Source organism: Macaca mulatta, chromosome 5 (genome assembly GCF_049350105.2).
Source record: "Macaca mulatta isolate MMU2019108-1 chromosome 5, T2T-MMU8v2.0, whole genome shotgun sequence".
Classification (NCBI taxonomy): domain Eukaryota; kingdom Metazoa; phylum Chordata; class Mammalia; order Primates; family Cercopithecidae; genus Macaca; species Macaca mulatta.
The window spans coordinates 35,267,548-35,509,067 of record NC_133410.1 but is presented as its reverse complement, the minus strand read 5'-3'; the positions used below and the strand labels follow the sequence as shown (position 1 = coordinate 35,509,067).

Here is a 241,520-nt window from a genome sequence, read left to right as displayed (position 1 = left end):
TCCTCTACTGGAGCAGAGCCTATTACCATTGGTTAGGTAAGTATAATTAGCATCTTCTTATATGGTAAATCTGCAGAGACTGAGATAAGAACTTGGCCTCTAATAATTTCCCTCTAATTGGATAAAAATGCCCCTTCACTGAAAGAAAGCAAACCTGAAGAGTAGCTTTCTCTAAACTAGCAAGAAGTCTTTACCATGTGTAATTAAAATTCAGATACAACAAGCTCTCCCCACTGCTGCCTGTCTGCCTGCCAGCACATCATATATGGGGCTATGCAATACAGCACTTGGGGGTATTTGGAGTAAACCAGAACAGTCTGCCTCCCTCTCTCCAATCCCACTGCTCAAGGAAGGGAGAACACACACCCACGCCAAAGGGAGAGGGCAGTGAGTACATTCCAGAGAGGCTCATGTTCCCTCAGGGGTACTGGAACAAAATGAAAGCTTTTCAAAGGGAAGCCGGAGTGCTTCCCTCCCACAGGCAACACATTATCTCATCTTAAGCCCTGGAGTTCTAAGAGCTACACTCAGAGCACCTGGAAGACAAGATGGGAAAAACAAGCCCAGAGAATAAATAATGAAGAATGACTGCCACTGCAGTAAAGACTGTCAAAACCTCTGAAGGAAAAGGAAGGGAGCAGTATTGAGCGACTGGTGGCTGCGGAGTGGAGAGGGGCTCCTTCGCTATTATGTGTCTTATTTTTTCAGTTAACTTCTGTTCACTGAAAAGGGGACCTTTTTTGCAACATGAGTTCCTATCACTTCATGGATTGGATCATATGAATCTTCTCAAACTAAAGACTCACTCATTCATTTTATTTTCTTTCTCTTACTCCTTAAAGAGATGTCATTCTCAAAAATAATGTAACATGGGGCCGGGCGCGGTGGCTCACGCCTGTAATCCCAGCACTTTGGGAGGCCGAGACGGGCGGATCACAAGGTCAGCAGATCGAGACCATCCTGGCTAACACGGAGAAACCCCGTCTCTACTAAAAGTACAAAAAAAAACTAGCCGGGCGAGGTGGCGGGCGCCTGTAGTCCCAGCTACTCGGGAGGCTGAGGTTGGAGAATGGCGTAAACCCAGGAGGCGGAGCTTGTAGTGAGCCGAGTTCGCGCCACTGCACCCCAGCCTGGGTGACAGAGCAAAGACTCCGTCTCAAAAAAAAAAAAAAAAAAAAAAAAAAAAATAATAATAATAATAATGTAACATGGCTTTAATTCAATGCCTATTTTGAAAACTCCTGTAGCATTTACTGTGGGACAGGAATTAAGTGCTGGAGGTCAGCCCTTTTTAGGACTTCAAGAGACAGGTGCATGAACAGATTATTAAAATAAAGCTTAGACTGTGTTGAGAGCTAGAGGAGAAGTATAAAGAAAAAGTATCATAAAAGCTTTGAGGAGTTTAAAAAAAAATTCTGCTTAGAGGCCTGGAAAATGTTTGAATTAGAAACTAAAGGATAAGCAGGCTATAGAGTAAAAGAAAAAACTATTCCAGCATAGGAAATAATATGATCAAAGTCCTGGTGTCATGAGATTACACAGTAGGATCAAAAATGTAAAAATATGGCTTTGGGGGAAGGTTCAGTTAATGAGTCAAGAAAAGTGGCAAATGAAGAGTTCAATAATTGTGGAGAGTGAGGAGAAGAAATTAGAATTTTGGTTTACAGATAAGAGAGAAATTGAATAGATTTAAATCAGGCTGCAATGTGATGAAATCTGAGCTGCAGAGATGCAGCTGTATTAGACAACAGAGATATAAGAGTTAGGAGGCTTGAAGGTCTGTACTAAAACAGCAATAGAGCAGATGAAAGAAGGGGATGGCATGAGAGGGGTTTTAAAGTATAGTGGATAGAACTTACTAAACTTACCAAACCATCAGATTATAGGGAGAGGACTAGAAAGCACTGGAAATGCATCCATTTATTTATTTGAGAAATAAATATACTAAGAACTATGCTTAGTATTAGAATATGACTAAAATATTTAATTTAGGTGATTACATAGACTATAAAACTATTAAGGAATTTAAGAGGGACATTGGGCTTGATGGGTAGAAAATTTGTTTAATTTTAGATTTGTTGAGTTTGAGGTAACTCAGAAAAATTCCTTAGAATGTGTTTGAAGTTTAAAAATTAGAATAATATTGGTATATTTGAATGTCATCAGTAAATAAGTGGTACATGAATCCCTGGAAGTAGATTAATGGAGAATTTACCAGGCACATTTTAAGTATTGAATAAAACTGATCATGAAATGCTGCTTGATCACTTCAGCAATCTACATTTATTTCTAGATATGTGGGAAAATCCTTTCTCAGGGAAAAAAAACAAACCCAGACATTCTCTTTGTTTCATTCACATTTGCTATCCTCAAGTTTAAACTTGTTCTCTGTTTGGCTTCTTAGGAACATATAATATTTGCAAAGTGAGACCTACCACAGGCCACGCTGCATTTACTTGTTAAAACATGCATCGGCATGTTCCTGCACCTTGTTTTCCATTAATTGATGTCACTAACCACAGAAAGAACAGACATTTGCAGTCAAGACACCTCCAGAAGTTCACTGCAGAAATTCATCTGAATGGTTTTAACATTTGATTATCATCTTCATTGTAGCTACTAATTATTATGACTCCTTTTACTTTCTTACTGAGAATTCAGTGCTTCCATTGACGTTAGCTTGCAGTCTTGAATTCATACCATTATGTGGTCAAAAGACAATAGTTTTTCTTAACATTAAAAGTATTCAAGTGGATTAGATATAAAAATCAAATAGTAGGATAGTTCCTGTTTACTACCTAAAGAAATAAAAATATGCAATAGGGCTATCAATGACAGGCTATTAATTTCAAAGGAAGTGAAGACAATAAAGTTTTAAAGCGTAATGAAGAGTGCTATTTTTCATGGCATTTATAGTGGGTAGTGGCGGGTAGGTCAAATGTAAGCAAAAGAGTTATGCATGCCTGAAGTATTATGAGTCAATGTTATTAGTTCTATAATGTGATTTTATTTTCATTGAATTTCTGTAGTTGCCTACATCAGAGACTTTGGTACTTAGAGTCCAGAATAATTGTTCCCCTTTTGAACATTCATATTGAATGTCTGGTCATCTTTTGTCTGTTTAAGATAAACTCATGCATTTGGATGATGAGTGGATGGAGAAGGAAAATAAATTGTTTTCTTTTTGTTGTGTTTTTGTTTTCTTTAGTAACTTTTGCACTAGTAAAATATAAATTATACATTCAAATTTTTAATGTGCTTATCAATTTTAAAATGTTTTCAAAGACCAAGTGGTAAAAATCAAAGCTGCTAACACTTCTGATTAAACAAAGTAGATTAGATATATATTCCATATCTGATTTCTAGCTAGATGCCCTGGAAAGGATAAAACGATATACAAATCCCAAAAGATAAAGAAAATGGGTGATAATAGACAAAAGATGTCAATGAACTCCTGGAAGACTAAAAGCAGATGGGCAAGTAGTAAATAACCAAACAGAGCTGAAACCTAAGCACCCAGACAGTGGAAAATAGGTGAGTTCTTGTCACAGAATCTCAGCAGTTCCTGGAATTAGAGACAGTTAGGACCTCTGAAAATAAAGGTGAACTTAGGGCTGTAAACAGGTGTTTTTGTTGAAACTCTGTTTGGAGAGCAGGTAGATTCCTAGAGTCCTCTCTTCTGCTCCAAAGAGCCAGGCAACAGTCTCTCTCCCACCCATCAGAAGCTAGAGACTTCCTCTATGAATAAATGGGGGCAGCAAAGCTCAGCAGAGCAGAGAGCTGGAGGGGGTGCTATGCTGACAATGAGGTTAAGTGAAATTCTACAACGTTAAACTATGAGATCCCGCTCTATTCTTCTGCTCAACTCCAAGAACACAGGCTGGGAAGCATAACCTCCCAGGCAGAAAACGCAAAGTTTCCTCCACGGAGTAACTGAACACTCCATGAGAAAAACCTACTGACAGTGAAACTTTCAGTGTCCCTCTCCCTATTTCCAACCCCAAAAGCCTGCTCTGCCCCCGTCAGATCATCCACAGTGAAGCTCCACATCATATAAAGATTCCAAACTAGGCTCTTCATGCCTCACTTTAAGTGGAATAACAACCAAGGAGGTCGGGCATTTGAAAAAGCCTCTAATATAAAGCTAGAGACTAAAGTAAACAAACACAACTAAAGAACTTGGGGGGAAAAAAACAGAACTTCCCTGTGTTTACAGAGAAGAGAAAATATCAAATGAATCTATAATTAGCATGTTCAGAGTCTAGGATAAGAAAAAATAATGCACTCACAAGTCAAGAAAATATTTTCTTTAAAAGGGGAGCATTACGGCAATGAGAAAAGACTCACAAAAATTAAATTATGATAATAGAATTTTCTTAATATGGGAAAGAAAAAGCGGTTTAGTAAATTCCCCAAAACATCAAACAAAAAGACAAAGAGATGGACAATAGGGGTAAAATGGAGGTTAAGAAAATTAAAGGTTAAATCCAAGTGGTCCCACTAATATGAGTTCTGGAAAGAGAAAACAGAATGAATGAAATTATCAAGGAAATAATATAGAAATATTTCTCAGAATTAAAGTATATGATATTCTAGACAGAAAGAGCCCAGAACAGTATATGCAAAAAATAATCATAACCAGTCATATCAAATTCACACCAAGGATCAACATTCCAGTAGCCTCCAAAGAGGGAAAAAACTGTCACATTTAAATCAAAAGGCACTGAACTTCTCAACAGCAACACTAAGACCTAGCAAATAATAAGTGATTTCAATATTCTGAGGGAAACCTCTTTCCAATTCAGGATTCTTTTTCTGCCAAAAAATCATTCAGATGTGCAGAGAAAGAAAGGGCATTTTCAGGTAGGCAAATGTCAAACGATTTATATCCCGTGTACCCATTTTTGGGAAGCCACTCACATGAACTCTATCACAAGCAACAGAATGACACAAGAAAAACGTAGACATAGGAGTCAGGAACTGGAAAATCCAGCAAAAGAGAGAGAGCTAAATCAAATGCTTTAAATGATGTCCCAGAGCAACAGCAATGCTGTGGTCCTAGAAAGTCCCCACTCCAGACTGCAGCAGTCACCTGAGTGCTTCAGAAGTCTGTCTGCAAGCAGAAGAAATTGAACTGACAAATTAGCTGATGTTTTAAACATTTTAAGAGAAATTTTACAATTCTATTAGAGAATTGAGGACAAGAATTGTTGATAACTTAGCAACAGAAACGAAAGACAATTATTAAAACCAGCAAAAACTAAATTGTAAAGAAAAGGATATATAATTATAGTGTATCGTATAGTTCTGTTATGAATAATATTGACATAGCCACAATAATAAAGATGTCCATAATTACTTTAAAATAAAAAGTGTCATATATGTGTATTATTAGGATGGGCATAGGAGGCATGTACACAGAGAATGTATATAGCAGCGTGGATACAAGAGAGCAAAAAGTCTTATTTCTACAGCAGGAAGTCAAATATTTAAAAATAAATCAAACATTTAACAACAAAGAAAAACTATTAGGAATCTGGAGGTAAGTGCCAGAAGAAACTTCCAAAAAGTTTAATGTGATTGCCTCTGGGAAAAGGCATGGGAAGGAACTAGGCAACTCCTGACTTCCAGGAGCTAGCCTGGCACCACCAGCAAAGCCCCGGGGTTGCTGTCAGCTGTCCTGGTACTCACAGGTAGGTGTTAGCATTCTGTTGAACATTAAAAAAAAAAAAAAAAAAATCACATGACATCATCTACTACGATGGATCAAAACAAATTGAAGATCACTCTACAATCATGTCTAAACACATGAGCGTTGTTTAAGCCACAAAATACAAAACATTCCTCTCTCTCAGCTAATACGAATGAGGACTGTTTCTTAACAATTGCATCTTTAGCATTACTCTAGTCCGCCCTCTCTAAAGATAAGATTTATTGAGATAGCCAATCACAGATCATAACCACTTTTAGATAGCATCCAATTCAGAGCGGGAAACTTCCGTCGGTTCACCCAACCAAAGCCCAAATCCTGTTATAAGTCCCTTTTAACATCCTTTACCTGAGACACCACTGGATTCTCTGTGGTGTGAGTGTTCCCTCAATGAAATGGGTAATGAGTCCTGCTTATTCAATTACAGGTGTGCTGCTGATGGCATTATGCTTGAGGACAATGACAGACGCTCAGGTACTTGGGGAGGGAGAAGGGCAAGCTGCAATGATCTGTTGCTTTTCTTTCAAGTTGTTGTTCATACTATATGATTTTTTAAAACTATATGTGTTATGTTACTTTGATATAAACTAAATTCGGATGTTAACAATGAAATAAGCCAAATGCTGCATTCCCTAGGGATCCTTCGATGGTGATATTAAGGTTGACACAACGCATCACTTCAAGTGGGTTACATCAGATCAGCAAACATACACTCCACTGAGTTTGTAAGAAGTAATTCACCATTTGAAAATGCTTGGAATTTGGTGGCACATGCTCAAGAATGAACTCAAATTTAAAGCAATCAAATGAACTGGGCATGAATTTCAAACAGAGGTAGAGTAACTACCACCTGGTAATGGCTTAATATCAAATACTTCATCTGGATCACAGAGCTCTAGATACAGCAGAAGGTCAACAAATGTTTGATGATTAAGACAATGTTGAAATGTAATAAACAATTCACACATTCTTTTAAGAAAATCATGTCATTCTCCCACCTAGAAAATAATTAATAAAATTCCTTAATATCACAAAATATGTGATCAGGTTCAAATTTCCAATTGTCTCTCAAAAGCCACAATTATTTTTACACAATTTTTAAGAAGTAGGTTCCAAATACAGTCCTCAAAGGCAACTAAATCTCTTTTAATAATTTTCATATGAATTATGACAACTGAAAAATGTATTAAAAACATATTATATGCCAACAATGGAGAAATTTAATTATAGGCTAGAAAATTATCTTTCATTTTTGTCATTTTTATGTGGATGAGGAACAGAGGTAAAGGAATTAATTCGAAAGAAGTCACCAAAATTGAAAAGTCAGTAGACATATTTGCAGAGATATTTTCATTCCTTTGTGTTTAAGTAAATTCTTTACTATTCCATTAAAGTAGTTATTGATTTTGAGATGTTTTGTTTTACATAGAAGTTTAGTATTGAAAGTTCTTGGGCCGGGCGCGGTGGCTCAAGCCTGTAATCCCAGCACTTTGGGAGGCCGAGACGGGCGGATCACGAGGTCAGGAGATCGAGACCATCCTGGCTAACACGGTGAAACCCCATCTCTACTAAAAAATACAAAAAAATAGCCGGGCGAAGTGGCAGGCGCCTGTGGTCCCAGCTACTCGGGAGGCTGAGGCAGGAGAATGGCGTAAACCCGGGAGGCGGAGCTTGCAGTGAGCTGAGATCCGGCCACTGCACTCCAGCCTGGGCGACAGAGCCAGACTCAGTCTCAAAAAAAAAAAAAAAAAAAAAAAAAAAAAAAAAAAAAAGAAAGTTCTGCATTCACTACGTAAAGAAAATGGTTTGGTGTGAAGAACTGAACTAGAACTGAAAAGTAATTATGAGTATTCAATTATTTGGTTAACAAAAGCTCCTTCTTAACACCATGAATGGCCTCTGAAATTAACATCAGTGTTTTGGATTACAGCTTTGCAACATGTCTCTGTGAGTCACTGTTGTGTTTGTAAAGATTATGATTCTTTATACAGTCATGGGCCTGTGACATGAAACCAGTGAAATAAATTTTCATGAAACCAATGAAATAAAAACTAGACAGTTTTATCTTCTGTCAAAATCTTCTGAGACAGATGTTAAAATGAGGGTGTGCCAGATGCATTGCTACAGTATACTTTATGGTATCATAGTATTTGGAATGTGTTTCTGTGCCATCTTCATTGCTGGACTTCTACCAGGATGTGACTAGTGATTTGAGAAGTAGTTCTGAAAAAAACAAAGAAGAAACACATGAATTAAAAAGAGTTTTTAAAAAAGAGGACAAAGAAAAGGTCTCATATGTTCTGACATTAACATATTCCTCCCAAATCACTTCCAGGTTCTCTGTTTTACTTCTGGACAATCATAACACAATTCATCAATTAAATGTGACTGTCCTATTTTAGATCTTACCTCCTTAAAAAGTCCTTTCTACCTGCACTCCATGACATCTCTTAGAGATGTCGTACACTCATCTCTTTGAATGTTGAATTGTCAGCAAAAATATCCCTCGCACTGTAAAAATAAATTTGCAAGAATCAAATTCTTCAGCATAAACTCAACACTCAACATCAAGAAAAATCTATCTTGAAGTAGGGAAACGATGCAAAAGAATGCCTCATTTGTTGCTTTTTAGAAATATTTGAGCTCTTCCAGCTAAATGTGCATGAGCTGAGAATACCTCAGGAGATCATAGTGTTCATCATTACTAGAAGGATGACATTGTACACAATGAGCCTTCAAGAGTCTTTGTTTCTCACATATATACATGTGGGTATATATACCCATATATATATCTCTCATATATATATATAGGTATTAACCATGTCCAGTATCAGAAGAGAAAATATTATCAATCTTCTTTTTTACATTACTTTCCCTCATCATTGTTCTTATCACCAGGTTCAGGGACATTCTAGAACCTCAGTGAGTGGCAATGAGTGGGAGGAACAGCCATGGCTGGACCTAGGCTAGCATGTTCATTATGAAATCATCACTGGCATCTCCTTTCTGGCCATGTTTCCCATCCAACTACCCCTTTCAATATACCTTCCAAGTTACTCTTTATCTCTTGCTGCTTTGCGTCATCTGTCAAAAATTACCTGAATAAACCCACTTTCATTAGAGTCTTGGCAGGTGTTGAGTCTCCTCATCAGCATTATTTGATGATGATGATGATGATGATTATTATTGTTATTATTGAACAGAGTCTTGCTGTGTCGCCCAGGTTGGAGCGCAGTGGCACAATCTTGGCTCACTGCAACCCCTACTTCTGGGGTTCAAGCGATTCTCGTGCCGCAGCCACCAGAGTAGCTGGGACTACAGGCATGCACCACCACACATGGCTAATTTTGTAATTTTAGTAGAAAGGGGGTTTTGCCATGTTGGCCAGGCCGGTCTCAAACTCCTGGACTCAAATCATCCACCCACCTCGGCATCCCAAAATGCCAAGAGCCACCATGCCAGGCCCTATTTGAATTTTTAAAGAGTGAATCTGTAATAATAAAACCTGAAGCTTCTATGGGATGCCTCTCCAGGTGCATCTCAGCCTATGTGTTAGGTTTGTATGTGAAATGATATCATTAGGAGCATTTGTTTTCAGTACTGTCAGAAATACATAACTACTAACTGTTTCATTTCTTAATTCAGAATTAGCTGTAACAGTCCAAGGAAGCTGCATTTGATTTTTTAAAATTTATTTTAACTCCTTGTGATAAAAATGAGAGCAAGGGTGAATTAATTTCTATCCTAGTGGAGAAGTCATTTTTGTTAGGACAGAGATTGTGCTACTGTTTAAAGATGTTATTGCAGTTACTGGCAGACCCAGATAACAGCTCTGATGTAATCCCAGATTCCCATATTGAATTAAATCTGATTTGGGTTATTTAGGTCACATATTGAAGAAATGCCCTTTCCGTGTCATTTCTCTGTAAATAGTGGGTGTCCTTTGGTTTTCTCTATAATATACATTTATTTTTGGAGCTCATTAAACAGGTTAGGCAATTTAAATAGGTCTAGTCAGTAGACAGGAGTTAAAGCTGAGGATAGAGAAACTCTCTGTGGTATTATCTAACACACAAGATGAGGGTTGTTCTTAATTCTTGGCTCCTACCTACAAAAGCACTGAAAGAGCCATTTGAAAATAAGGTCTTAAAATCAGATCCATACTTGAAATGAAAAAAAAAAAAAAAGACTTATCACCTTTTATATTTGCATTTCTTAGGAATATTAATTTTGTTTTAAAAGCAAAAGCTTTAATAGATAGTGGATGTTATAAGAGCCATTTTGTCCAGGTGGGGGTGAGAGTAAGGAAATTTGAGCTTAAATAGTATAGTACAATTTGTTTTCCCCATCTCTCGTCTCATAACTGCTTTTGCTGCAAATACGTGGTTGCAATCACTTCTTAATCTTAAGTCAATCTGTATTTTTGAAAGTCTAAAATAAACTGCGTGCTTAGGAGTTAACGATCTCATTATACTTCAGTAATGGTGCCATATGAATTCATGTGATTATACAGGATAGTACAATAAAGTCAGAACCTCTGATGGGAAGTGGCTTCCTTGTGGCTTGAAGGAGTTAATTCCTCAGTGTCTCAATTATGTTCTAAGAAGGACCGATGGTACTAGGAAATATATGCCAGAATGTTCAGTACTAGAGGACTTCTCTTATTTCAAAAGTACAAGACTAATAATATATTCACTCATGGAAGAAACTGTTTGGGCTCTTTTAAAAACCACAATTTCATTCATTAAATTTTCAAAATGTTAAAGATACCTTAGAATAGTAAAAAGGAATAATTTCTAAAAAACTGATGATTACTAATTGAATATCTGGACGTACAAGGAGCCCTCGGATTATATTTTATGAAATAAGATGTAAGATTTTAAGATATGCATTGTCAACATATTCAAAATAATTTTATTTAAAAACTCTAGATTTTTTTTTTTTTAAACAGACTTTCAAATATTTTACTGTATGTCACTTGGTCTCATTTCAGCAATAAGATCTAAACTTAATACCTGGAGAATAATCTCAACATTCAAAGATAGCATGAGACATGCCATAAATTAAACAACAACAATAACAAAAAAAAAGCAAGAAAATATCTTCAGTATGCTTTTTGAGAAGAGGTAATTCACACGAGGACTATTTATGAGTAAATTAGGTTGTTATGATGACTTTTTAATGCAAGTTGGAATTCTTGTTCTGGTCCAGAGAGATAGTCATGTGTTTGAATGACCTTGAAGACCGCTTTTTTGAGCCATTACGTAATCCAGCAGCTGTGGCAATGCCCTTTTCTGAGATACACAAACAAAGAAGCAAACTGGAATAGACAAGTGAATTCTTGAGAAAGTTTGCACATCTCCATGTAGCTATGTGTGTAGAGCATCAGCCTCCATACAACGTTAACTGTTTTCAAATGATAGTGGTGATGCCCAACCTGCAGTTTAGCTGTGAGATTTGGGTCAGTAATTGATGTCACAGCCCATCTAGGGATAACTTCAATCAACATCACCGGTGAGCCATGAATAGTACAAACAGCAAGTAAAGATCATCAACAGTAATCCACTACAGGGAAACCAAATGTATTACCAAATCTCTGCTGGCTAAAAATGAGCAGTTATTCTCTGTTATAACTACATATTACAGAGAATAAAAGCGCTAAAGTGAGTCATTTGTCCATCAGGCAATATATAGTGTTTATTGTATACTAAGCACTGTTCTAACCTTGTAAGTGGCTTAAATAGTTTTTCTCTCTGTGGATCTTAAAAATCTAGCTGGAGTGATTAAACTTGCATTTAATAAAGACCAAAGAAAACTAAAAATGTACATTCAAAAGAAGAAATGAACAATGTATAAAACAAGTTGTTTAAAGAATGCATGAAATAGGCAAGAAAGCAATGGAAACACAACAAATAGATGTCAAATATTAAAAACTCGAGATGTCCTCAAATGCAACTTCAAACTGTTGCATAGACCTCAATTTGAGGAAAGAACGGGGGAATCACAGCTGAACTAATAGTGCAGCAGTCAGGAGAACTTCACAGTGAAACCAGCCCCAGGGATGTAGCCACAGCCTCGAAGCTGTTTGTCTCCGTCAGCTGGTTACACCGAGCACATCCTGTTTCCATGGGGACAAGAACTGGGAAGCAGCCATATCTTGAACTTAAAAGAAAGAAAGAAGGATCTTCTGGGTTATGTACCAACTTATTATTAATGATGAGACATTCTTTTGCTCAGTCCTTGAATTTCTCATGCTGGTGGATTTAGTTTAATTTGGTTGACTCAGAGAAGACTTTGTGGATGTGAATGTGAATGAAAATGCAAGTTTTTCTTTTTTTTTCTGGCCTACAATGTGTAAAACATGAAACAAACAATTTTACTCCCGCCTGCTCCTTCTCTAGATGTTCCTGGGATTTTTACCTCTCCTGTATATTACTTGCTAAAGCAACTTTTCCCCTATGTTTACTCTCAAATGATTTTTTTTGAATACAAAAAGGAGAAAACAATGGAAGTATATATTATCAGATAATTACTTCTAGCCCCTTTCAGCCAAATCTTGAGATTTGAAGTTTGGATCCTTTACACGTCTTCAGAAAAGTGTTTTATGCTGTGGCTGATTGCATTAACTACACAAGATACAGTTTCCTTTGAAGTTTTGAAACATACATCTTTTGGACAGCCTCAATATTAAGGTAAAATATAGCTTATAGCACTTCATAAGGTCAGGCTCAAAGGACTTCTCACAAGTAGACAATTCTATTTCAACAGTTTTGAAGAAAACAACAGCAACCACCGTAAACGGCTAAACAAAACATCAGAAATATAACTAGTATCAGTGGCATCTAAGTATACATACAGAGTTACACACACATTCCATCATAAATTCCGTGTGTTATAGAGAAATAAAATTCATCCATTTTGGTGAATGCTAATAATTCCCAATTTCGACACTAAGCTGATCAAGATAACAGAAAAGCTTGTTTATTTAATGAATGTTCACTAAGCATTGATTATGTGCTTTCACTTTTGTGTGCCTACTCTTTTAGGCACTGAGAAGAAAAGTTTCATTTCTCAGGCAGCTGAAATTAAAGTATGTATCTTATATCCTGTTTGTGTAGGTTAGCCTACATGACACGGCTAGCTAGCTAACTATGTTAGTTGGACTTAAATAAACACATTTCTATTGCTATATAATCTGCCCATATCATATAATTTTGTTTGGATATCAAATTAATGCTACAGGAAAATACATACTCAACCTGTTGCAGCATGCAAGGACTATCTGATATTTCACAACAAAGTTAATGCCAAGGTGCTTCAGATAGTATTGCTCTATCATGACTGCTAGAATAAAGTAATTGGTAACAGTTATGCTTGAAACAAAGCAACTTGTTGTATTGCTAAATAGTTACTGAGTCTATTCTGTTGTTGTCAAGCTTAGAATCTTTTTTTTGCACAGTATATACCAAAACAGTATGTTTTTAAGCTGGTTATATAATAGTTTCACAGAGCTACTATAATGACTAAGAAATCGTAGATGCTTTTGTTTCATTTTTTTTTTCCCAAAATGAATTAGCTCTTTTGACTGGTTAAGGATCCATTTTCATGACATCAGACCACTGAATGGAATTTTGAGTTCTTAGAACTTCAAAAGCTTCATTATCTGATGTAATATTCAAATCTAATTTGAAAGGAAATGCTTCATTACAGTCCATGTCCTCAGAATGCCTTTGTAAAGAGAAAAGAGTTAAGAAACTTCCTCTTGCATACTCACTTCTTATTGTCATTCTTGAATGTGTTCTCCTATGGTAATTAGATGTTTAAATGTTGAAATAGAGTAAGAGTAAACTTAGAAGAAATCATACAATTCCAGAGCTGGAAATGATCCCTTAGGTCTTCGGAGTCCAACCCTCATATTTTATGAATGGAGATACTGAGGGAAGAGTTAGCTGGCTCTCGTGATACTACAGACCCACATCTGTAACCGATCAGCTTCGTGTTCCAGTGCTATTACCTGATACAAGTTAAACAAAAATATTAATTCCTTTAAAAAGCTATGAGATGTAAATTCACATGCTTGCTTGAATTGAAACTATTAAATTTTTCACAACTCCCTTCAGTATTCTTTCTTCTTTTGTTCTTTTTTTAGAGATGAGGATCTTGCTTTGTTGCCCAGGCTGGAGTGCAGTGACACAGTCATAATTCACTGCTGCCTCAAATTCCTAGGCTCAAGTGATCTACCCACCTCAGCCTCTTAAAACTCTGACATTACATTCTTAAGGCACGGCACCTGGTCTGTTTATTTCTAAAATGTCTTCAGTGATTTGTAATCATGGTTTGGGCACAGTAAACATTGATATATATGTACATATATAATTTATTTAAAATTTTATAGCCTACTTATTTCCATCCCCTCTAAAAAATCCAACTATTTAAGCTTACCTAAAATAAACTCACAAACAATATGAGTACTACTAATAAAGTTTTAAAAATAAAAAATTTTACAGGGAAAAGAGAAAAAGAATTACTAGGAAAGAGGAAACATCATTCTTAAGCATTGAACTTCACACTGAGTTTCCCGGCCATCAAGGCAATGGCAGAATAAAATGTTAGTCCCATTTTTAGATGAAAAGAGGTATAAGGCCGGGCGCGGTGGCTCAAGCCTGTAATCCCAGCACTTTGGGAGGCCGAGACGGGCGGATCACGAGGTCAGGAGATCGAGACCATCCTGGCTAACACAGTGAAACCCCGTCTCTACTAAAAAAAATACAAAAAACTTAGCTGGGCGAGGTGGCGGGCGCCTGTAGTCCCAGCTACTCGGGAGGCTGAGGCAGGAGAATGGCGTAAACCCGGGAGGCGGAGCTTGCAGTGAGCTGAGATCCGGCCACTGCACTCCAGCCTGGGTGGCAGAGCGAGACTCCGTCTCAAAAAAAAAAAAAAAAAAAAAAGAAAAGAGGTATAAAACATTTCTGCCAGGGAGAGAAAAGCGGAGGTAGCTGGGAAAGACTTGGTTTGACCTCGGTTGAAGAAGAAAAAGAGGAAAGAAAGAAATGAAGGAAAGGGAAGGAAGGAAGGAAGGAAACAAGGAAGGAAGGAAAGAAGGAAACAAGGAAGGAAGGAAGGAAGGAAGGAAGGAAGGAAGGAAGGAAGGAAGGAAGAAAGGAAAGAAATTTGAATGGAAGCATTTTAGATGGGCCCTGCAATTTTAAGGAATGATCACCCTAGCCATCAGGTACTGAATTACAGATGATTTTAGCATCTAGATCTTTATGTAATGGATATTAATATAATAAACAAGGGTCTCCAAAGGAGGCTTTGAAAAAGTATCAAAATGTCTTCCTGGTTCTTATATTGAATCCAGTGAAAGCATTTGAACATTAAACTGTCCTCCTGGGAAATAATTTTCTTTTAGGCAATAGGATACTAACTTAGCATATTCTTGATCATCTCAATGGAAGCTGAAATAGAAGATAAAGCAATGCAAGAAATGAAGATTAGCTTATCCTTTATATATTATATATATCCTTATTCATATATTAGATCAACTATGCTTTGGGCCAGAATAAGTGTCAATCCAATCAATGTTGCATTATATACAGTGAGGTGAAGAGTATCTTCACCTACTCGGATTTCCTGGAACTTGGAAAAGGTTGCAATATTTTCTTGGATACTCTTTCATAGATAACTTCACTGTAGACAAAAGACTAGTGGAAATGAGTGAGAACATAGGCATGGAACAGGAAAATTTCCATGGATGTTCATCTGTGTGGTCTCAGGACAACTGGATTTTACCATTCTAAGTACAGAACTTTCCAAACATAGCCTGGCTTCTGTTAGGGAAGGCAGGGTATGTGAACTATGAGTGTAAACTCTATATAAAGAAACTCTTATTTTGAAACTCTATGTAGTGAAAAAAAGGTCTAGAATTAGCACCCAGGCAGTTTTGTTGGTCTAATCAAATTACAGATGTCAATTTTTCTAAATTAATTATTTGTTTATTAACTTTCCTTTTTTTTCCCTCTTTGGTGCTAGACCTTATTTTCTTAGTATGCTAACATTTTTTCTTTCACAGTTGTGTTTATCCATGTCATCCAAGAAGGAAATAGCAGTACCAGATTAAACGTGTAAGAAATGTATAATGGGAATGGCAAGGGAGAGAAAAGGGGAGGGAGCTGGGAAAGGCTTGCTCTGACCTTGGTTGAAGAATAAAAAGAGGAAAGGAAGGAATAAAGGAAAGAAGGAAGGAAGCAAGGAAGGAATTAATTTGGGTGGAATCATTTTAGATGGGCCCTGCAGTTTTAAGCAAAGATCAACAGAGCCATCTGGGAGGCCTCAAGCCAAAAATCTCTACTCTCAATGGACTTCTGGGTTTCCCAGCAACAAACCTGCCTTGGTCACTGCCACACCCAGACATTGGCTGAGAGCCAAGAAGTAACTGTGGTCCTAAAGCAACTGAGGCAATGAGTTTCAGAGCTTAGCAGCTAGAGCTATTGGTTAGTTACACTCTCAGCAGTCAGGGGTCCAAGATGCACATTCTCATGGCAGCCACAGTAATATACATATTATTGCTCTAATGCACCTTGAGCAAGTTAATCATATTACTTCCCCCTTTTGTCTGTTTGTTTAATATATAATAATTAAAATCATTTTTTGAATATTCACTAGGTGACAGTGTTAAAAGCTTTTCATGCATTATGTCATTTCATCTTCTCAAATACCCTGTTATGATTCTCATTTTACAGATTACTTAGTTCATTTTCTTACACGAACAGGCTATGATACACTATTACATTATCTTGGTAAAACTAAGAACTACATTTCCCAGAATCCCCTCACCTATATAGTCCCTTACCAATATAGAGTTAGCAAACAGAAAAGCTTGCAAAAGATTTGAAAATTGGAAGTGATGCAGCAGACAATAGTCTGTGAAAGCTGTTTTGCAGTCTGAGGAGGTAATGGATAGATTAGTGGTGCTCAGTAGATTCCAGTGTGCCTTCATTCTCTGCTCTGCTAGGTCTTCCTCCAGCCTACTGGCCCTAAAGATCAATGCTGGCCTCAAGACATACTTCCAGACATTTGGCTGTGGACCCCTAGACTTGTTGAGTTGGTCTGTGCAGGGAGCACTTCCTATGGGTTCCCCTTTGTGGCTCAAATTTAGCAACTGAATATACTCAGCTTCTCAGATTAGCTCCTTGCTAATTTCTTTTCTGATCCTTTAACTCCTCCTCCCACACCTTCTAGTTCCTTCTACCATTGTATAAAGTCTAATTCCTATAATGAGTCCTTATTCCTAGAACATACAGGGACTTTCCTCCTCTGCCTGAACCTTAACTGATATAGCACCAGTGCAATAAACATCTGTTGAAGGAATAGGCAATTTAGGCCTAGCCCAGGGACTGAGATCTATGCAGTTTGGACTCAGAGACCAATATCCTCTATTTTGGATTAAAGCAAGCAGAATTCATTTGTTTCAAATACCAAATGCGTGAACGAAATTTGACCAGAAGTTATTGAAATTAAAATAACTCACTTGTAATGTGAAGTACCTCATTTGTAGTTTCTCAATGTAATAATTCATCCTACTGTTTCACAATGTGTGATATGTAGAGCCAAAATTTTGTTAAAAAATTAAAAGAGCATGAGCACCTACAAATGTACCTGGATGAGACTTGTGATTTTTGCATCCTAGAAAGCAGAGGATAGAAACAGGGATTATCAGTCAAGCTCCTAATATTAAATAATGTCTACTGTGCCTAAAATTGCCTGTAAAATGTATCTTCGAGATGCTCAATTAAGTTATTCAATATTATTATGTAATTTAAGAGATCCCACCCCACCCCTGCGCTGCTTCAACCAGATCTGTATCCGTTTCATCTATTTTATTTTCATTTCCTCTGAAGATTTTGTTTGAACAAATAAGTCTTCTTTCTCCTTTTCCTTTTTTTTTTTTTTTTTTTTGAGACAGAGTCTTACTCCATCACCCAGTTGGAGTGCAATGGCGTGATCTCAGCTCACTGCAAGTTCCGCCTCTTGGGTTCAAGCGATTCTCCCACATCAGCCTCCCAAATAGCTGGAATTACAGGTGCCTGCTACCACTCCTGGCTAATTTTTGTATTTTTTTTTTTAGAAGAGACAGGGTTTCACCATGTTGGCCAGGCTGGTCTTGAACTCCTGACCTCAGATGATCCACCTGCCTTGGACTCCCAAAGTGCTGGGATTACAGGTATGAGACACTGGGCCTGGCTGAACAAAGGAGTCTTCCAATATAAAAATACTTTCAAAACCACTAGAATTGATTCTCCAGATGTGCTCAGATTTATCTATGTCCAAAAATGAAAATATCTAAGTTTCAAGCTGAGACCATTACTACAAATATAAAATATACTCACGTAACCCATAACGCTTAGGATTCTGTATAAAAATTTCTGTATTAAAATTCTGTCTAAAAATCCAAGTTTTTATAACATTTAGAAAAGTATAAATTTCCTATTTATTTGTTGAAGAGTATCACTGTGTTTACATGATCTCCTAAGAAATATAAACCTACACTTTTTTGAAATTGTATTGGTGGGTCCAGTGAAGTTGTTAGTTACATTTGGTGCTTCTTGAAGGCTCCGGAATTCAGGAGAATGTTCATCAGTTAAAAATATCATAAATCAGAACTTTTGAATTTTACGAAATGAGAAAATTAAGAAACACTGACTTTCGGAGATTCTAAGACATTGTACTTTGTATTAATAAGCATTAGTAAGTAAATGAAAGTAACTAAGAGTTATACCTGATGTAAATGACGAGTTGATGGGTGCAGCACAGCAACATGGCACAAGTATACATATGTAACAAACCTGCACGTTATGCACATGTACCCTACAACTTAAAGTATAATAATAATAAATAAATTAAAAATAAAAAAAAAATTAAAAAAAAAAAAAAAAAAAGAAGTAAATGAAAATTACGTATGAAGGGATTTAAAAGCTCTCTAGTACTAAACAAGAGAGATGTAGTTATTTACAGTGCTCTTCCCAAAGTGAATACATGGAAAAATATTTGACAAGGTAAAAAAATAAAAGAGAGATGAAAATACAGAAAATGAAATTAGAACTCTATATAAGTGGAAGCCGTATTAAGGGGCTCTTTTTAATTGACTAATTTTTCTAGAGTGGTAAATTCCCTATAAGTTAGTGTTTATTAGGTAAAGTAAGCAAAATGTGGGAAAACAGTCTTCAACATTGAGCCATTTGCTTTTAGTGTTACAATATTTGCAATAATTTTTTTTTGTGGTCCTGTAGTTATTTTTGTACATATATCTTCAAAAGAAAATGACTTTTCATAGAAATGTCTATAGAATGTTTTTGATGTACTCTGTCTTCATGGACTTTGGAATGGGCTGCTGTTATGTTGATTTTTCTCTCACATGTAGTCCAAGTTAATCATAGATAATCTCATAGATAGATACATGTGCATTCATATGTTTAGTTAGAATAACTATTCTTTATTGCCTACAATGTGACTGTTTTAAGTTAATTAGTGAATAATGTATTATTTATATTGTTTTCTTACTTATGATTCATTTAATCCATTAATCCATTGATTGTCAGTAGTGATCATGACTACCTCCTTGACCCTTGCAGACATGTATTATTCATGGACTCATCTGCATGGGCTCAGTGTAGATCTTTTAGGCTTTAACACAATCCACATTTTAAATTATTATTATTTTTTTGTTTTCTGCATTTTATTTTTTCTCTTTCCAATGCAACAATTTTTAAAATTTAATTTAAGTTAATTTTGAGTTCCAGGATACATGTGCAGGATGTGCAGGTTTGGTACATAGGTAAACATGGGCCACGGTGGTTTGCTGCACCTATCAAAGCATCACCTAGGTATTAAGTCCCCCATGCATTAGCTATTTATCCTGATGCTCTCCCTGGTCCCTCACAGGCACCCGTAACCACAATCTACATCTTAATAGCACCACAGCAATATAGGGAGTATTTGTTATCTCTAGATGGAACAGAAACTAGTTTCCAATGACTTTATATTACTTTTGAAGAAGTTGGATGCACTTTCCATCATGATCACAGAAAAATCAACACTCTCCTATTCTCGTCAAAAAATAATCTTGTATTGACCCAAGCTTCATGCCATCAATTTATAGCAGTAAGGACTGCCTAGTATTAAATACTTTAAAGCTAAATCAAAATATTTGATAGAACATTCACGTTTAGCCTAGAAGTGGATGATTCTATGACAAAAACTGTTAGTTAGGAATCTGTATATATAAAAAAATATATCCCCAAATAGCTACCCTCCTTTTATTCTGTTAGTAATAGAACCCTGGAATTTAACAGAGCACATGAATGCCCAGATAAGGATTTCATTTTTTTGCCTCCTTTGAAGTTGGATGTAGCCATTTGATTAAGGTCTAGTCTATAGCATATGGGTAAATGTAATGAACAACTTCTAGTTCTGGCCTATAAAAGTGTATACTGTGTCCTTTCTTCTTTGCTTCCCACCAACTGAAAAGTGGATGTAATGGTAAGAACTAGCGTAGACATATTTGGCCATAGGATGTATGCTGCATGTTGATAGGCTTGGTGGTTGGCTGGCAAGTCGGCTGGTTTAGAGGCTTTCTGGCAGATAGGCCGAAAGGCTGGCTTGGAGGCAGGCTGAGAGGATAGCTGACTGGCTGAGAGTCCGTCTGGATGGCTGGCAGATCCAGAGGCTGGCTGAGAAAACGGATGTTAGGCTGGCGGAGAGGCTGGCTGGGTGGCTATGTTGTCGGGCTGCTGAAACAAAGTACTATAGACTGGGTGGCTTAAATGACAGAAATGTATCTCTCACCGTTCTGGAGGCTGGAAGCCTAGAATCAGGATGCCAGCATGGTTGGGTATTGGTGAGGACTCTCTTCCTGCCTGCAGACTGCTGATTTCACTTTATATCCTCACACGGAAGAAAGAGGGCCCAATAGTTCTCTGGGGTCTCTTTTATAGGGGCACTAATCTCATTCACGAGGGCTCTACTCTCATGACCTAATCACTTTCCTATAACTAATATCATAATATTGGGCATAAGGACTCCAACTTTGAATTGTGAGGAACACAGTCAGTCCCTGAGAGATAGAAAGAGCTGGATCTAGTCCTAGACTACTTACATGAACTAAGAGAGCCAAAAACCTCTATCTTATTTAGGTTACTGTTGTATTGTCCTTTGTTGCCACATTCAAACAAGTTTGTTAACTTATAAAACCCATATACATAAAAATCCTATACTGGACTATTAAATAGCGTGGTTAATTCTGGCCTAACTACTTACTCCCCTTTTGAATTTGAGCAAATTACTTGAAGTCTCTTAGCCTCAGGTTGCTATAACTTCTATAAAATGTGGGTTGCAACTAGGCACAGTATCTCACACCTGTAATCCCAACACTAGGAAGGCCTAGGTCGGTGGATAGCTTGAGCTCAGGAGTTTGAGACTAATCTGGACAACATGGAGAAACCCTGTCTTTTCAAAAAAAATACCAAAAAATTAGCCGGGTGTGGTGGTTCATGCCTGTAGTCAGTCCCAGCTACTTGAGAGACCGAGACAAGAGGATTGCTTGAGCTCAGAAGACAGAAGTTGCCATGAACTGAGATCATAACACTGCACTTCGGCTTGGGCAACAGGGTGAGACCCTATCTCAAAAAAAAAGGAATTAAGAAAAAGCTGAGTTTCAGGCATAATAAACAAAATAATTTGTTAGAAATGAAGAAAATGTGGGGTTGCTATGAGGGTTAAGATAGTTAATTCGCTTAAGTGCGTGCCTCTATACTTGACATAAAATAAGCCTTCCCAAATAGGAGGTGACATTATTAAAGCAGTATTTAACCCGTTCAGTTATACAGATGTATTTTTGGCAAATAACTATCTCAAAAGTTTCTTTGGAAGTTATGTTTTTCAAGACTGCATGTCCTGAGGATACTTACAGTGATAACTTTTAGGACTTTTATTGACATTTGTTACCATCCACTAACAAATTTTCTAGGTTAAATTTTTCCATAGGCTAGAGCTTTATGATTTTAACTACTATTTGGCTATAAGTACCTTGCATTCAGAATTTTTTAAGTAAATATTTTAGATTTATCCTTAGGGACTTTCTCATTTCATTTCTAGGAAGAGTTGGACTGACCTACAGAGGTCCATATCCTAGGGGCTCTATAACTCTCAAATGAGCTTGTTAGCCTACTTCTAGCCTGAAGTCTATGGACCTTGAACAGACATCTAGAATATCTGCCTGCTGGTAACATTTTAAAGATCATTTACTTTAAATTCATGCCCACCAGAAAATTCTCAATAGCTTCGCTGCAAGAAGTAATATTCAATAATGTTCTGTGCATGCTACCTATTGGCTATGAGATTCTCTAATTACACTGGACCATTTTTTTTCAAAATGTGGTTCAGTAAATTAAACGCATTGTACAAAAAGATGGTTTCCCGATCATGTACATTTAGGAAATGCTAAATTAAACAAGATTAAACAGCTTTCTTTCAAGCAGGAATCCCTTGAAGACTTTAATATGGTAAAGGTAACCCATAGATCTCTAGGAGAGAGTATTGATTGAAGGATTTTCTAGGATTACACGATCAAGTAGTTCTTGTTTTTATAAAGCACTACATATACCTAATATAAAACCATAGTTTGGAAATGCTTAATATAAAATGTTAAGTTTGATTGGCTTAAGGAAGGCCATTGGAAAGCCTCATAGGTTTCTGCTGACATAACTGTCCCAACAGATTAACCATTAGTTAAATGTTTTCTTGGATCTATTTTTTGCTCCTTAACCCCCCTTAGACACTATGCATTAAAATAATCACTATTGCAAGGGACTGCCCTCAGTCCCAATTCTGGCTTTTGTCTTCATTGAACCTTGCAACTGAGGTCCCTGTAGGCCTAATAGCCAAGAACCTTAATTTTTTCAAGGCTTTGACATGCTATCTTGCCTAGCAAGCAAATCCATTTACTTTGAATTCTCCATGATATTATTGTGGCTTGCGGATGACCTGCCTGGTAATGTTATTGACTGAACCCATTTTTTTCTCATGAGCTGTTATGAGTCATAAAATTATTTTCAATGCTCAATGATGCCACAAGGAACCTAATTGGAAATTAGAATTTAGAATGCATAGCTAGATTCCGAGAAATCATAGCTAAATTACAAATTCGTCAGAAGAAATTCGAATCAGTAATTATTGGCTGTATTATTGATACATGAGAAGATATGTGAAGGAGTAGATGGAATACTTTGAAAACTTGTCTCTTGTTGTTTCACAGTGTTTAATAAGAAAATTATCATCGTGTGAAGGCCTATACCCAGGACACACCTCAATCAGTGAAAGATTTCTATCAATAACACAGAGGAAAGCTGCTGTTGAAGTCTGTTATCTGGGCTAACTTTTGGCTATGGATGCAAGAAGCCATTTTAATAGTCTAGCTCCAGTCACTATTTAAACTAGTAACACTCCAGTCCCATAGGGAGTTGTTCTGATATAGCAATTACAGTGAGCTAAGCTATACATCTGCCAGTGATACTAAACTTGAGTGCCAGCTCTACTATTTACAAAGTAGGTGACCTTGGGTGAGTTAACTAAACTCTTAAACCTCATAAATACCCTCATCTATAAAATGAGGCTAGTAATAGAATCTAATTCATGGAGTTGCTGTGAGGATTGAAAAAGATAGTTTATGTACTGGGCTTGCGTATGGGCAGTATTTAATAAATATAACCTAGTATTACTTATTAATTAGTATTAGTATTAGTTATTGTTAATAATAAAAATGAGATTATGTACTGGGCTTGAATATGGATAGTATTTAATAAATATAAACTGGCAGGGTGCAGTGGCTCATGCCTGTAATCCCAGCACTTTGGGAGGCTGAGGTAGGTGGATCACAAGGTCAAGAGATCGAGACCAGCCTGGCCAATATGGTGAAACCCTGTGTCTACGAAAAATACAAAAAAAATTAGCTGGACATGGTGGCACATGCCTGTAAGTCCCACATACGTGGGAGGCTGAGGCAGAAGAATCACTTGAACCTGGGAAATGGTGGTTGCGGTGAGCCAAGATCGCACCACTGCACTCCAGCCTGGCTACAGACTGAGACTCCGTCTCCAAAAAAAAAAAAAAATATATATATATATATATATGTATATAATAAAATAAAAAATATAACCCTAGTATTAGTTATTAATTAGTATTAGTTTTTATTATTAATAATAAAGAGTTATTTATGTACTGGGCTTGCGTATGGGTAGTATTTAATAAATATGACCACCCACACATACATGCATGCACACACTCCTTTAATAATAAAAAACTCCAGCCTTGTTGATGTAGTGGCTTGTTTTTTTCTGACTCCAGTCTCCTGAATGATATACTTGGCCAAAGGCTCTTATCTCTTATTCTTAGTTTATGTCAGATACAGTGTGTAAAGCAAGTCTGAGGTTCAGCACTGAAGAAGGTAGGACATCAATTCACACATCAGAGGCAAATGCCAGCAGTGTGTCTTGAACTTTACTAGAGGCTGTAGGGAGCATGGCTGTGGTAGACCTCTGAGGACACTTAATTTATTAAAGAAACTTAATGCACCAAAAAGGGACCCAAGAGGGATGTCAAAAGCTGCTGCTTGTGAGGAAGTATTCCCAGCATCTCAAGAGCAGCTGGCGGACCCCAGACTCTAGCAGTGGTTGGTCGGTGGGTGGGGGATGGAGTAGAAAAGAGAACTAGGAAAGTAAGAGCCAGAAACGTACAATTGCACTCACCAATTCACAGACCGCCCTTCCTCTCAATCTCCTTTTCCCCTTGACTTGACGCTTGAGGGGCCAGATGCAGCAGCTAGCGAACAAGCAAGGAAGTGAGCATGTGGGAAGAAAAAGTTTAGCCTTCTCTATTTCACTCACCACACCGAAACAGGTGAGACAGCCTTTTAGATTTAAAGCAGGCTTGTGAGAGAGGGGTGGTGACTGAGCACAGTAGGCTTTATAATGAATGAACTGTACTAGAGTTAGTCTCGAATACTAGATTAGACCAGACACTTTTACAATATAAATTAATATTCTTGTCACTGACACAGATGGGAAGACCTAGAAGACCCACCCTATATTTCATTTGAGGGCAGGAGAAATGTAAGTTCAGAAGCACAGTTTGGAAGGGACAATAAAAGAAAAACTTCAGTTCTTTAGATTTCATTGTTCCCTCTTGAATTCTGCTGTATCAATAAAACATTTACCTATCTAATAATTATTCACATGCTTTGCTTTTTATTTAGAAGTTCGCTCTGTAGATTATAAAGATAATCTAATACATTAAGTTGCTTTCTTTTATATGAAACAATTGCTTTGTAAAAACTGTCTTCACCCAGTGCATAAAAGGAGTATTTCCAGTGCTGTTTCATTTTCTTGTTTTTCTGGAGATGAATGAAAAACAAAAATCTCCTTTTTTTAGTGTCCTAGAAACTGTTTTGAAAAAGCCAAGCATTCATGGCTGAATGAAGGCATGAGCAGTAGTTCCCTTATAAGCGAAAGAAAGAACAGTTCAATCAAGCATGACTACCACAGTTTCCTTAAAATGTTTGCAAAATCTACTGGGCAGACACCATGTTTTCTGATTGCTAAACTAGATTGAAGTAATGTGGGTATGAGAGTTTCCACAGGAAAGAACAGAAAACATGACACAGGATGCCACAGAAGCCATGTGGAGTGAAGGAAATGCAAACCTGTAAGTTAGGCCTTTGAAGGTCTGTGCACCTGCTGCTCAGCATAACTGAGACGGTACGTCATATTTCACACATAGAAAAAACGATCAAATGGCAGATAGATAACTTTTCTGAAAAAATGTGTTTTAGAGAAACTGAGAACACTACCTTTTCAGCCAGAAAAACAGGATATATGGATTTTTGTTTTCTAAAGTAAGAACAACAGATTTCACTGGCACACAAGTTACTAGTAACCGATGTACACACTGTACATTAAGTCAATGATCAATGTCTTTTTAAATCATGTGCCAATTTCTGGAACTAGCTACAGGGAAAGTAATTAGGTTAGCATCTTTACTGCCTAATCTACCAAAAACTTTTCATGAAGTGCTGACACATTCTTATCCTCTGTTCCCCTTCCTCCAATCTATTTTTAGTTACTTGGTTTGGGGACAATTATTGAATTGTTTATACAAAACAAAAGGAGCACCTCACATTAAAACAAATTAAATCTTCCCTAATTGCTTAGAATTCGACTGTAGAAAATGGAAGGATGAATTCACTGGATGTCCCTTTTATTTCTCTAAACACGGACGTATTGAATTATAAATACAAAATAATTTTATAAAGACCTCAAAATATTAATTATTCCTATGTATTATTTGTATGTTATGGTCTATAAATGCTCAGATGCCATGACAATTCTATAGATTAGACTGTGGAGTTCTTTGCACATATGGCATAGTAGAGTGGGTAAAAAGATGGCCCTGAAATTGTATATGAGCTACCAAGTAATGCATTTGAAATTTAATCTCTGCATGTCCATGTGTTCAGCTGAAATATGGGCATAATAATAGTATCTTTCATTAAAGGTTATTTTGAAGATTATATAAGGTAAGGAGATAAAGTGAATTACATTCTCCCCTTTTAAATCCACTCAATGACTTTCTATTGCCCTTTTGATAAAATCTCCACCCCGAACATGGCCTCTAAGGCCCTACAAGATGTGGCTACCCGTACATCCAACTTCATCCTGTCTACTCTATTGACAATCTAGCTGAAAGCTTTTTTTTTTCTTTTTCAGTTCCTCCAAAGTTCCTGCTTTTTGCTGCCTCCAAGGTTTCACAAATTCTCTTCTTTGCCTAGAACACATCTCCACCCTCCTCCTCACAGCACACATAGCTCCCTCCCACCCAGCCTTCACATCTCAGTTTAAATGTCACTTGCTTTAAAAAGGACTTTTCAGATTTACCAATCAAAAATCATTCCTTCTCCTTATTTTTCTGTAGCATAGAATGTTGTTTTTAATATTTACCACAAATGTTTGTGGTTCCTGGTTTGAAATGAATGGACAGACAGACAAGAATCAGGCAGAAGAGTAATTCAATACTTCTTTTATTAATTTTAGACATGTCAGGCTCTGGAAGCTATGGTTAGATCCAAACTTCCCATAGGTCTTATAGCTTGGAAAAGCAACACAGAATTCTGGCTTTCTGAGGGCAGCCCACACAAAAAGAAAGAGGAGATGAAGAAGAAGGGATCATCGGGCCAGTGCCTCCTTCCAAACACACCAAAAAATAAATTACTGACCTATCACAGGCTGAAGGTGTGGAGTGGAATGCAGAGAAGGCAGAAAAGGTTAGGAGGGTTAGAAATTCCCTCCATCTGAACTCAAGACTGAAAAAGCATTTCCTCCATCTCAACTAAAATTTATGAACTTGAACCACATGCACTGACTGTTTTTGAGGTTAGAGACAAATATAACCATATTCATATGATTTAAACATAATTATACATGGAAATGTATACATATGGAAATATGTATGTATGCATGCATCAGTATCCTATGGAGTCTATGTAATATAGATTTATATATGTATACTATACATATAGTATGTGATACGTAATATTTGTGTGTATTCATAATACATGTATATGCCATACACACACATATACATATATACACATTTGTGTAATTATTTGGGTAATATCTGCTCTGCAATCATACTGTAAGCTCTAAAATGAGAGTGAAGTAGATCTACTTTGCTTACCACTATAGCTTTGTGGTTCATCACAAAATATCTATAAAAATTAGTTGAATAATAGCTGTAAGGTGTTTGACATGTAATTTGACTTATTTTAAGAACTCAGTAGATGGTACCTATTATGATTGTACTGCTTCTGCTTGTGCTGATAAAATAGTCTTAATATGTTGGGTATTAAATTTTGGTCTGGACTGTATATTTGTAAGACTTCCATTTCAGAAATTCATAAGCTTGCCTCAAAGGTTGCTCATACAGTTTAACAGACTATAATTTCAGGTAACATCTCCTAGTTGCAACCTCCACAGCTCTGGAGTCATAACCCCAAGGAGAAATAGGGTGAGGAGCGACTATAACAAACTAAACAGTGTATGTACTGCCCAAAAAAGGCAGCCAGTTTTCCAATCCTTTTTTTTTTTTTTTCTTTTTCTGAGATGGAGTCTCACTCTATTGCCCAGGCTGGAGTGCAATGGCACAATCTTGGCTCACTGCAAGGCTTAGACCGCAACCCAGCTTCAAGCGATTCTCCTGCCTCAGCCTCCCAAGTAGCTGGGATTACAGGCGTGCACCACCATACCCGGTTAATTTGTATTTTTAGTAGAGATGTGGTTTCACCATGTTGGTCAGGCTGGTCTTGAACTTCTGACCTCAGGTGGTGCATCAGCTTCGGCCTCTCAAAGTGCTGAGATTACAGGCATGAGTCACCCCACCCAGCCTCCAATCCATTTAGACTTGCTTTGGCAAGTGTGAATGCAGTACTATCAGGCCTTCTGACTTTTTTTCAAGAGAAGCTAAAATCCCTATTTTAAAATAAAAAATATACATTTTCAAAACTAAAACATTTCTGTGATCTGAATCATACGGTGAACTTTTTGCCTTCATGCTACTCACAGGCAGTTAGTCTGTGACCTCTGCTTTTAGAACTATTAATACTTTTTGTGTATTTCACTTACCTTTTACATTGATATTATTCTGTGCTTTTCAGATAAATTTTAACAGCTTAATTTCATTGCTTTATAAGAAATCTATTTCTAGCTGTTGCTTTTGCATTTCTACCTCTCTATCTTTTGCTTCTCCAAATCCCTCTTCCATTTTTTTCTTGATGTCAGAAGAGCTTTTAAAGCTAATTATCTATTTTAAGTATAGCATTTTTCACAAAAAGGAAAAAATGGAACTACACAGTATTTTCAAGACACATCACAAAGAAATCCATTTGTTCACGTGTTTAGTAAACTCAACTACAGACATACATGAGAAGAATTGACACATTAAAGTGGAAGCAATGAATTTATATACAGTGCATGTATTTTGTCTATAAATCCATTGGGCAAAAGTTAGGTTTTCTTTCATCTCTCTTAGTAATAAATTTTCTTTTCTTTTTCTTTACAATTCAACTTTTGTTTCAGACTCAAGTGGTATATATGCAGGTTTGTTACTTGACTCTGAGGCTTGAGGTGTGAATGATTCCATCACCAAGTGGTTAGCGTAGTACCCAATAGGTCATTTTGTAGCCCTTACTCCCTACTCCTTTCTCCCCATCTAGAAGTCTGCAGTGACTACTGCTGTCATCTTTACGTCCGCAGGTACCCCGTGCTTAGTTTCCACTTGTGAGAACATGCAATATTTGGTTTTCTGTTTATGAGTGAACTCACTTAGGGTAACGACCTCTAACTGTGCCCATGTTGCTGCAAAAGACATTATTTTGTTCTTTTTTATTGCTGCATAGTATTCTATCTTGTATATGTACCACATTTTCTTTATCCATCCACTCTTGATGGGCATCTAAATTGATTCCACGTCTGTGCTATTGTGAATAATGATGAGATGAATACATGAGTACGTGCATCTTTTTGGTAGAATGATTTATTTTACTTTGGGTATATGCCAATTAAAGGGATTGGTGGTTTGAATGGTAGTTCAACTTAGTTCTTTGAGAAATTTCCAAACTTCTCTTCACAGTGGCTGAACAAATTCACACTCCCACCAACAGTGCATAACCATTCCCTTTTCTCTGCAGCTTCACCAACATCATTTATTTTTTGACATTTTAATAATAATAGCCACTCTGACTGGTGTGAGGTTGTATCTTACGGTTTTCATTTGCATTTCTGATTTTCATTTGTATTTCATTTTTGGTGATTAGTGAGGTTGAGCATTTTTTTTCTTATTTTTGTTGGCCACTTCTATGTCTTGTTTTGAGAAATGTCTATTCATGTCCTTTGCCCACTTTTTAATGGGGTTATATGTGTTTTGCTTCTTGAATTGCTTAAGTTCTTTATAGATTCTGGATATGAGACCTTTGTCAGATGCATAATTTGCAAATATTTTCTCCCATGCAATGATTTTTCTTAGAAACATTTTTCCATAGAAAAATAAAACTAGATTTTTAGGTTAGCAGTGGCAGAAACTACTGGATGTCAACAAATTTAAAATGCAAATTTTAAATTTAATATTAAAATAAATAGAATTTTTATATACTGTATATCTACAAAAATGCTGTTTGAGACTTTTTTAGACATAGATTTTTATCAAATATCACATAAAATCACACTACTCTGTTTCCTTGTCTTTCTGCAGTAACCCAGTGCAATTTTTTTGAAGATAATTTTGAATCATGAACTCAACATATGCAGTAATGCAAATAATTCAAATGAAGTGATGACAATATAAAACAGTTATGATCAAGTTCAGGAGCATGTAGGCAGTGACAATTATGTTGTGACTGCCACCTGGCCAACAGTAATTCATTTTAAGATGAATTCCTCTTTCAGAAGAAGTGTAAAAATACACATATTAGTATTAATGAAATACTCTCATCTATAGTGCTTAAATGAGTTTCTGAAACACTAATTTTATAGGAAAACTTTTGTTAACTTTCCTTTAAACTTTAAAAATTTTTTAAATCTTATGTTTAAAAATAAATTATTTCCACAACACCATCAATTTTTGGTCAACAATTGAATTGACTGAATATTTTTCACTGCCCCTTTGTCTAGGGTAACCTGCAGTGCCATCCACTAAACTGCTCTCTTGCTTTGAGAAAGAATGAATAAAACTTTCAAAGTAACTCACAGCTTGTAACAAAGAACTGAAAGGAGACAACATAATGAATATAAACATTTCAGATTTGATAAAAACAAACATTTACCTAAAGCTCTAGGTTGGGTACTTCAGGGAATTCAAATAGTAATAAAAATATTCCAGGCCGGCCATGGTGACTCATGCCTGTAATCCTAACACTTTGGGAAGTCGAGGCAGGAGAATCACTTGAGGTCAGGAGTTTGAGACCAGCCTGGCTTACATGGTGAAACCACGTCTCTACTAAAAGTACAAAAATTGGTTGGGTGTGGTTGCAGGCACCTGTAATCCCAACTACTGGGGAGGCTGAGGCAGGAGAATCACTTGAACCCGGGAGGCAGAGGTTGCAGTGAGCTGAGATTGCGCCATTATACTCTAGCCTGGATGACAAGAGCGAAACTCTGCCTCAATAAATAAATAAATAAATAAATAAATAAATAAATAAATAAAATAAATAAATAAGTATTCCAAGTGTGCAGAATGCAAGACTGACTGACAAGAGTATTCAATAGAGGTAAAAAATCAAAGGGCAGTAGGAGAATCAGGAGAGAGTATTATAAATTCCTGAATATAAGATACATCATTTCTCCCAAATAAATAATGCCTCAAAACAAAAGGTCCTTATTATCAAAATGTTAAAAAAGCCTTCTCTGAGGCATCAGAGTGTAATACTTAATGCATGTACTTTGAATTCACATTATCTCTGTTCAACATCTGATTATTTACTGCTTGTGAGTTCTTGGATAACCTTTCAGTTTCATCATTGGCTAAAAGGGAGATACTGATATTACTTACCTCCTAGCCCTGTTGAGAGAATTTACAAAGCTAATAATGTGTCACAATGCCTGGTACAAAAATATATGTGTCATAACATATGTATTATTTCTATATTTCCTCCCATTATTGTACATTAATCTGAATGGCAAAGTACTAAATTCCTGAGGTTGAAGAGGTGTCTGCACTCTCATGTTTATTGCTGCACTGGTCACAATATCTAAGATATGGAATCAACTTGTGTCTATCAATGAATCAATGGATAAAAACAATGTGGCATGTATTCACAACAGAATACTATTCAGCCTTAAAAAAGAGGAAAATCATGTCATTTGTGACAATGTAAATGAACCTAGTGGGAATTATGGTAAGTGAAATAAACAAGGCACAGAAAGACAAATACTGTGTTATCTCACTTACACATGTAATCTAAAAAAGCTGAATTTATTGGAGAGTGGAATGGTACTTACCCGGCTGGGAAACGGGGGAGTTGGGAGTGATACTGGCGAAAGGATACGAAATTTCAGTCAGATAGAAGAAATAAGTTCAAGAGATCTAGCATACAATAGGGTGATCAAAGTTAATAACAATGTATTGTATTCTCAAAAATCCCTGAGAAAGTAGATTTTAAGGGTTCTTACCACAAAGAATGTAAGGTAGAGCAAATGTTAACGATCTAGTTTTACCCATTCTACAACATAAACATATTCAAAACATGTTGTCCTTGATAAATATATACATTTTTATTTGTCAATGAAAACTTTAGGCCGGGCACAGTGGCTCACGCCTGTAATCCCAGCACTTTGGGAGGCTGAGGCGGGCAGATCACGAGGTCAGGAGATGGAGACCATCCTGGCTAACATGGTGAAACCCAGTCTCTACTAAAAATATACAAAAAATTAGCAAGGTGTGGTGGCAGGCACCTGTAGTCCCAGCTACTCGGGAGGTTGAGGCAGGACAATGGCGTGAATCCGGGAGGTGGAGCTTGCAGTGAGCCCAGATTGCGCCACTGAACTCCAGTCTGGGCGACACAGCAAGACTCCGTCTCAAAAAAGGAAGCCAAAAAAAAACTTTAAAAAAGAATTTACCTTTTTCCAGGCTTAAAAGAAAGCTTGTACCTAAAGCAGAGAATAAGCTACTGAACAAATAAATATGAAGACATGAAGAAAAACGCCTAAGCCAAAGTTCCCCAGAAAATACAGCCTGAGACAAAAACCTATATGTGAGCACTTTACTAGGGAGTGGATCCCAGGGAGCAGGGCTGAAGGATAGGGCTGAGATGGAATATAGAAAGGCAAGGAAAAAAATATATCATAAACATGTCTGTAGTGGCCAGGCTCGGTGGCTCATGCCTGTAATCCAGCACTTTGGGAGGTTGAGGTGGGCAAATCACTTTAGGCCAGGGGTTTGAGACCAACTTGGTCAACCTGGAGAAACCTTGTCTCTACTAAAAATACAAAACTAGCTGGGCATGGCAGGGCATACCTGTAATCCCAGCTACTCAGGAGGCTGAGGAAGGAGAATCACTTGAATCTGGGAGGTGAAGGTTGCAGAGAGCCGAGATTGCACTACTACATTCCAGTCTGGGTGACAGAGTGATGAGACTATGTCTCAGGAAAAAAAAAAAAAAAAAAAAAAAAAAAAGCCCATAGTGTTGAAGTCGAATGTTAAAATTTGAAAATGTGAATCAAAATATTTCATAAAATATAAGTGGAAAAAGCAGTATATTTTAAAATATAATTTTACTTCTATAGAAAATCATGTAAATTGATAAATTAAATAAGTAGACATTTGCTTATTTTATCTATATACCTAATTTTCATATTTGGCAAAAGCAATGCTGGATTTCCTTTTAGAAAAAAGGGAAAGATTATTTTAAATTCTGTTGTGTAAATAATTCTGACTATCAGAAATTTGGAAAGTCTTGAGAAGGAGGTAGGATTTGAATCAAATCTTGAAGAATAATTTGAGAAAATAAACTAAAACTAAATGCATTGAGTGGTTACTATTTTTTAGGTGCTGTAGATATATAATCATATTAAATTCTCATAGTATTATTATTCTCAGTTTACTTATGGGGAAACTGAGGCTCAGGTAAGTTAATGAATTTGCTCAAAAAAATGCTGCAACCTATACTGGTTCCATTTTGAATGCAGCCTTTTCCAAGCCTTCTACTTTTTCCAAGAGACAAAACAGTGCAGAATGGATCCTGGAGAAGACTGGGTTGGAATTCTGCCTCCCCTACAGTCCTCATTGTTTGATTTGTGTAAAACACTCAATTTTTCTCTCTTAGGTTTTCTTATCAAGGAGATAACAACATCTCACCAAGAAACTGTTGAGATACTTAAATGAACTCTTGTAAGTAAAATGCCTGGAATAGCAATTGGCACATAGTGCTCAATGGGTATTAGCCATCATGTTGTACGAAAAACTAGGAGGAGGAAAAGGAGGGAGAGAGGAGAGAAGAGAGTGAGGAGGAAGAGGAGAGATGGAAGATTTTCACTATCTCAAATTGTCTCCTTGACAAGTAGAGTGCATTCGGGAACAAGGGTTCACAACAGTAAATACATAGATAAGCATAGACACATCTTTACCTGTTTTTTTTACTGAAACTCTGGGAAAAATGGGCAGGAGCTGGTCATTGTGGAATCATTCCAGCCTAGATGAAAATTACTGAGAACATATGTTCCAGTGGTCTTGAAAGTAAACAGATTTTCATACTTTTTTTTTTTTTTTTTTTTTTGAGATGGAGTTTCGCTCTTGTCGCCCAGGCTGGAGTGCAATGGTGAGATCTTGGCTCACTGCAATCTCCACCTCCCAGGTTCAAGTATTCTCCTGCCTCAGCCTCCTGGGTAGCTGGGATTACAGGCATGCACCACCATGCCTGGCTAATTTTTTGGTATTTTTAGTAGAGATGGGGTTTCACCATGTTGGCCAGGGTGGTCTCCAACTCCCAACCTCAGGTTATCTGCCCGCCTCTGCCTCCCAAACTGCTGGGATTACAGGTGTGAGCCACTGTGCTTGGCCCATACCTTAATCCTTGTTAAGCCAATTTCCCTGTGTACTTTGCTCTCTCAATACCTCACTGTGAAGGCTGCGAAATAAAAAATTTATACCCTAAGAATATAGCCTAACTGTGTTCAATATATTCACTATTTACTACTTAACTTCTTTAAGTTTCAATTAAACCTATATTTATAAAATTGAAAAAAGAATTTTAACTCACACATGTTGTGTATACACAGCATATATGTTAGGTATTTGGCTAGAGTCTGGCGACTATCGATCAATTAATGAAATGTAGCTTTTGCCATATTTCCTCAGACATCTTTATTTTCCTCCATATATTAAGATTCATTAAACCAGAATACATCTTATAACTAATGTAAACATTCAATAAGTGAGCACTGTTCTTCTTTGTTTCCCAGGGCTATTATGAAGTCATTGTTGTACCTTGTAGCATTTACCTTTATTTCCCCTTAGAAAACACTAAATCCAGAGATTGCATTGTATTTGGTAACCACTGTATTTTCAAAATGCCAAACAGAGATTAATAATTTTTAAACAATAAATGAGTGAATAATAATCAAAGAACTAAGATATTTTTGCAAAGAGGGAGAAAGACAATTTCTCAATTAGTTTATAAAATCTAGCAAGCAAAGTAACTTGAGGACAAAGCAATGCTTGAACCTCCCAGACATAACTGATCTAATAATATTTATTTATAACCCACCTTGTTTAGATGGGTTACAATGATAAAAATAGAGCCAGGCGTGGTGGCTCACGCCTGTAATCTCAGCATTTCGGGAGGCAGAGGCAGGCGAATCACTTGATGCCAGGAGTTTCAGACCACCCTGGCCAACATGGTGAAACCCTGCGTCTACTAAAAATATGAAAATTAGCTGGGCGTGGTGGTACATGGCTGTAATCTTAGCTACTCAGGAGGCTGAAGCAGGAGAATGGCTTGAACCCAAAAGGCGGAGGCTGCAGTGAGCTGAGATCGCACCACAGTCCTCCACGCTCCAGCCTGGGCAACACAGCGGTACTCAGTTGAAAACAAAAACAAAAACAAACAAAAAAAAAGAGATAAATAAATGAGAAGTATGTGAGAATTTGGAGAGGGAAAAGGGGAAAAGAAAACACACACACACACACCCGTAAAACGAAGCCAGAAAAGAGCCACATAAATAAAATTCCTCCTATAAATGCTATAGAAATCCAAAGGAATAGTTCCCGTGGTTTGGAAAATGTCAATAAAACTTTCCTGGTGGAAATGAGGTCGGCTATGAGGTGTTAAGTTCAAAAGGAACTGGATATTTGGTATCTCTAGCAAGACAGAGCTGCTTCAGAGTCTCCCCAGGGAAAGACGGTGCTTTTGGGCAGGTAGTGTGGGTGAAGGTGATGACTGAAGAATCCCGAGGGCCCAGGTTCCTGGGAAGCCTCTCTCGGCACTTCACCAATTATCTCATTTTCATAATAAGGTCTGCACTTTCCTTAATTGCTTCACTTCCATCAACAGGAACAGGGGAAAGATAAATACATTTCACCTTTTAATGAAGAGAATTTCAGGTAGTCTGTGGGAGATGTTTATTTAAAAAAAAAAAAAAAAAAAAAAAGGCTGGTAGGGGGCAGCGTCTCAGGTCTGTAATCCCCAGCACTTTGGGAGGCCGAGACAGGTGGATCACTTGAAGTCAGGAGTTTGAGACCAGCCTGGGTAACAAGGTGAAACCCAGTCTATACTAAAAATACGAAAAAAAAAAAAAAAAATTACCTTGGTTGATGGTGCGCGTCTGTAATCCCAGCTACTTGGAAGGCTGATGTGGGAGGATAGCTTGGACGCAGAGGAGGAGATCCAATGAGCAGAGATCGCGCCACTACACTCCAGCCTGGGTGACAAAGTGAGACCCTGTCTCAAAAAAAAAAAAAAAAAAAACAAAAAAAAAACAAAAAAAGTAGTTGGTTTGTATCATTCTTAGCAAACTATCACAAGAACAGAAAACCAAACACCGCATGTTCTCACTCATAGGTGGGAACTGAACAATAAGATCACTTGGACTCCGGAAGGGGAACATCACACACCGGGGCCTATCATGGGGAGGGGGGAGGGGGGAGGGATTGCATTGGGAGTTATACCTGATGTAAATGACGAGTTGATGGGTGCTGACGAGTTGATGGGTGCAGCACAGCAACATGGCACAAGTATACATATGTAACAAACCTGCACGTTATGCACATGTACCCTAGAACTTAAAGTATAATTAAAAAAAAAAAAAAGTAGTTGGTTTGTGAACTTACTCGCAAACAACTGGGTTTTACGGACTCTTAGATATTTGGAGGTCTACAAGGGTTCCTTGGGATCCCCTATTTTCGTTCGCTGCCTCCTTTGTCAGAGTCCAGCTTAAAGGGGAAATGCCCCTCTGGGATCTAACCATCACAGGTGCAAGAAGGAACAAATTTACATAGAAGCAGCCTGGGGAAATTAGTGCCCTAGATGAGTCTTCAGTTTGAGAAACGCTGAGATAACACTTTAAGTACTTGGAAGAGTAATACTAATAATCAGTCGTGGCGAGGTTCCGCCCATTTGACATTCAACCCCCCATGAGTGCGCACAGACAAACCCACTGGCCAGGAGGAGCCAACGCAAGGTCCTGGGCATCTCCGTCCCGGGAAGGTGGGTAATGCCCTTGTCGCTCTGGGCTCCAGGGCGCGCCCCCGCAGCTTGGGTCTGACGCCTCCGGGCCAAGGTGCGCCAGGTGGCGAGGGTGCCAGGCGCGGCCAAATCGCGGCGGTCTGAGTCAGTCGCCCAACTATGCTGCGGAACCAGGGCGGCCGGCTGGGCCGCCCCCGCCGTTGAGCTCCGGCTTCCCCCGCGCGGGTCGCCTGCTCCCCGCCCCCGCGGGCCGAGAGGAAGCGACTGCCTAGGCACGGCGCGGTAGCACCTGAGCAACGCGCGGGCGCCGGGCTCGGCGTTTCCGGAGCTGAGCGCGGGTCCGCGGCCCGCGCTCTCCGCGCTCCCCGCCTCCAGGTGCGGCGGCCGCGACGCGCCGGCCCCACTAACAGCGCCGCCCGTGCGGCCGCCGCCAGGCAGCAGAGGCGGCTGCGGACAGCCGGCGGGGACCGGGAAGGAGGAGGCCTGGCGCCTCCGGCAGAAGGGCGAGGACCGAGCGCCCAAGGCTAGGAGAGACGCTGGCCCTGGGCTTCCCAGCGCCGCCTCACCTCGCTTTTAGAACTCCGCGACCCGCGCGCAAGGCGAGTACCCAGGGCCTCGGGAGGGCTGGGCCGGGATGGCCAGCGCCGGGGTGGGAGGACCCTGTCTGGAGGGGTTGGGGCTTTTCGACACTTCACCGGGTAAATTTCCTGAGCGCAGAGTGCTCGGCGCTGGTGTCCGCCCCTTGGATTTCGCGTGTGGGCGTCTGAAAGGAAACCAGAAGCCGGTAAGTGATCCAAGAACTCCACTTCTGGGATTTGACCCGGGAGGGTGACGATCCGGGTAGACAGCTAGACACTCCCTCTATTCCTCTCCCCCATCTCCAAAGAAGAAGAAGCTGTAGTGAGTTTCAGGCACCAAATTATTTACTCGGTAGAGATCATGACTTTGCCTGGGTGTCTGTGCTGCCCTGCACCCTGCTTGTTATCCACGTTAAGACGACTGGCCTGTTAATTAACTTTAATTACGATCATTTGGCCTCCACCTGCCTGAACCCGATACCTTACACGGGAACCTGTATGCAGTGAGTTTACCAGATTGATCTTTCTTGTTTACTTTTGGAGACAGTTCTCTGGGAGAAGTGGTGTCCATCCTATTTAATAAAGTAAGTTTTATTTTCTCTAATTCTGGCTTGTTTTCTTAAACACTTCTCCCACCTTGAGGTGATCTAGAGTTATTTTGATTTGGGGAAAGGGTTCGTGGAATTATATAGCCTTTGATAATCAGAGGAAAATACAAGAAAATAAGCTAGTTTGTGTGGAATAATGACATCTTAGGCTGTTGTAAGATAAGTATCCTGATAGCAAATTCTTTTCTTTTCTTTTCTTTTTTTTTTTTTTTTGTTGCAAGCTTGTCCTTGAAGTAGGCTGTTCAGTAGAATGCAGCCTTCGGTTAAAAAAAAAAAAAAAAGAAGTGTATTGAAAATAAGCTATTTTTAAAAGTACATTTAATAGGATGTCATTGTTATTACCCATAATAGTATTGTACTTACAAGCTGAGTATTGATTTCCCTGCACTTAAGCACTCTACACCCCCGCGGGCTCATGGAACTTTGCCCATAAGTAATTGGAAGACGAAGTTATGGGTGTTTTAAAAAGGAAGCTAACTTTTTTAAGGAAAAGAGAGAAATACCTTTAAACTCTTATTGATGACTTCCATACACTTATAGGAGAAATATTGAGAGAAAATGCTCACGACATTCTTTGTCCAACAACGTTTAAAGAAGAAAAAAAAGTGGGTCATGGAACTAGGCTAGGGTTAAGTGCAAATATCTTCCTGGCTTCTTTCCAAACATATTTAACACATACACATTTAAGGTGGTTCCTAACACGAAGAGGGTTTTATATAGATTTGTTAGTACTCAGAGATTTATTTAAATTAAATTATACCTAGAGGGTGACAGAGCTTGTTAAAACTTATTTATATGGATGTGCATGTGTTTGTATTTTTTCCTTCCTCTGTAAACCTGTCAGATTTTATGTGGCTTGTCTGTAAAAGGAGAAGCTGATGGTACATTTAAAAACAAATTCTTGTTTTTCTAATATCACTGCAAGCTCCTTGCAGTGTAAGGCTCATGGGTATGCAATAATACTTACCAGATCCAACTATTCTTGGATACTGTGGGTAAGTATAGAACTCAGATTATAATGAATTACAGTTTTCTGAAGAACTTTTACATTAACGCATTGAAACTATGAGGTTTTTAAAGTCTAGTTAGGATTCTGAGTTATAGACTTCATGGTATATGAGAAGGTTTTTTTTTTTGTTGCTGTTGTTTTGTTTTATTACTTTCTAACCTACCTCCCTGCAACTGTGAGAAAGTTTGGTGAAAGTGACTATACAAATGCTAAGTATAAATGATAGTCATTGCTTTAATAGTTTTTTTTAGCACACATTTCCACCTGCTCTCATTTACTTATCGATACATTTCTTGGATACAATCTTTGCACATGCTACGTAGTGAGAATTTTGGGAATTCTTGGTGAAATATTAATTAGGTAGAGAACTTCATAATCTGGGAAATATGTCTTAGCTTTGACCACATACGGTGGATGTGAGATTAGAGGCTATGAGAGGCTGTCTTAATCTTTTCTGCAAAGTTCTGGACCTTGTAATTTATCGTATTAGTTATTACTTCTAAGTATTGGCCAGATTAAATATGTAATGGTAGTTAAACCATTTTGCTCACTTGTTTCTGTCTTTAAATGAAACAGTACTCAATGGTATTCTCACGTGATCCCTTCTAGTTAGAAAGTTGTCCTGTGAAATTTTGTTTCAGTTTCTGTTCAACACAAGCTTACTTATTTACCCATGCTGCAGAGAAAAGAAAGGAGGCCTCATTTGGGTTGAAGTAGTCCTTTTGGGGAGCAGATTTGAGGTTTTTTTTAGAGTTCCTGAGAACTCATGAAGGATGATGGGGCCACTTCTGTATGTATTTAAAACAATGCTAAAATATAAAACCATGTGGAAATTAAGGTCATAAAATTGGATTTTTCTCACTATTAAAATTTAAGTGCTTTTTTGGAATATATCAAATTCTTTGCAAAAAGTTTTCTTTTGTGGTGTTTTTGGTATTCTTTATTGGCACTTAGTAGTAATGAACTGATTGTCATATACATGCCATTTTCCTTTTCTTATAGTCATGTCTAATTTACCCTTTTAGATTGTAAACTATTGGAGGGAAGACTGTATCTTCACTTTCTTTTTAGCCCTTAGTACTGTTGTCAAATCAGATAGTAGATGCTGTTACCTTGAATGCCAAATATCTCCCTGACTTATCTTGGAGTGAGTAGTGTTGCTTAATATATATTGAATGAATACATGTAAAAAAAAAAAATGGACCAGTAAGGTAGGAGACGTTTTCTGAAATACCCTGTTTTTGTAAGAAAAAGAAACTTTGACAGTTGCTAAACCAATAGGAATAAACCCTCAAACTCAGTTGGAAAAGAGGTCAGGGTACTATTTATAAATGCAAAGAGAGGAAACACTCACAGTAGGCTATTCTGAAACATCTGGTTGTTTGTCTAAAAATATGACATACATTCAGAGAAATGGTGGAGTATACATTTATACAAAAGTTTTACAATTCTGCTTTTGTAGAAACTCTGGAAGAATAAATCATCCTCCGATATCCCAAGAATTACGGTTCTACCTTAGGGATCTCTCCATTAGAATTTAAAAAAAAATTCTCAAATCCTAGTGAATTAACTTAAAATCTGGATGGACAGCTTGAAAGACAAAAGACTTACAGAAGTTAAGGAGATTATCAGGCATTTTACTTTTGTGATATTATCCAGAACACCTAAACCTAGGTATCTCCTATGCTACTGATACGTTCTTTTGCTAAGTCAAGGAATTAGCACTTGTGGTTTTCACTGGATGGAAATTAATATTAAGTTTTAGTTTTTTTTATTGTGTTTTTCAGATTGCACTATAAGTAAAATAATTAAAACACAGCTTAGAAAATCCTTACTCCTTGATCCAAGCTACAAAATGATTTTGCCTAGAGCCTACCTATTTTCAGCTAAAATCTCCATTATTCTCCATCCAGAAGACACTAATTAAATGCTTGTTGCTTACCAGGCGCTGTTCTAAGATCTTAATGCATATGGGCTCATTTCATCCTCAAAATAGCCCTGTGAGGTAGGCGCTATTACTTTCCCTGCTTACAAATGACAACAGTGAGGCTCAGGAAAAGAGAGGAATTCTCCCAAGGCCTCGCAGGTAGCACATGACAGAGCTGGAATCCCTGGTAAATCACTGTGCTTTGTGTCCCAGGTGTTAAGTCTTCAGGTGAAATTGTCATAATTCTTACAACTCTAACTACATCTATACATTACTACATTAATAAAACTATGTTAACTGCCATGTTAGGTGCATTGTGGATTTATTAGAAGAATGATTTACAGTGATAATTTAAAGGAATGTAATATTACTACGCAGACAGAAGAATTCCATTCAAACCGAGTGCAATAGAGTGGTATGAATATGATTAAAGGCAATATTGTATACAATGGGTAAATTAATAATAGCCAACATTTATGGTGCAGTTGTAACTCATGTCAGATAGTCTTATATATCTTAAATATTTGACTTGTTTAATTCTAACAGAAATACTACACAATATGGGGTATATTACCCTTGTTTTATAAATGAGAAAAACAAGCTTCAGGAAGTTAAATAACGTAATCAAGATACATAGTTAAAAAGTGGGGAAGCCTGGATTGGAATTCCGGCATTGTGCTATCTATACTTACTGCCTGGGCAGAACTAATAAGGGATTGAGGAGGGATGGGATAGGCAGGGAAGCCTCATGAGTGTGGTGTTACCATACTTGGAAGACTTGAATTGGCTCCCAAACGAGAGTAAAAAAGTCCAGGGATGTACAGGGATTTCAGTTTGAATAAGAGTTGAGACGCTGGCCCAAATCTTCTAGTCTGTCTTCTGATCTTCTTTTTTACTGGGTAAAAAGAACACATACTATAAAATTTACCATCTTAATCATTTTTAGTATATAGTTCAGTAACGCTAAGTATATTTACATTGCTGAGAAACAGATCTCCAGGCCATTTCCAGTTGGTAGAACTGAAACTCTATGCCTGTTAAACAACTCCTTACCTCTCTTCCCCCCTCTGGTAGCCACAGTTCTACTTTCTATGAATTTGACTATGGTGGATACCTAATGTAAGTGGAATCATATATTTGTCTATTTTATGACTGGTTTTTCACTTAGCATAATGACCCTCGGGGTTCATCTATATTGTAGCATATGACAGTATTTCACTCCTTTTTAAGGCTTTTTAGTATTTCATTTTGTGTATGTACTACACTTTCTTTATCCATTCATCCATTCATAGACATCTGGGTTGCTTCCACTCCTTATCTACTTTTACACTACATGTAATATTAAACCTTTAAGACCATAGTCAGGTATCTTTTTTAAATTAATACTTTCTTCTTTCTTCTTTTTTCTTCTTCTTTCTTCTGCTTCTTTTTTTCTTTTTTTCTTGAGACAGCATCTTGCTCTGTCCCTGTAGTGGCATGATATTGGCTCACTGCAACCTCTGCCCCCTGGGTTCAAGCGATTCTCGTGCCTCAGCCTCCTAAGTAGCTGGGATTACAGGCGTGTTCCACCATGCCCAGCTAATTTTTGTGTTTTTAGTAGAGATGGGATTTTACCATGTTGGCCAGGCTGGTCTCAAACTCCTGACCTCAGGTAATCCGCCCGTCTGGGCCTCCCAAAGTGTGCTGGGATTACAGGCGTGAGCCACCATGCCTGGCCTTAATACTTTATTTTCTTCTCAAGCAGATTTGTATTTGTATTTGTTTATTTTACCGTGACCATTGACTTCATGTGGGCAGTGAATACTTATTTTGGTCATATTTGGTTATTTGATTTTGGCTTCATATTGTTGCACTCTATCAATTGTACTATGGTCTTGTGTTAGCTGTCTTTCTGCGGTGATAGATGCAAAATAAATTTTAATAGACGAAATTCTACATTGCTTTATATAGCAATTACAAAGATGTTCTCCCTTAATTTGTCATTGGCTGTCAACTCTCAGGCAATTAAATGTAAATGAATGTAGGCTTCCAGGTTTAGCCACGTACATGGACACATATCAAACTTAAATGGTGTATACAACTTGAATTTGCAAGATATGGTATATTTAAACAGCATTTCCCTAGTGTGAATATAAGCGCTTCTGAATAGCGAGACAAAGGAGAGGGAGACTATTAAGTCTTTGCTACCTCTTTACTATTAAATCAACTTTATATCTACTATGAGGCATTACAGTTCACAGCACAGGTTGTGGAGTCTGACTCTCAGAAACACTTAGTGTTTCCACTGTTTACCTATTGCGTGACATTCAGCATGGGATTTTCCTCCCTGCAGCTGTGAGGAGTAAATGAGATCCTACACAAATGGTTTGCAAATACTCCGCAACTATTGGCTATTATTATTAGCAATGCAATTCTGAAGGAGAACGAAAGAAGATGGATGTGTTTTGTTGGATGGGAAAGGAGTAGTGATTGAGGTAGAGAACAGGGGCAGAGGAGGTAAGAGCCTGTGAGTGACCTCAATTAAAAGAGATGACCACATTGAGGGAACTGGGCTTCCTGTAAGGGGTTTAATGGGGCTGGTGTTGCCACACCAAGGTAGGTGAATGGATGGCAGAGGAGACAGATGCCAAATGACCCGTTTTATACTTTTTCTGGGGGCTAAGCACTCAGAATAGAAAAATAAGTTAGTAGGCCCCTGACCTTTATCCTTTTGCAGTCTGCTCTATACTGTGGGATAGAGGAAGGAATGCAACCATAAGCATATTTTCTCTAAAATACTTCCTCATCTACATGGTTCTGGGGAAGAGTCAGATTGAACATGTCTTTGTCAGTACTTGGAGTGATTATCTTGATAGTAGTTCGCTCAATGTGCAAATAACACAATACCTATTTCTGTGTTTTGTGCTGAAGCAAAGGCGGTGTATTGGTCCATTTGTATTGCTATAAAGGAATACCTGAGACTGGGTAATTTATAAAGAAAACAGATTTATTTGGCTCACAGTTCTGTAGGCTGCACAGGTATGGAACTGGCATCCACTCAGCTTATGGTGAGGCCTCAGGAAGCTTACAATCATAGTGGAAGGCAAAGGGGAAACTAGCATATCGGATACCAGGAAGGAACAAGAGAAGGAGGAGGTGCCAGGCTCTTTTGAACAAGTAGATCTTGTATGAACTCATAGAAAACTCACTCATTACCATAAAGACCACACAAACCATTCATCAGGGATCCACCCCCATGACCTCCCACTGAGAGGTCCCCTCCTACTAGACCTACTTCCAACATCAGAGGTCACATTTCCACGTGAAATTTGGAGCGGACAAAACACCCAAACCATATCAGATGGACTTCTAGAAGACCTGTACCCTCAACTAGTTAGTTCAGCGTGCTGTCCATATGGAGACTTCCAATTTTCCAAGGAATTAGTGATTTCTCCACAATAAGTTTATTAGCAAATAATAATTTGTTATTTGATTTTGGCTTCATATTGTTGCATTATATCAGCTGTACTGTAGTCCTGCATGAGCTGTCTTTCTACAATGACAGATACAACAATAAATTTTGATGAACTCATTTCCATATTACCACTGCTGTATATAGCAATTACAAAGATGTTCTTCCTTAATTTGTCATTGCCTCTTAACTCTTAGACAGTTAAATGTAAATATATGTAGACTTCTAGGTTTAGCCACATACATGGACATTCATCAGACTGAAGTGGTGTATTACAGGGACACTTGAAGGCAGGGACACTTTTCTCTTTTATCATCTATAGTGTTGGGTACCGTATTGGGAACTGATTAATTATAGAGAATTGAAGGAGTAAAAATCATACTTGAATTTTTTACCTGGGTACTATCGCAGAATGTCATAGTCACTTTTTCTGTCTACTGGCGTCATTTAGTCATTAAGACCAGTAAAAGCATTTTCTCAGGTATCTCTGAATCTAGTCAAGGGATATAGTTCCAATCCATTGGGAACCTCTGCTCTGGAATACAACCAGCTCTCATTGTTATTGGGATCTGTAAGACTTGTATTGAAAATGTTGAAAAGTTTCATTATTCATTTAGCAGCCCAATTTGTAAATCTATATTGATCCTCTGACTGCTATTAAGCCCATTTTCTCACAAAGTTTCTAACTTTGCTAAGAATGTGTTTCTGATTTTTCATTGATATGCTCCCTTTTTGTTTTAATGGATTGATCATATGACTGTTACGATTGTACTATGCTGTTTTCCATCCTGTCACATATAGTCAGGCAAAGGGGATTCTAGAAGTTGTCTGAATGACATCATGGTTTAATGAAGTAACCCTTGGTTTTCAGTTTTTTGCTTTCCTTGTTCAACTAGAAGATTGATGACAAAGCTCCACTAGTAATGGGTAGTGGGGAGGGAGTTTGGAAGGGGCTTACTGTAGTGGCTTTCCTTATTCAAGACATTAGGAGGGGGAAGCCTGTCCAACCTATTTATTATTATTATTATTATTATTATTATTATTATTTGAGACAGGGTCTGGCTGTGTTGCCCAGACTGGAGATCAGTGGTGCAATCTCAGCTCACTGAAACCTCCTCCTCCTGAGCTCAAGCCATCCTCCCACCTCAGCCTTCTGAGTAGTTGAGACTACAGGTGTGCACCACCACACCCAGCTAATGTTTATATATTTTGGTTAGAGACAGTTTCGCCGTGTCACCCAGACTGTTCTGGAAATCCTGGGCTCAAGCAATCCGCCCACCTCTGCCTCCCAAAGTGCTGCAATTACAGGCATGAGCCACCTCACCCAGCCTGGCCCAACCCATGAGTTTTTAGAAGTCCCACAGATGGTTTAGGATGTTTCTCACTGATACCTCCTGCCCCGCCCCTCATACTCAACTCCTGATTTGAGGACCTCTGTTAATGGTTAGATGAGTTGGAGAAATCTGTGCTTGAAATCAATTTGCTGCATACTAGCTTGATTAAATAGACAACATTTTAAAACAGTATGCACCTTCCACTCCTCATCACAAAGCAAGAAGTTATTCAGCAGTTACATAGAAAAGTTATTCAGCAAACATTTATTGAGCTGAGCAGTGAACAGTAGACAAGATCCCTGCCTTCTTGGAGCAGTCAACAGATATCAGCAGTAGTAGATGCCATGGAGACAGATAAAGCAAGGATAAGGAATGGTGAGTCACAAGGCATGCTTGTATAGCATAGATTAGGGAGGGACCACCTCTCTGAAGAGGGTGCATTTGAGCAGAGACATACCAAAGTGATGGAGTGACTGGAGACATGGGTGTATGCTGGAGAAGAAGGTTGGAAAGAGACAAGATCAAGAGGTAAGGTCTGAGGAAGGAACAGAAAGGAGGCTGGCTCTGAGGCTGTCAAGTGATGGAGGGGGAAAGTCAGGGAAGATTAAGTTTGGAAGTCATAGGGAGTGATATGGTGTGACTTTTCTTATGACATTAATCATTCTGGCTCCTGTAGTGAGAATCTACTGTGTCGGGGAGAGGGGGCCAGGACAGAATCAGGAATATCAGTCTTAGAGGCTATTGCAGTGGTCTAAGAGAGATATGGTGGCTTAGGCTGGAATGTGAGCAGGGGAGATAGATAGTGTTACTGAATTCAGGATATAGTTTAAAGGCATAGCACAGTAAAGTAAAAGGTGCTGTTCATTGAGTGATATGGTAAGCTGGGCATGTAACAAGTGCTCCTGAATGTTACTTCCATTTCATTGCCTCGTGGAATTGGTTCAGGATAGCACGGGGAGATGTACAGCCATGTCTGTAACACCAAATATTTATACATTCTCTAAACATGTACTGCGTATACATGATGCACCATGTTTATAAGCAAGTAATCTGGCGTTCATTGTGCAGCTTATATGGGTTTGTCCTGTTGGCAGAGTTTATTATAATAAAATAATAGTGATAATGGCAACACTTACTTAGAATTTGTAATGTCCAGTTGTTGTTATAAGTGCTGTGTATGTATTAATTCATGTAATTCTCACAGTAACCCTATGAGGTAGGTACTAATATTACTCCCATTATTTTTGACTAAGAAACTAAAGCACAGAGAAGTTAAATACACAAGATAATAAAGCTAGTAAGTGTAGGAATTGGAATTCAACACAAGTTGTCTGGATTCAGAGTCTTGGCATTTATATTACACTATCTGTGGAACAGCAGAGTATAATTAAACACTTGCTATGGTCTGAATGTATGTGTCCTCCATCCCCCACTCCTGATTTTTGTGTTGAAACCTGACTGCTCAAGGGAATGGTATTAAGAGGTGGGGCTTGGGGGAGGTTATTAGGTCATGAGGCCAGAGCTGTCCTGAATGGAATTAGTCTTCTCAGAAGAGAGGCCTGAGGGAGGTGTTTGTTTGCCCCTTGCCCTTCTGTCACGTGAGAACATATAGAAGGCATTATCTGTGATGTCTGCAGGTGCCATGACCTTGGACTTCCCATCCTCCAGAACTCTAAGTAATACATTTTTGTTGTTTATTAATTATCCAGTCTAAGGTACAGATGTTCCCCAACTTATTATGGTTTAACTTGGGATTTTTCGACTTTATGATGGAGTGAATGTGATATGCATTTGGGAGAAACCACACTTCTCTAGTGATGCTGGGCAGTGGCAGCAAGCCCTGGCTCCCTCTCAGCCGCACGTTTTCAGCTTATAATATTTGCAGTATACAATGGGTTTATTGGGATGTAACTTCATTATAAGTCCAAGAGCATTTGTATTTTGTTAAATCAGTCTGAATGAACTGGGACAACACTCTAAGAAGTAAATAGTGTAGGAATACGGAGAAGAGAATGCATTTCTTATTCACTAGAACTCTTGTGAAGGAAAGTGTTTTAGACCTCAGAGAACAGAAAATTTAACTGTGGGGACACAATGACTATAGTGGTGAAAATAATTACAGTGACGAAGTGAATGTTTACTAAGCATCAGTACATGCTAGGCACTATGCGTGAGTCACTTATGATGAATTATCTCATTTAATCTTCACCAATGCTTGATACTCTGGAGTATTTCCATTTTATGGGAAAGGAAATGGAGACATTGACATAGGCACGGGCCTATATTTACACTGCTAGAAAGTGGAGGAGGTGGAATTTTAATTTAGTCTTACTGCAAACTTGTGTGCAGGATGTTAGGTGGGGGATTTTATCCAAGAGGAGGATAGTGATAAGCTTAGGCTCAGGTGGGCTGGTATAAAGCATGTCTGGGAAGCCTCAAGAACTTAGAACTGTAATTTACCACATTTTTTTTCACACATCCCAGTTATAATTGGAGGGAGGATATAACAAGTGTAGACTCCTAGGACCCACAGCAGTTGTTGATGTACAGAAGATCCACAGATCAGTACCTGGAGGGTCACTGATCTAGAGTGTGGCATACATGCCATAGACTGCAATTGGAGGTCAAAACATGGAGAGCCTCAATTTCGTATTAAGGAGCTTTCACATACTGAAATTTTATAGTTAGGCATGATTATCTCTGTGTATCTAATGATGTGCTTGGGGCTAGAGCATCTAAGGAAAGAACTGGATCTGTGAACACTCTTGGGTGTTCACACAGTTAAAATGTCAGGCAATTTGGAGGACAGAGTTGACATTAACGTGCAGAGAGGATTTTAGGGCTGTGGGAGGGAGCCTTTTTCATAGCATGAAAAGGAAACAGATTCATTAACCATATTCAGCATGTTGAGTGATAGAGAGAGATGGTTTTGGGTAAAGCTTTTGGTATATCTTTATTTGATTTGACCACCTAGGAAGTATATATGTATCTGCCAAAGAAAGGAAAGGGCTGTGTATTAAAACGAAAGTACACACATATATACCAAAAAACGAATACAGTGGGCTTGTCAATCTCTTCTGCCATTTTTATCAGCCTCTCTCACGTCTCTTAAACATGTTCCAAGTGCTTTGCAAAGCTCTAGTATAGAAATTATAAATGTATGTTAAGGAAGGAATGATTCATTCTTTTTTGAGGGGTTGATAAGAAGCCTTCACAGAGGAGGTAATACCTGCCTATTTATAATTTTAAATGGTGCTTAAGAAAGCAGATAGAGTGTATGCAAAAAGGCATGGAGCTGCTAAACAGCTTGTTGCCTCAGGGAAATAATTGACAAGAATGGACTAAAGTGAATGAAGGATGTTGGTAGAATGTTTAAAAGCATTGAATATGAGCTTGTTGTTGATACAGAGGAATTCCTCTCTCATAGGAAATATGAGCATGGTGTCTGACACATAATTGCTGTTTATATCAATAGCACCTGCTATTATTATTGCTAGAGACAAAAATGTGATTTGGCACTATAAGCAATATCAGCATAGACTTTATCTGGTTGAGCATGTGGAGTTACATACCGAATTATGTATTTGATAGTTCATTGACTGATGCATGGAGACTGGGCTGAGAGATTTGTTCAGGGACCATTGCAATAATCCAGGCAAAAGATGTCATGAGGTTTGGAACCATGACAAAAGCAGTGAGGATGGAGTAAGTGTATTAGTCAGCTCAGCTGCTATGACAAAATACCACAGGCCATGTAGCTTAAACCACATACATTTATTTTCTCACAGCTCTAGAGGTTGAGAAGTCCAAGATCCATTTGCCAGCTGATAAGTTTCCTAGAGTTCCTCTTCCTGGCTTACAGATAGCCGCCTTTTCCCTATGTCCTTACATAGAGGGCTCTGGGACCTGAGGGAAAGAAAACTCTCTGGTGTCTAAGAAACTAATGCTATCTTATCAAGGTCCCATCCTGATGACCTCATTTAACCTTAATTACCTCCTTGGAGGCCCTGTCTCCAAATACAGTCACAGTAAAGGTTAGGGCTTCAGATATGAATTTTGGGAGGACATAATTCTGTCAGTAGCAAGGAGTAAAATCAGGAGCTCACCTGCTTCCTTGAATGTGGTGGATAATACAAAGGTGGGCTTGGGAATGCAGTCTAGGTTTTAGATTTGGGGTAGGGATGCATCAGGAGGTTTCTTGATGTGCATGTGTATATGTATTTTATTGAAATTGTTTTTCTCCTATTAACGTTTTTGTGGACACTGGTAAGCAAAACTGTGACTTTTTATAATTTATTCTACTTCAGAAGGAAAATGCTTCTAATCTTCTCAAGTTATTGGCCAATTTATCATGTTTATAAATTCTAAAGTGGATGAATACATTATGTCCACTTATTGTTCCATTGGTAGTAATTATTTCCATCCTGTGATAAGGCTAGTAAAAATAGACGATACATTTGTTACAAAATAATTGTGTAGAATGAAAGTGGCTTATCTGAGAATTGAGTTTGTATGTAGTGTTGAGGTGTAACTTTTCTTTTTTCAAATCTGTCTGTCTGTCTATCTATCTATCTATCTATCTATCTATCTATCTATCTATCTATCTATCTATCTATCTTTGGGATGGAGTCTCGCTCTGTTGCCAGGCTGGAGTGCAGTGGCGCCATCTCAGCTTACTGCAGTCTCTGCCTCCCAAGTTTGAGCTATTCTCCTGCCTCAGCCTCCCGAGTAGCTGGGATTACAGGCGTGCACCCCCACACCCAGCTAATTTTTGTATTTTTAGTAGAGACAAGGTTTCACCATGTTGGCCAGGATGGTCTTGATCTCCTGACCTCAATTGATCTGCCCACCTTGGCCTCCCAAAGTGCTGGGATTACGGGTGTGAGCCACCGCACCTGGCCGAGGTGTAACTTCTTTGTGTGTGACATTTAAGCATTTTAGGTGTTACTCTGGGATGCCTTATTGACAAAGGGATTTCCTGCCTTTCATCATTTATTTTGTATTTTTATTTCTCTGCTCCTACAGTGTGTCCTAAAGAAGATATATGCTTTCCCTTTTATCCTATACCTGTTTGTTACTGCTTGCTGATATTTTAAAATAGTTGAAGCAGTAGCTTGTGGGCAGTTGGCATGTAGCATATGCAGAGTCCAAGTAGTGCCTTTTGCAGAACTATTTCAAGGGGTTTTTCAGTCCTGCATCAAAACTTGCTCAGGGAAATTTTCCTTGTTTGGGTGTGTCTCATTTTATTACTTCAGTATATATGTGTCATACCTGCTCTGTACTTTTTTATTGACGCACAGTGGACAGAAACTTGCACATATGCATTTTCATAAACTGAACACACCTGTATAATTAGCATCTGGAAAAATGGACTTTTAAAAAAGTTTAATTATGTTGTTTGGGAGAAAAATAAACTTATGAATTTCCTGTGTACATTGGAGGACACATGACCTTTAAACCTTTACGTTGTCCTTTTATATTAGCATATTTTCTGTTATCTAATGTATTTAAGAATTAGCTGATTATTCAGTGTCATATCTTGTATATCACTATTGTTTACATATAATGCTGCCTGCTTTTATGAAATGAAAATTATTGAACTGAGAAATATGTTCTGACTGCTTTTTAAGTATTTGAAAGAAAGTGCAGTGAAAGAGAAAGTTGTTTATATTCAGTTACTGTTAAGAAAATTGCATAAAACTTGAAAGTCAAAAGAACATTCTTTCAGTGCCTTTGTGGGAATATTGTTTAACAAGACCACCTTAGAGATATTTTAATCCCAATTTTAATTCCTGTGCTTGACTTGGCTATTTATTATTTGAGTAGCACATAGACACTGAGAAGTTACCTGTATGCTTATAGATTTTTGTCCAGTAGAAAAGATAACCCCAAATGTTGTGGCTTATTATCCTGTAGGACATTAAACAGTTTTTTATCTAACCTAGCTATCCTAATACTTAAAAAAAAAAATTTTCTGATGCACTATGTAAATCTTTTCCACAAATGCTCTTGGCTCCAATCTTACTAACTTACTGGTTCCCTCATTTTAAATTAAGAAGTTGAATAAAGCTTTTGATATATGTTTATTCGGTACGTGTGTCAGTGTCATTTTTTTTCACCTTTTTGAAAGTCATAGTTTGATGCTGTCATAGCATTTCTGTCCTGTACCCTCACATATGGAGAAACTGGTTTTCTAGGGCGTGCAAAGCAATGCACAAAGATTCCAAATGCAGAGTGAAAGTTAGTGTCCTAATTTCTGTTGTTTCTTCAGAGAAAGTATATAAAAGTAGATTTTAATAATTAAAATAGCCTAATAAATCATTTTTATTTTTCTTCTAGGCTTAAGCACATAAAGCAGTCACTGTGAAGAAAATAACATTTTAAGAAACTTTTCTGTCACAATTGATAGAGGAAAAGCCAGCAGAGAAGTGCATCTTCTTGTGTGTGTATCTCATCGTGCCACTTTTTGTAACTCAACTTAGTAATGAAGCCACCATTATGTCCTCAGTCAGTGAAGTAAATGTGGATATAAAAGATTTCCTAATGAGCATTAATTTGGAGCAGTATCTCTTACATTTCCATGAGTCTGGTTTTACTACTGTGAAGGACTGTGCAGTAATAAATGACAGCCTGCTACAGAAAATTGGAATATCACCTACAGGTCACCGTAGGAGGATACTTAAACAGTTACAGATAATCTTGTCAAAAATGCAAGATTTTCCAATATATGCAAATGTTCATAAAACAAAGAAGAATGATGACCCTTCAAAGGATCACAATGTTCCATCTTCTGATCAGAATATCTGCATAGAACTTTCCAGTTCTAGCAGTGTTCAGATGCCTAGCCCACCGCAGTTGGAGACTGTTACAAAAAAACTTGAAGACGATGCAAGTGTGGAAAGAAGCCAGTATCCTCAATCAGATAATAAGCTGTCTCCTCCTAAACGCGACTTCCCCACTGCAGAAGAACCACACCTGAATTTGGGTTCTTTGAATAATTCTTTATTTGGTAGTGAAAATATTAAAATAGAATCTTTGATTACAAAGAAGACTATGGGTCACACAATTGAAGAACAACAAACAGAAAAAGTTAAATTGATCTCAGAAAATCTCAATAAGCTCCCTAACGCAGACTCTGAATGCCTTTCTTCTGTTGGCTGTTCAACATCAGAAACGAATTCTAGAAATGGAACAAATGGTTTATTAGACGGATCACCACCATCCCCATTCTTTAAGTTTCAAGGAGAAATGATTGTAAATGACTTGTATGTTCCATCATCACCAATCCTAGCACCTATGAGAAGTCGTAGCAAGTTGGTTTCAAGACCATCTCGATCTTTTCTGCTAAGACATCGGCCTGTACCAGAGATTCCAGGGTCAACAAAAGGAATTTCTGGGAGGTAAGAATCTTTACAATAAGGTCTAAGTATTAAATTTGAGGGAATTTAGTGATTTTTAACAATTATATTTTCAGTGTTCCTTTCTAAATTTGACTATATTCATTTACCTATTCAACCAACATTTTCTTTTAAAAATTTTCCTCCTCCCATTGTACATTATTTCCCAGAGTCTGTTTCCAGTTTATAATGCCTGGGACTCTTTAGCTTTTCCCTATTTAATTGGGGGAACATCCCTTCTCTTAATTCTATCTGGATATTCCTTTCCATACCAATTCCCCACACATAGTATTGTAGTCTTTCCATTAGTGCAGTTCTCATATTTGAAATGTTGACTCTGTGTCCCCATTAGATGATTTGTTCTTTGACAAAGAACATGTTTTTAATGTTTGTATCTCTGCTGCCTGGCACAATGCTTGGCACCAAGTAATAATTCAACACACATCTATTGAACTTGGTATTTAGTCACTGTGCTCGGTAGGAAGGATGCAAAGAGGAATACGGTGACTTGCAGTCTCGTGTAGAAGTCACATGTAAAAAGATGGTGACAGACAGCTCAGTATGAAGCTAGGCTCACTAGAGACGAGACCTCTGGGACCCAAAAGAGGGGCTCTACCAGTGTGGTTCTTCTACTCAGGTGCTAAGTCATTGGTATCCCGAAGTAACAGGAGGATTACCTAAACAGTTTGGGAGGAGGTAATTTGTAGCAAAAGAGGTCATCAGCTTTAGCTTTCAGAATTTGTGAATCTCAAAGTTATACCTAAAATAGTTGTGGTTTTCTCTAGGGTTGGAGTAGGATATTGCTTTTCCGATTAAAAGTTAACACTTGTCTCTCTGCTGAGACACGAGGCTGTTCAAGTTTGACTGTTACTGTAGTGGCACTAAATGTTTTACACACGTCCTGCACAGGCTCCAGGCTGGAGTTTCAGCAGGATTCCTCTTTCCCCCCCATGCCTGCTGTCCCCCCTACTCCCTTTGAATCTGTGGCTGCCTCTGATTCTGTTGGCCTTAGGTACCTTTGGTAATTGCAGTGCAAATAGTATTTGCAAGAGAAAAGGTGGCAATTTAGTGTTTGTGAGAGAAAACATGACCACTTACAAGACTCTGTTAATATAAGTATCTCCTATTAAAGCATAAACCTTTTGATGGCAGAGGCTCTAATTAATTTGTCTTTATCTTGACATCCCTAGTACCAGTAGCAAAGTCTGGTATTTACTAGGAAATCAATGTAGTATCATGTATTAAACACTGTTATTAAACAACTAGTGTCATCTATTAAACACTAGTTTGGTTTATAATTTTGCAGGGATTATCTAATGTTCACAGTGGCCCTGATAGGGTATCTGTGAACATGGAGTAGGTAATGTTCACCCCATTTTACTTATAAGGTAACTGAGGCTTGGGTTAATTTCTCCAAGATCACATGGGTAGTGAACTAGGATTTCCTACCAGTACATCTGACTCCGGATCGTACTTCCTTAACCCCTTATTGAGTAAATATTGTTGAAAATGTTGATTGCCTTTATAAGAATTGGATTATTTATTGGGATAGTAAAGGACACTCATTTTGTTTGACACTTTAGTTTTAAAATAGTTTGCTAATTTTGAATAATTAAAAGAAAGTGAATGAAAAATGACAAGTCTTCAGATGGCAGATGCTTTTGACATGCCAGGTTTACTATGTGTACACACGTTAAAGCTGCATCTTTGCCAGGACTGAATCCCTTTGGTAGCTGTCAAGGATCATCTCACATAAGAAGCATTTGATTTAAGTTTCAAACAGACTGTGCTAATTTTCATGAATTTTACAGAGAATCTTGATACTCATTTAGTTGTATAGGGGCAGCAAAATTCCACCTATTTCTTCTTAGGGTCCCAGCTGGGCCTGAGAATTAAATGGATATAAAACAGATTAACGGGAGAAAAGCATACAAATTTATTTCATACAAGTAATACGAGTTTTACATGGCACAAGAATCCTCATAAAGAGATAAAGACCCGAAGACATTCATTCATACAGCCAACAGACACATGAAAAAATGCTCATCATCACTGGCCATCAGAGAAATGCAAATCAAAACCACAATGAGATACCATCTCACACCAGTTAGAATGGCAATCATTAAAAAGTCAGGAAACAACAAGTGCTGGAGAGGATGCAGAGAAATAGGAACACTTTTACATTGTTGGTGGGATTGTAAACTAGTTCAACCATTATGGAAAACAGTATGGCGATTCCTCAAGGATCTAGAACTAGAAATACCATTTGACCCAGCCATCCCATTACTGGATATATACCCAAAGGATTATAAATCATGCTGCTATAAAGACACATGCACACGTATGTTTATTGCGGCACTATTCACAATAGCAAAGACTTGGAATCAACCCAAATGTCCATCAGTGACAGACTGGATTAAGAAAATGTGGCACATATACACCATGGAATACTATACAGCCATAAAAAAGGATGAGTTTGTGTCCTTTGTAGGGACATGAGTGCAGCTGGAAACCATCATTCTCAGCAAACTTTCACAAGAACAGAAAACCAAACACTGTATGTTCTCACTCATAGGTGGGAACTGAACAATGAGATCACTTGGACCTGAGAAGAGGAACATCACACATCGGGGCCTATTATGGGGAGGGGGGAGGGAGTAGGGATGGCATTGGGAGTTATAACTGATGTAAATGACGAGTTGATGGGTGCTGACGAGTTAATGGGTGCAGCACACCAACATGGCACAAGTATACATTTGTAACAAACCTGCACGTTATGCACATGTACCCTAGAACTTAAAGTATAATAATAATAATAAATAAAATAAAATTTTAAAAAAAAGAGATAAAGACCCAAATAAGCAGTTAGAGTGAAACGCTTAAATAATGAATTACAAAAAGAGCAGTAAATTGTGAAAAACCAACTAAATTATATGGGGAGGCTTAAAAGATACGTTATTTTAACATAGTCTGTACAGAATTCTTTGACCTCAACTTCCTGTCCTTGAGGATAGGATGTTAATTTCTTTCAGGGGAATTTCATCTTCTGCTTTTAAGGAGGCTGGAAGATCAGAGTTCTCTTTTTACACCTGTTGTTTTCCAATACTTGAATTAAATGCCTTTTATTCAAAATAGTCAGTATGCCAGAGTGGTATATTTTCAACTTCTTCCATTATAAATGTAACTTTGTATCATATGAAAAGCTCATTGCTCAATTTGTGACTGAGTCTTTGAGAGTGGAAACAACATTAAAATTAGTAGTAAATAATTTAGTACTAGCAGTATCATAGCACTTTTTTTTTTTTTTTTCCGTGTGATTTTTAGGCCAGATTACCTATCCTAGCCTTTCTTTTCTTTGATTATGGTAGTTAATAGCAACAATGCTTTTGTGGTGCTCAGATCATAAAATGAGCAAATAAATTATTTTCAGAGTTCACTGTTTTTCCTAGTGCTCCTTCCCTATGTTGCAAATAGTAATTCCATGATTTTCAAGTGTTGTAATATGATTTTTTAAATAAAACTGTGGGTTATGTAATGCGAATTTCTCTTTGGTCTAGTGATAACACCTGCAAATGATATTTAGTGCATTCCTTGATATACCAAATGAAAATATTTATTTATGGCCTGGGTTTTTAAAGGAATTACTGAACATTTCATACAACTGTTCAAAGGAATATGGATGTCAACTTTGAAGTGTTTTCCTGACATAGGACTCTTTGTTTTTCTCTTCCTGAACACGTGCCCTCCTGCCTCCTTCCTCTCAACATAATCTGATATAATTAATGCTCTATCAAATTTTTTGTCTTTGTTGCAGACTTGGGTTCTTCCTTGAATTCCTGCCTGCTCCTTTTATCTGGAGGGCTGGCCTGAACAATAACCTCAGGTTATCTTTTTTTTTTAAATTTTATTCTTATTATTATTTTCACATTTTTTTATATTATATTTTAAGTTCTAGGGTACATGTGCATAATGTGCAGGTTTGTTACAAATGTATACTTGTGCCTTGTTGGTGTGCTGCACCCATCAACTCGTCAGCACCCATCAACTCGTCATTTACATCAGTTATAACTCCCAATGCCATCCCTACTCCCTCCCCCTCCCCATAATAGGCCCCGGTGTGTGATGTTCCTCTTCTCAGGTCCAAGTGATCTCATTGTTCAGTTCCCACCTATGAGTGAGAACATACGGTGTTTGGTTTTCTGTTCTTGTGAAAGTTTGCTGAGAATGATGGTTTCCAGCTGCACTCATGTCCCTACAAAGGACACAAACTCATCCTTTTTTATGGCTGTATAGTATTCCATGGTGTATATGTGCCACATTTTCTTAATCCAGTCTGTCACTGATGGACATTTGGGTTGATTCCAAGTCTTTGCTATTGTGAATAGTGCCACAATAAACATACGTGTGCATGTGTCTTTATAGCAGCATGATTTATAATCCTTTGGGTATATACCCAGTAATGGGATGGCTGGGTCAAATGGTATTTCTAGTTCTAGATCCTTGAGGAATCGCCATACGGTTTTCCACAATGGTTGAACTAGTTTACAATCCCACCAACAGTGTAAAAGTGTTCCTATTTCTCTGCATCCTCTCCAGCACCTGTTGTTTCCTGACTTTTTAATGATTGCCATTCTAACTGGTGTGAGATGGTATCTCATTGTGGTTTTGATATGCATTTCTCTGATGGCCAGTGATGATGAGCATTTTTTCATGTGTCTGTTGGCTGTATGAATGTCTTCTTTTGAGAAATGTCTGTTCATATCCTTTGCCCACTTTTTGATGGGGTTGTTTGTTTTTGAGTTGATGGGTGCAGCACACCAACATGGCACAAGTATACATATGTAACAAACCTGCACGTTATGCACATGTACCCTAGAACTTAAAGTATAAAAATATATATATATTTCACAAAAATAAAAATAAAAAAAATAAAACCTGTAGGTATGCTGAACGCTCACTTTTATAATCAGAATTATTCATTACTTTCTCTTCTTTTATATTCAGGTTCTTTAAACAAACCATTTTAATTCTGATACCAATGATAGTTGTCTTTGTCTCTCTGGCTACCATGACCAAATACCGTAGACTGGGTAGTTTAACCAATAGAAATTTTTCTTATCGTTCTGGATACTAAAAGTCTGAAATCAAAGTGCTAGCATCCTTTGGTTTTGGTGACGGCTCTCTACTAGCTATCAGATGGTGGCCTTCTTGATGTCTGCTTATGTGAGCTTTGTTCCTGGGCTGAGCGAGAGAGAGCCATCTCTGGTTTCTGTTTTTAGAAGGCTACCAGTTCTATTGGAACAGGGCCCCACCCTTATGACTGTATTTAACTTTAATTACTTACCTAATTTAAGTACAGTCACGTTGTGGGTTAGAGTTTGAACATATGAATTTTGTGTGGTGGGGACACAATTTTATTCACAACAGTAGTTTGTCTTTACTTGCATAGAAATTTGTTAATTCTCTATTTAAGTAGCAGAATTTATGTGTTTTCAAAGGCCTTACAAACATACTGCATTCCACAGGCAAGGACTGTTAGTCCATCACAATTGAACATCTGTAGGTTTCCTGTATTTCCAGATTTAGGGTTTTAAAAATAATAAAATTGACATAGGGAAAATATTAATGAAACATTTACCAAGTTAATGTGATTCAGAATCATTGATATTTTTGATTTGGGTTTTATTTTTATATTTTATTATTATTTGGGGTTTTCAAGCATTATTTCCATTTGAAAATAAGTTTTAGCTTACTAAAATAAAGCTTTATTTTAAAATTTCCCTTTTTTGAAACTCCACAAATCAATCTGTAAATATACATGCTTTATTTCCCAAGCTCATTTACGTATGAGATGATTTCTGAGCCCTTCAACAATGACATATATTACCTGGATATGTTTATGATGCTTGGGGCATTTTTTCAACAAGGGTTAGCTTGTTGGTCCAGAGCACTGAGGGGAAGGGATAAAGGGGTGCGATACAAAGGATGAAGATGAGGTTATGACTTTCAGGAAATTTATGAGGAAGAAGGAGGTACCTTCTCAGTGTTTGGAGGTAAGCTAGTAATTCTGGCTTCCTGGTCAGAAACTGTAGTATGAGTCGTATTTAAAAAATGGTTTATTTCCCATCAATGAGATCACTTGGACACAGGAAGGGGAACATCACGCACCAGGTCCTATTGTGGGGAGGGGGGTGGGAGGAGGGATAGCATTAGGAGATATACCTAATGTGGATGACGAGTTAATGGGTGCAGCACACAAACATGGCACATGTATACATATGTAACAAACCTGCACGTTGGGCACATGTACCCTAGAACTTAAAGTATAATAATAAAAAAATAGTTAAAAAAATGGTTTGAAAACCACAACAAAAATATTAAGATAAAATTATTTATAAATTGAAAAATTTCAAACATGCATAAGAGTATGCAAAATACCATGTTATCGTATAATACCATCTAGATTAAAAAATAATATCTTGCCATAGTGGACCCAGACTTTAGTTTATTGAGAAATAATAAATTCAACTAACTCTTCTGCCTCCTTCCTTTGTGCCCGGAAGTAAAGAATATTCTGAAACTGGTGTTTATCCTACTCATGCATGCTTTCGTACTTTTACTACAGATGCCATAGCATTGCTGTAGATGTTTTTGATTAATGAAAATGATATTCTTTTATAGTTTGGTGTTTCACTTAATATTTTTGTGATTTGTTCACATCAATATATGTATTTTATATAATAACTGTTGTATAATATTTGATTTTAAAAACACAATTTATTCTCCTAGGTTGTTGACACTTTTTTCACTATTACACATATAAAGTGTTCATTTTGAGGACTTTAAGAAACAAATGCACACATTAGGTTTACCAGGAGGACCAACAATTTTTTTCTGTAATACAAATAACATTTTTTACTGAGTTTTTATATTATGTAGGCCCCTGCCTTATGCTCTTTAAAAGCATCATCTCATTAATCATCATAATATTCCTAGGCAGCAGGCCCTGGATTTTTCCCCCTTCAATAAATGTGGAAAGCAGGTTCAGAACTTTTAAGTAACTAGGCTAACATCGTAAAAGTATAAGAACAAGAGAGGATGATGACTATGGTTCGGTTCTTAATTTTCACAAATCAACATGCTTTATATTTCCAAGTTAAAAGCAGTTTTCAGGATAGCTGGTGGTAAAATAGTAGAAAAGAAAGATAAAATTGATCTTGAATCTTGGATTTCTACTTCTTAGCTGTGGGACTTGAGCTGGGAGAATTTCCCACCTTTATTGGTAGGATTAGGACACCACGTCCTACCTCATAGGGCTAATACAAGGAATTAATGTGAGCTGTAGATAAATAAAGCCACTTGCTTTTTGCTTTGGGCATAATAGGTGTTAGAATATAAGAAAGGTTGTGATAGTTTAGTAGTAGATAAATGAAAATGTAAGTTGCTACTCAAGAGTTTTCAAAACAACTTACTTACTATATTTGTGCTAATTTTTCATCTCTAGCAGTTCAACTGAACTTGGTTGATAGATTTGGTAATCCCTTGTAGGTAGATACTATATGAGGAAATCAATACAAATTATCAAAAACCTTTTTCTTCACATTTTATTTATTGGCAAAACCAACAAAATATTGCTTAAAAATTCCACTAATGGGTATACTTAAAATATTCAAAATCTTTTTTTTTTTTTTTAATTTAAGTTAAGCATTGTGGCTTAGGTCCTGGGTAAGGAACAAGACTTCCTGGGTTTGAATCTCAGATTAGTTACTTATGAGCTGTGTGAACTTGAGTAAGTGACCTAACCCCTTTCTGTGCCAATTTTACCAACATGCAGATAATAATCTTATTTCTTGTTGTTTTATTTTTTATCTGTATACTGTATGTTTGTGTGTATACACATGCATGAATCTTTGACGATGGGCACACATCCTGAGAAATATGCCATTAGGTGCTTATGTCCTTATTTGGGCATCACAGAATGTACTTACACAAACCTAGATGGTATAGCCTATTACACACATAGGCTATATGGTAGAGCCTACTCTTCCTAGCTACAAACCTGTACAACATGTTACTGTACTGAATTAAAATTGTAAGACAATAGTAGATATTTGTGAATTTAAACAAATCTAAACATAGAAAAGGTATAGGAAAAATATGGTGTAAAGATAAAAAGCAGTACACTTGTATAGGGCACTTACCATGGGTGAGTCAGTGAGAGGTGAGTGAAGGTGAAGCCTAGGACATTACACCACTGTAGACTTTATAGACCCTGTAACCTTAGGCTACACTAGATTTATAACAGTATTTTTTTCTTCAATGATAAATTAACTAGCTTATGATAACTTTTTAATTGTATTTAACTTTTCAAGCTTCCTACTCCCTTGTAATGGCACTTAGCTTAAAACACACATTGTACAGCTGCACAAAAATATTCTTTATATCCTCATTCTATAAGCATTTTTCTATGTTTAATTAATTTAAGAAAACGTATAAAATTTACAACTCTTCCACATTCCCATCTTCTGGAAGGTGTTCAGGGACAGTTATGTGCATGGAGCTGCCATCACCTGTGATAACAGTGCCTTCTCCTGGAATACCACTTGAAGGACCTGACCGAGGCTATTTTACAGTTATCTTTAAAAAAAATAAGTGGGAGGAGTATACTCTAAAATAAAATAAAAAGTATAGTAAATATATGAACCAGTAAAATCACTTACTATCAAGTATTATGTACTGTGCATAATTGTATGCAGTATACTTTTATATGACTGGCAGTGCGGTGGATTTGCTTGCACCAGCATCATCACCACAAACATGAATAACGTGTTGTACTGTGGTGTTGCAATGGCTACAGTGTCACTAGGCAATAGGAATTTTTCATTCTCATTATGTTCTTATTGGACTACTGTCGTATGTGCAGTCTGTCATTGATCAAAACGTTGTGCAGGGGATGACTACACACACACACACACAAACACACACACACACGTGTGCTTATATGTAAAAATCTGAGACCTATCTTGCATATTGTAAATGCTCGGTAAGAAGTAGCAATATTAATTACTAGTGCAAGTTACCAAAGATGTACAAAATTTGAGTATTGCTCCACTCAAGGGTTCAAATCAGTAGTAAGTACTTGCGTTAGTAGTACACAAATGTCAGGAAACAATTACAGCTTTATAAAAGTATCAAGAACATGGAGATAAAGAACAAATAAAGGATGCTTTTAAAAAAGGTTTTACCTTTTAGGTTTGACCCAAACATTATAGCTTTGCCCATTTTGTGATCTTAAACAAATTGCAGTCTTATAGTGAGTATATTTTTAGTCTAGCTCGTTTTGCTTAACTTTGAGAATCATTCATGTTTGTGCCTGTGGTTATAGTTTGTTCATTTTTACTGCAGTATAGTATTTTATTGTATGAATATGCTATAATAGTCATTCTTAATTTTGTTAGATATTTCGTATTTTCTACCTTATCCAATATTTTGTGTATATATTTATTTGTAGGTGCATGTGTGTGTGTGTATATATATATACATGCATATAATGTAAATATGTGTACACATATAAATCAACTTAGACATAATTTGCATATAAAATAGACTAATTTTCAGTATATACATGCTTATGTGACCACTATAACAATTAAGATTTAGAACATTTCCATCACTCATCCCCACTTTTCCCAAAATTCTGTTGTGACTATTTGCAGTAAATTCCCAACTTCCTGAATCAGGCACCTGTAGATTTCACTATTAGTTAGTTTTGCCTATTTGGGAATTTTATATAAATGGAATCACACAGCAGGTCATCTTTCGTATCTGACGTCTTTATTCAGTATGATGTTTTTGAGATGTGTCTGTGTTGTTGCATGTCATATTCTTATTGTTGAATAGTGTTTCTTTGTGTGAATCTCCAATTTGTTTATCCATTTGCCCATTGATGTATATTTGGGTGGTTATTCTTGAGGCATACTTGTATGCATGGCTGTTGAGTACAGACCTAGGAGTAGGATTGCTGTGTCATGGGATATGTACATTTTCCATTTTTGTAGATAATGCAAAATGGTTCTTATAAACTAGTTGTATGAATTTGCATTACCATCAACAGCTTATGTGCATTCCCCTTGTTTCATACCCTCAACATTTGTGTGTGGTTTTTTTTTTTTTTTTTTTTTTTAGCCATATAGATATATAGATACATGTGTAATGTTATTTTATTGTGGTTTATATTTGCATTTTGTGATAACTAATGAGATTGAACACCTTATGCCCTTGTTTATTGACCTTTTGCTACATTTGTATCTTTGGTTGATGCCTTTTCAGATCTTTCACCTATTTTGGTTTTGGTTGTTTTAAATTGCATTTTTGTGTGTATTTCTTAAGTGTTATTTATTCTTAAGAGTTACTGATAAACTGTGGGTATAAACCCCTTGTACAGTATATCTTCTGCCTCTGCATCTTGTTTTTGTGTTCCTTAATTGTGACTTTTTAAATGAATAAGAGTTCTTCATTTTAATTTAGTCAAATTTACCCATACTTTCCTTTAGAGTTAAAACTTTTATGTCTTAGGACACATGAAAATCTTCTATTTTTATCTTCTAGCTGCATTGTTTGACCTATTGTACTGGGATTTATAATCTATCTTGAATTGATTTCTGTGTATTGTCTGAGGTAGGAGTAAATTTTCGTTTGCTTCCATATAGATGTACAGGTGATCTAGTCTTTCAAAAGACCATACTTTCTTCATTGCTATAGATTGACCTCTTTGGCTTAAATGCAATTGGATCTCTTTTTTTAAAAAAAAAATTATTTTAGTTTCAGGGTACATGTGCTGGGTTGTTATATAAGTAAACTTGCGTCACAGCTGCTAAGCCTAGTACCCAATAGTTATTTTTTCTGATCCTCTCCTTCCTCTCACTTCCCCTCTTCTAGTAGGCCACAGTATCTGTTGTTCCCTCTTTTGTGCTCATATGTTCTAATCATTTAGCTCTTACTTACAAGGGAGAACATGTGCTATTCGGTTTTCTGTTCCTACATTGGTTTGCTAAGGAAAATGATCTCCAGCTCTATCCATGTAACTGGGTCTCTTTAAGTGGGTTCTTAATTCTAGTTCAATAGCCTATTATCCTTTTTATCAGTAATATAGTGTTTTAATTACTACAGCTATATAATAAATCATGAAACCTGGTAGAGTATGTCTTCTCACTGTACTCTTTAAAAATGTGTCATTATTGGTCCTTTCTTTTTCACATGTATTTTAGAATCAGTTTGTTAAATCTCACGTGTCCCTCCCTGTAACTCTTTTGATTAGGGTTGCGTTGACTCTACAGATTAATATAGGGGGTATTGTCATCTTTGCAACATCTAGTATTTCATATATTTTTAATTAGATTTTTTTCCAATTTTCTTGGTAATGTTTTCTAATTGAATTCTTGCAAATCTTTTGCTAGATTTAATTCTAGGTTTTGGTAGTTTTTTAATGCCCTTATACTATATGACACCATTTTAATGTTTCATTTTGTTTGCTGATATTTGGGGATGGAATTGATATTTATATGTCAACCCTATTAGTAAGTTTGCTAAAATCATTTTTATTTTTTTTTTTGTATTTTGTATTTTTATTTGTTTATTTTTGAGATGCTGTCTCACTCTGCTACCCAGGCTGGAGTGCAGTGGCGCTATCTTGGCTCACTGCGCCCTCCGCCTCCTGGGTTCAAGAGATTCTCCTGCCTCAGCCACCTGAGTAACTGGGATCACAGGCACGTGCCACCATGCTCAGCTAAGATTTGTGTTTTTAGTAGAGATGAGGTTTATCTATGTTAGTCAGGCTGGTCTCAAACTCCTGGCCTCCGGTGATCTGCCCACCTCGGCTTCCCAAAGTGGTGGGATTAAGGTGTGAGCCGCAATGCTCGGCTGCTGAATTCATTCTGAAACGACTCCTTTTGAGGTCGAAAAATATATATAATAAATTATAATCCCTTAAAGCATGTAATTTGATGAGCTGTGAAAGATACATAAACCTATGAAATTTTTACCACAATCAAGAAACAGAGCAGTTCTGTTACTTCTAAGAGTTTCTTAGTTTCTTATACAGTCCATCCCTGTTTCACGTGCTCATATAGAAAAAGTTAGAATATGCAGTCCTGCACCATGCAATGATATTTTTGTCAGTGATGGACCACAGATATGGCATTGGTCCTGTAAGAATATAATGGCTATACCATATAACCTATGCGTGAAGTAGGCTGTACCATCTAGGTTTGTGTAAGTACATGCCATGATGTTTGCAAATGATGAAATTGCCTAACAACCTATTTCTCAGACTGTATCCCTGTCATTAAACCATGCATGACAGTATTTCTTATGTCTTCTTTTGCTCAGCATGATGATTTTTGACATTTATTTAGATTATTAGTTTTTTTAGTAGTTTTTTTTCTTTCAGCTGGGTGATAGTCTCTTGGATCCATACACCACTATTTGTTCATTTACTTCTTGATGTCTATTTGGGTTTTTTCAAGTTTTTGATTATTGAGAATAAAGCTGCTGTGACCATTTGTATACAGGTCTTTCTGTGAACATCTGTTTTCAATATTTTTGGTAGGATTGGAGTAGCTGGGCTTTGAAGTTTGGTGAATGTTTATTTTTATAAGAAAATACAAGCAATTTTCCAAAATGGATGCACCCTTTTACATTCCTGCCAGCAGTATTTATTTATTTTCTGCCAGCAGTATTTAAATGTTCTGATTATTCCACATATTCTCCAACACTTGATATTGACAGGCTATAGTTTAGCTATTCTAATGTGTATGTGGTATTATCACACATTCATATATTTTGTGATACAACTATTTACATTTTTCCATTTTGTTTATTTTATTTATTTTCTGAGACAGGGTCTCACTCTGTTGCCCAGGCTGGAGTGCAGTGATGCAGTCATGACTCACTGCAACCTCAACCTCCTGGACTGAAGTAATTGTCCCACCTTAGCCTCCCAAGTATCTGGGACTACAGGCATGCACCACCACACCCAGCTGATTTTTTTTTTTTTTTTTTTTTAGAGATGGGGTTTTATTATGTTGCCCAAGAAGCTGGTTTCAAACTCCTGAGCTCAAGAAATCTGCCCACCTTGGCCTCCCAAAATGTTGTGGTAACAGGCATGAACCACTGTGCCCAAGCTTAAAAAATGGCATTTATTATTACTTATATTTGTAGAGACAGGGTCTCTCTATATTGCTCATGCTGTTCTTTTTATTCTTGTGTGTGTGCTTTGTTTTTGTTTTTTTGAGACAAAGTCTTTGTTGCCCTGGCTGGAGTGCAGTGGCACAATCATGGGTCACTGCAGGGCTCCACCTCCTGGGCTCAAGCTGTCCTCCCACCTCAGCCTCCTGAGTTGCTAGGACCAGAGGTGATCACCACCATGGCAGGTTAACCCATTTTAAAATCGAGTTGTATTTCTTATTACTGGATTGTAAGAGTCCTTTTTTTTTTGATTTGGGCAAATCACTTGTCACTAGTATGTGACATTATAAATTTTAAATTTTCATAAAGACTACATTTCAATGTTTGTTAGGGTTTTAGTTTTTTATTCTATTTAAAGAATCTTTGCCTACTCAGATGTTACAATGATTTTTCTCTCATATTTTTCAGAATTTCTGGAGTTGTAGCATTAAACATTTGGGTCCCAACTCTACTTTGAGTTAATTTTTGTGCATGATGTGAAGTAAAAGTTGACATTCACTTCTTTTAATCATTGAGATATCCAGTTCCAGCAACATTTGTTTAAAGGGCTATTCTTTTTCCACCGCATTTCTTCGGAACTTTTTTCTTAAGTCAATGGACCAGAGATGTGTGGGACTGTATATGTGGGCTTTCTATTCAATTCCATTGATTGAATTGTCTGTACTTTCAGCAATGGCACAATGATTATTAGCTTACTGTAGTGTTAGATTAAATATTGAAATTGTATAGTATAAATCTGCCAGTTTTGTTCTTCTTTTTCATTTTTCCTTTTTTTTAGATGGAAAAGAGAACTCTGTTATATTGTAGAAGGCCTTCATCACCCTCTGCTTCTCCAGTGTTTACCTCTGCCATTGCTGTTATCATGTTGTATTTTAAATAATTACCCTGTGATACCTTCCTCCCGAGACTGTAGGATCTTTGAAAGAAGATCTTGTGTGTATTTTCATATTGTGCCTACAGAGCCAGGCATGTTTTTGACTATTAAAAAGCTAAAGACAAAAAGCTACATAAATACTGACATCTAGTTAGTAAATCTCTTTCTTTCAGAGATATGACTAGCAGTTTTGAAATTACTTTATGTGCATACTAACATTGGACAAATATGTTTACTTACTGTTGTGAATTATAGATGTGAGTAGCAAACACTGGTAAATTTCCTTTGCAAAGAAAATCTCTTTCTTTAAAAGTCTAAATAGAAAAAGACATTTGTGGAAGTTGGCCATTCAGCTTTTTTCAAGTCAGAATTAATTTCTGAATATTGTTTTTTTCCTACCCAAAAGAATGTATCTCTCTCTAATAAATCCTTCACTTAAATATAAATCATAAATATTTTCTCATAATATTTTCTAATAATTTTAATTGTAGTCCTAAATATCTTAAATATTTTCACTCATAAATATTTTCTCCTTTGCTTTTTAAGCTATTTTCGTGAAAGAAGAAATGTTGCTACCTCAACTGAAAAATCTGTGGCATGGCAAAGTGAGTCTATGTGTTTAATTTCTCCTTAAATTAGAGCTCATTTGATAGTCTTAACTGTGTTAAAATCATGATTGAGAAGGCAGCCCACCTGTGGTATAGGGAACAATGGAAATAACTGTCTGCCAGCATTCATAGTACCTCAGACACTTTTAAAGGGGACTGAATAAAAGGCAATAATATACACTCTGACTCCAAGAAATTTGTACATGCTAATGTAAAAAGTTTTCTTTTTATGCAAGCTTCATTTATCATTAGCCACAGTTGCAGGCATTTAACTAAATTAAATGGTTTCTGGCAGTCTGAGCTACAGAACAAAGATATATGTATGGAAAGTGATTTTGCCATGGTAACTGGAAAGGGCTGTCATTGTTGCTCTGGCAAATTGAACAGTGACAGAGGCTTTTCTTTCATTTTGAAAGTTCTGATTATACAAGTTTGGGAACATTCTTTTTGACAATAAGATGTCAAACACTTGGGTACTGAATCTTTAAGAGAAATTTTTGCCATAGTAGAAATGCAAATATTGAGAATTCTTTTTTGTAGATTAGTGTAATTCAAGGATGGTAGAACTTCTCTTGAAATAATTTATTGACAGATGCGTTAGTAGCTATGGCATTAGAGGAATTATTTTAAATGCCTTCTGGGATTTTAAGTGATATCTAGCTATCATGTTGGTGACCTTTTTATAACTATTTATTGTAAGTTATAGAACTAAGCTTAATTTTCTGCCGTTTAGAATATTTCATTATTTAGGAGTTATCATTATAAATGGCACCATGACAATTTCTTTTGTATGTGGGCAATGTATTTGGTTATATTAATGTGGATCCTAGAGGTTGGCAAGGACATATGTGACAGTTTGCAATTTAAGGAGCAGTGAGTTATGTCTGTGAAGCAAATAGTGGATACCATGAGTGTTATATCAAGAAGACAATGAGGAGAATTGATTTGGGGATAAGAATTAGCATAATTTGGACTCTTACAGAATAAAGCTTACGTTGTGATAATGCCATAAAAAACTCATGCTTTTAATCTTTTTTTAAAAACAGTATTTCACATTATTCACATCTTTCCATTTTCATCCTATAATTCCCCTAAAAGATTCAAATGAGGAGAATTCATCTTCCATCTTTCCTTATGGAGAGACCTTTCTCTTCCAGAGACTAGAAAATTCCAAGGTTAGTCCCATACATTTTAATTGTTTTCCATAATCAATTATTTACTTTTCTGCCTATTTGTACCTCTTCATTTTTCTCCAAGCTATTTGAAGAATGGCATTATGTTGAAGAGTGAAATTTCCAGTCAGCAAAATTTTTGTTCAGTAAAATTATGGTAAAATCTGTAATCTTTCAATATACATTATAGAAACACACTTTTATTTTGACTTCGGGAATCCAGGATAGTGAGTTTTAAAAGTTTGCCACAAGATTGGGTTAATTAAACAAAAGACAAACTCTGTAAAACTTATAAACACTCTCTAGATTTTTGCTTTGCCTTAGCCAAGTGCAGACTTCCGAAGTGCATAGACTTCCAATTATATATGTATTTTAATTATTTAGCTTATCACTCATTCTTTTCTATTACTTGTGCTCTTTTGCTACATTATTTCTTGGTCTTGATAAAAGAGAAGTTGGAAGACAAAAATGAATTAAATAAAAGTATATAAATTTTATTTTTGGTTAGCATCTTCTTTTGCTCTTACTTGAACTGATGAGTTAACGATTTGAATAAAATAGTGAAAAAAACATCAAAAGTCTGTTTAATGTAGACTATCTTTTTTTTCTGAAAATTGATCTAAGTAATTAGACTTACTTAGTTAAACTCAGATATTATGGATTTTTGTAGAATATTGCTACACATACAAACAAATCCCCAAACCAAAAAGCAAAACAGTATGTGTTTTTTGTTTTTTTGCTTTTTTAATAGAAGCGATCTATAAAGAATGAATTTTTGACCCAGGAAGAAGCACTCAAAGGGGAAGCAACTACTGCGACGAACTCTTTTATCATCAAATCAAGGTATGAGATCATGATTGATGATGATTAACTATTTAGAATAAACTGTTATACAATGTTGACTTTTCATTCATAGTATAATATTGTGTGCCAGAGAAAATAGTTTATGTTGATAAGTTCAAATTTTTCCTCTCTAAATGTAAGCATAACAGCACCCATTTTATTAATTGAATTATGCTCTGTAAATCAAGTAAATAGTTGCATTCTGTGGCAGATTCGTTTTGTGTTTTTCTAATGGAAACCACACCCCTGCCCCAAAGCAATACAGGTGACTGTGATTGCACATTAAAGATGAGAGGTTATGTTAATAAAAAGGAGCAAAGGGCAGTACAGAACATCACTATGCAAGTTGCAGACTTTTACAAGTGTAATATATTATTTTTATTGGAGTTTCAGCATTGGCAAGAAGCATGGCAATTATCCAGTTATTTGGATCACACACGGAGTTAGAATTTGTATGCAGCAACTTCAATTTTGTTTATCTGTCAGTTTTATTGGAACTTGGCATACTGGATCATTACCTGATATTTCATTTTCTTTTTCTTAATTTTTAATTTTTGAGATTACATAGTAGATGTATATATTTCTGGGGTACATATTTTGATACAAGCATAATAATCACATCATGGAAAATGGAGTATTCATCCCCTAAAGCATTTCTCTTTTGTATTGCCAACAGTTTAATTAAACTCTTTTAGCGGGACATTCATTTTATTTTTGTCTTTCATTTTCTACGGCTAACATTGTTATAGGTTTCCCTCAGTTAAAGCTAAATAATTAAACAGCTTCAGTAAACATTTGACATAATCTAATATAATGCAAAATATGAAAGGGCCAGGCTAAATTATTCTTAAGGCAGTAATCGTTTTTAGAATGCTATATCCAGAAAGATGTAATTTGAGCCCAGGCATATCTGTTTCATTGATCAGCAAAACAATGTCCTTTGTCATTAATGAATGAGTTGATCTATTATGTCATTCCTTGAATCTGTAGAAATATGTCTAGCAATTATGAATGCGTTCCAATAAATATTTTGCATTACATAGCCTTTACTTCCTGGATATACACTGACCCTTTATTGTTTTCTAGCTAGCAGTGTGCTGCAATATTTTTCCTCATCAGCATTGCAAAATAATACTGATGCTCTCAGCAGTCAGGCGTACTCTCTGTTTTATTGCATTATGGTGAAACATGGGGTCCTTGGAGTTGATTAGAGGATAGTAGAGAGCGGTAAACAAGTGGGAAATAAGATCTCCATATAGATGAGTTAATGGTCCATGACGTTGCCCAGAGAGATTGGGCTGGCCACTTAGTTGTGCTATTAAAGATGTTTAAATTGTGATATGAAGAATATACCCAGTCTCCATCCTTAGCACCTGCACCTAACCATCCAAAATAAAAGGGATAAGATTAAATTATACCTAAGAAAAAACTTGTAATAGTATTCACATATGTCATAGGTTAATGAAAGAATTTTACTTAGTTTTTCTGGAAGAGTTAAAAAAATTTTCAATAGGGTTAATTGAAACTCTAGGATTTTCCTGGCCTTATGTTTCTGTTATTGGTTATTTATAAATTTTCAAAATGTCACTGATGTCTTAAATCACATATAACACTTTGAAATGTTTACATCATTTTTCCATTTAGCATATATGATAACAGAAAGGAGAAAATAAGTGAGGACAAGGTGGAAGATATTTGGATACCTCGAGAGGACAAAAACAATTTTTTGATAGACACTGCTTCTGAATCAGAATACTCAACAGTAGAAGAATGCTTTCAGAGTTTAAGAAGAAAAAATTCAAAGGCATCTAAATCTAGGACTCAAAAAGCATTGACTTTGGACTCCGTTAATAGGCACAGTTATCCATTAAGCTCAACAAGTGGAAATGCTGATTCATCAGCTGTTTCTTCACAGGCAATATCTCCCTATGCCTGCTTTTATGGAGCATCTGTAAAGAAGGTTAAATCGGGATGGCTGGATAAGCTCTCTCCTCAAGGGTATGTATGTATTCATTTATTTCATAAGTGGCATATTTTTAAAATTTCAAGTTTATTCATTTCTGAACCTCCTGGGTTGCTGTTCCCCCACTCCACCTCCACACACACATATACACAGAGAGGCCATTTTTAGAGACTTTCAGCACGCTTTTGCCAGTGCTATTCTTTAGACATAAGGAGAGAGATGTGCAATGCAATGCTGCATTCAGGTCCAGAATTGCAAATTAAAATAGAAAGTTATGACCTCACATCTAATTTCTTAATGTTACCTTCTAAGTTCGCATCAAAATGTGCTAATCTGTGTTCCAGTATGTAACAAAGAAAAACAAGACAGACTGAGTTAGTATTACTCAGCCCACACTGTTTAGCTTTCGCTCATATCATAACAGTGCTCTGTTTGAGAATACAAGGCTTATTGTAGTTAGGGAAAAGTACATCTTTGTTAGGTTTAGGTCTTCACTGTTATTGATATATTGTTTTAATTTTTGTATGTTGCACAGAAGGTCAGAGTCCTGTGAATATTACACTTTTCAATGGATTTATCAACAGATGTTTACAAAGAAACTTTTGTCCCTTAAGCATTTTACAGTAGTGAGAAGTCTTTGGGGAAGGATTATATTTAATTAGAATTGTTTTCTAGCATCCTGCTTTTTAGATGTCTTTTTGAAATATTTACTTGAAATGTTTTTCATGAATTATTAAATTATTTTGAGATTAAAGCTTTCATGTATCAGCAGCTAATGTGGGAGTCCTACAGTGTGCGGTTTTCTCTCCTGTTCTCCTGAAATATGTATCACTTCTAGAAAGGATTGGTTTGATCTAAAATAATTTTAATTGAAAAAAATATCTGCTGGAAGCGGCATCAGATGACTAGTAGAAGCAGGAATTACATTTCAAAAGATAGCAAAACACCCCAAAATTATATGGTTAGTAATTATATATTAGTACCTTATATATTTTCATCCTTTAGGAAATTTGATTTTGAATAAGCCAAAGCAGGGTACTTCTTACTCTCAGCTGTGTGTGTCACTTGTTTCTGGTTACATTATGATGACAAAACCCTCTGCTTGTTCTTTTTAGTCCTAAGTGTTATTGGTAAGTGCATATTCAGATGTTGAACGTGTGGATCAGTGCTCAGGTCTGAACACTAGTGGAATGGATCAGTGAACTTGAATATTCTTGAATTCATTTCTGTAAAATCTAAGTATTTAGAGACGTCCAAGTGCTCTCTTAAAGTATCACTGGAAGAAGAAACAGACTTTGAGTACAAAGCCCCCAGCAGCTGTGGTTTCCTGTGTGTCCCGGGTGAGATCTCGCCCTTTACAGGGTTGGTCTGTTTATGCTCCAGGCACATTGAGAAAGTCTCACCATTGTTGGCCACCTCCGGGACAGTTAGGGTATATTCTGTCTCTCTTTTTCAGAACTTTAACTTTCCATTCGTTCTATTCTGAACCTGCCGAAGGTTAGATGCTGTAAGTTTTCTGGATTTATATTTTTCTATTTTGGGGGAAATAATTGCATTTTCTGTCCTAAAGCTCACCCCTACCCCCCCCCACCCAAAATACCAGGATAAATGGATATAAGAAAATAAACCAAGGAGCTTGGTATATCACCATGAAATTTCAAAACTCTTCTATGTGATTATATTGCTATGACTTGAAAGAAATATGTGTAGCTAGCCAAAACGCATGCATTCATTAAATCAGAAGTAGAATCCAGAATTTTTCCTTTCCTAATTAGACTCTGTAGGCTATTGTGAGGGTTTAAGATGTTCATTAAAGTAGACAAAGTGATGCCTACCCCTTCCTTATGCAGTGGTTGCTGAGCTTCATGGCCACATGTCTCTTTGATGCAGACAGCACTGATTGAGATGGGATTCCGAACTCCATGTAGCAGGTGTCAACACACTTTTTCCATAAAGGGTCAGGTAGTAAATAGTTTAAGCTTTATAGTCAAATGGTCTCTGTTGCAACTATTTAACTCAGCAGTTATAGCATAAAAGCAGATGTAGCTGATGAATGAGGCTGTGGTCCAGTAAAATACAGAAGTAATAAAAAGCAGAGGTCTTCCTTAGAGGCCTCTGCATTTGTACTTCTTTCTGCCCGAAATGCTCTTCCCCCAAGAGTAACATGGCTTGAACTTCTCTCAAGTTCATGCTATAATGTCTCCTTTGCATTTAAGCTCTGGCCACCAAATTTAATACTACAACTGTTGCTCTCCCCTGCCACCCCACCGCTCCCTTAATTACTTTCTTCTACAGGGCTTACAGGCCAGATGATTTATTTATTTCATACAAGCTCCGTGGGGACAGGCATCTGCATTGCTTTTCTTGTGCTGTGATAGCCTTAGCAGAACACTGCCTAGCACGTGGTAGATGCTTAGTATTTGTTGTAGAATGAATCTGTGAAAAACCTAGCATTAGACATATTTTCTTTTAATTTTTCTAAAACAGCAATTTATAAGAACTTTGTAATACAAGCTGCTGAACCCAACAACATATTTGTGTCTGAAAATCTCCAAGAACCATTGATAATGCTGTTATACGTTAACAGGGTAGTGAACTCTTGGTGTTTTTTTTTTTTTTTCATAATTGTTTCCCCCTTAAAGACATGCACGTAAATTATCAAAATACAATTGTCAAAATGCAATTTAAAAACTAACAGACACATTCTAATTTATACTTTTTCAAATAGTGTATGCAACTGTCTTTTGTTTAATGAATGTCATTAAACAAAATAATCACATTCACAATCTGAACTTATTTCACGTAGTTGTCTATTTACTTATGAAATGGAAATTCCAATTCTGAATCAATGCCTAATATGTGAACATTGCCCAATGTACGGTTAAGAATCTAATTGTATAACACCATACAACAAAAGAAATACTGAAACATTTCCGGTTTAAACTATGAAAAGTTGTTTAAATATTTGAATGACCTAAATATAATATCCCTAAAACTAGTGGTTTCAAAACTGTATGAAAGAAATAATAAAATGTGGAATTTTGGGGGCTGTCTTTCGAACAGGTCAAAGCAGATGAAAAGCTTAATAAGTGATGCTTGCTTTTAGAAACCTCTCACTGGTTTTGAGGATTAAAATAAATCATCATCTTCACTTTTTCTCAGCTGTAAATAATAAGCTTTTCAGCAGATTTGTATAGATGCAAATATGAAAGACTGGATATAATTTATTCCAACATTTCCCAAATACGCATCTCAGAAGAGACATGTTTGAAGCTGTTGTAAAGAAAAGAGAACATGGTTGGATGTGCTGTGCCTCTTCTAGGAGATGCATAAATTAACATCTCCAAGAATATATGCAAAAGGAAACCCTTTCGAATTTTTACAATACTATTTTCTAAAGATGTTTCTGTGTTCAGCATAACACACAGAGCATCTTTATAAAAACTGCTGTGTGTATTAAATAATTTCTATTTTACTTGAAATGTTTTAGGACTTTATTTCTCACTTGAGGAAATTCCTCTTTTTCAAAATTTAACTTTTTTTTTTGGCCATGAGGAGTACTGATGTGGCAGTGTGAGCCTGAGACAGCTAAAGTTGATCATGTGAGGTTAAGTCAGCACTTGGAGGTGGTGGAGGACACAGATGAGCAAGATGTGTTCCTGATCTTGTTGTAGCTTCCATTTAGGGCAGAAAAGAAATGTATATGTGAATAGCAATAAAACCCAAAGACAATCGTATAATTGGTGCCTACAGAGTCCTGAGGTTACCAAGGGTTGAGAAAGCATTTCTTCAAAGACCTTCCAGGAAGGAGAGGGTAGCAGTTGAATTGCCCTTTGGAAAATGGATAAGATTTTAGCTGGCATTTTTAGTAAAATGCTTTTCTGTCTAGAGGGAAAGGCAGTGATAGTGGTGATATCTAGATGTACTTGAGGGTTGAGATAGTGAGCAGGTGGAGGTTAGAGTTATTTTATTGAAGATGGACAGTTGGGTTCTAGGACAAGGAGAGAGAAACTGCCAGTGAAAAGCATGTTCAGAGAACAGATAACTAGGGAAAGTGAAAAAGCCAATGATCAAATACCAAGAAAAGGTTAGATCTCAGACAGTGACTGGGAGTCAGAGCTCCCAGAAGCCAGTAGCCCAAGACCTGGGAGAAATTCAGAGCTTATACTGTTTGTGCCTTTGTCAGTGACTGGTTTCCGTGTCATCATCCAATCTCCAAGGCTCCTTTATTGGAAGAATTCCCCACCTGGCTACACAAGTGCTTGAGTGTCTTGGATCTCTTGGTGTGCTTTCTTGGGGCTGCAGAGAAAGGCAGGTGTAGCAGAAAGTTGGCAAGTCCAACTTGACTAGGGTGTTACATATCAGTCACCTTGTTGAACTTAAAAGTGAATCCGAAATCCTTGATAAAAAGTATGTTTTCTTTTTTAATCTGAAAATTAGATGGCCGTTTCTCAAAGCACTTGCTACTGGTAAACGTTGTGCCAAGGAAATAAAAAGCTTTAATATTGTTGCAGTTTGAGGAGGAAAAAAGTTAGTTTCAGTCTCCATAATATTACCTGGTTAATTCCTTTCAGCCCTCTTAGCTGCAGAGAAATGAATAGGGTTTGGAATCAGACAGACATCATTCATTTGCTGTGTGACTCCATTTCTTGGAATCTCCATTTTTCACATAAATGCATGAGGTCAAGACTACCTCTGTGAAATCATTTGGAAAAGTAGGTAACTTTGGGCCTCACTCTTAACTGATGCTCAATAAACCTCGATTTTCTTTTTTTTTCAGAACACCATTTTATTGCAGAGGACCTTAAATAATGTTACTGTGAGTCCCAGTCAGTTCATACTTTGATAAGTACAAGGTAAAGAGATCATGTGTTCACACTGAACTTTCAGAATTCAATGTTTGATTGTTATAAAAGCACATAGTTTATGTGTCAGAGAGTAGTATATAGCTTATTTAAAAAAAAAAAAGACATGGATGCAGCTGGAAACCATTATTCTCAGCAAACTAGCACAAGAACAGAAAACCAAATACTGCATGTTCTCACTTATAGGTGGGAACTGAACAATGAGATCACTTGGACACAGGAAGGGGAACATCACACACCGGGTGATGTGTGGGGCGGGAGGAAGGGATAGCATTAGGAGATATACCTAATGTAAATGATGAGTTAATAGGTGCAACACACCAACATGGCACATGTATACATATGTAGCAAACCTGCATGTTGTGCACATGTACCCTAGAACTTAAAGTATAATAAAAAAATTCAATTTTAAGTAGGTATTTCCAGAATATATTAGTACCTTGATATTTTAAACTCTGTGACCCAGGGTATGATACTAAACATATTTCTATCGAACTATTCATAGTTCATTTGTCAGTTTCTGATAGTGACATAATGGAGAGGTTGTTTGAAGGGATATAGTGAAATGTACTGGTAAGAACATTATTACATATGTATTAATGGAGCAATAAAGGAAAGGCGTTATAATGAAAGAAAAAAGTAACATTTCTTCCCTCCAACCTCTTCATGAGGGGCAGCACCTTTCAACTCTTTTATAGTTACTTTTAGCATTTGTTTTGTATGTCTTATTATTTTTATACTTTTTTTTTAACTGTTCAGTGTTAGGGATTAGCTGTTGATGTACCACCATAGAAGATCATATTTATTCATTTTAACCACTGTTCCCTCTTTCCCTTCTAGACACAGTTCCTATTATCTTTTTAAAATAGTTACATAAAATATTTAGATATCTGTACCTTTGTTTTATATTATAACTGTAAAGGCTACTCATTTTTGAGCAATGTAACATAGTATGATTAATTTTTTCATTGACAACGCTTAGTTTTTGTTGAATTAATAATTGTTGATTTTTTCTTTTTCTTTTTCTTTTTTTTTTTGAGACTGAGTCTCACATTGTTGCCCAGGCTGGAGTAAAGTGGCGTGATCTTGGCTCACTGCAACCTTCACCTGTCGGGTTCAAGCAATTCTCTGCCACAGCCTCCCAAGTAGCTGGGATTACAGGCACCCACCACCATGCCTGGCTAATTTTTGTATTTTTAGTGGAGATGGGGTTTCACCATCTTGGCCAGGTTGGTCTTGAACTCCTGACCTCGTGATCTACCCTCCGCGGCCTCCCACAGTGCTGGTATTACAGGCGTGAGCCACCGTGTCCAGCCTGTTTGCTTTATTTTTAATATGTGTTTTCCTTCATCTGAAAATTCTTCCTCAAAATATGAACCTCTGAAGTAACCAAAATAAATATACCTATCAATTTCATCATCCTATTGCCCGCTAAGAAAACTTTAGTTTGGGCTGGTTGTTCCCCAGACTGAGTGCACACTAGCATCTTGGAATTCCCTTGTATCATCTTTTGGATTCTCTATTCCTATCTCTAGTGTTTCTGTCTTTCCATCTTTTCTTTAGATAAAGTACAATTCTTTGAAGCTTCCTGAGAAAAGATGGATAGGGAGTCAATGTTTTCAGACCTTCCATGCTTGAAAATGTCTTTTTCTCCCCTCTAAACATTGTTATTGTTGATTTATTATGTTTTAGAAATCTTAACTGGAAAGAATACTTCTCCAGAGCAGTAATTTATATTCGAGATTCCTAGTAATGTAGAGGTAGTATTGAGAAATCTCATTTTTGATTCTTTATACATAGCCTATTTATCAGTTCTTGGAGATTTTCTTGTTTTATTCTTCAAAAACTTTTTTTTTTTTCTTTCTAGAATTCCTGGTAGTTTGGTGTTGGACCTCTTGCCCTGAAACCCTGATAAATATCTAGCTTTTCAATTTTCCCTTTCTACTCACTAGGAAGTTTCTTTAGTTGTGTTTCCTAACCCAGTTTTTGTTTTGTTGTTATACTGTAATTCACATACAAAACATTTTCTTTTGACTGTTCTTTTTATGGCATAGTGTTACTTTTTCACAAATAAATCCTTTTACTTCTCTGAAGATATTAATACTTTTTTTTGAAGCTTTCCTGTAGAGTCTATTTCTTTTAACTTTTTGGAGGGGTGGTTTTGTCTCTATCTTTTACCTTAGTGGTATTTTTCTCAAATGTCATGTTAATCTTGAGCTGTCACTTTAGAGTGAAATACTGCAAAACTGATTAGAAGCACTGTAGGCTCTGATGGTCCTTACTATTTGTTTCTTGTAAGACGATCATGGTAGGTTTTTTAGTAATACGTTTACATACAGAAGCCTCACGCTAGTATCTTTTAAATGAATCTTCTTCCTGAGCTTTATAGGCCTGGTAATCATTTTAATTTTTTTGGAGATGGAGTGTTGCCCTGTCACCCAGGATGGAGTGCAGTGGCATGATCTTGGCTCATTGCAACCTCCGCCTCCCAGGTTCAAGCAATTCTCCTGCCTCAGCCTCCCAAGTAACTGGGATTACAGACACACACCACCATGCCTGGCTAATTTTTGTATTTTTAGTAGAGACGGGGTTTCTCCCTGTTGCTCAGGCTTATCTTGATCTCCTGACCTCAGGTGACCTACCCACCTTGGCCTCCCAAAATGCTGAGATTACAGCGTGAGCCACTGCGCCCGGCCTGGTAACCAGTTTTTGGTTGGCTCATGAGGGAAAGTGGACTTTGAGTATTGGTAGTTATGATGTAGACTTTTATTTGATTCCTCTACTTTAGTATAGCTATGCCTGAGTCTCCCAGCCCCAAAACCTCCTGTTTTATTCTCTCCATTGAATAAAGCTACACTATTATGTTGAGTGAAGGCAGAGAGACAATTTTCCAACAATGCAAAGTGGGGGAGAAGGATTCTGTGATGTTGGAGGGCAAGTCTACGTCTTAAACTGCCTTTCGACATATCCATTATCAGCGCCTCACCCTCACTTTCATAGTCACTTCCAGAGTTACTTGGTACCTCTATTTCCTGAGATTTTCAGAGGTAATGCAAGAGTAAATGTGTTTTCCTCTTAATTTAATCTAATGCTGGCTTAGCGATCAGTTCTTATCTCTCCTTCTGTTTCCAGATTTCTAGCTATTGTTACTGTCCTTGACTACTTTAGTCAGTGTTGCTTTGAAGGCATTTATTTATTTTTATTTATTTCTTAATCCTTTGATGTCTTTTAGTGAGGTCTGGGGAGGAGTAGAAGTAAATGCAAGCTTTTAACTGATATTTTTAACTGGAAACTGGTTCATGATGTATTTTGTATGATATGACTCTATAAAATGAAGAAGTGTGAATCTTTTAACGTAGCTTTTTATACACCACTTTATGAAAGCACTAAGCTCTTTGTAGATATGTTTAAAATTAGTAGTTGCACACTAAAATTCAGGCTTTATCATTGACTTCCAAGAATCTTTTTAGCCCTTGGAATTTTATGTTGAGTACCTTTTTTTTTTTCTTCTTCTCATTTTAAGATGTAGATATAGCAGAGATGGAAGCTGAGATTGAAGATACTTTTTTTGTTTTATTTTCATTTTTTGGCCCCAGCTCATTTGGTTCATATAATCTTGGAAATTGTTATTTCTGTTTGCTTAAAAGTGAGAAAATGCTCTTTAGAATAGAGAAGTACTGGCATTTTATAGAAATATTTTAGTAATTCCTGGCATCTTTCTCACCCTAAAATACTTTGTTACTGCATCATTTAAAAGTCTTCTGCTTCTTAAAAGAGTAATTGGATCAACAAATAATTAGCTGAATAAAAATGAGTAATTAGATAAATAAAAATATATACTTATGGAGATTGTAGTCCTAGAAAATATTGGGTCTCGTTAGGGTTAGAGGAGGGAATAACATAAAATATGCCGTGATTCTTTAGGGCTGTGTAAACAAGGCAGATGAATCGGGAACAGCATGGTGATGATATTTTTTACTTTGAGATTGTTTAGAATACTTGGGAAGTATGTTTTCCATTACCTTAAATGGCATGATTGATAAAAGCCATACATTTGACTTAATGCCTTTGATATTCTTTCCAATTGTGTGATTTTTAAAGGTGACAATTTGGTAGCCTGTCTCACCTTAGATTGGTATCACTGGTTAGTTAGTATGCTTGTTAGATACTAGGATTTGTTTTTTAAGCATAAAGATGTAATATTAAAAAAAAAAAAACTCTGCTGGCACTTAGGAATGAAATTAAACAGGAGTGCCTCTGTGTGAGTACTTCATAAATAGAGATTTAATTGTGTGTGTATACAGTGTTGTTAAAAAATAATTTTTAAGAAACACATTTTGAGACAACAAAAACTGATACCAGATGGTGAAGCTGTTTTCATGAAAGCAGTTGAAACTTTACACCACCTGCCCTACCAGAGCTCAAGGGAAGAGTTTATAGAAATCTGTTCAATAATACTGCACAAGCCTTATAAATTCTTTGAAAAAAGCTTCTTAAAGAAATGTTTCCCTTCAGAACCCTAAAAACAAAATAAGATAAAACTCAGGCTAACGTGTTTCATGTCTGCTTTACCTTTTTTCCTGAAGGACTTCTGAAGCACTTTGCAAGATTGAAGTTACATATAAAATGTAGAGGTCAAATGTTATTACTACCTAAAGGGATGTCCTGGGTACTTTGCTATAAAATGCACTAATGTCTGTTTTGTGTAGCAGTTAAGAGCAGTCATTGGGAAGACACTCCCAGATATGTTCTTTATTAGTTGTATGACTTGGACAAATTATTTAACCAACCACTGCCTCTGTGCCTTCATCTCTAAAATGGATGTAATAATGTTACCTGTCTCACATAGTTGTCTGGAGGATGAGTTAATATTTGTATGTGGCTCTACACAATGCCTGAAACAAAGGACTATGTGTTTGCTATTTTTATTACCAAATGTAGTAACAAATAACTTCTCTATTGACTACAACTTTAAATCTATTTTCTGTGCAATAATGCATCATTATTTCAGATCTAATTTGTATTGTGTGGTAGCCGGAACATAGGCTAAGATGGCATTGTCTTGTATACATTCTCTTTTTCTGTTTTTTAAAATTTATGAAGCAAATTAAGCTAGTAATTGAAATTAACTTTCGAAGTACTTTAGCAAATTCTTACAGTGCATATATTAATTATATGTCATTATAATGAAATTAATTGCCGGATAGTGAATATATGTTTAGAAACACATGAGAGGAGTATTGAACTTTTGCACAGAAAAGATAATTCTTAAACATTTAGAAATCATCGATATTTATTAATTTAATTTTACATTGGCAGTTAGAAGCACAGGACTTCTCAAGATTTTCATTTTATTATTTAGTTGAAATTTTGATTAATTTGCAAGGTTTACCAATATGAATTAATCTAAGTTTCCATTTGCTAGAAAAGGGAAGGCCAGGCGCAGTGGCTCACACCTGTAATCCCAGCACTTTGGGAGGCCGAGATGGGCGGATCACCTGAAGTCAGGAGTTCGAGACCATCCTGACCAACATGGAGAACTCCGTCTCTATTAAAAATACAAAATTAGCCAGGAGTGGTGGCACATGCCTGTAATCCCAGCTACTCAGTAGGCTGAGGCAGGAGAATGGCATGAACCTAGGAGGCAGAGGTTGTGGTGAGCCCAGATTGCACTGTTGAACTCCAGCTTGGGCAACAAGAGCAAGATTCTGTCTCAAAAAAAAAAAAAAAAAAAAAAAAAAAAAAAAAATAGGAATAATGCTGAGAAAAGATCTAAGTGTGAAGTTTTATCTTTAGCTAATTATTAGAATTCAGTATTGAAGTTCACATGTGGAAAACAGCTAATTGAATGTTGATAGTTTTAATGAGGAAAATAGTTTATTCAGTGTTTATATGAATTTAGTTTTAAAAATGAATTGGTTATTTTACATTTTTAAATAGGAAAGTATCAAATGCACACATTTTAAATAACCATATTTACATTTTTCTTTTTGTTTCCAGCTTTATTGAGATGTGATTATCAAAGATCTTATATGTTTAAGGTATACAGTATGATGATTCGATATCCCTATATATTGTGAAATGGTTAACAGAAGCTAATGACATAACTGTCACCTAACAGAGTTGTGTGTGTGTGTGTGTGTGTGTGTGTGTGTGTGTGTGGTAAGAACACTTAAGATGTACAGTCTTAGCAAATTTCAGGTGTACAATATGTTGTTATTAGCTATAGTCACCATGCTATATATTACATCTCCAGCATTTATTCTTCTTCTAACTGAAAGTTTGTAACCTTTATGTGGGATCTATGTATAGGTGGAATCTAAAAAAAAAATGAACTCATAGAAACAGAGTAGAATGGTGATTAATAGGGACTGAGAGGTGGGGTTAATGGTGAGGTGTTGGTTAAAAAGTTTTTAATTCAGCCAGGCGTGGTTGCTCATACCTGTAATCCCAGCACTTTGGGAGGCCCAGGCGGGCGGATCATGAGGTCAAGAGTTCCAGACCAGCCTGTCCAATATGGTGAAACCCTGTCTGTACTAAAAATACAAAAATTAGCCGGGTGTGGTGGTGTGTGCCTGTAGTCCCAGCTACTCGAGAGGCTGAGGCAGAAAAATCACTTGAAGAAGAATCACTGGGAGGTGGAGGTTGCAGTATGCAGAGATTGTGCCACTGCACTCCGTCCTAGGTGACAGAGCGAGACTCCATCTCAAAATTGTTTTTTTATTCCAAAATGTATTTTGAAATTACATGGAAATTAATGGTGAACTTTTCAAGCTTTCTATAGGATCTTATTTATTTATTTATTTATTTATTTTTAATAAGGTAGTGATGGCAGCGGCAACCCATCTGGAGCCACTGCTGCCATCAAACTGGCTGCAGCGGAGAGGTGCGGCCAGGGCTGCATACTCCAGGGAGATGGCGTGAGCCAAGGACAAGTGGGAGCCCCGCCCCTTCCGAGTTGGTAGAGCGGGAGATCCTCGGGTGCAATTGCAGCTGGCAAGTTGTGGTTGTGGGACCCAGGCCTCCCACTCCGTGGAGCAGACAGCAGTCCTGCTCTCCTGGGTGTAGCTACAGATGTCCAAGTCGTTGCTGTGCGTTCAAGGCACCCCTGTGTTCTTGGTGGAGGCTGGGAGCAGTCAGGAGCCCTGTGTTCCTGGTTGCAGTAGCTGCGGCCCAAGCCAAGGCTACAGAGCCAGGCATCTAGGCATCTCTGCACTCTTGGGGACCAGAAGAGTCCCCCTACCCCCGCAAGCTCAAAGGTGGCTGCTCCTACTGCCTGGCCTCTCCCTGCTCCCGCTGTCCGCTCCTACCTCAGAGCAAGACTGGGGCCGAGGCCAGGTGCTGTCACAGCACATCTGGATGTGTGCACTCTTGCGGAAGTGCTGATAGGCCAGCTTCCTGCTGTCTGGGCCCTCGTCTGGCCTTTGGGTCCTGATGAGCATGGGAGGGAGGAAAGCCCAGGGAGCACTGAGGGCAACTCAGCACTGGCCTGCAGACACCTCTTGGCATGAACAGCCTGGGCGCCGTGAACAGCAGGAGGTGAAGCTGGACCATGGGCAGAAGGGAGCAGGTCCTCGGTGAAGCTCCATCTTCAGGCCAGGGAGGGCCTGAAGGTTGGGGGCCGACTAGTCCTGCGGACCACAGTAGGAACTTGTGGTGCCTTTTCTGGGCCTGCCTATGGCCGCCCATGGACCAGTTGGTGTGCACTTCCTCCCCTGAGCCCCATAAAAGCCCTCAGATCAACCAGAGCTGGGCAGACATCAGGACGACCTGCTGCAGGGAGGAGCTACCCACTCCGGGGCCTACTCTGCTGAGAGCTGCAGACATCAGATGACCTCACTACAGAGAGGAGCTCCCCACCCAGGACCTGCTCTGAGCACTGCTCTGACCTGCTCAGGTCACTCAATAAAGCTCCTCTTCGCCTTGCTCACCCTCCATTTGTCTGTATACCTGATTCTTCCTGGACACGGGACAAGAACTTGGGACCTGAGAGATGCAGGGGCTGAAAGAGATAACACAAACAGGGCCGAAACGCTTCGCCTTCTCACCGTGTTATGCGTGAAAACAAGGAGAGAAGAGCTGCGGCCCTTCAGGGAACTGAGACCTGGAAGCGCCCCGAGGCAGGGCTGTGACTCCCTCTTTGGACCTCTTAGGTTCCTGTAGTCTCAAGCTTCCAGCCACCACTATGTTTCCTGGTGGCAGCCGTGGAAGCTGCTTGTGGTGTGCCCGGTCCGGCTGCAGCCTTGCAGAGAGCTGGCGCCTGTGCAGACACCTGCTGCTGGCTGCCCCACTGCAGCAGCCAGTGTGCCTCACTGTGTGCAGTGGCTGGACCCCATGCTCGCTTGCTCACACACCCCTCACTGCTCCACACCTGGCTCGCCATCGGCAGTTACGGGATCCAGGCCGGTAGCGTCAGCCGAGCACAGCCTGCTCACCCCGAATGGGTGAAACAAGCCCAGTGGGCTAGAGCAGAACTCAGGCAAAGGCGCCGCCAGCCGCAGAGGCTTCTGGCCAGAAAAGCAACACCCCGAGGATCCTGCAACAGTAGTTTTACAAAGTGTTTATTTTGTCATATAAAAATCTGGTTTTTAATATTTGCAAAAATAAAATTACGGATGAAGTTTTTCAGTAGTGTTTATCTCTGTATTTATACAATAGAAATTCAAGTAAATATCTTTCAGTGAAAAATACATTCGTTTCTTCACTAAATATTAGGTATGTTTTGTGTGTGAGAAACTATGATAGTTACTGGTTTTATATTGATGAACAAAACAGAAATGGATTCTGTACTCAAGGATCTCAGCATCTGTTGGATATGATGGATATATTTACCCTGATTGATCATTACACATTGTATGCATATATCAAAATGCCACATTTACCCCGTAAATATGTCAATTAATATGTATCAATAAAATGCATATTTTGCAAAAAGAAAAGGCTCAGGAAAAAGAAATGTAGTATGGGTGATATATGAAGCAAAAACAAATATAAAATTACATGTTCTGTTTAGTGTAATTAAGCAAAGAAATGGAGCAAGAGAACAAAGAGACTTGAATGATCTATGCATAGTCAGAAATGGTCACTTGATGGGAAAGACATTAAAGGTGAACTCTCAAGAATAAGCAGGAGCCAGCCATGTTAGGAACAGGCAGGCAGCATTCCAAGCAGAGACAATGGCATATGGGAAGGCCATGAAGCAAGAAAGAGTCTGGAGAAGAGAGGCAGTGTGGCCAGAGAGTGGTGTCCACGGAGTATGTATCCGCAGATTTTGATGGCTGACTGGATGAATGGATGACCACAGAAGCCAACTTTCAATGGTAGAAGTGCAGAATAGCTTTCTCCACCTGTAGGATGGTTGTTCTTTCATCTGCTACACCCTGTGGCTTCTCATTCCATTTCACTGTGGGCTGGGATTTGTCTTATTTACCTGTCCCTTCATAGAATGTTAAAGAGGTTTAATAATCTTTAAAACTATTGAGTTAAAAATAGATGAAGACATCAAATAGTCACCTGGCAGTTGAGAAAAATTAAAATAATTGGGAGAATATCTTAGGAGCTGATTCTCTCAGAGGCTGAGGTTTTCCTCAGAGAGTCAGTGGTAGGGTGTGTCCTTTGCATTATGAGCACCTGAGAGGGGAGGTGTTGCTAGTCAAATGCTGCATCTTCGACTGATCCGTAAACCTAACACATACTAAGTTATCTGCTCTCCCTCTTTCGCTTTTTCTGTGGACACAAATATTAAGTTCCTGGATGATGCCTCAGACCACAAACTATCTATCAAGATGGTGATGGAATTCTAAGAAATTTTATGAGTTGGAGTGGCTGCAGTTAATCTTAAGTAAGACATGTGAAATAGGTTGTAAACCTTTTACACTTGATGTTTTGGCAGGTTTCAAAACTTTGAATTTAATTCTGAGTGTTCTAAAGTTTCTTGCATTCCCTTAACCTTTCTTTTAAAAGATGCTGATTTTATGAGGGCTGATCATTTGAGGTTTTATTTGTCTGTCATCCCGCCCATGGTGCCAGAAGGACTGTGCTTTTAATCATGCCACTCATTCCTTCAGCAAATTCTTTTTCAGTGCCATATTCCTCTCTGCACTACTTGCTGATCATACGGAAGGAAATAAATGTTGTCCTTGTAAAGCATAAGACCTGGTGTGGGAGACAAACATTAAGCAAATAAACAAATATATAAAATTAGAGGTTGTGTTAAGTGCTGTGAGGAAAAGTAGAGGGTATTGTGAGAGAGAATAACTTTGTTATCCACTTTGGATCGGGTCATTGGGGAGGGATTTCTTTGTAGTTGGTTTAGATGTAACTGAAAGATAAGGAGTCAGCAAAGGGAATAGTGGGGTAATGGGAGGCCCTAAGGCCTCTATCCCCCACAGATGTTAATTATTTTTATCTTAAAATGGAAGATTATATGTATAATTGAGCTCTAGCTTACTGTTATTCACAACGTGAAGTGGGTTGTGTTCCAAAACAAAATCATGATTTGCTGAATTACTGTTTGGATTGTGTTAGAAGGTATGTATTTCTCTGCCTTTAAGTGTGGAAGAGATAAACATGAAATGAGCAAAAAGTGACTAATTTATCCAGTGTATAATTATTGTGTGTTTGCTTAATATAGCTTTATCTTTTAACGTTTAATGCTGATAATTTAAGGAATCTTGGGTTGCTGGAAAAAGTAAAAGCTAGATGCCTCTAACACTGTTGGATGTTGCAAAGTGAGGAAAACCCATTGCAGACAGGCCAAGAAAAGTTAAAAAGAAGCTGAAAGATGAAAAATATGATGGAAAGAGGGCTGGGTGGTCAGTTGTGGTAACATGCTTTTAAAATAATTTTTTTTTGAGATAGGGCTCTCACTGTGTCGCCCAGGCTAGAGTACAGTGGTATAGTCATAACTCACTACAGCTTTAACCTCCTGGGCTCAAATGATCCTTTCACTGCAGCCTCCCAAATAGCTTGGACAACTGGTGTGCGCCACCGTGCCCGGCTATTTTTTTTTAAAAATATATTTTGTAGAGACAGGATTTCGCCGTGTTGCCCAGTGATCCACCCACCTCAGCTTCTCAAAGTAATGGAATTATAAACATGAGCCACCACCCCTGGCCAAAATTTTTGTTTTATTTTATTTTTCCTGTAATTAGAGTTAAATATGAAGTGGTTACATGTTTTTAAGATCTTTACATGATCTTATTACATCATAATTAATTCAGTGCTTATATGTGAAAATGTCTGCACTGAAGAATCTCAAAAACTTTTTTTTGTATTTGATCAGATTTGGTATAATTTTATCTTATGTAGAACATATTTGCTAACGATTAATTTGGGAGGCTTGCTGTGTTTCACTTGCATAATAGATTTGTGGCTGGGGAACCAGCTCAGAGACAAGCTCTCTACACTTCCTGAAGTTCTTTTTTTGTTAAGTCTTCTGAGAGCCAAGGAAAGTTATGCCAACTCCTTGTTTTAAACATTTTAGAAAATTGCAAAAGCACAAGGTAGACAGGGTTGATGTTTGTTTAGAAATAATATTTTTTAAAAATAGGAAGTTCATTTTCATGTGTTTTCTGTGTTAAAGACCAAAAGTACCTACGATTGTCTGCCTTCAGGGAAGGAGAATATAAAATAAAAATAAAAAGCAATCCTAAGTGAAAACAGTGCTTCACTTTCTTCCTTATATAGTCAGAAAAATAGTTTCATTTTTCTTTTAAGCCTGAAACCTGTGATTATATTATTTTGCTTTTGTTTTTCATGTCAGTAGCCATTTTAAACTACCTTTGCCTTTCATATGATCATTTAAAAATAATGTTTCACTGAATTTTGAATGCTTATAAATGATTCTGTATATTTGTTCAGGTCTTCTTCAGCTTATTCAATCAAAATTAAATGTGTTTTCCATGTAAATCCAATTGACAAAGCCTTGTTATTTTAGTAAGATATTTATGCCCTAAAACAAAAGTGAAGGAAACATAAAATAGATATATAAGCTTAATGAGGGATGAAAGCTTATATTATTTTGATGAAAGGATTATCTTTACTATTAGAAATGGATTGAGTGATAGTGTTTCTGACCATATTTTATTTTGCACTCAACCTTACAAATGGGTGTGACAACACTGTTAATTGTGTCATAAAAAAAAAAATAGGTCAGCTGATCAGAAAGTACTATTATGCTATTTTTTCCTATGTGCCATGGCCAAAACTATATATTATCATCACCTATTGTTGTTTATGCTGTTTAACAATAAATGATAATATATTTACACGGTTACATTACACATGTATTTAACAATCTAAGTTCATAGTACTTAAATGTAAAATAACAATTTCATATCTTTTGCAGAAAACGCATGTTTCAGAAGAGATGGGTGAAATTTGATGGCCTTAGCATTTCTTACTACAATAATGAGAAGGTAAATACATTTTACAGTTTTCAAAAATTGCTTTTTTATGCATACTAGGTGTACTTCAGTAAAGTAAGCAAGCGGTTTGGTTTTTAAGAATAGGAGGTGGTTTCTCAACATGAAAAGAATTTGAAGTTGCAACTAATAAATATCGTACCATATGCTTAGTTAATTAAAATCAGATGATTTTTGTCTTAAGTATGTACTTTCTTTTAACACACTAATTTTAAGATTTAACCACATGCTTTTTTTTTGTAGCTCTTAATCTAACATTATTTTCTCATTATTTAGAGATTTTCACCCCCTAATATTGGCAATACCTATGGTTCTAATAGAAATTTAGGCATCTTCTTACATATTGCTTCTTTATTGCTGCAGGACAGAAGAATATATGCTTTTAGACAGACAGTAACATAGTGCAACATAACACACACTGCATACCCTATGGCTGAGAATTATGGAAGATATAGAGAGGTGTTAATTGTTTGGTTTCACTTTGCAGTGACTCAGAACATCAAATGGGTATAAACACACCTCTTGGAGGTTTACAAGATGGTTGGATGAATATTTTTGAAAAACTGTTTTTTTTTTTTTGGAGACAAAGTCTTGCTGTGTTGCCCAGGCTGGAGTATAGTGGCATGATCTTGGCTCACTGCAGCCTCTGCCTCCTGGGTTCCAGCAATTCTCCTGCTTCAGCCTCCCAAGTAGCTGGGATCACAGGTGTGCACCACCGTGCCTGGCTAATTTTGTAGTTTTAGTAGAGACAAGGTTTCACCATGTTGGCCAGGCTAGTCTCGAACTTCTTATCTCAAGTTATCTGCCGCCTTGGCCTCCCAAAGTGCTGGGATTACAGACATGAGCTACCGTGACCAGCCTTAAAAGCTGTTTTCTGTTTTAGCTTTTTTTTTTTTTTTTTTTCTAGTTTGCTTGTACATTTGAATGTGAAGACAATTCGTTCCCTAGGGTGAGTAGAAGGTAGTCTATATAGCTGACAGAATCTCACTGCTGGTTTTCTCCATCACCTGTAACCTTTTCTGGTTTGATTGAAATGAGGAGGAGAACTACTTAGAAGCGAGACAGGCTTCCATGCCATAAGACTGTTGTTGGTGATACCATTATTTTCATTTGACATAATTTCTAGTAACTGTGTCAAACTGGATTGTTTTTCCCTCTTTCTCTCAGTTTGTTCTTTTAAAGCTCATCTGAACTGCAGTGAAGAGATGAGGACCTCTCACATTTTTAGTTATTGATGCAATGAAAATGATGAAGCTTGGTTTGAAATTGAGATTAAAGAGTTCATATAAAAATGAGATATTGCAAATCATTTAGCTTAATATTAAAAAGTTTAAGTTGTTATTTTCTTTGACATTTCATCCATTTATTGTCTAGATGGTTGGTTTCATTTTGGCAAAACACAGAAACACTGGATTCGGTGTTTCCTAAAAGGAGGCATGGTTTCTGTTGTAACTCTTCTAGCAAAAGGGATGCATAGGTGTGGCCATAGCCGCTATCGTGGCTGCGTGACCCAGTGGTAACAGCTGTGTGAACTGAGCACAGTTCTTTTAATGTTTAAATGGGCACTTGAGGAGCATGTGGTTGGGCCTTTGGGAGGTAGTGTGCAGAGTTACACATTCCCTAGGTTTCTTCCACTTTCCTTGAGGCTGCCAATCATGTCTCTGTAAGGACTTCTTCATTATATCACAGAAAATGGCATGATCCAAACAACCCTGATATTTTATCCCCTGTAAAGAAATCTAACTCACCCCCATTTTCACCCAGCTGTGGCAGAATTGCCCTGTGATCGCTTCATTGTCTCAAAATGGTAGATAAATGACAAACTTGACCTAGATATCTGTGTGTTACAGGCTCAAGGGATGCTTTAAAATTTCTTTCCTTAAGGAAAATTTTATACTCTGAAAAACACAGGCATTGTGAGCGTTGTTGTCATTTGAGTATTTTTTTTTTATTGTCTTTATCTTGTACTGTTGCAAGACAAATATAAAAATCAGTGCTACAATGTTAAAAATTACAAGATTTTTCTTGGGATCTCAGATTTTAAATGAGCCATTAGATAAACTACAACTTTCTATGGTTATAGTGACATAGTATTTTGCTTGTTAAGTATATTTTGATCACCTCTGGGGAATTATGTTTTTATATTATTCTACCAGAAATATTTGCTTGTTAAATATATCGTTATAGGTGTGTAGGTTATTTATTAAGGAATTGTCTTCTCTTTAACAGGATCTATTGGAAAGATAATCTTTTTTTGATCCCTGTTTCTTTCAGTACAGTGCTACTTGACTTATTTCTAGTGACAAAATGGGTTACTGTTAACATTTTCCTCAACAAATAGTTAATTATCTCACTAGAGGGATATTGTTATAAGTTCCTTTAATTCTTATGCAAACTACAATTTGGAAACAGATCATGTAGGGGATAAACTGTAAATGTTTTTAGGCATTCTAATTCCTGCTGTCTGGTCTCAGCCACTACAGACTTAGAGGAGAGGGGTTTTTACACTGTCCCCAAAGATGCCGTGCCCTTTCCCACCTCCTTAGGTTGACTGACAATGGAAAGATGTTATCTTCCTCTTTTGAGTTTCTAGAGCACTTATTGGTCTAGTTTTGGCCTTGTATTGCCATTTTAACCTACTTGCGTTTGTAGGGTTTGCTTTGTTAAGCCAATCATGTCATGTGTCTCTGCCTAATGATCTTTTTAAACAGTGACTGAGTATACACTATGGGAAACTGGAACATGTCTTTTCCTACATGTTCCCCTTGTGTTTTTGTTCTTCCGTCTGAGACTCCCTAGCCATTGCCATCCATCAACATTCTCAGCAAACATCAGACCCATCTTGTTATTCACCTCCATGAGTCTTTTCTTTATTTTCTCCAACGTATGACGTTTGAAAAACAATATACAGGAAAATTCAGAAGGAAAACAAACTGAAACTAGGGAGGCAAATCCGGATACTGTTGCACTAAGCCAGGTGTTAATTTATTAGCATGTAGACTAATGTATAGGCTCAGTGGAGGCTCAGCGGAAGTGGTAAGAAATGAATTTCAAGAAATATTAAAAATGAGCCATTCAGAAAATATTTCTATAGTATTAGCTACGTGAAAGGTGGTGAGGAACATAGATAAATGACCTGAAGCCTATTTGGGGAGACTATATTAATCAAATGATCACACGGGTAAATATAAAGTCACCGTTTAAATTACAATTAATAATTTTTATAAAGGAAAAATTCAGGTTGCTATTAGCTTAAATTCGGGTTATCTATGAGGATGAGGGGCCTGAGAGATTGTGCTGGTCAGAGAGGCTTTCTTCAGGAGGATATATTTATGCTGAAATATGAAGGAGGAGGAGGCAGTAAGTATGTGCAGATTGGTGTGAAAACAATTCCTTGCAGAGCAAACAGTGTATGCAAAGGCACTGGCTTGGGTAGAAATGTGATATATTCAGGAAACCTCAAGAAAACCAATGTGACAGTAATTCAGAGTTGGTGAGTGGTGGGGAGGAAGTTGATTCTAGATGTGGGGAGAATGCAAGTTATGTGGGTGCAAAGGAACCAGCAAAGGTCGAAGATGACTTCATTCTATTTCAGATGGACTAGAAGAGTTGATATTTTAATGGACGAGTATAAAGAGAGCGTAAGTCTTCAGGTGAAAGTAAATTCAGTTTTAAAGTTTGTGGTACGTATGAGATAGTTACATAAACTATTGATTACTTGAAATATGGCAGTGAAATTGAGTGAAATGAATAGATAAGAAAAGAAGAGAGAAATTTTAGATTACTCTGAATAAAGTTTGTAGAGCTGGAAGACATTATATTAAGTGAAATAAGCCAGGAACAGAAAGTTAAACAGTATATATTCTCACTCATGAGGAAGCCTTTTTCAAAGTGAATCTTACCAAAGTAAAAAGTAGTACAGAGGATACTAGAGGCTGTGAAGGGTAGGAAGAAGGAGGGCATAGGGAGAGATTTGTTAAAGGGCAGGAACTTACAGCTAGAGAGGAGGAATAAGTCCTAGTGTTCTATAGCAGTGTAGGATAACTGTAGTTAACACTAATTTAATATAGTTTAAAATAGCCAGAAGGAGGATATTGAATGTTTCCAACACAGAGAGATGATAAATATTTGAGATGGTGGATATGCCCATTACCTGATCTGATCATTACATTTTATATGCATCACGACATCACTGTATCATAACATCACTATGTATCCCATAAATATGAACAATTATTATGTGTGAATTTAAACAATTAAAAAAAACAGTGGAAAGGGACTTTTATAGGGAGAGAAGATAAAGTAAAAAGGAGAAGAAGTAAGTTGTTTACTAAGTGCTTATTTCTTGACATCCTTCTCTCTTTTCTGTATAAGGTTACCCATTCATCTTCCTGAATCATAGCTCATATACCATACTCAGTTTTGGCTGCGTGGGAGGACATAGGAGAGCCTTCATTGCATTCGTATTTAAGGTTACATTAAAGAATGGATAGGATTTTGATGGATAAATAAAGGCAGGGATGGGAGACTGTAACAGAGCTAGTGAAGGAGAAGAAACTTAAAAAAATACTCAGAGATAATGCCATGATGATATTGTGTATCTCCTTAAATAGCAGAAGAGGATATCCTTCCGGTAGAATTCCATGATGCTAATGATGACTGTCCCTTACCAATTGCTAAGGCAGGAGCTTATGGCTAGGAGAAATATTAAACTTAATACATGCTTCCTGCATGGAATGGTTTGCTTTTTTTCCGAAACAATTATATCTGGGACCTGCTCAAAAGTGTGGGTTCCAAGGATAATGCTGTGGAAGGGAAGAGAAAAAGAAATCCCTTAAGGATGTATCCAAACTCTTCTGATATTCCAGACCTTCTGCAATGTGGCTTGGTATACGTTATCAGTCTTCTGTCTTTTGACTCTACGTTGTTGTCCTCTTATTTCTCTGCTTTACGCCTCCATTATTCGGTCTTTTTGACCAGAATGCCTCCCACACACTTGTCTATCTGCTTAAAATTAAGGTTTTTTTAAAAGTCAGGTTTAAATACCACCATGTTTGTAAAGATATCCCTCACAGCCTTTAAGCAGAATTGAGATTTTCCATCTTTATACTTTTATATCCCTTAGTTTTTACTCAGTTTTAAACTCTTCTCTCATTGCATTAGCTGGCTTTTCATTTTGAGGCTCCTTGAAAGTATAAACACTCTAAATTTTCTTTCCAACACGAGACCCAGAAAATATCAAGAGTTGAAATTGTGCAGTAGTTATCACGACATGATTTTAGAGGGTCCAGGAAAATGAAGATGGATAAAAAGTTATCAAAGTCCTAAGAATGGCCTTTTTTTAAAAACAAAATTTGTAATACTTATATGCTGTTTGGAAACAGATAAATCTGTCTTTTTTATTCTTTATTCGTTGGAGAGTAAACATTAAAATGATTCAGTGTGAGGTTGAGATGCTCATCGTCAGAGCTTTGAGTAACATGGTTAATTTAGAAAACCCAGTATGTGTTTAAGGTATATTTTGGTTCCGAATATGTAACAGACTTGTTTTAAAATGGTTCAGTTACAGTACCTGTTGTGGCCAGCAGATGCCTGCAAACACCATAAAATCATATTGAGCAGATGGTTTTAAAGAACATGCTGCTGGTTTTTGGAACTCGGTATTGCTAGTCTAGTAGGATTGCTTGTATTTGATTCTTTCTCTTTTAATTCCAGATGAAGAGAAAGTTGAAAAGACATCTCACTTCAAAGAAGGGGACATTTAATAGTTTCTTTTCTTGGGTATTACTTGAGAGTATGAGTGGACGTATTACCTGTATGTCATTTTAAAAATTTGGATTGAAATTATAAAAGAGAAGCAGTTGTAAATAGCGTGCCATTCCTTTTTGATAAGATCAAGAGAATTTCATTTTCATATGTTTTCTTTTTTTTTTCTAACCAATACAGGAGATGTATTCAAAAGGAATAATTCCCCTTTCTGCTATATCAACAGTACGAGTTCAAGGAGACAACAAATTTGAAGTTGTTACAACACAAAGAACTTTTGTTTTTAGAGTAGAAAAAGAAGGTAAGATTATTTTTTATCCCCATGAAATACTTACATTAATTTATGAGTAATCATATTAATAAATCAGACTAGGAATGTCAAGAAACCTTTAAATATATTACTTTTTGATAACTTACATTTTAAAATTAATTTTTCAAATGCATAATGTTAAAACATAAATAAGTTGACAAGTTATTTGTTTTCTCTTTCATCAACAAATATTTAGTGAGAAGCTATTGTGTGCTGAGGACTCATACGTTCTGGGTATACAGTTGTGAAAAAAAAGTGGACAAAATTCCCTGCTTTCATGGAGCTAGCCTTTGAGATGTTGCAAATAATGCAAAATGGTTATTTGATACGCAAAAACAATTTTTCTAACTATTAGTTGGTTTTATGGACATTTATGGCAGGCTTTAGCTCAGTGACTCCCAACCTTTTTGCACCAGGGACTGGTTTCGTGGAAGACAGCTTTTCCGTGAACTGGTTGTGGCGAGATGGTTCCTGGACGATTGAAGCACATTACATTTATTGTGTGTTTTAATTCTATTATTTTTACATTGTATATAACGAAATAATTATACAACTCACCATAATGTAGAATCAGTGGGATCCCTGAGCTTGTTTTCTTGCAACTAGATGGCCCCGTCTAGGGGTGATGGGAGACAGTGACAGATCATCAGGCATTTCAGGCATTAGACTCTCATAAGGAGCACGCAGCCTAGATTCCCTGCACGCATATTTTACGGTAGGGTTTGTACTCCTGTGAGAATCTAATGCCCCCGGTGATCTGACAGGAGGTGGAGCTCAGGCAGTAATGCCAGTGGTGGGGAGTGGCTGTAGATGCAGATGAAGCTTCGCTGGCTTGCCTGCTGCTCACCTCCTGCTGTGTGGCCCTGTTCCTAACAGACCATGTAATGGTACCAGTCCATGGCCTGGGGTTTGGGGACCCCTGCTTTAGCTGACTGCACAGGCACAGTAATCATTCTATTGTAAATTTAGGAGCATCTTTTATATTTCTTGAATTCTTTTCATCTACATAATCTATGGGACACTTGATGGTAAAAGCTGATCCCAAAGATGGCACATGTTTTCTGGATTGAGTTTAAATGTGTATAGAGAAATCTTTTCTGAATTTTGTTTGAATAAGGGTGGGGGAGGAGCCAGAGAAGTTAAAAGTTCTCTGTTATGTATTTTATTTGATTATCGTAATATGTCATTACTATAAATTTACTAGTTTTAGTAATTTAGGTAATACCATCTCATTAAGAATTATGATTTTAACTTATAGACAACTTTTATTTAGGAATAGATATATAATTCAACCTGATTTTTAGAAGTACTTCTTTGTGCTTTAATTATTTGAATAATAATGGTATAGGAAATTGACTGAATATCTGATATGTGCCAGACATTTTGCTAATTCTTCATTTTCACAACAGTCTTATAATGTAGGTAGTATTACAATTATTATCCTTTATTTTTTTGAGACAGAGTTTCACTCTTGTTGCCCAGGCTTGAGTGCAATGGTGCAATCTCGGCTCACTGCAACCTCTGCCTCGCGGGTTCGAGCGATTGGTTCAGCCTCCCAAGTACCTGGGACTACAGGCATGCCTCACCACGCCCAGTTAATATATATATTTTTGTATTTAGGAGAGACGGGGTTTCACCATGTTGGTCAGGTTGGTCTCAAATTCCCGACCTCAGGAGATCTGACCGCCTCGGCCTCCCAAAGTGCTGGGATTACAGGCATGAGCCATTGTGCCTGGCCATTATTATCCTATTTTTACAGATTAGAGTGTTCACCACTAGTTGGAAATGACTACAGTGTTAACTATTATGGGGCAACATTTTCTTTATTTTAAACTGCTAGATTCCTGGCATGTATGTCAGTGCATAGCACATAAAAAGCAGTCAGTAAATATTATATACCACTAAAACATTTCCATTGTTTCTTGGGGTACTCAATAAATGGATACATTCCAGCAGGCCTTCACACTGGAGCAGCGTGGTTCAAACTGTGGATTACTGAGATCAACTTAGTGGTTTATGATGTCACCAGAAACACTCTCCCTCAATAAAAAGACAAACCCCAAACAGAAAATAATAAATATCAAAGTGCATTGCCTACAGTAGGTGTTATGTTGTGGAACATATCTATCTATGTACATAGTGTATAGATGTAGCATTAAAAAAAAGTTTCTTTCTTGGTTTTTAAAAATAATGTTGAACTAAAGCTAGAGTCCCAGAGTAGAGGTCAGCAAACTGATCTGCAGCCTTAATCTGGCTCAGTGCCTGTTTTTGTAAATGAAGTCTTGTTAGATAACAATCACTGTCATTCATTCATTTCTCATTCATTCTCACTCAGTGGTTATCACTGAGTAGTTGTGGCACAGACTGCGGCCAGTAAAGCCTAAAATGTTTACTATTTGATTTTTCAAAGAAAAGGTTTGCAAACCCCTGCCCTCAAGCATTTTACCTAGAATTACCTGTATGTATGAGGAGCCACTTTTTGTGAATTACTGTTTGAAATTCAGAAAATTTTCCACAGTTGTGATACTTGATATGGGACTTCCATTTGAAATCACAGTTTTTCTCTTACTGTATTTCTTGAAGAACGTGGCATTGCTTCTCTTGAATGACTATCCTGGCAGTCTTTCCTTATGGTTTGGTTTCCACCACCGTGAAAGTTAGCTGCCTGTTTCTTTGAGGTGCTTATCACCTTTCTCTTGGCCTCTCCAAATAAATTTCACATTGCTACATAGCCTGCATTTTAAGATAGACATACTAAATAAAGCTTCCAACTTGTATGAAAATCTGTTTAGCCATATTTACTAAGTTAAACAGACACGTTTTATTTAAGTAGAGTGTACCAACCCACACATGTTTAAAAGTTTCATGTTCACAATTGACAGATAAATCCTTCTGTGGTGTATAGTTCATCTTTGTTATATAAACTTAGGACAGTATAAAAATTTCATGAACTTCAGTATAAATTTATTGTTTTAAAAATCAGTTGTAGGTCTTTAATTTTTGAAACCATAGACATATTGCTTCAGTGAAAACAGACTGTATACACATGGAATTAGTGAATGAGTTATTTTGATTGAAAGTTATTTTTACATAGTAACAACTCACAATTTTAAAGATAAATACGTGTAGTGGTGTGTGTACATATATATATGTATATGTATATGTTTATGTATCTGTATGTTTAGTATGGAACTTTCAACAGTATACTAAATATGTTCTATTAAGTGATCTTTTTTCCTTCCGTGTATACAAATGATTGATTATTTTTATTTTGTGGGAATTGGTAGATCAACTATAGTGGCTTAAGGACTTTGACTTAATGAACTTTAAGCTAAATTAAAGTCTATTTTGACTGAGGGAAGAAGCAAAATCAAAGTTTAGAACAAAAAGGAAAAAGTTTTGTCATCTTAACAGATATGAATTCTTTATTTTTGGTGAAAAGGCTTTGACCTATCTATAATAGCTATTCTTTGTCTTCCCTGACCAGTGTTATTATTTCTAAACTGCTGCATCACCCCCTGGTGTTACTAAGACAGGATTATAGTTTGGAATCTTTTCCTCGCAAGTTTTCTAAGGCTTCCATTCCCCTCCCCCCTGTTTCCTAATGAAATATTGTTCTTCTCTTAGTTTCAAGTGAATTTTATTGAAATAATAACATTTAAAAAGAACACTTCCCCAAGTACAAAATTTGGTCTGACTGCTGTTGTTCTGAAGCAGAGTCACTGGAATTGGTCTGTGGGTCATAACAGCTATTGATCTCTCCAATCAGTCTGTATTCCTTTGCACCTGTAGTCACACATGGAGATATGATACTTCAAAACACTCGTGATGTTTTGAGTGCACAGTTCTCATGATTAGAAGAGAGCTTAAGAATTTTGAGTGGGCATTCCCTTTCCAAGGCCATTTTCAGAACTGGTGCTCACCTGCAGGCCCTATGCTTCTGTCCACCTTAGCAGATTCTAGACCCTGTGGCTGTCTCTCAATTCTGCTTTTAGACAACATCATACAGCCATCCAGTGGCAGCTCTGATACTGATATGGAAAAGTCTTTGTTTTAATTTAAAAATTTTCTAGAAGAACATATAAATGACCTCCTTAGTTGTTTTTGGCAAGCAGACTCTTACCTCTTTTGAAATCGTCAACGTTTTTATAAGCAAGGCATGAAACATTTACTATCCCTTTACTTACTCACCCTCCTTAATCTCATTAATGATGATTTGCTAAGTGTTTCCTTTGAAGACTTCATGATATTCTGGAAGTTTCTGACATAATGTATTTTAGGAACTTGCTAGGACTCCAAATTCTGTTTAAAATATTCAATTGTGGGGCCCGAAGTCTGGTTTTGAAGGCAATCTCTTGGTTTTAGGGTGACTGATGTCAAATATGTATCTCCATCTCTGACCTCTTCCTGTACTCCACGGTCATATCCAGCAGCCTACTTGACATGTCAACATGGCTGCCTAGTAGCACCTCACACTTAATGTATCAAAATTCCCATTTCCACCTGCTCAACCAGACTTTCTCCCTTGTAATCTTCCTCATCTCAGCAAATAGAAGCCTCAGGTGCTTAGGCCATGAAGTGTGGAGTTATTCTTGAATCTTTTTCTTCTCACTTCACATCTAGTCCATCAGCAAATCTTGTCAGTTTGACTTAGAAAGTGTGTTTAGATGCTGACCAATTCTCAACAACTCCACTGCTATCAGGATTGTTTTAATCATCTCTCATGATCAACTGTTGTCATATTTTTCCTGTACTTGTCAGAGCAGTTATTCAGTAAGGAAGTCAAATCATGTCAGTTCACTTTACATGCTCCATGGATTCTGCATCTTTTTTTTTTTTTTCCTCCTTTTGAAATGGAGTCTCGCTCTGTCATACAGGCTGGGGTGCAGTGGTGCGATTGTGGCTCACTGCAACGTCCACCTCCCAGGTTCAAGTGATTCTTCTACCTCAGCCTCCCAAGTAGCTGAGACTACAGGTGTGTGCCACCACGCCCAGCTAATTTTTTGTATTTTTAGTAGAGATAAGGTTTTCACCATGTTAGCCAGGATGGTCTCCATCACCTGACCTTGTGATCTGCCTGCCTTGGCCTTCCAAAGTTCTGGGATTACAGGAGTGAGCAACCGCGCCCAGCCGGTTTCTGCATCTTACTGAGAGTAAGAAGTACTTGTGATGTCCAAAAACCCCTGCATGATCTGGCCTTGGTCTTTCTGTCCTATCTTTTTCTGTTCCCTTTCTCCTGTACTATGGTTGGTTCACCTACAGAGGCCTTTTGTTCCTTGAATACACCAAATCTGCTGTTGTCTTGGGGCCTTGTTACATGTTCACCTTATCCTGGAATGCTCTTCCTCTGCCTGCTCCTCAGCTGCGACCTGCTTCTTTACTTCCTCTTCCTTTAGATTTTTGGTTAACCATCCCCTTCTTCTGAGGCTTTTTATGTATCCTGTACAAAATAGCACTCCCTGGGCCCCTCATCTTGTGTATGTTACTAATTGCACTTGCCACTTTGTAATGTATATTTAAGTTTATATGGCCTTCCTCCTTTCACTAGTGTGTAAACTTCCAGGAGAGTAAGGTCATGGTCAGTCTTGTTCACTGTTCCATTCCTGGTATTCAGAATAGGTTTTGGAACATAGTAGGCTTAGTGAGTATTTGTACGAGTGAGTGGCTATCAATTTGAAGAACAATCCTTATGTGCACGCACTACTTCCTTCTCTGATATTGATCAGGAATTTCATTGAGGGAACTTTAGTTAGATCATACTATCATGTCAAAAATAAAGGTCCAGCTAAACTTTATTAGATAATGTTGTTGATGTTTTGCATGGCCCTTATGTTGTAATCTCTAGTGTAACCAATCCCTTGTTACTAAGGAGTATGCCTACTGCTAAACCCAGTAGTCCAGAGAATATTGTCTCGATTTTTCTTAAACCTCTTTTTTTATTATTATTGTTCTTATACTCTAAGCTGCCGTTCCTGAAACCATCAAGAACTGATTTGAGGTTTTAGGAATTTGCTATTTTATTTTATTTACATTCTAGCATAATCACAAAAAAATGGCAATTTCAACACTTACTCTTTGTGTTCTCCACTCCCTTTCTTTTTGTCCAGCCTGGAATGCTATTCTTAGAGCCAAGCCATATCTAGGTCAGAGCTTGTTTCCTGGAGAAATGGTGCTTAGCACAGTGCTAAGATCAAGATAGACACTCAATAGATATTTGTTATTGGAAAGAATAAAAAGTATCTTGGTTTGAAGAACAAGCAAAAGCTAGCACAGTATCTGACTTTGCCCTAGACTCTTGTCCAGCAGGAAATCATTATTTGGTTTGGAATGTTGTGACTTATGAAAGCATATTCCCCCATATCTCAGGATGCACACATTGTATGGCCGAATACAGATGACACTTGTAATCTATTTTATTGTGTTTGGATTATCTGTTCCATTGCTTCTTTCCATTGGCATGGGTAATTCAGAATAAACTGAATGTTACTATTAATTCCTGTTCTTCGTCATGATTGTTTACTTCCTTTTAGTAACTGAGACCCTCAGGAGCTAGATAATTCTTCTAGGCTATGTGTTGAGATGCAGCCAAAGTAAGCTTAATTCCAACAGGTGCAATTGCCAGTTTTAAATTAATTCCTGAGAAACTGAAATATATGCTAGGAGTAATCTAAAAGCCATAGACACTTAGGCCCAACTCATTAAATTATGACCTACGTTTCAAACACAGTGGTTTATATGGATTAGCACAAATAAAGAAACAAACAACCATTATGTACCATTTACTCGGCAGGAATATCTTGTGTGAAACTAATGATCACAAGTAATAACCAAGTTAAGTGGAAGGTCTGTTGCTGTAACTGAAAATGTAATAAATTATTGTAGTGCAATCTGGATCTGTTTATGCAGATAGAAAAATGTAGAATAGCTGCTGCATATTGACATTGACTTAGCTACTTGAATATTTTAATGTCTTTTAGTTTAGGATGTATAACAATACTAGGGACATTTGATAAATATTTCATCCTGATATATTGCAACAAGCAGGAATTCCTTTTTTTTTTTTTTTTTTTTTTGAGACGAAGTTTCACTCTTGTTGCCCAGGCTGGAGTACAGTGGCACGATCTGGGCTTACTGCGATCTTAGTCTCCCGGGCTCAAGCGATTCTCATGCCTCAGCATCCCGAGTTGCTTGGCTTGCAGGCACCTGCCACCATGCCCAGCTAATTTTCTGTGTGTGTTGTTAGTATAGACTGGGTTTCACCATGTTGGCCAGACTGGTCTTGAGCTCCTGACCTCAAATGATCCTCCCCTCTTGGCTTCCCAGAGTGCTGGGATTACAGGTGTGGGACACCACACCCAGCTGTCAAGCACCAATTCCTGGAAGATTGTGTGACACTTGCAATAACGCACTATTGAATAAGTTTTTAAATAAACATTTTGACTTTGGTCATTAAAGACACAATCAAGTGTTTTTATTAGTTTTGAAGGTGAACAAGAACAATTATAATTGAAAAAGTAAGACTCATTATGAAATAACTGTGGAGTCATGTTTAAATATGAGTAAGTTTAGGCCGGGCGCGGTGGCTCAAGCCTGTAATCCCAGCACTTTGGGAGGCCGAGACGGGCGGATCACGAGGTCAGGAGATCGAGACCATCCTGGGTAACACAGTGAAACCCCGTCTCTACTAAAAATACAAAAACTTAGCCGGGCGAGGTGGCGGGCGCCTGTAGTCCCAGCTACTCGGGAGGCTGAGACAGGAGAATGGCGTGAACCCGGGAGGCGGAGCTTGCAGTGAGCTGAGATCCGGCCACTGCACTCCAGCCTGGGTGACAGAGCGAGACTCCGTCTCAAAAAAAAAAAAAAAATAAAAAAAATAAATAAATAAATAAATAAATATGAGTAAGTTTAATATGGTAACTTATTTCAATCCACAATTAAGTCACTGGGCAGACCTGTCTGAGAAGGATCTGAGAAACTGTCCCATTTCCCAAACTGGGCCCTTCTTTCTCTTCTTCCTTCATCCTGTGAAAACTTTTACTACCTGTGATTCAGTATATTTTGCTTTATTTCCTTTTGCTTTGACAACTACTTCTCCCTATGTTCTGGTAGCCCAATTTCCAGCCTTATAGATATAGTTGTACCTCAAGGTTTGCCAGTTTCTTCCCCTTTTACACTTCATGTTTATTCATTTCCATGGGTCTTCTCATGTACAGGTTACTGTTGTTCACATAGTGCTATCAGTCTGCCTGGATGCTCAAGGCACGGCACTGAAAACCTGAGGTTGTTCTGTTAACTAATTGGATTCTCCTTGTTTGCCTGGCCAATTTCTGATGGCACGTTACCTTTTATTCTAAGTAATTTGTTTTTCTTATCAACACCCATCATGTTTGTACAACTAATTTTTTTCACTCTCCTAAATGCCTTAATTCCTTGTAAGTCATTTTGTTTCCATTTTCACAGTATTTTAAGTCTCCGTTGCCTGGTTCCTGAGCTTCAGGCTTCCAGTGTGGTCTACCTGTCATTGTCTGTATTATCATAATGTCTTTTTATTGCTAAGAATGCTGAAATGGTTTTCCTTTGTAATAAAGACAACATTCCTAAACAGGCAGTATGAATTCTGTGGTTATATTCCCATTATTTCTGTGTGAGTTCAGAATTATAAATATATTCATTGATAAATTATCCCTGAATGGATGTTGGTTTTTCTGCCTTTGTTCTTATAGTAACCTCTGCTCAGAATCCTATTATCTTCCCTCTTCCAAATTCCAGTTTTGTCTTTTGAATTGCTCTTCATTCTCAAGATCTACCACATGTACCTCTTTTTTACCCCCATGGTTCCAAGAAAAGTTGTTCGAGAGTTAAAACATGTGATTCTGCTTATTTTAAAGCTAACTTGCTATATAACCTTCAGCAAATCACTTATCTCAATTGACTCATATATTATTTGATACCATTTATATGACATTTATACTACTGTGTTCCATTTTGTGTTCAAATCTTGTTTGACTTATAGCTTTAATTGCTCCTTGGAGACTAGATCGAATTCCTATGCCTGTAACACAGTGCACTGTTCATAATTGAAGGTCATTTAGTTTTGTGGAAGGAGTAGGAGAACCAAATTTTAATTTGCCAGGTGAAATGCTATTGTTAATTACTGTGTTGAGAGTGGAATGGGAAAGTGACACTGAAGCAGGTATACTCTAGAGTGGGTTCCAAATGATTGTTTGAAAGTAGGATTTTCAGGGTCTTTGAGTAACTGACTTGAAACATAAAAGCCGTTAATTGTTGGGTAGCAATATCACATTCTTCTATTAAAAGAAAATCTAATCTAATGAATGATCTAAAAGAGGGCTTCTCAGATATTAAAAGGGATAAGGAGCATCTGTAGTTCTTTTGAAAATACAGCCTGTGATTCATCAGGTCTGGAGTAGGGCCTGAGATTTTGCACTTCTAATAAACTCTCAGGTAAAGCCAGTGGAACTCATTTCACGAAAACTGGATAGTGTTACTCCTTTTCCCTCAAAGAATTGAGTCATTTGCTGTGTTTACAGTAACATTTAGATTGTAGTTGTGGAAAGAATCTGTCACTTATGTGTTGCAAAGAGTGTGGATTTCTTCTTGACGTTTCTGTATCTATGTGACTTATATATGGATTTATGTGTTTTCTCCTGTCTTTATTTTCAGAGGAGAGAAATGACTGGATCAGCATACTATTAAATGCACTGAAATCACAATCCCTTACCTCACAGTCTCAAGGCATTGTTACACCTGAGAAATGTGGATATCTTGAATTGAGGGGCTATAAGGCAAAAATTTTTACTGTGTTAAGTGGAAACAGTGTGTGGCTTTGCAAAAACGAACAGGTGAGCTCTGTTATAGTCATTAAAAATTGCTGCTATTTTATTGTAGTAACAACTATGTTTTGTTTGGAAGAATTATTAGTGATTTTACTTATAGAGTCTTGTTTTGGCATTGTGTACTCCACTAAATATACCGAAGAAATAGTGATTTTGTTGAAGTTTCTTGGTGTCTCCACCAGCAAGAAAGTACCTACATCAAACTTGAAACTGGACATCACCTTTTATGGTATTGAGGAAGTAAAATTATTGAAAATAAGTTTTGAAAAATATTATTTGGTTGAGATAACAATATACAACTACATGAGAGAACAATTAAGGACCAATGAACCATTACAGCTGGTGATGAAATAGGACCCATTCTGCACCCTTTTATTTTTATGATAGATAATTGTAGGGTAAACACAGGTAACATATTTGCTTGAGTTTTCAGAATGTTGGTCTGTTTTATTTTGAGCAGATGTATGTGAGATAGATATATATATATATATACACACACCCATATACATATACACACACGTCTATATAAGTACAAATTCAAGTGCACATACATACATACATCTATCTATACACACATATCGCATATACATAAATAAAATCAATTCAAATGACTGGTTTACTAAATTTGATTAATATCAGAGGACTCAATAGAGTATTTAAATGTTTTGATGAGTCTGATGGTAAACTAAAATTTTAACAAATCCTGTTAGCTTCATTTCATTCCGTAGACTTTTTTCTAACATTCCTTGTTTTTAATATGTATATGTTTTTAATATGTATAATATATAATTCTTTACCCTTTTGTTGGAATACCTCCTTTTAAAATCTTTCAGCCTAGAATATATTAGATGCTTAATAATTGTGGAGTTGAACTGTGCACTTTAGTTAGCTGATCTATGATGAACTCATTTTATGATACCTTATTATGGGTTATAGTAAGTTGAAATATAAATGCCGACTATTTTTATAAGAAAAATAGGAATATCAAAACAAATAGTAGTTTCAGAACAATTAACTATAGGCATCCTCTGAACTTTAGTGTGAACTTACACATTGAATATTTTGGAGGAGAGGATATCTTAGCCAATTAACAGTTGAAGGCATCATTGAGCACTCGTGGCCTATTAATAATGTGAGTAGTTAGTATGTTTCTCAAGAATAGCTTAATAATGTGTACAAATTGAATATGAACATTTCAGTCTACAAAATAAGATGATTGCAACTTTTCTTATTGGAATGGAGGTTAAAAATGCATAATTTGCATGTATCAGTATGGAAGTTACTCTTCCAAATTAATTAAGGTATTTAGTTTACACTTGCATAGACCTGATAGCAAGATTTGATAGACTTGCATAGAGTTCATATGATTAATTTCATTGCTCACATTAAACTGTCTGAGTTTCTGTTATTCTCTAGGAATACGATAGATATTTTAAAAGTTTTATTAACACTTTCTGATTAGTGAAAATGTACATGAAATTATTGCTTTAGTATTAGGAATTGAATGTGAAAAGCATAATGAATACTATTTGCTGAGTACCAGGTACAATGGTAATTTGTAGACATTTCCTTTTAATCTTCACCACAAATATAGGAGGAAGACATTTTTTTGTCTATGTTTTGTAGATGAGGAAAATGAAGATTAAGTAATAGGTCTAGGAATTACAATTTATAATGCAGAGTTGAGTTTAAAACCGGAGCTGTATAACTCTAAGTCTACCTTCTTAACTGCTCTACAAACTGTCTTTTTAAAGTCTAGGTTGAAGAGAAATTTTCTGACTTGGGAACTTTTAGAAATTGCCTAAGGATTCTTTCACTGAATAATTTAGTTGTCCAGGAGTTTCAGGGTATGCTTTCAATAAACATTGTATGCCATGTCAGGCACACTAAAAATGATGGGTTCACTGAGAAGAAGGATACAAGTCTTGTCTTCCAAGAGGAAAAGTCAAGACCAGAACATATGATGGATGGTGAGTTCAGTGCAATAATAGGTTGTACAGGAGTTACAGAGAGGTGCAAAAAAAGGGCATCTAATGAAGTCAGTGCATTAGAGGCATTTCTATGTACATGAGTAATGAGTATATTCTCCTTAAAAATTAAAGCATTAAGGCTGAACCCCTTTCCATCTTTTGATAAGTAAACATATTTTTATGCTTGTATACAAGGTCTTTTCTATGCATTAACATATATATATATGCGTGCGCACACACACATCTTTAAATGTATACTATTTGTGTATGTGTGTGTGTGTTTAATTGCATTATATCGCATAGATTCAGGTCTTAAGGGACTTAATCTTTAGTCAGTCTTAAAGAACTAGTTGACTCAAGAATGAGCCAATAAGGAAGGCCGTCCACGTTCAGACCCTGGCATACCATTCCGTTTTCATCTGTTTTTGCATCCTGGTATATGTCTTTTTCCCCAGAGGAAAGTTGCCCATTGGTTTTCTCCCATGATGGAGCACATGTGAAAAACCTGGTGACATGCTGAGTAATGGGTCAGAGGGCTTTCTGCCAGTGAGGGCAACAACCTGTGTTTTAGGAAAAGCACTAAACAATCCTAACATGGTTTGATTCAACTTCGAAAAGTTTTATACAGACACATACACAGAGTAATCTTGTGTATTTTTTTAAAGATGATGAAATGAATATATTTATCATAAAAATGTAAGTGATGTTAGATTTGAACCTCTATGTCTTAATTTGTGTTGGATTTTATTTAGTGACATGTAACAAAACTTAATTATTTTTATTTTAAAATGGGATTTATCGCCCACATAATAGCACGAATAGAATAAAAAAAAATGAAATTGATCTACACCACCCTAACATAGGAACTATTTTTATTTTTCTTGCCTCTGATTTATACATAATTTTACTAATTTACTTTGGCAGTTACTCCAGAGAGAGTAAACAGACAGTGGCTAGAGGTAGAAGGGTAGCTATTACAGCAAATGTTGAAGAGTTATTAAAGAGGAATCTCATTTATTGCAAAGAAGATTGGACTGGGAGGTTGCAGTTATGGGTTTTTATTCTTGTTCTACTATTAATTGGCTCAGGTAATTAAGTTAGTCTCTTTAGGTTTAAATGGCATCATGTGAAGAAGGGAGATGGATTACTATCTCTAAGGCCATTACTTAAGTTGCAAGTTAAAATTCAACATTTCTGAGCTCGTTTCAGATTTGTTAATTCACAATTTCTGGAAATGGGTTGTAGAATCTGAATTCACAAAAAGCACCACAGGTGGTTCTATAATGGATGAGCCAAAAAACACACATTATAAAATACTGCTCTCAGTTGTTTTCTTTAAAACAACTTAAAGCCTATCTTTAGACTTTAAGAAGAAGTGGAAATAACTACGAAAAGATTTGTAAAATCATTTGTTAGGGTGGAAAATGGCATAGTAGAAACTGACACTCAGATTCTTTACCTAATTACCATGCTGCAAAACAGTGGGGTGCTAATATCACATAAATTAAATGTAATCCCTTTAATATTTAGCACCATTTCACAACTGCATTCTGCTTTAATTTTTGCACATTTTCTCCCATTCCTTACCTCTGCTTATGTTTTGGATGCCTGCAATGTGTTATAATATGACAGTTTTTTTCATATTATTATTTCAGCGTTGTATAAAATGACCTGTGTAAGTGGGTTTGTATAGGTTACACTATAGTGACCATGTTTCTGGATTCATTCATCCACGTGACACATGTAGGGGCATTTTCTCATTTCTGGGCACTGCTCTAGACATGAGGGGTACAGTGGTAACCCACAAGATCTCTGCTTTCTGGGCCTTCCTGTTGGGGTAATACATAGTGTTAAATAAATCAGTGAGGTTTCTGGTAACCTTCAATATGTAGCCTTGACTTCCTTTCTGATGATGATGATGATTATTATTATTGGCAAGAATTTCTATGACCCCTTCCTCAAGAGTAGTTTACATTGAAAATGCTACAGCTATGTGATAGGCATCTAGTTACATTATAACCTGAAAAGTGTGAGATTTATCATTTTTATATTCCCAAATCGACAATGTGAATATTTACTTTATTCACTGCTGTGTCCTCAGGCAATAAGCTAGCACTCAGTAAACATAGGTAGGGTGAACTTGTTGAATTAATGATCAATTATAACTGTTTTTTTTGACAGGAGAGTTTTTTTCCCCCTCTAATTCTCTTTTAAAATGATTTTTTCTCAAATTGTCTCTTCATCTTCTTTGTCCATTTATTTATAGGGATCTTATGTCTTTCTTGCTAATTACTTTATGCTATTTATATAAGAGAGACATGAATCTTCATATTTTCTACAATTTTTTTCTGAACTATTTTGCTTTTCATTTGTCAGTTACTTTTTGTTTTGTAGAAATTTTGTTTCTGTAACTAAAGTGTTTTTTAATCAGTTCAAAGCTGATAGAGCTTCTGTATTCTGGAATAAAAATTATTTTGTAAATTATTTATCCTGAAATGATAGGGGTGTAGTGTGTAAGTCAGAATTTTTTAAAGTTTAAATAAGGTAATCAAATATGGACATATATTTACATATGTGAATTCTTAAATAAGTGGTATTGGTAGTTGAAAGGAATTTCTGCAAGTGGACATGAGGAAGATTTAAGACAACTGGCGTTGGTTTCCATTTGTTCTGTTGTCCTGTCAGCCAGTCTCCCTTCTTCTCTTGATACTTTTTTTTAATGTCATGTTAATATTAATGAATTCATTAAAACCAGATGTCTTACTTGGTGGGTTTGGTATCCTGCTGATAATTGTGGCATTGAGGTTTTAACTACATAAACTCACTTGATTAAACATTTTCAAATCAGGGTATAACAAGAGACTCATCCTCCCTCATTCCCCCCAACATAATGTTCCCTGGTGTTCTGGCATGGGAGTGAAACTCTAATAGAATTTAAATAGACCTCATAGGGCGACGGGTTGTGTGGCACAGAAAGGAGCAGCAGGATGGAGGTGGTGGCCTCAGATTCTCTGGGTTCTGTATCTGGCCAAACTCTGCATCTGGTGTTTCCCAGGAAAGCTGGTGCCAGTGTCATACAATGCCACATCTGTTTTCAACAAATGTTTAAGCACCGAGTTCTTAAATTCCTGGCATGGAAACCTGGCATCCAGTAATTCCAAAAATAGGTTTGAAATTTCAGCAGATTTGGGGTTAACAAACCTTTCCTTATTTTTCTGTTTAGGAGTCAGTTTTATATTTTGCTCTTTCACTGTGTAGTTTTAAAAATGTAGTTTTTACCAGGTTGTGTTGTTACAAATTCATATGAATAACCTATTTCAGTATCTTGGTATTTACCATTAATTCTATCTGAATGTTTAATATGGAATCATTGGTATGAATACTTTCTGTAATTATTAAAAAATGGAAATATTTATATTGAAGATAAATTCTTTTAGAACCCTCAAAAGAAAGAATTAAGTGGGTGTATCAGACCCTTAATTTATGTTGCTTTATTTACTCCTATAATAATATAATGTAAGGTAGACCTGACTATTTTCATAAATAAGGAAACTGAGGTCCACATAAACTAAATAACTTGCCAATGATCAAGCAGCCAGTAATTGGCTCAGCTTCGATTCTCCCTAGGTCTGGCCTGCAGGGCCCACCTGGCCATTGTACTACCCTTACAGTGGCCAGATCTGCGAAGCCAAGCCTAGCCATTGTTACTTTAGTGGGATTCATGATTCTTGACATCCTACCTTCTATCACAGCAAATTCACTTTAAAATATTGCTTACTTCAGAATCTATTTTCAGCCTTCTACTTTCTATAATATTAAAACTCTACCCACTGAATTTTTGTGCTACTGTTTTTTTCAATCCAGTTTATAGCATTTTAAAAGTTGATAGTTTGGCTTATCCCTGGCTCATGCCTGTTTTTCATAATAAGAATAAAGCTCACAATCAGATTGTTGTTAATGGGCAATTTATTTTTAATTTAGTTGAACATTTACCATTCACATTGCATTCTGTTTTTAAAAATTTATGCCTGCTAGTTATTTTTGGACAGGACTTTTTTTTTGTAATTAAGTTTTAAATAGATACTATGTTCAGTTGGCTTCAAATTCAAAAGGTATAAAATAAAAATAATAATAACAAAAGTTAGCTAGTCCTGTATAGCACTTACTGCGTTCCAGGCATTCTTTTAAGCATTTTTATTGCATTAATTTAACCCTCACAAAAGTGATGCTGTAGGTACTACTGTTATCCCTATTTTGCAAATAAGTGAACAAGCGAGAGAGGAATACCCGAATAAGAAACCTGGTCTGGGTTTTTTCCTCTGGCCGGTTAAATGTCACAACCTTTGGAAGGCCTGTTAGGAAGATAACTCTCTCTTGTGGGTTGGATTCAGTATGCCTACCACCAGGCTTTTTTTTTTTTTTTTTAAATAACACTTACTGCATTTTTGCATTTTTCTGTTATCTCATTTTTAGACCAAAAACTTCCCTAAGGCAGATACCCAGACTTATGCTTTTGTGCAGCCCAAGGACTAAGCACAGTTTCTGGCACAACTAGGTACTTACTAAGCACTGCTTTGCTTTGCCAGGACTATTTTCCCATTAACAAATGACTGTATCTGCTCTGCTTACTTCACAGAACTAGGAAATCAAACAAGAGTTCATAGCTGTTTGTAAACTTCAGAGCATGCACAAATAGATATTAAACCAGTTACAGAGTCCATGCTATATGTTTAATGAAGACGGATGCTTTTAACACCTCTGGACATTAACAGAGGGGTTGGCACCCAGCACAAATAGGATCTCAGCAATCCAAAGTGTCATCCTGTTCTGGCCGGCTTGTTTGAAATTGATAGTCTTAATTATTTCAAATGGTTTTTGTATATTCTGATTGCATGCATTCTACAGATGCAGATAAAATTGAGTCTTTTTGGTTTTCGTTTGTAGAGACAGGGTATCACTATGTTGCTCAGGCTGGTCTTGAACTTCCGGCTTCAAGCAATCCTCTCACCTGGGCCTCCCAAAGTGTTGGGATTAAGGTGTGAGCCACAGTGCCTGGTCAAAGAGAGGAGTATTTATGTCTTGACAGTTACATATTGCATACTTACACTGTCTAAACTAGTTGCATAATGGTTCTGCTATCTAAATCAGTGTTTCTTGGCATTGGCCACATATAAAAGCCATGAGGTTGTACTTTTGTTTTTGGAAATTAAACATTCTTAGGTTCTGCCCCCAGATTCATGGAATCAGGGTCTCTTGGTGGGAGGGAGAGATCACCATAGGTAATTTTTATGAGTATCTAGGGATGTTCTAAATACTGTCTAAATACTGTGAAAATAATGGCTTAATGTCCACAACTTTTAACAGAAAATGCAGTTGTTTCATATATGATAGCTCTCAAGAGCACCAACATTTACTTTGTTACTCTAATGTATATTTTACAGTCAGTTTATGCTGGTCAGTTCTGTACATACTCTAATTACTCAAAACCATATGGCCACAGCAAGCAGATGATAAGTAGGTGGTGCGGTGGCTCACGCATGCAAGCCCAGCACTTTGGGAGGCCAAGGCTGGCAGATCAGGAGGTCAGGAAATCGAGACCATCCTGGCCAACATGGTGAAACCCCGTCTCTACTGAAATACAAAAAAAGTTAGCTGGGCGTGGTGGCACATTCCTGTAGTCCCAGCTACTTGGGAGGCTGAGGTTGCAGTGAGCTGAGATCGTGCCATTACACTCTAGCCTGGGCAACAGAGCAAGACTCTGTCTCAAAAAAAAAAAAAAACATCTTTGCCTTGTTTGGGAGAAATTTGGGGTGTTGACCAGCTAGCACTCCCTTATTTTAACAGAAAGTACAGCTTTACATGTAGACATTTTATGATTTGCTGCGGAGATGAGCAACCATCTATTCATGCAGGAGCCTTGATGAGGCTCATCAGTTTCCATAAAAGGATGTCATTCTTACTATCTGCTAGTATGATGGTCAGAGTATTATGTGTGCCCTTAGTAACATACAGGACTAGCAGGCGAGGCCCCCATCAGAGAATATAACCTGGAGTGATCTGATACACAGTTTTTGTCAAATACCTCATTATGGAGAATTGTTTGAAGGACATGCAGTCCAAGTATTTATTCTAGAGTTTATTTATTTATTCTAAAGTTTATTCCGGTATCAAGGTGAGCCATCAAAAAGCTGTTTTAAAAATATCTTATCTTGCTACTCCTACCTTACTTAATTTCCTCACTTGTGAAAGAGAGCTTGAGTTCCCAATCACATGCATTGTGAGTTTATCCAATGGGTATGTGATCCAGCAGGAGCATAGCTGTGGATAATTAGGGAATTGAAAAAATTAATAATCAAGTATAACCCTGTGCCAATAGGCTGAAACTTATTAAAATGCAGCTGATTCGAAAAGCTTGATTTTCTTCCTTCCGTAGAGATCATGTTAAGTGCTATTTTTCATTAAGTGGGTTTAGTATACAAAGTGGAAGTGTGGCACTCCCATTCTGATTATTTTACAGCACTCAGCATTTTTCTGCGTATTTTCTTTTATATCACTGATTTTCAGTTTCTGGCTAGTTTCCCCTAGTAAAGTGAGCCATTTGTTCTTTCATCAGAAAAAAAAAAAAAAAAAATCAGTTGATGATTTGTTTTCTAAATGAGTCATTTCCTTATTCTAACTAAAAACCTTATGTATTAAAAATGTAAGAGAAGCTTTCCCACAATTTGCGTCTGGAAACTCTGGCTGCTTTTACAAGTTGGGGGGCATTTGTTATAGAATGATTTTTTTCCACTTACTTTATAAGTCGGGAACACATTAGTACTAAATGACAAAAACCTGAAGAAGAGCTTCACTGGATGGAGATTTGTTTGAACAAATCCCGTGGTGTAGGCAGTAAGAGTTGGTACTACCAGAAAACAGGGTTTTCCCTATTTTTGTCCTCACTTTGATGTCCTTAGAGCCTAAGAATTTGTCCTCAGTCTTCCCTTTTCTAGGACTGTGAAGTTCTAAAATGGCTTCTGTGCTTCTAGCAGTTACTTCCCCTGAAGATGGAAAGGCAAGGGCCGAAAGGCTTTCTTCTTCCAAGGCTGTTCGGCCCCTCCCCCTCCATTCTACCAGGAGTTGTTTAAATTTTATTGAAGGAAACTACAACACATGGTCACTTCTAAGTATAGGGGAGTGGAGAATATACTTCTTTTACTTTTGACATATATAGCAGGAGAGACAAAGAGAAGAGGCAGATGAGTGGCTTCTTTCTTCTTTTACAGTCTCTAACAAGTGTCCTTACTGAAAATGGGCCAGTATTTTTTTTTTTTTTTGTATTTTGCCTTTAATATTGCTACTTTTCTTTAGTCATAATTTAGGAATTCAGAACACATTTAGTCTGAATTGATTCAAATAGGTCATTCTTTTTTTGATGTACATATTGTTTTGTAAAGTGTGGAGATTATTTAATTGATAAGTCACATTCTGAAATCCATATGGATAGATGATATATTGCAAACTTTAATGCTTTTAGAATGCAGAGTCTGTTGTAGCCTTTTGAACAATTTTGAATTTTCATGAGACAAGTTGAAAGTAGTAACTATAGCCGGGCGCGGTGGCTCAAGCCTGTAATCCCAGCACTTTGGGAGGCCGAGACGGGTGGATCACAAGGTCAGGAGATCGAGACCATCCTGGCTAACCCGGTGAAACCCCGTCTCTACTAAAAAATACAAAAAACTAGCCGGGCGAGGTGGCGGGCGCCTGTAGTCCCAGCTACTCGGGAGGCTGAGGCAGGAGAATGGCGTGAACCCGGGAGGCGGAGCTTGCAGTGAGCTGAGATCCGGCCACTGCACTCCAGCCTGGGTGACAGAGCGAGACCCCGTCTCAAAAAAAAAAAAAAAAAAAAAAAAAAAAAAAAAAAAAAAAAAAGAAAGTAGTAACTATAGATTTTGAACAAATGGCAGTTTTTATACCAAAGTAGCATTAGAGGAGTTTTTTTAGGAATTTGATTGAAGGGAAATAAAAGCAATAAAATATTGGAAATGAGGTAAAATTGTATACCTCGTAAGACAAGTAATGCTTTTGTTTGAGAGTAAATGAGGAGAAAAATAATGACAAACAGCAGAGGTAATCTAAGATAGTAAAACAAGGAAAGAGCAATCAAACAGATTCGGCTCCAGATCTTTTCTACCACATACAAGTAGCTGCACTTTCCATGTAACCTTCTTCCATTGTGCCTCAGTTTTCCCATCTTTTTACATAACTAGTAATGATGCTAACCTCCTAGTATTATTTCCACCTAGGAAACTGCTTGACATATAATAAGAGGTAATGAGTATTTAGCTTCCTTTAATGAATGGATAAAGGTGAATATCGTGCCTACTTTCAAAAGCAGAGCATGTCTAGTTCAGTGTCTGTGGCCTAGTCAATGTATCTTTCACATCGAAGAAACCCCATATGCTATCAATAGGCTGGCTATAAAGCTTAAGATGGCCTAGTGCTAGTATGTATTGAGAGTGGTTACCTAAAGTGAGACAGATTTTGTAGTAAAATTTGGAAGAATTTATTGGAATTTAGAAAATATAATTATACTTTCAAATTTTTTTTTGTTTCTTTATAGTTTTTTATGTTTTTCTCCAAACTAGGATTTTAAGAGTGGACTTGGTATTACCATAATTCCTATGAATGTAGCAAATGTAAAACAAGTGGACCGAACTGTGAAACAGTCTTTTGAAATAATCACTCCCTATAGGAGTTTCAGGTAAGCTATTTGTAAACATTTTGTGTTCGTACTTCTATAGGAAAGCTTGGGTGATCCACCTTTATGTTGTTCGTGGTGATTTTTCTCTTGTAGACCATTGAAAGTTATCTTCCTGCTTTTCCATATTGTCTAATTCATTAGCCACTATATAAAAACACCTTGTAAAAGTGACCTGAATAATCACAAAACATGCAAAAATATTTATTTCATGAAATTTGAGTAATTTCTTAATACTTAATTTTCTTACTGGGCATGGTGTATGTTAATTTTTTGAAAACAAATATGTGATAATTTCCTTCTCATTTGGAAGAAATGAAATAAAAACATATTACATTGTCTTTAAGTTGTATTGCTATTTATCTTCTTTTAGCCTGATCAAATATAATCCCTCATTTAAAAATCAATTCCTATTTACATTTGTTCCATATGATTTCCTCCAGGGACTGCAGCTTCAAATGATACTAAATTTAATGAATCTCTTAGCACCTATTGATCCAAATATTTTAGCATTTTTTATATATCTTGTATTATGGTATTCTACTAACTGTATCATTATGACAATGAAACAGATAATTTGAAGTACTTAATATGTTTTAATAAACTAAAATGACTCCATAGTTTTAGTATACAGAAGAGGCATAAGTCAACATCTTTTGAGTTCAACTATATTAATTAGTTTGTTATAAATAATCACATCACAGAGTAGTGTGCAAGTCAGAGGCGATTGTTCTAGGCCTTTAAAGGACTAACAATTAGGAATTTCAAAGATACTATCAAGTGTGTTACTTATTTTGCCTGTTAAACTATATCCATTGCCTCAAATTTTGAGAAAGAAATGATTGCATAAAAATAACAAGCTTTATTTTTACATTTGCAGATTCTAGCCAAAACTAAAAATATAGATATTAATATATTGTCTGTGACAAATTTCTAGTAGAACCAGAAACCACTAAAAGTGATGGAATCCTAAAGAGCTTCAAAAAGTATAATTCATGTAGGCCATTTATTTTTATGGATTATTTAGAATATGTTAGCTGTGATTTTCATTATATTTCAAAGCATTTTCCTCTTTACAAAAGAAAATTTGAATATGCATCAGTTTTGTGGGTCATTGACCGAGTATGTAGCACTGTAGCACGTTCCTTTGCACATTGTAGGGGCTCAGTAAATATTTCTTGAAGGAATGAACTGCTGTTTAATGTTTTTATTCATTCACTTGAGCTCCCAGTAAACATTAAGATTCAGAATAAATCAGAACGTGGCTAAAAATGTGTTAGAAAACTGTTAGAATGGTAACCACTTAAAACTTTTTTGATTTCCCAGTTTCTTAGAACCATCTGGGCATTCTTCTAATTAAAAAAAAAAAAAAAAAAAAAAGAGAATCTCTTCTTAAGTTTGAAAAAAAAGTCACAATTTCTGGTGGGTGTTTTTGATAACATAGCTTCAGACTATCGTGGCATACTTGCTTGGCAAAATATTCCAGTAGCCCTGAAACTCTGCCAATAAACTCTTATTGATGATTACATAACCATTGCTTAGGAAACATAGCCTCTTGTTTAGACTTGTGACCTAACATGGCAAATTTTATGTTTTCTTTAGAAAATGTGTATGTTAATTTTGGTTCAAGATGCGTAAACAAAGACATAAGCAATGTGGAAAATTAAAAGGAAAAAAAACCACGATTTGTTGAGTTAAATGATTTTTAACAGAAAAGACAACCCAGAACTGCCTAGCAGGCATATTTTTCAGCTGTTGTTTAATTTGTGAGTGAAATGAATATGCAAACTGAACATACTGCTTAATTGGCCTTTACAAGGGAGATCGATAACACAGAAACGTTAATTGTTTCAGCTTTACAGCCGAGACTGAAAAAGAGAAACAAGACTGGATTGAAGCTGTGCAGCAATCAATAGCAGAAACTCTCTCTGATTATGAAGTAGCTGAGAAGATTTGGTTCAATGAATCTAACAGAAGCTGTGCAGATTGTAAAGCCCCGGATCCTGACTGGGCATCCATCAATCTCTGTGTTGTCATCTGTAAGAAGTGTGCAGGTAATTAGTGATAAGTTTTGCTCATCACTGCTTTGTGACAGATGGACACTGAATGCTCTTCATTGTTATATATTATATATTGTAGCTAATGGTTGTGAAAAGTAAAACCAGAGAAAGCTTATTACATTTAAATCAAATTCAGAAATAGCTTATGAGTCTAAACTTCTCTTATGTATGACTTAGACATAAAAATGGATTTTTAAGCATGTAATCATATTTTGTGCCTACTGGTCAATGTATAGATTTTAAAAAGGCAATGTTGAAATTTCTAGATTTTAGGTAAGTATGTTTTAGTATGCATCCTGAACAAGCTTGCATCTTTAACTTGAAGATTCGTCCACCTTTCCCCAGTCATTTTTGGTAACACATATTTTTCACCTCCATGTTGTTTTGAGCACTAAACTTCATATGCCTGATCTGGTATCTCTTATAATAAGAATTTTTATAAAGAAGCACTTCACAAGACTATTGATGTTTATGAATACAAACCGGTACTATGACTGGTTTTCTTCTTGCGACCTCACACCTGACAACCTGACCTCTCCGTGTATTTGAGAGCTCAGACAGTTGCCCAAGTCAGTGGAAGGAAGTGGACCTCAACTTAGGTGTGTGATCATGGAAGTTTTGGAGAAAGTTAACCACAGTCTAAACTTCAGTTCTCTTAGACTACCTGTGTCCCACCACCTTCTCCCTCAGTGTCTGTATACACACACACACGCACACACACACACCCACACACACACAGAAAGAGAGAGAGAGATGAGAAAGACAGACAGAGAGAGAGAGAATGCAGCTCAAATGCCAACCACTGTGCTGGTGTGCAGAATTGAAAACATGTGTAAGACATGACATTTCCTTCACGATAATGAGACGAATGAATGTTGGACTAGAGTTGAATACAGGCTTCAGTGAGAACGCTGGAGAGGAGCGCCTACCTCAGCTAGAGTGCAGTGAGTAGTGCAGCCACAGGAATTGCTTCAGATCCTGAACACTTTTCTAGAGCACTGTTCAACTGCATTTCTCATCAAACTAAGATTTCCTCACCAGCTAATAAATAATATCAATCACAACAAAAAATGCCCGTGAATCACCTTCTACTTTGTATTTTATCCCATCTTTTTCTTCTCTCCAGTTTCATTGGAAGAGACGGCCTTTGTGCTCTTCACAGCTGCTTTTTTCTACCTTTGCTTCCTTTCTTTCTTCCCTCCTTAGGATACCACTTCATCACTTATTCACTCTCTTATGTAAGTATTCAGCTATGGCTTCTTTTGTTTCATTGTATAAACTTGCACAGATTTGTCTCATTAAACCATCAGGATTTCTGAAAGTTACCCATTTCCTTCTATGTGTCAATCTCTGTCCCCTTTTCCTTTCATAGACAGGATGTTATAAAGAGTTGTAGTGTGCATAGGTTTTTTTCATTCCTTTAACTTCCTAAGTTTTCTTCAGCATTCTGTAATCAGCTACCTTTTCACTCAACTGCCGTAAAAACCTTTTCACCACATTTACCAATGTATTTTACCTCTCAATTTCGGTGTGGTCACTTACTATCTTTATTATTGTCTCTTTATTTGAGACTCTTGACAACATGTCTCTCTGTGACATCCCTCCTCCCTTAGCTTACAAGATACCATTCGCTCTGTGTATTCTTATTACCAATCTTTTTTTTTTTTTTTTCCAGGTTACTTTTCATGCTTGTGAGATACATGTGTTCCCTTGGGTTACATTCTCACTTCTCTTTTACTGTGTTGCTGCTGAGTGATGTTATTTATCACTTTAATTCCACACTCATTTTTAAGCAGATGATTCTCAGGCTGTTGGACACCAAACTCTTATGATTATATGCCTACTAGAATCTCTACTTAGATTTGCCAAATACACCTCAAATGTAACATGTCAAAAATGGAGCCATCGTTGTTCCCCTCAGCCCATTTCATAAAGCTGCACATTTTCATACCTTCTCAATCTTGATCAGAAGCAATACTGTCTACGCTGCACTCTCAAAGCCTAAAATCTGAGACACCTTCTTGACTCTTCCTCTTTCTTTCAAACCCACCAAGTCTCATTCATTTTATCTTATCAACCTCTCTCAATCTGTCGGCTCCATTTTGTTTTCCTGCTGCCTCAACTCAGAATCTGTCATGCCTGGGTTACTCCAGCAACCCCTTTCATCTCTTCCTACAGGCTTTTAAGTTTTTACCTTCTGGGTACTGTATTGCCTGTAGGTAGTCATTATAAATGCAAACCTATGCAGATTTCTTCCATGGGAATTTAGGGCTTTGTGCTTTAAGTAGTTTCTACCAAAAAAAAAAAAAAAAAAAAGACAAGAACCTCTTACCTATTGTAGGGAAAGGAATGAATATTCATTGTTCATTAGGCTAAGGGCCCTTAAGATCAAGGATAGTGGACTGTATACCTTTTTTCCTTCTCAGCTTTGAAATAATCTGACATAGCCTGGTTGCTCAGTGATGACTGAATGATGATTTATATAGCACAATTGAATTGACAGTAATAAAATTCTGGGCTCTTACTCTCTTCCAGACATACTTGTTGAATAAAGTATTCATGTCAGATTTTTAAGGACACGCTTATTAGACATGTAACTAGTTTTACAATAGTCAAGTTTTTGTAACAGTAAAGAAATATCTGCACTTACATACATGTGGTTTTAGCAAGCTTTACAAAAGGTTTCCAGTGGCCTATTTCTAGCTGATTACCAAATGAGGAAATATTTATACATGTATCTGTACATATGCACACATGCACATAAATATATTTTTAAGTGTAGTTTTTTTTTTTTTATCAGTGCAGATGCTGATGATGATTGCTGCTGTTTTTATTGTAGCCAGCTGTGATTTGTCTAATTCCCACTACTATTGTTAGTGCTCTTGTCATCTTGTCATTGAGGAAAGCATGTATTGGCGTGTTTTAAGTTGAGGAGATATGCAACGAACATACACAGACATATACACTTTTTTTCAAAACAAAGTAAAATAAATTTACATACAAATTAAAATAGAAATGCAATTGTGTTTTGACTCTAGGCCAGCATAGATCTTTGGGACCAAAAGATTCCAAGGTTAGAAGTCTAAAAATGGATGCTAGCATTTGGAGCAATGAACTCATCGAGGTGAGTCTTATTTAACCTGAATGGGGTTGTGGTAGGGGTTCAGTTTGCAGAGACTGGGAGGAGGTATGCCATGGGGTGGGGTGGCAGGAATATTTCTCAGGGCTCTTTAATAAAGTTCTCATTACATTATGAAAATGGCTTATAGACTTTTTAATAGTAACTCTTTGAGAATGCTTCCTAAATGAGATAGTTATTTTAAAAGTAAAAGTATAGATGATCCTTAATAATAATAATAAGGACTTAGAAAGGTTTGCCAGTTTTTTTTTTATGCTGGAACTATGTGTGTGTGTGTGTGTGTGTGTCTGTGTCTGTGTGTGTGTGTGTCTGTGTGTGTGTTTGTGTCTGTGCGTGTGTGTGTGTGTCTGTGTGTGTCTGTGTCTGTGTGTGTCTGTGTCTGTGTGTGTATGTCTGTGTCTGTGTGTATCTGTGTGTGTGTGTCTCTGTGTGTGTGTGTCTGTGTGTGTGTCTGTGTGTGTGTGTCTGTGTGTGTGTGTCTGTGTGTATGTGTGTGTGTGTCTGTGTGTGTGTGTGTCTGTGTGTCTGTGTGTGTGTGTGTGTCTGTGTGTGTGTGTGTGTCTGTGTGTGTGTGTCTGTGTGTGTGTGTGTGTGTGTCTGTGTGTGTGTGTCTGTGTGTGTGTCTGTGTGTGTGTGTCTGTGTGTGTGTCTGTGTGTCTGTGTGTGTGTGTGTCTGTGTGTGTGTGTCTGTGTGTCTGTGTGTGTGTGTGTCTGTGTCTGTGTGTGTCTGTGTGTGTGTGTGTCTGTGTCTGTGTGTGTGTGTGTCTGTGTGTGTGTGTCTGTGTGTGTCTGTGTGTGTGTGTCTGTGTGTGTGTGTCTGTGTGTGTGTGTGTCTGTGTGTATGTGTGTGTGTGTCTGTGTGTGTGTGTCTCTGTGTGTGTCTGTGTGTGTGTGTCTGTGTGTGTGTCTGTGTGTGTGTGTCTGTGTGTGTGTGTGTATGTGTGTGTGTGTCTGTGTGTGTGTGTCTGTGTGTATGTGTGTGTGTGTCTGTGTGTGTGTGTATATGTGTGTGTGTGTGTCTGTGTGTGTGTGTGTGTGTCTCTTAAATCCAGCATGGGTAAAATAATAGGAGAGTGAATGAGAACATTTGGAAAAATTTACTGTTCTTTACTTTGGTCATACTCTGTCATTAACTGTGATCGAGGCTACTTTGCTGTGTCCTGTCTCCATTTTCGGCTCCTGTTCCACCACCAAGCACTTTAGACAGCATTAGCCCACCTACTCGGCCATTTAAAGTGAATCTGTCTCAGTTGGAGTGTCAAAGAATGAAAATACTTTTGCTACTACTTGTGTTGTTTGCAATTCTTTACAAGCTAATTTCTTTCCATTATTTAGAGTGGCTAGGCTGTATTCAAAACTGATCATAGTATCTGCTTTCACTCCTTTTTCTGGAAGAGTTAGGTCTGTCAGTTGTTTTCCTGTACTTTATACTAAGTTATGCTTTAATTTGTAATATAATTCAGTTTCCTGCAGATTCAAATACCTTTTATGAACTGATATATTATGGGGTTTTTTTTTTTGACAATTCAGCTTTTTATTGTCATTGGAAACAAAAGAGCAAATGACTTTTGGGCTGGTAATCTTCAAAAGGATGAAGAATTACATATGGACTCACCAGTAGAAAAGAGAAAAAACTTTATTACTCAGAAATATAAAGAAGGAAAATTCAGAAAAACCCTTTTGGCATCTCTCACTAAAGAAGAATTAAATAAGGTATTCAATTAAACATAACAGGAGACATGGATTTTAATGTCTTTTTAATGATGTGCCAAGATTCTTGAGAAAAAGTAAAAAATCTTATACTATCTGACAAAATTATTTATTTTATTTCCTTTTGTGAGATTATTTCAGTGGTTTCCCCCTTGTTTCACTTAAGGATTCATTGTCAAAAAAGCATAATTCTTCCTCCATAACTGAAGTTTCCTGCTAACTCATGGTGCCACAATCTGAGGATTTGGAAGCAAATGGGGATCCAGTAAAGTGAAGTCTGAGGACTGATCTAATGTGGGAAGAAAGGATGAGAAGAGATATAGAGGCAGCTTATTATTTCAAGGCAAAAGAAAAAAAAATTCTAGCAATTCCTATTGTTTGTACAAAGATGATATATAGCATAAGTCAATCATATTTTTTATTGCCTCTTTCTCACTGTTCTTCCTCCTTCCTATCCTCGGCCCCCGAGGGGAAGATCCTGAATTTGCTTTGCACTCATCTTTCAATTTCTCATAGCACTTAATAATTCAAATATTCTGCAGCTCCTGATTAGATTGGAAAATATATATTAACATTCATATGAAAAACACTTAATGGTTACTTCATTATTATATTGAAATATTTTGATTCTCTGCGCATCAGTCATTATCATAGTATGTAAGCATAAAAATGTCTTCCAAAGCAAGTATGATGGATTAGGTTTAGAAGGAACATCATAGCAACCAAACAATGAATTGAGACTTGGAGGTCTTGGGTTGTAATTTAAATTCACACAAACCAGGCCTTTTGTGCCTATTGCCTAATTCATGGCATAATTATTAGTAGCTGCCTTAGGATAAAAGGAATACAGACTTTATCCCATACATGAATTGTCAGACTTTCACTCATTTTAATAGCTAGAATCTTTTCTTTCCTTAAGATGTGTATTTTCTTTTAATGACCAGGCTCTGTGTGCTGCTGTAGTGAAACCAGATGTTCTAGAAACAATGGCTTTGCTGTTTAGTGGAGCAGATGTCATGTGTGCCACTGGAGACCCCGTGCATAGCACCCCCTATCTGCTAGCCAAGAAGGCTGGGCAAAGTCTGCAAATGGAATTTCTCTACCATAACAAATTCTCAGGTTTGTCACTGTCTCTTCATTAACCTGGTCTCTTCCCATATATCCGTAAAAGGACTGAAGCATAAATCTATTTATTTTTCAAATAAGAGAAACCATCAGAATGAAGAAAAATGTAATTACCCAAAAGATGGAGGGGCCTAAGACTATTTTTTATATCATTTCAATAAAAAGTTTAGGAAGTCAATCTTTTATATTCCCTTAATCTTATAAATGGAAGATTAAAATAGCTAACCCACATAATCATTTCCACCAACATTAAATCCGATTTTCATATATGAATAATAAACATGACTTAAGTGCTTATTTGCAAATTTTATGCAAAGTAAAATAAATATCTCTTTATAATTATTCTTTGGTAAATTTTAAGTAGTTTTTCTTCTAGCTCAAAACTCATGTACGTATTATAAGCAAAAGGAAAATTGTTTATATTTTAGATATTTCTTTAATTTTTCTAGATTTTCCTCAACATGATATTCATTCCGAAGGTGTATTAAGTCAAGAGTCTTCCCAGTCCACATTCCTCTGTGACTTTTTGTATCAAGCTCCTGCTGCTGCTTCTAAACTCTCTTCAGAGAAAAAACTGCTTGAAGGTATTTTTTTCTGTTCCTTTTAGATATTGTCTGATAAAAACTTTATTCCATTATCAAAACAATTAGGTTTAGATTTTGATTTTTTGAGATGTTAGATTTGATCTCCAAGTAGAGATATTTTTGAGGATTTATAAACGCTTCTAGGTACAAATATTATTTCATATACTGCAGCAGGGATTTACCATTGGGTTGGAATGCTGAGTGAATTCTCAACAGAATTCACTGATATCTACCTTAAGGCTAACCAATTCTGTTTCAGGTTATAAAGGTTATTCCGACAAAAAAAAAAAGGTGAAACTCAGCCCCTTTCCTTAGGGATGGACACCCCAACTGGCTCACTAGATAATGCAGATAAATGTGAACACATAGGAAGAAATGACAAGTTTTTAGTACATATTCAATTAGAGTACTAATATCAAAAAGTTCACTTTTTTTTTTCTGATGAAAAGTGTGTGTGTCTGTGTGTGTGTTTGTTTAAGTAAAATAAAACTTAAGCTTGATTTCAAAAAATGATGAGAATCTGATTTAACAACATACTCTAGGTTTGGGGAATTATCTGAGCAGAGTCACAATGGGGCATTTATTCATTTATCCTTCCAACTCCTTGTGTCAAACTGATGCTAGGTATTGGGAGTTTAAAAATGACTAAGACACAGCCCTTATGCTCATGTATATACATTGGAACAAATCTGAGAAATATAGGCAGGAAAATATAATGCAATCTGCCTTACTGGAACAAAGAGTGTAAGAGAGATTAAGCTGTACCTGCCATTGATGGTGGCCACTGATGGGCTCTGGAGCCTAGCATTAATTCACTAGGTGATATAATTCAGCTATATTACTCAATCAAAAGAACTATAGAATGACAAACTTACTGTAGAGTGTTAGTCCTCATATATGTGATTTGCAGTTCTTATTTCAATATAAAAGCTTTATTTCCAAATATATATATATAAATATATATATATATATTTTATATATATATAAAAAACATATAATATATCCTGAAGCAGAATTATATTGGGATTAACTATGCATTATTAGATTTTCCTGAAAAGAATAGCTATCCTATAGTGAGTGAGCATGTATTATGTGTAAGGCATGGCTTTAGGTACTTTACATACATTAATTATAATCCTCATAAGAGTCTGCAAGATCATTGATGTTATGTCGATTTTCACATGAACAATGAAGCTCAGCATGAAGCAGAAGTTTACACCTGATTTGTGTTCTCATTGTTACAGTAGCACTTTAGCTTTGGTCAAAGTGTGACAGCCAGATGACAGTAGAATGGCAGAGCATTTTTATCCTTTGAATTAGGTATTTTTGATTCTTTCGACAATTGATTTTTTTCATCCTATACTCAGCCTAGACAATAATAAATGTCAGATTTTACTGTTTTTGTTGTTTTGTTTTATTGTCTTCCACTTTTACTGTCAGTATTATCCCTAAGTAGTTAAAAGATAAGTGATCAGAAGATGAAAGTTCTTGGACATTGTGAATTGACTATATCAATCATCAAAATAATTAAAGTACTTAAAAAAAAGTTTAGAAGAATGTTTCTTCTAAATACTTGGATATCACAGACTCATTCTTCAGACCAGTTTTATAAAGATCAAATGGGGATTGAAACACAAGATTTTCTTCCCAAGACTTTTCAATATATTGTAAGCATTGTACAGGTTAAAAATAATCTTTATATTATTTTTGACAATTGTGGTTATAATATTTGTAAACTTACCAGTCTTCTTTAATATTTTCTTGAAACAGATTGGTTTTTAAATTTACTTGAGTACTACATTGATGTAATAAACAATTGTAACTAAATAATTCCATTTTTTGTATATTAACTATGGATATTTGGTTAAAATTTATTTTAAAAAAGAAACGGGTGCATTATCTATATATGTAATTTACGGATATTTTTCCATTTTAAAACACTATCTTTTAGGTAATATGAAAGTTAGCTTCTGTATTTTTTCTATATAGTACAATAGCAATGATTTTAATGAAAATAATCTGGCAGGGTATTCTTTGATTGTCTTAATATCTTTCATCCAATTTACCAGCAAGTTCTATCACTTCAAACTCAAAATAGATCTTGAAGCAGTTGGCTAGTCTTCATTTCCACTGATGTCCTTCCAGCCACAGTAACCATCCTGACCTACCTATGCTGCAGTGCCTTCCTTAATTGTCTTTCTGTATTTACCCTAGCTTCCCTTCAAAACTGTCTCCAAAAAAGAGGCTTATCTTTTTTGTTTCCTTCTTCCTTCCTTCCTTCCTTCCTTCCTTCCTCCCTCCCTCCCTCCCTCCCTCCCCTCCCCTCCCCCCTCCCTCCCTCCCTCCCTTCCTCCCTTCCTTCCTTCCTCTCTCTCTTTTCAGATGGAGTCTTGCTCTGTCGCCCAAACTGGAATGCAGTGGCACAATCTCCGCTCACTGGCACAATCTCCGCTCACTGCAACCTCTGCCTCCTGGGTTCAAGTAATTCTCTTGCCTCAGCCTGCTGAGTATTTGACATTATAGGCACCCACCGCCACACTCAGCTAATTTTTGTATTTTTAGTAGAGATGAGATTTCACCATGTTGGCCAGGCTGGTCTTGAACTCCTGACCTCAAGTAATCTGCCTGTCTCAGCCTCCCAATGTGCTGGGATTACACGCGTGAGTCATTGCGCCTGGCCAATTATCTTTAAAAATGGAAATCACCCAGGTAGTCAGAAGGCTGGGATAGGAGGATTGCTTGAACGCAGCTTGGGCTACATAGGAAGATCATGTCTTCTAAAGGTCAACAACAACAACAAACAAACTGGAAAACTGAACATGTAATTCCATTGCTCAAGTCTAGTGGCTCCTCACTCCAGAATATAACCATATTATTTTTTATTGTGACCTAAAAGACCTTTTTAGTAGAATGGCGTGAACCCGGGAGGCGGAGCTTGCAGTGAGCCGAGATCGTGCCACTGCACTGCAGCCTGGGAGACAGAGCAAGACTGTGTCTCTACATGGTTACTTGCCTGGCTGCACTGGTTTCCTCTCTATTCCTGGAACATGCCAAGTCCTTTTCTGCCTCTTTTGGTCCTTTTCACCTGCTGTTCCCTCTGCAAAGAGGGCACTTCCCCCAGTCTGGTTCCTTTTTATTCAGGAATCAATTCAGTTCCCCCTAGTTAGTGAGGCCTCTCTGACACCCTACTAATGTGTGAATCCACTGCCAGCCCTTCTCATTCATAGGATGCTGTGTATATTCGTCCTACCACTGATCACATGGAGATGTGCTGTTTCCATTTATTTGTTTCTCTTTCCCCCGAAGTGAAAGCTCAATGAGGCATCAGCTTTTTCTAGCTTGTCAAGGATTATCAAATCTTTGATACCCAAAACAGTGTCAGCACATGGTAGGACATGATAAATATTTGTGGAATGATAGAAGAATCATTTTTTAGGAAAGTTACCACTAGTGTAAATGGATGACTCATATGTCAATAATTTGGTTTTGATCTGTGGATAAAAAGATATAATTGCTGGCACAAAGCATATTTTGTGCAGAAAGCCCCTACTTACAAATGAACAGGAAAAGTTGAACTATCCAGAAAAACTTCTGTGTTTGTTTCTTTTTCTCCCTTGAAGTTTGTGCAATAGTGTTGTTTCTGTTGAACATCAGATTTATGAAAAAAATGAATTATTTGGAAAGATTTAGAGATTAAAGTGTGGTTGTCACCTTTGCCTCTGAAAGCAAGCACTTGGATGCTACCACTCCATCAGCACTTGTCAGGACAGCCATAGAACAAAATGATTAAAAACAGAGACAAAAGTCTGGGAATAAAATGCATGCAGTTCCAGAGTTTCAGAGGCTTCAAATTGTCAGTTCAGGTTTTCGAGATTTGAAGTTTTTCTAGCCTCTGGTTATGAAGACTGATCTGTATTTTTCTTTTTTTTTTTTCCTTTTCATTTTAGTGTTCATGAAAAGAAAGATGGATTGCTTTTGTTGAGCCTAAGCACAGAGTTGAATAATAGCATCCTGATTTTGTTTTCCCTTTTCCCACCTCGACCATATTTTTTCCCTTGATATCTTACCTTGATTTGTTTACACAGTATTCGATTTTTAAAAAGAAAGTGGTTGTTTTTGGATTACTAGAAATTATATTTCTGTCTGTTTATATTTAACTTTGTGGATTAACATTGAGGAATTTTGAAGATCTTTTGTTCTGTGAAAGCCTAGATTGTATAGCTTAAACATGTTTTTCCAAGGCTAAAACACATGTCTTTTAAATGAAAAGGATTACTAACATATATTACTGTTTGTAGTGGGTGTTGAATACTATTAATTTAGGAAATTTCTCATCATGAAACAAATTCATAGTTTCAAAAAATAACAGTTTTGCCTTTACTACCTCAGATGTATTGTATACATATGTATTAGAAGGTATGACTTCTTTACCCTAATACATTTTTGAGATGAATGTATATAGTTCAAGCATTTAACAGATACAGTGAGTAACTGTGTGCAGGCGCTAAGAGGGCGGCTTCCAGAACCCACCTGCCAGTGAGGTTAAAACAGCAACTTTCAGAACCCAATTGCCTGGGATTCCTTCCCCAACTCTGATGCTAATTACTTAATGTGACCTCAGGAATGTCGATTAACCTGTTATGTGCCAGTGAAAAGGGTACAAGGAAGGGACATAATATAACTGACATAACTGGGTTGTTCTGAGGATTCAATGAGTTAAAGCATGTAAAATGTGTAGAACAGTGCATGGCACATAAATATGATGATGATGATGAAGAGGAGCACTGAAGAGCTTATGTTTAAGCACAGTTGCCCCTGACTTCCAGTTAGCTTTTGAGTTTAGTCATGTTGTCCTGTAGGCTGTAGCCGACATTTACGGTATCCAACTATATTATGTCTATCATTCCATGGTAGCATTTCAGTTGGTCACCTCTGGGGAATTCTTTACCTGTGCTTGGGTAAATCTTGTAGTAATGTTTTTCTTCATTGATCTCAACATGAAGATTGAATAGAAAGAATGAATAACCCTTCTTGCCAGTCCACTAAATTTACTTGCATCCTATAAGCTCCTATTTATGGAACAGCTGAGGCCTGAGTGTCATTCATTCTGCGGTCCCAGTTTTAAGTTGGTAAACAGCTTCCTTTAACAATTAAAATGACTTGTGGAGCAAAGAGGGTGTCAAGGAGGGTACCGACATTTCTCAAAGTCAGATTTAGGAGTGAATATCTAAATTAGCCCAGGCAGACCAGCATCATACAACATAATCTTGCTGAACCTTTTCATTGCTTCCCATATCAATGGGAATGTCAAGATTTCCTGTCACAGCTTCATTATTATAAATCCTCAAAGACAATATGTGTGCCTGCCTTGTCTGACTTCTAGCCCATTTCACTTACAAAAATAAAGCTAAGAAATGGTTACAGAAATGAGAAAGCTACAGGACTAACTCTCCACAAGCTTATAATTCTAACTGAAAATGAGTTTGTACATACCATTTTAAAGAGATGTGTCATTTGTTTCCCATTAGAATTTACATAATGAGATTCTGCAGTCACATTTATGTTATGCTTAATTCATTTGGCACTGTTTGTTTAAGACCTTCGAATGGCTCCCACTTGTCTAAGTGAGAGAGGCACAGACTCCTGAACACCTGTCAAGTGAGACTCTTGGGGTCTGGCCTCTGCCGTGAACCTGCAATCTTGTTTCCCATTTCCCAACTTCACATGTAATCTGATTCTCTGGGCAAATAGGGTTTCTGCAGTTTCACCTTTCTATGACTTTCTTCTTACTGTTCTTTCCTGATGCTATGGAAGGATTGTGGCTCTGAATGCTTTTTTTGCTACTTTAGAAACATGCCTCCTAAATTATGAGGGATTATTTTATAGACTTTTTTTTCTTTGCAGTTTTTTTTTTTTAATCACTTCAATATGAGGGGTGGCTTACCTCCTTGAATGCTTCTAATCTACTAAAGAGACAACCTGCTGGTTATCATTTTGAACGCATCTCCCCTTTCATTGGATTACAAGCTGCCTGAGAACAGGGGTGGATCTCCTAATCTATGACAGTGATTAACTATGCACTGAATAATTGTGCATTTTTTATTTATTCTCTTATGAAGATTCTTCTAGACATCTGAGTGCATTGCTTTGAAATTACTTCCAAACTCCCTTTGATTAGTATTTTGACTTTATCTTTTCTTATATTTTAGAAACTCGCAATGAATGTTCATTTAAAAATTGTGGCTTTTCACGATTTTTATCTAACTGTGCAGGACGTACACTGTGACTCAGGATTTGAGGGCCCTGGAATTATATATCACTTTGACCAGGAATTGCTTTGGTCTCTGTTAGTTTTCTTTTCCAGTGCCCATAAAAGATTCGTTTATGCTATTTGCTTCTGCCAGTTATGATTGGACTTTCCATTTGGTAATTCATTTTCAGAGTACTGTGTCCTATCTAGCTCTTTAGGTGTCACCATTTTGATTGTTACTCCTTGTGATTGTTTTTTGAAGCCAAATACATTGTCTTGTTTTCTTTCATGTCACCCCCACACCCACCTAAGATTCTGATCATATGCTAAAGGAAAAATTTGAAATTAGTTTAATATATTCTTAAGCTTTTAAATTAGTTTGACTAATAATTTGAGACTTACAGAAAAGTTCTAAGAACAGTGCAAATAATTCTCATATACCTTTTGCCCAGATGTATCAATTATTAACATTTTACATTTGCTGTATTTTTCTTTCTGTGTATGTGTATAAATATGCCTATGTATAATACACATACATATGTATCATGTATGTGTATACGGGTACATATTTATCTCATACTTTCTTTATATGCACACTTAAAAGTAAGTTGCACACATGACACCTCTTTACCTTTAGTAGTTCAGTATGTATTTCTTTAGAAGAAGGGCATTTATAAATAATACCTTAAAGTAACCACAGAACAGTAATCCAACTTCAGAAATTATCTAATATATAGACTTTCTTCATTATATCGAATATATAGACCTTAGTAGTCTTAGTGTCTGTAGATCGAATCTATATTTTAGGTGATGGTCTGATTTAGCCTGCAGGTGGTAGTGTGCTGACTTTCGTATAAGATGAATTTGAAATCTTCTGAACAAGCATTGAGGGCCCTGCAGATTCTGACCCTTCTTCTTTTGCATACCTACCATAAGCTGCAGTCTCACTTTTTATGCTACATTTTTTTTTCCTTTTAATACTCTGTACAGACATTTCATTCTCTGCAGCTTCAGAGTTGTTTTTCAGCAACCTCTTTATGGCTCTGCCTTCTCTGGTCATCAATGTCACAGCCATTTTTGTTTTATACATTCCTTGCTACTAGATTGTAAATTCTTTGGAGAGCAGAGAATATGACAACTTTATATCCCACGCAGCAATCGTATATACTTTATGTGAAATAGGCAATTAATAAATGTATTTACTTGCATCCAACCATTATTTAGAAACATGTATTTGTTTTTAAAATTAGATTCGTGATTAGCTCAATTTGTTATTTGTTTTGTTTCCAATTCTTAGAGACAAATAAAAAATGGTGTGTTTTGGAAGGAGGCTTCTTGAGTTACTATGAAAGTGATAAGTCTACCACACCTAATGGCACCATTAATATCAATGAAGTTATCTGCCTGGCTATACACAAAGAGGACTTCTATTTAAATACTGGGTAGGTCTATCTTTACACAATTAGGGGGTAAAATGTATTTTCAGATAATTACACTGGCTAATGAGAGTTTTGTTATTTTAGTTATTTAGTTGCTTCTAATAGAAGGGTTGAATGGTTTTTGAAGCTTACTTACCTTGCACTTTTGGAAATTTCTTTTGGGAATTCACTATAAAGCAGGAAAACTAAAATATTTACAGTGGGTAATATGAAGTGCTAACATGTTTGAATCAAATCTTTATGTATTTTTTTTTTTGAGATGGAGTCTCACTCTGTCACCCAGACTGGAGTGCAGTGGCGTGATCTCGGCTCACTGCAACCTCCGCCTCCTGGGTTCAAATGATTCTCATGTCTCAGCCTCCTGAGTAACTGAGATTGCACATGCCACCACACCTAGTTAATTTTTATATTTTTAGTAGAGATGGGGTTACACCATATTGATCAGGCTGGTCTCAAACTCCTGACCTCAAGTGATCTGCCCATCTCGACCTCCCAAAGTACTGGGATTACAAGTGTGAGCCGCTGTGCCTGGCCAAATCTTATGTAAATGTATAGCATATCATTTATGACCATTGTAGTCATTTAATTTTTTTACTTATTATTTTAAATAGTGTACTAGTGGTAAAATTCATTTATCCATTTAATGAGTATCATAATTAAAACAGATAAGAAAGGAGAATATTCTGTGACGATCTATTCACATTAAAATAAACTAATAGTATATTGAAATGCTAAATTTCTTAAAGATATATTTGTTAATTTAATGGTCAGAAAAAGTCACAATGAATAGATTAAGCATTATTTATGTAATATATTTGACTCACCTATACTATAGTTTAAATAAATCTCCGTGAGGACTTTAAAAACAGGCCCCTAAGATCTTTGGTGTGAAAGTATCTTATCATGTTTTTTGATGTAATTAATGAAAAACATTGACATTAAAATCTGAAAAAAATCAGTTTTATAGGAGCATAGATTTTAAATAAGATTTTTATATGAGAAAGGGAAGAGATTTGCAAAGCTCTTATTTACATAAAACTACATTGAACATATTACCTTTATTTTATGATGACTAATTGAGATGACTTGTTTTCTAGTAAATCTGATTTGATTTATGATGTGAACAAAACTGATTACTAATTGACTTTTGTTTTAATCTTAATAGTGTTTTACCCTAAATGATATTCAATGTAATATGACTTATGGAATGTTAAAATAAGTGGATTCTATATATTAAATTACTAATTAGTAAATGAAATATAACAAATATAATTAATACTAGTTTATGTCAGTATATTAATATGTTAAAAATAAAATATTCTTGATAACATATACTGATACAAGTAGATACGCAAAGAGAAAGTATCTACAATGAGATGCGGTTAAAAAATAATTGTTGCCATAATATTCTTGCTGAATTGCCTCAAATAGCACATTGGAGAGTATGACCTCAATAATGTAGGCACTGAAGAGTTATATAGACATATTTTAGGAAGAGAGCTGAAAGAAGTGGTAAGGAGATTGGAGGAAGAGAGACTGTAATTGTTGAGAATTTAACTAGAGGAAGAGAGTGAACTGATAAGATTAAAAGACTGACTGGATGAAGAGTTGATGTTAAGTGGAAGAATAAGTTACACTCAAGGGTTTTGAGCTTGTTGTGATGAGGTTGATTGTGATGCTTCTAAATTAGGACGTGAAGGAGATACAGCAGGCTTGGGATGGAAAAGAGGAGAAAGGAAGATGACTTTGGCATAGGGTATTTTGAGATTTTTAGGTAACAGTAGCACACATACTTAGCGTGTGCTAAGAAATAAATGGAGTTGTGAATGAGGAACTCAGGAAAGAATTCAGAGCATGGTATGTTGCTTTAATGTTATCTATAGTAAGAGTTAGAAATTTGGGGTAAGTTGAGATGATGAAAGGAACATTTATCTTTCTTATGAAAACTGTAAAAGTGTTAATGCTTCATGTTTTTGTGTTCTGGAGGGAACCTGCTGTATGACTGGGCCTATTTGAAATTAGACAAGAAGAGTATTAAAAACTGTTTGGGCAATGTTTGCTTTGAACAGTTGGTCAGAGTAAATCAAGAAGGAGTGGTGAGAGAGGGAAGACCAGACCAAGGAGAGCCCTTTGCTACATCAGTCAACTGATGAGTGTCCAGGGCGTAAACAAAGTTACACAATAGAATGATTAAGTGATTATACAAAATATTCCTTTTGTCCAGTCCAGTGTGTTCCATTTACCTCATCTGAGTAAAATGCAAACCATTAACAGAATCTGATAGGATGATTTCACAGCATTACTTTATTTTAAAAGGCATTTAATTAAAAACTTGACCTGTGTGCTATTTGTTTTCTTAGGAGCCAAACGTAACTGGTAGTATCTTTTTATTTGTGCATGTTTTAGGCCCATCTTTATCTTTGAGATCTACCTACCCTCAGAACGTGTGTTTTTATTTGGAGCTGAAACATCTCAAGCTCAAAGAAAATGGACAGAGGCAATAGCCAAGGTATTTAAATATTATGTTATTGCTCTAAATCCAGACAAGATTCTGAACTGGGAGTCTGTGTTTGAGCTTCAGGGGTCCATGAAAGTTTCATATAAGATTATAGGAATAAAGTTCATACTTCATTAGATTTTCAAAGAAAGTTGTCAAAAGAAGTAGCTACCTTCAGGAGCCTTAAGCAGGGAAGAAATTAAAGTAAAACTTGGAGAAATAATTATTCAAATTAAGGCCATGTTTTTGATGGTTAGGATATTCTCAATATTGTAAAGTCATTTCTGTGTGTGTCTTTTTATAGGTAGATATTTTATTCAAGGTATACACAAAGGAGAAAGGAGCAGATTCAGGAAAATATATAAATGGAGAAAAATGCTGAAGGTTGACATTTTGAAAAGTTCTACAAATCAATCAAGAGAATGTCTTGCGGTTTCAACTCTGTAGCAAGACAAGTGGTTTAAGATGCTGCCATTTGAAAATACATTATAGTTGTTCAGTTTTAAGACTGATAGCAAGTTAAATTGTTTTGAATTTGGTGTTACCTTTGAATCTTTAAAATAGAAAAACTAAGATAATTTGTCTACCTTCTCTCATATCTGTAGATAGGGAAGGGATTTCCTATTTTCACTGTCTTTATTACTTTTTTGTATTTGTTTTAACAGCATTTTGTTCCCTTATTTGCTGAAAACTTAACAGAAGCTGACTATGATTTGATTGGTCAACTCTTCTACAAAGACTGCCATGCCCTGGATCAGTGGAGAAAAGGCTGGTTTGCTATGGACAAATCCAGTTTGCATTTTTGCCTTCAAATGCAAGAAGTTCAGGGAGATAGAATGCACTTAAGAAGACTGCAGGAGCTAAGTAAGAGTTTTTTTCCTCCCTTATCTTTGGAACACTTTTCTTTGTTGCATACAATAGTGGTAGCCTTTAGTAAAATCTTGATGGCTCACTCCCAAACTTATGACTAAGCAGTATTAATATTTGTGTCTTCATGGATGTTTATTGTAGGGTTTTTAAAAAAATAAGTTTTTGCTTTTTGTTCTCCCTTCAGCAATCAGCACAATGGTTCAAAATGGGGAAAAACTGGATGTCTTACTCTTGGTAGAAAAAGGGAGGTAAGTGCCTTTTTGCTTTTTGTTCTTTATCTCAGCAACTCTGGGCAGTGGGATTGTTTTGTTGTTATTATCTTGAGGGAGAAAATAATATTTTAAAACCTGTTGAAATTTTCTGAATCATATAAATATACATATATATAGTATATAGTCTTTCTTTGGAAAGACTATACCAATGATATTTACATATTTTTATAATTTTTATGACAGACTTATTGTGATCAATTATTGTATAGTTTTCTATAGACCTAGATTCCTCTGTGACATTTACATTTAAGTATTTGGAAAGCAGTTTGGTAATTATAAATGTATATTCCTGGTAAGAATATGATGACTATAAATTGTATTCTGAATTATCTATGCGTATGGGTCACGCATAGCTAAAATTTGATCTCTTGAATTTATTCAGTTTTTTCAGTAACTAGTAAGCATCTACTGTGCATCAGGGACTGTTAAAGGTATTGGTGATATCATGATGAATAAAACAGACTAGTCCCTACCATCATGAAACATGTATACTATTAGGGAAAACAGTGTAAGCAGACAAAAATAATTATATGCTGTTCTGTCCATCAATTTTAAATTCTACGCAGAAAAATAAGTAATATAAAAATAGTCTGATGGGATAGTATCTGTGTTTGCTAGCTAAGAGAAGAAATATTGGATGAAAGATCTTCATAAAGTGAAAAAGTAAACTTTGCAGTAATCCAGATAGAGTATTTCAGGTGTAGGGCCAAGGGTATTTGAAGACTCTAAGAGTGTGTTGTACTTGGCATGTCCAAGTTCTGCAAGGAAGCTGTGGTGGCTGGGAATATTTGAATGAAAGAGAGAGTGGGAAGAAATGATTTCAGAGATACCCACAACCTTATCATATAGGACCTTATCAGTCATGATGTGTAAAGGTTTGAAATTTAATCAAATTATGATGGGAAGCTGCTCAGTCTGAGAGCTGGGAAGTAGAATGGTCTGATTTATGTTTTTACTGGATTACTCTGACTCCAGATGAACAAGCTTCTGGGGGATGAAAGTGAAAGTGGGTGTTTAGTTAGGATGCTGGCCGGGAAAGCAATGGCTTATCTGAGAATAGGAGTGGTTGGATATATCGTGAAGGTAGAGGTGTCAGGATCTGTTGATGGATTAGATAACTGTAAGAGGCAAGGATGATGCCAGAATTCTTGACCTGAGCAATTACTGAATTATGGTGCTGTTTTTTGAGAGAACAAATACTTGGAGCATAGAGGTAGGATATTCGTAAGTTTAAGACAGTAGATCAAGAATTTGGTTTTGGGAATGGTAACTCGGAGATGTCTCTTTGCAGATCCAGGCAAAGTGGATCTGGTGAGTAAGCAGTTGAATATGCATGTCTAGAATTAAGTGAAGAAGTTATATCTGGAGATATAAATTTGGGAGTCACCACTGTGCTCATGCTATTTTGCTAAGGAACTGGACAGGTTCACTTAGTAGAGAGTGTGGATAGAAAAGAGAGTTGAAGATATAGCCGGAGGTCCCCCAATATGTAAAGGTCTAGAAGAGGAGATGGTCAAGCAAAGAAGCCTGAGAAGGAGCAGCCGGGGACATACCAGAGCAATTAGGAAGACAATTTCTTTTATTTTTAATTTTGGATTCAAGGGGCACATATCTACATATGTGCAGGTTTGTTACATGGATATATTGTGTAGTGCTAGGGTTTGGGCTTCTATTGAGCCCATCACCCAAGTAGTGACCATAGTACCCAATAGGTAGTTTTTCAGCCCTTGCCCCCTTCGGTCCCCACTTTTGGAGTCCTCAGTGTCTATTATTTCCATCTCTATTTCTGTGTATACTCATTGTTTATCTCACACTTATAAGTGACCACATGCAGTATTTGATTTTCTGTTTCTGTGTTAATTCACTTAGGATAAGGACCTTCAGCTGCATCCATGTTGCTGCAAAGGACTTAACTTCATTCCTTTTTTATGGCTGTGTAGTATTCCATGGTATATATGACCACATTTTCCTTAGCCTGTCAACCACTGATCGGTACTTGAGTTGATTCCACATCTTTACTCTTGTGACTAGTGCTGTGATAAACATATGGGTTCAGGTGTCTTTTTGGTAGAACCATTTTTTTTTTCCTTTGGATAGATACCTAGTAGAGGGATTGCTGGATCAAATGGTAGTTCTATTTGTGGTTCTTTGGAAAATCTTCAAACTGCCTTTCTTCTTCAACAAATTAGGTATTTTTCCCCTTGGCTTCTTGTAATTTGCTTTAAAAAAAAAACAAACTCTTAATTATACTGGTTCAGTATGGTTTGCTTTATAATAGTGCAAGATTATTTGTATTCTTACAAAAAAGTGAGCTAGAGAAAAGAAAACGCTATTAAAATCATAGGATAAAACATATTTACTACTCATTAAGTGGAATTAGATCATCATGAAGGTATTCATCAGTGTCTTTATATGTGTAGGCTGAGGAGGGGTTGATCATGCTGTCTCGGGGGGTGGCAGAGACAAAAGAAAAATCTGTATGAAGGAATCTGTGCAGTTCAATCTTACGTTGTTCAAAGTTTAACTGCAATATTAAAATATAGCTAAATAAGCCTTCATTTGATTATTTTTATTGCTGTGACAAGGATAATGACTTTCAATGGTTTTCGGAACCTGCCTTTCCTTCAACTTCGCGGGACGACATCAAGAGCTTTATACAGCAAGAATATTACTGATTAGATATTTATGTCAGATTGCGTTTGTTAACTTCTAGGCATAATTAGGACTTTGCATTTTTACTTATTTCTTGGATTATTATGGTTAATGATACTTTATATTCTTATTTTTGGTACCAGATGATGATTTCACTGTACTGTCAGAGTATTGTTAATTTTATGTCCAGAAATAATGAGGAATTATTAGGTATAGATAGGATTTGACATTAAAATACTAGCATAAATGCAGTTTTACAGTCATTTATTAATATTTATGGAATGCTTACTGACTGCCACTTCCATGGCAGGAAAATAAAAAAGGTAAACAACATAAACTTGGTGTCTGACCCCTCAGAGCTTATGTTCAAACAGATAGGCAAGCATCAGCTTGGCAAATGTGTTTATCCTTTTCATTTTTTCAGGTTATTATAGCCAAAGTATTTTTGTACCATTTTTTTAATCTATGAAGGATTTGACCAGTGGTACATAGGTTTGAATTAAAATGTAGCAAACGTGGATTAGAATGATTTAGTTTGATGAAATTCTATTTAGTGCTTACTGCATACAGTCCACCCCCTCACAAATGCAAGATATGGAAGCCCGGGCACTAAATGTTTTGTTATTTTGTACGTTTTGATCTTACCCTGTACTGTAGAAATCAGGAGATGAAATTCATTTGTAATATTATTTTTGAGTTCATGGAAAAGTAGAAGACTAATGAATTCCAAAATAATGGTCACAGACACTTAGTAACATTTTTGGTAATTGAAAGTTTTTGTCTACATGTGTTACTAACAAGTTATGTTGAAAGTATTTTTATGAAAGTGAAGAGTAATAATAGGAGTGGGAGAAACGTGAGGATAAATATAACCAAGTTATTTTCCTTAAATCTCTTCGCATAGCTAATGTACCATACCCACCACTTAAATGCACCTATATTATCACATACTTCTGTCTTTGGTTTACTTGCTTTTCCTTTTTACTCCAAATCAATATCATCTGATAGTAACAATGATGACAGTGGGGCAGTTACCATGTGCCAAGCCCCATTTTAAGTACTTAAATAGCCTTCTTTTGCCTATATGATATTGAGGAGAATGGTTCATTTTAAAGTTAAGGTCATTTTGTAACTTAAATTTTTTTTTAAAAAAGTGTTCAATATTCATTTACCAATATCTTTGTAAAGATATTTCTCAGGATTTAAATAAACCATAGAGTCTGGATAGACACTATGAGTTACTAGAATTCAAAATTTAAGCATTTATTAGAAAAATAAAAATGTTTACTAGAAAACATTTTTATAAAATTGTTAGAAAACATGTCCATACAATTCCTACCTAATTGAAAATGGAGTAGAGAGAAGGGAGGTCAACATCATGCATAAAAGTAAAGAATCTGCACAGTAGATGACAAGAACATGAGGTTATGAACCCTGACAGAGCAAAGACCATACATACGTGGCAGGCACAGCACCCTGTATGGTGCAAAACAGGGTCTCATATTTATGTATCTACTTATTTACATAGACATATAAACATATATGTGTGTATTCTGTGACTACATAGACATCATATAGGGAATGATGGAAAAAGGAGCAGGTTTGGGAGAGAGCCTGGGAGATAATGTGTTTAAGACATGTTGAGCATGAGATTTCTTATAAGTCATCTAAGAATAAATTGATGGGAGAAAGTTATTTTTATGGATAAGATATTCATGAAAAGATTAAGAGGTTGGAAATACAGATATTGGAGTTATCAGCGTGAAGAAGGAAGAAGGTGAAATTACTTAGGGTGATTCTATGGAAGGAGAGAGGAAGAAATCCTATGTTGGAGCTTTGATGACTATACATCATTTTTAGGGGAATTTGTCAGGCAGTAGTAGCTGCTTGTTTACTCAGAGAGTGAGGCCAGAAACTAAGAGAGAGTACAAAGTGTTGTAAAGCCCAGGAAGAGAGTGTCTCAAAAAGGAAGGATCAGTTAAAAATGTCAAGTGCTGATACAAGGACATGCCCAGTGAGAATAAACACTCCATGAGATAAATGATTTGGAGTCCATCTGATGACTTGGGGCAGAGCAGAAGTGAACAGGCAGGTACTAGATCAGATTAAGAATGAGAACTTAGTAAAGTGAGATAGCTGGTGAGGTCACTTTGTCAAGATGTCTGGAGGGAGGTTCATAGGATTAACTAGGTAAGGGATTTGACCCAGAAAGGGCATATATGTGCAGTTTGTTTTCAGATGGCTTGAACTTGTACACGTATAAATTTTGATGGAAAAGGAACATAAAATGGGAGGGATTGAAGGTCTAAGAGAGAGTACAAGCAAGAGAGCAAGATCCCTCAACTGCAAAAGTAAGAAAAGAAGAATTGATGGATGATTTTGGATGTTGATAGTTTTCTCCATGTGGTAGTGGGATGTTGAGAGAGATACCAGTCAATTTTCAATTGCTTTGTGAACTGGGAGTTAAGAGTGACGACCCTTGAGCTTCTGGCCTGGGTGGTTCTGTGAATGATAGTATCATTTGCCAAGATAGAGACTATGCACTTCTCGCCCAGTACTCAAACATAACTAGTTAATTATAGCTGTGATTGTTGAAAAGCTGTTTCAGTACCATGCCAAAAATGAGAAAATTTCATTGTACCACCCTTGTTTTCATCTCCCTTTTGATCTATTAGCCCTTTGGGAAATGATGACTGTCAGCAATGGTAGATTCTGTTAGACTTGTCAATGACAGATAAAATTGTGGCTTCTGGAAGTAAAACAACTTCCAATTATTTATACTGATGGCCTGTAGAGATAGTGTGAATAGTTGAAAGAAAGAAAAACCAACCAGCTGTAAGCTTGAACCTTTAATTTTTGCTAGTAGCAGCTTGAGCCAGAAATGTAAATCATACATAAATTTAATGAGTTAATTTCACATATTTTTCCTGTTCTTATCTACCTTTGATTAAAATGCTGAAAAACATTAATGGTTTTTAAAAGCAAGGAGGAGAAAGAATCCCCTAAACTGGAAATGTTTATAAATTGATAATTATCCCCTGTATATAGTCACTATTTAGATAGATATTTTAATCTTCATGGTCATTTTCTCTATATGCATAGTATGAGTGTCTTTAGACAGAAAAATATTGCAATAATATTTTCCACACACAGAGCATTTTTGCTCTAAAAAGCTCTAAACAGAAGGTGTTCCAGATGGTGTCGTTTTAATGTGTATTCTTTGTATACTTTAAAAATTATTTTGGAAAATAAAGCTTTCTTGATTACACTTAAGGGTTTCTGGCATGCTATTTGATGTTGTTATTGGGACTTAGATTTTGTGCTTTTCTTTTAAGCCTTACTACTGTTTGTGCAAATAAAGAAAAATCATATTGTCAAATATCTCTTGTTAGTGAATATTTTAGACCAGGAAGGCAGAAGGCATTTTCCTGGACAGTAGGAAATTGTATCATCACTTTGACTGAAATGTTCAAGAAATTACATATTTTTCTCAAAATTTGAGAACTATTTTTGCACTTTAACCCACATCTTCTGCATATGTTTTTCTAAGAAATAAGTTACTGTGTTTACCATGTTCACATTCCATAGCTGCATGCCCATTGCCATAGACACTTACTATGCTTTTGTTAAAAGGTTGCTGGTTCTAATAAACACAGTGTGAATAAGTAAACTGTGTTATCAGAAACAGGAAAGACTAGTGTGTTTTTTTGTTTTAGATTCCTTGGTTGATATATAGTAAAGCATAATACACTTGATGTCTCCCAAGCTTGACTGCATTTCAGTTTTAATTGCAAATTCTTCACATAAAGAAGCTTAACACTGGGGAATAAACACTTTATCAATATGTTTCACAATTATGGAACAGATTACTTTTCTCAATTTGGGAGATTAACACCCTAAGTTTAATATTCCTTACTTCCTATCACCTTATTCCATATGATCTTTTCTCCCCCTTCAATGTGTTTTATAGTAGCTAATATGTTAGCAATACTCCAGAGGCTGAATTATCTTAAAGTGGTTTCTAAATTGTGCATGTAATTGCAAATTAAACAGTAGCCTATTGCCCACAATATAAGCTTGAATGCTTTTGTAACTTTCTGATGATTTAATTCTTAGAGATGTCTTAATCTGAATATTGCCAAGGCAAACAAGAGAGTTTCTTCTCTCACCACCCCCACAGGTTTTAAAAAAAGAAAGGGACTCTTAGAAAACAAATATTAAGTGATTTTATGTTCAAGAAAATTATGATAAAGGGAATGTATATCTATTAACAAAAGGTAGACTTTAAAGCATATGTTATATGCTTTAACAATTTTGTTTCATTTAGTTCAAAGTACCTCTATGTACCAGGAGTTAAGCTTATGAAGAAGTAAGTATGATATGATGGGGAAAAATGGACAAAAGAATGAGCAAATCCCTCTAAGATGTGTGTGTGTTTGTGTGTGTGTATTGTTTTTGTTGTGTTTTTTAAAGAAAAGTATTTTTAACTGGATCTATCATCCTATGAAGGACTTTAGTAGGAAGAAATGAAGGGGGCCTGAGACACAATGTAGTCCAAGAGGTAGAAATAATAGGCTCAGATAAATAGGATGGGCTAGAAACAACCTCAGTATGGGTTGGCCTTAACTTTGAGCGCTTGAGGAGGATGCATGAGACAATGGGTCTGGAAAGATAGATTGATACTCTATTAGTTTTTTCAATTGAATGTAATTCATAACTTGCCTTATTCTGGAAAGCATTTCTGAGTAATTCCTGAGTATTTGGAAGTTTAATATATTTCCAAATAACCCATACTTCACAGTAGAAATCACAGGAAAAATTAGGAAATATTTGATCAATGATAATAAAATCATAACATCAAAATTGTGTGATGGAGCTACGAAACTATTTCAAGGAAGTTGAAAGCTTTAAATGCTTATGCTAAATCAAAAGATCTAAAATCCATCCTCTAAACATTTACCTTAAAAATCTAAAAAAGAGCAACTTAGACCTAACGTGGTTCAGGAATGAATTGATACAGACAGTAGAAAGAATGAATAAATGGAATATATTTTAAAAAAAGAAAATCTGAGTCACCAATAGCTGGTCCTTTGAAATAATCAATTTAGTTAATAAATTTTTAACTTTTTTGGAAAAGTTAAGAAAATTGATAAAACTCTAACTAGAAGATAGGACAGAAGATACAAATTACCAGTATCATAAAGCTATGGATCATTTTAATATTTAAAAGATAAGAAAATATTATGACTAACTTCATACCAATGAATTTAACACATTGGATATAATCAAAACAATTTTTTCAAATACAGGAATTAGGCAAACATATTTATTCCCATCACTTCTATTTAACATTTTATTGCTGGTTTAATGTGATAAAGCAAGGAAATTGGAGAGAATCTTAAGTATTGGAATTATAAGTTAAAAACTCAATTATAATTTGTTCTTTAAGCAACATGGTTAGTAAAATGAAATCATACACTGGTACTATTCAAAATATATGTGTCTGATAAAGCACTCATATCCAAAACATGGACAGAATACATATAATTCAATTAGAAGAAGACAAAAACCCAATAAAATAACAAAAATACATGAATAGAGATGTCTAAAAGAATATCTATGAATAGCCAACAAGCACATGTAAAGTTAATTACCAGAGAAATACAAATTAAAGCCGCAATGAGATCACACTGAATAAACTAAGTTTTTTAAAAAGTGGCAGTGCAAAGCGTTGGCCAGTATGGTGGGATTGTAAAATAGTACATTCATTTTGGGAAGCAGTTTAGAAGGTTTTGGTTTTTAAAAAGAATACAGTCAGTTTACATGTAACTATACATCCCAACAAATGAGCTCCTAGGTATTTACCCAAAACAAATCATAATATAGGTCCACAAAATGACTCCTATGCAAATATTCAAATCAGCTTTATTTATAATAAAAAGAGAGGAGACCCCAAATGTTTTGAGTCAGTGAACGTGTAAACAGAGTATGTTATTTGTTCATATGTGAAGTACTGATTATCATTATAAAGGAACCTATATTAGCAACAACACGAAAGAATCTTAAAAACATTGTGCTGAGTGAAAAAAGCCAGGCACAAAAGAGTAATACTGTATAATTCCATTCCTATGAAGCTTTAGAGCTGGTAAACTAGTGAATGGTGACAGAAGGCAGATAAGTTCTTGCCTAAGATTGTGGGTGGGGAAAGGGATGCAATGCAAAGAGTTATGAGTGAACATTGTGAGTGATGGAAATGGTCTACATATTAATCATGGTGGTAGTTACACAAGTGTAAACATTTGTAAAAATATTTCAAACTTAAAATGAGTTCATTAAAAATTCTAATGACTAGGCATCACTCACAGAAATAACACAGTTCATACTTTCCCAGAAGAAAACAAACCCAAAAGCCTATTTGGATGAGAAGTAGGGTCTTCTTTGAGAGGTTGCTTAGGAAGTATAAAGAAAAATGCACAGTACACCCTTCTAAAACTATCCTCCAAAGTCCTGTCCATTACATTTCCAACATGCCTAGGATGCTTTTCAAGGCAGAATGTAAGTGTACAGTCTTGAAGAAAAGAAATAGGTCTTCTGTTATGCGTGGCTTTAGCAGATCATCTTTCACGTCCATTCTAATAGTGTGACTGTGTAATAAATTGTTGAGGAAATTCTGTTTTGTGAATCTTAGGTGTGATAGGACTAAGAAGAAAGGCAACAGAAAGACACATCACCATTTCATGTCTTGAATGAGTCTTTTTGGACCTGAGGACCAGAGTTGTAAATTATGGAGATCTGATTCCTCAGGTAAAGGAAGGCTCATGAACTAGGCTAGTACTGAGTACCTCAAATGTGCAAATCCTACCTAGTTCTGAGGCCTCAGACATGTTCTTTCTGGCTCTTAGTTTCTTAGTCATATATGGAAAAAAAGCTTGGCAGAGATATTTCCAGTTCTCTGGCTCAAAAGCTCAATGACAGTCTAAGATGGCTTGGTTCAGAAGGCTTTAAATATCTTTTCCTTCAAGGGATCAGTCAAAACTTCAACTTATGTGATTTGTTTCTAATTACATTTTTAAAAACACAGACATGTATAAAGAAGGAAACAAAATGTCCATGAGTTTTCTACCCTGAGTTAATTTAACATTTTAGGAAATGCAATTGAATTTATACATATGTGCAATTATGCATTCTTTGCTCATTGTACAAAGTTTATAATATATATATTTGGAGGTAGCTAAATCACTTAACCTTTCACTAGTTTTGGGGATTTCAACTTCCATTTTTTAAAAGTTCGGGTGAATGTATGTCTTTGTGTGCATGTGCACATGTGCGTGAGAGAGGGACAGAAATATATTGAAAGTAACAGATATTGTACCTTCATTTCAAATCGTGTACTTATGAAAGAGTCCTGTGTTTGGAACTAATTGTCAAAAGTAATGCATACATATTTTAAGATTCTTAGAACATATTTTCAAATTTATTTTTAAAGTATCTCATCAGTCTTTAAAATACTATGCACATCTTGTTATACTCTAGTGATGAACATTATACATTTTAGATCTTTGATAAATTGCTTTGACACATCATTGATTTTACATATATATATATATGTGTGTGTGTGTGTGTGTGCATGCGTGTATGTATGTGTGTCCATTCTAATAGTGTGACTTTGTAATAAGTTGCTTAGGAAATTCTGTTTTGTGAATCTTAGGTATGATAAGACTAAGATATATATATATACACACACACACACACAGCACACACACACATACATATATATATACACACACTTGATTCTTAAACTGGTTTGTGGTTACATTGGCTAATTCTTTCTGTGACTTACCTTTCCATGGCTGATGACCATGTTTCTGTGGAGGACTTACTATTTTATTTTTGTATAAATGCTTAGAGTATTATCGTTTCCAGCCATATTTATAGAGTATTTCATTTGCTTTAAAGTTTTGTTTAAAATATTCTTTATATGAGCATATTTACTTTTTATGTGGTCAAGTTTATTGATTTATTATTTGTGAAGATACTTCTGGTTCTTGTCATAGACTACGCTCAAATAGGATTGTTTATGCTTTATGGTTATTGTATTGCAGTTTTAGTATAATTGTTTTTGTTAGTCCTCTGACCTGGTTTCTAGGTCTTATTGAACTGGCTTGATCATTATAGCACATAAGAATTTTTCTTCATATGGCTTTGAAGTGCCCTTTGGAATTTATGCTTAGAAAATGGACAATTAGCGTAACTAATTTCTCTGTAATTAGGGTTCATTAATATTACTTTTCAGATTGTCAGGATATAAGTAAATGTTTCCTTGGAATTCTCATCCGGGAATGTGAAATTGTTGTTTGATAACACTTGAAATCTCAAAGTCGACCAGCATTTGTGTAGAAAATATCTTTTGATGCTTTATTCAGGGTCCACAAATTTTAGGTAAGCATCAGAGAGGAAAGTTAGTGCACTGATGCTATTAAATGTGAAACCATCTATTGCACTGCATATATACTTTGGGATTCGCCCTTTGATAAGTTGAGAAAGTTCTACTCTTCACTAATTCACAAGGTGACAGCTCAACTCGTCATCAGAGGATTTTTTTCTGACTAGAAAGAAAATTTGAAGTTTGAAAATGTCACAGTTTATGGCAGAATTATACTCATATTGTAGGAGGGCCACTGCATTTTGGATTTCTTTCACTGCTTGCTAAAACACCCATTGTAGTTGTTTATAAGCAAAGAGTTACAAAGATTTTATATCATATTTAAAGCTCAATTATTAAATTATGTAAAAGGTTTTTCTCTTTACCTAAACTTGTGAATATAGCAAGACATAATGTTGATTAAGTTCACATAATCAAGAGGTTTGATATTTCTCAAAAAAATTATCTGAGTTATATAAGTTAGACAAATACATCCAGCAATAGAATGCTTTTTTGAGCTAAAGATGATATAAGATCAATGAAAAGGCTGTAGCATGTCAGGTGTATTAGTGCAAATTTCAGAATTCTTCAAAAAGAAAATTACAACACCTGGAGGTCAGGACTGCTGTGGTGCTGTGGAAAATAGAAACAATAGATAAAGATGTCAAAAAGCAACAGATGAGGATTACAAGCACCAGTATTAGTAAAACAGTAGTAATTATAGCAAGTTCAAATGTTAGAAATGAGCGTGGTAAGGTGTAGGTATCTTTGTCTTCTTCCAGGAGCATTTCAAGAAAGAATACAAAGGAAAGAAAGGAAGTTTTTTTATTTCTTTTTTTAAATTAGGTACAATGATTCCTTATTACCCACCCCTTTCCCCCAAAGCCCCAGAATTCATGCAGTTTATTCATGTCTCTTTAGGTCGAATATAAACTAGCCCTGTCAAGTCTGAAATCAAGATTATATAGTTTTACTTTGGTGTAAATATACTTAAAATACATCAACAATCGGTTTTTTCAAAGCAAACTTTGTATCTAGTGATAGGTCTTTAAAACTGCTATGTATCCACTAAATGCGAGACACTCTGCTAATGACTGGAGATACTGAAATTCTTTGCTTGCCTGTGTAAAGTTTGGAGTTTCGTGACTAAAACATTCACATAGCTACAGCAGGTGATACGATGCAGGACAAAGCCACCATTGAAAGATTGAGAAGGAATATCTGTGACATACTAAGCATAAGAGGGAGGTCAGGAACAGTGTCAAGGAGTCTTACCTGGAGTAGAATTTGGGGGAAAGGTTTGGAGTAGCCAGCCAAAGAGCAGGCAATATGTATTACAAAATCCAGGAGGGGTGTGTGTGCGTGTGTGTGTGTTTGTGTGTGTGTGTGTGTTTATGTTTATGTTTCCTGAGTGTCATAAGTATAGGAGAATGGCAGATCAAATTGCAGGTAAAAATATAGGCTAGCTTATGAAGACTTTTTTATCTTGAAAACTCAAGAACTGTAAGACAGTGATCTGGAAGTGATGTAATTAGCTTTGCATTTTAGATCATTCTGGCAATAGTGAGGAGTAGAGATTACAGGGGTTGAGAATTGGGAAAGGAATTCCGTAAGGAGGGGCTGTAGTGACCTGAAGGAACAACATGAAGATCTGAAATAAGGCAGTCTTGGAAAGGAGAGGAGTCAGAGTGAATACGTTGGGAAACTGTAGTCAGCAGAATTTTGTGACTGAAGTAATGTGGCAGTGATTGGGCAAAGAGACTGGTTTACACTTAATTAATCCTAAATTTCTGGTGGGGTTTGTGGAAAATTTTTGGTGCTAGAAGTTTGGTATGGGAGAGCAAAAGCTTTGATATGCTTATTGCACATTAAGGTGAAGATTCTCAAATACAAATATTCTTTAGTAGTACAGTTTATACATTAGTCATTAATGTTATGTCTATTGAGTGTTGTCCTAAGTGCTATTATTATATTTATTTTGCCAATAATGAAACTGAAGCAAAAATAAGGTTGACCCGTCTAAAGTTACAAAGGAAGTAAATGGCAGAGCTAAAATTATGTTCAGAAAGTCTGATTGTCATTCCCACTCTCAGGTGCTCTGTTCTCCTGCTTTTCAGTCACATGGAGATCTGACCTATGAAAATTATAGCCTGGAGATAGGGATTTGGAAGTAAACTAATTTATATGAAAAGATGAAATTACTGGCCTGAATGACATGACCCTGGAGAGTCCATGTAGCTTTTGTGTGTGCTGAGGTTACGACTTTGTCATTCAGAAAGAGGAAGTGAGATTGGGAAAGAGACTGAGTGACCAGAATGATAGGAGGAAAATCCAGAAAGAATTGTGCTATAAAATTCAAATTGAATGCTAGTTTTTTTTCTCTTTTTAAGAAATAAAATCAAGAATTCTAAAACCTTGAAAAACATAGCCAGAAATATCAGTTAGAAGTCACAGGTGATAGCCACAGTGGTTTTAGTTTAGTTATTCAGAAAGAGAATAAAAGAGGCTGGGGAATGAAAAGAAGTAAGACCATAAATTCAGAGAGCTTCCTCAATGCTATGGAGTGATGTGACTATACACGCCAAAGAGGGATTGAGTGGAAGTTCATGGTGGATGAGAATAAAAGAAGAGTTTTTCTTGTAATAGGTAAGATAGGATCACAATTGTGTGGATTTTAGGGTAATCTGTCTTGGAATAAGATTTTTTTAAAGAGCAAAATTATAATTTGAAATGCTTTTTAAACTTTTAACAGAACATTATACATCCATGGGCATACCAAGTTGGATTTCACAGTCTGGCATACTGCAATTGAAAAAGCAGCAGGTACAGATGGTAATGCTTTACAAGATCAGCAGCTCAGCAAAAATGACGTTCCCATTATAGTGAACAGCTGTATAGCATTTGTTACACAGTATGGTGAGTATCACTGAGTTTTTATTCAACCTCTAGAACTGATCATATCATTCTTACAGGTTTTTAAGTGGTACCTCTATTGGACTGAATTGAAACCCTTTATATTGTAAGTACACTAGTGAAAAATAAAGGCAGATTTACTGTTCAGCTAATTACCATTCCTTCTCCCAATAAGACTCGTTTAAACTATACCATATATTTTTACCATTTCCTCCTTCCTTTACATGCATAAAATATTAAATAACATATTGAAATAATCTAAATTATAATATGTACATAAAAATAGTAGATTACATGTTTTATTCAAGTAAGAAAAAATAGTAGATTGAAGACTATCTTTCAGAGATTACAAGGCTAGATTAAAGCCTACAGTGACACAACACGTCTAAGCATGTTTTTAGAAGTGATGAACTGTGGAACAATATGTAAAATAATTTGCTTCCTTTGGCATACATAAAGTGTGCATGTAGTTTATGTTCAGAAGCATAGCTATTAATTTTCGCAATTTTTGCTTATTTTCAACAGATGTTTCAATGAATAGTCTGCAAATAAAAAACACGTTGATCTGTACCATGGTCCAGCTTCATGTCAGTTTTATATGCTATGTTTAGTATTTTAGATATACCTGAAAGATATCCTCTTTTCTTCATGTTTATTTTCAAATGGTTATGAGTTCTCCAAATTCCTTTTATTGCATATATCTTTCATACTGTAAATTTCTTGATGCTATTTTAAATGTGAAAATGTTAAACTGTTGCCACGAGCCCTTTTAACCTGTAGGTAAATGCCATTTATTTAGATTACAAATGTGGAAAAGAGGAAAATGATTTGATATTTTGGATTGTATTAATTTTTTTTGTTCTCCTTATATTAGAGGTATCTTTGGGTGTTTTTAATTTGAAAAGAAGATATAAGTAGTGAGGGCTGCAGTAGAGCATTGTATTATTAGTTAATTGTTTCTTTATCAAGTGCTTATTGTATGCCAGTCACTGGTCTCACTCTTAGAAACATAGTAGTGGAAGTAAAAAGTTCAAGACAAAGCTATGAATCATATCTTCTAGTATGGGAAACTGACAATACACTGATATGTAACAAAATATCAAACTAATGATATGTATAAAGAAAACACTTTTCAGAAATTAAACTTAGGCATATTTTAATCTCTTGTTCTAGGGAGAGTGTCATTTTAAGTATTTTACTTACTTTGTATGTAATGCAAGTGCAATTATTAATGTCCAGATTCATTGTGTTTTTATGATATATCTACTGAAAATATATACATAATCACATATTTGGGCATTACTATAAGAAGTTTCCTGCTATGATAGTATGTTCGTGTTTTTCTTCCTAGCTATAATCATCTGTTAAAAAATGGAGGAAGGAGAATGTTACCTTTATTTGTTACAGCCATTCAGTGTTAGTGTACATTTTGCAGATACACATGAATCACATATATGTTATGTTTTAACAGCATAACCTCATTGGGAATCTTCACAACATGTTAGTTTCATAATGACATAAGGCCTTTCTTAAGCAAGAAATAATTAAAATACCTTGACTAGCTCTGATGTAGGCAATTTAATGTTTTTCTAGGGAAATCAGAATTTTCCTTGTGTTTATTTGGGTTTAAAATAATTCAGCATTAGATTTTTTTCAACTAAAACTCATATATTATAACAACTTTATACATCTATTACAAGATGCCTTCACTTGCATGTTAGAATAATGAAGCCAATGAAGGATTGTGTTTATATAAATAGATATATACACACACACTTAAATATATACACACATATGTGTACATACATATATTCATATATACACATACATATAGTCATATAACATATGTATAATATAAATGTAAGTATCATATATTTTTATATTATATGTAATTATATATAAAATTGTGTTTGTATTATATATCTACTGAAAGTATATAAATAATCACATATTGGGCACTACAGTAAGAAGCTTCCTGCTATGTAGTATGTTTATGTCATATATATATATATATTTATATTCAGAACATTGGGGAAACCTCAGTGCTACCAGCATGTATTGAAGAAAGATTTGGCAGGAACTTAGAAAATACCCAGTGATTATAGGATGCAGATGGTTTCATGGTAGCAATTATTTTGAACCTCCTGAGCTGTGGGTTGAAATCTCAAGACCAATTTTCTGTGCTCATTGTGTCATTGTGTCAAAGTTTGAACTTGACTGAGTTCATAGGATGACTTTTAGGGCTTTAATTTTTAAAAAGTAAATTACACTAGTTCTTGGGGAAAATTATTTCAATTATATAAACAACATTATGTTCAAATTATTTTTCAGTTAACTTACTTGAGTGCCAGCTATTAGAAATTCATTCAGCCAGGGATATATTATCTCAGACGCCTAGTCAGTATTGATTTTTGTAGAACTTGCTTATTCTTGCATTACGTAGTCATTTATTGAATACCTGCAGAGTAGTTCTAGGCACTGTGTAACTGCTGGATATACACAGAGATATGTCACAGAAAATAAGACATCATTTTTGCCTTCTAGAAGTTTGCAGATTTATGAATAAGAGACAAATACATGAGCAGTTACAAGTCAGTGTTAAAATTCTCTAGTAAGGAGGTTCAGGGGGTGCTTCCGGTGTCCATGGTGTAGGGGTAAATTTCACCCAGAGAAGGTGTGGTATCATAGAGCTTCATAGGTAAAGCACAGTGCTTACCATGAGCCCTAAGAGAAAATGGGAGCTAGTTAGGAGAAGAGGATAGGGATTCTAGGAGGAGAAAAAGTGTGTGCCAAGGTATAGAGTCACAAATTTTGTGCTGGGAGCTTTGTGGTATTAAATGTGGTCAGAGCTTAGTGTAAGGAGAAGGAGTCAATCAATATAAAAGGCAACAGGTTAGACCAAGTCAGGTAAGGTTTAATATACAAACTAAAATCCTCAAACTTTGCCTCATAGGCAGCAAGAGGGCAGTATTCGGATTTTTAAGCTTGTTGGTAACACATACAGAACTGAATTTTAGATCATGCTGTTTTATCATTGTTGAGACACACAGAGGGCTGCGTAAAAATATGGGCAAGGAGTTGTGACAATGTAGTAAGAACTCAGTGCACAAATAATAGCATATGGGATGGAAAGGAGAGGACAGTTGTGAGAGTGAGATCATGATGAAGAATCTATGTGATGCAGTACTGCATTTTTTTGTTTTTAATGTGCTGATTGAGAAATAAATACTCTGACTTGTAAAGGGCTAGGAAGAAGGCAATGCCATATATTGAGGTAGAGAGGAACAAGATAAAGAACATGGTGGGGGTGGAAAGTGAGGTAGTAAACAGGGCAAGAGAATTAATTCCTTTGGGTTATTTTTATTTGCCATAAGATGTATGGGTGTATGTGTATATGTTACATGTATATGTAATGGTGTGTGTATATATATGTGTATGTATAAAATCATGGAAATTAAAACCTGAGTTAAAATATTTATGTAGAAGTTATGAGGTTGGATGGGTTCTCACCCAGTGGGCAGGAAGAGAAGAGAATTGAGGAAGGATCCCTGGGATGACCACTAAGTATTAGATGAGCAGAAAAAGTTAGAAGACTGAGAGAGCAATCAGAGGGAAGGGAGAAAAAAAGAGATATGAAATAATGATGTCATGAAAGTTATGGGGTTAAAAGAATTTACACAGTTTCATTCAGAATGTCAAATGCTGCAAGGAGTTCTCCCTAGATAAAAACTGAAAAGCATCCAGAAAAAAAGAACGTTGTTAATATTCTTGATGAAGGGTGACCCCAACAGAATGGGGATTGGGCAGAGATGCAAGATTGTGTGGTCAAAGGATTAACAGGCTTGTGAGATGGTAGAAGGAATAAATATAGGAAATTCAGCCTGGTTGTGAAAGGAACAGGGAGAAGAAGCCTGGGAGGAGGCAAGGGAGGCTTTTGGAGTTTGAATTATTGTCATTGTTATCATCACTCTTCCTCCTAACCACTGCCCCTTTTATTTGGTATGGAGCACTTCATGAATCAGTAACCATGAAAAAGAGGTAACCCAAATCTCCACAGGAAATAAGGTGAAGATGGGAGCATTCAGAAATTAATATACAATATCGGGGCAGGAGGGTGATGACATTTATACCAGAGAGGCTCACTTTTGTCAGTGAGAAATGGAAGTAAGTTGTTTGCTGGGAGACTAAGTGAAGACAGGGCACTTTAAGTAAAAGAACATTTGAAAAAGGTACTATGGAGAGCTGGAGGAAGGACTGATCAGGAGCTTGCTAAAAGCTGAGTCTGCGATGATTTGCTCATTAGGTTTACATTTTAAATACTAAAATGAGGGATAAGAAGCCTTTCCTGCTCATGCATGTTTATATCATCTGTTGTGTAATGATTTCATCATCTTACTCATCATCTCAACACAAACATTTGTTTCATTTTTAAAATATCAAACTGGCTTTTGTATTTAGACTTTAAAAATATAATATTTTTAACAAAGGTTTAGGATGTAAATATATCTATCAGAAGAATGGTGATCCTTTGCATATAAGTGAACTCCTGGAGAGTTTCAAAAAGGATGCAAGAAGCTTTAAATTGAGGGCTGGAAAACATCAGCTTGAAGATGTGACGGGTGTGTTGAAAAGTTTTCTCTCTGACATTGATGATGCACTGCTTACCAAGGAGCTCTACCCATACTGGATCTCTGCTTTAGGTAACATTTATACAGATATATATATATAGATATGTGTGTGTGTGTATATATATTATACAGACCATAATACATGCTTGCCTTTTAATACTTAGACTTTTTTGATTAGTCGAAATTTTAATTGAAAGAAAAAATGTACATAATGGCTTAGAACAGAAATTGTATAAATATCAATAGCTGTTTCAGTCTATCTCAAGAGAAATTAAAAATATTTGCTCAATCATTTGGTATATACTTGTTTTTCAGTCGATTTCTTAGGTCATACTTTGCTTTAACTTTGGAATGTTATACTCAAGTCCATGTGTGCTACTAATTTCCCATCAAAAATAAAATGAAGCATTTACTATATGATTCATTTTGCAAGATAGTGTATAACAGTTTTTAACTGTTGCTTCATTTATCCTAGATTCCATCTAATGAAATAGAATTTTGTTATACACTGTAAGAGAAGCTAATTAAGAGATGACCCAGGAAAGGAGTTGATTAAATCCCTCGTGGGTCAAATTAATTTCAGTAAAGCCTGTAAACAAGTCCTTTTATTGAAACATTACAATAACAAAGACTTAAATGTAAATATTGCCTTTAATTCCACCTTTTTAATAAAGATGCTTTTGTTTATCCATATTATAGTCCTTTTCTCTACTTTTGTAATTTATGTATATAACATTTTTATTTTTATTAATACACCATAACCATTTCTCATATATCTATAATATTTTCCAAATGATAATTTTCAGTCCTCCATTGTTCTAGGTTTTAAAACTTACTTTTGAATTAGTCTATAATTATAATATGTTTGTCTCGTATATATTTAATCTGTTTCAAGATTTGGAAAATGGCTTTTGAATCTGGTCACATGGCATTCCTCTAATGAGAAGTAATTTTCCTCATTGAAAGTATTTGTTTGATCTAAAACAATTGATATATTTAAAGATATTTTTGAAATGATGTCACAAAACACGCACAGTTTGAAAATTATCCCAAGAATGACCCTAGTTAGTGTCAGGAAGAGTAGCATTATAACGAAAATAAAGTTTCTCATGATACAACTACCTGTCAGAAGTCTTTCATTTGCCTTCTGTTTCTCAAATCAGTAGGGTTCACTGTAATACCAAGAATACTTGATTATATAATTTTCTAAGATATAAAATGCAGAGATAAATACATTGCTTTAATCTCAGTTACCCTGCAACCCTCATTTTTGTTTTAAGAAAGTTTTATTGAAATGTGTGAAGCTGTTTAGAGTATCTCTATTTCATAAAGACTTATAATTTGTCTTTATTATAAAATTGGTTATCAGTAGTACATGGCAAGGCTGGGCATGGTGGCTCACGACTATAATCCCAGCATTTGGGGAGGCCAAGGCAGGAGAATAGCTTGAGGCCAGGAGTTCGAGACCAGCCTGGACGACATAGTGAGACCTTGTGTCTGCAAAAAAAAAAAAAAAAAAAAGCGTTAACTCAGGCATGGTGATGTGCTCCTGTAGTCTCAGCTATTCTGAGGACTGAGGTGGGAGGATCACAGGAGCCCAGGAATTCCAGGCTTCAGTGAGTTGTGGTGGTGCCACTGTATTCCAGCCTGGGTGACAGAGCTGAGACGCTGCCTCTTTAAAAACAACAACAACAGGTGACAAATACACATTTGCTAAAGTTGTCAAACTGAGTGACAAACAAGTCTTCACTGCTGTCAGTCTACCAGAACGAGGCAGTCAGCAGGGGTCAGAGTGTGTACGAAAAGAATGTGTTCACCTTTGCCTTGCCTGTGAATTCTTTGAGAATTTATTTGGAGAAGGCTTTGAATACTGGGTCAAGTAACCTTTAACTCCTTTGCTTTTGCAAACAATATAGTTCGGCCAGACCCTTCAATAGTGGCCATGTTGGACCTGAAAAGAATAAACCAGTACCCTCTGAGTGAATTCATAAAACTCTTTTGACGCACTGTGTACTTGAGGTAGAGAATGCCTTATAGCCATGTACCACCTATATTTATACGACATATGATCTGTTCTAGGAACACTGTTAAATTCTGTGTCTAGTTGAATTGCTCATTGTATTTTCTATATGGCCTGAAATCTTTCCTGAGTTTTACTTTCAATTTATTTAGCTTTATTTTGAAAATATCTATTTTATAAGATGTGTGAAAATGTGTGTACTAGCATGACTTTTTGTTTTAAGCATAGTAGTGTTAAATTTTAAGGAATAAATGCAATTTATCCTACAGTTAGAAACTAGATAACATGAGGATAAATGTTGAGATTATACTGAGAATTATACATAATTAATTTCCAGTAATGTCTTTGAATGTAATTTGGGTGTTTCCTCCTCTTTCTTATAGAGAGTCATCTACTAGTGCACTTAATTCAGGATACTCATGTGTATGGTTATTGATCTCATGTACAGTCTAAATCAGGACAAAAGAGATATCACTTGCAATTTTGAATAGGAGTGCACTTGAAAACTGTGTCATACCGAGTTTCTTACCTAGCCAGGGATCCTAATGTCCTTTACAAGTGACTTTGTACTTTTAAGACAACATTAGTGTGCTGCTGATTTTCTGTGAACAGAAGAGGTAAGGCTAAGCAAGAAATAAAATAATCTTGTATCCAAAGATAGTTGCGAATTGAGAGGAAATAATAAGTGTGGTCTCCTTGAGTTATCAAGTCAGCACAAGTGATTTATTTGAAGAATGATCTATTTCCACTGTCAGGTGGTATAGGCTAAACTGTCAGTGCATGTCCTCTACAGAGAGTCTAGATTTTGGGGGGGGTTCCTGTCTCTAGTTTCTCCAGATATTTGCCTTCTTGGAGTTAGGTGAGTGGAGGGTAATTCCTTTTCATCCTCCTCTCCATGAACCAACAAATTTCTGTTCATGACAAAAGCAGGAGGTCTGTCATCCTCTAAATCCAGATTGTAGTTATTAAGGACTGGGCTTGACTTCTTCCATTGTAGTCTCACCTTTTCAAAAGATTTGAAAGTACACTTTACCTGGATCGAAGGGGTGCTGTATAGTTCATAGTTCCAGGATGGTTCATAGCTTTGGAAATATTTTTATAATTTCGTGAGAAACAAAAATCAGAAATGTCATTTTCAAATACAATTGATAAAACATTTCCTTAGCCAGAGTTAAAATACTTTTGGCTTAATTCTTCAGTTTGTACTCCAGTTTGAATAGTTAATTGAATGTATTCCCATTAAGTTAAAGTTCAGTATTCCATAAAGTAGAAGATAAAAAAATACAATCCCTCCTAATCTTGTATTTTAAAAGTTATTTGTTTTCAATTATAAATTATAAGAACTGGAGCACATAGTGCTGGAATGTTATGTAAATAAATACTTTTCCAGATTGATAGAAAATTACTTTAGAACTTCGAACAATTGTCTACTGAAACTTGATTGTATCACTTATTAAAATGCGTTTGTTTGTGACTATTTTACAGTACTGCTGATAGACGAATTCATAACATTGATAATTAGTTTAGGCCTCAAAATTGTTTTTTTTCCCCCTCCAGATGCGCAAGATGACAAGGAAAGAATTAAAAAATATGGAGCATTTATACGTTCTCTTCCAGGGGTCAACCGAGCAACACTAGCAGCTATCATTGAACACCTGTATAGGTGGGTAGATGAATGAACTTTTCTAGACATTTCAAACACAGCACTCAATAAGTCACTATTTCTTATGTGATTGTGAATCTTTCTACATATCATAAGAGCTCATGTTAGTCTGTCTTTCTGTAATTAAGTCACATTTACAGATAAATAGTGCTAGTAATTTCTTAATCAGAACTGATCATATACAGTATCCTCAAAGGCATCTGATGCATAAGCAAGAATTTTAAAACTCAATTGGTTTGGAAGCTGGAGAATGAACGATGTGCAAGGACCAGAATTTTGTAACAAGGATCTGTCTGTGAGGACAGTATTTTCTCATGGCGGACATTTCTTTATTATCAGTTTATATCTTAACTGACCTTTATATTTTGGTATCAGGCTATTGATACAATGAGGAAATTTTAAAAATCAAAAACAATTTTCTATGTCAAGGCATGAAAGTCTCCTTGCATTTGGAAAGCTATAAGGAATATAATGGTGCCTTTACAAATGAGGTCTGAAGGATGAGGACATTTGAAAATAACCTTTTAAGTTAAAACTGTTTTTTTTTTAATCTTAGCAAGAATTATTACAAAAACTTAAATAAATGTAAATTTTGATTAAAGAATATATTGTCGCTCGCTGAATGGATGAAATACTCGCTTGAATAAATTTCTGTAAAGCTGGATTTTGCTAAAAGTACCTTATTTGCAGTGTCCCTTTAGAAATCTTTCACAATTTGTGTTCTTTCCTCTTGTTCTTTTCTTTCCCAACCACTACTTCTCATTTATATCAGCTCCATTATTGTAAAACTGATTTTCTTACTGCTTCATACAAATATAGTCTACATTATATAGTCCTATCTCTATGCCTATGAGACGTTGAGACAAACTTTAATATAGAGAATGTTAGCATGCAGCATGGAATTATAGAGGATAAATTGAACGATTCATTGCGCGTTGTGGTCCGGGGGATGCATCGGTCTTCAGATTTAAAGAGACATATGAACTGGGCGTGAAAGAAGAGTATGAGAAATGAGTGAAGGATAATGTCTGGGACATAGGAGTACTAGGAGATGAGAGGGTTATAGTTGGCTGGCAGGAAGTTGTGGAAGACTTTGTAGGTCATGCAAAAACATTTGAATTTTATCCTTTAAGTGATAAAAGTAACTGATCAAATGTTTTAGGATAATAATCCCTATGATGGGATTGGTAGGGAAGATGTAGCATAGAGGCAGATAAGCTAACTAGGAAACAGTTTTGTTGAGTTTCTGATGAGAAGACCCGGAGGAGAAGGGACTGGTCAAGCTGAATATGGAACATTGGAAATGTTAACACCTCGGAGCAGAGAAGTAAAGGAAGAAAAGGAAACACTATATTATACCTATTTTGTCCCAGAAACTAAGGCAGCCGCTTAAACTAAAGACAAGAGAAGTGAAAAGTGCCAAAGGGGATGATATTACAGAAGGAAGTCTCAAGAAATACAGGAATGTCCTTAAAGATAATGTCCTTAAAAGATTGAGAGGAAAATTTGGATGAGGACAAGTTGATTTAGCATTTAATTCAATCCCTACCCTAGCTAAAAGACCATTTCTGCCATCAGTAATATCCACTAAATTCCATTCACAATGGGATTAAAGAGTTTCTGACTGTGAGATACTTAGATTCTAGTAACAGAGACAGACATGCAGATGAATTTTCCAGATGTTTACAATTAAGTGTAGTGTGAAAGCGTAGACATTGTTTTGAGAGGGATGTTCACAATTATTACATCCTCTTCTATTAAATTCCAGCCCCTTTTGCACCTTATAAATCACATGTGATGATTGCCGTTGCACCATCTCTGCCATGCAGTTTGGTATTTTATTATGAATTCCCTACATTATCATGTATATTGCTATCATGTTTATTCACCTTTTCTTGTAGCTACCTGAATCTGTGTTCTTCATAGATGGGAATGTCCAGCTTAGTCTTAACTACATTCATTTGATGGAGTTACTATGTTCATTTGAGGGAGTGTGCCACTTACAGTTCTCATCTGTTACATTTTTAGCAATGTTACTTTCCCTTTCTTGGGGATGATGCTTCAGGGAGTTGTTTTGGGTTTTTTTGTAAACTTTTAAATTCATGGGTACAGAGTGTAGGTTTGTTACATAGTTAAACTTGTGTCATGGGGAAAAAATGTAATTGCATTTTAAAATAGTCTACTTTGTGATCATTTATTTTGAATAACTGTATGGACACATGTGCCCAAATATTCTTTCTCATTTGATTTGCACTAACGGGAACATTTAGCCCAGCTTTGCAACTGGAATTTGGAACTGTCAATTATATGCCTAATAACCTACCTTTTTTGCCTGTTTTCTGCATACCTCCTACCCCATTTCCTCCTCCTATGCTGCAGCCCCACAAACCATTTTACACCATTCAGCAAGCATATTTCTATGCTTTGGCCACAGGTTGTTTTATAGTTTGCAATTGTTTGGATATGGTCAGCCCTTTCTCTAAATCAACAATTAAGTATGACTTTGTAACTTTTACTAATCCATTTAATAGTACTTTTTCTCATGTTCTTAACTAGATTATAAGCTACTTGGAAGAAAGAACCATGTGTTTTTAAGTCACTACTGTATCTTTTATATCAGAGAATTTCAATATTGATGTGCTTAAAAATTGATAAACTGGCTTCCTGTTCTATGAAATTTCCAAATAGAAGTGTATCATAATGAACTATGCTTTTCTCTAACAGGGTTCAGAAATGCTCAGAAATCAATCACATGAATGCCCATAATTTGGCCTTGGTCTTTTCATCCTGTTTGTTTCAAACGGAAGGACAAACTAGTGAAGAAGTGAATGTAATTGAGGACCTAATTAATAATTATGTAGAAATATTTGAGGTAAATATTTTGTATCCTGCCCTTGTTAAAATGGTTATAATGTCACTGTTTGCCAACATATATATATATATATGTTTTAGGGTGTTATTACTCAGATCTTTATTCATATTTAGAAATATGTAAAATAAGGAATAGTCATTTTAAAAAAAATAGGCATAAGTAGCTTTTAAGCTATAGTCATTATTTAAATTTGGTTGCATTTAAAACTTTTTACCATCTGATGTCTGTTGGACAGAATATTTCTATCTACAGGATTTTTTGCTTGTGTTTTCTTTTTCTTCATGTGTATGAGTTATATCTACTTAGAGGTATAAAGTTATACATTGAACAATTCATTAATAAATACCAGACTCTTAAATTCTGCAGTTGAAAGCACTTTGGTTTTTTCTTTTACTTGTGTCACCAATTGGGGAAAAAAAGCACATTCTAAAATATTATTGTTCTATGCATTTTACTAAGTAATCTGGTTTAATTGACTTTTTAATTTTCCATTTTATAAAGTTAATATTTTCATGTTTCATCAGAAAGCTGTTGGAATAGGAATGATGTCTTGGTTCAAAGAAGTAAAATTAGAGGAAATAAGCACAGGATTCAAATTGGTGGATTTGGGCGAAAGGTCCAGTTCTATTATATAACTAGTTCTAGCATCTCCATTTTGTCATTTAACCTTTTGAACATTCCCTTAAATGGTGTTTATGAGTCCACTTCTTTTCTGGAAGTATGGCTATACCACATGACGTCAAGAGGGTTAGTGTAATCAGTTACCATTGTAGAGTTCTTACATTCTTATTATAATCACTTATCATAAGACAAGAAAAAGGAGCTATTTTAATAAAACAAAATATCACAGTCTGTATCTTAATTCACATAGGAATAGACACCAGATTGTGGGATTGTCTTTGCTCTTTGATCTCCTCTTTACTTCTTTCTATATGTGTCCACTGTTTTTTGATCAATAGCAACTTCTTCGCAATAATCTGATGCTGAGAAAATAAAGATTTAGAAAAATATGATGTATGGCTTTACATGCTGTCTCTATTTTCTGTATTTGTAGTTTTCCATTAATAAAATGGTTATCTTCATAGTTATGTTAAACTTTACCTAAATGATGGAAATTTAATAAGCACTTAATGAACATTTCAGTTTGATAAATGAGCTTTGTTTCTCAACCTGCATAAACTTAAACCAGTCATCAGAGCCTTCGCTTAAGTTTCCTAAGAAATAGAACTTCCATCAATGCAATTGCAGCCTGAAGCAGTGTCATCATAAAATATTTTGAACTTTAGGATACTCTATCTTGTTTATTTTATTTCCAACCTAGCTATGTGGGCTCATACTGATTCCGATGGCCATTCTCATTTATTTTTAAGTTGTTGGTATTTAAATTCCTGAAGATTACATGAGGATGAGTGTCATCACTCTTCGTATTCTACGTTATTAGAATGTCCCGAATTATATTTTAAACAGGTTAAAGAAGATCAAGTCAAACAAATGGACATAGAAAATAGCTTTATTACCAAGTGGAAAGACACCCAAGTGAGTAGTAATAGTTAGCTCTCTAAAGAATTAAACAAAACAGAAACTTCCATTGTAAGTAAAGATATTTGCTGTGTGTATTTTCAAGTTCCTAATTTAAGCAAAGTAAAAGTAATGGGTGAAAAAAACAACAATTAAGTAAATTGGTTGTGTTATTCTGCAACCTGATACATACATGCAAAATATGCTAATGTAAAATTTTAAAAGTAGAGGGAAAGTCAGTTTTAATTTACCTCTCAAGGTTTTCTTTGTAAGATCAACTTTTGTGTATAAAAACCATGACTGAAAATGCTAATGGATTTCAAAGGAAGCATTTAAAGCCAAAGAAATACTTAGAGTAAATTGAAAATTCAGACAGCCTAGTGATTCTTTTTTGTTATTATGAAATTATAAATTATTTCTTATATGCTTTTGCTTTGCATGCTTTCAGATGATTGTATTAATGGAATGCGTCTAATGTGATCTTTGTAACACATTCTAATTTTTGTCCTAAGTTGACTTTTCTACATCCTGTCCTGTTTTCCTCAATCACATTGTACTGGATTTTTGTGTTCCGGTTGCACTATGCTTGTTTGTTGAATATTCACTGGAATTTCTTAAGGCTGATCATTAGTCATCTTCTAGTAACTAGGAGTTAAGAGTGGATTCAGGGTACCAATATAAATGATAGAAATGGATCAAATGAGCTCTGTTTACAGATAGATAATGAGGCAAATGCTTTTTTGCTAGAAACTAAAGTCTCCTCAGTCCTGAAATATCCACAGCTAACTAGAGGAGTCATTGAAGCTGTCATTCCATACAAAAAAAAAAAAAAAAAATAGAGGAAGGCTTAGATCAGTACTAATACTATGATATTAATGAATTATTTTCTCCATTTTGACCCAGAGTAATTATGCAGGTTCCAAAGGAGTTAGCTTTAACCTTAAAAAATCTAGCTCATTATCAATTATCTTAAATTCTCACTTTTTTGGGAAGCAGAGAGGAAGACTTTAGTCATGAAATAAAGGATTGTGTGAGGCTGAGAGGTAACCCCTGACCATACTATCTACATTGTTATTTAAAAGGTTTGAGTATCTTTTTGCGTTTTTTATCTTTTATATTTACAGTATAATAAAGAAATAAGTTTTGAATGCTTTCAATTCAGTCTGTATAAGTAAGTAAAAACAAGAAATACAGTATTTGGAAATGATAAGTAAAAGAGTCTGGGAAAATCTGTTTTTTTTTTTTACTTAAAATTTTCCTCTAATTCATTTAAAACTGTCTTCTGGAGTATTTTTTTCTGACATTCAGTCTCTTTGTCTTACCCCTGTTTGAATTTCTTACCTATTCTTCTTTTTTATTTCACTCTATAAGTTCTTTGTATTTGCTTTTTAAGTTTTAAAATGTGTCCTTCCTGGAGAGCTGTTTATGCAAACATAGTGAAAAGCAAAAGTGTCAACTGTATGTTTTCCTTACTGGAATGTATCTGTAGCATTGTAAGTCAGGAGGAAAAACTGGAAATAAGCTTTTCTAAGCCTGTAATGCCAGAAAAATTAAGGAACTTTTTCAAAGTTCACCTTTAATGTTTTTCTCAAAGTTTACTCATTAGATTTTATGCTGAGGCAAATTTAATTTGAGAATTATTTCTTGATTATGATCTTTTTTATTTAAATCAGGTGATATTGTTTCTAATTGGTTACATAACTTAAGGGAACTTCTGAAAAAAGTTACTCAAAATATTTTTCATAGATTAATTTGGTTCTTTGTTAACCTCCTATATGGTTAATCTACATAGTTATGATATGATATCCTAAGGCCTTTTATTTTCAGGCTTGCATCTTCTTCACTTAGTCTGTCTTTTGGGATATAATGGTGACCTAAATTAGTACTTAATTCTTGGCCAAAGATAATTAAAAACTTCTTTTTATTGTCTACCATATTCCATGAATGACCTCACTTTTATTTTCATTTCTAAATTTATGTTATTTGTAGTTTTAATATAGCTCTGACATAGTTTATTCTCAAAGTTCAATTTTCAGGCATATCTTCTCTTTAAAAATGTAGCAAGCCATATTTTGCCTTTTAAATATTGGTATCATGCACACATTACAGCTTGAAGCAAAATTACATGTGGTTTGTTTTCACCCCTCATTTTGTTTATCCTGTTAACGTACATGCTGATGGCTCCTAGGACTTCTGTTGTCGTGGCCAGTATATTTCCATTGTAGCTGGATTCATTATTTTAGGAAGAATGTAAGGGTGTTTGAGAGCACTAAGCTCCTGAGTAAGAGATAAAAAAGAAAATCATTGTGATTGTTGTTACTGATTATAACATTTGTGTAAATGCCTTGTCCTTAACCATGTCTGGAAATGGGCACATCATGCTTGCGAACGGCGGAATTGAGCTTGTTTCATTGTTATAAAATATTCAAAAATATGCCTGGGGCTTTATAACTGTCTTCAGTTTCAATGTGTGTTTTTACAACATATTTACCTGTGTTGTTTCTACCTCTGCCCTTTTCTAGGTTTCCCAGGCTGGAGATTTGTTAATTGAAGTATATGTAGAAAGGAAGGAACCTGACTGTAGTATTATAATTCGGGTAAGTTCTAAAGGCGGCTGTAAAGAGGACTGTTGGAAGTCACAAATGTTAGCATTATTTTACATATTTTGAATTTTCCATTATTATATTTTATGTTACTTCTCCAGTTCAAACGACTGCCAACATAGACTTTTTATACTGATATCCCCCAGGAATTCTGTATTTTAATCATTTGGAAAGAGAACATCTTATGTGCTTTGGATTACGTGTTAAGATTTTCTTCAGGTTCTGGAAAATACCCCGAGCTTAAATACTTGCTCTTCCCCTTCCTAGCTTCCTGACATTACACAAATTATTTGCTCTAGGCCTCAGTGTTCTCACCTGTAGAATGAGAAAAAATCACAGTATTACATCATAGCATTGATGTGAGGACTCTGTAAGATAATGCATGTAAAACCCTTAGCACATTGCTGAGCATGTGTTTAATAAATAACTATTACTACTAGAGCTGTTACTATTAATAATAATCCCTCACCCTTGTTTTCTATACTTTAGCATCCAGTCTTCCAATTTATTTGAATATAACTCTGGGACATTTATTTGGATAACTCTTTTATTCCTTGAGAGTACTAATCATTTGTGATGAATTTAAAATAGATCTTTCTCATGCCACTATATTTAGTAATTTGTCTGCCTTACAGATAGTAACTGATATTTCAGGTTGCTATTTGGTAAGACTGATTTATTTGTATGAACAATAGACATTCTGCCATGTAACAGAAATTTAGCTTTAGCTACTTATCATTTTTAAAGTCCAGGATTAAACAGAGTCACAACATTAGATATATTTGGACTTAAGTTAAATATATTTTGATTTTAAGTTTTGTGTTTCTAATGATTATGAATTGTGACTGTATACCAATTAAGTACATTACTTGGTACATGAAGCTGAAATATTAACACTGTAATTATAGGCTTTGTCTTTACGAAGCATTTGCCTTGCCACTCATTGGCCATGTCATATTTCTTATGCTGAATGCATAATGCTGATCATAAGAGATGTGAGGAGCTAGTAAAGATCAATTAGCACAAGTTAATCACTAATGCTAGAGGAGGTATTCAAAACACATGGCTTAAATCTATACACAGGCTCTTTAGTAGTACATTTTAATTTTATTTTCTAAAGTCACAACAGAAGTTATAATTGAGCCAAGTTCTTATGTTATCTGGTGTGTTTAGATAAAAGACTTGCCAGTTTCACCTATAGTAACCCCAAATACTTTTTAGAAAATAACAGAAACTATTTAAAACCAATTATATAGGTTTTAATGCTTACGATTCTGCAAAACCCTTTAGTTACATTTATCTCTGCTAATTATTACCTAAATGCATGGAGGTAGATGAAGCAGGTGATGTTCCAAGTTTATAAGAATGGAAACTGGGAAGTAAGAATACTAAGGCCAGAATACAAACCTGGGTCGCCATAATCCCGACTGGATGTTCAGTATACTGATCTGTATATTCTGTAGAGTAATAATTTCCCAAGTGTGGAGTTTTAGGTGTTACTAAAGAGGAGCTTTTGGTCTCTCTTGATGCAAGGAATAGAGTTCTGGTCTTCCTGTTTCAGACCAAGGTGCTTCCTGCTTCCTGTTTCACAAGTGGATTTCTCAATAATTTATTATTTTTTTAAGAAAGGGCTAGCCTTAAAAATATTGTACATTCATGCAGATTAACAGCATCACTGAAATGATTCATCTCTTCCATACTGCTTGATGTTCTCTATTATTCCTAGATGCTACAATAAATTTTTTTTTCTTTTAAGTTTCTATTTCTTTGGGCTTTTCTAAATAGAAAATAGTGAACTTCATTGTATAATTATATTCCAAAAAAGCACTAAATTTCATAAAATACAAAAGGTAGACTTTGCGAGTTACCTGCAGTGAAATAGGTTTTTTGTTATTTATGTATGTGCAGTATGCTTATGAGCAATTATGGGCAGGAGAAATGGAAACAAATACATTTCTAAGGAACTTTTAGTAGGGACGTCCTTTTACTGAAAATGGGCAAACCAAGTTGCAACTGCAGTATTATCATGCTTAAAACATCATTATAACTAAATTCGAATTGAAGAAAGCCATTTTGCTTTTGGCCAGCATGGACTTAAGATTGGCATAAGCAAAAACAAGAAGCAGCAAATAAAAAATTCCAAAAGTCCCCGAAGAGGTGATGTGCTTGTACAGTGGACTCAGGCTTTGGGACTTCGGTAGAGCCAACCCCCAGGCTGGCACTGCAGACTCTGGTATCCATCCTGGAATCCTGGTTCCAGCATACTTTGGTATCCCACCATCTGTCACTTGGCATGGCAGGGCACACCACGGACCTCCAAGACCCTGGAGCTTTTTGGCATGACTGATAACCACCGACTGTGTATAATTTAGAATCTAGGCTGAATAAACCAAGTTACTCTACACTCTTAATTATAGAACTGACGAGTAAAAAGTTTTACATTTAGACCACTGTTGGATTCATTGTCTGGTGAAGATCATTCCTCATGTCATTGGGTACATTCTTTCCTTCTGAGTGGTCTAATTGCTCAGTAAGTGATTAAAAATATATCATGTCTATATTGTATTTTCTTTTCGTACTTAGGTACATTTTATGGAAAAGATCTAAACATGCTGTTTTCTCTATGGGATTTTGGAAGCTGGTTTTAACCAATAAATTCAGGATATCACTAAACGGTGGATGGGGAATATTATTGGCCTAGCATAAGGCTACTTCTGTGTCTAACACATTTTTAGAAGAAATATTACTTCTCTTACAGATATCTCCTGTGATGGAAGCAGAAGAATTAACTAATGATATATTAGCAATAAAAAATATTATTCCTACAAAAGGTGATATTTGGGCCACATTTGAAGTCATTGAAAATGAAGAGCTAGGTAAGTGATTTTTATGCGAGGGATTCTTAAATTATTTATACTATAAAAAACCACTGTTTAGGTCAAGACTTTATAAACATTTTATGTCTTAACATCTTGTTACGATTTTTTTTACCTTAGTGCATGTGTTAATATATGTTTGAGGTAGACTTTTTATGATTTTACTTATCAAAATAATTATATTACCTTATTGACTGTAAAAATACAGTGCAAGACTTTAGGTATCTCTTTTAGTGCCTCAGGAAAGAAGACCTTTGTTTATAAGGACAAGCGATTTGATTTGGTACAATATTCTGAGTAGTGTGAGTTACTATTATTTAACAAGAACACTATTAACAGAAACAAAGAATGTTGATTTAAAATATGTTTATTATTCTATAAAGTAATTTTAAGAGCAGCAGAAGCTTCATTTTTGTCTTTTTCCTTTTTCTGTCTTTAGTGGGTCAAATATTTTGTTCTTTCATCTCCAAGATGCCTAGGGATAAAGGGAGCATTTAAAGCACCTTGACTACCCCAACAGTCAAGTGCTGAATAAGCTTAACATTTTAATAATACCCTGTGGTTTCAAAGACCTCCAGAAAAAAACATAAGACACAGAATGTCTTTGTACCTTCACCATCTGTCTAGCTGCTACCTACTAAGGTCTTGGGACACTTTGGAGGACAGCTGCCAAACTGCCAAAAGAAAAATCTTGCCACCCTCAAGCTCAGCATAAAAATTAAAATACAATATTTAAAATACCCCATAGTGTGTTATTAGGAGTATTCCAATCAGTGTTAAAATGAAATGGGATTGTCAGTACTTGGTCTTTATGTTTTTATTCCTGTATTATGATTGTGCACAATTCTTTAAAATTTAAAATATTTCAATGTTATTTTAAAATATACATTGCCAAGATCTGATGACTGTGGTACTTTGATGTCACTTCACAGTGTCTCCCTCAATTGGTCTCAATCCTCCTCGTGCACAGAAATACTCTGGCAGATGACTCCTATGACCCCCAACTGTCAAGTCCCCAGATTCACATCTGGGTTCGCTTTACCTAACCTTCTATGGCATTTATTGTTAATGACTATTCCCATTTTATTTGATGATCTTCACTCTGTTTTCCATACTGCCTGGATTCTCTTCATGATTTTCTGATCATTTTACCTCTTTTTTAGATTCTCCTTATTCTGACTTCTAAACATTGGGTTTTCCTTGCTGCAACCTCCTTTGCCATCTTTTTTCATGTTACCTATGATTATGATTATGATTATTAGATAATCTCTTCTATTTTTTTGTGCTTGGCTAACAAATATGAAATGATGTTTCCCAAATATACCTTTGTTCTTCCTCCATCTGGCTCACACTACTACCTCATTTAAAACCTAGACTAAAAGTTTCATTTGTACTTTGTCGCATTTCTCTTTATAGTACTTATCACTTTGATTTGTACTTGTCTCTTTTGATGGGGGCTCCTTGGAAAGTAGGAGCAATTCTGTTTTGTTTTGTTTTTTTTTAATCTCTAATGTCTACCCTAGTGCCTATTATATAGTAGCCATAAAATCTATTGAATAAGTGAGGCATGATTTTCTATGACTCTGTGGTACAAGAGTGACAAAGTTTTTATTTTTCATCTTTGTTTAATTTTAAAGAATGGGTCACTCAGTTACCAGCTTTATTATATTTGTGCATAAGGTTAACTGTCGACATTATTGCCAGAAGTATCTTTCCACATTACAAATTGGTTTACATTGTTTCACCATGTAAAACCCTTTTATTATTTCCTCATTGCATATTCACCCTTCACAGTGTAAGTAAAATGTCTCTTCCTTCATGTTGTTCACACTGATTTCTTTCGGATCACTTGTTTAGAAATCTATAATGCTGTGTACTCTATGACTTCTAGAATAGTAATGTGTATATACCTGGTTCTGCCCTATACTATACTTTTTTTAGCGCATTTACCACATATTTTAGGCTTTATATTTTTGACTACTTCTCATAGTGCAGTTGATGTGGATCACACTCCACAAAACTCTTTTCAACTGAAGTAGGGCAAAAAAGTAGATGCATTCTGGACCTGAGTGATATGGGTTGTGACTCCTGGTATAGATGCATCCAAATGTGGGAGGCACATAGACAGAGATCTCTGCCTGTAGATTAGGAACCATGAAGAGATCTCAAGGCCCTGTTTAGTGCTTGGACAGATGATTGTCTCCTATATGCTTATATTTCTGTTGCTTTTTAAAAGTTTGATAGCAGAATACTGAATTGTGGATTTAGGGGTAAGCATCCCCTCCCTACCTCCCTTGCCCTCTCAGAGTTTGAGTACATTAAAGCATATCCATGTGCCATTGCAGCTCTGTATCTCTCTGGCTACTGGTCATCCTAAGAGGAGCAAGCTTGTGGATGAGGATAGGAAGGAATTATATATAGCTAGAAGAGGGGTTGCATTATACCAGGAAACATTGTTTTGAAATTTTATCTTGAGCGATCAAGGGATGTTTACCCTCAGAATGACTAATTATAAACTTGAATGTGATAATTAGTATATAAAATGCTAAGATTGAATTGGATTTTTTCCTATTTTTACTTCTAATTAGAATAAAGTTGTCTTTACGAAGATATCTAAAAAACTAGGAGACATCAAGTTTTGATTTGTGAATGTGTCAATGTATAAACTAAGAAATGTGTCATGTACACCTAGAAAAAATATACTTAGAGTTAAGAATTCAAATTTGGCATGGTCTTAATGTTTGGTCAACTGTGCAAGTAGAAATTGCAGGAAGAGAAATACTTTCAGAGGGCTAATGGTAGAAGAACAACAAAAGGGCCTGTGGTTATGTGGGTTTTCTGAAGCCAGTTGAACATGTGTGTACCACCTGACCTGAAATGTTGAAGGCTTTATTACTAGTAACATGCAGGGAAGATAAAGTGAAATATGAGAAGGAGGTAAAAGTAAAGACATAGGTAGTAAGAAGGTTGTAGTCGATAAGAATGTCAGCCAGGCAATTGGTATGTTTTATAATGTAAACATAAATCCTCCAAGTAATGCAGTAAAAAAAAAAAAATGAATGAATATATAAATTTATAAATATGTAAGCCAGAGGGCTAGATTTTAAGTATCTTTATATTTTAAAGCAGGAGTTCTCTATATCCGGTGTTTCCTTTGTATAATAAATGTTCGGTAATCTTCCCTTTACTGTCCTGAGATAATCTATTGTACTCATTAAAAATTAATACCCTAATTAAAATATAAAAATAAAGAGAACGTATACATTATTAGCATGTAAATGCTGGGAAACTCCTATATGCCTGAAGATGATGAAAATAGATTCTTGGCCGGGCGCGGTGGCTCAAGCCTGTAATCCCAGCACTTTGGGAGGCCGAGACCGGTGGATCACGAGGTCAGGAGATCGAGACCATCCTGGCTAACATGGTGAAACCCCGTCTCTACTAAAAAAAATACAAAAAACTAGCCGGGCGAGGTGGCGGGCACCTGTTGTCCCAGCTACTCGGGAGGCTGAGGCAGGAGAATGCCGTAAACCCGGGAGGCGGAGCTTGCAGTGAGCTGAGATCTGGCCACTGCACTCCAGCCTGGGCGACAGAGCGAGACTCCGTCTCAAAAAAAAAAAAAAAAAAAAAAAAAAAAAAAAAAAAAGAAAATAGATTCTTAAACCTGTGAATGGAATCTCCGTAGATATGGCAGCTACTAATTCAGATTGCTATAAGCCTTTTGTTTTCACTTAAATGATATTTCAGCATTACTGTCATTGGTGAGATGGTGCACAACTTTTCAGGAAGTTCTGACTAAGACAGCACAGTCATCTTTTTTTGTTTATATGGCAGTCAGATTCGTGGGAAAATACATTACAACCATTTAAAACATTTTGATATTTTTGACGTTTTGATTTTATATTACATTGGTATGAAATATACATTAAGCCGAGTTAGATTCTCTTCCGTAAGAGCCAGTCATCCAAAATATGCTATTATTTTAATGCTTTACCTTAAATCCGATCCCATCATCTGCCAGTGTAGACCCCTTTATCCTCTGGGTTTTTCACATCTTGAAAGAAATTTAACCACTGAGGGGCCTCATTTAAATAGGCTTCACTGAGAGATCCAAGTTTGCAAAGCAGTTACTTTTTATGTGGTAATATCAGAAAAAGATGGTCTTGTTTCTTCCTCATACCTACTATGATGTGGAAGATCTGTTTATTTTTTATTAGGATTCTTTCTAGCTCTTCTGACTAACACATAAACTGCTGTTATCTTCTGATTATGTACGTAGGGCAGACAGTGTTTTTCACTTTGCATATGTTACCCAAGAAAATCTTAGTTTTTCCTCAAATTACATGTGAGAAAACCATCATGGGAAGGCTTACATATGTGTCCAGAATAAAATTAACTATAGTAGTTAAGATCTGGGGCTTTAAAGTCAGATAGATTTGGGTTGCACATCTCTGTTCCTCACCTTAACCACCTATGTGACTCGAGGCAAGGGGCTAAAACCTTTGTGATTCTTAGGTTTCTTTACATGTAAAATATGAATAATAATATCTAGTGAAGAGTGTGATTGTGAAGTTTGAAAGTGGTAACTGATTTAAAGCATCCAGCATATATAATGCCTGATACATAATTGTTATTCCATAAATGGCAACCGTTATTGGGATCAAAAGTATCTCAAAGCTTTCAAGTAGTAGACTCAAAAATTATGTAAAGCCAGACATAAAGGGAGTGCTTATTTTATAATTAGTTTTACCTTCAAATACATCTAACTTCAATTTGAAGACAACCAACTTAGTTAACAATTGAATTATAACTTTGGCAAATTGTGGGCAGTTATGATCTTTGCCAAATCTTTTAGAAAATTATTTGAAGAAAAGTAATACTGATATAGCACAAAATATTATATCTGGCTTTATGAGGACTCATTTTGTCTGTGAGTCTTTCTGTTAATATGATTTTTTTTTAATTTATGGGCCATAAAAGAAAATGAGATAATTTATTTGTCAAATATTTATTGAGCATTTATTATATACTCAATACTATGCTGTGAATAGGGGATATATAATAGGAAACAAGATGTGTATTTGTCTTCAGGATGTATGGCCTAGTGGATTTTTTCTTTCCTTCTTTATTTTTGCCATTATTATAATGAGTTAGCTTGCTCCAATAAGCACAGAATGCAGAACTGGCTTTCTCTTTACTGGATAGGAAGCAAGCATCTGGTAATTTACATTGGAAGCAGATAATGTATTTTCTTATCTGGAACTAGGAATTGTTGATGACTTCTGATATGATATGTTCGTAGCAAGGGAAACCAGTATTAGGGAGGATGCGATATATTTATGTAAACTTGTGATTTTATTATCAATTACATTATGATGGATCATACAAGTATGATGCTTTTGATATGCTCTTTCCTGTTTGTCTTTAGCCTCATTACTTTAAACAAAAGCAAAAAGCTCAAGTGCTGTGTGCTTTGTATTTTGGATGGTTTGAAAGAGTTGAATTGACTTTTACATGGCTACAACACTAGGAAAGCAGCACTGACATCTTCATGTCAGAGCTTCTTTTCTTATTATTTCAATTATGCTATTTTCAGTGTACTGAGAAAAGGTTTGAATTTCCCATATGCTTCTGTTGCTACATTTTATTAACTGATTGACATATTTTGATCAGTACAAACTTTTCTGTGAGGCTTTGATTGTAATTCTAAAACTGGTTCTTTTTAACTCTATGCTAAGAATATATGCTGCATTTAAAATTATGATTGCCTAAATCAAAACGTATATGGATGAATGTTCTTCAGAGAAATATATTGAAGATGTCATGTAATTTCTTGCTAATTGGCCTATTATGTCAATGGTTAATATATAATATTGACACGTAATGTTTTTGGTATTTCCACTAATAGTGAAATATAGACTATTCAGTACTATTTTGTAAATTATTTTAATGTTTTCTATAGAAGTTACATTTTATAATTTTATATTGATTATGAAAATATTAGCTATGAGGTATTCACTAGTATTGATCAAAATTAGGAGTTTGATCTTGTTGGGATAAACAAAGGATTATGATTAAGTTATTATTTAGTAATGGACAATATTGTTTAATGGATTTTTAAAACCATTTAATTGCATATAAAAATAAGAAGGTTTCCCTAAACAAACCAGTATGCTATCTAAAAAAGAGGATAGAGGATTGAGTTGGTGGTTCATGCCTGTTTATCCCACCACTTTGGGAGGCAGAGGTGGGAGGGTAGCCTGAGATCAGAAGTTTGAGGCTACAGTGAGCTATGATTGCACCACTGCACTCCAACCTAGGTGACAGAGTGAAACCCTGTCTCAAAATAATAATAATAATAATAATAAAGTATTGTACAAGGTGTAGAATTTATTGTACAAAGGGTAGAATTCTGAGTTTTTTTATCAAAAGAAAAATACTTCTGATTTTTAAAAACAGTTGAGTAACAAATAGGTATTCCTGCATTATTAATTTATATAGTAAATGTTATTATATGCTTAATAATTTTCTAGGTCTTAGGGTATCTTTTGTGTAGTCATAGTGCTATTACTGTATAACATAAGATATGATTGTGTATAATGGTGCCTACAGATCTTTTCAAAGGGATTTTTTAAAATTTGTAATTATAAAAAAATCATTATCTTCATATATTTTCCATTTGATTTGGAATTTATTTTTTACAGAGCGTCCTCTTCACTACAAGGAAAATGTACTGGAGCAAGTGCTTCGGTGGAGTTCATTAGCTGAACCTGGCTCTGCTTACCTGGTGGTGAAGAAATTCTTAACTGCTGACACAATTAAACACTGCAGTGGTAGGTGTCATTACTTCACATTGCAGCTATGATTGAAAATTCAGGTGGTTAAAGGGTAATTAATATGGCACAAGTAATATTGGAAAATGTGAAAAATGAGTAGCTAGATACAGAATGAACTGACACAGTACATAGATAAGAAAGAATATATGGACAGGAAGATATTTTCCCAGTGTGTTGCTCTGAGGTGATAGTTGACTAATTTGATTGTACCAAGTTTAAGTTTTTGGAAATAATAGTTTGTTTTTAAAGGTTGTTTACCATGCTTATGCTTATGTATTTTACTAATTTTTAGATTGAGGGCAAGTCATCTCAGTGAACTACATTTACATTGGAAAACTTTCTGGGCATTAAAGGAATGCTAAGTGTATAGGCTCTGAGACAGAGTGCTTGCTATACATCTCACATTTTTGTGATGATATTGTAAAATAAATACTTACAAAATAGAATACCTCCAATAAGAATACTTCCAATTCAACTGGAAGGAGATAGTGCACATGTAAGGTTAATTAAGTTAGCTAGCACAAGTGAACTATATAAGACCATTTCTGAACCTCTATGAGGTCTCAGAAAATTTTTATTTTGAAACTTATTCTTCTGTTGTGTTGTTATCAACTGAAAGATAAAAAAAAATCAGCCACTATTGTATACAATCCAACTCAAAAAGCTAAGGATTGAAATTTACCATTACTTTTATGATTAATATTAATAATAACAATTATTATTTCTTAATCGCATATCAGCAGAGCTCAATACACATCAAAGCTTATTTAAAGTGTTTTTTAACTTCCTTGTTAAGTTCTATTATCTTTCAAATTTTACAAATGAAGGGAAGAGAAACTCAGAGAACTTAAGTAATTTGCCTTATATTATTCAATTACTAAGTATTGAATTGAAGAACCAATTGACATTCCTCCTAATTTTAGTCATGTGGAAAAATGTGGAGAGGATGGCACAGCTCTTCCGTACTGTAAACCTACTCAGTATCATTGCAGATTCTCTAGTTAATAGTCATACTTCAGAGCTCTTAATTGTACCAAAGCTTACTGTATAAATTTCTGATTTAATGACACTGTTGTGTATATCTTATATACTTTCCTTACATGAAAGTACTTTTACAAAATGCAAGTAGTATAACAACTTTCGTGTCACTGTGTTCTTATAAGCATCTAAAAAACCAAAACAGATATTAACTCTTTATACTATAGAAATGTAACCTTTCAGAGACCTTTATCCTGTTTGAAATATTTTCATGCTTTTACATATGATTTTGACCATATACCGCCTGTGCCTTCTTAATGTTTGCAATAGGATTTCTCTGTACTCATGTGAATGCGCATGTATGAATGCACATGTCATAAAGTAGTGGCTCTCAGCTAGCAATGATTTCCCCTCCTTTCCCTCCCCACCCACAAGACATGGAACATATAGCGTCTTGAGACATTTCTGACTGCCACAACTTGGAGATTGGGTAGGGAGGCAGGGCTTCTGGTATTTACTGGGTACAGACCAGGGGTCAATGCTGATGTTGAGAAATCCTAATTTAGATAATCTGTGATATCTGTTCTAATTTGTGAATTCAGCTATTCTTTCATTATCTTTTTATTGAGTTTTTTCTTTGTTTCTTTTCTTCCAATATTCCTCTGAAATATCTGTAATTCTCCGTGTTGCAAAATGTTTAAAACCTACACCTAGACATAATACCTTTGCTGTTCTGTGAAAGCTAGTAGGCTGTCTATGTGAATAAAAATAGATAAGAATTAGATCCTAAAAGGCCATGTTATAAGTGGAGGTTCTGTATGTCTGAGGGTGAGGGTAAACCAAAACAAGTTCACCGTTAAATGCTATTAATCTTCAGGGCACTGCTGGGGGTGGGTAGCCAACAACCCAACAAGGTGTAGATTGCGCTGATTTACAGCAATCAAAACTGAGTAAAACATTTGTTGTGTAAGGGCAAGAAGAAATGGTGCAGTGACAGCCGGTACATTAGCTGTATCCACAAATGGGGTAGGAAGATCCGGTGTATTGGTGATGTTCCACCTATCCCATTGCATCTTCTAGATGGAGATATGAGTGTGTCCTTCTGTTTTAAAGCATCAAGCCTCTATAAGATCTAGACAAAGCATCTTGTATAAAAGAAAAAAAAAACGAGGGAAGAGCTAAAGAAGCCAAGCAGAAGAAAGCAAGCTGAAGGCTTAAGTGATGTTTCAGAGATTTGGATGAAATGTTCTTTGGTTTTTGTTGTTGTTTGTTTTGAGATGGAGTCTTGCTGTGTTGCGTAGGCTGGAGTGCAGTGGTGTGATCTCAGCTTACTGCAACCTCTGCCTCCCAGGTTCAAGTGGTTCTCCTACCTCAGCCTCTTGTGTAGCTATTATTATAGGTGCTCATCACAATGTCTGGCTAATTTTTGTATTTTTATTAGAGACCGACTTACACCATGTTAGCCAGGCTGGTCTCGAATTGCTGACCTCAAGTGATCCACCTGCCTTGGCCTCCTAAGGATGAAATATTCTTTGGAGTAAAGCGTCAGTAAACTTCTGTGTCACTCTCTTACCCACTTCACATCTCTAACAGGGTGGGGGCCATAAAACTTACCTCTGTCCCTGAACTATCCCTGCTGCCTCATTTTCTCCAACAAATATGCATATTGTTACTCTACCAGGAACTTTGCTTGAAAAAAAATAGTGCTTTAAAGGAAAACCATCAGTAAATATATTAATTGGATCATTTCATATTTGTAGTTATGTAGTCTGGTCAAAAATAAGAGAACCTGTAAATGTCTAAAGTACTCTTATTTTCCAGTCCATAAAATTTTTATAAGTATTGAATTAGAGTTTGATTTATATTCAGATTGTAAAAGCAAAATAATCTCTTTCATTACAGTTGGTTCTCCATTTGTTTGAATTTAGGCTTGCCCTTTAAAGGAATCTATAATATTTTTTAAAAATCAATTTCTTAAGTAATAATTTTTTCTTATGGTTGTGACTTAAAGCAACCTCTACTTTATTAATACCTCTTATGAGGCATACTTTGTGATAGACTTTTGATAATTTCAGTATTCAGTCTAATTTATTTTTGTCTTGGCAAATGTCTCCTAAATCAATCACAATAACTACCTACTCCAGAGTTATTGCTCCATTCATTACCTCTACCACACCTTAAAATTGATATCTTAAAGGAAAATGATGAAAATAAATCAAATATGATTTCTCTGTCAGTGTGTTAGCAGATAAACTAGAATCATCTCAGTAATACTTAACTGTTCTTCAAAGAAAAATGGGAATAATGTTAAAGATTTATTTTCCTTTCTTAAGAATTTCTTATTGTAACCTGGGGCCAAGTAGAAATCGTCAGAATTTGAAAAAAAGAGGGGGCAGTTGGTTGCAACCACATTTTTTCTCAGTAACAAATAGCTAATATGTTAACATTTTGTTAAAACATAGGGTTGCCCTATAACGTCTGTTGTACCCTACACCCCGATACTAGATACCTAGTTGCCACGAATTTTACTCTGTCCCTACATTTATAATTTCTATCTACAGCTTGCATTTCATTAGTTTTAGGAGTTTTTTCCTGATATGTGGAACAAATTATAACCATATACTTTGCTTGACATTATGTTTTCACCACTTCCTTTTAAAACAAGAATGTTATATAAAAGTTTTCTATCATTAAGGGGTTTTAATTTTCTCAATTTTCTTTCTTTATCCAAAATGTGGACTTCACACATAAGAATATATTTTAGAATCTAGCACTTAATTTCTGCTCATACATTTAAGGTAAAGAGGTAACATAATTTACTTTTATAGAGTTAGATGGGAGTAAGTACATTTTCTATTGCTTCTACTTATAAATTATTTGTGTTTTTCAAAGGCATTTGATTTCTTAGGAACATTTTGTGCCATTGCCATTATTGTAATAAAGAGCTAACTAACTTGAAAACAAAGGTAATAGTCCTCGATTTTTTTGTACTCCATGTATTATGACTGAAGTTTTAAGATAGGGAGAATGAAACTTCATTTACATTGCTATTTAGACAGTGTCATAGCTTACCTAATTAAACCATCATTATATTTTATACTAAACTTCATCATATCTATCACAAGCAAACCATAAATGTATAGCTTCTGTAAGGCTCCAGAATAATCTTAAGTTGTATGTCTTATTTTAAGCACTAAAGTTTTTTGAAAATTATCCCAATAGAATATGATACATGAGAATGAAATTTTAATGATCTAAATAGGAGAGAAATACTTATATCTAAAGATATAAGATGTAACTCAAATGCATATTTCTTTGAATTTCTAAGTTTAGATTGCTGTATATGACAGATGCTATGGAATTAAATTTGCATTAGAATAGTGTAATTCAAAATGCAACTGCTTCAAGTAAATTCAGACCTGGAAAGCTGAGCCGTTCACTATCTATGAACTTAAAAAAAGAAAAGACAATTTCAACAAATATAATAATAAATTTACCTAGCTGATATACTTTACATTTCACTCCCCATCATGTTTTCTTAAAGCCAAAGATGTACAAGATATTAAAGTAAGACCTAGGCCACTTAAATTGGAAGTTTTTCTTTTTTCTTTTTTTTTTTTTTTTTTTTGGAAATTGATGATAGTCACTGATATTTACTATGGAGTACCAAATCCCTGACATTTTCTAAAATATAATTCTATGGTAAGAAACCATATTGGTAAATTTGTATTAACTCTCTGTATCATGCAGTAATCTATAGAAAATTTAAGGTATTTAAATTTAAGAGTTTTGTTAAGCATTATCTATACCCAGAAAGAACAGAAATTCTAAATTTATGACAACTGTTGAAATATCAGAGTACAAACAGCGTGAAATAACAGACTACTCTAGGTCAGGATGTTTATGAAGAGCTTTCAATCACAGAAAAGTAGTTCAGCTGGATGATTGTAGACATCTCTTCTTACACTGAATGTGTCCTATTCAAGGAAGTGTCATTTCTTGGTTAGTTTTTCTTGTACATGCTATCCTTCTTTAGCAAGGCTATATTTTACTCTTTTGCTCACTAAAAGTACATGTTGAATAAACTTTAAAAATATATAGATATATGAAACAGTTTATAACTGAGCAAGTACTGACCAAATTTTAGAGGACTGCCAACTCATTTTTATCTAGGTAGTTAGGGAATGCTTTCCAGAGTATATATCATCAGATCGTTACCATAAAAGCTGGATTTAGTTCTTGGTATTTTGGTTTGGATAACTCCTGGGATATTAAGATAGGGATACTAGAAGAGCTTGCTGGTTGGCAGTGATGGATGGAGCCACAGAATTCAGTTTTGGATGTGCTGAGCTTTAGGGGTCTGACGTGTGTTTGAGGATATATGTCTAGAAGGGAAATAAATACTTAAACCTAAGGAGCTCATTGTGTGGAAGGTGGTTTTTAACCTTGGCAGAATACTAAGTCATGCAATTTTAGTGTTAGAGTAAGAATATCAGAGACACAACACCAGCATTTAAAGAACAGATGTAGCAAGAGAGGCCCTGTGAAGGAAAAATCAGAAAAGTTTCAAGAAAGAAAGAGAGCAATGCCAACGTAAATTATCAAAGGAGTAATTTTTAGGGGGAAAAAAAAAGAGTGCTTAATAGTGTAAAATGATGCGTGAAACCAAGAAAAGTCCCTGGACATGTATTGTTATTGTGGTTGATAGTGATGGTGGTCATGGTAATCATGACTATTACTTAGAAGTATCCCAGGATATAAGACAGAATTTCATGTTAGATATTAAGAGACCTGAATTCGTATTCTAGCATAATTGCTTTCTAATTTTGTCACATAATTATGAGCCACAATTTTCACATTTGTCAATAAGATGATATAACCTGTCTTCCCTACTTTGCAAAGTTTCATGAGAATCACATGAAAGAAAATATATGAACACTGAAAACTCCAGTGTTATCTCCACATTTATTACAAGTATGCTGAAAATTATACATTCATTTAGTATAAAAGAAATATATCACTTACACTAAATTATATTTTAGAAATGTTTATAATTCAATGTAATAACGAAAACAGTATAGGAAAACAATTTTCTGCTTTCTGCAATTTACTGTGTTAGTAGTAAAATGGCAAAAAAAAAATCTGTCACTTTTTTATTCAATCCTGTTCTAGTAGTAACTGTATTTATAATTTAACTGTTTATAAATAATTTAATTATAGAAGGATGTCAACAGACTGCTTATTTTGTTAACCACTGCTACTTCAATATAGTCTTCCTTCAGTATCCATGAGGAAGTGGGTTCCAAGACACTGCCACGTCTCCCGCCACGCCCACCCTGTGCCACCTGCTTGTCATGGATACCAAAATCTGCAGATGCTCAAGTCCCTTATATCAAATGGCAGAGTATTTGCATGTAATCTATGCATATCCTTCCCATGCTTTCAATCATCTGTTTACTTATAATACCTAATGCGATATAAATGCTACATAAATTGCTATGCTGTGTTTTTTTCTATTTGTATTTTACATTGTTATTCTTTGTTTCTCAAATACTTTTTTGATAATCTATTGGTTGAATTGATAGATGTGGCATCCATGGATACAGAAGGTCAACTGTATGAATAACATAAGGGATAATAGATTGGAGTGAAGGGGGCATACTTGGCTTATCCTAAGGAACAGATTACTTTCTTGAGGTGTCACAATGTGTCTATTAGTCTTAAAAAGATGCCCCTCCATTAGTCTTCTAAAAATAAACCTTCAAGTGTTAGAGAGAGAGAGAGAGAGAGAGAAAGAGTGAGGGGGGGGAGGAGTATACTTTCAAGCAGCTATTATGTCCAGTTTGGTTTTTTCTTAGTTGTAGCATTAAATTGTACCAAAATGCATTTTGAGTGAATATCATACAGTGAATGAAATATATCAGTAATTCTCCCTCCTTAAAATTATAAAAAATGCATCTATACAATCAATTCTGAAGAGGAGAAAATATGCACAATTTTGAATTTGGAAGGGCTTTTTAGCTGTTGTCCTGCAAATATTGCAAAATTACTTGATCTTGGAATAATTTCAAGGGGGTTGCTTCTCAAGGAAACTGCCCATTTGTGCCCTTCTTCACTTAGAGGACATGGTGCAGGTAGAACTTGGAACAAAGAACTTTTTAAGATAAGGCATAGCTCTGAGGAAATAGTTTTGCCAGCAAGAGAAGAAGAGAGACACATGCACACCACGAAAAATAGATCAATTTGTTGTGTATTTCCTTGTCACTGATCAGATAATATATGAAAGATAACAATAGTTCATAGTTACTGTGAATTTACTATGTGCACTGGGCTAAATGCTTTACTTACATTATTTTATATCATTTTCCTACTTATCTTAGGGTTGTTTACTACTACTAACAAATGGAGAAACTGAGATGGAGAGGTATTACGTAACTCTTTCAAGGCGACCTGCTGATAAGTGGAGAAACAGGTGTTACAGTCAAGATCTCTCCGTATCCAGCTTATATATTCTGTCCTAAACCCCTTACTATCCTGAAATCAAGGATAAATCAGATATCAGGTTTTTAGACTCTTAGAAACTCAATCTATAAGTCGTCAGACTTTTGTAAAGGTAGTTATTTCTGTAGTGTTTGCCTTAGGCTCTGCAACACAGAGAAAAATTATGTTCACCCTCCATTAATTAAACAAGGACTTACATTCTTCTTGTTCTGTGCCAAGCGCTCTTCTGAGCAATTTATATACCACATCCACTGGGTAAGTACTGTATGTATTCTCATTTTGCAGATAAGAGAATTGAGATTTAGAGATTACTGCCTGCAATCTAGCAGAGAATGTGGTTGTCATTCAAGCCCAGGCAGTCTAGCCCCAGAATGTGCTTTTAGTCACTGTATTGTGTCAGCTCTTACCTAGATTGAAGAGGATAAACCAAAGTATACATTATTTTAAACAGGAAATACAAAATGAATATGTACTTAAGCGAGGTGAAGCTGTTACAATGTTTGTTTGTCACAAACCAGGGAAGCCTCAGAGGAGTAAAGAGTAGCTCAAATAAAAGTGAATTTTCTCTCCCTTCATAGTTTGCTTGCTGAAGTATGACAGGCATAACATATTGTAATGGTAGTAACTATTAGATTATATTTTCTGTGGATTCCTCGTAACCAGGTCAACCCAGCATTGTAGATAAAGCCCATGCCCTTCAAGAAGTAGAAATATTTTCTTTTAAAATACGGTGTTGGAAATAGCAAAGACATGGAATCAACCCAAATACTCATCAGTGATAGACTGGATAAAGAAAATGTAGTACATATACACCATGGAATACTATGCAGCTATAAAAAGGAATGAGATCATATCCTTTGCAGGGACATGGATGGAGCTGGAAGTTGTTATCCTCAGCAAACTAACACAGGAACAGAAAACCAGACACCGCATGTTCTCACTTATAAGTGGGAGCTGAGTGATGAGAACACATGGACACATGGGGTGGGGGAACAACACCGGGGCCTGTCCATGGGGAGGGTGGGGCAGGGGGAGGGAATGCATCAGGAAGAACAGCTAATGGGTGCTGAACTTAATACCTAGGGGATGGGTTGATCTGTGCAGCAAACCACCATGGCACACACTTACCTATGTAACAAACCTGCTCATCCTGCACATGTACCCCAGAACTTAAAATAAACATTGATAAATAAAAAAGTTAAATTATGAAGCAAATATGATGTTTCATGCATTCAAGGGTGATAGATCTTGGAGTTTCATGGCATGAGTGAAAAAATATAGACTGAAGTAGTTGGAAGAACCTTCATGGATTAGTTAGGTCCAGAAGTAGGAATCAAATTTGTACAGAATCAAAGAAAACAGGATTTCTCTCAAGATCACTCAAGTGATTAACTTGAGTCATACCACAGAGAAAATGATTGGTTTTCCAAATAGTGTATTATTATCAATTGAACTTAAATATTATATTTTAGTTGAATAATTTACAGAGATGGATAGGAGTTGTCCATTTATTTCACATTTTGAAATTCAGAGGAGTGTAGGCTTTTGATTTTAGGAAGGTAAGGCTTTAATCATTAGAAAAGTAGGGCTCTGGACAGGGCTTTTATAAAATGATGAAGACTGTGTTTTCAGAACAAGAATCTGCAGCTGTATGTTAGAGCCATTAGAAAGGTAGGACACGGAGTTAGAGAATTCTGAAATCCAAGGATTAGAGAGAAAAGGAAGTGTGTAGGGTGATAACAATAGGAATGAAGTGGAATTGAATCCCAGAGAGAACTGCTGAAAGAATAATGGTTGATTGCTAGCTGCCTGGACATGGAGGGTAAAGGGGGAATATATATATCTGAGAAATACCATTCCTGAGTGTATGTTTCTCTCTCCTCTTCCCCTCAACCCCAGCCTCCTCCATCCATCAATTATTCTGTTGGGATTTCCAGCCCGGGGTTAGGAGATAACTGTTTTTGTATTTAAAAATTGAGGTTTTCAAATGGCTTAGAAAAACTTTTTTTGGAGGTGTGAACTTTTCAGTTTCATTGCCTGGTTATGTGGTGTGTCTGTTCTGTTTAAATAAATGTGGCCATTCTGCTTTGTTTCATACATGTGACTTTTAAGAGCTTTTCTAAATTGATACCAAGTTGATAGCACAATATAACTTACAATACATGTTTGTTTTCTTACCCACAGTTTTAATTCTAAAGACCTTTCAGTAAACTCCAACCTACCCTTTCTCATCCTAGCAACTACCAAGAATAGGGGAGGGTTTTATGATTCAGTAGAGGTAACAGTATGCTGTAATTTGATTGGAATGAAAGATCAAAAGGTGGTAAAGGAAATAGTACCTATTAATATGCATCCCAGGGTTTATCTTGAAGAGAATTTAGTGCTTTGGGAAGTGTATTAAACTTTCAAACCTGTTACACTCACACAAAAACAACAGATGGTTTTCCCTAGTAGCAAGGGAGCTTTCTGTCTAGCATGAGGTCCAGGGAGTAAGAAATATGAGAGAAGTACCCCGAGGTTGAGAGTCCAACCAGTACCTGAACAGTTTAGAAGAATGAATTACTGGAAGCCATTCAATTCATGACCTTGATTTTGTTACATACAGTTACACACAGTATACCCCAAAGTGTGTAGCTTTATTTTGTTATTTTGGCCTTTAACTGGTGGCTTTCTACTTATTTTATTATCTTGGGAACAGACAGGAATTTGGTTGTGAGAGCTTTTAGAAAGTCTTTTAAATCATAGTATTTATCATGGAGCTTCACATTTCAAAGTATTTTTTGTTCTTCCTTCATCCTTAGCATATGTTCCTTTCAAAACTTTCATCCTGGGTCCATTAATAGTGTACACTCAGGTTTATACTCAATATGCTCAATCACATACAATGATGGTTAAAGTAAATGTTACTATTTAAATGATATTTAAAATTTAAACAATATTTTCCCCTAAGTCTGTTTTTTTTTTTATGACTATGAGTAGTTTAATACCAGACATAGGCTTATTTCTTATTGGTAAAAATGGAAAAGTTTATTAATTTGAACAAAAATGTAAATGAAAAGTACTGTCAGAAGATATGAATAGATTTTACTGACTTAAGTAATATAAATATCTATATTTCACAACTTGATTATAACTTGCTTTTAAAAATACCTATTTCTAAACCAACAAGGCATTATAAATGCCTTTCTTGACTCTCTTGTTCTAAATCAGCTGTATGACCAAGTCCATACAATGTTTAACAAATTGCTTACTATACTTCTTAGCTATAAAAGTCCTTTACAATATTTCTCTATGGAATTGAATATTAAGGCATTGTACTAGAAGACAAATTTTAGCAGTATGTTTTTCAGTAATTATTTAAAAGTCACAAAGTGCCCAAAAAGAACCTATTAGTATGACAGTGTGATCAACAAAGTACTGTCTGAGGTCAGTATGTGTATCGTGAAAACTATCAGGTTTGTTCTGTGTGTGTATTCATGGTTAGGTTCAGTAATGTGATTAATCCTGGGCACTTTTGCTTCCAGGTGCTCATTCCATGCTCATATATTTGAGTTGTAAGGAACTATTTGTAGTTTTTACTCTTGTTTTCTCTATGCTAATTTTAAGATGAACATTTGTGTATTATTTGCTGCATTAGGAAATGTTTTCCCTAAACAGATTAAGCAGATTAAGGGTTGTTGTGTTTAAGACTATTGTTTTCTTTTTTCTTTTCTTTTCTTTTTTTTTTTTTTTTGAGACGGAATCTCACTCTGCCACCCAGACTGGATTCAACCTCCGCCTCTCGGGTTCAAATGATTCTCTTGCCTCAGCCTGCTGAGTAGCTGGTACTACAACCTCACACCACTAGGCTTGGCTAATTTTTTTGTATTTTTAGTAGAGATGGGGTTTCACCTTGTTAGCCAGGCTGGTCTTAAGCTCCTGGCCTCAGATGATCCACCTGCCCTGGCCTCCCAAAGTGCTGGCATTACAGACATGAATCACCATGCCCGGAAAGACTAAATTTTTTTTTCTAAAGTTTTTATTTTGTAAATTTTAGAAATGATGCATGGATATTTAAAGTTCTATCACCTTAATACCAGGAAGGTATTAGACTGATAGACCTGATACAGTGTTCTGCCATACATCTTGTGTGTACATTGTCCTTTGTAAGGCCTGCAACAATCCTTCAGGATAGGTGTCATTAGTCTTATTTTACAGGAAAAGCAGAAGCTGACACCATAATGACCATATGATGGCTAGTTGGTTTGAGGTTTCTCTTTCTTTTTGTTGTTCTTCAGTTCTCAAGTAAGCAGTTGAATATGTATCTGGATTTCAGGGGAAAGTTTTAGACCGGAGATATACTGACAAATTTATGCATGATAAAAAAGCAAATACAGATTTGATGTGCTCACAAAAAAAGTGTTTTTGTGTTACAAAAATTAGTTGAAATGATTTCTACCTGTGTCACATTGTCAGTTTTGCACACAAAATATAATTACTGTTAAAGGATCTACCCTTTTTTATGCATACAGAGCCTTTTATTCATAAGCTGCAACAAATCACAGCACACAGGAGCACGAAGTGTATTGTGCTTTTTGGCTTTGCTTTGTGTTTGTTTATTTCTGCTAAACCAGACCTAGTCTTCAATCCCCTTTTCTATCACTTACTAGTTTTTATGTCTTTGGGCAGGTCATTATAATTCTGTGAATCTTATTTTCTGGCTTGTAAAACCAGATCAAAAATTATCTAACTTGAATGTCACAGAATAGGAATCCCAGAAACACATTTAGCCATTTAGAACATGCTAAAAATAAAATGTAAAAATAATGAGAAAAAGATGAATCATTATGAAGATGTAGGTGGAAAGCTTAGGGCATGCATTCAAACTATAGAACAACATCTATTGCTGGTGGTTCTGCCTCCTCTTCTTCCACCCTGCAAGCACTGGGCCATGGGCAGAAAACTGGGGGGCAAAGGAGGAGAGCTTTTCTGATGTAACCCAGAGTTTTCCTGGGAAGGAAAGACTATCTCAGTGTCTAATGCCCCTGTCAATACAAATTAATCCAAAAACAGATTAATCTGGCATGTCTTTATACATTACACATCACCAAAAATGGATTTTAATAACAAACATTTTGTTAGGTATTTTTGATATGTTAATAACTGTGAAAGCACATTCCCAGTCTAGCTAGGTGGACCTGACTTTGAATTCTGATGACAGCACTCTTTAGCTGTGTGCCTTGGATAACTTTCATGATTATAGCAACCTGTTTCTACATCTGTAAAATGATATTGTGATTAATCTACCTGAAAGTGTGGTTCTGAGCCTTTAATGAGGCGTTCATGGAAAGGCTAGCACAGTGTTTGCCTCATGCTCCACATACACTAGAGGTGATTATATGAGTTGTTCACTAAAGGGTGCTCAGATTATTACCATTATGTTATCACTTCATGCCTTCACATATTCTGTCTTACTGACATATCCTTTGCCTTTTCCCTGTCCTTTGTGTTCCTGGGAATTCTATAATTTTATTTGTCCATCTATCACAGTGCCTAACACAGAGCTTGATAGTAAAAAAAAGTACAGTTTTGATGGAAGAATGAATAATGAAACTACTAAAGGCAAAGAGAGTGAACAGTTACTTAGTGGAGAAGAGTTTTCCCTTAAGGCTATTCTTGTGAAGTGAGAGTCAACAAGCTTTTTTCCATAAAAGGCCAAGAGTTAATGTTTTAGGTTTTGTTATCAGTAAGGTCTCTGAAACAACTACTCAGCTCTGTCCCTGTAGCATGTTCGCAGCCATAGATAGTACATAATGTGAGGCTGTATTCCAATAAAACTTTATTTTTATAGGACTAAAATTTGAATTTCATGTAATTTTCGTGTGTCATCAAACTTTTGTGAAATTTTTTTCAACCACTTAAAAATGAAAAAATTATTCTTAGCTCATAGACCATATAAAAAGAAGTAGAGGGTTGGATTTGGCCTGCAGCCATAATTTGCCAGTCTCTGAGCTAGAAAAATAATGTGTAACCCAAACTGGAGGGAATTCTGGCTTATTAGTCAATGTCCATTAGACCCATCATAATAATAGGAAAAGGATATTGTGGAAATGTGAGGGGGCCTCTCTAGTGATATGTTAGGTTTAAACTTGGATTCAATTATTGTAAAATCCCTCAGTTTCTTCTCTGACACAGCAGTGTCTAGAAAAGAACATACATTTAGAGATGGAGTTTTACCAAATATCTTATGTTCTGACCTACAGGTGAGAGCTAAACCTTGGGTACACACAGATATGAATACAGAAACAGTAGACACTGGGGACACCAAAAGGAAGGAGGAGGATAAGGGCTGAAAAACTTTCTATCAGGTGCTATGTTTACTATCTGGGTGACTTGATCAATGGAACCCCAAACCTCAGCATTACGCACCCTTGTAATAAACATGCACACGTACCCCTGAATCCAAAATACAACTTTTTTTAAAAAAGTTGAGTTTTAATCTCCTTCAGGTAGCTCTGCAGCCTTGGGAAAGCTTCTTGACCTTTCTAAGCCTTAGTATTATCATGTGCAAAATGAACATAATAATCACAATTTTTTTAGTGTTGTTATTACAGAGTATATAGGTGTCTAATAGGTAATCAATAAACTGTAGCAATTATTGCATGTTTAGATTTAGTTTTTCCAATGTTATTTCTCAAATAGTTCTGTTTTCTCCTGCTATTTCTTTTTTTTTTTTTTTAATAACTTTAAAGTTCAGGGGTATATGTGCAGGTTTGTTACATAGGTAAACTTGGGTTATGGGGGTTTGTTGTGCAGATTATTTCGTCACCCAGGTATTAAGCCTAATACCTATCAGTTACTTTTCCTGATTCTCTCCTTGCTCCCACCCTCCACCCTCCAATAGGCCCCAGTGCGTGTTGTTCCCCTCTATGTGTCCACGTGTTCTCATTATTTAGCTCCCACTTGTAAGTGAGCACACATGGCACTTGGTTTTCTGTTCCTGCATTAGTTCACTAAGGATAATGGCCTCCAGCCCCATCACGTCCATGCAAAGGACATGATCTTGTTTCTTTTTATGGCCACATAGTACTCCATGATGTAAATGTACCGTATTTTCTTTATTCAGTCTATCATTGATGGGTAAATGTTCTACGTTAGCAGTTTTGCCTTTCTTACCCTTGCCTGTTTCACATTTATAAAAATTTCTTTAATGCCTTAAAAATTTGTGAATTTGAGTCAGAATTCTTAAAGGTGTTTCCTTTTTTATCGCGTATTTGCATTGTTTATACCAGTGGGGCTCAAATATAATACAAGCCACATATGTAATTATAAATTGTCTAGTAGCTACGTTAGAAAAAAGTAAAAAGAAACAGCTAAAATTATCAATATGTTTTATTTAATATCATATATTCAATATCCAAAATACATTTAATATGTAATTAATATTTAAAAATTTGTGATATATTCTTTTTTTTTAATTTTATTTGAGATGGAGTCTCACTCTGTTACCCAGGCTGGAGTGCAGTGGCATGATCTCAGCTCACTGCAACCTCTGCCTCCCGGGTTCAAGCGATTCTCCTGCCTCAGCCTCCCCAAGTAGCTGGGACTACAGGCTAGTGCCACCACACATGGCTTATTTTTGTAATTTTAGTAGAAACGGGGTTTCCCCATGTTGGCCAGGCTGATCTTGAACTCCTGACCTCAGATAATCCTCCTGCCTCGGCCTCCTAAAGTGCTGGGATTATAGGTGTGAGCCACTGCTCCCGGCCGATATTTTGCTTTTTTTTTTTTTTTCCGTATAAAGTCTTTAAAATTTAGTAGATACTTTACACTTATAGCACCTCTCAGCTCATACTAATCACATTTTGTGTGATTTCTAGCCTGTAGCTACTTGAACAGTCCAGGCAGGCCCATATATGATAAATAGCAATACTTCAGACACATGATATTCCCAGAAGTTCATCTTAGACTTTAGTGGTAGTAAACAAGTTCGTATTTTACATTGTTAAAACTGACAATATAGAAATGTTTTGTATTATATTTCAAATAAGTAAAAATGTACCCAACTCACAAAAGTAATGCTGTACTTTACAGACCGGAGTACATTGGGAAGCATCAAAGAAGGAATCTTGAAAATCAAAGAAGAACCATCCAAAATACTCTCTGGAAATAAGTTTCAAGACCGGTATTTTGTTTTACGAGATGGGTTTCTCTTTCTTTACAAGGATGTGAAGGTATAGTATTGGAACATGCATACATTTTTATTTGTGTGGATATTAACATTCATATTTTATGCTACTCTCAGCCATCTCTCTTGGATGTCACTGCATGTAGTATATAAAATACATGGTAAGCTGATGATTTCCTTCAGCCTCTGGGATAAGATATTAATGCACTCAGTAACACAGTGAAGAATTTTATAAGGCCTTTTTAGGCACCTCAGGTTTTGTAGGATAGTGAATGACTTAAGCCCTGAAGAAAAGTCTAATATGTGTTATAAATCAGCATCTCAGTCAATAAAATTAATAGAGAATGTGTGATAACCTAAAATAAAAGGCTTCAGATTAGCTACTGGAAATTAATAAAAGGTGCAATAAAATGACCAAACCCCAAAGTTAAAATAAATGTTATTAGTATCTTTCCTATACAGTTGAATGAATTGACTCATTTTTAATTTCATATGTATTAATGTAATCTTATTGATATATCCCCTATAATTTAGTTCCCTAAAAGATCTTATTAAATAATTGTGGAGTGGATAAGAGAATTAGATATATAAAAAAGGGAGTAGATAAATGTTGTAGCTATAAAAATATTGAACTTAACATCAGAAAATCTCATTTCTGTGAAGAACTGGTTACATGAATAAGTAACTTAACCTCTCAACCCCAGTATCCAAATCTGTAATTTAAGATAGTATGAGTTCTGCATGTCATGTTGTTTTAATGCTTAAAATATATATATATATATGTTTTATATTCTCCAGGTGCAGGTTACACCAGTGTGTTCACTTTATTAAAATTCATTGAGCTAAATATGATTTGTGTACTTTTTATATATGTATTATATATACACTGCAATTTTAAAAAAGCATTAGGATAAAAAAAGCAAAACAAATATGTGCAGAGGCCCCACCTCCAGGGATTTGGTTTTTATAAGACTGCGACAGGTGCTGTTAACAGCGTTTTTCTCTAATTCGTTGAATTTTTTTTTTTTTTTTTTTTTTTTGGCTTTTAAGTTTAGGAATGTAAGTGAAAATTTGTTAGGTAAACTTGAGTCATGTGGATTGGTTTTACACATTATTTCATCACCTAGATATTAAGCCTAGTGCTTATTAGTTGTTTATTTTTCTGATCCTCTACCCTCCACCCACCAAAAGTCCCCAGTGGGTATTGATCTCCACTGTGTGTCCATGTGTTCTCATCATTTAGCTCCCACTTGTAAGTGAGAACATGTGTTGTTTTTCTATTCCGTGTTAGTTTACCAATGATAATGGCCTCCAGTTCTATCCATGTTCTTGCAAAGGACATGATCTCATTCTTTTTTATGGATGCATACTATTCCATGATCATGATGGATAAGTTTTTTGGTGTGCTGGTGAATGCCATTTACCAGTATTTTGTTGAGGATTTTTGCATTGATGTTTCATCAAGGATATTGGTCTGAAGTTTTCTTTTTTATTGTATTTTTATCAGGTTTTGGTATCAGGATGATGCTGACTTTATAGAATGAGTTAGGAAGGAGTCCCTCCTCAATTTTTTGGAATAGTTTCAGTAGGAATGGTACCAGATCTTATTTGTACATCTGGTAGGATTCAGCTGTGAGTCTATCTGGTCCTGGGATTTTTGTGGTTGGTAGGCTTTTTATTACTGCTTCAATTTCAGAACTGGTTATTGATCTGTTCGGGGGTGCAATTTCTTCCTGGTTTAGTGTGGGAGGCTGTATATGTCCAGGAATGTACCCATTTATACTAGTTTTTCTAGTTTATGTGCGTATAGGTATTCATAATATTCTCTGATGGTGGTTTCTATTTCTGTGGGGTCAGGAGTAATATCCCCCTTGTTGTTTCTGATTGTGTTTATCAAATATTCTCTCCTTTCTTCTTCATTAGTCAGGCTAGTGGTCTAATAATATATGTGTAAATTCTTTTTATAAATATAATGTAATAATAATAGCATGCTCCTCCAAAGATACCCTAAGAATGTGAACAGGCAAGTCCCAAAGTGAGAAAATGTATTAACATATATCAGAAAAAAGACTCATAACAGGAGTATAAAGAGCTCTTCTAAATCAACAATAAGAAAAACAGTTCAATAAAAAGTTTGGCAAGGATAGAACAGACATTACATGAAGGAAGATGTAGAAATGGCCAATAACCCACTGAACCAAAAGTGTTCAATATCATTATTAATCAGGAAATTAAAATTAGAACCACAAAACATTATTTTACATTCATTGGTATGACTAAAATCTTAACAGTGATAACAACCAATGTTAAAAATGATGTAGAATAATTAGAACTCCCACATAAATTGTTGGTGGAAGGGTAAAATCACACAATCACGCTGTAAAACTATTTGTCAGTTTTTAAATGAAGTTACTAACATAATCTACCCCGTGATCCAGCAGCTCTACGCAAAGCGTTTGTGATTCACAAATGCACTTGTACAAGAATGTTCATAAGCAGATTTATTCATAAAAGCTGATAACTGGAAGCATTCCAAATGTCCACCAATAGGAAAATATTCTATTTGTATAATGGAATACTACTCAGCAACAAAAATGAATATTAACACAAGTCACAACATTGGTGAATTTTTAAAACCTTTGAAACCAAAGAAGCTTGACACAAAATAATATCATATAAGTCTGTTCATAAGAAGTCTAAGAACAGGCAGAACCATTCTATAGTGATAGAAGTCAGAAAGTGTTTGCTTAGGTTGGGGACAGAATTTGCTGCAGAATTGCCAAGGAAAAAGGGTCAGTGGGTTACTTTCTAGATAGAAATGTTCTTTATCCTGTTTTGGATGGTGGTCCCATGGGGGTATGCAGCAACAACTCTCTTTGAGATTCAAGTAGTACCAAGGCAATTCCTTTAAATGTAGAATGGAAGTCAGCAGGACCTGGAAAATACTTTTTTAATATTGAATTATAAAATTCACTTGGGTAAACATTGCTTGCACACTTATAAGTGAATGGTGCTTCACTGTGTTCTGTTGTGGAGATGCACAAAGAAAGACCAGACTGTAACATCTGTTAATATGTTACAAAGAAAAAATTGTTAAGCAGCTTTCCAAAGCCACGGCTGTAGTGTTGTGTGGCTTCTGTTCAGCACTTCCTATGCTTTAATTACTATCTCTGTATATTCCTCCAGCAGAGAAGCCTCCATGTGGGCATGAATAAATCATAGTAGCATCCTGTTCTGTGTATACATTCCGTGTTTGCTTTCCTCATGGACAATGGAATGTTCAGGCAGGAGACTAATAAAACAGCCTGAATTCTGCGGCCCTTATCACAGATTCATATTATATATTGCACTTGAACCCCACTTGATATCCAGAAGGGAGTCTGTGTGGGTATCAAGTGGTTACTATCATTTACTAACATTCTTCATTTTACCCATAAAGGAATAGTAGATTTTGTAGAATTATGGGGTTATGTGATGGAACACATCAGATTTTAAGGTTCATGAACTTTACGTTTGTGCTTGTGAAAATACAGGCTAGACTTCACAGCTTATTGTTCTAGTCAAGTAGAACTGAATCTGATAGAATTTTGTTTGGTTTTGTGCAGTGGACCACCCACCTTGATTTTCAAAAGACTGATTTCTTTAATCACAGTCCTTACATATACATAATATGTTGGTTAAGGATCACTTTTGCAGTTGGCATATATAGAAATCAACCTGAACTTTTTTGTCCCATCAAGAAACTGACACTTCATTGTGTAGCAACAGAAGGTTGCTAAAAACAAATATAGTAGTTTGTGGTAGTAGTAATGACAGTGCAGTAATAATAGCAGCAACTAACATTCAAGTGGCTACTCTATGTGAAGCAGAGTTCCATACATTTTATTTGGATTATCTCATTTTATCTATACAGTTACCCCACGAAATTGGTACTCTTATTATTCCCACTATGCAAATGAAGAAACAGACTCTCAAAGACGTTACATAACTTGTCCAAAATCACATACACGGTAAGCGACGGGGTCAGAATTCACTTCCAGGCATTGGACTCCAAAGGCTCTATGCAGAAACTTACAAAGGAAATTTAACGTTTGTATTACTTTAGTGTTTTTGCTGAAGTAATTTTATGTGGAGAGAATAAGTTTATTTTTATTAAATAGCGTCAAACATTTTTAAATAAGGAAATGCAAACAATTCAGTTTTTACGGCATTTTCTCTCAAGCTGATGTACACTTTAATATCTGCCACAGGGAAGCCTGTTCATGCAGTGACTTTTACAGATACATTGTTTTTGTAAGTGAGATGAAGGGCCTCATATCGCTTAACAGAGTAAGTTTTGCTTTAAGAATCTATCTTTTTGAAAGGATCATCTTGCTCAGATTGAGCTAACTTATATAACCTGAGAGGCAGTGATAGTCTCAAGAACTTGTCTGAAAACAGTGCTCTTTAAGGATACCGAACACATTTTTTAATAACAGTAACCTCGAGTTATGGAATTATTGTCTGATTATTAAGTGTTTGAAAATTATATTTGCATATCTGTCAGAATAGATTAATGCAACTGATACTTTAATTTGTGCGTTTTGAAAAGCAGATGAGAGATTCATGCTTTTCCTTTAAACTCAAACTACGGTTATTTTCAACACATGACTTCATTTTGTTATTTTTTCATGTTACGGATCTGTCCCTATTAATATTGATGGTGAAGCCATTGGCAATGTTAACTTTTCAAGTGTTTTTATAGTAAATTATCAACAGTAAAATCTCCCAACTTTTTTGAGTAAACTGTTAGCATTTGTTTTAGTGGTTGCCATTAATATATGCGTGCTTGTATATATTTTTTAAATGATTTAGTTAAAAGAGAGGAAAAATTACAAATTGAGAAGTGTATTTAAAGAGACTTTGTGTTAATTAGAGCTGATTTATGAATGCTCATTAAGAACAAATTGGGGTAATACACAGGGGAAGATATCTTTTGTTCTGCAACCTTTCCCTGCACAGAAAATGTTAATTGTTTTCCGACTTAATTTACATAAAAGGTGAGAGGTTTCAGAGAATATTACCATTATACTGTTAATAGTGTGAAGAAAGCAAATGGGTAAAGGGGGTCATTAAAAGTTGCCTGTACTTTAATAGGCAAACTCTTTTTAGGTACCAGGAATAATTTTTTAAGCACGCTCATTTAATTGGCTAACTTAAAAACTTTACTTTGAAATGGAGTGACTGAAGCAACACATTTCAGACTTCATAATAGTCTAGTATATTGAACTTTTTGGAGAAATTCCCTATAAATTACACATACCAAAAGAGAAAGTTGTAATAAGCCAGCAGTAAAGCGAACTTGGCAAACGACATTTCCTTTTATAGAACTTTCCATTAAGATCTATATAGCTCCTCTTTATGAATATTCAGTTTCAAAATGGAAATGGAAAAAATGTGTTTCTACAATTGCTGAACTCCTCTCAAATTATATCATTTGTGTTTCTTTGACAGGCTGTGGTATAAAGTAATGAGCTTGCATGCCAGGAGTGACTTGGGCAGTCAATTACCTCAGACTCTCAAACTACTTATTACCAAAAGTTTTTCAAAATGTAGGCAGTCTTGAAATCATCAATGTCCTGTGTAAATCAAGACTATCTGGTTCAGGCACAGTGTTTCTCATTCTCAAATATGCAAGTCCTATCTTCCACATACTGCTAGAGTTGCAGCCAACCCTGCTGCCTCAGTCGGGACTGCTTCTGAGGGAACAGCAATCTAAATTATGGAAAGAAACACAAACCTTGGTTGTAATTTGATTTAACCTCTGACACAGGTGACTAGGAGTCACCTATACTGCATACATTCCTCATAGCTCTCCTCTCCTTGAATATACCCTACTGTGGACACTTAGTACCTTACAAAGCTACCTCATACTAGACAGTTCAAATTGTTAAAATGTTCTTCCTTAAAATTCAGCAAATTGCCGGGCGTGGTGGCTCACGCCTGTAATCCCAGCACTTTGGGAGGCCAAGGCGGGTGAATCACGAAGTCAGGAGATCGAGACCATCCTAACTAACACGGTGAAACCCCGTCTCTACTAAAAATACAAAAAGTTAGTCAGGCGTGGTGGCGGGCACCTGTAGTCCCAGCTACTCGGGAGGCTGAGGCAGGAGAATGGCTTGAACCTGGGAGGCGGAGCTTGCACTGAGCCGAGATTGCACCACTACACTCCAGCCTGCGCGACAGAGTGAGACTCTGTCTCAAAAAACAAAACAAAACAAAAAAATTCAGCAAATTATCAGGCTACAGAATCAAAATCCAAAGATCCAGTTGGATTTAAAAGAGAAAAATGCATAAACTGCTTGAAAACAGCCTTAAGAAGTGGAGGCTTATGTGAAGAAAACTATAGAACTTCTCTGATAGGAGAAAAATTGATGTTAAATCTGCTAATGTTGATTTATAGGTTTAATGCCATTATTTTCAAGTTTGCAAAGAAAATTGCTTTTATAACTTTTCAAAAATATTTGACAATTAACTTCAAAGGATAAATAGATAAGAATAATTTGAAGATATTTTGGGAGATAAGTAAAATGAATTTGAATTATTTTTCCATCCAACTATTAAGATATACAGTAAAACTAAGATACTTAAATATTATAATCCTTGTATAAAAGTGAACAAGGAGCAATGGTACCATAAATTCAGGTAAAAATTATATGTTAGAATTTAATTTTAATAAATATGCCACAAAACATTCATGTCTAAAGGGATGTTTGTTCAATAAATTGGGGGTAGAATATTGTCAACAAAAAATTTAAGTCTAACATCATTTATACTGCATATAAAAAAAATGTATTCCAGATTGACAAAAGATTTAAATCCTAAAAAAAACAACCCTTAAAGCTACAAGACCATGGAATTGAATATTTATCAGCTGTGTGAGAACACTTTAAACTTAAGCAAACGTTAAGAAAGCACACCCTAAAAGGCCATTATGTTTGACTTATTAAAAATAAGGTAAACAATGAGCTAGGTTAAGGCAAAGAGCAATTTGGATAGAATATTTCATTTAAAAAGACAAATTTCGTATTAAATACATAAAGAACTAGTACAAACAAATAAGTAAAGACATCAATAAACTGTTTACCACATCAAAACTGCAAATGGCTAGCAAATACATAAATACACACTTAACATTTGTGTTACCTTAGTGTTTTTGATAGGGTAAATAAATGTACCCTATCAGTTTAGACAAGATTTTTTTTCTGAATCATACTCTTAGCCTATGACTCAGTGGTTAAATTTCTAGAAATCTAGCCATAAGGGGAAAAATTTTAAATATGTTTTTATAAACATATTATCTACAATGATAATAATAGTGAACTTCAACTGATAATAGTGATTAGGAATAAATTCACCATGTAAATTCCAGCTCTTTGGTCATCACAGCATTATTTCTGACCATCTTCCTGGTTACTTTTCCTCTGTATTTCTTTTATATCCTCCTAACCTATTTGCTTTATGAAACTAATTTTTAATTTTATGAGCATATATTCCTCCTTTTTCCATTTTGACTGCTTTCTGAGTATTGAGAGGGGGTGTAAAGAAAATATAATTGCTCCAGGGCCAACTGTAAATTTTTAATAGTCTGTTTTAATTTGGATAGTTTTCATTAATTTGGATATTTGAGATACCTCAATATGTGTTCATATATATTCATGAGTCTGTTTTCCATAATTCCGAAATCCAAAAAGTATAGAAAATCCCAACTCATTTGTTGGCAAAATCTGACCCAAAACAATACGAAGATATATATAGCCTTTATCTTGAAAATATGAGTATGTTTGAATACAGGGTACTGTCCCAGTCAACATTGGTGATGGGAAGTTACGAAACATATGGCATATACATTGTATTATATTTTTAAAATATGAAAAATCACTTCTGATGTGATTTGGTCAGGGTCCTCTAGAGGGACAGAACTAATAGGATAGATGTATCTATGAAGGGGGGTTAAGGAGTATTGACTCCTACAATCACAAGGTGAAGTCCCACAATGGGCCGTCTGCCAGCTGAGGAGCAAGGAAGCCAGTAGTGGCTCAGTCTGAGTTCCAAAACCTCGTAAGGAGGCCAACAGTGAAGCCTTCAGTCTGGGACTGAAGGCCGAGAGCCCCTGGCAAACTGCTGGTGTAAGTCTAAGAGTCCAAAAGCTGAAGAACTTGGAGTCTGATGTTCAAGGGCAGGAAGCATCCAGCACAGAGAAGGATGAAGGCCCGAAGACTTAGCAAGTCTGCTCTTCCATCTTCTCCTGCCTAATTTATTCTAGCCACATTGGCAGCTGATTAGATGGTGCTGACCCAGATTGAGGAAGGGTCTGCCTCTCTCAGTCCACTGACTCAAAGGTCAGTTTCCTTTGACAACACACTCACAGACACACCCAGGAACAATACTTGGCATCCTTCAATCTAATCAAGTCTGCACTCAGTATTAACCATGACATGATGCACATCTGACCCCAAGTGTTTTTGAATCAAGAATTATAGAGCCATGTGCATGGCTCTATAATATATACAGGTGTACACATATATAACATGCATATATCCAACATTATCAATATGTATTTGATTGTATTATAAATCAAAAGAGTCTTCATTTACTAAACTCATGAAATGTACGTTTTATGAAACATTGAGAAACTAAACAATTCTAAACCCAATCATTAATGCTCAAAGAAAATGTAAGGAAATGTGTAAATCCATTTAATTACAAATTATTTTGTTTTCCTTACAGAGTAGTAAACATGACAAAATGTTTTCTGTCAGTTCCGTGAAGTTTTATCGTGGAGTGAAAAAGAAAATGAAGCCTCCAACAAGGTACAGTTTGAAAGGAAAGTAATGAAAGGAAAAAAATGATGGGAAAACATGTCTGTGTAAGGATTTAGGGATCAGTGGCATTAGTCTAACTTTTTAGTAAGTAAGTTTTAGGCAATTTTTTTTTTAAGTGGCTTCCCCTGTCACAGGGTTCTTACGGCAGATCAAGGAACTAGTATGAGTAGATAAGGAGGGATGATGTTCCCACTGAGACCAAGATCCTTGGTGATTGCAGTCTCTCTATGTAAAGTAAGAAATCCCAGGGGGGCCCTGTCTGTTGGGAAGTACATGGCTTCCTCTGCATCTCATTCCCTGAGCTGTCACATCACAACCTGAGGGCAAGTCTACACACAGGAAAGCAAATGCTGCCCTCCAGCTTCCTGATGCTTGGCTTCTACAATGTTTTGATTCTGGCTCTGTAATTTTCCCTTTTGTACTATACTGACTTTGGTACTGAAAACCCATAGCATGTAAGTGGTAGAGAGGAGGTGGGCGCCTCCTACAGATTGTGTGCCTCTTTAACACTTCATGTACCCCAGCATTTGGTTTACACCACAATATCTTACCACAGATTACTTTGATTAGCTAATAAATGTTTGCACTAATAATTAGTATCATGAACATCATTTATACGTGCTTGCTTCTGAGATTTTGTTGCCGAAAGTTTCTTCACTTTTTCCTTCATACTCAGTTTCTAAGCCTAGCGCATATACCTGTGTTTTAATAGGCATGTTCTTTAATTTCCCCCAGGAACAGTACGTACGTCTCTCTGTATTATCTTATTTCAGTCATTTGGCCTTATTCAGTTAAGAGTATCTTCTCAGAGACGTCTCCTCTCTGCCCCATGTCATCACAAGCCTCCTTCCCTCTATATAAATGTGTAGACAGATCCCTTAGCATTTAGCGTTCACCTCTAGCTAAGTCCAGCACATTGAATCATCACTTGTGGAAGTCTATACATTCCCACCATTAAATCTCATCTCCTTAGCATCTAATCCTGTTTTCTGCCTTGTAAAATGTATCATTTTTAATTTATGTGTGTGTTTTTTTTTCTATGTGATGCAGTTGGGGATTGACCGCATATTCTGAGAAACATCACTGGTAAGTTAACAGCTGACAACTTTTGGACATAATATATTGGTGACAATTTCAGGAAAAGAGTAATTTCAGATAGAGCTACAGACAGAAAGTGTTTTGCCTAAATGAAACTAGGGTTGTTTGTAAAGACTTTGAGCCTAAGAAGAGGAAAATAGATTTGTATCAGGGTTCAAGTTCCATGTATCCTATTTGTCAATGCCTCTGAAGTGAAACTGCATCTGATTTCTTCCATAGTTATTAAGAGTGTGGAATTCAGCTTTTATGAGATAAGTAGGTGATAGTTTTTAAAAAGAATAAGAACTAGCAAAAATCAGATTTATGACAACCATATATCCTGCTTTCAACCCTGTTCTTTCTATATATGTACTTTTTGCCATATACTGTTACAAGTATCTACCAGTATTTCTAGAGATTGTACTAGGTATTGCCTTCTCTTCACCTCCCTGTGTCTAATCAGTGACTGAGCCACATGTGATCTGCCTCTTCCTTGTGCCCCTCATCCACCTACATCCGTCTACCCTCAGGGCCAGGCCTTCATTGATCTGCCCGGATTATTCCAGGAGTCCTAAGTGCTCTTCAGGCCTCTGCTTTGCTTTTGTTTTGGCATACATTCTCCACCTCTCCATTGAGGAGTGTTTTCTATGCCGTACTATGTATCTCTCCTGCTTTAAAACTTCTGTGAATTCTTTCACCTATAGGGTCAAGCACACAATTGTTGTGTGGCATGCAAGGCTGTATATGACTCTGCCAACTTCATCTCCCACAGCTTTTCTTTTTCACTTAATGACAAAACAAGCATCTATCTTTATTCCCCACGCATTCCTTGCTGTTTCAGATCTGCATGTGTGATGTACATGGTGCCTCTACTATACCTTTGTTCATACTTTTCGCTTCTCCTTCCTTTCATACTTTCATTCTCCCCATGATGACCCAAGCAACTCAACTGTCACTGTTCTTTGAAATCATAACTCAAATGCCCCAAAGCCTTATCTAATAGCTCTCACCTCTGATCATTATTTATTTCTTCTTTGCACCTACAGCATTTTATAAACAAGGTACGTAATTAAAATGATTTGTGGCAGGAATGGTTTTCCTGGACATGGTAATAGGGAAAGACAATGTTTTCATGAGGTTCTAAAGAAGAAAACACACATTTTTTAGAAATTTCATTTTCAACATTTTTCAGGTCAATTATTTTGATAATACAGGAATGTAAAAAATACAATTACTTTGAAATGCCCGTTAGGTCTTTCCGGTATCAATTATAAATTTTTCCTCTTATAAAAAACAACCCTCTCCTCATCCCCAAGTCTGTGGTTTCTGTGTTTGCATTCAATTTTATTTTTGCTTTTTCTCACTGTGTTGTAATTTATTTGTCTACATGCTTAAGTCCCCTAATAGACTACAGGAGCCTTCAGGACAAGGTCTCTGTTGTATTGAAGCTTTCAGTAAAAGGTTACTTAATCGCTGTTATTGGATATGCAGTGGTTTCTGGTGTAGTTTTATTTTGTATGAATCTGTGGGTATTAGTGTTTATAATTACAATGATGGAGACTATGTCTCGGCCTTTTTAAAAGAAAGATCTGCTCTTAAGAGAATGTGCACATATTTTTCTTCTCAGGCTCAGAATTTCAGTGGAAAACAGTGTTTTACCATCATGTCCTTGAAAAGGCAAAATGAAATTGATTTTTCTGCCTTTCCAAAAAATATTGGTGATCGTTTTGCAGCATTTACCAAAGCCTTCAGTTGTATTTTGTTTAAACCAATATATTTACAGTATAACTTTGTATTGTACATTTAGCAGAAGACCAAAACAACTTGTACTGCAATGTCCCACTTTCGTGATTGCGTTATGTCATTAATCAGGAGAAACTCAAAGAGATTTTTGATCACCAAATCGCCCAACAGATTAGAGAATAGTCAATTGTCTTTGTGAATGACATAGTTTATACACCTCATTTTGCAGGCACCTGTGTTGTGATAGTTCACGAGCTCAGATGGAGTGGATGACCAGTATCTTTATTGCCCAGGTATGAGATTTGTTTGAACTATCCAGTAGAGTAGAGTATAATAACTGTTTACAGGAAATTTTAGTGTGATGGTGATTTTTAAAGAATTTTAATAAGCATTTTAAATGTATATACAATTGGCATAAACTTTGATTCTCCCCTTCTTAGTTTTTAAAATAGTGTATTAAAGTTCAAATGTATTCATTACCTTTTGAAAGAGAGTTTATTCCATTAAAGCTTCTTTTCTGCCAGCCCCACAGCCTCCTTGGCTTAGGTGAGGTATGTTGCTTTAAAATGGTCGTGTAAGAAAGAGGGACTTTTCTAAGCTGTCATCCTACCAGAGTCCCACATAGACCTTCATTTAGAAAAGTGTTCTGTTTCCCTTCTTGTTCCCCCACTCTCTCCACCCCTGCCTTTCCAGAAACAAGGACAGGAACCTACTTTTCTTTAATAACTATTGTGTGCTAGATACTTCATAAGAATAACTCATGTATTCCCTGCAGCAAACCATACAATATGTTTTTTGGCTTTATAAAACAAAGATTTTGTTGTTTGCTCAGGACCATATATGTAATTAGTAGTTTAAACACACGGGTGTCTGAGGCCAATACTCATACTCAGTTCTGTATTTGTTTTCCTCCCTAGAGCAGGACTTAGCCTTTTGAGGAACGGTTAAATAGTCCCATTAATTGGACTGGTTTGTTTCGCAACCTTGTCTAGCTAAATTCCCAACAATGCTTCTCATGGAGCATTGAAATTCATTGGTAACGATTAAGTTGCCATTCTTTATTACTGAAGAGGTATTTTTCTGTTTCCCTTACAAGGAATAAGTTAGCTCACTCCAAAATCTAGTTCTTATTTGTTCTGAAAGTAGTTTGCTCTGTTCATTTAATGTATTAACCTTTCCAGTGGTTAATAAACACAGCTCTTCTCAGCCTATCTCTCTACTATTACTACCTGGAAAAACATGTGCATAAGAGACTGGCTGCTAACTTTTTAGAGGCTTTATTTTTTCTTCTCCTCCTTCTCCTTCTTTTTTCTTCTTCTTTTTTTTTTTTTTTTGTAACTTATTAAAATTCAGATATTCAACTTCTTTTTTTGGGGGGGAGATGGGAACAGAGTCTCACTGTGTTGCCCAGGCTGGAGTGCAGTGGTGTGATCTCAGCCCAGTGCAATCTCTGCCTTCTGGGTTCAAGTGATTCTCCTGCCTCAGCCTCCTGAGTATCTGGGATTACAGGCGCACACCACCACACCCAGCTAATTTTTGTATTTTTAGTAGACATGGGGTTTCACCATGTTAGGCAGGCTGGTCTCAAACTTCTGACCTCAGGTGATCCACTCACCTCGTCCTTCCAAAGTGCTAGGATTACAGGCATGCGCCACTGCACTAGGCCACAGATACTCGAGTTCTGCTTTAGGAAAAACAAAAAACTGGATTTGAAGTCTTTTTGTAAAGTTGGGACTATAGAGTATAAAACTATTACAGTGTCGTTTGTGGCAAAACTAAATTGATGTTTTTGTTTTTATAATTGGAGTCAGTAGACTCTGCAGTTGAAAGTTAAGGAATGAATGCAGGAAGCGAAGCCTTATCTTACTACGAGGTTATTTCTCACTGTCTCATGTTTTAATCCTAGTCCTCGTCTCAAAGATATAGCCTAATAATCTTTCTCTGTTCTTTTTAGTTCTTGGTATTATTCAGGTCCTCCCTTAAGATAAACACAGAAGCCTTCTTGGATTTAAGGATTTATGGTTCATCTCTGTAGGGAAACAGCAAAATAGCAAATATTAATAGATATGTTAAAAGTGTAGACATACACACAAACATGTATGTGAATTAACAGTAAACAGCCCTTATAATGAACTATTTTTGGTATTCAGAGTATTTTTGTCATCTCCATCCTTTCCACACCCCTGCCTCAAAAGTCCTCTAGACTTTAGCTTAAATATCCCATTCTCAGAGAAACTTTTCCTGACCTTCAGATGAATTAGACCTTCAAGTATCACCCTTAGCATCCTGTACTTCTCCACTGTGACACTAATTAATAAAGAAAAAAAAACCATGTAATTAGCTATTTCATGTCTGCCTCTCTTACTCAAGTGTAAACTGCATGAAAAGAAGGACTCTTCATTATATTTGACTTGTATGTCAAGTACATGTTCAGTTAGTATTTCTAAAATAGGAAATAGGGTAAGAAAATCAGTAATCAGATAAAATTTCAAACGGGTATCTGTGTGATAAGATAGGAGAATCAAGTCAGGTAAGGAGAGAGTGTGACTGACATAAGGAAGGCACTAATTGAGCAAAGTTCTCGGGGAATGTCTTTCTGAGCAGATGACAGGTGAGCTGAGACCAGTCTGAAATGAGGGGAGTATGCAGGCTTCCAGGAAGGATCATTCAGGGATGGGGCCAGCAGGGTAGGTCCTGAGACGTCATCACTGCCTTGTTTTATTCTATAAACATCATGAAGGGAAGATATTAGAGATGAGGAAGGCGTGTGACAGATTATGTAGTTCCTGCTTAATAATTTGAAACAAGGGAAGGACATAATCTAATTCTAAATGAAAAAAAAAATTTTGTTCACTTTGTTGAGTCTGCAGTATAGAGGGTCAAAGATGCAAGTGGGATGAACAGCTATAGGAAAGAAGATATCAGCTCTGACTAAGGTGGTAACAATGAATATGGTAAGACAAATTAAGATTCAGGAATATTTTGAAGGTAGAGCCAATAAGGCTTTTGGAATTATTGTGAAGCGACTATGTTGTCTGTGGTGTATACCCTAAGGTTCCTTGTCACACGCCAGGAAAATTTAGGACACAGACATTCACGAGGAGTTTAGGAGCAGGAGGTTTAATAGGTAGAAGAGAAGAGAAAGAGAAACAGCTTCCTCTATACAGGAAGGGGCCTCCAAGCATAAAGGACTGACTGGTGCAGAATGCGCAGTTTTATAGTCCAGTTTGAGGTGGTGGTGTCTGATTTACATAGGGCTCACAGATTGGTTCGATCAGATATGGCGTTTACATAGTGTATGGGTAAGGCTGGTCACCCCCACCCTAATCTTCTTATGCAAATGGGCTTTCCGGTTGATTGACACCATCTTGTGGGCTCCTTACAATGCACTTGGCTGGCAGAGAAGGGAAGATGGAGCCGCCATCTTGAAAAATGTCTAGTCCTTAGTTCCTGCAGGCATTCACCCTTGCAAGCTCCTAGGTTGCAGGCTGCTCTTTGTTAGAAAATGGCTTGGGACTGCTTTTCATTAAAAAGAAAAGCCGTACCAAGGACTCCCATGCACTTGCTGTCTGCTAAGTAATTCCTTCTTAACTCCTGTGTCAATTGGCTATTGCAGTTTGAGAGGAAGAGTAGAAATCAAAAAATTCTAGTTTTTTGGCAACTGTCAGATGTAAGTGGGATCATCAGAGATGTAGAAGGAAATGGTAACTTCTGTTTTGGCCACATAAAATTTGAGACGCCTGTTAGATACATGATGTGTATGCTGGGCAGCAGGTTGGATGTGTGGATCAAAAACTCAGGCACAGGTTTGGGGCTAAAATGTGAATTTGGGAGAAGTCAGCACTTAGATTATATTCAAAGCTATAGGATTAGATGAGATGCCTGGGGGAGAAGGTTTGAGGTGGAGAGGGAAGCATGGAGGAGGGAGAGGGAGAGAAAAAAAAATCAGCAAAAGCAGTGATAAGAAGTAAGAAAGGAGGAAAACCAAGTGAAGGGTACAGAAAATTTTGTCAAGTAATTTGCTTATGTGATTAAATGAGGTTGTGACTTGCTAGAGGTGAAGGTAGGTTTGGGAGTTTTGATTTGTCTTTAAGATGGGAGAGTGTGTACTTGCATACATTATGTGAAGACAATCCAGTCAGGAAGAAAAAATGGATAGAAGAGGAGAGATGTTATTAAACCAGCAGAGGCTCTGAACACAGATGAAATGATATGATCTAGTGCACGGTTATCCATTATTAAAAATCATTGTACTGCAGAGAGTGTGGCACATTTCTTCTCAAATTATTGACCACCTCAATGTATGGCCTACTGAGCAATTATAGATATGACTGGATAAGTTATTTGCAATGAGCAAATATTGATTGCAAGAAATAAACTCACTTATATGACTATAGATGCAAGGAGATTGGTACATTTCATGATGGGAGAAGTATTTTCTTAAGTGATCAGTAAAAATTGTTGGATTGAATCAGTGAAATCACCACATGTGATGCAGGCAGCGTTTTTGAAGTGTAAGGTGAGAGGCAAAGGAGAAAAATAATCTTCAGAGAGTGAGGAAGCCAGTTGTCCCGTGGTAGAACTTCAGGGCAGTGCTGAATGCTTTCTTAAAATTTAAGGTTAAATATAAAGTGTGATGGATCTACAGAGTAATTTATTTTTGTCCTCCATCAACTGGCAGGCACTCATGAAATAAGTTGAATTGTGTTTAATTAGGTTTGGGGCTTTGTCAGGCAAATATGATAGAAGACAAAGGAGCAAGAAAATAAATAAGTAATCAGATAAAATTTGGACTTGAAGATATTTACAAGGAAGTGAGTTTACTGACTGACTATGAAATCCAAGCCAGGCAATGAGGGAAGTAGTAAAAAATGTTGTGAGAAGAATGGTGTTGGATTAGAGGTCTCAAGGAATGAAAAGAATTGTTAAAATGAATGAAACTAAATTTAGTTAGCTGGAAAGATAGGCAAAGGTTAGAAAATTGGAAGACAGAAATGGAGATGTTTAGATGTGGTCTTTGGTTATAAAATGAAAGTTTGATCCTCACCTATATGATCCATGCTGTAAGACTTTTGAAGTCATTTTCAAATAACTACAAATGTTAAATCAGAACACATCACTTGGATGTAAAGTAGAAAAAAAATGCCTCTTAGTTCAATTCAAGGAGAGTTAGCTGGTATTCACAGTTGTATACTATTTCAGAAAAGAAAAATATGGATTTGGGAACCTCATTTGCTCTTAGATTCTTCAAAATATATTTTCACGTATGTACTATACATTAGTGATTTGAAAGTGAAAGGGCAATTCACAGAATCACCTAATTCCCTCTCAGTTTTCTCCCAGGTTTATGTGTTGGGAACATTGCAATTATATGATATATAATATCCTTTTTTTAACCATGTTTGGTACCATGTCATAAAAGTAATATGAAGCTATAACCTTCCAACTGAAATACTGTACAACCTACCATTATAGATTTGCTGAACTAAGGTAAATGTTTCACTAACATTCAAGGGTAGATATGATGCACATAAAAGGATTTGCACTGTAAGATCATTGAGGAATAAATGAAAATCACATGTACATTGATAAACATGCAGGTTGGCAGTTTGCCCCTTAGTTAAATTAGCTGTTATTATATGGTGGGTAGACAGTAAATATTTCTTTAAATGAGTTCTTTGTCATAAAACAACATATTAAAATAAGAACTGCAACATAAGAACAGTAATCTGTTGCTTAAGAATTGAGGGAAATAAAGAGTAGGCATTTAGCTATATAGTTTACTATATGGTTTTTGTTTCATTACATTATCTGTGAACTTTTCGTTTTATACTTGGTATTCTGTGTTTCCTTCATAGATTGTTGTTTGAAAGTCGATATACTTTTTCCAAATTCTAGAAAGTTAAACTACTCTGGGGAGTACAAAATTCTTTAAAGATTTTTTTGTATGTATATATCAAAGATTAATCACTCCAGAGCTTATATTTTTACCTGTGGACATTTATCCCCATTCCAGATTAACCTTTCTCCAGTCATATGTATAACTGTTTAGAAGGCAAGAATATATAGTCAATGATTTGAGAACAAATGTGCCCCACTCTCCGTTGTACAATGATTTTCAGTAAAGATGTTTAAATGAGTAAAAAGATTATATTTCTTTAGAATTCAATTAGATAAAATAGTAACATTTTTCAGGATGTCATAAAGTTAGGCTAATTTTTCTGATAGTCATGCCTTAGGTTGATGTGGGATATATAAGATAAAATTAGTTTTACACTGAAATCATATTTGGTGTAAATGTATAGTTACATATATTACAGTGGCCTAGCAGTGTCGACAAGTGTCCTATTTTTCTTCCACAAAGAGATTTCCAGTTGCCTCAAATATTTTTCCCCTTTTGGTTTGATAAGTAGTATAGAAGGCATGTATTTGAAACTTAGAAATTGAGCTGAGACCTCAAAGCTCAGTTCAGTTAAGAGTTTCATGTCCTGGAGCGATGCTGCCACCGGAGTCAACATCATAATCACAAATGGTATTCTCATGGAAATCAGATCACTTGATGTGGATGTGTGGGAAAGAAACCAAGTGGCTATATGACATAGTATACCACATAATAAAATCACACACCAACAGCAAGAAATTGTGTTTCCACAGCATGAAAATGATATATGGCCACCAGCTGGAAAGGAACGAAAACGTTCAATAACCAAAAATCCCAAAATTGGAGGTTTGCCTCTGATTCCTATACAGCATGAGGGGAATGCAACCCTGGCCCGGAAAAATATCGAGGTAGGTTAGGCTTTTGTTTTATATTCAATTATAGAATATATTTTCCTGTGTCATAATGTGATTAGGTCATTAATTACTTCATTGGCTTCAAAAGCACAATAATCATCACTTTGAAAAGCATGGTAATAATCACATACAACAAGAAAACAGTGTGAATAACCTTATACCTTTTATTTTAACGTCATTGACCACCCAATCACATATGCACAATACTACTTATTTTCTTACCTCTAAAGTAGCCAATTTTAAATATGCGTATAGAAATTCTGATGGTAAAATCACAACTTCAAATTCATTTTACAAGCTTACTTAAAACACCCTCAGAGTAAGCCCATAGCAGAATATGTCTGGAGCCCTGGTAACTGAACTTTCTAGTTATATAATCACATTTCAGTGCTTTGGGAACTGGTGGGGTGTCTCAGTTAATTTAAGGACCTACAAGATGACCCCTGAGAATCAAAAAAATTTGGCATCTTTCATGAAAGCTACTGCTTGTTTTCCTTCTCACCTTGAGGGTTGGGAGAGCATAAGCGACATCAATCTTGACATGAACTTTGGCCTCTTCAGCAAAGAACATGGGCTGTTGACGCTCAAAACTCGTTAGCCACCTTGGGACCAACACATATTTCAGTGTCTTAATTGACTCCCTGAAACCAAAAGGAAAAGCAGTTAGAATGTGTTCTTATATCTTCCTTGAGCCTAAATTTGGAATTAAGTTGTTCAAATCTTTTGCTCTCCAAACATAAATAACTTTTGAAAGACAGAAGCCATTTTGACCTAGTGATTAGATTTTTAAACTTTTTGTGCATATCCTTTCTTGAACATCTATCTCACTGTAATATTCCTTCTCTGAAAGAGAAAAGCTTCAAAAATAATGGTCCTTTGTTTACTGCTTAGACGTTCTGCCCTGATGTAATCAAAGTAAGTGTCTCCAAGAAATCATGACCTCGTCATTTCTTCCATTTTATTTTTTTCTGTACCATTTTCTGTACCTCAATTTTTTTTTTTTTTGGCAATAAACTGCTCTGCAGAGAGTTCCTTATCTAATCAAGCATCTTAAAATTCTAAGAGTTACATTTCCCAGGAACCCAGGACAGCGGACACAGGCTGAACAGATGAAACTAACATAGAGAGAGATACACCCTACAGTGACTGTAGCTTCTTTTGACATTGCCTTCGAATCAGTTATCGAGCAAAGCAAAATATTGGGATCAAAATGCATTCACCAGTATCTAGTATAGATGATGACTGACTGTATAATAATTTCTTAGCCTTATCCCAAATCCACAATTTCAGAGACAATTTTTAACATATTTAAGATAGGAAAACTGATGAACTGAAACTATGAAGTGTTACAAGCTTTTAAAAGAATTAGAATGCATTATCAATTACTGGAAAATTTCTGAGTCTTTAAAATAAACCAAGCGCTTTTGTAATAAGGTAGTTTGGTGATTTGATAAATTTGGCAAAGACATTTTTTAACTGTTCTAATGTTGGAAAAGCACAATGAAACTTACTTTATAAGGCAATAATATAATTTTTTAAAAAAATTTCATATAAACCATTAAAATATTTGCCATAGAATTAGATTCATATAAAAATTTTAAAAAATATATTTACAAAATAACCATTTTTGACCCTTTGTTGTAAAAATGAAAAGTGAGTTAAAATATTATTAAGTAGGGTATATTAATAAAAATTAGTCATAACAATGATTATATTCAAGAAGAATTACTTTTCAAAGAAGTTGTTGGCAGATTGATAAATTTTGTGGCTATGCCTGGCTTTCATTCAGTCCTATTGAAAGTCATATGAGAATACCTTATCCAGGTAGGGAAGGCTTCATGGCGAAAGTGACTTCTAAAGTTAATTGAGGAAATTAGTAGTGAGCCAGCTGAAAATGCCAGGTTGTTGGCAGAGGAAATCACACATGAAGACGCAAACAGAATGCTTAAGAATGCACAAACTAGATACTACCTGTGGTCCTCCTGCTGAGTCCCTATAAAATCATGGATATCTTACTTTAACTCCATTGTTCTAAGCTGCTTTATCTGTAAGCATATGGGGTTAATAAATGTCACATGATTAAGTGACATTATACATGAGACTTTATTAGAATAATGACTAGCATATCTTTAACGTATATTGAAACAAAATATTAAGGAACTTGGAAGATGATATGGAATAATTCGTTAGTTTTTTTCAAAATTGCTATTTTAAAAGCAATATCTGTAAAACAAAAATAATGAGCGAAGAATGATGATGCACTGAAGCAGAAAATTGTGACATAGAATCCCACCCATAAGCCCATCTTTGCTGTTGGTATCCTGAGCACAGTTTGATGTGGTAGAAAGAAGTACGCTGGTTTCAGAAAGGCCAACCTGGGGTCCTCTCCCAGGCTCTCACTTGTGCGACCTTGGGCAAATTTTTTTCTTCGAGTTTCTATTTCTGCATCTGCAAGATAAAGACAATTTACTTTAAACTATGAATAATATGGAGTTTAAAGCATTTAAAGTGTTGTTGTGATGATTAAATGTATTGATATGATTATGTATTTTACAGCATGAAGATTAATACAGTGAGTTTGGTAATGAAAGCCAGTTAAGAGAGTTTCTAATATACTCTGTACATATTGGTCATGTTACTTTTTGGTGTCCTAAGACCTCTGTAACCATTGGCTTGCCTCTGGATTTAATGGAAAATATGAAGGCACAGGCTAAAGCCATATGAGTGATTTGCTGTGAGAACCCATTCATTATACCATTCTCTAGCTATGATAAGTAAAAACTACTCTCTCTGCCACTGAGAGAGACAGACTCTGTTTCATATTATTATTTCCATTCAAAACATAAAAACTCCAGGGCTCTCTTAGACACAGAATGTAGGGGCCAAGTAATATCATCCATAATGCTGAAATTTGAAGTACACTACTGGTATGGTTTGCATCTGTATCCCCACCCAAATCTCATGTTCAAATGTAATCCAGTGTTAGAGGTGGGGCCTGATAGGAGGTGACTGAATCATTTTAACATATTCTAATGAAACTTTGGAATTAAGCTAGATATTAAACATTTCTTCCAATAAATTTCAGAGTAGGAAAAATGTGTATAACTTAAGATGTATAATCAGAATCTTACCAGAAAATTCCAAATTTTAAAATTATTTGTACATTATATTCATGAAAATATTTTTATTCCACTTGAATTTTCTGTTATAAATTTATGTTTGGATCTACTGGAATTAAGGAAAATAGATAAGAAAATAGAACATTGTTGTATACTGGAAACTGCTTAAACTTTTCTTCATTTACTCATTCAAAAATACTTACTGATCATTTCCTATGTGTATACAAGGTTCACACTTCAGTGAACTAATTAAACAAAAGGGGGAAAAAAAAACCAGAAATCTTGCTAGATACATCTAAGCAGGAGTGAGTTAGAAGAGGTAAGTATGAAGTGAGAGTAAATGTGGGTAACCCAAAAGACGTCTTTGAAGTGGTATGTTGAATGCATGTTAAAATGAATTTCCATGGATTGCATTTAACAGATGTTTCTCAACTTATGATGGGGTTACATACCAATAAACTCACCCTAAGGTGAAAATACATAAAATACAAAATACGTTAAATACAACTAACCTATGGAATGTTGTAGCTTAGCCTAGCCTAGCTTAAGCGTGCTCAGAACATTTATGTTAGCCTCCAGCTGGGCAGAATCATCTGGCAACACAGCACACCGTATCAGTTATTCACCCTCCTGAGTCCATGGCTGACTGGTAGCTGCAGCTCACTGCCACTGCCCAGTGTCACCAGGGAGTGTCCTACCAGGCATCGCTAACTGGAGAAAAGATCAAAATTCAGAATTGAAGTATGCTTTCTACTTAATGCATATTTGTTTTGCACCATTGTAAAGTCAAAAAATCGTATCGAAGCATTGTAAGCCAGGGACTGTCTGTAGTTGATTTTGTAGCTCTAAGATTAGTATATAAATTAAGACATGTCACTTTTATCGAAGTAAAGTTAGGACCTAAGTCATAGAAATGAGCTCTTTTATAGGAAGCATCAACTTTTATGTGGATTGCACTTTCTAAACCTGAATTGTGCCAAATCTTGCTTCCCTGTGAGACATTTTATTTTATTTTTAGAGTGCGAGAGCAGAACTTGAAAGGCTGCGGCTCGTTGAAAAGTGTGATAGAGAGTCCGTGGACTCGAGCTTAAAGGAGAGAGCTTCTATGGTGGCCCACTGCCTGGAGCACAAGGACGATAAACTTCGAAATCGAACCCGAAAACATCGGAGTTTCAACTGCCTGGAGGACACAGAGCCTGAAGCCCCACTCGGGCAACCAAAAGGCCATAAAGGACTAAAGACATTGAGGAAGACTGAGGACAGGAATAGCAAGGCTACTTTGGACTCTGATCATAAGTTACCATCAAGGGTAATTGAAGAACTTAATGTGGTTCTACAGCGGTCAAGAACCCTTCCAAGAGAATTACAGGATGAGCAGATTTTGAAGTAGCAAAATGAATTGCTCCCCAGATTATTTTTTTAATTATTGTATGCAATCTTTATGTGTAAATCTGAAACTGAACTATAAGATAATTCATAAGAATTTGCCTATTGACAGGCAAATTTGTCTATCTATACTTAGGCATTTAAGGAGCATTTAAAAATATGTATATATGTGATTAAGTGTAAGAATAACTTTATTTTGGTCTGAACAAAGCTTGTAAAGTTCCATTGTACTAACTTTGTGTAAGAAGACAATGGGTTACTTAGGTGGTCAGCCCTTTTAAAGTAGTTATCTGTTAGTGGTATAATTTATGAGCAGAAATCTCAAACTGTACTGTATTGTATAAAATGCTGTGTTTAAATGAAGTCTAAGAAACTATCTGTAACATATTTTGCACTTTGAGAAACCTTGTATATTAAATTACCATATGTTTTTAGGTTTACAGAGGGTCTACCTTAGGGAAAAGAAGGGAAGTAAATTGAAAAAGGGGGGAGAATGTATTGTAGTGGTTGCCTAAAAAACACTGGAGCTTTTAAAAGAAGCAAGGAGTTAAATGTCCTGCAAAACAAGGAAGTGAGCTAAGATTCATTCAAGTTCACTAATGACCAGAACTTGTCAATGAGAAGCCACTTGTTAAGAAAAAAGTCCGGTGTTTATTTCCCAAGAGTAATATTCGGCCAACAGATGTAAATAATAGCACTAGCCACTCTTATTAATATTTATAGTGTTAGAAAATCAGCCACATTATAGATTCACTACGTTTGAGCTCATTGTTGGTGGCTGCTAAGAGGAAACTTACACTGCATTGAAGAGGTTGTGTACACAGGACCTGGCCTGGATGCTGATTTCACTGTCATTGTATGCAAGCTTTTTTTTTTTTTTTTTTATAGAATTTCTGACTATACTTTTGGTACGAACAAAATTCATCACCGCAAGGTCCTGTTGTTCTGTTTGATTTTTACAAGTTTTATTATTATTTTAAGTAAGATTATAATGTTTTTCTTTGAATTCCCAGAAATAACTGGAAGAATACAATATTATGGCCATTATGGAGCCGGGGGTAGTTGGTGGTTTACTGTACATTTGGGGCTACTTGTTCACATTTAATCTAGGTGTTTTTTGTTTTTTGTTTTTTGGTTTTTTTTAAATAAAGGAGTGGTCTCTTCCCTGTACTTGTGAATAAGGACAAAGCCCTATTTTTGTTTCCACATAAAGATCAGCTACTGAATTGGTGATTTTCCTGACAGACAATACTATCTAATCATAGTTCATGTTAGGGGAAGCATTTTTCATCAGTTTCTTTAAAATTGGATTATGTTTGCTGAGTTTTGATATTTAACAGTATTTTATGTAGCTAAGCCTTTTTTTTTTTTTTTAAGCATTTCTTTTTTATTCTTCAATCTATATACACAGGCCCATACTTCAGTCAGTCCAATCATAGTACAGTGATGTGGTGGTAAATGCTATGAATTTCTTCATTGTAAAATACAGATCATTTGTATTTTGGGGTGATAAAATAGTTCACCATCGGTATGAGATATTTATTCTTTAAATCAAAGTAAATTAGAATTTTTAAAAAGCACAAAACTGCAGGACAGTTTATGAAATAGGTGGCACTATTAGGGAATCTTCCTTTAAGGCAAGAAATCATGTTATTTAGAAAGAAAAACTAATCTTAAACATACTATTTCTAATAAATATTTATATTTTTATGAAATAAAAGGTATGTGGAAATTAATGTTTGGTGATGTTGGACAGTGGAAAAGTATCTAGAGTTTTTACCTGCCTTATCTGAATTTTTCTTGAAACTTGAGCTTAAACTCTAATAGCTGTTTCCCTTTCTATTCTGAACAATTGTCTCCATTTTTCAAGTGTAAGATAAGGGCTAATGATGACATCTCATTTATTTTGAGTAAACATTAAAATTGTTTTACAAGTCTACTAGAATGTGACTTTATTATTTTCAGAACTTGAAGTTTGTTATTGTGAAATAGATCAAGTAGATTAGCTTTCTTTCCTTTTAAAAAAATTTGAATTTAATGTGTACTTCAAACTGGTCGTATTGTTTTTCCAAACAGGTCAATATAAGTAGCTTTATTTATTTAAAGGCCCACTTGCTGAGAACCAGGCACAATTACAGGCTCTGTGGCCTGTATTGATGAGGCTGCTGACCAGCCACATCCCTACAAGATGCATAGTACCACCCCTGGTTTATGGGCATCTCTACCAGCCTTGCCATATCGCGAGAAGGCCAAGGGCCTGGCACAAGTGTCTGGCACCTCAGCAGTGCCACTTGGTCATTCATGAGCAGCCCCTCATGTTCAGGAACAGTGCCTGACACCCAGGCCACTTCAGCTGCATCCACTGTAGGAAGGAGCTGACTGGCGAGGCCCATGAGCTGAAGGGTGAACTCTACTGCCTGCCCTGCATTTACAAGATGCTGTCCCTATTTTTAGGGACTGCAGCCAGCCCATCAAGGGTCACGTAGTGAATACACTGGGCAAAGAGTGGTGGCATGCAGAGCTTTTTGCCCTGAGCGTGAGAAGCCATTCCTGGGGCTCTGGCACTATGAGAAGAAGGGCCTGGCCTACTTTGAGATCCACTACAGCCAGCTCTTTGGAACATCTGCAGCCATGAAGTCGGGTGACATGGTGTTGGTCCTCAACAAGGCCTGATGTGTGTGAACTGCTTCTCCTGTTCCACCTGCAAAAGCAGGCTCACTCTGAAGATCAACTTTGTGGAGTTTGACATGAAGCCCGTGTGTAAAAGGTGCTAGATAACTTCCTCCTGGAGCTGAAGAAGAGGCTGAAGAAGTCATTGGAACTCACATCTCACTAGGCCCAGCCCAAGTCTGGGGACCTCAACTCTGAAGGCTCTCTTGCCTGGCCCTTCTCTCCCTCCCTTTCTTCTCCCAGAGGACCTCTCCCTTCTCCCTCTCCAGCTCTCTGCCTTCTCACAGCCGCCTCCCACTTCTATTGTCTGCTCTTGGACTCCTCATCTCTCTTTACCTGCTTCTTGTCCTCCCCTCGTCTCCTTCCTCATCATCTCCACCCTTTCTATTATCTTATCTCTGCCTTCCCCAATGTCTTTTCTCTCCTTTGCGGTGGCTCCTCTCCTTCCTTTTGTGCAGAGGCAGGGACCCAAGAGGTGGGAAGCCTGTGAAGGGCCTGGGCCCATGCCCTGTGATTGCATCTACCTCTGTCCATGCGCTTCAGCCTGCAGAACTCCAGAGATAGCAAACCAGGGTCTGGGGGCACCAGGGCTCCCATCCTGACCTGTCCCTCCCCACAGCGGACCAGGTTGCACATATTCTTGTGGAACCCTCCACCCCAGAGTGTACCCACAGCCAGGGCAGCCCACCTGAGCTGCAGGATTAGGGCTACGCTTCAATCTCACCATTCACTTAACCAAGTAGTATCCCTGGGCCCAAACTGGGCCAACAAATCCTGCCACGCCATTCACTACCTGCAGGGACAGGAGTCCACTTCCATCAAGAGGACTTTCTGAAATCCCACCTCGGCCCCTGCCTCTGGCTAGGCCACTGTGGTTCTCCCCTCCCCCAGCCCAGAACCTGTGTTGAGACTTTGGGTGTGGCTGGGAACAGGAGGTGATAGGGTCAGAGGTGGCTTATTGAGCAGACCTGATGTTGGGACTCAGGCTTGTAATAATGAAGTCTTAGTCACTGGGGGGAAAAAAAAAGTGCTCAAAGGCACTCTGATTTTTATTTCTGTAGCCCTAAAATTAATTAGACATGGTTTTTAAGTAGTTGATTTCTAAACAAATCATTACCTGATGATTCATCAAAGTGTCACTGAGAACTCCAAACCAAGCAAAAATAATTGAAGCAAAAATATGACTTATGAACATAACTACATTAGCTGCTGAATTGCATTATTTTTAATTCAAAAACTGTAATGCAAAAGCAATTTTTAAAATGCATCAAATTTATTCAAACAGGTTGTAGCATGCAGATATTTGCATCTTTTTAAATTTTTAATAATCACTTTAGGAAGAAGATTAAAATTTTCACCCTCTCAACAAAATTTGCACAAAGGCTTACATATTCTTCCTTACTCAAATGAACTTGTAATCAACCCCCAAACTCATTTGGCTTGCCTCACAAATGCCAGTAAGTTAAGGAGGTGGAACAAGGAAGGCAACTTTCTTTTGGAAAGCCAGCAAACCAAGAAGATGGATGATTAGTGTTCTAAAGTACCATTTTAAGTCAGTACAAATTTCAAGCTGTTTTTATGTTTAAGGTAGCAGGAAGAGGAAGGGGTTGGGATCAAGAGGTGACCACAAATGCAGACATTTGGGAACTAGTGAAGAGTTTGAGGCGGCTGGAGCTGCTTCGTCCATGATCAGATCACAATACTTCTGCAAATCTTTATTATTATTATTATTATTATACTTTAAGTTCTAGGGTACATGTGCACAACATGCAAGTTTGTTACATAGGTATACATGTGTCATGTTGTACCCATTAACTCATCATTTACATTAAGTATTTCTCCTAATCCTATCCCTCCCCCAGGCTCTTCCGACAGGCCCTGGTGTGTGACGTTCCCCGCCCTGTATCCAAGTGTTCTTGTTATTCAGTTCCCACCTATGAGTGAGAACATGTGGTGTTTGCTTCTGCAAATCTTTAACAAAACATAGCTGTTTACATACTTTAATTGCAGAGTTAGTTAAGAAAACTACATGACTGTTTTCTTTGAATTTTTTCTCAGTGCTCTAAAATTAGCCTACGAACAGGAATGGGTAGACCTCTTATACAAAAAATGGAGTTAGTTATGTTAGTTTTTCTACTGTTTCACTGTTACCAATTAGTTAAGACAGAATTATTTGTGAAATGTGACCATTTTTCTGTCATGTGTACGATCATCACACTGATTTCTAATGATCAGGAAATGCAAAGCACAGAAATGAACCAGGTGACTAAAGTTTATGCTTTTAAGTTGTATAATTATTTTAACATTATTTTATTTAAAATGTTATAAATTACATCGTATTCCCCCTTCTCTGCCACAGCTACTATATGCTGAATGTAAAGGTTTTCATAATTGAGATACCTCTGCAGATTTAACCCTTTTTATGAGTCAAAGTTCAGAGCCTAAATGTCCTCATCTGAGAAGCAGGAATGTTAATTAACTTGTTGACTTTTTTCAACAACTATTTTTTACACACATACACATAAATTATGAGCCAGGTATATGAGATAGATACATACATAGTAGCAGACTAGAGGTACAATAAATGTTAGTTATTAATGTATTCGTTCTCCTAACTCTCATTTGATCTTAGTTGACCCTAATGGTTTTCAGAACTGCTTCTAGCAGGCAGATCAAGATGATGAAATAGAAGGCTCTTCCAGTTGTCCTTCACGAAAGAACACCAACCTAATAACAACTCTCCACACAGAAAACAAACTTCATATGAACCAAAAATCAGATGAGCTCTCACAGTACCTGCTTTTAACTTCATATCACTGAAAGAGGCACTGAAGTGGTAAGAAAAACTGCCTTGAATCAACACAATTCCTCCCCAAACTCCTAGCAGCAGCAGCATGCTGCATTGAGGAAACATTTTAGAACAGTGGACTGGGCAAAAATTTCTTGAGTCATATCCCCACAAGCACAGGCAACCAAAGCAAAAATGGACAAATGGGATCACATCAGGTTAAAACCTTCTGCATAGCAAAGAGAAAAACCAACAAAGTGAAGAAACAATCCAGAGAATGGCAAAAAATATTTGCAAACTATCCATCTGTCAAGGGATTAATAACCAGAATAAATAAGAAGCTCAACAACTCTATAGGAAAAAAATCTAATAATTTGATTAAAAGTTGGCAAAAGATTTAAACAGACATTTCTTAAAAGAAGACAAACAAATGGGAAACAGAAAGATAAAATGGTGCTCAACATAAATTGTCAGAAAAATGCAAATCAAAACTACAATCAGAAATCATCTCACCTAAGTGAAAATTGTTTATACCTTCAAAACAGGCAATCATAAATGCTGGTGAGATTGTGGAGAAAAGGGAACCTTCTTGGTGGGAATGTAAGTACAATTACTATGGAGAACAATTGGAGGTTCCTCAAGAAACTGAAAGTAGAACTACCGTATGATCCAACAATCCCACTGCTGGATATGTACCCCAAAGAAAGGAAATCAGTATATCTAAGAGATAGCAGCACTCCCGTATTTGTTGCAGCACTATCCACAATAACCAAAATATGGAAGCAACCTAAGTCTCCATCAACACATGAACCAATAAAGAAAATGTGGCACTTCTACACAATGGAGTGCAATTCATCCATAAAAAAGAATGAGATTCTGTTATTTGCAACATGTATGGAACTGGAGGTCAATATTCTAAGTGAAATGAGCCAGGCTCAGAAAGACGAACACCACCTGTTATTTATTTGTGGGATCTAAAAACAAAACAATGGAATTCATGGAGATAAAGTGCAGAAGGATGGCAACCAGGGCTGGGAAGGGTCGTGGGATGGGGGTTGGGGGCAAGATAAGAATGGTTAATGGATACAAAAGAATAAAAAGAATCAATGAGACCTAGCATTTGATAGCACAACAGGGACAGGGTGCCTATAGTCACTTTAATTGTACATTTTAAAATAACTAAAAGAGTATAACTGGATTGTTTAACACGAAATATAAATACTTGAGGGAATGGATAACCCATTTTTCATGAAGTAACTAGTCGACATTGCATCCCTGTATCAAAACATCTCATGTACCCCATAAGTGTATACACCTACTATGTACCCATAAAAATTAAAATAAAATTCTTTAAAAAAAATTAAAAAGTTGCTTCTAGCAATTTTTTCTTTATCCTTTAAAACATATGTTATGCACTAATCAAGCAGATTACCACAAGTTATGGGCTGAGATGTCTTCTCCCAAAAATCATATGTTGAAATCCTAATTCCTAGGACCTTAGAATGTAACAATATTTGGAGGTAGGTCCTTCACAGAGGTGATTGAGTCAAAATGAAGTTATTAGGGCAAGCCCTAATCCATTCTGACTGGTGACATAAGAGGAAATTAGGACATACAGAGAGACACTGGGGGTGCCCAGCCACAGAGGAAAGGCCATGTGTGAACACAAGGAAAATGCAGCCATCTGCAAAGTGAAGGGAAAGGCCTTAGTAAAAAAACAAACCTGCTGACATGTTGATCTTGGACTTCCAGCCTCTAAAACTATGAGAAAATAAATTTCTGTTGTTTAAGCCACCCAGTATGTGGTATTTTGTTATGGCAACCTTAGTAAAGTAATACGTCACGTTTTTGTGTTAATTTGTTAATAATGATATACAATGAGCAGAATACCCTCTGGTACTTGAAAGAATTAATCCTTGTGCTGTTGTTGCTCCAAATCTCAGAATAACTTTCTGGCATCACATCAAAGTTATAATAACCATATGATTAATGGAGGAAAAGAATGACATGTTGAGATGTAACTACTTAGAAGTCAGCTAGCTAAATAACATGGACACTAAAATAATATAGCACAAAAATTCAAAATTGTGGCTCAGCAAAATTACTGTTGGGGTCTGCTTGTAAAGACTCAAGTTTTCATATCAAGAGCCACTCTTCCAACAGAGCAAAGATGCCCAATCTTTCATAACATCTGATAAAGAATGTTGCTGAACCTTTCAAAGAAAAACCAAGAGAGCTTCTCAGTTAAACGACTGAGCTATCAACCAATACGCTAAACTACAGAGACACAAAAACTCACTTCAATCAACCCAGCTGACCCAAACCATGATTTCACAGCCTATTGATTGGCTTAACAACAACCTTCATCAGATAGAAGTAGCATTTATATCTCACTGGGGAGGATCTCGTCTTCCCCTCTATTATTGCTTCATTTGTCTGCTCCTGTTTGCAGCAAGACTCTTCATTACAGTTGTCTAACTTGCTGTCTTCTCTTTTTAACCTCCCATTCTTTCTCTGAACCTTCTTTATTCAGCCTTTTGTTTTCCATTACTCTTCAAAAACTGCTCTTGGCAAGGTCAGAACAACCTTATTCATGACTGTAATGATCAGTTTTCAGTCATCATATTGACCTATCACCATCTATGGCATTTTACACAGTTAAGCACTCTCCTTCTGTAACAATTCTAGTATTGGTCTCTAGAATAATAGTATCTTGTGGTTTTCCTCTTTCCTCACAAATCAGTCTTCTCAGATCCTTTACTGGGTAGCCTAACTCCTAGAGGAACACATCAAATTTCGTAACTTTGCATACAGTACATCTTCTGCGCTACCCATATGTTTAACTTCAGTCTGAATCTATTCATTGAGTTCCAGACTGTAATTTAAATTTCCACTTGAATGTACAACTAGCATCTCAAATATATCTAAAGCTTTTTACTTGCTCTTCAGCCTTTCCTTGTTTAGGACTCAGGTACAGAGATATTAAGCAGCATTATTCATCTAATGATTGGCAAATCTGGCATTCAAACACAGGAAGTCTAGCTCAAGAGGCCACACTTTTACACTCTGCCCTTAATTATATATTTCCTGAATTATGCAAAAGATATTCAACTTGTCCCCTAATTGCATGCTACTATGTGGAAGGAAGCAAAAAAGAGAGAGAACTTCTAAAATAAAAGATTATGTCTCTTCTCCTAATCGCTTTCTATTTTAGTTAAGTTAAAATGGAATGTCTTTATCAATGTAAGTCATGTTGCATTTATGAATATAAATATTTAAAATGTATTTAAATATAAATACAAGTTGGAAATGATTGTTCCAATGTACCACCTGCTATTTTTTAAACACTCTGCCTCACTCACTTTGCTATAAGCATACTGTTCCTCAGCATCACTAGGCATGAAAAGGCCTTAGAACTTTTCACTTAAGTGTTTCTTCTGTTGGCCAACAGTCTTTTTCAGACATGTACATATATCACTCTGTTAACTTCATGTAGACCACCTTGACTGTATCCTTGTCAGGCAGATAATATCTGAGCATGCCATATGAAGTGGCATCATCACCTTCTATCCCTTTTATCTTCTTACTTTTTATCTTCTTACTCATTGGGCTTATCACCACCCAATAATTGACAATAATTGACTAATAAGTTGACATTTATTAGTATATATTTTAATGATCTACTTCCACTAGAATATAACACTGCAAATGCAAAGTCTTAGATTAACCACTGTATTCCCAGAATCTAAAATAGTACTTGCACCTTATCTCATATTCACTTCTGAAACACATATTGAATGAATGACTCATGGCATAATGAAGTAGCCTGAAGAACAGTGATTTCACTGAAAGCTAGAAACAATGGGAAACAAAATAAAAAATAAAATCAAAAACAAACTCTTTCTAAAGCCTGTTGCTGAAATGAGGAATAGGGGTGGCCAGATTCTGAAGAACTAGCAACATTAAAGACATGGGCTAATATTTTATAGCTGCTATTTTTCTGGATGCATTTAAAGAATCTGTACACAGGACAAAAAGCTGAAAATCTAGTCTTTGCTCAGGTTGAGATGATTTTTTAAGAGAGAATAAACAGCAGAGCTTTTGCAGTCTTGTTCATGAAACAATATTGGAGACTCAAGGCACTAAAATCCTAGCAAGAATGGAGGAATAGAAAACTATAGCTGGTTTTCCTTTTAAGACATTTGCTGAATTGTGATGCGACATATAACAGTAAGCTAACAAGCTCAGCAGAAAATCTCTAATAGTGAAGTGGAGTTGTTTGTAGTCTCATGATACTAAGAATACAAAAATTCAATTGTATTTACTACCATGGAGAGAGACCCTTGTGAGCATACATGCTCTCATTTGGAAGCCTTGGGAAGCCATATGGTTGGAGCGGGTATGAATTGGAAATCTTGGCAGATCATCATCAAAACTGCCCACAACCTCAATTCAGCTCAGTTCCATTGGATCAGGATCATCAGCCTCCTCTCTGCCAAAAGATGGAAAGGTAAATCCTTTATGGAACTTCTCTATTTTTTTTTTCAATTTCTGGCATTTAAAAATGAAGAAAAAAGGAAAAAAATTTCAAGACATATGACCCTTTGACCAAAACGCTAAGATGAAAATATAGACAATAGAAAGAAATCCCCAAATGATCAAGCTGTTGGAATTACCAAAGAAGGACTAAATAATAGCTATGATTAATATTATCATTAACAATAAAATAGAGAAAAACTATAGAAAATATTGGGTAATTCTGTCAGAGAATTAGAATTTTAAAAAATCAAATAAAAATTTTAGAAGTTAAAAACATAGTAACTAAAGTCAAAAACAAATGGGTTTTACAGCATAATTGACATGCACCAAAGGCTAGTGAATTGGAGACAGGTTAGTAAAAAAATCAAATATATCCAAAATGAACACATAGAAAAACAAAATACATAGATAAAAGAAGTATGTGAGACACTGTTAAAATGTCGAACATATACATAATGTGTTATCCTAAAAGGGAGGAGATAGAAAATGGGGAGGAGGCAATATTGGAGGAGAAAATGACCAACAGGTTTGTTAATGGATATGTTATTTATACCAATAGATTCAATATGTTAGCCGAACTCTAAGCAAGGTAAGTTTAAAAAAAAAGAAAACTACACAAAATTACATTATAATAAAACAATGGAAAAGTCACTGAGGGACTCTTAAAATCAGCCAGAGAATACTGAAACCCTAAACTTAAAGTAATAACAATGCAATGACAGTGACCTCTCACCATTAAAGATGAAAGCCAAAAAAAGAATCAATTATAATTATTAAAGTGCTATATGAAAATATATGCCAACTAGAATTCCATTTCCTTAAAATATTCCTCAAAAAAGATGGCAAAATAAAGGCTACTTCAGAGAAAGAGAGATTTCCTCAATCAAACTGCATTGAAAAAAAAAAAAAAAAAAAAAAAACTAAAGATAATATTTAAATAGAAAGAAATTGGTCCTATTTAAAAGTGCCAAAATGCAGTAAAACTAAAGAGCAAAGGAAAGTAAAAAGAAAAAATCAGGTAAACATAAATGAATATTGACTGTACTAAATGATGATATAATGTCTTGTGAATAAATGTGCAAGCATTGTCAGGGAAGAAGTGAAAGTAATAATTTGTATTAATTACAATTTTAAGGATGCATGCTTTAATTTCTAGGGTACCTGCTAAAAGAAAAGTGAAAGAACATATGACTTTCATGCTTATAGAAAAGAAAAATGAAAAACTAAAATATATTTTAGTAATTCAAAAGTAGAAAAAAAGAAAAAGGGACAAAAACAGGTCATACTGAAAACAATAGTAGTAAGGTGGCACATATAAGGCTAAATATATCAGTAATTACATATGAAACTAAGCAGTTCAATTAAAAGTAAACAGCAAGAAAACCTATACATGATCTGGTTCTCAGAGACACACATAAAATATACAGACATATGTTGAAAGTAAAAGTTTGAAAAATGTATATACTCTGCAGACATTAATCTAAAGAAAGTTGATTTCCCAAAACTAATAAAATACAAAGTTGTCTTTAAGTCAGGAAACATTACTTCAGATGGAGACATTGCTTGTAAAGGAGTGGTCATTTCACCAGGGAGTTAAATGAATAAACTCTTTACAGTTCCAATAAAACTGTAAGCTTCAAGGGTCACAGTCCAGGTTTCACATTGATGCCGTAAGAAGATGCACTCCAGACAAGGGGAAGTGCCTACTGTGGTACAAACTGAACTCTACAAATATGCTCTGGCCCCAGTACAAGTGTATATACCACACATACTTTATACAAATGGTTACAATGATGAAAGAATTATTATTATTATAGTTTTATATTGAAAATAGTTCAGGACCTATTTAAAGGAGCCAATATACTTGAGTATATTTGTATTAATCCCAGTTTCTTAATCATTTTCTGCCCAGCTACTCAAGTACCTAATAAAAATAGAGTAGCATTTAATGAAATATATTTCTTCTTTGTTAGAAGAACTTAGCTTTTGCTCCCAAGGAATTTATCTGGTTTGTGCTATGAAATATGCATTATTATTACTAAATACTGATTCTTGCCCACTCTCAAATAAAATTGTGAAATTACCTTATAAAAGTACCTGAAACTGGCCAGGCACAGTGGCTCACACCTGTAATCCCAGCACTTTGGGAGGCCGAGGCAGGTGGATCACCTGAGGCCAAGAGTTCAAGACCAGCCTGGCCAACAAGATGAAACCCCATCTCTACCAAAAATACAAAAATTAGCTGGGCGTGGTGGTGCATACCTGTAGTCCCAGCTACTTGGGAGGCTGAGACAGGAGAATCACTTGAACCCAGGAGGTAGAGGTTGTGGTGAGCCAAGATCACACCATTGCACTCCAGCCTGGGCGACAGAGTGAGATTTCTTCTCAAAAATAAATAAATAAGTAAAAGTACCTGAAACTAAATAGTTAAATCAGTCACTTCCCACACTGTGAGACTGCCGAGTTGAATCGGGAAATTAGACATATAACAAATATTTTAGAACAAGTTAGAAATCAAACATTTGACATGCTAAATCAAATTACCAGAGATGCGATGGTTCTTATGAGGATGATTTTCCAAAACATAATGACTTTCTGTTTTACTCCATCTCATGAATAATAAACAGCGTGCACTCACGGGCAAAGAACAATATGGACACATTCCAAATAAATCAGATCTTATCCAAGATTTTATAACCATATTACAAAATTACAGGATTGAGGTTTCCTATCAGGGCCTTAGTGGAAAAACTAAATCTCATTCAGTGACAGATGTAGTCCCTATGTCTAGGGATTCAAAAGCTTAAAATATTTTAAATGCACTCATACATCCAATATAATCAAAATACCAAAACTGTTTAAGTCATTTCTATCAGTTGACTATACAAATGACAAAATCAACCCTTGGGGTTATTGCGTGTTTTAAAAGACATAACCTGCAATCACTTAAAGTCGTTAAACTTAAATAATAAATTCCTAGCAATACACATTTTAAATTACTGCTGCAAAAGAATTAAACTCCTGGCCTCATTTGTAATCCATCACCAATCATTATAAAGTGTCCTTAAAGTAGACTACAGACTATCAGGGGATCTTCTATTATGCCCCAGGACAAAGTATTTAAAAAGTATTTCTCTGGTGACTGCATAATATGAGTAGTCATCAGCTTTACACTTAGTGAAAAGTATTTCCAGATTGTGATAAAAGCTTATTTGGTAGTATGTGGTAACGATGTAATATTTTTTGTTTAATGTTATTTTGTGTATTCATTTGTCTATTTTGCCTTTTGGGTTTGCTTTTTCCGTTTTGTTAATGGTAATTAAATAAAAAATTTGGAAAGTCTCGTTTGTTCTATATAGATGTGATTTTATATTGGAAGTCAAGCTCTGGTCTCCCTGAATTATAATTAAAATCCTTTTTCCAGCTGGATTTTGGAAGGTGCATATCCTTAGTAATTTCTCATCTCACTTCCCCAATATATTAATATTGAATCACCTTTAATAAGCAGCTCTAATAATGTATGTATCCCACTTATTGGAAATTTTGTAGGTCTCTCTACTTACCAATTATCTGACCCGGAAAAAATAGTTGCTATTTTTCCCATTTTTAGAATAATCGAGCAATCGATTAGTAAATGCAAATAGTGTGTATTTATAAAATCTTTTCTAAGCTGCTCCTCTCTGGTCCAGACAAAGAGAGAACTTTGGGGTATAAAAAGATTAGTTAATCTTACTGCAGATGACTAATGCAATTGCTGCTCTGATGTTCTTGGGGATTAAAAACCCCTTAGTTAGGGCCTGTACATTTCAGCAATTATAGTGGTGCATTTTAGTGGTTGTAGTGATGTATCTAGCATTCGAGGTGTGAAAGGCACGCCTGATTTGCAGAACAGTTTGAAGGAAAAACGATTATTGAAAGCATGTAGCATTATGTTAGTCACATGACCTAAACACAGCAAACATCAGTTCCCTTTGCATTCATTCTCTTGTTCTCATTCACTCTTCTATTCCATTTACAAATATTTGTTGTGTATCTACTGTATGGCTGGTATTGAGCTACTTAGCAGTTTCATAATTGGATCTAAATTTGTAAGATAATCAACTAGTTGAAGAACAAGAAATGTGGTTTTTTATTCATCCATAATGCAAATAAACTTGCTAGCACTCTGGGATTTGATTAGAAGTTACCTAATTAACTCTCCAGGTTAACACAGCCTCCATTTTAATAAATTCCTTTTACTTTAAAAACTCTTCAATCTTCACTAAACTATATTAAAGGTGCATAAATATTTTACAAGGATAATTTGAAAAGTTTTTATTTTAATGAGAAAGGTGTCATTGTTGATATCCCGAATCTAGAAGCCCAGGAGTTGAAGATACAAGTAATTCCTTTATACTTAGTAGCTCATCACTTTTAGAAAAGTACAGCATCTTGGTGGAAAACATCATCAGTAGTTATCTTGGGCAGGAGAGGAGATTTCCTAGGAAGGTAATAAAGTAACTTTCTGGCTTGGATGGTAATGTTCTATATTTTGGTAGAAGATTAGGTGCCTGTATTTAGCAACAGTTACGGAATGTACACTTAGGATAGGTGTATTTCATTTCCTGTAATTTTTTTTTTTATAAAAACCTGCATGCCGGGCCGGGCACGGTGGCTAATGCCTGTAATCCCAACACTTTGGGAGGCCAAGGCAGGTGGATCATGAGGTCAAGAGTTCAAGACCAGCCTGGCCAAGATGGTGAAGCCCCGTCTCTACTAAAAGTATAAAAATTAGCAGGGCGTGCTGGCAGGCGCCTGAAACCACAGCTACTCAGGAGGCTGAGGTAGAGAATCGCTTGAACCCGGGAGGCGGAGGTTGCAGTGGGCCGAGATCACTCCACTGCACTCCAGCCTGGGAGACAAAATGAGACTCTGTCTCAAAAAAAAAAAAAAAAAAAAAAAAGAGAGAGAGAAAAGAAAAAAAGAAAAAAAACCCTGCATGCTGAAGTATTTAAGGGAAATTGCTGAGTTGTTTGCAATTTACATTATTTGGATAGAAATAAGATGAATTCATGGATAAAGGAAGGGATAAATGAATCAGTAACATAATTAAGGATGTATAGTAAAATTTTAATATGGGTAGTGAATTTTGGGGTGTTCATTAAAAAGTTCTTTCAAATTTGCTGCAAGTTCAAATGTTTGCATAATAAAGGTTTGAAAGAAAATAATACCGCATTAGAAATGCATATAATTTATTCATTATCTTTAGCAATTTTTATGTCAATAAAAGTATTCAGGACTGAATTAAATTATACTTAATTTCAAAGCTGGCTTTTCATATGTAGCTACTGTTCATAAAACTGAAAACTGTTTCCTGCATGTGTTGCTTTAGAACTCAATTAACATTGATTTGTCCACTGCTGCAGACTATATTAACACGAACAACTTAGAATAAATTTGGGTTTGCTCTTTATGAATAAGTTTGATAATTTGCTGCTTTCATTCCTACTTCCTTTCCAATGGTTTCTAATTAAAAGCTATTAATGTTTGTGTTTCCTGACAATTTTACTTTTATATTCCTATTCAAATTACCATATTGCTGATATGTATATTTTTCCTAATAAATGTCGCATTTTATTGTTTGTTATTTCTATTTACAAGTTTAATGACTTTACTTGGATGTTCAACATTTAACTTTCAGAAAATGTTCATAGTTCATAAATGTAACTTGCTCTGTTTTTCTGGTATAAACTGTCCTAACAGCCAGCACTAGAGTAGTGGCCCAGAAAATGGTTCGTTACTTTAAAGGTGTCAGAAGAACATATAAAAAGTACTTCGTGACGATTTTTATTTTTAAAAAGCTTTATTAATATTTAGCATATAGATTGGCTAGGACATGCTATGCTGGTCTTCATCAAACAGTCACATGTCGCAAACAGCATTTGAATTGCCTGAAGAAAGAGTGAAGGCTAGAAGATTTGAACAAACAAGTACTTTGTGGGAGTTTTCAGTTGTACGAAAGTACCTATATTTCCAACATGCCCCATTTTATGGTATTCCACTTCAGCAATGAAAGAAATAAATAACTACTTTTATGTGATCTCCTAGAAAAAAAAATGTAAAGGGAGAAAATAAGTTTTCAATACTGCCTTTAATAAAATGAGTGCTTTCTTGAAACACTTATTTAAATAAAACTGCTCACAAAGCAGCTTCTTAGATTCGAATGAAAAGAGAATGCCAGCGTCAAAGAACGCCACACATGAAAATCCTTCTGTTCTTATTCAGAGACACACATTGCAGTGTAATATGTTTTTCTGGGTTTCTGTGCTTTAGTTTGGAATACCCTTATTTTGCAAGAAAATTCCAAAAACCTGCTGCAAGAGTTACTCTCGTATAATTTTATACTAATTGGCTAAACCTAAAGGTAAAACACTACCAGACGTGAGTTTCAGATGACACGGTTTTGACTTTCTGGCTGAAAATACACTGCTTAGACACTGGCTGCAAATGCTCTGTGCCAAAATATGCTGTATGTATTTAGAATACAAAGCATTTGAATAATTACATTGTTGTGGATAGAATTATTAAAGTAAGATTATTCTAAAATACGGCAAAATCTTGTCAATACATAACCAAGTTTAAGAGACTCCTTCCTAGGTGTGAAAACCAAGTCTTCAGTCATCATGCAACTTTCAAAACCTCTTTCTATTGAAGCTTTCCTAAAGTCCACACTAAACAAATCTGGGTTAACAAATACATCAATAAGTAAAAAACTAACATAAAAATAACTTACAGTTTTAAATACGATGTCTTCTCTCCATTAAGATTATTTTAATAATGCATATTTAATTCAAAGAGCAATGTAAGTGTGAAAAATAATTTAAGATCAACTCTGTAATAAATCAAGATACTCACTCATGTATCTGTCTATACTCAAATGAAATATTAAGCCTTATACTCCATGTTTATTGGCTTCTTGTAATCCTTTTTAGGTGGAGTGTTTTTCTTTTCCTTTTAGCTTTCTTTAATATTATTGAACTCCTAATGTGTACTAGGTTATTCATTGGCTTCACTCATCTCATTTCAATTAGAGATGAACACCAATCTATCAGACAAAGTCAAAGCTTTGAAATTTTAAGAATTGATTTCAAACAACGTATTTTGAAACAGCAGAATTTGTGAATCATGAAATAAAGACATACTCAAATCAATTCCAGGAAGTCTGTAATAACTAGCCATTCATCAAGAAAATCAAATAGTCATAAAAGGCAAAGATAGCCTCTCCTTAGGTGCCTGTGGCAATCATTTTCAATGAGACTTGGGACTCAAATTAGGAGGACCATATTTAGAACAATGAGAACAGTTTTGCCACCTGCTTTAGAGTTTTGTGGAAGAGCGTTTCTCCAAAGGACCAATTTCCTTACATTTCTTTTTATAGAAAAGCAAACATTTAATTATACAGGAAGTTTTCTCTCAAAGAGTCAGAAAAAAATTTGTCAACTTAAGCTTTAATTAAACTTAAGAATAATTTATCACTTTTAAAAACACAATGTGTTCCTATCAAAATCTCACAGGCATTTTTTTTAACAGAAATAGATAAAAACAATGCTACAATTCATATGGAACTACAAAGGCCAAGAATAGCTAAATCAATCCTGAAAAAGAAGAACAAAGCTGGAGGCATCACACTTTCTGATTTGTAAATATATTCCGAAACTACAGTAATAAAAACAATATGATACCAGTTACAGACAGACATATAAGACCAATAAAACATACAAATCACAACCACAATGAGATCCTGTCTCACACCAGTCAGAATTCTTAAAAAGTATTTTTAAAATGACAGATGTTGGTGAGGCTGCGGAGAAAAGGGAATGCTTACACACTGCTGGTGGGAATGTAATTCAATTAATGTAATTAATTGAACCTCTAGGGAAAGCAGTTTGGATAGTTCTCAAAAAACTTAAAACTACCATTCAACCCAGTAATCCCATTGCTGGCTATATACCCAGAGAAATCATTCTACCAAAAAGACATATGTACCTGTTATGTCCATAGCAGCACTATTCACAATAGCAAAGACATGGAATTAACTTAGGTCCCCATCAATGGTGGATTGGATAAAGCAAATATGATTCATATATATATCATGAAATACTATGCAGCCATAAAAGGAAGGAAATCATTTGCAGCAACATGGATCAAGGGCGTCATCCTAAGCGAATTAACAAAGGAACAGAAGACCAAATACCACATGTTCTCACTTATAAGTGGGAGCTAAACTTTGGTACTCATAGACATAAAGATGGGAAAAATAGACACTGTGGACTACTAGAGGGAGGAGAGACAGAAGAGGGCAAATATTGAAAAACTACCTATTTGGTGATGATAATTCATACCCCAACCTGCAGCATCATTCAACACACCCATGTGACAAACTTGCTCATGTACCCCTGGAATCTAAAATAAAAGTTGAAATTATTTTTAAAAGACTAATAAAAATAATAAAGAGCTCAGAAATAAACCTGTGCATTTATAGTGAATTGATCAATTTTACTGGGTGTATATACTATTATTCCTCATGCATTTTACTTAGTGACTTCTAAATTAAAATTTGCTTTCACATATGTTGTGCTTACCAGGGAGACACAGCACTATCCACAAGAATCCAACGTCTGATTCCCATTGCATTCAGAGTTCTCAGTGCCATCTTCACTGCAATATATTTGGGTGGGCACCCAAAATATATGTGTAATGTATATTCAAATATATTCTGAATAAAAGGAAGGGGCATGTTGGCAAGAAGATTCTGATTGCATATCAGGATTAGAGCCAGGCTGTTTGAACTTTTTGTTTATGTATCTTTCAATTGTGTGGCTTTGGGAAAATTTACTTGATCTCTGTGCTTGAATTTTCTCATCTGAAAAACGTTAATAAGAATACTAATGAAATTTCAGATATAATAAACCTAAAAGGCGCTGGAGTATGTACTTGTTAAATATTAGTTGTTGCTACTATCTGGATCTTAAGATATGTGAGTCACAAAAGAATAAGCAGTGTCCACTGAGGAGGATGAAGAAGAGGTAACCTCAAGAATAAGATGAATTCAGTTATGCTAAATGGGGAAAATGAATATTGAAAAAAATGAGTAAATTATCATAGAATTGGGGTTTCTGATAGCACAATAAATGAGTGCTGGTTCAGTAAAGAAGTGAGCAATAAAATAAAACATGAATCTAAAACTTTTACATAACAGGATGGTTGTATTGAAAAGACTAGAAAATTACACTGGCCTATAATTTAGCTTATAGACAAAATTATGAAGATGGGAAAGTCAGTTAGCTTTATATGGTCACTAAAATGAGTTTAGACCTCTCAAGTGTCAATTGTATTCACATGAATTGTCCCTTCTCTCAAATGCTACATTCTCTTAGATGGGAGATAACTTTGTCCGTTGGCGAAAGCTTACATTGGTTGCTCAGGCACTGGGAATCTGCTTTTGTCTGGAGTGTGCTTGTATGCAGCCTGTAGGAGAACAGCTGAAAACCTGGTCTCCACCCGCTAATCTGGTGGGCAGATGCCACGGTGGTGAGAACCCTGGTATGCAGAAGACAAAGACCTAGCACAACGCAAGTCATGTCCTATAGATCTATATCACCTGTAAGGCATGAGATCCCAGCAGGTGCCTCTGAACTCACATGGGATTCTGAAGGAGCTGCAAACATGGATAGGATCTCTAGAGGGGTGGGCACCCAAAATATATGCTTCTTGACCACGCAGGCAAGAGTGGAAAATTGTTAGCGTTTAGATTTATGTATACGGTAATATGATTAAAATATGCTTTGTTCACATATTTCTATCTAATTAAGTACTGTTCTAATGAGGTGGTTAACAATGTGTCTCAATGTTACTGTTTTGGGGATTTTGCTGAACTTGATGAACTTGCTCTACTTTGGCCTGGACAGAAAAGAAAAGAGAAACTTAACCTTCTTGGTTTCCTTGTTCTGCCTTCTTATTGTGATGGTTGAATGCTTTTGCTTAGGCTTGTAGGCCAGGGCTCTGGTTAGCTCTGATGCTTGCTCCTCTTAGATACAACTTTTGGGGTGATAGCCTTTAATTTTCTACAGCACTTCAAAAGAGATTCTTTCTGTGTTCTGCATTAGAATTTTTTTTAACATCCATGTAGGAATGTTATACCCAATAAAGTCTATTTAAAAACAAACCTTATGGCAGAGAAAGGCCAGGTGCAGTGGCTCACACATGTAATCCCAAAACTTTGGGAGGCTGAAGTGAGAGGATTGCTTGAGCCCACGAGCTTGAGACTGGCCAGGACAATATAGTGAGACCTTATCTCTGAAAAATAAAATAATAACAAAATTAGCCAGCCATTGTGGCATGAGCCTGTAGTCCCAGATACTCAAGAGGCTGAGTATTGTTCTATCAGTCCAGGAGGTGGAGCTGCAGTGAACTGTGACTGCACCACTGTACTCCATCCTGGGTGACAGAGCAAGAACTTATCTCAAAAAAGAGAGAGAGAGAGAGAGAGAGAGAGAGAGAATACTGGCCAGGAGCTCACTTACCTATAGGCTGGTACAATGAATATATTTTGCAATATATACCTAGTTTACAATGGCCTGGTTAATTATTCCCCCCTCTACTCAGGAAAATACAACATAGAGTAGAAATTAACAAAAGAATCTCTGGAATGAGGCATTGCAAAATTTTGTTGAAGATCTCCCACTTAACAGCTATGGAAATGGGTAAGTTTCTAAATGCTTTGTACCTTAATTTCCTCATAGGTAAACTTCTCTGACTATTGTCCCCTTCTTATCCCCTTCTCTCTTACTTAATAAATTTTCCATTCATTTTGAGATTTTTTTGTATTTATTTATTTATTTTGATAATTGTCAATAATTGCATATCTTTATGGGGTACGATGTGATGTTATGATGCATGTATATGTTTTAGAATGATCAAATCAGTCTAATTAGCATATCTATCACCTCACATATTTATACTTTCTTTGTGATGAGAACATTTAAAATCTATTCTTTTAACAATTTTGAAATGTACAATACATTATTATCACATATAGTTGCCATCCTGTATAAGAGATGACTAGAAGAATTTACTCTTCTTGTCTAACTGAAACTTTGTGCTATTTGCCTCACATTTCCTCTTTCCTCATTCTTTCCAACCCCCCAGCCTCTGATAACCATCATTCCATTCTGTATTTCTATGAGGTCAACTTTTTTGTATTCCACATGTAAGTAAGATTACATGGTACTTGCCTATCTGTGTGTAAGTTACTTCCCTGAGCATAATGCCCTCTAGATTATACATGATGTTGTACAGGACAAAATTTCCTCCTTTTCAAAGGCTGAATGGTATTCCATTGTGAATATATACCACATTCTGTTAACCCACTTTTCCACTGATGGACATTTAAATTGTTTCAATAGCTTGGCTATTGTGAATAATGCTGTGATGAATTTAGGAGTGCAACCAGCTCTTCAACATACTGATTTCAATTTATTTGGATATATACCCAGAAGTGGGACTGCTGGATACTATGGTAGTTCTATTTATAGTTTTTAAGGAAACTCCATCCTGTTTTCCACAATGCCTGTATTAATTTCCATACCTACCTACAATATACATTGTTTCCTTTCCTCTACATGCTCACCAACACTTCTTATCTTTCATCTTTTTTATGATAGCCATTCTCACAGCTATGAGTTGATATTTCATTGTGGTTTTACTTTGCATTCCCCTGATGATCAGTGATGTTGAGCACTTTTTTTATATTATTGTTGGCCATTTCTGTATCTTCTTTTGAGAAATGTCTATTCAGGTTCTTTGGCCATTTTTTTTAGCAGGATTATTTCTTTGTTATTGAGTAGTTTGAGTTTGTTAAATATTTTGAATTTATCCTCTTATCAGATGTATAATTTGAAAATATTTTCCCCCATTCTATAGATTGTCTCTTCATTCTGTTAATTGTTTTCTTTGCTATATAAAAGCTTTTTAGCTTGATCTAGTCTCATTTTTCTATTCCATTTTTCTTTTGTTGCCTGTGCTTTTGGGGTTTTATCCAAGAAATCATTGCTCAGACCAATGCCATGGAGCTTTTCTGCTATGTTTTCCTCTACTGCTTCAGGTCATATACTTAAGTCTTTAATCTCTATTAAGTTGATTCTTATATATGGGGTGAGGTAAAGGTCCAGTTTCAGCAAATGAAGAGCCAATTATCACCAACATACAAATATGTTATAATAGCTAGCATCTTAACCGAAAAAAGGGAAATTAATAGAAAAATGCAGACTCCCTCTCTTGACATCATATTCTACTCCTGCTACCTCCCAATAGCTCAATAGTAAACCACTTTTAAAATCCTCTTTATAGTGTCTTATTTACTTCCATTTTTCTCTTGAAGTTTCTCTAATCAGACCCCACCACCACCAAAAAAACAAACTACTTCTAATCGAGATCACGAATGACCTCTAGTTTGCCAAATAAATTGTCTAATTCTCATACCACAGATGACTCATTTATTCAGGGGCCTTTGACATCAGTGGTTTGTGATCACTCTCTTTCCAAATCCTTCTTCACTTGGTAAACTGGACACTACATGCTAAATAAATGTAAACATAAACCACGAAATGTTCATTTGCTTATTCGTCTAAGTGCTTCTCTTCCATACTGGTGCTCATTTCCTGAGTTATGTCATCCAGAAACATTACCTCAAATATTATATATTCACTAATTACTTCAAATATGTATCTCAATTACTCTTTCTTTCATTCTTTCTCTCTTTCTTTCTCTTTTTCTTTCCCTTTCCCCTTCCCTTTTTCCCTTCCCTTCCCTTTTTCCCTTCCCTCTCCTCCCGTCTCTTCCCCTTCCCCCTCTCCTCCCCTCCTCTTGAATCGCCTCCCCTCCCCTCCTCTCCCTTCCCCTGTCCTCTCCTCTCCTCTCTTCTCCTCCTCTTTTCCCTCTCCTCTCCTCTCCTCTCCTCTCCTCTCCTCTCCTCTCCTCTCCTCTCCTTTCCTTTCCTTTCCTTTCCTTTCCTTTCCTTTCCTTTCCTTTCCTTTCCTTTCTTTTCTTTTCTTCTCTTTTCTTTTATTTCTCATGGTCTTCCTACATGTCCCAGCCCCGGAGTGAGGTGGCTCTTCACAAACATGATCACAGGGCACTACGGCCTCGAATTCCTGAGTTTACATGATCCTTACATAGCCTTCCAAGTTTCTGAAATTATATAGCTGAGGCAACAGACACATGTCATTGTTCCCAGCTTTAGACAATTTGCTTCATCTTCAAACTGTATGCCTTTAGCTTCTGGCAAATTTATGTGCATTCTTGTTATAAATTTAGAAAATGGTTTATGTTACTTGCAACCTGAAAGTCCAAACACAGTTGGCTAACTAAACTTCTGAGAATGTTGCCTCTAATATCTCGACTAAAGTTCCTATTTAAATGTTGAGATACAGACAGGGCAATTTTCAGAAGACCCTGGTTAAACTACATAAGTGAAGTATGGGAAGAAAAATGCAGTTCTCTGAGTTTTTCTTTAGTTTTTTCATATTAGCAAAAATTAGGTGCTCAAATTTGCAATTATTTTATTTGAGGGAAAACTGAGGATGTCTTTGTCAGTATGGTGAAGCTACTTAACCATGGGTATGATTAGACTGTAAAACCAGGAAAAAATAGATGTCTGCACATGGCAGTACATAAAAACATTTAAAGAGAGTGTTGGGGGGTGGCTCACACCTGTAATTCCAGCACATTGGGAGGCTGAGGTGGGCGGATCACCTGAGGTCAGGAGTTCAAGACCGCCTGCCCAACATGGAGAAACCCTGTCTCTACTAAAAATACAAAAATTAGTCGGGCATGGTGGTGGGCACCTGTAATCCCAGTTACTTGGTAGGCTGAGGCAGGTGAATTGCTTGAACCAGGGAGGCGGAGGTTGCAGTGAGCCAAGATCGTGCTGTTGCACTCTAACCTAGGTGACAGATCAAAACTCCATTTGAAAAAAAACAAAAACAAAAGCACCTTTGTTTCTTAGATTTATTGATTGGATGAATAAGTGAGTACGTGAGTACCCAATGAACTCTAGACCAGTGGGAGCTATTATCATGATATCCACAAAGGAGACATTAAGTAGGTATCTACTGAACCATATTTAAAAGGTATACTTGAAAGTTTTCATTTTCAGCAAGATAAACATTTCTCTTTTCATTTGAAGTTATCTTGCCAGGCATCTAAAATATAGAAACAGTGTAGGAAGTAAAAGAAAGACACTATAAAATATTTTACAGCCAAGAATGATCTTAAAACAGTTACAAGTGCCTAATCCTTTGAGAAAATAAACACAAGAGAGCAAGGTATACTGGAACAGTCCCATAATTGTGTTAAGTCCCATAAGGTTAAAGTCCATCACATTAAGCATTTTATAATTGAACTGTTGAGAAACAAATTAAAATTTTAATGATCTTTCCTCCCTTTGGAAGTAAACGTAGTTCCTTATTACCAGTGCTGCCAGAACACATAATATTATTGTCTAATCAGCACTTAATGACCTACCCTTAGTGCTTCTAATTTTACATAATTAATGTGCATATGAAATAGGATTGCAAATGTTTTATTTTCATATGCCACATGTTGAAAAAATATAAGCAACCTACTACTAAATTATTTTTGTCTGTTTAACTTTCATTTTAGGTTTGGAGGTATATGTGAAGTTTTGTTACATAGGTAAGCATGTGTCATGAGGGCTTGTCATACACATTATTTCATCACCCAGGTGTTAAGCGCAGTACCCAATAATTATTTTTTCTGCTCCTCTCCCTTTTCCCACCCTCCCCCCTCAAGTGGACCCCAGTGTTTATTGTTTCCTTCTTTGTGTTAATAAGTTCTTATGATTTCATCCTACTTATAAGTGAGAACATGTGGTCTTTGGTTTCTCATTCCTGTGTTAGTTTGCTAAGAATAATAGCCTCCAACTTCATCCATGTTCCCACAAAAGACATTATCTCATTTTTTATGGCTGCATGGTATTCCATAGTGTATATGTACCTCATTTTCTTTATCTAATCTGTCATTAACAGGCATTTAGGTTGACTCCATATCTTTGCTATTTTAAATAGTGCTGCAATGAACATTCACATGCATATGTCTTTATGGTTGCATTATTTATATTTCTCTGGGTATATATCCAGTAATAAGATTGTTGATGGTAGTTCTACTTTTAGCTCTTTGTAGAATTGCCATACTATTTTCCCCAATGGTTGAACTAATTTACACTCCCATAACAGTGTATAAAGTTTCACTTTTCTCCACAAACTCGCCAGCATCTGTTATTATTTGACTTTTTAGTAATAGCCATTCTCATTAGTGTGAGATAGTATCTCATTGTGGTTTTGATTTGCATTTCTCTAATGATCAATGATATTAAACTTTTTCTTTGTGTGCTTGTTGGCCGCATATACATTTACTTTTGAAAAGTGTCTGTTCGTGTCTTTTGCCCTCTTCTTATTGGGCTTGTATATTTTTCTCTTGTAAATTTGTTTAAGCTTTTTATTGATGCTGGGTATTAGACTTTTGTTAGATGCATACTTTGCAAACATTTTCTCCCATTCGGTAGGTAGGTTGTCTATTCATTCTGTTGATAGTTTCATTTGCTGTGCAGAAGCTCTTGAGTCTAATTAGATCCCATTTGTCAATTTTTGCTCTTGTTGCAATTGCTTTTGGTGAGTTTGTCATCAGATTACATAAACAGAACTATGGACAAAACCCAATGATTATCTCAATAGATAGATGCAAGCTTTCCATAAAATTCAACATCTGTTCATGTAAAAAAAACTCTCAATAAACTAGGTATTGAAGGAACATACCTAAAAATAAAAAGAGCCATCTACAACAAGCCACAGTCAATAACATACTGGAAGCCGGAAGCACTCCCCTTGAAAATAGGCACATGACAAAAATGCCTTCTCTCTTCACTCCTGTATAACATAGTATTGGAAGTCATAGCCAGAGCAATCAGGCAAGAGAAAGAAATGAAAGGCATCCAAATAGGAAGAGAGGAAGTCAAACCATTCCTGTAAACAGACAACATGATTTCATATCTAGAAACCCCACAGTCTCGAACCAAAAGATCCTTCAGTTGATAACTTCAGCAAAGTTTCTAGATACAAAATCAATGTACAGCAATCACTAGCATTTCCATACACCAACGGCCAAGCCAAGAGCAAAATCAGGGAGGCAATCTCACTCACAATTGCCACAGAAAGCATGAAATACCTAGGAATACAGCTAACCAGGGAGGTAAAAGATCTCTACAATGAGAATTCCAAAGCACTGCTCAAAGAAATCAGAAAAGACACAAATGAATGGAAAAAATATTCTATGCTAAAGAATAGAAAGAATCAATATCATTAAAATGGCCATACCATGCAAAGCAATTTACAGGTTCAATGCTATTCCTATCAAACTACCAATCTAATTATTCACAGAACTAGATGCTTTCTTAAGAATTTCCCAACAGTTAGTATTATTTCACATATACGGGCATCGTATGTGTTTTGTGTCCACATGGACAAATTTATACACTGCAAGGATTTTGTTCTGCTCATCCCATCCCCTTCACCACGTCTGTTGGTTACCACTTTATGTGTCATTGGAAGGAATAACGAAGTAAATAGAACAAAAATGTATTTTATGAGAAAAACATAATTCAACTTGCAAATGCTAAAAATGACCATTTTAAACTAAATACATTATTCTTCACTTATTCAGGGGCAATCATAGAGTACATATGTCCATTTATTCGTATCTGCTTTCTCATACAAATCCCTCCAGCTATGAGTCTACAACTTCTTCTAATGGTGGTCTCCTTCAAAAACTTTCCCTAAACTAAAAAAGTTTATTTCCTTTTCCACAATTCACTGTTTTCTTTTTTTTCCTTCTTTTTTTTTTCCTGGGCCTTCATCTCTTGGCAGCCCTACCCAAACTTCTTCTGCTGAGTAAATGTGTTTTAGTGAACAAAGTTTGTCCTCAGAGCTGTTCCATCCTTATCTGCCACCTGGTCTTCATACCTTTCTTTATGACACCTCTTCTAGTGCTGCTGATCCTCCTTCATCACAGTGACTTGCTAAGTCAAGAGTATTTGGAAAAGCTTGGAATAATTTCAAGCCAAAGGCCCTAGACATAGACTTGCTCAGGAGATTGTTTTAATGGTAAGGGCACAAATGATTGTCACAAGGCCTGGGAAGGAAGCAAATTTAGAATGTGGGTATGAGGCCAGCTTAAAAATATGAGCAGGATTTTCAGGCTCAGCATTCAGTTCGGGAATGACTTCCAAAGCTTCAAGCCAACCAGAGGGCACAAGCAGAAGCCAATGTGGGCTGCACAGGCCCAGATAGGTTAGCCACCAGCAGCCCAATTTGAAAAGAAAGGCTTAAGCAGGAACATGCCAATTACACAAGCACCAACCCAGTATTCAAGCTGGGCCTGAGAAAACTATAGGAAGCATATTTTTCAAACCAGATGACTAGTAATGGCTATGCAGAATCTGGAAGAGATGTACAGATTTATATAAACAGTGTGGGGCTGGTGACTCCAGAACAGGAAATGATTTATTTTTTGCTTTGTTTGCAGTCATTTTTCTGCATGTGACTAAGGCATGGCAGGTGCAGGATGCTTCCAGAGGGAGGCAGAGCTCTGCAGGTGCCACTGTTTGCAGCAGAGGGTGAATTTCCCATAAATGGTTTTCTTCCTTCTTATCTCCCTGTCCTTGACAAATATCCGAATTCTCCCTTACTCCTTCACCTGATTTTTCCTTGTCTGTGTCTGTGCTGAAAAGAAATGATAATTATTTAAATAATATGACTATTTGTCAAAGGCATTTAGCCACATTATTTTCCCCTTTAATGAGGTAGGAGTGATATTGGGGAAATTTTACATTTAGTTGGCATAAGTGTTCTCAGAAAATTAAAATAAATGCAAAAGATGACATTTTACAAGATTGCGTTCCATT

The 241,520-nt window shown here is 36.0% G+C and overlaps 2 protein-coding genes and 1 pseudogene across 6 annotated transcripts; 2 read left to right on the top strand and 1 right to left on the bottom strand.

Annotated features, from left to right (window-relative positions):
• Positions 1-6,837: 6,837 nt before the first annotated feature.
• On the bottom strand, positions 6,838-38,135 carry LOC144340941 (uncharacterized). The gene is made up of 6 exons (XM_078002575.1): positions 38,078-38,135; positions 37,594-37,749; positions 36,470-37,510; positions 36,108-36,242; positions 24,511-24,583; positions 6,838-7,933 (listed from the first exon to the last, which is right to left on the bottom strand). The coding sequence occupies exons 1-3, from the start codon at positions 38,133-38,135 to the stop codon at positions 36,864-36,866; spliced, it is 861 nt and encodes a 286-aa protein (XP_077858701.1). The 3' UTR covers positions 6,838-7,933; positions 24,511-24,583; positions 36,108-36,242; positions 36,470-36,863.
• Positions 36,979-215,446, top strand: ARAP2 (ArfGAP with RhoGAP domain, ankyrin repeat and PH domain 2). Of its 5 annotated transcripts, none has more exons than XM_028848385.2 (33): positions 36,979-37,007; positions 52,233-53,293; positions 67,956-68,014; positions 69,116-69,192; positions 69,941-70,032; positions 71,677-72,030; positions 89,210-89,279; positions 95,232-95,352; positions 105,046-105,224; positions 115,816-115,931; positions 117,783-117,982; positions 121,027-121,112; positions 122,658-122,840; positions 123,782-123,956; positions 124,412-124,546; positions 132,094-132,238; positions 134,642-134,744; positions 135,398-135,596; positions 135,787-135,850; positions 149,701-149,864; positions 154,349-154,561; positions 158,067-158,172; positions 160,897-161,044; positions 162,512-162,580; positions 165,085-165,159; positions 167,924-168,041; positions 174,746-174,874; positions 190,430-190,569; positions 199,293-199,375; positions 200,438-200,473; positions 202,437-202,500; positions 208,862-208,996; positions 213,140-215,446. In XM_028848385.2, exons 2-33 carry the CDS (start codon positions 52,392-52,394, stop codon positions 213,509-213,511), a joined length of 5,112 nt encoding a protein of 1,703 aa, XP_028704218.2. In that variant the 5' UTR covers positions 36,979-37,007; positions 52,233-52,391; the 3' UTR covers positions 213,512-215,446. The 5 variants fall into 5 exon arrangements, with proteins under 5 accessions (XP_028704218.2, XP_014993679.3, XP_028704216.2 ...); XM_015138193.3 differs by having other exon boundaries at positions 36,979-37,585; XM_028848383.2 differs by having other exon boundaries at positions 36,979-37,770.
• Positions 215,447-215,533: 87 nt separating this feature from the next.
• On the top strand, positions 215,534-216,795 carry LOC106998304 (LIM and senescent cell antigen-like-containing domain protein 2 pseudogene; annotated as a pseudogene).
• Positions 216,796-241,520: the final 24,725 nt, after the last annotated feature.

Excerpts from the sequence above, each read along its gene's own strand:
- LOC144340941 (XM_078002575.1), bottom strand. The coding sequence starts at position 38,135 with ATGGACACCACTTCTCCCAGAGAACTGTCTCCAAAAGTAAACAAGAAA. Across the intron at positions 37,750-38,077 it reads AAACAAGAAAGATCAATCTG|ACGCCCACACGCGAAATCCA; the intron begins GTAAACTCACTG and ends GTTTCCTTTCAG. Across the intron at positions 37,511-37,593 it reads CAGCCCTCCCGAGGCCCTGG|CCTTGGGCGCTCGGTCCTCG; the intron begins GTACTCGCCTTG and ends CGTCTCTCCTAG.
- ARAP2 (XM_028848385.2), top strand. The coding sequence starts at position 52,392 with ATGTCCTCAGTCAGTGAAGTAAATGTGGATATAAAAGATTTCCTAATG. Across the intron at positions 70,033-71,676 it reads TCTTTTATCATCAAATCAAG|CATATATGATAACAGAAAGG; the intron begins GTATGAGATCAT and ends TTTTCCATTTAG. Across the intron at positions 190,570-199,292 it reads TTCTTTACAAGGATGTGAAG|AGTAGTAAACATGACAAAAT; the intron begins GTATAGTATTGG and ends TTTTCCTTACAG.